The 288,358-nt window shown below is 43.4% G+C and overlaps 1 protein-coding gene across 1 annotated transcript; it reads right to left on the bottom strand.

Annotated features, from left to right (window-relative positions):
• Positions 1–22,218: 22,218 nt before the first annotated feature.
• On the bottom strand, positions 22,219–187,193 carry LOC147703540 (vomeronasal type-2 receptor 26-like). The gene is made up of 4 exons (XM_086929506.1): positions 187,095–187,193; positions 179,859–180,086; positions 144,369–144,492; positions 22,219–23,138 (listed from the first exon to the last, which is right to left on the bottom strand). The coding sequence occupies exons 1-4, from the start codon at positions 187,191–187,193 to the stop codon at positions 22,219–22,221; spliced, it is 1,371 nt and encodes a 456-aa protein (XP_086785632.1).
• Between the last annotated feature and the right edge of the window lie 101,165 nt (positions 187,194–288,358).

The raw sequence follows: 288,358 nt of genomic DNA on the forward strand, positions 1-288,358 counted from the left end.
CCTCCACTAATACTGGCAGTTGAATGTTTACTTCCGGTTCACTTCCTCCTTTTTCATTGTGCAGGATAAGACCAGACCAGCCAGTCCGGAGTTGGTCAGAATGAGTGCATCACGAGTGCATAGTTTTTCCTCCGTGATGGTGAAAGAGAGGTTAGTGGCAACTTGGCAGCTCATGTTTGCTGTAATGAGAGGTGGGAGAGATTCACGTGCAGTAAGGAAAAAACCGGAATCAGTGCCTGTTTCTGCACTGCCTGTGGGGTGGAGTTGGGGCTGATCCACTACCTATTGGATGGTAGTTAAAGAGCGGCTTTTAGAAGCGCTGTAAGGGGCCCAACAGTAAATTTACCTTAAGGCTTTCAATAAAGTAAATACGTTGCCTGGATCCTAAGAGTGGCTTCAAAGAAATCTGCTCAGCTGGGAAGTGCCGGCCTACAGGCTCGTCCTGGAAGACTGACACCATTCACAAATCCTCCTGCTGGAAAAGATGCTTTGAGAAGCACTAACCAGGGCCTTTGCCATTGAATTAACTGAATGTAATTAGCGTTAAGAAAATTTCATTTTTTAGCCCTTGACAATGCTGGGTTCTGGGCAGGAAAGGACTGGCAAATGCCTTGCTTTTCTTAATGGCAGAAACAAATAATTCTTGTTTAGCAGGGAATTTAATCTGTATTCCGCCTTCTTTTCAATCCAGGGCAGGCACATATGGAAACAACAGATTTGCCACAAGTTTCCCATCCACTTGCCACAGATTGAGAAATGGGAATTTCTCCTGTCCCTACCTTGTTGTTTGCGTTATTGTCTAATTAATAAAAATCATTACAATATTGACCCACAAATGCTAAAACATATGTCAATTAATGGTTAAGATGTTTACACACGATAAAAAGAATAAAATAGAAACTCACTGATTTCTAAATTTGTGCCTCATAATTTCCTCACAATCTATGAAATCCCAAATACAGCCCTTGTGTCATTAAAAGTGTCATGTATGATAGCAGTTAATAAAAGCTTATGATATTCAAGTGAAACTGCGTCACATAGTTCTAAACCAAAACCACCTAAATTACTTTACATTCAAAAGACAATAATAATTTGTTGAATTTTAACATCATACTAAAAGAGAGTACAGAACTCTAGTCTTTACTAAAAACGTACTAACAATCCCACTTACATTATACAGATCGACTTCAAAGGGTACAGAACAATGTGCAAGTTAGCATATTTATGAAATAAGAGCAGCCTAGTGCTAGTTAGTAATTATTGGCTCACTGGCTCTCACATTGAGTAAGCCTTTTTGCCACTCTTGTAACAAACTTGGTGTTAAGCATCTGGGGGCATATTATCAAGGCGGGCGAAATGAGATAATCGCCACTTTAGTGGCCGTTTTCAGCCGCAAAGCGGCGATAATTTTATTGCCTTATTAGCAAGCTGTCGCTAACAGCAGTTAGCCACAGCTTATAGGCGATAGAGAGCGGTTTGGGGCCCCCTTTGCATGTTAGCGATATTTATTGCTAATGACATGCAAAGTGGGGGTTCCCAACCTGTTAGCGACTGAAAGCAGTCGCTAACATCGCTATCGGCTATTATCAGCGCATGCGTAGCGATGAAAAAATTTGTGCTAAGCGAGATTATCGCCAAAACCCAATGCCTGCTCAGACCGTTTTTTAGCCTGTATATTCAATGGGCGGTGGATATTTTGGTTAAGTCCCTATTTGCGATAATGTGTGAATATTGCGGTATTTCCAGCGATATTCACACATTTTGCCGCTATCGCTGGATATTTTATCGCATTGGAGATAAACGTTGCTAATAGCACGTTATCTCTGCAATAAAATCCGGCGATCCGCGGCGATAAAAAAATGGCGCCAAGCTCATTAAGCAATAAATATTGCTAGTTGTTGATAATATGCCTCCTGGTTTTTGGAGTTGATGGATGTAAGGATGCTTTTCGGCAGGAGCTAACGGCAACCTTGTTCCATTCACCCCATAGCATCATTTTTCAATCATTAAGAAAAAGAGGGCAAAGACACCACGTGCTCAATTGATTCCCTACTACTCCTGCACCACCTGCACATTGCACGGATAGAGCAGCTGGATAGGTGTTCTCACTCTTTCATGTTTTGAAGGTTATGTGCGGTTAGGTTATCACAAACACCACCTGAGAAAAGAGATACACTCCAGACTCCATTGAACCCTGTCATCAGTTGTCTGCAAGCACTAATGAACAGACAACAAGTGACAGCGAGATCTGTTAACAAAACATTTAACCTGAAAGGTGAAGACGTCTCTATAAGAACCCCAGTACCTGAAAATATGCCATAGCTCGAAATTAAAGATATATGGAGCATGAGAAATGCTCATTCGATATGAGTGAGCAATCGTTTCTTCAAATAAAAACATATGTGCAATACTGGCAGATTGTCCAATTGGGGTGGTGCTTACAGCACATATACATCTCTTGATAGGGGAAGTCTTTTAGCAGATGCTGCAACGTTTCCCAGGTCCTTCCTTGTGGCCACTTAACACCTTGGGTGCTAAGCTGATCCAACTCCTGTGCTGATATTTGCTGAATCCCCTTTTACATGACGAACTCAGCTCGTCATGAGCACACAAGAGGTGTACCCATGAGCATCGAAGGGGTTAAAAGGTGTGCAATAGGGCAGATGAAAATGGACGGTATTTATTTCAAAGGTGGCAACCCTACTTGTAGGTTTATTTGAATTTATGGAGCTCAACTATCACTATACATTCTCAGCAGATGTGGCCAATCCACCATTAGGGAAAGAACTATCTGTAGAAACATTGCTGCAGGTTGTAACACCACCTTACTACAACATAACAGCAGTAAATTGTCTGTCCGGCATTCTACCTGTGACAGATCTACTGAATCCACAGGTAGAGTTAACATTACCACACTCCTTCATATCAGTTATAAGGGGATTCCAGGGCTTTTAAAGAAGGTAGATCGGATAAATCATTTTTCTTTTGCTCTTTATCTGTGATTAATATTATCTGCCTATAGTTTCGCTGATATGGATTGATTTTACCCATGTACCAGACAGTGGTTTGTTATTTACAAAAACATACGGGCTTTGCACTTATATCTCTTATGAAGAAAATTAAATGCACTTTTGCTGCAATTAAAGCAAGAAATAATTCATGAAACTGCTGTTTTTCTTTTTTAATCAATGCGCCACATCTTCGCCAATCATTGTGCTGAATTCTCTATTTTTTTTATTCTTGTAGCATGTAACGTACTACTACAGTAATACTAGTCAGATGCAACAAAGTGCAATTCATAAATTCATGGCCGGCGACTGCTGCCTCTCCTTTCCTTGCCTATGAGAAAATATCTGCCACCACTGGGAGATCTCTGCACTTGCATGTGTGATACTATGTAGTAAATGTGGGAGGGGCCATAGGAGAGGTGGGAAAATGGGGAATAAATACCTAAAAATATCAGGGAAAGGGTAGATTAAGGACTGGTCCAGGAGGGGTATGTTAATACAAAACAGACACCCTCAGAAGAGTGAAACCATTGCTGAATTGATTTCAATTAGAAGTCAAGGCTGGAATTTACAAACAGATGTTTGGCACAAAATGTTATTTCTTTTTGAAAGAAAAGTTTTTCAAAGCCGTAAAACTGTTTCAAGATGTAGAATTAAAAAATGGCGATTAGAAAAAACCTGGATAGAAAGAAGGGTCATTTTAAATGAGAAGAAAGAGAAGACACATGAGAGCTAGAATTGTTTTTGGAAATGTATGCATAAGAAAAAAGACATTGATTTTTGTTCATTAGGCGAAAATGAAGCGACCCCACCCACCATAGGTCTTTACTACACTTCTCAAGAAGAGTCCTTCCTTTATGTCCATGACCTGCATAGTTTGAAGGTTCCTCCTCCCCACCTGTTCTACGAGTATAAAGACACAAGAGCAAGGAGATGCATACCTACTGAGCCGGGAGGGAGGGGCTCTGACAGGTATGAGGAGGACCTCATTCGAGGTCCTGAAGATTACCGGTAAGCAATGGTTTCTTTAGCCCCTCATTGGTTCCTCTCATCCCAGTCATCACATTGTGAGGATGCCACAAGCCAAGTAAAAACTCCACTGCACCAACTTAGGACGTCACAAAAAATATTTTTTAATACAGGAACAGTTACTGCATTGCTATTTTTACAACATTTAAATCAACATGATCAGAAGTGTCAGTCAATTACATCCAACCTGTAATGTATTAGAAACATGTGAAGGGACACCCAGGTAGCAGCCTGGCATATCTCCTGAATAGACTCCCCAACAACCTCAGTCGAGGAAGAGGAGACCGACCTAGTGGAACGGCCTGAATCTGAGAAGAAGGGGAGTCTCCAATATACTTACAGGCCTCAGAAATAGTTTGTTGTATTCATTGACTAAAAGTAGACACAGGCATCTGTTTACCTTTGTTAACACTCCTTAACACCTTGCGTGCGGGGCGTATTTTCCGCCTGTGCTGACTCCGCCTTGCGCGGGCGGAGTCATGACGGAACGGTTCCGTCATCAGCACAGCTCACCCGTAGCTGATGACGGAACCGTTCTGTCATCAGCACGCAAGGGGTTAAAGCAATAAAGAGAACATTTGAAAGTCTAAATTCATTAGTGTGATCTAAATAACGCAGACAAGTTATTATAACATCAAGGGAGAAAAGATCAGGCTGCAGATCCTCACCCTGTAATACAGGCAAAATGAACTATTGATCAGCATGACATTTTAATTGATTTTAGGAATAAAACCAGGATCAGGATGAAGAATCTCTCTATCTGGTAAAATCCTGACGTACGGGTAAGTAATGACCATAGAACTCAAAATTCCTGATCCCTCTAGCTGTTGTGATCGCTAAAAGAAACCCAAAATGCCTATCAGGCTAGCTGTTGTGATGGCTAAAAGAAGCAGCAAGTTAGCTGTCAACCACACCATCTGGGCGGAGTCTAAAGGCTCAAAGGATTCACATTGCAAACCCCTCAAAACAATATGCAGATCCCAAGAGGGAAATTTAATGGAGGGAACAGGGGTTTGTAACTGGAATCTTTTCAATAACCTTTAGACCAAAGCAGTTACAGCAGACAAATCACTCCCCACGCCTCTACATAATTATTAGGCAGCCCACTAGGCAGAGAGAGACGAAGTGGACAGCTTTTTCAGAAAGCGGTCTCTCAAGAAATCCAAAACCTGGACAGGATCAATGGAAAAAGGATTAAGGGAGTTCGAAGAACACCAATGAGAAAACTAATTCCAATGCTTTATATAAGAAGCCCCAGTAGAATCCTTCCTAGATTGCTGAACCTGCTCTGCCACAAGGGAAGAACAGCCCAAGGAAATCAGACTCAATTTCTCTAGCCCCAAGCAGTTAGACTGAGGTGAAGCAACTGATTTAGAGACATCTCTGGAAACTGCAAGGGGAACGGGACTGGCACGTTCTTAAAAAACAACCCTTGGATAGAGCCATCAGAAGAAAAAATCATGGGTGTCTGGTCCAAAAAGGTGCCACCAGAATCACTGATGCACAGTGGAGACACTCGCAATTTGTGGCCAGGACTGCGAAGCCCAGAGGACAGCGGGGCTGCAGGAGCCAGCTCGCCCCTCCCTCAGAGCCTACATCAACTCTTGTGCCTCCCGCTTCGTGGGAGACACTCTTAATTTGGGGCTAGGACTGCGGAGCCCAGAGGACAGCGGGGCTGCAGGAGCCAGCTCGCCCCTCCCTCAGCGCCTACATCAACTCTTGTGCCTCCCGCTTCGTGGGAGACACTCTTAATTTGGGGCCAGGACTGCGGAGCCCAGAGGACAGCGGGGCTGCAGGAGCCAGCTCGCCCCTCCCTCAGCGCCTACATCAACTCTCGTGCCTCCCGCTTCACGGGAGACACTCGCAATTTGGGGCCAGGACTGCGGAGCCGAGAGGACAGCGGGGCTACAGGAGCCATCTCGCCCCTCCCTCAGTGCCTACATCAACTCTCGTGCCTCCCGCTTTGCGGGAGACACTCACAATTTGGGGCCAGGACTGCGGAGCCCAGAGGACAGGGGGGCTTCAGGAGCCTCCTCGCCGCTCCCTCAGCGCCTATATCAACTCTCGTGCCTCCCGCTTCGCGGGAGACACTCGCAATTTGGGGCCAGGACTGCGGAGCCCAGAGGACAGCGGGGCTGCAGGAACCAGCTCACCCCTCCCTCAGCGCCTACATCAACTCTTGTGCCTCCCGCTTCACCGGAGACACTCACAATTTGGGGCCAGGACTGCGGAGCCCAAAGGACAGCGGGCTGCAGGAACCAGATCGCCCCTCTCTCAGCGTCTACATCAACTCTTGTGCCTCCCGCTTCACGGGAGACACTCACAATTTGGGGCCAGGACTGCGGAGCTCAGAGGACAGTGGGGCTGCAGGAGCCAGATCGCCCCTCTCTCAGCGCCTACATCAACTCTCATGTCTCCCACTCTGCGGGAGACACAAGCAATTTGGGGCCAGGACTGCGGAGCCCAGAGGACAGCGGGGCTGCAGGAGCCAGCTCGCCCCTCCCTCAGCACCTACATCAACTCTCGTGCCTCCCACTTCGCAGGAGACACTCGCAATTTGGGGCCAGGACTGCGGATCCCAGAGGACAGCTGGGCTGCAGGAGCCAGCTCGCCCCTCCCTCAGCGCCTACATCAACTCTCATGTCTCCCACTCTGCGGGAGACACAAGCAATTTGGGGCCAGGACTGCGGAGCTCAGAGGACAGTGGGGCTGCAGGAGCCAGATCGCCCCTCTCTCAGCGCCTACATCAACTCTCATGTCTCCCACTCTGCGGGAGACACAAGCAATTTGGGGCCAGGACTGCGGAGCCCAGAGGACAGCGGGGCTGCAGGAGCCAGCTCGCCCCTCCCTCAGCACCTACATCAACTCTCATGTCTCCCACTCCGCTGGAGACACTCGCAGTTTGGGGCCAGGACTGCAGAGCCCAGAGCACATCGGGCTGCAGGAGCCAGCTCGCCCCTCCCTCCAACCACCGGAAGGATATATTTTATCACATCCCCCGCGCGCGGGACGTGCGCGGGATGAGCCGGGCTAAGCCCGGGCGAGGGCGGACAGTCTGTGGCCCTCAGGGGCCAGAAGAGGCCGGGCCGGGCCACCCCTATTCAAAGTGAACTTCAACATGGGTTAACGGAAATTGCATACATCTCAAGACCAGGGGGAGGGGCGAAAGTCCCCAGGAAGTCCTTGTCTATTATCTCTTATCTGACCTCGGCGGTGGGTGTGTTGATGACAGAAATTGAAACGGCCGAGAGAGAACTTGGGCTGGATATAAACGCAGCTTGAGTAGCGGAATCACTCTCCTCAGAAGTCATTTTGAAAAATCCTGTTCCCCTGGAGCCCCGCGTAATTATCAATCCCCCAAAAGGTGTACAGGAAGAACATATTGCTGCCGCTGAGGATAGGGCTCTACGACCTATAAGTAATGCCTCTAGTATACCCCCCGGCCACACTACGAACACTAAAGGTCAGTCTAAAAAACAGAGTACAGTGCCAAAGAAAGCCCAGAAGGGTACAAATAAATGGAACAAAGAGCCAAAAAGTACAATACAAAACCCTGGACCTGCTCTTCTTAATACTACAGAGTCCACTGTTTGCGACCTGGTGGAGGAAATATTTACTACCCGGTTGGAGTCGGCTCTAACCAGTATTGCCAAGGACATCATTGACACTCTGAACACTTGTGTTGCCGATTTATTAGGAAAATGTGAACGAATCAATATGTTTTTAAATCGGCAGGAGGGCGTCTCTGGCCGTGCCCAGTTATCTGACCAATCCATAAAGCTTCCAATAGTGGGCACCGGGAAAAATGTGGAACAATGCGAAAGGATTAGGCCAGGAGTTCCCCTACCAGTTGAAACCTCTATAACTGGATTAGTCATACCTAGGGGACGAGATGTCTATAATAATGGGGTTGGTGAACCACAGAGCAGTATATTAAGGAACTCAGAGATGCGAAGTAATCTGGTTGCATATAGAGGGAGGGGGAAGAAATCGACCAACAGTCGAGGAATCAAACTGTTATCCAACCTTTCATCAATCTTCCCCCTGAAGCAGTCCCGTTGGTGGTAGTCCTTGTAAGGTTACCTCGACGGGCGGAGGGAGAGGTCGAATCTTCTGATGACCTACTAGCCGTCACTAAAAAATGGTGTGACCAAAATTGCGCAGGTGATACTGATATTTCTTCAAATATAATAATGGCAAGGCGTGTTGAATGGTTAGGGAGCTCGGAAAAGGGAATTAAAGGGGATTGCGTCATTGTTAATTTTAACAACCTACATGTTGTACCCCGAATGCTGTGGAATGGTTCTGATTTGAGGAGAAAGGAGGGTAGTATTCGGGCAGTATCTCTGTGTTTCTTTTATCCTTCCCCTAGTCGTCTAAACAGAGGAATAAGACCTTATCCTCATTATTTCCATGGAATTCTAGGCAGGCTGTCTTTCAACTCCACAAATGGGAATCATCTTTCTGGTGGGGGGAAATCGGGAGCTATCTCCTCAATCAAACCACAAGGTATCCAGGTAACAATGAGTAAGGACACTCTAGCCCTTGTAAATAGGTTTTCGCCACTGTCCGGTTTAACTGAGAACGATTGACTAGGGCCTATAACTGTGACCCCTCGACTCCCTCCTGATGAGCCTGATACTATTATAGAGGTAGACTCCAAATTTAGGCTAATGAGTTGGAATATTGCAGGGCTTCGGTCGAAAAGGGGTGATCAAAACTGGTTAAAGATTATTAGAGCTTGTGATGTCGTAGCCCTACAAGAGACCTGGGATAAGGATAATAACTTTTGGTTGGACGTCTTTAAATCTTATTTCCAGCCAGCCCGTCCAAACCACTCGGGCAGAGCCAAGCGAGGGTTGATGCTCCTCATCTCAGTGAGGCTAAAGGGTGCTGTTAAGATCTTAGATTCTGCCTCTCCTAATTGTTTATTAGCAGAGCTCACTACCTCACATCATGATAAAACTTTGTTAGTTAATTTCTATACCTCTGGGGATAGTGAGTATTCTAACGAACATTTGTGCCATTTGGTTCAGTTTTTAGAAGTGCACAAAGGGGATTTTAATATTAATTTGGGTAATTTTAACTGTCCAATTAATGAACTTCATGGTCCCTCTTTTGCATCCCCACCTCATTTTGAGCATACTCACAAGGGGGAGGCTCTCGAGGATCTTTTATCATGTGCTGACCTCTACGAGTCAAGTTTTTTTGAGATCAACAAGAGGGTTGTAACGTTTAAAGCTAGGGAAAGTGAGTCGATTATTGACTATATATTTTTATCCCCCGCCCTGTTAGGGCATGTATTTTTTATAATGCAATTATCTCTCCCTTCAGTGATCACAACCCGGTTAACCTGGTAATAGAAAAAAGGCTTTTGCCGTATTGATGCCATAGACAACGTTAAGGGACCTAATAGTGTGAGAACTCATGATCAAGGGAGGAGGATAAAAATGGAAAAAATGGTCCGGGAGCATTTTTTAGATAGTCTGAGTACAAAGGTGTAAGAAGATATCAAAAAATGTGCGGACAGCTCCACTTCAGAGGGGGAGATCATTAGAGCTTTTGAAACAATCTGTAAGCAGGTTGCTTTAGACCTAACGGCTACTGGTAAACCTAAACGTAAACAAGAAAAAAGATGGTTTGACTCTAAATGCTCCAGGGTGCATCAAAATCTATTAAAATCACTGAAAGTTCTACCCAGGGATAAAGCCCTTATAGCTAGTCTCGGAAAAGAATATAAATTAAGTATGCAAACTTGCAAAAATGAAATTAAATCAGAGGCTTGGGATAGCTCGATCTCTAAAGAAGTTTTAAAGGACAGCTTGAAGTTCTGGTCTATTGTTAATAGTCCACTCCTTACAGGCGAGGAGAATGATATACTTGAAATTAATATCTCAGAGGATGATTGGCTGAAACACTTTGAAGCTATATATGCGAGTAACGAGGTATTCAACTCTTTTATAGCCATTAACGATATGTCGCCAGAGTCCAATTTAGTGTTTGAAGAGGAGAATGTGGAGAGAGCAATAAATGAATCTGCAAGTAACAAGGCTCCAGGCCCAGATGGTGCCCCCACCGACCTTTATAAGGGCAATGGCAAACTTTGGGTTAAGATTTTAACTAATGTTTTTAATTCTACTATCTCCCATGGATTTCCTGCCCCATGGTCCCACTCTATAATCATTCCTGTTTTAAAAAAAGGCTAGAGAGGGGACCCGAGGTGTTATAGACCTCTTTCTTTAATTGATTCTTCTGTTAAAATCCTGGGGAAAGTTATTTTAACTAAGGTGTCTGAGTGGGTCACAGATAATAGGATTCTGTCGGAATTCCAATATGGATTTAGATCGGGCAGAAGCACCATTGACCAGTGCCTTAATTTGTATCCATTAACAAACAAATGCACTGTAGCCTCCAAGGGGTCTATTTATCTAGGTTTTATGGACCTATCCACAGCTTTCGATCTGGTTAACAGATCAAAGCTGTAGTCCCTTTCATTGGATTTAGGGATTGACGCTAATCTGGTATTCTATATGGCTGATCTCCATCGGGATCTGTTTGCATCCGTGAGGATGACACAGGAAGGCACTTACACAAGACACTTTCAATCAGGTAGAGGGATCAGACAAGGGTGCGTCCTGGCCCCTCTACTTTTTACTTTGTACATCAATGCTATAGCTAAATCCCTGGATATTGCTAATTTGGACGTCCCGCGGATAGGGAACAGTACCATTCCGGTTCTCCTATACGCGGACGATGCCGTCCTATTAGCGCGCACCTCGATAGGCTTACAGAGATTGCTGAACTCCTTTGGGGAGTTCATGAACTCTCTGGACCTAGTAGTAAATATTGCCAAATCACATGTTATGTCTATTGGGTTACGCAAAAATAACGTGAAAACCTTTTATTGCAAGAGGGCAGATGTGAAGAGGGTGAAGGCTTTTACCTACCTGGGGGTCCTGTTTGATGACAGATGTTCCTGGGCCCCCCAGCGCTTAGCAAAAAAGAATGCTTTAGGTAGATCTACATCAGCCCTATTAAGTTTCGCACAACGGCTAGGGGGAAGGCCATGTGAGGCAATTCTTTCTATCTATAAGGCAAAATGCCTGGTAATAGTGTTATATGGTGCTGCAATTTGGGGGTATAAGCAAGGTGAGGAGGTGCAGACGATTGAAAATAATTTTTTTCTCTCCCTCTTGTCTATCCCCCATTTGCTGCTCACCAGGAGCTGGGAATGGGGTATGTTTGCGATCTGATTAGCCTGGCTCCCCTTATTTGCTGGCTAAAAACCTGGCTTAATCAAGAATGAACGTTTAATCGCCAATTTTAAAAGACTGTATTATTTTAGAAAGGGGAAATGAAATACAGTGGCTTTCCTATGTTAAATTAATGTTTGCCAAACTTGGGCGACCAGAAATTTTTGAATCCCCAGTGGGCATTGTTAAAGGTGATATAAGGTGGGTTAAAAAGCATTTTTTGTCCTTAAGGTCGCAGGAACGGGAATCTGAGGAACTACAAAAACCTCTGGTTCGGGCTCATTTCCTGTTAGTTAAATCACCCTCTATTGAGCCCTATCTAAAGATAGTAACAAGGCCTTATCATCGCTGGTTGCTAACTAGATTCCGGTTCAATCAGATACACCTTTTATTGGGAACCTTTCAAGGCTGGAGTAAACCAGAGAAGGCAGCACTTTGTGATTGTGATAGCTGCTCAATTCAAGATACCACACATTTTATATTTTTTTTGCGGTCATTACTCTGATATTAGGGAAAAGTATATAATTCCACTCTTAAGAGGCAAGGGGTTCCTACAGGTTAAACCTGCCTTAATGTACCTGCAATTACTGGATACCACATTGAATATTTTTAATATTGCCAGTTATTTTGTAGCTGCCTGCTGTAAGGTCAAGAAAGTTAAGATGCCCAGCTATGGTTGAACCATGAATTTTTTTGTACTCACTTGTATTGGTATTTTTAAGTGGATATGAAATGGTATTATATTAGGTTTTATGTGATTTTAATATTACCTATTGTCTTAAATGTATTTTATGATGTGTGATTATATGTATACTTTTATGATTTTAAATAATCGAATAAAGTGGTTTGAACTGAACTGAACTGAACACTGATACACCTGCTCCCCCCAAATCTTCTGAAGAACTGTCAAAAGTGACAGAATTGAGGCGGGAGGCATACAAGCCTGTGTGGCCAAGGTATTGACAGAGCATCCTTTTCACAGGCCCATGGACAATATACTGGGAGCAATGAGTTCCGGGGACATGCCAATAGGTCTATCCAAGGATAGCCAAAGAGGCTTATTATCTAGTGGAACAGAGCAGTTGCCAGATGAGATAGGTCCTGAAGAAAGCAGATTTTGCCCTAAGCAGTCTGCATGAAAATTCAGAGCCGCTTGAACGTACACTGCCTTAAGGTATGAAAAATGAAACTCCAAGTAGGTACAGATTTTGATTGCCAACTGATTCAGATGTGGACATTTTGTGGCCCCTTGGTGATTCAAGTAGGATCGAGCCACCTCATTGTCTGAAGAGCCCGTAATAAGGGCAAAACTGGCCCAAGGTTGCATGTATTCTGGTTCAGGGATCATTTGGTTTGGCAGTTCTGATGGACTGTTCCCATTCAAGCAGAACAAAGACTGATTTGCAGGAAAAATGATGGGTTGGAATACAGCACGAGTGATTGCCAGTGGCTTGGATTAAATCAAGCATTCCATCCATCACCTTGTTGTTGTTGCAGGTGAAACCCTAAGTGCGATGGGCATGCCTAGACGTGGGACCCATGCTCACTGTGCCTCTTAAATCAAGCTATATCTGGCTGAAGAGACCATAATAAGGGTGAAACTAGTTCTAGGTTGAATGTATTCTGGTTCAGGAAGGACCTAGCTTGGCAGATTGGGCTGGACTGTTCACATTGGAGCAGGGTCAAGAATGATTTGCATATGGCTGGGTCCAAACTGAGGTTGCATGATGGGTGAAAAATGATAGATTGGGAAGCAGCCTGAGCGATTGCCAGTGGCTGAGATTAATTCAAGCATTCCATCTATCACCTTGTTGTTGTTTCAGTTGATGCCCTAGGTCATTCATTGGCAAGCAACCAATCCACAGACATGAAAAGACTCACAGCTATTCTCAAGGGACCGGAATCCTCATTCAAAGGTGACAAGAGCGACTGGTTAGTGACTTGCACGGTTGTCAGCTGCAACAACTTGGTGGAATGTCTAGGGGACTACCCGCTGTGAGGTCATTAGATGACATCTGACGGTTGTCATGCTAGCTCCAGTGTCTCTCAGAGCCTCCACCACCTGCCCATTAATGCTGATACGCTGCTTGTATTGTCAAGTTTTACTAGGCATGTAAGTTCTCTGCACCACCTCTCCATCACCCAGGGACACTAGGGTAACCTCTACACTCCCCCCACTAACTGGGACAATCTCCTCCCCAAGAACTATGATAGCCAACCCCAGTGACATCCCTCCGATGGACCCTTGCCATTACCCTTGAGTGCCCTTCCTCTTGACACTCAAAGCACTTGGGGGTGCCTTCCCTGAAAACCTACTGTCAAGAAACCATCTCTTCTTTTCTCAGGTGCGGGAAGGAAATCCTGACCTGTGGAACTAGCTTGGGGACCTTTAGAGAACTCCTTGTTTTTATGTTTGCCGCCCCCCTCTTTCTTTTGATTGAGACCCTGCCTACCCTTGTGGTGATGGCTGCATTAACTTCTTATGGACCCTGGTGCTGAGCCAGCGGTCTGCCTCTTTACTTTAGCAAGCTCCCTGGGGTCAGTGAGTTTAATATCAATCTGGTTGTAGAAAAACTCTTGAAGACAATTATGGAAGACGTGCTCTATTGCAAACAAATCATACAGCCCTTTGTAATTATTCACCTCACTGCCCTTCATCTAGCTAAGCAGTGTCTTGCAAAATGAATCCTCAAAATCGACCCAGGACTGCTAGGGCAGCTTCTGGCTGTCCCTGAACTTCTGTCTGTATTTCACTGGGTTAAGGTAATATTTCCTGACAAGGGCTTTCCTCATGATGGATACCTCATTGTGTCCCCCTTCTCTAGGGCAGAAGGGTGTCCCTCCCTTCACCAGGGATATACTTCCTTCCACAGACTAGTCTCTCAATCCTCCTCAGGGATCGTGTGCATCGATATGACAATCTCATAAGTCTCAAATCACTAGTCAATATTGTCCAGCACATCAAAGTCAGGCATCACACCTTAAGGAATATGGACCCTCTTGTCTCCAGAGGACACTGCAGCTATGCTGGCACCCTCAGTGCTGGACTCTGTCTGTCTGGCTTTGATGTCCAGCTTCTTAATGCTTCTCTCATGAGCCATACAAGTAATTTTGTCATCTATGATCAGTTTCCGCTCTTCCATTTTCATCTGGGTCATCTGAAGTTTAAACTGTCTCGCCCCCAACCCCTCCACCAGCTGCTCTGGGGACAGGTTGTGAGAGGACACAATGCTCCCTGCATGGGAAGGAATCTCCAATCCTAGGAGTAAGCCATCACCCTCCTCAGTAGACTGCATTCCAAAAACTCCATTAAGTCATACTCTGATCCCTCCATATAATCCTCTTCCTCCTGATCATTTATTTTGACTGACAAATGGTAGGCCTCTACTCATGTCCTCAAAAGCTTTGGGAGATCCAGCTTCTTGGACCTCATTTAAGCAGACAGCCCCTTTGTGGCAAAGCTCATTCAGCTGAGTCACAGAGTAGCTCTCCAGGTTGACAATCTCAAACTCCAACTTTGCAGGTAATGTCACAGACACCCCCAGTCAGGTAGAATAAGAATACATTTAAAACAAACAGGCCAATCAGGAAGAATTTGAAACTCAAATTGTTCTTGGATGTGGGTTGGTAGTGTTCACAAAATCACTGTACTGCACTACACAAACACAAGTCCTGTGCTCATCCGCAATGTTAAAAATGGGTTTGTTGGTGGAATGGGGTTTGAGCCTATCAACCACAATTATAGTCAAAATAAGGCACACGCAAATCCCAAATTAATCTGTGCTCAATCCCCTGGTAGCTTGGCACAGAGCAGTCAGGCTTAACTCAGAGGCAAAGTATCCGTGTAGCACTTTAAACAGTAAAATCAGTTAAAACACCACACAAAAGGATCCCACTCCAGGTTGGAAAACTAGAGAAAATTAAAAGAAATGAACAAGACCAAAATGACATGAATCCAAACAGTAGAACTAGAGGTATGAATTTCTAAAGAATAAACTGTAAAATTGTGCCTAAAACAAAAAGTGCCAACCGCGGCCATCTGGTCATGCTGAACTGGGTCAAAGTCAAAAGTTCATGCCAGCCGCAATAAAGTATGGGTCATATACAATTCCAAGAATAATCCAGCTGAAGGTTTATGTTCTCATGTTTTGTGCCAAAAGTAGAATTTGCATTGGAGGGGGTTTAGAGGATCAAGGAGAATGTCATGGGTGACAGTTGGCGTGGTGTGACGAGCAGGCCGGGCAGGGTGGACAGGCGGGCTGAAGCTTTGTATTGTGCGCCTCCCAGGGGCTGTCGATTCTGCTGTGCGTAGAGATGGGGCTGGTACTGGATTTCAATCTGTGCGGCACAGTTGTTATGCAAGCAAGCTTATTTGAGGTCATGAAGAGCCCCAACACTTCATTTCAAGAGATTGCGAGCTATGTCAATGGATCAGGCACCACGTGGGAGTCAGAAGCTCACTGCAGCTTGGTTCAGGGGCTAGTGGGGGTGCCTGCGATGTCCCCGAGGCCCAGATCAGAAAACCAGAAGACTAGCCCTTTGAGTCACTCTGGGGCCTGAGTTTAAGATGAGTTTGTAGGTCCCGTTCTTCAGGCAGCAGGCCAGTAAAGTAAGGCAGCAGTACCTTTAGAGCAGCAGTACAGCAGAGTGGCAGCCCATGTGCAGCACAGCAGATCTTCTTTCTGGCAGAATGTCCACATTTCCTGAAGTGTACTAAAGAGTTTGTGTCAGAGGTTCTTCTTTCATACACAGTTGTGCATTCAATGTGGAGAGAAGCTTCTAGGGTCATGCCTTTGAAGTGCTCAGATGCCCTGCCTTCCCTGCCTTGGCTCCAGACTAACTACAGGGGGTATGAAGCCCTTTGTGTGGAGACAGGACACTGTCTTTTCAAGTGTAAGTGGGGCAGGGCCCAGCTCCCCCCTCCCATCCTGTCAGTGATGGCTCATCCAGTCACACCTAAGCTCCCCATTGTGTGTGGCTGTCTAGGACTAATACACAATGACCAATTGTCATCTACATCCAGTCATTTAACAAAAGGCATAATGCAGGCACCAAATGGCTAAGGCAGGAAAATGCCAACTTTCTAAAAGTAATATACGCAACAGTGTCTTAACAGGTATTAGTACTAGCCCTGGGCGTAGTGTGCGTAGTAGGGATTCGCGGAGCTACGCGAAGTGGGCGAGAAACTACGCCCACCTCCGCACTCCGCGTAGCCCCACTACGCAAACACCACTGGCCGCCAGCCCCGCCACCCGCCTCCCTCCTGCCCTCCCTAAATACTTTCAATTAAAGGAGTAAAATAATTAAAACGCACTTACCTTGCCCGCCGCTGCCCGCCGCGTCCCCGGGGCTCGCTATCTTCCGTCTTCCATCTTGTTTACTAATGCGCATGCGCGGGCGGCCGCGCATGCGCATTTCTCACGAGAAAATGCGCATGCGCGGCCGCCCGCGCATGCGCATTAGTAAACAAGACGGAAGACGGAAGATAGCGAGCCCCGGGGACGCGGCGGGCAGCGGCAGGCAAGGTAAGTGCGTTTTAATTATTTTACTCCTTTAATTGAAAGTATTTAGGGAGGGCAGGAGGAAGGCGGGTGGCGGCCAGCTACGCTCCGTCTGCGGAGCGTGCGTAGTGCCGCCTGGCTACGCCCGCTCCGCAAAATGCGAAGTAGGCGGCACTACGCACACTCCGTGCACGGAGCGTAGCTGGCCGCCCACCCCTAATTAGTACAAAAACATTTATACACTTAACTAATAAGAACACCAAAGCAAGTACCAAATATATTACTGAGTTTATATAAATGTCTCACAGCACAAAGTAATGAAAAGTAGCATCAACATTACTCAACAATGAATGCAGTGAATACAACAAAGTGAACACTGCTTGTGAACCAGTGTCCGTGAATGGTGCATGTGAAACACATTAAAAAAAAGCAGCGTAGCGTACATATAAAGATTTTAAAGAAATCTTAGTACATGAGTAAAGTCATGAGGTAAAGAATTTATATAATCATGTAGTAAGTCAAAATAAACAAATTTCCATTGCTTCAAGTGTCAATGGCATTTCAATCCCAATTACTGAGGGTCATCATCAAGATAATAATGCACCTAGATAATATAGATCTGCCAATAAGAGGTAAAGAAAACAAACGCAATAAAGAGCAGGCCCGTGAATAGAATATGAGTGCTCAAGGGACCAACCTAATCAATAAAACAAAATTGAAGAAGCAAAAGTATTAGCTCACCGAAGTGACAATTGAAACCAATCTATGGGCATGCAAAAGCAGACTAGTTCTAATTCACTATAATATAAATACGTAATTCAGACCCAGGACAGCCATTTCAAGTAATAGGGCAATTTGCAACAATTGATTTAAGCGAGACTGACCTGCATAGCACAAAAGTAATGTCCCAATCCAATTGGTAGCTTAATAATTACTGGCAAGAATGTCAAAGGTCACTAAGCATGGAGATACCAAAAAGTGGTTCCTGTAAATTAGTGATCGATAGCTAAAAAAAAATACATATGACCAATTCAAAAATATAGTAAAAGAGCAAAAGAACTTCTACTCATCACTAGCAGCGAAACACGTTTAGCTGCTCAAATTTAAAAAGTCACCTCCATTTACATGGTAAACCCGGAGGCCAAACTTTCTAAAAGTGCCATCTTCAGAATTGCAATTTCAAATCCAACTTTACCGTGAGTTAGGATTTTACATTACACAAAATGTAATAAGACAACTCCACCAGTATCTTATGTGAAAGACAGGCCTTGCAGTAATGAAAAACAGATTAAGGGGGTCATTACGATAGCAAACGGACTTCAATTTGTCGGCCACTGTTGAAGTAGTGGGACCGACTGCCTACGAGGCGGCCTACCCACCGACTGCATTAGGGTGCGACTGCCACTGCAGCGGTTGCATTGCCTATTTACTGTTTTGCGGCAGAGATGCGGTTAGCGCTCTGATACCCCCCAGGTCTAGCTAGCGCCACATAAAACTCTTTAAATAAATAAATAAACAAAAAAATGCACTTGATTATCCCTGCACTACGTGGCATGCACCATGTGGTGCCAGCCACAAGCCAATGGTGCCCCCCAGTTCCCTTGCCCCAGGCCCAGGGATGAAGGGGGGCCCACTACAGGCCCCCAAATCCATTTCCGCCTGCCGTTTCGTGGGCGGTTAACCGCCGCGAAAGACCAGCGATAAGGGATTTCATTTTCCAGACGCCAGTGCCTGACAGGCACCGCCGCAATGCTGGGCAATGTGGCTACTGCAACAGGCGGTTGTAAAATGACTGCCCATCAGAACTGTGGTGGTCAGTCTTTCCGACCTCCATGTTTCCGCCCGCCATTGTAATCTGGTGGGCAGAAAACCACAGTACAATGGTGGAGGGCCTGTCACCTGTCACCGACAGGCTGTCGGTGGCGGGCCCTCCTCCATCTTAATGACCCCCTAAGTGTTTTTCATTTCAAGGACATGTAAAAGTTGAAAGTACATGTCCCACTTTATAAATACATTGCACCCTGCCCTGTAAGCTGTCCAAGGCCTACCCTAGGAGCGACTTAATGTATTAAAAAGGAAGCTGTGGGTACCGTAAAAGGTTTATTTGGCCAGATTGTCATGACAGTTTAAACTGTATACACAGGCTCTGCAATAGTAGGCCTAAGATGTTTGAACAGTTACTTAAACAGTTGGCCAGCCAGTGCTGCAGGCCCACTAGTACAATTTAATGTACAGGCCCTGGGCACAAGTAAATGCCACTTTACTAGGGACTTATATGTAAATTAAATATTGCAATTGGGTATAAGCCTACCATGTGTTCGGGAAAGAGCACAAACACTTTATCAGTGGTAAAATGTGCTGAGTCCTAAGGCCACTAAAAACAAAGTCAGCAAAAGCAGGAAGTCTGAAGGCAAAAGGTTAGGGGTAAACCGCATACTGATTTGTTATTTGACCCATATGTTTGAGAAGTGTTCTGTACCAGTGTAGGACTTATGGTGGTTAATCAACAATTAACTTTGTAAAGCAAATGTATTGGTATTTTGAATAATTTCTATACCAAACTAGCAAAGGAGAGGATCTTTATTACACAACTGTTTCTAACAATGTATAATTTAGAAAAAGGAAACATTCTGCAGAATATTTAAATCAACCTGTTCACCATCAACAAGCACAGGAAAACAAGGCTTAATTTTGGGGTTCATTTAAAAGTTACTTTACATTCTAAGATCATGCTTAAATGTGCCACAACAAATGAGGTTGTCTTGATGAGCCTGAGAAGGGTATCGATAGGTTTGAGCACAACATAGTATTGAGATCTGATTTGTAGACTCTTATTTATTTTTGTACTCCACTTAATTGGTCTGAGCTTCTGTGAAAATGTTACTTGTACAGTGAAATGCATTTTTTCACCTTTGGGGACATTCATGCATTTGTCCAGTCCTTTTAAAATGTCCTAAATGTTGCTTCTTCTCAGATATCAACTGATTATTTGAGCATTAGGTGGATCACATGACCAGGCGGTGATAGCTGCAATGGCATTTCTAGTTCCAGTGTTTCTTTTGCAAATATTTTATAACAATTGTTTGAACATTTAATGGCAAGTATTTTAAGTTAATCATTTGTTTGCCTCTGTTTCTTCTTTGCAATTAATGCACATGACTCATTGTAACAGGTTCTAACGAGAAGACAATATTCAACATTTTTATCTGAAAAAACCTACACCATCAATGTCAACATAATTGCAGTATTCTTTAAAAAAGGGTCTATTTGCTATTATTATGTAGCATACAAAATGCAATATTACTTTAAACACTCCCAAGCTATTGTTATTAAGTTTCACATAGTTCAAATAAGTTGATAATGACAATATGCAGTCGGTTCACTGACAGAATACCGGAAATAGAAATATCGTGTGGACAGAATATATTGTTGAAAATATTGAGGACCAAAATATCGAGAAGGTAAGCGCAAATAAGTAAGTATAGATTTACTATTCATAACTCCACATCTATGTAGCTTGAAAATATATATAAATAGATATATAAAAAGCTTATACTGGAACATATGCAAGCCAGTACAAAAAAGACGCGACTTATTCGGTGGCTCGTCATTTTGAGAAAATTCACATTAGTGATTGCAACCTTTTACAGTTCTTTTGCATTGACCAGGTCCCCAAGAATGAGAAAGGGGGGACAGGACCAGAGTATTGAGGGCTCTAGAATCAAAACACATCAATGATTTGCGAACCAGAGCCCCGCTGGACCTTAATACCAATGTGGATCTATGGGCCCATCTGGAATGATGTTGTAGTATTATATTAATCCTCATTGCCCCTGGTCTTCCCTTACTGATCTTCTTTTAGCGGTAGAATACCATGTCGAGAAGTCAGTTCCCAGCAATCATGTTTATTATTTCCATATAGGCCTTTGTTATCTTCACATAATCCGTTATGTTATGAAGGTTTGCCCATTCAGGGTGCAATTGTGTTAATCTGCAAGCATTCCAAGTGGTTTAAAAAATGGCAATTAATTTAGATGAAAAAGATAGAGGAAATACAACTCTTTATAAGCCAGCTTTTTATATTAACTTTTCATTGGAGAATTTTCGCATTACAAGCTAAATATTTATTAGATTTTCTTACATATGAAATGCGTTTGTAACCACTCATCAATTGCATATACATATATTTATTAATGGAGTACCTATTATGCATTAAATTGCTTGTGTCTGGAACAAGGTTAAAGATGGCCACTATGTTTCCTATAATGAGTAGTAACTGTATTAAGCCATCACCTATTTTCATGTTTTTAACTCACGTAATGCACGTTTGCACATTCTAATGGTGTTTCTCAATTGGTCTCACTGACATCGAGAAAGGCATATTGCCAAAATGTGTCTCTCAGTGACGCGGGGGGGGGGGGCGTTTTAGCATGAGTAATATTACATTGTGAGCAAGGCCCTCTCCTTTTTACGCCGACTGGACAGTTTGAATGTGTGTGTGTATATATATATATATATATATATATATATATATATATATATATATATATATATATATATATATATATATATATATATACATACATACATACATATATATATATATATATATATATATATATATATATATATATATATACACACACATTCAAACAGTTCCTGTTCCATGAAAAAAGGAGAACACAGCACTTTGGTGCGATAATGCTATATTATTTAGCAAATCTGCAGTAGCACAAACGCCAACACATTTCAATGCCGACGTGCACCTTGGTCACGATGTTGACCATGTTACAAAAATGCAGTTTTTTATACTTTTGTCCTTCAATTTAAACAATAAAACAAAGAAAATCAAAAAGGACTATAGTAAAAGTGCCGAAAAGAGTGGCCATTTTGTAGTGGGTACTAACATTGTACTCCATAATGTATTGTCAATCATATAGTACAGAAAATAGGATAACAAACGATACATAACACATAATACACTTTCCTTAGTGAGTGACCAGTACAACATTACTTACTAATTCATTGATAATCATAAATGGGCTACGACTAGTTCACTACCAATAGTTCCAATACATATTTTTTTGTAGTGTCTCTCAACTTGCCACACTCTTAACAATTTTCATAGATCTTTAGCTCATAATTTATGCCTATACTGTCAGCATTGCAATGCTGGGATATCAAACTGGTGGAAGCAAGTGTCCTGGTGGATAACTTTGCTTACCTATAGAAATTTACCTTCACAAAATTTTTGCCCTCAATAATCTTGACACAATTTTTTGTCCACACAATAGTTTTTCTCCAATATTTTGTCAACACCTTTGCAGTTGTAGAGTCATAACCTAAGTATTACATATTCCCCATCATGTTGTGGCTACTTCAACTCACTAGAAACCAAATTGGTGTTCATGTACAATTGCTAGCATGTTATTTAACTTTTGTGGTTGCCTTTGTTTTTGAAGTTAAATATTCTCGTGAATTTCTCTCTGGCCTCCAAAATATTATAAATACTTTGGGGGCAAATATACAAAAAAGGAGACCAGCACTTGAGGATAAAATAGCAAAAATTTCAACAGCAACCAGATACTTTCCCTTTGTGCTCAGATACGCAGGAATAAAGGTCAACCAGACACTGACAAACACAAGCATGCTGAAAGTGATGAACTTGGTCTCGTTGAAGCTGTCAGGTAAGTTCCTGGCTAGGAAGGAAACAATGAAGCTCACACTGGCCAAAAATCCCATAAAGGCCAACATGCTGTAGAACCAGATGATGGAGCCCTCGTTGCATCCAAGGACTATCTCTTTCATGGCAGGGCTTGTGTTGTGTTCTGGATATGAAGGGGATATTGCCAGCCAAGCAATCCCAATAGTCACTTGAATTGAAGTGCAGGACAGAACGAGGTTGTAGGCTACCTTCGGACCTAAGAACTTCTTGAGATTGCTGTTAGGCTTCGTGGCTCTGAAGATAATGACAACTGTAATGGTTTTAGCAAGCACACAGGAAACACAGAGGGAGAAAATGACTCCAAAGATGATCTGTCGCAACATGCAGGTTACTTCCATTGGCCGGCCAATGAAATTCAAGGCACAGAGAAAACAAAGCATGAGAGATACAAGCAGAAGGTAACTGATGCCGCGATTGTTAGCTTTCACCACTGGAGTGTCCTGATACCAAAAGAAGACCCCAAATATGCAGGAAGCATTAAGGAAGAAGAAAATTGATATCAACACTAAGATTAAACCCAGAGGCTCCTCGAAGGAAAGAAAGTCAATAGATTTTGCTATACATTTGTCTCTTAAGTCACTAGACCAGTGATCCTCAGGGCACTTCATGCAGTCTGTAGAATCTAGAAAGACATTGAAACCTTGGATCACAAATAAATCAATACATGAAAAAAAGAACTGCATTATGTATATCATATATAGCAGCGATAACTATAACTTGAGTCCCAGGCATGCACTGCTTATGACCTCATATAAGACATCCCTCATATATGACATCACTCATGATATGTTCTATGACATAATTTAAGAACTCAAAGATGACATCTCACATTTCATCATTGATGACCTCACTCATGACATCATCCAAGCTTCTTTTCCCCACATATTGCTGTGTAAATTGCTATAGCTTTACTCGTAGCATAGTTCACATTAACAATCAACCACAGACATATGTGTCATCCTCATTGAGTATAGTGTTAAATCAGCACATAACTGTTCAGAGGAAGCCAAAATAGTGAATGGCAATTCCAAAACAAATAACCAACTATGGACTAATTTTATATGTATCAGCCCCCTACACACACTAAACCTATATTAAGTAATTCATCTGAATACATTAAACAGTGCTTACTCTATAGAGGAAATTTTGTTATGCCACACTTTTTGAAAACACTGAAACTTTCATAAGAAATACACCACAGACTACTAAAAAATATCTAGTAAGAACAGTGTACACTCTATGCATCAGCTGTTAAGAAAGACACTATTTGCAAAAAATAACCTAGATCTGAAGGAGCTAAACATTCTACTACCTGCACCGTTTATACTATGGTGTAAACTTTACAGAGAACCTATCTTTTGAAGCAAAACAAGCACATGCTCATTGGATAGGACCAGGTGCACACAGTATTCTAAAGTAAGTGGAAATTGTCATGCTGAGATGATTCTCTTAAATAACTGAAGGCTGCTTAAAATACATCCTATGTAGTATGTAGAATCTCTGTCCTACTGTAAACATTGTCTGCAGTACCAACATATTTTTGCAAAACACAATGCACACATGCCTACTTTACTTTACTTTTGAATGCAAAGTATTATACGATGCTCAATACATCTACACAGCTATGGTGCATTAGGAGGTCATGAGTTTTCTAAATACTTACACCTATTAGCTCGACCCAAACTGTGTAAAATTAAGTAGAAAAGTAATATGGTAGTTATTGCCACAATCTAAACCATAAAACGAATGAGCAGTTTCATTGGATAATGTCATCACTTATGTCATCAATGATAATTTGAGTTATTATCGGTAATGTCATATATCATGTCACAGAGCATGTCATGATTGATGTCATATGTGACGTCAGAAGAAGTGTATGGCGGAGACGCAAGTTATTGTTAGTGCTGTGAGTTTCTATGGTATTTCAAGTTCAAAACATTAATGTTCACACTGAGGAATTCACCTAACTATAACGTTACTTTAACCTTTGATTGAATATATATATATATATATGTATATATGTATATGTATATATATATTATATATATATATATATATATATATATATATATATATATATATATATATATATATATATATATATATATATATATATATATATATATATATATATATATATATATATATATATATATATATATATATATATATTACCTACTGGCGGTCGCCAGTAGGTATATATAGTTAGGATTTTTTCCCTATGGGATTTCTGAAAATTCTATGTCTAATAACTTTGGCGTTTGTGGACGGAATCGGCTGAAATTTTCAGGAAAATGGCACATTTTGTTTCTGAGCAGCCCCTGGAAATTTGGGGGGGGTTCGGTAAGGGGGGGCCGAGAAAAAAGGGGGGTCCCAAAACGCGTTTTTCCCATGTTAATTTCCATAGGGCGGTTGGCCTCACTTTTAGCCCGAACGGCTGAATGGATTTCCACGAAACTTGGCAAAATTGTAGGGACTGTTAGCCCGATGTGCCTTTGCTAGGTCTCAATATATGTGCTTCAGTGGATTTTGAGAAATTAACCTTTTAAAACAAGATATATATCTGTAACAGCGCTCCGGGCTGCGCTCCGGTTCGCGTACTTTTCGCGTATCGGAACTTTGCGAAGCGAAGCTGATTGGCTCTCCGGTGTCTGTCAACATTCTAAACAGTCCGGAGAGGCCGCCATCTTGTCTCTCGGTAGGATCGAGAGACAAGAGGAGGCCAAAACAAAGGGGGAAATGAAGGAAAGGGGGCAAGGTAGACCCCTTCTGACCCCCTAGGATTGATGAGGGGGATATTATAGAGCCACGCGGGGCCCCAAAAAAAAATAAAAAATCCGATTTTTTCGCCGTAGAGACGCGTCTTGGTACGCGAACCGGGAAGCTAACCGGCAGTGTAACGGGAGTTTGAGGAGTAGCTGATTGGCTGTCAACATTGTAAACAGTCCGGAGCGGCCGCCATCTTGTCTCTCGGTAGGATCGAGAGACAAGAGGAGACCAAAACAAAGGGGGAAATGAAGGAAAGAGGGCGAGGTAGACCCCTTCTGACCCCATAGGATTGATGAGGGGGATATTATAAAGCCACGCGGGGCCCAAAAAAAAAAATCCGATTTTTTTCGCCGTAGAGACGCGTCTTGGTACGCGAACCGGGCAGCTAACCAGGCAGCTAACCGGCAGTGTAACGGGAGTCTGAGGAGTAGCTGATTGGCTGTCAACATTGTAAACAGTCCGGAGCGGCCGCCATCTTGTCTCTCGGTAGGATCGAGAGACAAGAGGTGGAAAAAAAAAAGGTGTAAATGAATGAAAGGGGTAAGGCAGACCCCTCCTGAACCCCTAGGATTGATGAGGGGGCTATTAAAGTTCCCTGCGGGGCATAAGAAAAAAAAATTGCGATTTTTCGCGGTAAAGGTGCTTCCTGGTACGTTAACCGGGCAGCTAACCGGCAGCGTAACGGGAGTCCAACATATTGTGTTTTTTGAACGTTTGTGATATGTGCACGTGTGGATTTTGTCTAATTAAGGTTAAAAAAATATATATATATATCTTTAAGCGTGTTCTGGCGCGCTTACGTTTTGGGTTTGGTTTGCGCTGCAGAGACGATACGTCACGGTTATGCGATGCATCATGAGGCGTCTCACGGGCTACGTGATACGTCACTTAATAAAGAATATATTTTACAGCTATAGATATTAGCTTTTAAAAAACCAATGAAATTCACAGAAAAAACCATAGGTTATAGACCATATATAGTTAGGAATTTGCATTTACAAAACCTTGAAAATTCACTGAAAAAACCATAGGTTATAGACCATATATAGTTAGGGATTAGCATTTAAAAAACCTTATTTTATTTGCACAAAACCATTGAAATTCCATATATAGTTAGTTGCACTAACTATATATCGCGGACCCGCAATCCACTGCTAATGATGTCACATATTACATCATTCATGACATGGTCAGTGACATCACTGATGACATCACTGATGACATCTCAAATGACATCACTGATGACATCACTGATGACATCTCAAATGACATCACTGATGACATCACTGACATCTCATTTGACATTACTGATCACATCACTGATGATATCATTTATGTGATAATACATCTTCAGACTCTAATATAACCTTAGATACACTCAGTGTAAACAGGCACTCACAGACTGTCACACATCCATGGAGTTACTCACACACCTAGTCAGTCATGCAAAGAATCAATCACATCTCCATTTCCTCAACTATACAGTTATACACACCTTACTTATTCAAACATATACTAACACATATTTACTCTCTTATACAATCCCTGATACAAGTTCACAATGATCCATACAGCCACTCACACATTCACTGGCTCTTATGCACAGTTATTTATATATGTCAACTCTCACATGTACTGTGTTTTACATATTACTTACTTTGACATGTAGCACTGAGATATCCATTCACTCACCAATACACTCATGCACACAGTCAACCGCCCATACAGCTGTTTCCACATGCACTTTTGAAACCATACATCTAGTGAATCAACTGCTCACACATCTATGCACAGAGTCATACACCTCCCAGCCACCCACACACACACTCAGTCTCCCATACAAATACTTGGGCAACCAATCAATAACTCATATAGTTACTCATATAGCTACTTATCAACACATGCAACAGTTTACAGAACAACAGACATAATGATGCACAAATTAAGACCGTTTAGTCACTAACCCATACACTCAGTGAGACACATTTAATCATTCTCTCATACAGTCAGTCATGCACCTACTAAATCCTTCATCCAGACACTTATACATCCACTCATTCTTCAATATGTAAGACATATTTTAACTTTACAGAAACATACAGTCACTGGGTGTTGTCATCAATGATGTCATCAGTGATGTCATCAGTGATGTCATCAGTGATGTCATCAGTGATGTCACTGACCATGTCATGAATGATGTAATATGTGACATCATCAGCAGTGGATTGCGGGTGCGCGATATATAGTTAGTGCAACTAACTATATATGGAATTTCAATGGTTTTGTGTGAGTAAAATAAGGTTTTGTAAATGCGAATTCCTAACTATATATGGTCTATAACCTATGGTTTTTTAAGTGAATTTTCAAGGTTTTGTAAATGCTAATTCCTAACTATATATGGTCTATAACCTATGGTTTTTTCAGTGAATTTTCAAGGTTTTGTAAATGCTAATTCCTAACTATATATGGTCTATAGCCTATGTTTTTTTCAGTGAATATATATATATACATACATATATAAACATATATCATCTGTATATCTATATAAATACAAACATAAATGCATGCATACATATACTTATATGCATACAGATGCATGTTATTTACATGAAAGTTGAAAAAACACTAATAAAAGCAAAGCTAAAAAGCCACCTCATTACAAACAGAATGGCTTTAACTTAAACGAGGGCGAGATCTATTGCATTTTCAATGCTTGTTTACTTTGGTTCCATCAAGAAGGCATTCAGATGTGTCACACATTTGCCATAAATTCTGAATGTTAGCACTCTAGTTGCACATTAGATCACTGTAGTAAAGCTACTGCTCACCAGGGGCGTCTGCTGCTGGTATTCAAAGTGCATGTTTCAGTCTGCATGTCAGAATTTTTTTAATGAAATTGAAGAGGGTTTGAGAAGTCACTCAAAATGTGCCCTAATTTTTCTTTCTGCAGCACTAATCATAATTCATATGGCAAAATATACCCCCTCATTTTGTTCCTTTTTAAATTAAATGTTTTAAGAGTTACCACTTTATTCTAATCAAGATGTCTTCAGGTGTGCCATACCTTTGTAATAAGTAGGACTGTTAGCGCTCTAGTTGTTCTTTAGAACACTCTGGGACATTCTGTCATTGGGCTATACTTGGGCTACATCTGGGTGATATTTGGGCTACATTTGGGCTCTTTTGTCTCTGGTGGCCATTTTGGGAGACTGCATGTCAGTATTTTTCAATGAAATAGAAGAGGATTTGAAAAGTCACTCCAAATGTGCCCTGATTTTTCTTTCTGCAGCACTAATAATACCTTCTATTGCATAATATACCCCCTCATTTTGTTCCTTTTTAAATTAAATGTTTTAAGAGTTACCACTTTATTCCCATCACGATGGCTCCAGGTGTGCTATACCTTTGTAATAAGTAGGACTGTTAGCGCTCTAGTTGTTCTTTAGAACACTCTGGGACATTCTGTCATTGGGCTATACTTGGGCTACATCTGGGTGATATTTGGGCTACATTTGGGCTCTTTTGTCTCTGGTGGCCATTTTGGGAGACTGCATGTCAGAATGTTTTAATGAAATAGAAAAGGATTTGAGAAGTCACTCAAAATGTGCCCTAATTTTTCATTCTGCAGCACTAATCATACTTTCTATGGCAAAATATACCCCCTCATGTTGTTTCTTTTTAAATTAAATGTTTTAAGAGTTACCACTTTATTCCAATCAAGATGGCTTCAGGTGTGCCATACCTTTGTAATAAGTAGGACTGTTAGCGCTCTAGTTGTTCTTTAGAACACTCTGGGACATTCTGCCATTGGGATATACTTGGGCTACATCTGGGTGATATTTGGGCTACATTTGGGCTCTTTTGTCTCTGGTAGCCATTTTGGGAGACTGCATGTCAGAATGTTTTAATGAAATAGAAAAGGATTAGAGAAGTCACTCAAAATGTGCCCTAATTTTTCATTCTGCAGCACTAATCATACTTTCTATGGCAAAATATACCCCCTCATGTTGTTTCTTTTTAAATTAAATGTTTTAAGAGTTACCACTTTATTCCAATCAAGATGGCTTCAGGTGTGCCATACCTTTGTAATAAGTAGGACTGTTAGCGCTCTAGTTGTTCTTTAGAACACTCTGGGACATTCTGCCATTGGGATATACTTGGGCTACATCTGGGTGATATTTGGGCTACATTTGGGCTCTTTTGTCTCTGGTAGCCATTTTGGGAGACTGCATGTCAGAATGTTTTAATGAAATAGAAAAGGATTAGAGAAGTCACTCAAAATGTGCCCTAATTTTTCATTCTGCAGCACTAATCATACTTTCTATGGCAAAATATACCCCCTCATGTTGTTTCTTTTTAAATTAAATGTTTTAAGAGTTACCACTTTATTCCAATCAAGATGGCTTCAGGTGTGCCATACCTTTGTAATAAGTAGGACTGTTAGCGCTCTAGTTGTTCTTTAGAACACTCTAGGAGGCTGCAGTAGAACACAAAGGAATCAACTGACAGTCTCTGTCCTTGTTGGATGTACATGTTTTACTGAGAATGTCAGACTTCATTTTCACATGACTGAGAAAGATAATGTGAATTTACAGAAAATATGCTTTCAGTTTAGCTTATAGATCCCCTTCCAAACCACTGTGGGAAAATCATGAGATATTAGTTTTCTTTCAAACAATATTCATGATATCACAGCAGAAGGTTTTTTCACATGGTAAAATCACCTTAGAACCCACCACAATTCCTAAAACGAGTATGGTACCATCAACAAATGATTTATAATGTAACTAAAGTCCTAAAACCCTCTATTAACTACAATGCTTTTTAATGAGGTGCTATCATGTATATTGGTCCCAAGATGGCTGCCAACACTTCTTGAATGAAGTGCTGACAGCCAATCAGATCAGATGTGTGGTTAGGCTCCGCCCAGATATATATCTTTTTTTGAACCTAAATTACTCAAAATCCACTGGAGCACATATATTGAGACCTAGCAAAGGCACATCAGGCTAACAGTCCCTACAATTTTCCCAAGTTTCGTGCAAATCCATTCAGCCGTTCGAGCTAAAAGTGAGGCCAACCGCCCTATGGAAATTAACATGGGAAAAACGCGTTTTGGGACCCCCCTTTTTTCTCGGCCCCCCCTTGATAAAACCCCTCCAAATTGTCAGGGGCTGCTCAGAAACAAAATGTTCAATTTTCCTGAAAATTTCAGCCAATTCCGTCCACAAACGCCAAAGTTATTAAACATAGAATTTTCAAAAATCCCATAGAGAAAAAATCCTAACTATATATACCTACTGGCGACCGCCAGTAGGTAATATATATATATATATATATATATATATATATATATATATTACCTACTGGCGTTCGCCAGTAGGTATATATAGTTAGGATTTTTTCCCTATGGGATTTCTGAAAATTCTATGTCTAATAACTTTGGCGTTTGTGGATGGAATCGGCTGAAATTTTCAGGAAAATGGCACATTTTGTTTCTGAGCAGCTCCTGAAAATTTGGTGGGGTTTCGTCAAGGGGGGGCTGAGAAAAAAGGGGGGTCCCAAAACGCGTTTTTTGCATTGAGTTTTCCATAGGGCGGTTGGACTCACTTTTAGCTCGAACGGCTGAATGGATTTGCACGAAACTTGGCAAAATTGTAGGGACTGTTAGCCCGATGTGCCTTTGCTAGGTCTCAATATATGTGCTCCAGTAGTTTTTGAGAAATTAACGTTTAAATCAAGATATATATCTGTAACAGCGCTCTGGGCAGCGATCCGGTCCGCTTACTTTTCGCTTATCGGAACTTTGCGCGCAGAAAGCTGATTGGCTCTCCGGTGTCTGTCAACATTCTAAACAGTCCGGAGCGGCCGCCATCTTGTCTCTCGGTAGGATCGAGAGAGAAGAAGAGGTGAAAAACGAAGGGTGAATTTAATGAAAGGGGGCAAGGTATCCCCCTTTTGACCCCCTAGGAATGCTGTTGGGGTTATTAAAGGGACCCGTGGGGAAAAGAAAAAAAAAATGATTTTTCACGGTAGAAGCGCTTCACGGGCCGCGAACTGGGCCGCAAACTGGTAGCGAAACGGGAATTCGCCATTTTGTGCTTCGTAAATTAAATTACTAGTTATAAGTGGGTACGGGAGACGTATCCTAATCCCCTATGTTTCCTGAGGGTGGGTGAGGAGGCTGATATATGTTGATACATCTCTTCCAGCGGCTGTGCGTGAGCTTTTTTTTTTTTTTTGCTGCGTGACAGTCCGGAGCGGCCGCCATCTTGTCTCTCGGTAGGATCGAGAGAGAAGAAAAGGTGAAAAACTAAGGGGGAATTTAATGAAAGGGGGCAAGGTATCCCTCTCTTGACCCCCTAGGAATGTTGTTGGGGTTATTAAAGGGTCCCGTGGGGAAAATAAAAAAAAAATGATTTTTCACGGTAGAAGCGCTTCACGGGCCGCGAACTGGGCCGCAAACTGGTAGCGAAACGGGAATTCGCCATTTTGTGCTTCGTTAATTAAAGTACTAGGTATAAGGGGGTGCGGGAGACATATCCTAATCCCCTATGTTTCCTGAGGGTGGCTGAGGAGGCTGATATATGTTGATATATCTCTTCCAGCGGCTGCTCCATCTTGCCTTTTTTCGAATGCCACAATTTTGTCGTGCACGGCAGCCATTTTAGATGCCAGGCTGGTCCCAGGCTATCACCTACCCCTGCGGATGTAGTTTATGGCCCCAGCTGTAGAGAATTCAGACATGGCAATCCTCCTGATTCAGGCGTGTGAGTACTGATTTCAGTGCTAGTCTCCCGCCTCCCGATTTCTGCAAGCAAAAACCCGGGGGCATATTACTAACAACTAGCGATAATTTTTGTCTATAACTTGTTTAGAGACAAAAATTATCGCCGCACATCGGCGATTTTTATCGCAGATAAACCTTGCTATTATCGCAGAAAAGTCAGCGATATTCATGTATTATCGACCTAATGCTCTTAGCCATGTTATCCACCTCCCATTGGATAACATGGCTAAGAACTGCTCAGGGCAGGTGTTAGATTTTGGAGATATTCGCGCTTAGCGCGAATATCTCCAAAAGTTGGTAATAGAAGGTAGCGATGTTAGGGACTGTTTCCAGTCGCTAACATCTTGGCACGCCACTTTGCATGTCATTAGTGATAAGTATCACTGACATGCAAAGCCGGGCCCAAGATGGTCGCTATCTCCTTTTAGGTGTCACTAACTGGTGTTAGCGACAGCTTGATAATAGGGAAATAATTTTATCTCCGCTTTCATGGTTTTTAAAGCCAAAAAAGCGGAGATAAACCCCCTTGATAATATGCCCCACGATTCCCAAGGCAGCACAACGTGCAGAGTTCTGGACGGCACCCAGGTGATGTCGCCTGGGTGCCGCACTGGTTTAGGGATCCTACAATGCAGCACAGAAAAACAGCGTGGGGCGTCCCGGGTGGTGCGGGGGGAGGCCTCGTCAGTAGCGGTCTGTGTCCAGTGTCACATGGCTGACACAACATGTACGACAGGCACCCAGGTGATGTCCAGTAAACTGCCGCACTGGTTTTGGTATCCTACAATGCTGCTCCGAAAATTGGCGTGCGGCGGCCCGGGGGGGGGGGGGGGGGAGGCGGCGTGAACGGGTCTCCCCAGGTGGCGGCCATCTAGCTGAGTTGCGCTCGCTCTTGCGGCCACAGCGTCTCGCTCACCATGTTGTGGAGTTGCTCCCACTCTTGCAGTGCAGCGATAGGCGGCTGCCACATGGCTGTCAAAATGGCGGACGGCTCTTCGGTTTTGGGCCTGGTCCACTGAAATGGCCCTGGGACACCTTGGAAGTCGGACGCTTGCCTGCTAGGGCTTGGGCTCCATTCTCGAAAAGCGTCCCCTCAGCCGTGAAGATTGTATAAAAGTCTTGGGGGCCCCCGACTCCCGCAGGCTTCCGGTGGGGAGCGGCTGCCATGATTGCTCGCGGAATGACCACGACGGAGCCACGAGATGGTGGTGCTCTCATGCTGACGCCAGCTTCAGTCTGAATGATCCAGAAACAAGGTGGGGCTTTCATCGTTTGGGAAAAAAAAATGTTCTAAACCAATGAAAAGTGTTATTTTTAGGTCATATGACCAAGCCTTCCATCTTTAGGAAACCAAAAGTAAAATGAACCAATGAAAAGTTTTATAAACAAGTCACATGACCTGTTATGCGACATAGGGCTACAAAAAGCGTAGAAAATCCGTTGGCACGTGAGGCGGCGTCAGTAGCGGACCGATGTGCGAATAGGCCGAAGGCAGCACAACGCGCCGAGATCCGGATGGCACCGAGGTGGTGTCCAGCAAATTGCCGTACTGGTGTGGCCATCCTACAATGCTGCGCCGAAAGACGGCGTGTTCAGCTGAGTTCCGGTTACTCTTCCGGCACAGTGACTCGAACGCGCTGAGATCCGGATGGCACCGAGGTGGTGTCCAGCAAGTGGCTGCACTGGTGTGGCCATCCTACAATGCTGCGCCGGAAGTCGGCGTGGGGTGCCCCGTTGGCTTATGAGGTGATGTCAGTAGTGGACTGATGTGTCAATAGGTCGGAACCAGCACAAGGCGCCAAGATCCGAATGGCAAGTCCTGGATGTTGAGTGCCTCAGTTGAGATTTCTGAGAAGTGCTTGTAGAACTGTCTGAAGCTTATTTGCACCTGCTGCAGCTTCACTAGGTCCGGCGGAACTTGTTGCCTTTTCCTTTGTGCTTCTTTTCCTACAATGCGTTTCTTCTGAAGACACGACCAGGTCCCTGAATGTGTGCAGGGGGACGCTATTGAATGAATGAACGCGCCGAGATCTGGATGGCACCGAGGTGGTGTCCAGCAAATTGCCGCACTGGTGTGGCCATCCTACAATGCTGCGCCGAAAGTCGGCGTGGGGTGCCCCGTTGGTTTATGAGGTGATGTCAGTAGCGGACCGATGTGTGAATAGGTCGGAACCAGCACAAGGCGCCCTGCACTGTTGAGCCTTTTTCAATGTCTGTTTTTTGTTCTTTCCCCTCCATCAAAAACAAAACAAAAATACAAGGCGCCAAGATCCGAATGGCAAGTCCTGGATGTTGAGTGCCTCAGTTGAGAGTTCTGAGCAGTGCTTGTAAGACTGTCTGAAGCTTATTTGCACCTGCTGCAGCTTCACTAGGTCCGGCGGAACATTTTTCCTTTTCCTTTCTGCTTCTTTTCCTACAATGCGTTTCATCTGAAGACACGACCAGGTCCCTGAATGTGTGCAGGGGGACGCTATTGATTGAATGAAAATGGCGGCTTGACACAAAGCTGACTCAAGCGTTACTGTTGGTGCTATACAGACAAAAATTGGTTTTCAGTTTGTACATTCTTCAGGTTTTTTTTTCCATCCAAGTCTGATTGAGAGTTTGTAGAAAAATGGCTTCAGATTTTCCACATACTACTCTTCAACATTCTTCCTAAATGTAACAATGTGAAACTCACTAGGAGAACGGCTGTTTCTGTTTCCTTTCAAAATGCTGCCACCAATATTTTCTGAATAGAAGACACCATCTTGTAACATAAAGGGCCGAAAGGGGTTCTGGTCTGGCCGATGGTTGGTGGAGACATTTTGACTATATCTTGGACCTGCCCGGCCTCGCCCAAAATGGCGCCGGTATAAATGGGACTCGTAACTCTTTGCCCGCAAATGTATATCTAGAAAATGTTATTGTAAGTGGCCCTGTCGTATTTTAATTACAAAATGTACGTCCACCGATTCCGCAACTGTTAGACACCTTTGTTCTTGTCACCTAATGGCCCGCTCGTTACGTTCTTCTACAGTGTAAATGTCTCCTCATCATATACGATTTGAGTTTGCTCCGTGGCCGGCCCACGTGGTTATAGGCCCGTATTTGTATACTGACATTTTCACAATAAAGGTTTTTAAAACAAAACACGGTAGTAGTATTTTCATTTGTAAAGTTTTTACTTTTAGTGACTGTTTTCGAATCAGTAAAAGGCAAGTGAAATAAAGCAGTCCAATTACATGACGGATAAAAGGTATAATATGTAGGAACGCAGTAAAGATAAATGGTCAAGGGCAGTTGTGTTTTTCATGTCTGCAACATAAAGTGATCGATAAGAATCTGATAATCAGGCGTATCGGCGACTAAGACAGCAGGCCGAATCTCTTTTACTCAACGGCTCCGTCATGGAAGGAAGAAACGCCCTTTTTCTCGAAAAAGGAATATATTTTACTTGCAAGACAGTTGTAAATTTTCCGGGAAAGTACATTAGCCTGGAATATTATAACATATGTTTGAAAAAAAAATATTGTTCGAAAATAATAAAAAGCGTAATTTTTAGGTCATAAGACCAAGCTTTTCATCATTAAATTAACAAAAGTAAAATGAACCAATGAAAAGTTTTATTAACAAGTCACATGACCTGTTATGCTTACGTTACGCGCTGCGCGCCGCGCCTCGGATCACTTCCGGGTGCGCTAACGCGGCGTGTCATAAAACGCATTACGCGACAACGTAGGTCAAGAATATAGTCTAAATGTCTCCACCAACCAGCGTTCAGAACACAACCCCTTTCAGCAGTCCAAAAAGTTCTGTTAAATGACAACAGAGGGGACAGGCAACAAGAACCATCAGTCAAAGAGGGGAGGGCAAGTTCTTCTCTTCCGGGTCATGTTGGGGCGCTACCGGAACTGATCGAATTGGTAGTCTACAGTGTTTCTGGATGTTTCAGACTAAAGCTGGCGTCAGCATGAGACCACTACCATCTCGTAGCTCCGTCGTGGCCATTCCACGAGCAATCATGGCAGCCGCTCCCCACCAGAAGCCTGCGGGAGTCGGAGGCCCCCAAGACTTTTGTAGAATCTTCACGGCTGAGGGGACGCTTTTCGAGAATGGGACCCAAGCCCTAGCAGACAAGCGTCCGAGTTCCAAGGTGTCCCAGGGCCATTTTAGTGGACCAGGCCCAAAACCGAAGAGCCGGCCGCCATTTTGAGAGTCCTGTGGCAGCCGCCTATCGCTGCACCGCAAGAGCGGGCGCATCTCAACTACATGGTGAGCGAGACGCTGTAGTCGCAAGAGCGGGCGGAAAACAGCTGAATGGCGGAAGAGGCACAGTGTAGCAAAAGCGGGCGGAATGGCAACTAAAACGATAAAGGGGCGCCCCACTACAGCTTGTCTTCAGGTCAAACGGATTGTGGGACAAGGTCCAGAATTGAAGAGTCATCAAAAGGCAAAAAGTACCGCCGGACCCCGGGAGCCGGCCGCCTATGTCGGGGGCGATCTCAGGCTACACCAGTGCTATAAGACTTGGGGAGGGTGTCGGAGCCAAGCGTCTTCTCCGAGTCCATGGCCATCACAGCGTCCCTCAGGGGCCTCCGTCAAGCTGTTTAGGAAGGTAACATATTACATTGTTTTCTAATGCAGTCAGGTCCACAAACGACACTCACTTACTTTGAGAATAGTGAAGCTGCAGTAGGTGGAAATAAGCTTCAGACAGTGTTACAAGCGCTGCTCAGAACTCTTAACTATGGCACCCAACATCTAGAACTTATGCTATTTGAGAATGGTAGTGACATCGAAGCATCTCAGGGACCAAAACCATTAACGTACTTTCACGTATGAAAATCTTACTTGGGGAGGGGGCAGGAGCGAAGCGCCCCCTCCCAGTCAGCGCCACCACACCGTATGTTGAAAATCTGAAGCCATCGTTCTACAAAGTCAACCAAACTTGGATTGAAAAATCTAGAAAAATGTACAAACTGAAAACCAGTTTTGGTCTGCATAGCATCAGTAGCAACGCTTGAGTCAGCTTTGTGTCAAGCCGCCATTTTGATTCAACAAAGCACAGGCATTGAAAAAGGCTGAAATTCAGAACTCTAAACTATGGCACCCAACATCCAGGAGCTTGTTATCCGGATCTTGGAGCCTTGTGCTGTTTTCGATCTATTCACACATCGGTCCACTACTGACATCATCTTATAAACCAACGTTATGTAAATAGTTTTTTAATAAAATGTTTTACCCTGTTTCTTTGCTGGTGTGTTGTCTATATTTTTAATATTTGCATAGGGTTTGTCATTATTTTGTGCGGGATGGGTGATGGAGCCGAGCTGTCTTGCAGCCCTCATGGTGTGGAGCTCAGTTCATCTCACTATTTTCGTATTTCTCAAGAAGGGTTGTTCCTAATATTTCTATTTTAGCGAGGTCAAAAAGAGATCCAATTAGTGGCCTACTGATTTTGCTCGATTACTTTTATTTTTTTTACACGATTTTTCACTATCTGCAAAGACTAAACAGAGTATTGCGACTTTGTGCTTGTTTGTAAATAGAGAATGATCCAAAGAGAACCAATTCTAAAACAGTAAATGCTTGGACAACAATCAATCAAATGGAGAGACAAGGAGGTACGACGGATTACAACGGAGGGGAGGGGGGGGGCAGCGTTCAAAGCACATCAGCGTGCATAAATACGAAAATGTTTTTATCTATCACGTACTTGACATTTTAAAGCTTTTCATATTTGCTATTAAAAAACCAATGAAATTCACAGAAAAAACCATAGGTTATAGTGGATATATAGTTAGGAATTTGCATTTACAAAACCTTGAAAATTCAATGAAAAAACCATAGGTTATAGGCCATATATAGTTAGGAATTAGCATTTACAAAACCTTATTTTACTCGCATAAAACCATTGAAATTCCATATATAGTTAGCTAACTATAAGCGCTAACTATATATCGCGCACCCGCAATCCACTGCTGATGATGTCACATATTACATCATTCATGACATGGTCAGTGACATCACTGATGACATCACTGATGACATCTCAAATGACATCACTGATGACAACTCAAATGATATCAATGATGACATCTCAAATGACATCACTGATGACAACTCAAATGACATCACTGATGACATCTCATTTGTCATCACTGATCACATCACTCATGTGATAATACAATGAACCTCTTCAGACTCTAATATAACCTTACATACACTCAGTATAAACAGACACTCACAGACTGTCACTCATCCATGGAGTTACTCACACACCTAGTCAGTCATGCAAAGAATCAATCACACCTCCATTTCCTCAACTATACAGTTATACACATCTTACTTATTCAAACATATAATAACACATATTTACTCTCTTATATAATCCCTGATACAAGCTCACAGTGATCGATACAGCCACTCACACATTCACTGGCTCTTATGTTCAGTTATTTATATATCTCAACTCTCACATGTATTGTGTTTTACATACGTACTTACTTGCACATGTAGCAATGAGAAATCCATTCACTCACCAACACACCCATGCACAGTCAACCGCCCATATAGCTGTTTCCACATGCACTCTTGAACTCATACTCCTAGTGAATCAACTGCTTACACATCTATGCACAGAGTCACGCACCTCCCAGCCACCCACACACACACTCAGCCTCCCATTCAAATATTTGGGCAACCAATCAATAACCCATATGGCCACTCTTATAGCTACTGATCAACACATGCAGCAGCTTACACAACATCAAACATACTGATGCACGAATTAAGACAGTTTAGTCACTAACCCATGTACTCAGTGAGACACATTTAATCACTCACTCATACAGTCAGTCATGCACCTACTAAATTCTTCATCCAGACACTTATACATCCACTCATTCTTCAATATGTGAAACATATTTAAACTTTACAGACACATACAATCACTGGATGTTGTGATCAGTGATGTCATCAGTGATGTCACTGACCATGTCATGAATGATGTAATATGTGACATCATCAGCAGTGGATTGCGGGTGCGCGATATATAGTTAGCGCTTATAGTTAGCTAACTATATATGGAATTTCAATGGTTTTATGCGAGTAAAATAAGGTTTTGTAAATGCTAATTCCTAACTATATATGGCCTATAACCTATGGTTTTTTCATTGAATTTTCAAGGTTTTGTAAATGCAAATTCCTAACTATATATCCACTATAACCTATGGTTTTTTCTGTGAATATATATATATATATATATATATATATATATATATATATATATATATATCAACGAAACGGCACCTCCTCACTCCAGAGAAACCGAAGGGACACAACAGGGGACCAGGAAGAAATATATATATATATATATATATATATATATATATATATATATATATATATATATATATATATATATATATATATATATATATATATATATATATATATATATATATATATATATATATATATATATATATAAATCCAACGAGTTTGCCTGTGATGGAAAAGCCCACGAACAAGGTGAGTGATAGTGCACAATTTTTATTAGAAGCAGCAGCGCAGAGGATGTCACACAGCAGCAGATATAGTCCTGGCCTGACGCGTTTCATGCACCAGCATTTCATCAGAGGCAGCAGATTCAGGGAAACCACATCTCATTTTGGGTGTCACTTTAAATAAACAAGCCCCGCCCATGGTGGGCGCGGCCACTCCCATGGCCTGATGGAGCTTGTAGTGTCCCGTATTCCTCATGTGAGGAGTGATGCTGAAATCCCAATGTTAATACAAATCCACAGTGGGTTGTGCTGCGGGGCACCCCACCACGTCGCTGTATATATATATTATATATATCTATTACCTAGTGGTGGTTGCCAGTAGGTAGTTATAGTTAGGACCTTGTTTCTCTTCAAAAAGCATTTTTTTCTTTTGCCAATATCTTTGGCGTTGTTTAACAAATCTTCACAAATTTTCCAAAACTAATGTGTCACTCATGTCAGCTCCTGTCTTGAAAGTGTCTGGGTGATTCATCTAGCAGGGGCTAAGAAAACGTGTTTTCTCCATGTTCGTTTACATGGGAACTTTAGACATGGCTACAGCCTGAACTATTGACTGGAATTATACCAAATTTGGCAAAAAGGTAGCTGTTGGTTCAGAAAGCGACCTTTTTAAATGGTGTAAATCCGTTCAGTAGTTCCTGAGAAAAATCTATATCTGAGGGCCGAGGAGGATTAACAAACCCTCCCGAGCTTCATTCTGATTGGCTTCCAACACTCCAACCTGCAATGTGTTGGCAGCCAACTTGTAAAACCGAGTCACAAGAAAAAGGTAAAAAAAAGATTAAAAAAACAAGAAAAAGGGGCATGCTATAAACACCATGATCCCCAGGCCTGCTCAGGGGGGTCCCATAAGGACCCGCAGTGCCCAAAAAAGTAGTTTAAAAAATATTTTTGGCTAACTTGTCAAAAGCAATGCCGACTCCAACAGGAGGCGGGGAGCCGGTTGGGACCATGGGGGCATTGGGGCTCTCCCCACTGTCCCCAACAAAGAGGCCATGCCCCTGGGGATGGGGTCCTTAGGACCAAAAATGGCTCCGGAGAGGAGCCATGTGGCCCCCCTCCCAATAAAAATTAACTTTTTTAAAAAGAGGCAAAGCCTCCGGGGATGCCTGGGGCCAAAAATGGCCTCAGGAGGGAGGCCGTGTTGCCCCCTCCTTTAAATGGAAATTTTTTAAAAAGAGGCCGTGCCCAAGGGAATGGGGACCCTGGGGCGCCCCTCCTATTAATAATTAAATTGTAGACAAGGAGGCAAGCCCCAGGGAATGGGTCCCCAGGGCCAAAAATGGCCTCAGGAGTGGGGTTGTGTGCCCCCCTCCTTTAAATTGATTAAAAAAAATAAAAAGTAGTCATGCCCTGAGGTAAGTGGCCTTGGCAGGGGGGTCATGCAGCCCTCTTACTGTTTTTTAATAAAAAAATAATAATATGGCACAGTACCTGGGGGATAAGGTCCCCAGGGCCCAAAAATATTGGGAAGTGCCCCCTTCAATGAAAACAAAAAGAAAACAGAAATAGGCATCTCATCAGAGGCCCCACCCCCTCCCTGTACCACTCTGCAAATGCACCTCATGCCACATTTTGGGTTGGGGATGAAGTCCCCTAGAATATTATGGGTCCTTAGGGGCCAACTACCCCGGCAGGTACCTCAAGTAAGCCTCACACAGTGGGATTGCTGAGAGGTGGTCCGAGGCCACACCCCTTTTTGCACCACTCTGCAAACGCGCCTCTTGGCACATTGCTGGTGGGGCAATGCGGTACTCTTGTGTTCTCTGGACCTAAGAACTAAACTCAGGACTATAGTGAACTTCATCCCCCGAAAAGCAGTGTGCCAGGGGCTGCGTTTGCAGAGTGGTTTACAAAGGGAGTGTGACCAATCTCCTATAGGGCACGCTGCCAGACCTAAACGACAATGTACAAAGAATCCTCCAAAGCGGGGTGGGTTACGCTCAGGGACAAAACGGAAGAGGGCAACCACCCCAAAATGTAAACAAGTGATCCATGTCGAGGATCATCCTACCTGCTCTTTAGAGGAAGCTCTTTTTGATAAAATTGCAGATCTCATTGAGATTAAAATCAATACTATTGTCAAACCTCTCATATCTAAGATCGACAAGCTGCAAGCAGAGGTTAAGAAGCTGGGTGCCCTCCAAAATACAGTTGCAAGTGGCATTGAAAAAATAACCACGTTAGTTACTCATCTGGGTAATAATTCTAGAGGACCTGAAGCTGGAGGCGATATGGGTGTTGGAGATGGAATAGAACTGCTTGGGGAGAACCCACCGCCACCAATCTTAACTGTTATAAATGAGGGTCCCATACTAGCACGTTCTTTAACAGACCCAATTCCCTCGGTTAACATTCCCCCAGCACAAACACAAACACAAGCACAAGCTCAAACTTTTTCTACGGACCCCCTGCAATTCATTGTTGAAGCCACACCTGTGGTCTTGGTCCTCGCAAATGTCCCTCCGCTGGAAGGGGGCATAGCGGAAAGTTCTAACTCACTCTGCAGCAAAGCCCTACATTGGTTAACTAGTAATATGCAGCTAGCACCAGGGGGAAAGCATCACCTAGCAAGTGTAATTAAATCAGCAACAAGGGTTCCTTGGCTGGGAAATCGGCCTAAAAAACTAAAAGGGGACTATGTGGCGGTGAGCTTTTCAAATCCAGACGTTCTTCCTAATATCCTTGCAAATATCTTTCCTCCCCAACGAAGAAGAGGCACTGTGGTCCCCCTTACCTTGAAATTCTTTTACGGGGAACAGCAGAACATATCCTTCCCAAGGACCCCTGCCCCAGGGTGGGATACTAACTGGGATTCTCACTTCAGATGGGGTCAAGATTTAAGGAACAACGCATCAGTTCACCGTCATCAACCTCTAATCTTTAACCCTGTTACACAGCCATTAGAACTATTTAACTGCTTTGCGCCATTATCTTTTATGGACCAAAACGACTGACTTTTGCTAGGCCGAGACAACGATGTGGAGGGACCACAGCCTGCTCCTGGTCCATCAGCTCACTTTCCTGCAGGCGTCAGGGTCTGCAGAATTATGAGCTGGAACATCGCTGGGCTTAGAGCCAAACTTAAAGACAAGAACTGGTTGGACATAATCAGGAATTACGATATTCTTGCTTTTCAGGAAACTTGGGAAACGTCAGATTGTTTGGCCTTAGATGGCTATTCTCATTTTTATGTACCTGCAGATCCCAGCAAAGCGGGAAGAGCGAGGGGAGGGTTGGCTGTATATATTTCACTTGATGTCCAAGGAAAACCCAGACACATTAAGTTTAAATCTAAAAATTGTTTAGTGGTTGAATTGACCTCACCAAACTCCCATCCTATTTTACTTGTAAACTTTTATAATTCTCCAGTCAGTCAATTTCCTACCGAGCATTTGGTATCCTTAGAGGACCTCTTATCCACTCACACTGAGAATAGTGCCCATGGGTATTAGGTGATCCTTATGGGAGATTTTAACATTCATCCATGCCAGGCGGGTTGTCAAAGGGAACCAGAGGAATTTTTTTCTTATTTCCCCTCTCCGCACTTTGAACACACACCTAGCGGAGAGGCTCTAGAATTGCTCTTGGCTACCTTCAACCTTCATGAATCATGTACCTGCTCTAATGATCCGAGGTTGCCAACATACGAGGGCAATGATTCAGGCACAATTATAGATTATATTTTTGTATCTTTTAGAGTCCTGCCCAAAGTATTCGTCTATAAGGTAGAAACTTCTGTTTTTAGCGATCACAATCCTGTGATTTTAGAGGTTTTAGCCCAGGGAGTCCTGGGAAATAGGAAGAATGACACATTGTGTGCAACAGATCTTGTGTTGAGAGATCAAAATTGGAGGCTCAAATGGGACCAAGTTACTCCAATAACTTTTTTACAAGAAACACTGGCCAAGGTCGAAGGAGAAGTCGCCATTTGTTTAGATAATAAAAACCCTAGCGCTACTATGGTTGAGGCCTTTAGTGTTATCTGTCATCAAGTCAAAACAGACTTGACTGTAAAGGCAAAGTCCAATAAGCCAAAGGGCCCCAAATGGTTTGATACAAACTGCTCCAAGGCCCATTCAACTCTCCTTAAGGCCTTAAAGAACAAACCTAGAGACAGAGTGATGATAGCGTCACTAAGGAAACAATACAACCTAGCTATCAGAAAGAGGAAATCTGAGATAAAAGACGAAGCTTGGAATAATTTGTTACTGCCTGAGACACAGAAAGACAGTGCTAAATTTTGGGCAGTTATAAATAACCCATATTTTGTGGGATTAGATAATCAAAGAGCTGACTGTATTATCCCAGATGAACAGTGGGTGACACATTTTAGTAATATTTATAGTCACACTTATACCACCTCAGAATGTGAATTACCTCTTTCACAATCGTCAAATCACATCTCTCCCTTCACCCAGGAGGAGGTGAAAAAAGCAATTAACGACACACTCTGCAAAAAGGCACCAGGACCTGATGGGGTCCCCGCAGACTTTTTTAAGAGCGCTCCTGAATTTAGCTCAAAGATTCTAACTAACATTTTTAACGCTACAAGGGAATTTATTTTCCCCTCTAGCTGGGCAATTTCGACCATAGTGCCAATCTTTAAGAAAGGACAGAGGACAGATCCGGCCTGTTATAGGCCAATTTCCCTTATTGACTCGAATGTTAAAATTTTGGGGAGAGTCCTCTTAGGTAGACTGACCCTGATTTTAGAAAGTAAGGGCATTTTATCCAACGCACAATATGGCTTTAGAGCCAAAAGAGGAACTCTAGATCAGTGCCTAAACCTAGAATTAATTTTAAATAAATACATGATCGCCAAGGAGGGGTCATTGTACATGGCCTTCATGGACCTCTCATCAGCTTTTGACCTGGTCAACAGGGCAAAGCTGTGGAGGATCCTCCTGGCCATGGGCCTTGACCCCCCTATGGTTGAATACCTGGCTGAGCTACACAAGGATCTTATGACCTAAGTCAGTGTCACTAGGGAAGGAAGATGCACTTGTCACTTTAAGTCAGAGAGGGGGGTTAGGCAAGGGTGTATACTTGCCCCCCTCCTCTTTACTTTATACATTAATGACCTTGAGGCAGTAATGATAACATCCCATAGTGACATTCCGCGTGCAGGTGAGACAAAGATACCTGTCCTCCTGTACGCGGACGATGCCGTCCTTTTGGCACGCTCTGGAGTTGCGCTAAATAAACTTCTCTCATCTTTTGGAGCTTTTATGTCATCACTGGACATGAAAATTAATACAGAAAAATTACATGTAATGATTGCTGGAGCCGCAGGCAGGAAAAGAAAGTCATTAACATTTTACTGTGCGGGGAAGGAGGTCAAGAGAGTCCCTTCTTTTCCATATTTAGGAGTGACTTTTGACGAAAAGGGCACTTGGAGCCCCCAGCTTTTGGCCAAAAGCAGCGCTGTCGCTAGAGCGGCTGCAGGGCTGCTAGGTTTCGCTAAAAAACTGGGCGCCCGTCCCATGGAAAGTATCATCAAAGTTTATAAAGGAAAATGTTTGTCAGTTGCCCAGTATGGTTCTGTTATCTGGGGACATACTAGCTCCGCTAAAATTCAGAATGTAGAAAATAAATTTTTGAGATCTCTGCTTTCTGTTCCCCAATCAACCTCGACCTTTGCATTGCATACAGAGTTAGGCTTGGGCTATATTACTGACATTTTAAAATTAGCCCCAGTGATTGGTTGGATAAAAACATGGCTTAACCAGGAGCTTACTCTAAACCACATTATTTTAAAAGACTGTTTAGCCCTGGATAGAGCCCTTAACATTCCATGACTAAGATATGTGAAAACGCAGCTCACTTTAGCAGGCCGCCCAGAGCTCTTCTCATCTCCGGATGGAATAACCTATGAAGATCTAAAATCAGTCAAAAATACTTTGACAAATTTATATGTCATGGAAAGGGAAGATGCAGAGCTAAAAAAAAAACATATGGTAAGGAAACACTGTATGCTTTCCTCTGTTCCAGGAATGGAACCCTATCTCATTGAGTTGTAAGCCTCTGAGGCGGAAGCCGGAGGGCCGTGCCTACACTCGTTTTTAAAAAAAACTGTTATTTTTCTTTGTAATTAGTTTTTAACTTGCACAGAGCTCACCTGCACAGAAGCGCCGTGTTGTTGCGCTCTCACCACCCTCCTAAGACCACCCCTGTCTCAGCGACCCCAGCGCCGCTGCAGGGCAACGCCCACACCGCCAGCGCGGTCAGAAGGCGGAAGCCACGCCCTCTGCGAGGCCACGCCCACCTTAGAACTTCGAAGGCGATAGCCACGCTCTCTGCGAGGCCACGCCCACCTTAGACTACTTAACGCTGCTCTCAAGCGCGTCGCCCTGTCATTGAGTTGTAAGCCTCTGAGGCGGAAGCCGGAGGACCGTGCCTACACTCGTTTTTAAAAAAAACTGTTATTTTTCTTTGTAATTGGTTTTTAACTTGCACAGAGCTCACCTGCACAGAAGCGCCGTGTTGTTGCGCTCTCACCACCCTCCTAAGACCACCCCTGTCTCAGCGACCCCAGCGCCGCTGCAGGGCAACGCCCACACCGCCAGCGCGGTCAGAAGGCGGAAGCCACGCCCTCTGCGAGGCCACGCCCACCTTAGAACTTCGAAGGCGATAGCCACGCTCTCTGCGAGGCCACGCCCACCTTAGACTACTTAACGCTGCTCTCAAGCGCGTCGCCCTGTCATTGAGTTGTAAGCCTCTGAGGCGGAAGCCGGAGGGCCGTGCCTACACTCGTTTTTAAAAAAAACTGTTATTTTTCTTTGTAATTGGTTTTTAACTTGCACAGAGCTCACCTGCACAGAAGCGCCGTGTTGTTGCGCTCTCACCACCCTCCTAAGACCACCCCTGTCTCAGCGACCCCAGCGCCGCTGCAGGGCAACGCCCACACCACCAGCGCGGTCAGAAGGCGGAAGCCACGCCCTCTGCGAGGCCACGCCCACACCATCGACCACAAATGTGCCGGCCATACCAGCGCAGCGGACGAGCGCAGCGGGAGCGCCGTTTGCGCGCCGAAGGCGCGCCTAAGGTAAGCCCGTCTGCGCCCGTCCGCGCGCGACCGGGCCTAGGGCCAGACTCTATGCCTGTCCCAGCCGCCACTAAGGTAAGCTACTCCCGTAGAGAGCTTCTCAGCCTAAGACCCACTAAAAACAGCTCCTGTCTTGCATTACACGACCCTACTGTCCCTTTTCTCCGCTGTGACAAATGCAAACCAGGCAATCTCTCCCTTCCGAAACCCCCGGTCCCACCCCCTGTCCTTAAAATCTCGACTCTTAACTGCAGATCACTTCCTAAACATGCCCTGCTTATCAACCATCTCATTGTCGACCTTAATCTGGACATACTTCTCCTCACAGAAACCTGGATTACGGAGCATTCCAACGCAGACATTGTCCTAGCCCTCCCCCCGGGCTTCCTTATCATGTCTCAACCACGCCCCTTAGGTAGAGGAGGTGGATTAGCCATTATCCACAGGGACCACTTTACCTGTCGAACCAAAGACTGCGCGATTCAAGACTCAGAGAGCTGCCTCTTCACGATTCAGCTGTCTTCAACTAACTCCTTGTCAGGCCTCCTGGTGTATCGGCCGCCCGGCCACTCTGGCCCCTTCACAGCCGCCCTTCTGGAAACTGTCTCCTCCGCGGCACACCTGACACCCAACTTCCTTATAACAGGCGACCTAAACATCCATCTCGAGGATCCCCTTGACACTGGGGCAGCCGACCTTATTGACGATCTAGCGGCATTGGGTCTGCTTCTCGCCAACTCTGATCCAACACACACGAAAGGGCACCTTCTCGACCCGGTGTTTTCCAACATCCCCTCCCTCCTTTTCATCAATTCCCAACCCCTCCCGTGGACGGACCACTTTTTGGTCACGACCCATCTCCCTGGAGCTTTCAAAAGGCCTCAAAAACCCCCCACCTTCACCAGAGACAGAGCGTGGGCCAGACTCTCGGTGGAGGAGTGGTCCACAGCCCTAGACGCTTCGACCCCCAGTCTTTCTGAGGACCCCTCCACCACCGATTCCCAAGTCAGAGACTGGATATCCTCCTCTCTCGACAATATCATCCCCATAAAAAATCGGGAGATCAAAAACAGGATAAAGGGCCAGGCCCCCTGGTACACTTCTGACCTCAGGGACCTACGCAAAGAGTGCAAAAAGGCCGAGAGGCAGTGGAGAAAGGACTGGCTCCACAGTAACAAAGACCTCTACAATAGTGCAGTAAGACGCTACAAATCAGCTCTCAAACTTGCCAAGGCAGGATTCTATGACAACAGAATACAAAACGCCACTAATTCCACAAAAGAAGCTTACCTGATTGTCAAAGAACTCCTCAACATTCCATCGGCACCTACCGATTCCCACGCCCCCCCAGACAGAAGTAATGACCTTGCCTCCTTCTTCGACTCTAAAATCTCGCGAATACTGGACTCTCTCCCCATCATCACCCCCCACAACTCCACTGATACTGAGGTCTGCACTAACAGCCCGCAGCTGTCCTCCTTTAGAGCAACCTCCCTCATTGAGGTCACCTCCACGTTAGCCAAAATGAAAAGCGGCTCACCTCTTGACCCAGCCCCGGCCAGATTATTAAAAGCTGTCGCCCCCAGCATAGCCACTACCATCAGGGATCTCATTAACATCTCCTTACGCCAAGGCTCAGTGCCGCCCAACTGGAAAAACGCGGTTGTCAAAGCCCTGCTGAAAAAGCCCCATCTGAATCCTGACGACATGTCTAACTATAGACCCATATCACTCCTTCCCTGCATCAGCAAGATGGCGGAGAAACTAGTTAATTCTCAACTCTCCCAATTCCTTGAGACCAACAAAATCCTGCGCCCTTGTCAAACCGGCTTTCGGCCCGGCCAGGGCACGGACACAGCCCTCCTCTCCATCATTGAGGAATCAAGGTGCATTCTGGATTCAGGAGGTTCAGTGGCGGTGATCCTCCTGGACCTCAGTGCCGCCTTTGATACGGTGGATCACCGTGTCCTTCTACATCGCCTGGCCAGGGCAGGAATTGTGGGTTCAGCACATGCTTGGATTAACTCCTTTCTATCAGGCCGTTCATTCCAGGTGTGGGACGGCAACTCTCGCTCAGACCCCCTTCCACTCACATGTGGAGTCCCGCAGGGGTCCTCGCTTAGTCCCACCCTGTTTAATGTTTACATGGCCCCCCTGGAAGACGTCGTGACCCCCTATGGGATCAAAATTGTAAACTACGCTGACGACACCCAACTTGTCGTCTCCCTCTCCCAGCTGGACAAACATCCAGACAGCCTGCGGAACTGTCTCCAGGACATCTACTCCTGGATGTGCGAATCCTCCCTGAAATTGAACGGTGCTAAAACCGAAATTATGCTCCTGGGCAACAAATGGTCCTCAATCCCCGCCTCGGTGTGGCCGGACACCTTTGGTGAGATACCCACCCCAAAGACAGAAGTCAAAACGCTAGGCGTTTGGCTGGAACCAAGCCTCACCATGAAGACCCAGGCAACCAAGACCGCTGGAACATGCTTTGGCCTCCTGCAGTCAACCCGCAAAATTCTCCCTCTTCTCCCTCCGCTCTCCAGGAAACTGCTGGTTCAAGGGCTCATCTTAGCCAGACTTGACTATAGCAACGCCGTCTACCTCGGTGCACCGGAGTTTACCTTAGCCAAACTCCAACGGGCACAAAACGCCACGGCAAGGCTCATAATGGACCTCCCCCCTAGAGCCTCTGCCAAACCAGCCCTCAAGGCCCTGCACTGGCTCCCTGTCCGCCAGCGAGTTGAGTTTAAAGCAATGTGCACCAGTCACAAACTCATTAATGGTGCCGGCCCGGCCGCCCTGAAAGACCTTGTCGCCCCTTATAAAGCCCCAAGGTCACTGCGCTCGGACGACGAACATCTGGCCATCGTCCCTAAATTTAAGAAGGTTCGTACCGGTGGCCGTCGCTTCTCGGTCAAAGCCTCCACAGGCTGGAACGCACTGCCCCGCAACTTGCGTCTGGAACCCTGCCACGCCCTCTTCCGGAAAAAACTAAAAACTTTTTATTCCCCAAATAGTCTTCCGGTCCCCCCTCCTCCTGGATATTACAACTCTATAGCGCGGGGATGCCTACGGGTCACCAGGCGCTCTATAAATTTATAAATAAATATAATAAATAAATAAATCTCCTTTTGGTAACAAATTCTTATCATTGTTTTCTCTTAACGAGATTTCGCTTTGATCTAATTCATTTCATACTGGGCAACTTTAGAATTTGGTCTAGACCTGATGATGCTGAACCATGCGACTGTGACCACTTTTCAACACCCGACACAATGCACTTTATCATGTTTTGCGGACATTACATTGAGATCAGGAAAAGATATCTACTCCCTATTTTACGCAACCAGGGCTTTATCCAGGTAAAACCAGCCCTGTTGTTTTTGCAACTTCTCCCTAATGTTAAAGTAGCTTTTTCTGTTGCTAGTTTTCTAGTCGCAGGAGCACGTTTAAATAAGCATCGAACAAGGCACAGGCACTTTATCTCTGAAAAATTAATTTCCTCTTTTCTCATTCATTTGAATGAGTTGTGTCTTAATAAGCCCTTCCTTTTATCTCTTTTTAATATTTATGTATGTCTTATTGTAGATCTAGTGTTTTTAATATAATGATTGTATGTTTTAAATTTGTTAATATTTGTGCTCTGATGAAATTGTGATATGTAACTTTGCTCGTTCTTTTATGATTTTCAATAATCGAATAAAGATAATTGACTGACTGACTGACTGACTAATAATTAAATTGTAGACAAGGAGGCAAGCCCCAGGGAATGGGTCCCCAGGGCCAAAAATGGCCTCAGGAGTGGGGTCGTATGGCCCCCTCCTTTAAATTGATTAAAAAAAATAAAAAGTAGTCATGCCCTGAGGTAAGTGGCCTTGGCAGGGGGGTCATGCAGCCCTCTTACTGTTTTTTAATAAAAAAATAATAATATGGCACAGTACCTGGGGGATAAGATCCCCAGGGCCCAAAAATATTGGGAAGTGCCCCCTTCAATGAAAACAAAAAGAAAACAGAAATAGGCATCTCATCAGAGGCCCCGCCCCTGCCTGTACCACTCTGCAAATGCACCTCATGCCACATTTTGGGTTGGGGGATGAAGTCCCCTAGAATATTATGGGCCCTTAGGGGCCAACTACCCTGGCAGGTACCTCAAGTAAGCCCCACACAGTGGGATTGCTGAGAGGTGGTCCGAGGCCACACCCCTTTTTGCACCACTCTGCAAACGCGCCTCTTGGCACATTGCTGGTGGGGCAATGCGGTACTCTTGTGTTCTCTGGACCTAAGAACTAAACTCAGGACTATAGTGAACTTCATCCCCCGAAAAGCAGTGTGCCAGGGGCTGCGTTTGCAGAGTGGTTTACACAGGGAGTGTGGCCTTTGAGCACTCTCTGCAATCTGGCTGTATAGTGCTTATTAAAGGTAAGAGGAGGGCTAGTTGGCACCCAGGGACCCTCAGGAGGCAAGGGGACTTCATCCTCCAACAAAGAGAGCAACAGGAGGCGCGTTTACAGAGTGGTGGAGAAAGGGGGCTTGGCCAGTGTCCCCCTCTCAGCAATCCCACTGTGTGGGGCTTACTGGAGGTAAGAGTTAGGCTAGTTGGCCCCTAAGGACCCCCAGCAAAGAAGGGGACCTCCAAGAGTGTGCCAGGGAGCGCGCTTGCAGAGTAGTGGGCAAAGGGGGCATGGCCTGCTGTGAAAACATAGCAATCCTTGGTTTCCAACTACCCCTCTGGTTACCTCCAGTAAGTCCCACACAGTGGGCTTGCTAAGAGGTCTTCGGAGGCCACATCCCCCTTTTTCCACCACTCTTCAAACGTGCCTCCTGGCAGACTATGAGATGGGGGATGAAGTCCACTTTACTCCTGAGGGACTTTGGGGGCCAAAAAGCTTTCCTGGTACCTCCTGTAAGTCCTACACAGTGGAATTCCTGAGTGCTTGTCCGAGGCCCAGCACCATTTCTCCACCACTCTGCAAACTAGTTAACCCTTTCCATGCTCATGACGAGCTGAGCTCGTCATGATGCACGGTTGAGCTGTGCTGATGACGAGCTCAGCTCGTCATGAATAGTGGAGTTCTCCATAGCTCAGCACAGGAGGGGAAAATGCACAGCAGCGATGTGGTTAAAGAAGCATTTGCAATGTAATAGGTTTTGCATTTGTGAGAGTTAGAGCTATTGGCATTGTAAATGTAAACATTTGTTTACTAATGTTTTTGGATTGGAGTGGATGTACATTGTGTGTAGTGGAATTATGTGGTATGTTGTGCAGTGTAATTATGTGGATAGAAAGTATGTGGTATTTAGTGTATAGGAATTATGTAGAGTGGGATTATGTGTTATAGAGAGTTATTATGTGGTATGGTAGTCTGTTTTGTGAAGTGGTAACCTCAGGTTTAGTCTTCCTCATTTCCATTGAAGCTAAACTATGAACTCAGTGAGATGAAAAAAGAAGGAATCACTGACGAGCACTTGTGGACCTAGTCAGAGGTAGGAGCAGGGCCACTGGAGTGCGACTGTTTAGCAGCACCAACTTTCGCACAATTATACAATTTACGCATTAGCCACATAATCCATCCTCTGATACCTAATCTGCATATTTGAATAAAAAAGCCTTGTTTCTAGGTTAATTGGCTCAAACGTACCCAAAAATGCAGCAACAAGTGTTACAGCGTGGTGGAAGGCCCCTTGCAAACCTAGAATGATCACCGGGTACGTATTGCTAAATGTGGGTGTTAAATGGGTACTAATGGTGTGCAAGCCACTCTTGCTTCTTTCGGTACCTCTCTTGCCTTTTTCTGCATTTCTGTTGCTTCTTTCTACACTTTTGCCTCTTTCTGCACCTCTTCTACTTTCTGCATCTCCGTTGCCTCTTTCTGCACCTCTTTTGCCTCTTGCTGCACCTCACTTGCTTCTTTCTGTTCCCCTCTTGCCTCTTTTTGCACCCTTCTTCTTTTTTTCTGCACCTCTCTTGCCTCTTTCTGCACTCATTCACCCTTTTTCTGCACCTCTGTTTCTTCCTTTTGCATTTGTTTTGTTTCTTTCTGTACCTCTCTTGCCTCTTTCTGCACCTGTATTGCCTCTTTCTCCACCCCTCTTCCCTGTTTCTGCATCTCTGTTGCTTCATTCTGTACTTCACTTGCCTCTTTCTGCACCCCTCTTCAATCTTTCTGCACCTCTGTTACTTCTTTCTGCACCTCTCTTGCTTCTTTCTGCAACCCTCATGACTTTTTATGCACCACTTGGGCCTCTTACCGCACCCCTCTTTTCTTTTTATGTACTCTTCCTGCCTCTTTCTGCTCCTCTGTTCCTTCTTTCTGCACTTTTCTTTATTCTTTCTGTACCTCTCTTGCTCTTTCTGCTTCCCTCTTGCCTCTTTCTCCACCCCTCTCACCCCTTCCTACATCTCTGGTACTTCTTTCTGTACTTTTCTTGCTTCTTTCTGCACCCCTCAGACCTCTTTTTGTACCCATTTTCTCTCTTTCTGTACCCCTCATGCCTCTCTCTGCACCTCTGTTCCTTCTTTCTGTACTTCTTTTGTTTTTTATGTACCTCTCACTTCTTTCTGCACCCCTTTTGCCTCTTTCTGCACCTTCTTGCCTCTCTCTGCACCTCCGGTCCTTCTTTCTGCACTTCTTTTGTTTCTTTCTGCACATCTATTGCTTCTTTCTTCACCACTCGTGCCTTTTTCTGAAACCCTCTCCCTCTTTCTGCACCCCTCGTGCCAATTTCTGCACCTCTGTTGCTTCATTCTGCACTCCTTTTGCTTCTGTCTGTACCACTCTTGCTTCTTTCTTCCCACTCGTGTTTCTTTCTGCACCCTTTTTGTCCCTTTCTGCACTCCTCCTGCCTCTTTCTGTATCTCTGTTCCTTGTTTCAGCACTTCTTTTTTTTTCTTTCTGCATGTCTCTTGCTTCCTTCTGCACCATTCTTGCCAGTTTCTCTATCCCTGTTCCCCCTTTTTGCATCTCTGTTGCTTCCTTTTGCTTTTCTCTTGCCTCTTCTTGCACCCCTCACCCCTCTTTCACCACCTTTGTTGCTTATTTCTGCACTTATCTTCCTTCTTTCCGCACCCCACCTGCGTCCTTCTGTACCCCTGTTGCCTCTTTGTGCACCTCTCCTACACCTTTCTGCATCCCTCCCGCCTCTTTTTGAACCTCTGTTGGTCTTTTCTGGCCAGCTCGTGCTTCTTTCTGCACCTCTTTTGCACATTTCTGTCTCCCTCTTGCCTCTTTCTGCATCCTTCTTCCCTCTTTCTCTACCTCTCTCGCTTCCTTCTGCACTTCTCTTGCTTTTTTCTGTACTTCTCTTGCTTCTTTCTGCACCCTTCGTGCTTATTTCTGCACCCTTCTTCCCTTTTCCTGCACATCTCTTGGTTCTTTCTGCTTTAGGTTTGCCTCTTTCTCCACCCCTCTTGCCTCTTTATATACTTCTCTTGCTTCTTTCTGCACCTCTCTTGCCTCTTACTACACACACAGGGCTACTTTTAAACTGACCTCAGGCTCAGCAGTGCACACATGCAAGTGCATAAAAGGGTTGCTGGCCTCTAAACTGTCATGCCCTATTATATGCTAGAGACTTAGAGGTAATTGTAATCCCCCTACCCTATTATGTACTAAGGCTTTACAGGGGAGGTCATGACAATCAAAGGGGTACCCCAATCCATAGTGTAACTTAGTGTATGTAGGTATTTTCGCTGTTTTCTAAGTGCTTTTCAGCATTGAACTGGCTCAGGGCCTGGTTAGGCAGAGACCAGGGTCAGTCAGAGTCAGTTAGCACCAGTACCAGTCAGCAAAAGTTGGCACCTCTGTTGGGTATTTCTGTATATCTCTTGCTTCTTTCTTTGGCTTTCTTCTTCTTTCAGGACTTCTGTTGCCTCTTTCTGCATTTCCTTTGCTTCTTTCTGCACCTTTCTTCCTCTTTCTGGAAATGTCCTACCTATGTAGGCATAGTTAGAAATTAGCATTTAAAAAACCTTAGAAATTCACTGAAAAAAAACATAGGTCTCAGGGATGTTACAGTTAGAAATCAGCCTTTAAAAAAACCTTTGAAGTTCACTGAATAAAAACCCCATAGATTTCAGGGACGTTATAGTTAGAAATTAGCATTTAAAAAACCTTAGAAATTCACTGAAAAAAGCACAGGTTTCAGGGATGTTTTAGTGAGTTGGACATTTCACTCGTACAAAACCAGAGAAACTCAGCTGTTATAGTTAGTTGAGCTTACTATAACTCGCGCCCCCGCAATGCACTGCTGATGATGTCACATATTACATCACACAGGACATGGTCAGTGACATCACTGATGACATCTCAAATTACATCACTGACGACATCATCCACATAATAATGTGATGCACCTCCTCACACCCTAATATAACATTTGATACACCCACTCTAAAATACAGACTACAATTTTTGAAACTATAGACACACCAATACCAGCTACTTCATACCTACTCACTGATTCCTAGATCTACACACACATCTACTCATTCACCCATACAGTCACTCATACATGCAGTCACTCATCAATAAGGCACTATCATAGGCACTCATACACCTCATATACCTATACAGACACTCACGCACCGCCACTCACCGATAGAGTGGCTCACACACATAGTCAGTCATGCAAAGAATAAATCCCACTTCCATGTACTCACTTACAACATTATACACACCACCTCACTTATTCATACAGGTACTAACACATACTTACTATCTTATACAATCAGTGACATAAGCACACACTCTTCAATACAGCCACTCTCACAATCACTCACTCTCACATATAGTCATTTATATAGTCCAACTCTCACATATACTGACTTTCACATATGTAATTACTCACACATGTACCACTGAGACATCGAAACACTCATCAACACACCCATTCACACACTCACCCACCCATACAGCCCTTCACAGACACACTCTTGAATCCATACACCCAGTGAATCGCCCACTCACATTTCTAGGCAGAAAGTTACACACACCCCACCCACACAGACAGTTAGGCACCCATACAGATACTCAGACAACCAATCAATAACCCATATAGACACTCATGTAGCTACTCACCAACCAAGGCATCCGCTTACACACCAACTGAAAGACTGATACAGACAATCACACAGTTTAGTCACTACCTCATGCATTCAGTAAGACAAGTTTATTCACTTACTTATACAGTCAGTTGTGCACCTACAAAGACATCCATAGAGATACTCACACACCCACTCATTGTTGAATACACCTTGGTGTATATATATATATATATATATATATATATATATATATATATATATATATATATATATATATACTGAAAAAACCATAGGTTTCACACCAGTTATAGTTAGCTGGAAATGTTACTGACATAAAACCATTGAAATTCCACATTATAGTTAGTTGGACTCACTATAACTTGCGCGCCTACAATGCACTGCAGATGACATCACAGATTACATCACTCATGACATGGTCAGTGACATCACTCATGACATCACTGTCAGCCCTTTTATAGCCCCCACATGAAACATAGGGGGTCAGGGGGGTCTACTCTGCCCCCTAATGGTCTTTTCCCCCTTTGTTTTGGCCAACTCTTGTGTCTCGATCCTACCGAGACACAAGATGGCGGCCGCTCCGGACCATTTGGAATGTTTACCGACACCCGAGAGCCAATCAGCTTTCTGTGCGCAAGTCGCGTGGCGCGCCCGGAGTGCTCCCCGGAGCGCGTACCGGGGCGCGCTTACAGATATATATTTTTTTTAACCTAAATTACTAAAAATCCACTGGAGCACATATCTTGAGACATAGCAAAGGCACATTGGGCTACCAGTCCCTACAATTTTGGCAAGTTTGGTGTAAATCCATTCAGCCGTTCGGGCTAAAAGTGAGGTCGACCGCCCTAAGGAAATTAACATGGGGAAAACGCGTTTTGGGACCCCCCTTTTATCTCAGCCCCCGCTTGACGCATCACCCCCAAACTTTCAGGGAAAGACCGGAGCTCGACGAGGCCATTTTGAGGACATTTTCAGGCAGATTCGTCATCCGGCGCCAAAGGTATTTCAAATAGAATTTTGAGATTTAACATTGAAAAAAATCCTAACTATAACTACGTACTGGCGACCGCCAGTAGGTAATATATATATATATATATTACCGCAAATTCGACTCCATAAAAAGTGGTAAACCAATGGGCAAGAACAAAAATAGAGCACAAGCGGGCACATCACATGCCTTTAATGATTCTACTTTGTCCGACTTCAGCTCTGCCGCTGAGAGTGAAAATGAGGGCAACAATCCTAGAATGGTGCCAACCGACCCCAAGGCAATTCCAACTCCAGGCGTTGAGATTATTTTTTTATCCATGGATCGTCTGTCAACCCTGCGGCCAAGGAATCGGCAGACACAGGCCGCAAGTGGAGAAACCACAAACGTAGCCAAAGGAGGAAAGCAAGGAAACGCGCAAACAAACTCCAACTACAAGGGTAAGGGGAGAGGTCGCTGGAAACGCCAATAATGACCCACAATGATGCCCGCAACCTACCTGTTCCCATTGAATGCAACATGAGTGACAATTCTAAGAACCTCAATAACCTTGCAGAAAAAACGGTTATTAATTTAACAGAAACAGTCCTGACTAAAGCGGAAATTCAAATTCTTTCCCTAGGACTCTCTCATTGCAAAGAATCTAATTTTGATTATGCTACCACTCGTATGGATGTATACCAATTCATCCGTAAACTCAAATTGAACAAATTTCACACACTCAATCCACCAAAACAAACAAACAACGAAACCATAACTCAAATGGGAAGCCAGAGCACCATGGGGACTCCATCCTGCACAGGATTACCTTCAACCTTGCTCACTGTTCTTACGGACCTTCATGCCCAGAACCGCACTGATTTCTCACAACCATCCTCCGGCAGTCAAACTTTAAGCCTAACCAATGGCCCCATTACCACAACTCCTTTTAAAAATAAATCCAGGTTCAACCCAATCATGCCACGGGACGGCATTGACATTTACAATGAACACGTGACAAATGAACTGAAAAAATTGAACTTTAAAACATGCGCCATGAAGAATAAAATATCTAGACGCAACAGAACGTATGACAATCTGGTAGACAAACTGCAACAAAATAACCAGATCATCATTCGAAACTCAGACAAAGGAGGCAACGTGGTACTTTGGGACAGAAATCAATACATGAGTGAGGCAATGTGACAGCTGAATGACCGCAGTTGCTACAGATTAAGCAGTGCTGCGGCAGTCAAAGAAACATCAAACTCTTTTTTCCTGAAGCTCCTACCTTGGAAAGGTGCGGGCCTGATTACCAAGGATGAATACCTGTACATGAAGAATGATTATCCTACCATCCCCAACATTTACTTTATTCCCAAAGTACACAAGGACCCTTTACATCCTCCCGGAAGGCCCATCATTTCCGGAAGAAATAGCCTGTTGGAACACACCTCAAATTATATTGACTTTTTTTTGCAGGACTGTGTAACTGGGTTGGCTTCCTATCTCAGAGATACCAGTGACTTTCTGGATAAAATCAGGGACTTTCCTTGGGATCCGGGGTTCCTTTTGCTTACCTTAGATGTTTCGTCTCTTTACACTTGTATTGACCATAAGGATGGTATAAGAGCTTTGGACTACTTTCTCACCAAAAACAGACCCGCTTGCCCGGAGCATAACATCATGTTGTTGGACATGGTGACATTTTGCCTTCATCATAATCTGTTCACCTTTAACTAAACTTTTTACCAACAGGTGAGGGGGGTAGCTATGGGGGGCAGCTTCTCCCCCAGTTATGCCTGCATCTTCATGGGCTGGTGGGAGGAGCTGGTCCTAAAAGGGACCCTTGGTGAGTGGTTTCAAAAACATGTTAGAATGTACTATAGGTATATTGATGACCTTATCTTTGTCTGGGATGGCACAAAGGAAGAGGCCCTGGAGTGGGTTAACCTCCTAAATGTCAACAACATCAACTTGAATTTTACCTGTACCATGAGCCACACAAACATTCACTTCCTAGACATAGAACTGTACATCTCCAACAACACAGTAGAAACCAAGCTCTACAGAAAGGAAACTGTTGGCAATTCCATCTTACATTACACCAGCTTCCATCCAAAACACCTTATTCGAAGCATCCCCTATGGGGAAATGCTGAGAATAAAAAGGATTTGCAGTAACCCCTCAGACTTGATTATGGCCCAAAAAGAATGCAAAGAGCGATTCCTCGCCAGAGGATATCCCATGCATATCATTCAAACTGCCATCAATAAAACTATGGAACTAGACTGACACCTCCTACTTGTTCCAAGATCCATCAGAAATCCCTCTACTGCTGAAACCTTCGAACCAGTAGAACCCGACACTGTCAGACTTATCGTGCCATACAGTATTCAAAAAGACGCGATAAGCAAAATCATTAATCAGAACTGGTCACTCATACGCTCTGACCCAATAATAGGCCACAAAATGCCAGCCAAACCCAGTATCACATACAAGAGAGCTACTTCTCTCCACAACAGTCTGGTTTCCAGTTGTCCAGAAGTCGTTCCATCTAAGGACTGGCTGAAAACTTCACGGGGGTATCAACAAAACCAGTTACCGTACAGCCTTCAGTAACAAGGAAATCAAAATTTCCAAATCCCTCCATTGCAAAACCGAGTACGCCATCTACATCTTGGAGTGTACTTGTCCCTTGCGGTACGTAGGAAGTACCAAATTACCAGCCAGTGTAAGGGTACTACAACACATCAGGGCCATCACCAACTCTGACCCAATCTACCCAGTGGCGAGACATTTTCTTGAGGTCCACAACAACAACTTGAAGGACCTCAAATACTATGTCATCGACACAATTCCCAAAACTAAACAGGGAGGTGATAGGGAACGCAAAATGCGTATGTTGGAGATCAGATACATCTTGAACTTCAACAGTAAAAGCCCTGGAGGTCTGAACAATACTGAAGACTTACACACTTGTCTATGACCGAATCATTTCCATCTTAATAATCCCCCACAAATAAATGAATCCTTTCTGTTTCTCCCGGCACATTTTGATAACCTGCCCCCTGTGTCCTTTTCCTTCCTGTTCTCATGAAATGTGTTATCAATCTGTTGCCTCCAATCGAATTATTGTGCCAGATGACATGTCAATATTTCACCCTACCAACGTGTAGAAATTGACCACTAGCCTGATGCAACTGCCTTATGCTTCTCACTTAATCCTGCATACTCAGGATTACTTTTTGATTTAATTTGGGATTCACTTCACCTTAACTTTAGGCACCAAATAGCACTTTATTCACTTCTTTCATGAATGATCCAACTGTGTTCATAAATTTTGTGTTTAGCGACACACAGAAGGGTACTTGTTAAAATGGCATTTATGCCAGTATTACAGAATGACCGGTAACTCCTAATTTGCATTGTGTAAATATATGAATTATATAAATGTATATATATATATATTTTTTTTTACCATATATATTTTTACATCAAAAGTATTTTTTCATAGAAATATGACATTTCTTCCTATTCGAGGAGAATTGTATTCCAATTAGGTCTTGAAGAATGTATTCATGATACAGGTATTTATACTGACATTCATGCATTTATGCCATATACATTCTCCAGATTATCTTCTTGGTTGTTTAATTGTAAACCTTTATGTTAGGACATTACTGGCTTTTATTATTTAATTTTTCCCTTCAACCAGTTGGAAAGTAGCATTACTCCGATTAGCGAGTGATCTTAAGGTGGAAATACAGGCAGTCAAAGTACGCCTCAAGAGCTATGAGTCTCCAGCTAACTTAAAGAAATATCTGGATGAATTAAATAAAACATTGAATGACTTCGAGATATCTCTAAAAGACAGCAAATACGAAAAACTCCAAAAAGACACCAGTAGGTGGAGTAAAGAAAAGATCTACCCCTATATAAAGGATAATTATAAATCATCAAACGACAATGCTTCCAATGACGGTTCATCAGACGCCGGATCCAACAGCTCGAACTCAAGCAGCAATAGAAGCCCCAGATTCCAGGGTGCACGTAAGAATTTCCGACGACCCAACAACCGGGGCATGAGGGGATGGAACAGCTACGCCCAGCCAATGATGTACCCCCCGCAACAGTTTGGCCCACCACCCTTCCAACATCCGAATGCCCCTTTTCCACCGTGGGGTTTCCAACAAGATTACGGTTATTATGACAACTCGGGTCCTTTTTTAGGGGCGCGCCGAGGACAAGCCAAGGGAAGGAATCGGAGAGGCAACTCGGTCCATTGGAGCAACGAAGACGAAGTGACTCCAAGAGTATCAACCAGGAGCATGACAGGGGCACACAAGAACCAGAAATGAGCCTGGTTGTTAACCTGATGGGCAATGAACTATCTGAACCACAGAAAAAGATATTGGAAAAAGGCTTGGGATATGTCCCCACTAGTAACATGGATAAATTCCACCTATGCAAGGAAGTACAGGAATTTATGAGGAGACTCAAACTGCAAGTCTTTTTCAAAGACAAAGTGGACACTCAAGAGAAAGGAGACACCGGACTCAAGCCTCGATCAACTTTCACACCAATGAACAACACCCTCCCCATAGAACTCCTGACCTTCGAAAAAGCTGTCATGAAAGATCTGGAAGCTCTTGACCCAACGCAGAAACGCGTTTTCCAAAATGTATCAAATGAAGAACGAAGGGCACTCCGTGACTTAAGCAACAACAAACAATTGGTCATAAAACCAGCAGATAAGGGGGGTGCAACGGTACTAATGAATATAGATCAATATGACAAGGAGTGTACCAGGCTATTACAGGACAAGAGAAACTATGAAATACTCTCATCAGATCCAACTGAGAGGATCTCAATCAAGATAAAGACCATGGTTGAGGAGGCACTGTCGCACGACTGGATCACCACCAAAGAAGGGGAATTTCTGTGTCAAAAAAACCCAAAGACCCCCTACCTGTACATCCTACCCAAGATCCACAAGGACCTTGTGAATCCACCGGGCAGACCGATTGTATCGGGGATTGGGTCGGTCCTCGAACCAGTCTCTAGGTTTGCAGACGCATTCCTGCGTCCAATGGTACAAAGCACATCAACATACCTCAGAGACACGAAAGATGTACTTAATCTGCTCGAAGAAGTGTCATTTGACCCTAACACACAGCTACTAATTAGCTGTGATGTAGAGAGCCTGTATACAAGCTTGCCTCACAATGAAACACTGGCGATAATTGAGGATGTCCTCTTCACAGATGACTGGGAGTACCAAACACCACGAAACGTGGTGATGGAATGCTGCACCCTGGCTCTCAAGGAGAATTTCTTTGAGTATAACGGCATTTTGTACCTCCAAAAGCATGGGACCAGCATGGGAAGCACATTTGCTCCAAGCATAGCTGGTCTCTATGTTCACCATCTGGAGGTTACAAAAATACTAAACAACATTAACCCTTTCCGGCCAAGGATTCTGACCTGGAAGAGGTACATTGACGACATCCTTATCATCTGGGATGGCGATGATAAGAGTGCCCAACAGTTCCTGACATGGCTCAACTATCAGGATGAATTCCTCAAATTCACCAGTGTCACAACAAAAACCAACCTGGTATTCCTGGATTTGAACATCTTCCCCAAGAATGGCAGATTGATGACAACAACTCACTTTAAAAGTACTTCCAAGAACTGTCTCTTGATGTATCAGAGCTTTCACCCGAGACACCTGAGGGATAACCTCCCCTACGGCCAGTTCTTGCGACTTCGCAGGAACTGTACGGAAGTTGCCAATTTTAAAACTCAGTCAGAAGAGCTAAAGAAAAAATTGAAAATGAGGAACTATCCATCAAGGATCATTGATCAAGCCTATAAGAGAGCAAGGAACAATTGCAGAGAAAGCCTCCTGGAGGAGAAAGTCAAAAAAGTGGAAGAGCAGAGACCCATATGTGTGACCACGTACAACACCAACTCTGACCAGGTGAGCAAAATAATTAACAAAAACTGGAAGATCCTTAACAGCGGGGGCCTGGAAATTCCAAAACCAATGTTCTCGCACAAAAGAGCACAGAGTGTCAGGGATATTTTGGTCCATACTAGGCCAAAGGCCAACAGGGTGAACAACACTGGTAATCCTAACTTTGTACAAGGGCACTACCCCTGCGGTGGATGCAAGGTATGCTGCCTGACCAGGAAAAGCAAAAAATTGACCTTCAACAACGGGACAACATGGGAACAAAGAACATTTAGCAATTGCAATAGTTCCAATGTTGTGTACCTTATCACATGCCCCTGCAAACTCGAATACATTGGCATGACGAGCAGGGCAGTGAAGTTAAGAATAGGTGAACATAAAAGCACAATCAAGTGCAAAAAGTCCAGTACCAAATTAACAAACCACTTCCTGGTAAGTGGTCACAAACCTGAAGACATACTGTGGACTGTAATTGAACAGATTGACAACGAAAGACATCTCCTTGAAAAAGAACAGAGATGGGTTTTTCGTGTCCAGTCCAACAAAAATGGGTTGAACGATGAAATTCCGTGGGGTCAGTTATAGAACCCCCGTACCCCTAAAGAACCCCCACTCTCTAAGGCACCCCCAACCGTGGCAAAGATAATAACAGAGGTCCTCTACTGGCATGTGGAACCCACCCCCTTTGGAATACAGCACTACGGGTGTATGACTACTGTGCTTAACCTTAGCACAGGGGTCAAGTCTCAACCCACCTAATAATTATGATTTTCATAAATATATTCCACAGCGAATTTCGCTGTTTAATCTTTACACCTTTAATAATTCAAGGTAGAGAACTGCGTAAAAATACCAAGCTAAATTTTATTACTCTTCATACATGTTTCCAGCATCTTGCAAGAACTTCAATACCTCCCAATCTAGGTCCACCACTAGTGACCCTTTCATAATATTATGATTTCCGCTTTATTTTTCAGTTGAATAATTTCCTCTGTCATTATTTGTGAATAGTGATCTGTTCTGCATTAAGATTGTCATTGTGCAGTATAAATACAACCTTCCCTGCCATAATTCATGAACAGCAATCATATTCACTTCACCGTGGGTAACGATAGACATAGAAGGGAGACTTCCGCATTTTGACCCTCCAATGTTCCATCACGGGTAGCCATTTTGGGTTAGCGCGCTAGTGTTTAGACACACCCGGCACCAGCGCGCATTGACGCTTAAATGATCCAGTGCTCCTAACACGCGAGCATTCAGCAGAGCGGCAACATCGGTAGAAGTAAGACTTAGTGATTATGCGGACAAAGTAAGTTACAGACCCTTACCCCAGGTCTCAAAACGAGTGGGTTTTGAGACACTTTTTTCCACTTCCCAAGCAGTTCGACCAAAACGTAAGGGCGTGGCTCTCTTTCATTGCAGAGCGCCGCGGTGAAATCCTACCGATTGTCAGCTCATGGGGCACCACGTACTTGCCACAACAGTATGTATAGTTACCATTCTAACGCAGGGGTACGCCCTGGTTTGTGGGGACTTTCATTGTTTTATTGTCTCATTGACCGCAACCTTATGACTAATATGAAAGATCGGGTTCCTCTTTTTTAATCCTGTGAAATGTTGTTGTATGCATTGAGTCGCTTTGACGTGTGTGTGTGGAGATAGAACTAGCCCAAATTACAGTGGGCGCGTACAAGTTCGGGAATTTACTCGGACAGGCAGGGGATGGAAGATTGAATCATCACTCTGTCCATAAAGTCTTGTATTAGGGCTTTAGGCAATGGTCTAATGAAATTTGAAATGAAGAATTGTGGCGCAGATAATTATGTAAGCGCAGGGACAAACCACAGCTCCTACTATGAACATCTGTGTGTTTTTTGTCCACTGTTAGGTATCACCTACGTACAGCCAGGGGATGGCAGACTGAACCATCACTCTGTCCATAAAAGTTCAAAAGTCATTCTCTGTATAATGGGTGAATGGATTTGATGAGTGAAATTGTGGCGCAAACAAGAATGAAAGCGCAAAATTCACAGCTATAAATGTAAATATCTGTGTCCCTTTTTTTCCCTTTTTCTTTACAGGGACCATATTTGGGTCACCTATTTTTGATAATTTTTGCTTCCCAGGGGGCCAGCTCATGCCCTGAAGCATAAAACTAGCAGTGGAATTTTACTGTTAGTTTTTAGGAAGACAGGCTGACAATACTTAGCAACTGAGCTTATTCCCGTAGGGACCAGTAGAAGGTCCTGATGAGTAGGCAGTAGGGGACTGCCTACGAAACATGTAGACCAGGTTGTAGCGATCGGCTCAAACCCAAAACCCCCTTCTTAATGTCCCCAGCTAGAGAAGCTAATAAATTGTTTTTTTCTACTAGCCAGAGGATTTTGAATTTTTGTACTCACACACATTGTTAGGTCCCTACACTTTCACTGACACCTTGCACCATCACATAGTCCTGTCACCACTTTAGTGCTCCCGCGTAGTCGGTCAGGTCGTAGCACGCCCCGCCCCGTAGAGGGACGGGAAGACCCCAATGATGAAGCATGACACTACTGGATTTTTTTAGTGTGTGAGGGGTATTTTAAAAAGCACATAGTGCTCTCATCTTTATCACCCTAAGAGAGAGTACCTTCACTATCTTCTCATCACTGAAAAACCAACAAATAAAATACATGTTCACACATTGATAGAATCTCTTTGTTTAGATATATCGTTTTGGAGGGTGATTCTATCAACTCCTCTGCACTTCCCTGATTGTTTTGGAATTACTGGCAGCGTGCAGCTGCGGAAGTTAATCAAAGAATTCATCTCTTCACACCACTTTTTTGTGATTCTGCACTCGGCGACATCGTAGCAGGATAAACAGAGGACCCCTTGGTTTCTGTGTACTATAATGGCCGATCTGGGCCTTGGATTCACTGAGGACGAGATCTCTAACCTCATGGCCTCCTTAGGTACATTTGAAGGATTGAACTCCGGATGCCCATCCTTAAAAAATAGCGATTGGGATGAACTAGAGGAACTAAGAAGAACCCAAATAAAAACAGCCCTCCATGGGCTGCTCATGTCTGAGTATCTTAAAGTCAATACAGCTCCATCAGGTCTAGTAGTACGGAATGAACCATTCATATTCCTTGAGGACAAAACCTTTAAAATCGATTGGTCCCAAATATCATGGAGATGTACACGGGACTGGATCGTTTTGATCATCAAAACAGCTAGCAGATTAGCGAGTGATCTTAAGGTGGAAATACAGGCAGTCGAAGTACGCCTCAAGAGCTATGAGTCTCCAGCTAACTTAAAGAAATATCTGGATGAATTAAATAAAACATTGAATGACTTCGAGATATCTCTAAAAGACAGCAAATACGAAAAACTCCAAAAAGACACCAGTAGGTGGAGTAAAGAAAAGATCTACCCCTATATAAAGGATAATTATAAATCATCAAACGACAATGCTTCCAATGACGGTTCATCAGACGCCGGATCCAACAGCTCGAACTCAAGCAGCAATAGAAGCCCCAGATTCCAGGGTGCACGTAAGAATTTCCGACGACCCAACAACCGGGGCATGAGGGGATGGAACAGCTACGCCCAGCCAATGATGTACCCCCCGCAACAGTTTGGCCCACCACCCTTCCAACATCCGAATGCCCCTTTTCCACCGTGGGGTTTCCAACAAGATTACGGTTATTATGACAACTCGGGTCCTTTTTTAGGGGCGCGCCGAGGACAAGCCAAGGGAAGGAATCGGAGAGGCAACTCGGTCCATTGGAGCAACGAAGACGAAGTGACTCCAAGAGTATCAACCAGGAGCATGACAGGGGCACACAAGAACCAGAAATGAGCCTGGTTGTTAACCTGATGGGCAATGAACTATCTGAACCACAGAAAAAGATATTGGAAAAAGGCTTGGGATATGTCCCCACTAGTAACATGGATAAATTCCACCTATGCAAGGAAGTACAGGAATTTATGAGGAGACTCAAACTGCAAGTCTTTTTCAAAGACAAAGTGGACACTCAAGAGAAAGGAGACACCGGACTCAAGCCTCGATCAACTTTCACACCAATGAACAACACCCTCCCCATAGAACTCCTGACCTTCGAAAAAGCTGTCATGAAAGATCTGGAAGCTCTTGACCCAACGCAGAAACGCGTTTTCCAAAATGTATCAAATGAAGAACGAAGGGCACTCCGTGACTTAAGCAACAACAAACAATTGGTCATAAAACCAGCAGATAAGGGGGGTGCAACGGTACTAATGAATATAGATCAATATGACAAGGAGTGTACCAGGCTATTACAGGACAAGAGAAACTATGAAATACTCTCATCAGATCCAACTGAGAGGATCTCAATCAAGATAAAGACCATGGTTGAGGAGGCACTGTCGCACGACTGGATCACCACCAAAGAAGGGGAATTTCTGTGTCAAAAAAACCCAAAGACCCCCTACCTGTACATCCTACCCAAGATCCACAAGGACCTTGTGAATCCACCGGGCAGACCGATTGTATCGGGGATTGGGTCGGTCCTCGAACCAGTCTCTAGGTTTGCAGACGCATTCCTGCGTCCAATGGTACAAAGCACATCAACATACCTCAGAGACACGAAAGATGTACTTAATCTGCTCGAAGAAGTGTCATTTGACCCTAACACACAGCTACTAATTAGCTGTGATGTAGAGAGCCTGTATACAAGCTTGCCTCACAATGAAACACTGGCGATAATTGAGGATGTCCTCTTCACAGATGACTGGGAGTACCAAACACCACGAAACGTGGTGATGGAATGCTGCACCCTGGCTCTCAAGGAGAATTTCTTTGAGTATAACGGCATTTTGTACCTCCAAAAGCATGGGACCAGCATGGGAAGCACATTTGCTCCAAGCATAGCTGGTCTCTATGTTCACCATCTGGAGGTTACAAAAATACTAAACAACATTAACCCTTTCCGGCCAAGGATTCTGACCTGGAAGAGGTACATTGACGACATCCTTATCATCTGGGATGGCGATGATAAGAGTGCCCAACAGTTCCTGACATGGCTCAACTATCAGGATGAATTCCTCAAATTCACCAGTGTCACAACAAAAACCAACCTGGTATTCCTGGATTTGAACATCTTCCCCAAGAATGGCAGATTGATGACAACAACTCACTTTAAAAGTACTTCCAAGAACTGTCTCTTGATGTATCAGAGCTTTCACCCGAGACACCTGAGGGATAACCTCCCCTACGGCCAGTTCTTGCGACTTCGCAGGAACTGTACGGAAGTTGCCAATTTTAAAACTCAGTCAGAAGAGCTAAAGAAAAAATTGAAAATGAGGAACTATCCATCAAGGATCATTGATCAAGCCTATAAGAGAGCAAGGAACAATTGCAGAGAAAGCCTCCTGGAGGAGAAAGTCAAAAAAGTGGAAGAGCAGAGACCCATATGTGTGACCACGTACAACACCAACTCTGACCAGGTGAGCAAAATAATTAACAAAAACTGGAAGATCCTTAACAGCGGGGGCCTGGAAATTCCAAAACCAATGTTCTCGCACAAAAGAGCACAGAGTGTCAGGGATATTTTGGTCCATACTAGGCCAAAGGCCAACAGGGTGAACAACACTGGTAATCCTAACTTTGTACAAGGGCACTACCCCTGCGGTGGATGCAAGGTATGCTGCCTGACCAGGAAAAGCAAAAAATTGACCTTCAACAACGGGACAACATGGGAACAAAGAACATTTAGCAATTGCAATAGTTCCAATGTTGTGTACCTTATCACATGCCCCTGCAAACTCGAATACATTGGCATGACGAGCAGGGCAGTGAAGTTAAGAATAGGTGAACATAAAAGCACAATCAAGTGCAAAAAGTCCAGTACCAAATTAACAAACCACTTCCTGGTAAGTGGTCACAAACCTGAAGACATACTGTGGACTGTAATTGAACAGATTGACAACGAAAGACATCTCCTTGAAAAAGAACAGAGATGGGTTTTTCGTGTCCAGTCCAACAAAAATGGGTTGAACGATGAAATTCCGTGGGGTCAGTTATAGAACCCCCGTACCCCTAAAGAACCCCCACTCTCTAAGGCACCCCCAACCGTGGCAAAGATAATAACAGAGGTCCTCTACTGGCATGTGGAACCCACCCCCTTTGGAATACAGCACTACGGGTGTATGACTACTGTGCTTAACCTTAGCACAGGGGTCAAGTCTCAACCCACCTAATAATTATGATTTTCATAAATATATTCCACAGCGAATTTCGCTGTTTAATCTTTACACCTTTAATAATTCAAGGTAGAGAACTGCGTAAAAATACCAAGCTAAATTTTATTACTCTTCATACATGTTTCCAGCATCTTGCAAGAACTTCAATACCTCCCAATCTAGGTCCACCACTAGTGACCCTTTCATAATATTATGATTTCCGCTTTATTTTTCAGTTGAATAATTTCCTCTGTCATTATTTGTGAATAGTGATCTGTTCTGCATTAAGATTGTCATTGTGCAGTATAAATACAACCTTCCCTGCCATAATTCATGAACAGCAATCATATTCACTTCACCGTGGGTAACGATAGACATAGAAGGGAGACTTCCGCATTTTGACCCTCCAATGTTCCATCACGGGTAGCCATTTTGGGTTAGCGCGCTAGTGTTTAGACACACCCGGCACCAGCGCGCATTGACGCTTAAATGATCCAGTGCTCCTAACACGCGAGCATTCAGCAGAGCGGCAACATCGGTAGAAGTAAGACTTAGTGATTATGCGGACAAAGTAAGTTACAGACCCTTACCCCAGGTCTCAAAACGAGTGGGTTTTGAGACACTTTTTTCCACTTCCCAAGCAGTTCGACCAAAACGTAAGGGCGTGGCTCTCTTTCATTGCAGAGCGCCGCGGTGAAATCCTACCGATTGTCAGCTCATGGGGCACCACGTACTTGCCACAACAGTATGTATAGTTACCATTCTAACGCAGGGGTACGCCCTGGTTTGTGGGGACTTTCATTGTTTTATTGTCTCATTGACCGCAACCTTATGACTAATATGAAAGATCGGGTTCCTCTTTTTTAATCCTGTGAAATGTTGTTGTATGCATTGAGTCGCTTTGACGTGTGTGTGTGGAGATAGAACTAGCCCAAATTACAGTGGGCGCGTACAAGTTCGGGAATTTACTCGGACAGGCAGGGGATGGAAGATTGAATCATCACTCTGTCCATAAAGTCTTGTATTAGGGCTTTAGGCAATGGTCTAATGAAATTTGAAATGAAGAATTGTGGCGCAGATAATTATGTAAGCGCAGGGACAAACCACAGCTCCTACTATGAACATCTGTGTGTTTTTTGTCCACTGTTAGGTATCACCTACGTACAGCCAGGGGATGGCAGACTGAACCATCACTCTGTCCATAAAAGTTCAAAAGTCATTCTCTGTATAATGGGTGAATGGATTTGATGAGTGAAATTGTGGCGCAAACAAGAATGAAAGCGCAAAATTCACAGCTATAAATGTAAATATCTGTGTCCCTTTTTTTCCCTTTTTCTTTACAGGGACCATATTTGGGTCACCTATTTTTGATAATTTTTGCTTCCCAGGGGGCCAGCTCATGCCCTGAAGCATAAAACTAGCAGTGGAATTTTACTGTTAGTTTTTAGGAAGACAGGCTGACAATACTTAGCAACTGAGCTTATTCCCGTAGGGACCAGTAGAAGGTCCTGATGAGTAGGCAGTAGGGGACTGCCTACGAAACATGTAGACCAGGTTGTAGCGATCGGCTCAAACCCAAAACCCCCTTCTTAATGTCCCCAGCTAGAGAAGCTAATAAATTGTTTTTTTCTACTAGCCAGAGGATTTTGAATTTTTGTACTCACACACATTGTTAGGTCCCTACACTTTCACTGACACCTTGCACCATCACATAGTCCTGTCACCACTTTAGTGCTCCCGCGTAGTCGGTCAGGTCGTAGCACGCCCCGCCCCGTAGAGGGACGGGAAGACCCCAATGATGAAGCATGACACTACTGGATTTTTTTAGTGTGTGAGGGGTATTTTAAAAAGCACATAGTGCTCTCATCTTTATCACCCTAAGAGAGAGTACCTTCACTATCTTCTCATCACTGAAAAACCAACAAATAAAATACATGTTCACACATTGATAGAATCTCTTTGTTTAGATATATCGTTTTGGAGGGTGATTCTATCAACTCCTCTGCACTTCCCTGATTGTTTTGGAATTACTGGCAGCGTGCAGCTGCGGAAGTTAATCAAAGAATTCATCTCTTCACACCACTTTTTTGTGATTCTGCACTCGGCGACATCGTAGCAGGATAAACAGAGGACCCCTTGGTTTCTGTGTACTATAATGGCCGATCTGGGCCTTGGATTCACTGAGGACGAGATCTCTAACCTCATGGCCTCCTTAGGTACATTTGAAGGATTGAACTCCGGATGCCCATCCTTAAAAAATAGCGATTGGGATGAACTAGAGGAACTAAGAAGAACCCAAATAAAAACAGCCCTCCATGGGCTGCTCATGTCTGAGTATCTTAAAGTCAATACAGCTCCATCAGGTCTAGTAGTACGGAATGAACCATTCATATTCCTTGAGGACAAAACCTTTAAAATCGATTGGTCCCAAATATCATGGAGATGTACACGGGACTGGATCGTTTTGATCATCAAAACAGCTAGCAGATTAGCGAGTGATCTTAAGGTGGAAATACAGGCAGTCGAAGTACGCCTCAAGAGCTATGAGTCTCCAGCTAACTTAAAGAAATATCTGGATGAATTAAATAAAACATTGAATGACTTCGAGATATCTCTAAAAGACAGCAAATACGAAAAACTCCAAAAAGACACCAGTAGGTGGAGTAAAGAAAAGATCTACCCCTATATAAAGGATAATTATAAATCATCAAACGACAATGCTTCCAATGACGGTTCATCAGACGCCGGATCCAACAGCTCGAACTCAAGCAGCAATAGAAGCCCCAGATTCCAGGGTGCACGTAAGAATTTCCGACGACCCAACAACCGGGGCATGAGGGGATGGAACAGCTACGCCCAGCCAATGATGTACCCCCCGCAACAGTTTGGCCCACCACCCTTCCAACATCCGAATGCCCCTTTTCCACCGTGGGGTTTCCAACAAGATTACGGTTATTATGACAACTCGGGTCCTTTTTTAGGGGCGCGCCGAGGACAAGCCAAGGGAAGGAATCGGAGAGGCAACTCGGTCCATTGGAGCAACGAAGACGAAGTGACTCCAAGAGTATCAACCAGGAGCATGACAGGGGCACAAAAGAACCAGAAATGAGCCTGGTTGTTAACCTGATGGGCAATGAACTATCTGAACCACAGAAAAAGATATTGGAAAAAGGCTTGGGATATGTCCCCACTAGTAACATGGATAAATTCCACCTATGCAAGGAAGTACAGGAATTTATGAGGAGACTCAAACTGCAAGTCTTTTTCAAAGACAAAGTGGACACTCAAGAGAAAGGAGACACCGGACTCAAGCCTCGATCAACTTTCACACCAATGAACAACACCCTCCCCATAGAACTCCTGACCTTCGAAAAAGCTGTCATGAAAGATCTGGAAGCTCTCGACCCAACGCAGAAACGCGTTTTCCAAAATGTATCAAATGAAGAACGAAGGGCACTCCGTGACTTAAGCAACAACAAACAATTGGTCATAAAACCAGCAGATAAGGGGGGTGCAACGGTACTAATGAATATAGATCAATATGACAAGGAGTGTACCAGGCTATTACAGGACAAGAGAAACTATGAAATACTCTCATCAGATCCAACTGAGAGGATCTCAATCAAGATAAAGACCATGGTTGAGGAGGCACTGTCGCACGACTGGATCACCACCAAAGAAGGGGAATTTCTGTGTCAAAAAAACCCAAAGACCCCCTACCTGTACATCCTACCCAAGATCCACAAGGACCTTGTGAATCCACCGGGCAGACCGATTGTATCGGGGATCGGGTCGGTCCTCGAACCAGTCTCTAGGTTTGCAGACGCATTCCTGCGTCCAATGGTACAAAGCACATCAACATACCTCAGAGACACGAAAGATGTACTTAATCTGCTCGAAGAAGTGTCATTTGACCCTAACACACAGCTACTAATTAGCTGTGATGTAGAGAGCCTGTATACAAGCTTGCCTCACAATGAAACACTGGAGATAATTGAGGATGTCCTCTTCACAGATGACTGGGAGTACCAAACACCACGAAACGTGGTGATGGAATGCTGCACCCTGGCTCTCAAGGAGAATTTCTTTGAGTATAACGGCATTTTGTACCTCCAAAAGCATGGGACCAGCATGGGAAGCACATTTGCTCCAAGCATAGCTGGTCTCTATGTTCACCATCTGGAGGTTACAAAAATACTAAACAACATTAACCCTTTCCGGCCAAGGATTCTGACCTGGAAGAGGTACATTGACGACATCCTTATCATCTGGGATGGCGATGATAAGAGTGCCCAACAGTTCCTGACATGGCTCAACTATCAGGATGAATTCCTCAAATTCACCAGTGTCACAACAAAAACCAACCTGGTATTCCTGGATTTGAACATCTTCCCCAAGAATGGCAGATTGATGACAACAACTCACTTTAAAAGTACTTCCAAGAACTGTCTCTTGATGTATCAGAGCTTTCACCCGAGACACCTGAGGGATAACCTCCCCTACGGCCAGTTCTTGCGACTTCGCAGGAACTGTACGGAAGTTGCCAATTTTAAAACTCAGTCAGAAGAGCTAAAGAAAAAATTGAAAATGAGGAACTATCCATCAAGGATCATTGATCAAGCCTATAAGAGAGCAAGGAACAATTGCAGAGAAAGCCTCCTGGAGGAGAAAGTCAAAAAAGTGGAAGAGCAGAGACCCATATGTGTGACCACGTACAACACCAACTCTGACCAGGTGAGCAAAATAATTAACAAAAACTGGAAGATCCTTAACAGCGGGGGCCTGGAAATTCCAAAACCAATGTTCTCGCACAAAAGAGCACAGAGTGTCAGGGATATTTTGGTCCATACTAGGCCAAAGGCCAACAGGGTGAACAACACTGGTAATCCTAACTTTGTACAAGGGCACTACCCCTGCGGTGGATGCAAGGTATGCTGCCTGACCAGGAAAAGCAAAAAATTGACCTTCAACAACGGGACAACATGGGAACAAAGAACATTTAGCAATTGCAATAGTTCCAATGTTGTGTACCTTATCACATGCCCCTGCAAACTCGAATACATTGGCATGACGAGCAGGGCAGTGAAGTTAAGAATAGGTGAACATAAAAGCACAATCAAGTGCAAAAAGTCCAGTACCAAATTAACAAACCACTTCCTGGTAAGTGGTCACAAACCTGAAGACATACTGTGGACTGTAATTGAACAGATTGACAACGAAAGACATCTCCTTGAAAAAGAACAGAGATGGGTTTTTCGTGTCCAGTCCAACAAAAATGGGTTGAACGATGAAATTCCGTGGGGTCAGTTATAGAACCCCCGTACCCCTAAAGAACCCCCACTCTCTAAGGCACCCCCAACCGTGGCAAAGATAATAACAGAGGTCCTCTACTGGCATGTGGAACCCACCCCCTTTGGAATACAGCACTACGGGTGTATGACTACTGTGCTTAACCTTAGCACAGGGGTCAAGTCTCAACCCACCTAATAATTATGATTTTCATAAATATATTCCACAGCGAATTTCGCTGTTTAATCTTTACACCTTTAATAATTCAAGGTAGAGAACTGCGTAAAAATACCAAGCTAAATTTTATTACTCTTCATACATGTTTCCAGCATCTTGCAAGAACTTCAATACCTCCCAATCTAGGTCCACCACTAGTGACCCTTTCATAATATTATGATTTCCGCTTTATTTTTCAGTTGAATAATTTCCTCTGTCATTATTTGTGAATAGTGATCTGTTCTGCATTAAGATTGTCATTGTGCAGTATAAATACAACCTTCCCTGCCATAATTCATGAACAGCAATCATATTCACTTCACCGTGGGTAACGATAGACATAGAAGGGAGACTTCCGCATTTTGACCCTCCAATGTTCCATCACGGGTAGCCATTTTGGGTTAGCGCGCTAGTGTTTAGACACACCCGGCACCAGCGCGCATTGACGCTTAAATGATCCAGTGCTCCTAACACGCGAGCATTCAGCAGAGCGGCAACATCGGTAGAAGTAAGACTTAGTGATTATGCGGACAAAGTAAGTTACAGACCCTTACCCCAGGTCTCAAAACGAGTGGGTTTTGAGACACTTTTTTCCACTTCCCAAGCAGTTCGACCAAAACGCTAAGGGCGTGGCTCTCTTTCATTGCAGAGCGCCGCAGTGAAATCCTACCGATTGTCAGCTCATGGGGCACCACGTACTTGCCACAACAGTATGTATAGTTACCATTCTAACGCAGGGGTACGCCCTGGTTTGTGGGCACTTTCATTGTTTTATTGTCTCATTGACCGCAACCTTATGACTAATATGAAAGATCGGGTTCCTCTTTTTTAATCCTGTGAAATGTTGTTGTATGCATTGAGTCGCTTTGACGTGTGTGTGTGGAGATAGAACTAGCCCAAATTACAGTGGGCGCGTACAAGTTCGGGAATTTACTCGGACAGGCAGGGGATGGAAGATTGAATCATCACTCTGTCCATAAAGTCTTGTATTAGGGCTTTAGGCAATGGTCTAATGAAATTTGAAATGAAGAATTGTGGCGCAGATAATTATGTAAGCGCAGGGACAAACCACAGCTCCTACTATGAACATCTGTGTGTTTTTTGTCCACTGTTAGGTATCACCTACGTACAGCCAGGGGATGGCAGACTGAACCATCACTCTGTCCATAAAAGTTCAAAAGTCATTCTCTGTATAATGGGTGAATGGATTTGATGAGTGAAATTGTGGCGCAAACAAGAATGAAAGCGCAAAATTCACAGCTATAAATGTAAATATCTGTGTCCCTTTTTTTCCCTTTTTCTTTACAGGGACCATATTTGGGTCACCTATTTTTGATAATTTTTGCTTCCCAGGGGGCCAGCTCATGCCCTGAAGCATAAAACTAGCAGTGGAATTTTACTGTTAGTTTTTAGGAAGACAGGCTGACAATACTTAGCAACTGAGCTTATTCCCGTAGGGACCAGTAGAAGGTCCTGATGAGTAGGCAGTAGGGGACTGCCTACGAAACATGTAGACCAGGTTGTAGCGATCGGCTCAACCCCAAAACCCCCTTCTTAATGTCCCCAGCTAGAGAAGCTAATAAATTGTTTTTTTCTACTAGCCAGAGGATTTTTAATTTTTGTACTCACACACATTGTTAGGTCCCTACACTTTCACTGACACCTTGCACCATCACATAGTCCTGTCACCACTTTAGTGCTCCCGCGTAGTCGGTCAGGTCGTAGCACGCCCCGCCCCGTAGAGGGACGGGAAGACCCCAATGATGAAGCATGACACTACTGGATTTTTTTAGTGTGTGAGGGGTATTTTAAAAAGCACATAGTGCTCTCATCTTTATCACCCTAAGAGAGAGTACCTTCACTATCTTCTCATCACTGAAAAACCAACAAATAAAATACATGTTCACACATTGATAGAATCTCTTTGTTTAGATATATATATATATATATATATATATATATATATATATATATATATATATATATATATATATATATATATATATATATATATATATATATATATATATATATATATATATATATATATATATATATATATATATATATATATATATATATATATATATATATATATTACCTACTGGCGGTCGCCAGTAGGCATATATAGGGGGCCATTAGGATCGCGGACGGACTTGAGTCCGTCCGCGACCCCAGAGCATGAGGGAACGTCCGCATGGGCTGCGGCGTTCCCTCTGTGCAGATTAGGATGTGACCGCCAGGGTTGCGGTCACATCCTCTATTTTTAACATTGCTGCGGGTGGAGCTTCAAGCTGCACCCGCAGCAATGTTAAAAATGCATGCACAGCATTTGCGTGCACAAAGCGGCAGGCACCGCGCGGTGCCTGCTGCATTGTGCACGCAAATGCAGGGGGGTACCATAGGTACCCCCCATGTGCACCCCCCACCCCCCACTACACCTAGGGGGCCCGCAATGGGCCCCTGCAGTGCAGTTACACATGCTTTTCCACGGCGGAAAAGCCGCCGCGGAAAAGCATGTTTCCATGCACATCCTAATCTGGCTGAAGGTGTCTAAGAGACACCTTCACCATTTTAGTGCTTTTCCGCCGCGGTTGTAAGCCAGCCGCGGCGGAAAAGCTGCGGACCTAAACCATGACCCACCAGCCATCCTAATGTGGCGGTGGGTCCTGGTGGGTCCGCAGAGGATTTTCCGCATCCTCCGGGCCGGCGGTGGCTTCCGCCGGCCCGGAGGATGCGGAAAATCCTCCATCCTAATGACCCCCATAGTTAGGATTTTTTCTCTATGGAACTTTTGAAAATTCTATGTCTAATAACTTTGGTGTTTGTGGACGGAATCGGCTGAAATTTTCAGGAAAATGGCACATTTTGTTTCTGAGCAGCCCCTGCAAATTTGGGGGGGGGGGGTTTGTCAAGTGGGGGGCGAGAAAAAAGGGGGGTCCCAAAACGCGTTTTTCCCATTCATTTTTCCATAGGGCGGTTGGCCTCACTTTTAGCTCGAACGGCACCCTCTTAATTATTCTAAAGCACAACTTCGAGATTTGGTGGATAACCCCCGACCGGCAAAAACATCCACCAATGACTTAGCAATAAGTGAGTCAGAGGCAAGGGAAACGGTCCCAAATCTGCAAAAGAACTTTGGGCAGATGAGATTGACTTGTGTAGCATGTGGAAAATTATTTTCATGCGGAGAGATGAGTATTACTTTAATAAATAGATCATATGAAAATCATCAATGTCCAAAACGTCCTAGAAAGTAATTTTTGTCATTTTTGAGGAAGAGAGATAACCTACAGTGGTACGGAGTCGTTTTCGTTCGTACTAGGGGGGCCAGGTGACATTCCTTCGGGGTGGCTTAGGGGCATTTAAAACAACTTCCCTGATACAGGTAGCATATAAAGTAGAGGCTAAATACCAGGATCTTTATCAATTGCTTTATGCTGTACAAAAATGAAAAACACATACAACAAACCTGGAACATTCATATTTTCAATGTTTCTGCGTACTATACTTTTTAATCCTTAACTACTTGAGCTGCTTCATTTCACCTGCTTTTTAAAAAAATAAAAATAAAAAATCGGAAACAGTGGCCATTTCTTCGAAACTTACCAATCTACGCGTTACAACTACGTTTGCTTTTTCAAAAACCTTTAATAAAAATGTTGGTGCCCAAATACGGGCCTACAACCCCGTGGGCCGGCCACGGAGCAGGCTGGAACTGTAAATGGGGGGGGGGGGGGGGGGGGTATTTATTTGTGGAAAATATAACAGAGTCAGTGGTCGTTGATTTCATAGTAAAAAGTGCGACAAGTGCAACAAAATCATATCGATAATTCATTCTGAGCAAGTACCATTAGTGTCGACAATTCCAACCTTCAATAATAAATACAGTAATCAATGATGCATTAGAACTTAATATCAATTCATTGTTCGAACGTGTAATCAGTCTTATCCCATATCAATTCATGTGCTAAAAGCTGCATACATATCTCATGATATCAAGGCTGAGCAATCGGGGCACAACAAGGAGTTGAGAGTTTCATTTGTACCGGCGCCATTTTGGGTGAGGTCAGGAAGGTGCAAGTATAGTCAAAATGTCTCCACCAACTCGTGGTTGGACCGGGACCTCTTTCGGCAGTCCAAAAGTTTTTGTTGAAGGGTAGCAGAGGGGACTGGCGACATGAACCATCAGTGAGAGTGGGGTGGGAGGCAACAATCTCTCCTACCGGGTCATACTGGTGTCCCACCGGAACTGATCAAGTTGGTAGTCTTGCAGGATTTTGATCATTTCAAGACTGAGGCCGGCGCCGGCATGAGCGCGCCGACGTCCCTCGGCTACGTCGTGGTCGTTCCGTGGGTGATCATGGCAGTCATTCCCCATCGGGGGTCGGGGGCCCCCGTGGCTCTTATAGAATCTTCAAAGTTGAGGAGAACGTTTCTGGACGCAGGACTCATTTTCTAGCTGAACTCAAAAGCGTCGTTGTACCGCAAAAGTAATCGAGACCCCCGCTGGGTGAGCGGAGCATCATTGCCTTGCAATAGTGGACGAGACCTTTTGTCGGGTCAGTGGAGCGCCGCTGCATCGCAAGAGTGGAGGAACCCTTGTCGGGTGAGTGGAGCGTTGGGGGTGCAGCTGAGGGGCCCCTCTTCCTCCCAGCGCACCCCACGCCGACACCTGGCATTGATATCCATGATGTCTGGACCAGTCGATAAGAGGGGCGGGGTCGGAGGCAGAGGCAAGACATCCCCCCCCCGTGGCCTGCAGGGCGCCGCTTCAGGACCGAACGGGGAGCTCATACCAAGCCGGGGCCAGACCAGGAGATACGAGGGGGGGGGGTCGGTGGCATGTGCAAGACATCCCCCCCAGTGTTGTTGCAGCCATTATTGAAGAAAGAAGAAGATCCCGTCGGCCTCGGCTCCTCTCCTGGTGCACCTTACGCAATGACCCTTTTGATGGGTGAGTGGGGCGTTGGGGGTGCAGCTGAGGGGCCCCCACCTGGGGGGGTGGGAGAGGCTTGTTCGCGCCGCCTTTCCCTCCCAGCGCACCCCACGCCGACACCTGGCGTTGATATCCGTGATGTCCGGACCAGGCGATAAGAGGGGGGGGGTCGGAGGCAGAGGCAAGACATCCCCCCCGTGGCCTGCAGGGCGCCAGAAGAGAAAGGGAGGACCAGCACATTCCGGGCCGACCATGCCACGACTTCTCCGGCTGATGGCGGCTAGTCGGGCCCCGCCCTGCACGTGTCGAGGCCTCGTCTTCCGGATGGGCGTAACCGTGGACCTGTTGCACTTCGGGAGTTTCCGGAATGGGGGTAGGTATCTGCTGATTTGTATCTATTTCATGTTACCGTTATTGGGCGTGGCGGGCGGTGGGACAGAAATGCTTGGAGCAGTGGGGGGGTGGCGGAGGTTAGCTATCTCGTGGCTGCCGTAACGTCAAGCTTTGCTTCTCTCACCACTTCCATGTTTCTTATTTCTAGCGAAGTCAAAAACTCATCAGTGGCCTACTGATTTTGTTCGATTTCTTTCCCTTCTTTTTCAAGTGTGTTTCATTGTAAAGTTTCTGTTTAACAGGATACAGTGATTACTTCGTATTTTACATATGTCTTCTTTATTAGGGGTACTCTCTGGTTGAGCCAGATGATGTACCTCTAATAAATGGTCTGGGTGGTACTAGTTTCTCAATCAGTGGGGAGTAGATGGGCATGACAGATTACAACGGGAGACAAAGGTCCGCATTACCCACCCTTCACTACTTGCAAAGACTAGACAGAATATTTCTATTCCACGTTATTTGCAAATAGAGAATACCTCGAAAGAACTATTCCTTGAACAATAAATGTCCAGCCAATCAATCAGTGGGGAGAAAAACAGGCATGACGGATTACAACGGGGGAAAAAAGTCCGCATTACCTATCCTTCACTATCTGCAAAGGGAGACAGAATATTCCTATTCTTCTCTGTTTGTAGACAGGGAATATCTCAAAGAGCAATAATCAATAAAAAATTAACAACTTTAAAGTAAATACTCACAATATGACTACTCAACGAAGTTAAAAAGTAACAGATATAGGTACTTGAGAGGTTTTCGGTGGCAGATAATCTACAATATACACTTGTACATATGAGTCTGATACAGGGCGGATCTCTGTATAACTATGGATAATTAGATATTAGGATGGCATACAAAGCTCCCAACCTTCTTACTTTTTCTCTTAAAGGGTTTCAAATTGGGGACAAATATTAGGCTGTGCTCTAGAGGTTGACGGTGTTGCTCCACTGGTACTCGGGCCTTCTCATGAAGCAGAAGGAGCCGCTCTCAATCTCCTTAACTCTTCCCTTGCAAAGTTGACCGGATTCTTAGTCTGCAACTGCTTCAGCATACTTGCAGTTCCACACAAGTACTTTTTATTGGGGTCTCTTCTTGAAAGCACTCTTGCATATGCGGCAAGTAACTTTTCTTGCATTCACCTTTTTTAAGACTTGTGAAAATTAATTTCAAAACATTCAATAAATACGGTGTTACTATGCATTGTGTCAAATGCTTTATTAAAAATATGCAGAAAATGTTCCCTTTATTTGTTGTTAAGGTCTTTACAAGAGAATTTGAAAGGAGAAAGTAGGAGATGAATAACACATGTAGGACGTTATATCTCAAACTGCAAAAATTGATAAAAAGGGTGGACCAAAGTCTGCATGTACAATGCCAGTGGAAGCGTTTCAGGCACACTGCAAAGATTAAAAAAAATATAAATATTGTCAAGTTTTACTTTGACGTGTGATGTTTGATCTCATTTAGTCACTTCAATCTAATTTTAAACACTAATTTTCTTTTTGTTTTGCAGATTAACTACAATACTTATTTTGGACTCCATATTATATGTTGTTTATTATATTGTTTTGTTACTTATAGTTCTAGTTATTTATTGTAGTGTTATCTTTTAGTTATAGTTCCAGTTATTGTTTTAATAAAAGTTAATTAAAAAAGTACATATGTCTGTTTTTTTGTGGGGGTAGCAGTCATCAATAGAAATGATATTTATAATTTGAAGTATAATGCTGAAGCTCACTCATTAGCAACATATTGTGGTGAACTTTTAACCTATGTGCTGACGTAAGTGTTCCATAAACTACTACTATGGTAACAGGCAAAATACTGTTTGGGGGTAGGGTATAATACGCAGGAATGCTGTAAAAATAAATGGGGAAGGGCTGTTTTGTTTTCCACTGTTGCAACATAAAGTGATCGATAAAAATCCGATAATCAGGCCTATCAGCGACTAAGACAGCAGGCCGAGTCTCTTTTGCTCAACGGCTCCCTCATGGGACGAAGAAACGCCCTTTTTCACGAAATAGGAATATTTTACTTGCAGGACAGTTGTTAATTTCCCGTGAAAATACATTAGCCTGGAACATTGTTAGTGATAAACTGTAAATGCATCTGGGTCCTTTGCTTAAAAAATAAAATATAAAATATATTTGTGAATTAGAATAGGAATATATGTTACAGATATAGATATTTGCTACTAAAAAGCCATTGAAATTCACTGAAAAACCATAGGTTTTAGGCCATATATAGTTAGGGATTAGCATTTACAAAACCTTAATTTACTCGCACAAAACCATTGAAATTTGCATATATAGTTAGATGCAATAACTATATATCGCGCACCCGCAATCCACTGCTGATGATGTCACATATTACATCATTCATGACATGGTCAGTGACATCACTGGTGACATCACTGATGACAACTCAAATGACATCACTGATGACAACTCAAATGACATCACTGACAACATCACTGATGACATCAATCATGTGATAATACGATCAACCTCTTCAGACTCTAATATAACCTTAGATACACTCAGAGTAAACAGACACTGACAGACTGTCACTCATCCATGGAGTTACTCACACACCTAGTCAGTCATGCACTGAATCAATCACACCTCCATTTCCTCAGCTATACATTTATACACACCTTACTTATTCAAACATATACTAACACATATTTACTCTCTTATACAATTCCTGATACAAGTTTTCAATGATCCATTCAGCCACTCACACATTCACTGGCTCTTATACACAGTAATTTATATATGTGAACTCTCACATGTACTGTGTTTTACATATGTACTTACTTTGACATGTAGCACTGAGATATCCATTCACTCATCAATACACTCGTACACAGTCAACCACCCATACAGCTGTTTCCACATGCAGTTTTGAACCCATAGATCCAGTGAATCAACTGTTCACACATGTATGCACAGAGTCACACACCTCCCAGCCACCCCCACACACACACTCACTCTCCCATACAAATACTTGGGCAACCAATCAATAACCCATATAGTTACTCATATAGTTACTGATCAACACATGCAGCAGTTCATAGAACAACAGATATAATGATGCACAAATTAAGACAGTTTAGTCACTAACCCATGCACTCAGTGAGACAGATTTAATCACTCTCTCATACAGTCAGTGATGCACCTACTAAATCCTTCATCCAGACACTTATACATCCACTCATTCTTCAATATGTAAGACATATTTTAACTTTACAGAAACATACAGTCACTGGATGATGTCATCAGTGATGTCATCAGTGATGTCACTGACCATGTCATGAATGATGTAATATGTGACATCATCAGCAGTGGATTGCGGGTGCGCGATATATAGTTATTGCATCTAACTATATATGCAAATATATATATATAGATATATATAGATATATATATGTTCACAGGTCCGGCCCAGCACCGGGGGTAAGGAGGCACACAAGCAGGCAGATGTAAAGCTTAAACCATTAGCTTTATTTTTCGCTCATTCGTCATTAGCCCAACACGTTACGCCTTCAGCCGAAGGCTTGATCACGGGTACAGAGCTCTAACACAAGCTTTCTTTTATGTTTAGTGCACAGTGTGAAAAACCAATAAGTATGATGCAACTGCATTATGGGAAACGTAGTTTACAACTGTGTTCTGTGTGTTAAAATGCTCTTGTTCAAATTCACATTGGAACGGGATAGCAATTTTGTAGCGTTAGTGAACAATTCATGAAGGAATGTTTATGTTTAAAGTTCTAGGACTATAGATCACTGTCCAGTTAGTTTCAAGTGCTTTTAGTCTCATTCTCTCTGGTGAGATTTTATATGCCAAATGATGCATAATCCTTATTTTGTCCTCTCTCTGGTGAGTGGGTTATTCCTCCATATTTCCTTTTACAAATGCACATGTAGCTCTTCTGTTTGGTTTAGACCTCTTGGCTCCAGGGTCCTGAATGCGAAGATGTGTCGCGATTCCTTTTGTCTTAGGGATTCCCTGCGGTTGCCTCCCCTTTCTGAATACGCTAGTTGGTCAATGACGCAGAGTTTTAGACTTTCCCAGTTGTTGTCATGGTATAGACTCATGTGTTTTGCAATTGCGTTTGACTGGTCGCCATGGGTGTTAGCTCTTGTGTGCTCGAGGATGCGTTTTTTTGCCTCAAAGATCGTGCTGCCAATATATCTTTTATATATATATATATATATATATATATATATATATATATATATATATATATATATATATATATATATATATATATATATATATATATATATATATATATATATATATATATATATATATATATATATATATATATGTATATATATATATATATATATAAAACATATTTAAACTTTTTCGAAACACTCAGTCGCTGGATGATGTAATCAGTGATGTCATCAGGGTTGTCATTTGAGATGTCATGAGTGACATCATCAGTGATGTCACTGACCATGTCATGAGTGATATGTGATGTCATAAGCAGTGCATTGCGGGGGTGCGAGGTTTAGTTTGCTTAACTAACTATAACGGCCAGATTTCTCTGGTTTTTGTATGAGTGAATTGTCCAACTAACTATAACATCCCAGTGAATTTCTAAGGTTTTTTAAATGCTAATTTCTAACTATAATATCCCTGAAATCTATGTTTTTTCAGTGAATATATATATATATATATATATATATATATAAACACACATATGTGTATACATATATGTCATAATATCAGGGCTCACATGACATTTACAAATCACTCAACCTTTGGCCACTTGGTTTATAATGTCACTAGAAAACCTCAAGGTTGATTTTGTACCACAGTAAATTGTTACGCCACATGTATCAGCTACATGTATGGATATAAATATAGATTTACAGATATATAGATAGATATATATTTCTTCACAACTCGGATGTATACCTCATTATATTGGGAATTCCATTATTGCATCCTTAATCACTTTGGGCCAGATGTAGGTCGCCCAATACCGGTCGGTAACGGCTGAAATTACTGAATTTCGCCCGTTACCGACCACTATTTGGCATTTGGAATGTAGGTAGCATGATTGTTGTATTCGGTATTTTACCGAATCGGTAACTTAAGTAATCGGTAAATTACCGAATTCTTAACATACCAATTCGGTAAATTACCGAATCCGTAATGTAGTTAGTGCTTTTCTGAGTTAAGGATTCGTTATTTACCACCAACTACAAGTTGGTGGTAAATATCGAAAACCTTAAAAAAAGCACATTTTTTGCTTTTACAACAGTGCGATGTGGCAGACATATATGCCCTTGGGGCATGTATGTGCCCACGCGCCGCCGGGAGGATCAGTCAGGAAATGGAGATCTCTAAACCTCCAAGACTTTCTCTCCACCCTGACCAACTCCATCCCTAACCAGGGACCAGACATCAATCTGACGGACAAAACGCACTCCGAGTGGCTCCTCTCCGCATGTAATGAACATGCTCCCCTTACCAAGTTCTCTCGCGCCCGCCGCATGGACGCCCACAAATGGTTTTCCGCTGAATTAAAAGAGCAGAAACTAGAACTCCGCCAACTCAAAAGGAAGTGGAGACATAGCTACCACGCCACAGACAGAGCACTCTATAAGACAGCCCGCAAAAATTACAAGGACTCTATCTTATCTGCTAAAGCTACTTTCTTTTCAGATAAAATCTCCAACGCCAAAAACAAATCACGGTAAATCTTCAGAGTCGTCAACGACCTTTGCAATGACGCCAGAACCGCCCCCCTCTCAACCTGCATCACAAATGCTGTGTAACCAACTCAACGACTTCTTTAAGGAGAAGATCGACAACATAAAAAACAGCATTCAAACCAACCACCCTGCAGCAGACGAGTCGGACATCTGTAGAAACCCCAATATCCTGCAAGACATCCCCCCCATTGACCCACCTAAATTATTGGAACTAATGAACCGAGTAAAATCGGGCTCACCCAACGACCCCTGCCCCCCGCATATTTTGAAAGAGGTCTATACCATACTCCCTCAGAGCATACTCCCCATCCTGAACACCTCCCTATCACAAGGAATAGTACCCGATTCCTTCAAAAATGCCACCCTGGTCCCTCTTATCAAAAAACCAGGTGCCGATCCCTCCAACCTCTCTAACTATCGCCCCATCTCCCTTCTCCCCTACTGCGCAAAACTACTGGAAGCCTATGTAACCAGCTACTTATCCAACTTCATCGAAACGTCAGACTATTTCGAACCCAACCAAGCGGGATTCCGCCAGGCACACTCCACTGAGGCGGTGATCCTCGCCGTGCAGAACACCCTAAGGACCAACGCCGACAATGGAATTCATCAGGCCCTCGTACTACTCGACCTATCGGCCGCGTTCGACACGGTGGACCATACTATACTATTACACCGTGTCGAACAAGCCGGCCTCAGTGGCGCGGCTCTCTCTTGGATTAAATCCTTTCTGAAGGACAGATCCCAGGCGGTAAAGCTGGAGAACTTCACAGCCCCCACTCTCCCAACCACTTGCGGTGTCCCACAGGGCTCCTCATTGTCTCCCCTACTTTTGAATCTATATCTCAAACCCCTTCTGCACTCCCTGAAAAACAGAAAAGTAATTATATTTAACTTATTATTTTATTATTTTTTTTAAGCAGTTGGTATTCCCCCTCAACTCCCCGGACTCCGTCGAGGACTTCCAAAAGACCATGCTGCATATCCAGAGCTGGATGGATCGGAACCACCTTAAGCTAAACCCAGGAAAGACTGAGTTAGTACTCCCTAGCGACAGCGCACTCAGCTGGGGGCCTCACTTCTGGCCACCCTCAATGGGCACACCCCCATCCCCCTCCCAGTCAGCTAAAAGCCTCGGGGTCACTCTCAGCGCCGATCTCTCTCTGAAAACCCAGGTCGGAACAGTGATCTCCTCCTGCTTCTTTCAACTAAGAAAGATTAAAAAAATTGCTCATTTGCTGTCCCACTCTGCTCTCATCCAGGCAGTACTCGCACTAGTCCTCTCGCGATTAGATTTCTCTAACTCTACCTACCTTGGCCTCCCCCTCACCATCTCTAAACGCCTGCAAATTGTGCAAAATCAAGCAGCCAGATTAATCTTCAAGAGCAATCGCAGGAAGTCAGCCAAACCTCTGCTAGCCTCCCTCCACTGGCTCCCCATCACCCATCGGATCACCTTTAAGACAGGCTGCATAATTTTCAAGGCTCTTCACGGAAAAAGCCCTAGGTTCATCAACCAACTCATCAACAAACACGTCCCGACCCGCGAGCTTCGGTCTGCCCACCTATCCCTTCTCACGGTGCCGACATTTAAAAAGAAACGACTCGGCGGATCCAGTTTCGCATACCTCGCCCCAAAAACCTGGAACTCTCTGCCCTTGTCTATCCGGAGCTGCTCCAAGCTGACAGAGTTCAGGCGAGCATTGAAGACCTGGCTATTCAAACAAGCGTACGGCTAGAACACTACACCTTCTGACCCTTCTCTATCCATCTCTCATCTGTTTTCTTCAGCGCCATGAAACCCCTGGGTGTCCGCGCGCTTAACAAATTCCGCATAGAAATAGAAATAGAAATGTGTGCCACATGGAAACACATGCACGATTCAGGGGTGCAACAGGGTTCAATGTGACACCCTGCCACCCTTGAAAATGTGCCCCCTATTACCGATTCGGTATTTACCGAATCAGTAATGGTGAATGGCTTACCATTCATTCCTATGGGCCTCCAGGCCCATAGGAATGAATGGGAATTACCGAATCAGTAAATACCGATTCTTAATTACCGAATCCTACCGATTTGGTAAAAGTTACCGAATAATTATCTACATCCCATTTATCTATTCTTAAATACCAAATCGGTAAAATTCGGTATTTAAGAATAGGTAAATAGAGATTACCTACATATGGCCCTTTATTCCTACCTGGCCAATATGCACTAAACTCAGAGGGAGAAGCGTAAAAAATTCAGGCTTTGAGAGAGCACATGGTGCAGAATGGTGAAAGAGTACAAGTAATACAAGGACAAGAAATCTCAAAACACATTGCATTTAATTTTAATATGAGTTTCTCCTTAGACTCCACTCATGCTATAAACATGTCACAATCAAAAATCCTTAACATGTCAAACTACATGTAACATGGTGTTGGTGCTGCAGGAGAAGAAAGGGATTGACAAGGCCATTTATGTTTGCAAAATGATTCCAGTTTAATAGTATAATACATCTCCATGGATGGGGCCAGATATACCAAGGACTTTTGCATTTCTCAATAAAAATTTTGGCCCATTAAGAAATGCAAAACAGCCTATCTCTATGTACAAAGGCCTTTACAGAAGTGCAAAATGCAATTTCTACCCAGGGATTTCCTATTTGCGATTTCTTAGCACATGTATAAAGCATGTACAAAGCATTTACCAAATGCAAAAGGAGCATTTAGGAAATGCTATTACAACCGACTCAAAGTCAATGGTAATCATGTGCAATTTAAAAAATGCTCCCCAAGATCATGGGTGGGTAGAATTTGCGTAGTCACCATACGCAAAGCTCTGCGAAATGGTAAATAATCTCTGCAAGCACGCAAAAGTTCTGTGAATACGCAGAATTGCTTGTTCCGCCCATTCGCGATGCTTCTTTCCTGTTTGTGAACGCTGTTTGCGTGCTCGGGCAGAAATATCTCGCAAACATGCAGTTTGAAAGTACGAAGAAGCAAACAATTCGCAAAAATTACCCAAATTCCGCGAGCGGTACAATATTTGCCGCCCAGGCCTACCCAATATGCCTATTTTAAAATGCATTAGGGGCCACACATGCTTATGGGGCCTATGTGTGCTCTACAAGTGCACCACTAGTTTTGGGGCGCTTTACGGGGAAGTTATGCCCAGAGCAATCCCAAGTTTAGCAATTCATAATTTGAAATCACTATTTAGGAAATGCAATTGGTACGACTGGCATGGGATTTCCTAATTGTGATTTGCAAATAGCGATTCCTACTCTTTGGGAATCCCTATTTGGAAATCAGTACTTTAATACATGCTGTGTGTCTTAGATGGGCAAGAAGTAAAGGTCAGGGAAGTGAGAAGAATAGAGATAATGAAACCTTAATTAAGAGAAAAATATACCAGACAGAGAGAGTGAGAATGGAAGGGAGATTAGTATATGGTAATAAACAAAGGAAAGAGAAACAAAGAGGGATGGAAACCATAGGGAATTTTCAAAAAGCAAGAACGAGGGAAAAAGCAACAAGAAGGGGAAGGAGAAGAGAGAAAGAAACAGAATTAGAGCAAGTTTGAGAGTTAAAGAGAGAAAGTAAATATTTTGTCTTTACTATAATGAAAGGTTTTGCAAAGATTTATTAACAGACAATACAGTAGTAAAGCAAGGGGAACATTAGTGCTAAAATTCCTAAAAACACAAAAAAGACATAGCTTGAAAGTGCTGTATTATTGACTCCACCATGAACTTGGGTTTGTAGGTGATGCTCAACTGTAAACTCATCAGTGTGTGAAAATATTCATTGTGAAATGTTGTGATGAATATATGCACAAGGTTTAAAATTCCTTCAGTGTTGATTTATTCAATCACAGTAGTTGGACTTGGCCCTCTCTGCAGGGTCACCCTCAAATTGTTTGTTTTCACACCTCCTATGTTTGCTGAATTTGTTTTTGTTGGCTTTAGGATGTTTACACTAATATGCTTGTGTTAAATCCCTAAAACACAGTTACGCCTATTTAATTTACTTATATGTTCATAGTAAAGTGGGATATCATATACCCAGGGCCTGTAAATTAAATGCTACTAGTGGATCTGCAGCACTTACTGTGCCACCTACTTATGTACCCCCTTAAAACACATACCATGTGTGCCATTTCAGCCTGAATGCAGTTTTAAACTGCCAATTCAACTTGGCAAAATAACTCATTTGCCAAGCCTTAAAACTCCTCTTTTATTGCATATAATCCATCCCTAAGATAGGCCCTAGGTAGCACAAAGGGCAGTTTGCATTGTTCACTCCTTTGAGGCCTACCTCTCTCATTAGGTAACATTGGGTTGCCTTATTACATTTAATCAATCAATCAATAAATCAGGAGTTTGTTAAAGCGCGACTACTCACCCGTGAGGGTCTCAAGGCGCTAAGGGTGGGGGGGAGGAGGGTGCAGGTTCCATTCCATCAAGGAGGGGGTCTGTTGAAGAGCCAGGTTTTGAGGTTTCTTGCGAAGATGGGGAGCGATGTTGTCTGTCTGAGGTGGAGCGGAAGGGCGTTCCATGCTTTGGCCGCGAGGAAGGAGAAGGAACGGCCTCCCGATCTGGTCTTTCTGGTGCGAGGGACCACGGCGTAGGAAAGCTGGGCTGATCGTAGGGTCCTTTGGGGTGCGTGGAATTTGAGTCGGCTGTTCAGGTATGCTGGTCCGGTGCCGTGGAGGGCCTTGTGTGCGTGGGTGAGCATCTTAAAGGTGATTCTCGCCTCGACGGGGAGCCAGTGGAGTGTGCACAGGTGCTGGGAGATGTGGCAGTGTTTTGGCAGGTTGAGGACCAGTCTTGCGGCGGCGTTCTGGATGTTCTGTAGCTTGCGGATGAGGTTTTTGTTTATTCCGGCATAGAGTGCGTTGCCGTAGTCTAGTCTGCTGGTGACCAGGGCGTGAGTGACTGTCTTTCGGTGTTCGAGGGGGATCCATTTGAAGGTCTTAGGAAGGAGGCAGAGGGTGTGGAAGCAGGAAGATGAGACAGAGTTGATCTGGCAGTCCATTTTGAGCTCGGAGTCCAGGATGATTCCCAGGTTGCGTGCGTGGTCTGTGGGGGTTGGCGGGTTTCTGAGGGCGGTGGGCCACCAGGTGTCGCTCCAGGCGTCGGGGTTGGGGCCCATGATGAGTACTTCTGTTTTGTTGGTGTTTAGTTGTAGGCAGCTGTTTTTCATCCATTTGGTGACGGCTTCCATGCCTTCTCAAAAGTTGCGTCTGGCGGTGTTGGGCTCGTTGGATAGGGAGAGGATGAGCTGGGTGTCGTCTGCGTTTGACACGATGTTGAGTCCGTAGGTTCTGACGATGGGGGCAAGTGGAGCCATGTAGACGTTGAAGAGCGTCGGGTTGAGGGAGGAGCCCTGGGGGACTCCGCAGGTGGTAGGTGTGGGGTCCGAGAGGAAAGTGGGGAGTCTGACCTGCTGCGTCCTGCCGGAGAGGAAGGAGCAGATCCAGTCGAAGGCCTTGTCCTGGATTCCTGCATCATAGAGTCTGCATATTAGGGTGCGGTGGAAGACTGTGTCGAACGCCGCTGATAGGTCGAGGAGGATGAGGGCTACTGTTTCTCCTTTGTCCAGTAAGGTGCGGATGTCGTCTGTTGCGGCGAGGAGGGCGGTTTCCGTTCAGTGTTTTTTTCTGAAGCCGGATTGGGAGGAGTCGAGGATGTTGTGTTCTTCAATGAATGTGGCGAGTTGGCTGTTGATGGCTTTCTCGATGACTTTCGCTGGGAACGGGAGCAGGGAGATGGGTCTGTAGTTTTTGAGGTCGGTGGGGTCCGCTGAGGGTTTCTTCAGGAGGGGGTTGACCTTGGCGTGTTTCCAGTCGTCGGGGAACGAGGCGGTCGCCAGGGAGCGGTTGATGGTGTGGCAGAGCATGGGTGCGATGGTGTTGGCGGCTCTGTTGAAGATGTGGTGGGGGCAGGGGTCCGTGGGGGCCCCTGAGTGGATTGACTTCATTGTCTTCAGTGTGTCTTTGGTGGTGAGGGCTGTCCAGTCATCAATCGCTGGTTTCCGGGTGTCGGGGGTGGTTGGTGAGGGTTCAGTGTGTTGGTTGTCTTCGTCGAAGTTGTCGTAGATGCTCTTGATTTTGTGGTGGAAAAATTTTAATTAAGTGCTGACTTTTAATTGAGTTGTTGTATAAACCACAGGAGCTAAGACCCATCAACCACGTTGCGATCTCCTTTATGTGGGCCAGACTACCCAGACAATAAAAAACAGTATCATTCAACACAAGTGCTGAATCAACTGCAAAGTTACCACTGCACCCTTGGTCTCCCACTACTTGGACAAGAAACATCAAGATTCTGACATCACTTGGCAGGTGATAGAACAAGTCACGCTACCCCCAAGAGGTGGAGACATCAAAACCCTCCTCAACAGTTGTGAGCGCAAATGGATGACATTACGTGATTCTGTCAATAATGGACTGAATACCATAGACAAATGGAATAGTACCATCTCCATCTGATCCCAACCTTTCTTATTCACTCTATGACTTGATTTCTCACTCTCCTCTCTGTACTATATACTCTGCTCTCCCTTCCTGTATTAATATACAAACCATAATGCACACTGTCCGTCATTTACATGATAATCCGTGTTTATTGTTAAATTGATGATAACAATACGTTTTATTCTGTGTTGACGGATAACCTTTTTGTGATCCACAAATTGATCATGTACACACTTACCAAGTTGTGCCCCCTAACTTTGAACTATTGTTTTGTTCAGAGGATGTTAATACCATGCTGTATTCCGCCTTGACTACATGTATTGTACCAATGTTGATACTCCACTGCTTCCTGATCATGTACATACCCACCATATTGCTCTCACCAATATGCAACTTCATATTGAGACCCTGGTCCGAATCACTCGATTGCTGTATTTAATTTCTACCATTGCCGTGTACTTGCCTCTATGCATTCCACGGACTGCATGAAGAAATGACATTGTACTGTTTTACAACATACACCTACACATAGACAGGATTACTCCCAGAGAAGCCTCCCATCTTATCCTGTGGCCATTCACATCACATCAGGCCGCCTAACCACACCCCTTCAAACCTAATTTCTCCTCCCACGTCCATCACGTGTCCTCATTTCTCCGCCTCCATATTCTCCTTAATATTCCCTGGCATCTCCTTGGCAACTCTGATTCCCTTGGACACAGCCCCGCCAGCTCCATTGTAAGAGGTACGTGCTTCGTTCACCCCGCTCGCCCCCCCAAGGACTTTCACTTTATCCACGTCTTCCCGCTAACGGGTTCAACCTTTCCTTGCAGATTGATTCTCCCGCCACAGATCACGCTCGGATCGGAGCCGCAAACCTGTCCGGTGGACCATTACCATTCCTTTACTATCCCTCCTTCAGGCAGCCCCTAGTTGAACCACGCCGCGTCCCTGCCCCCTCTGGACACATTATTTATGTCTCCTTTTGCCCTTCCAGGCATCCTACAGATCACCCGGATTTATCTTACTTCAGAGCGAACACCGCCAGGAGTTCCTACCAGGTACTGTCACAGTACCTGCTCACCACTCAGCGCTCCCGGCAATTCCCTGCGTAACATTAGCACACCGCTCCATGTCCCCCTTCACCAGCCCGTGCTCCCAGCACGGCATAGCCTAGCAGTAGGATACTGTCCATAGACTTCCCCATATCGTAATATCAATCCCCTGCCTCCCTTTTGGCCACGCGACTCCAGCGGCCACACGCTACCCCGCCCTTGATGTGACCCATACACCAGACTCCCATGCACCCGGATACTACGCCACCTCAACCCTCATTGTCCCTCGTACACATTGGGACCTCCTTGTGTGGCAGCAACCTAATTTAACCCATGAGACCGACAGCACTACCCAATTGAAATTTTCTCCCCAAGCCACATTCACCTTAGTCATGTACAAGAGCCCAGCATGCTCCTAGCACTTGTCCGCCCTTACCCAGCCTCCTTTTATCCGGGCTTGCCCCTCAACACTGGTTCCCTACAATTGTGTACTTCTAATACGGGGCCTACATCGCTATCATGACTAGCGCCGGCCATCTCTCAGTCATTTGAACCCCCCTCTCTCTTTTTTTTCTCTTCGTCCATGTACAGCACTGATGACAAACCAACCCAGTCCTGATGAAGATCCCAAAATATGAGGATCGAAACGCCATCGACCACTCAGCGCAATCATAGGTGCAACACACCTGGGGGTTTAACCAAACTACAACCAGTCCAAAGTAGAACCAAGCACCACAATTCAGCTGGAACCATATTGTTTCATCGACACACTCTATATATTTATGCACCAGTCACCTTGCGCCGTTTTTGCTGATCCCATTGTCACTTGCGTCGCCACCGTGTAAATCACTTGCACAAACAGAGCACCAAGTACAATTAGGGTTGTATTATTTATTTAACTACAGTGATGCTACAACTGTAACTTGTTCATTCCTTGTTTTGGATAAATATGATGCCATGAGCACATTTATAACTAAGAAAGAGTCTCCTTATTTTCTTTCGGATAATGTTTATAAGATATCCTCTTTAACTGTCTTCTAATAATACCAGTTGGGATACTATATGTTGATATTATAGACTTTTAATTGAGAACAGGTAAACATGTCATGTTTGGTGTTTGAGAAATGTTGTTTTTTAAGAGACAATTTTGTAACTATTAGGTGCCTGCAGCTTGTTCCTGGGTCATATGGCTGGGCATAGTTGAGAGTTAGTCTTTGCTTATTCCTACTAGACATCCACACAATAGAGGGATTAGGTGTGCCTGGATGGGCCATCACTGGCAGGTTGGTGGCGGAGCAGGGCACACCCCATCAAATGGCTGTGCCCTGCCTTCACACAAAGTACTTGTCACCCCTGCATTGTTCAAGCAGCCAGATTGGAGCTAGGGCAAGAGAGGTAGGAAACCTCAAGCACTTCAAAGTGAGGTCTCTGGAAATTTCTTTTTAAAAGAAGGCACCAGTTATAAAAATAGTACCCTCAGACCACCTACTCTTCAGTTCACTTTCTATACCTGCAGAAGGCCTCCCAGAAGACTGTCTGCTACTGTGGTCTGCTGCGTTGTTGAGAAGACTACTTTGCTGCCACTGGAAGGACTGCTTTGCTGCATGGAGCTTGACTGGAACCCATAGATGCCTGCCCTGCTGCTTGAGCCCTGTTCCACTGCTTGAATCTAGGACAACCAGAGTGACTCCAATTCCTAGTTGGCTAGCCTCCTGATCAAAGCCTCAGAAACAGAAAAGACTCCAACCATCTTGAACTCCTACCTGGACCGATCCTGAGTGAGTCACAACCCTCCAAGTGGTTCTACCTCAGACCTGGACACTTATGAGCAGTTCTGGAAATGCTCAGAAAGCCAAAGTCCCAAACTTGGGACTTTGAATGTTTTTGGCAAAAACTGATCTGAGAACTGAGAGCAGACCAGGACCAACCTGCTTGTCTTTCTGTTCAAAGTGCATAGTTGGCCTGAATATTTGGATGCCAATATTTTTTTTCTCCACAGCAGCAAATCTTGTTCAGCAGTTCTTTGTAGAAGAGATATGTGGCCGTGTGGAACCCTCATTGACTACTACCTCTATCCTTGTCCTGCTGGAGATTTTAAATGTCCAAAAAAGAGTATAAGGGCCTTATTATCACTTTGGCGGTCCTACAGTGGATGATGCAATGCACCGTCTACTGTAGGACCGCCAAAGCAGCGGTGCTGCCATCTGCCAGATTAGAACGTTAATCCTGGTCTGGCGGGCGGTCGTGCAGTGGTGTGACAGCAGCGGCCTCTTAGGCTGATAAAAGAGCCTAACATGCAGATCGCCACTCTCAGATCACTGCGTACATCTTCCTGCATGGTGTGGCATACTGTGGGTGCAAATCCAGTGGGGCACTACATGTGCCTCCCCACATACACCCTAGACCGAGAGGTGGTAGGGGGTCCTGTTAGAGGCCCCTTTGTGACCTCCCTGCCAACCTTTTGATGGCATGCTCACCACCACGAAAGGGGCTGTGAAGAGGCAACTCAAAATATGCTCAGTGGTGCTGATGCAGCACTGCGAGCATATTTTAGCCTCGGGCCGCTGGGAGACTGCCGTGGGATCCAGGATCCCCGGTGTTTGCAGACGGTCTATGGCAGTCCGACCTCCACACTCAAAAAACTGCGGGTGGGCCCACAGTGTGCCGGTGGTCAGAACATCCACACGATTACTGCAGTCCAATGGACCATTGTACTTGTAATAAGGGCCTTAGTCGGGATGTAGAAAACATAATCAACAATGCCTCCTCCTCTAACACGTGAACTAGAAAGAATTGCTAACCCCCACTCTGATTTCTTGTCCCCAGATTTAAGAACACACAAACAAAGAAATTATCTTCTGTTTGTAGGGGTTATTTTATTTAAACCCTTTTGGAATTTATCAAATCTTTTATGTATTTTCATGAGTGAGAAAAACACCTATATACAACATTTATACATATATACAAAACTACTACACAACATACATATATACAAATATGAACAATTTATGCACAATCTTCTTTTCAAATGTAGCGGTTTTTTGTCCACAAATAATTGATCTTTACGAAATGTCTCTCACCTACAATAACCACAGAATGAAATAGAAACAAAAACGGCAACAAAATTTCTTTAAGAAAGATCAAAACGAACTTTGAAAACAAAGTCAAAGTGAGTAACAATAAATTCTTGTTAGTGCCTGCCAACGCGTTTAGAATCTGGAGTTAAGTTTCAGATTCTCATCAGGGCTCTTTCATTGTGGGTAATCTGAACAGAAAATGCAAAAGAAGAACATTCAGTAACTAAATCTATCTAAAAATTAGTCCCCCTTTAAGAGCTAGATGTCACAAAAAAAGTTACCTTTAACAATGGGCGACGCGGTCCCGCGGGTCCAATTATTCTAACGAAGCTAGTGCAATCCTGAATCTTTTAGTGCAACGGTAGACCTAGCATATAGAGTAAGGAATATTTACTACTTCATCAGGGAACAGAACGGCCAGCTTGGTTCTTGAACGGAAAGGCATTAAATTCATACCTATTATGGTGTAGTCAGCGTTTGGAGGAGTTCAGTTGTTTTTGTTTCGCACTTCAAACAAGTACGGAGGCTCTAAGTGGGGCTCCAAATTAATCTGCAAGGCACAATCGGTCATGCTAATAAATGCCCATTATTTTTTGAAAGTGTACGAACGGGCTTTACAATCTGGGAACGGGACGTACCTGTGTTTCTTTTGTTTACTACGGAGATCATGTTTGGGCTTCTCCGTGTCTCGCACATCCACAGTTTCAATTCTGCAGCGGGGGAAATTGATTCAGGTTCCTCCGCGGTGTCGATAACAGCGTTTCAAAGTCGCGCTGTAAGCCTGCATGGGGATATCATTATTTAGTGGGAGCAGGGCGTGGGGGTCACGGTGGTATTAACCAACAACACGCACACTCACCTTCCTCTTGATGTGACTGGCCCGAGCAGCGAACCTTCTACCATTACGGCAGCCATGTTTGGCTCCTCCACTATATTGAACGGCCGCTAAGCATTATGGATACTGTAGTTTGTGAATCGGTTTTTGCGGCTAGGTGCTCCTCATAGTCTGGAAACCTCTGACAACGAATTCAAGCCTGTTTGTGTACTATTAAATTTTAAAATCAGGTAAGCCTCCTTCCTCAATCACACTTGTTCTGTGTTAATGCCTGGTTTGGCTTGATTCATACTGAATAGGACGGTCCACTGGAAATCATTATCCGCATGATTGCTCTCAATAAAATGTTGGACCAGAGGTGCAGTTAGGACTTTATTTTTAAGGCGTGATCTATGTTGTGTCATGCGAGTATTAACTTGTTGATTCGTCTTGGCTATATAGACTTTGGGGCAAGGGCAAACAATTGCATAAACAACATTTTTAGTCTACAGTTGGAGAAGCAACCATGTGACCAGATGACGTTGGCGTGTTGGAAGGTTTTACCCTCAATGGTCGAATCACACGCCACGCAGTTACCACATCTGTGGTGGCCTTCAATGGGCTCCTCCAACACAGCCTGCAACTTTGACTTACTGAACTTCTACCTTCTTAGGACATTTTTCTTCAAATTTCTTCTAAGTTCAAGGTAAAAGCTGACTGGCTCAATTCACTTTTTGGTATCCGACTCTGGCCATATTTTTTACTTCGACCCGGTCTAGCATGGCTAGCACTTTGAGCTTTCAGGCATTAGTTTATACCTTAAACATTTAAAATTAAAAACTCTGGTTTTACTGCTTGGGTTATTGTTGTTTTTGGTGACAAATTATGTATTAACATTTATCTTATTTTTCTAAATTGGTGTAGGAATTTTCTTTAGTTGTGTTTTCATTTAATTATTGTTGGCATGCTGGGTAAATACTTTACACTTTGCCTCTAAACTAGGCCTGACTGCTTTTGTGCCGAGCTACCAGAGGGCTAAATATAGGTTAATTTGTGACTTTAGAAGTTCACTCTGACGGATATTGTGGCTGTTGCCTGATCAGTGTTTATACCCCACACAACCAACAACCCAATTTCTCATACAGTGATTTAATTATTTTTCTTTTGCTTTTCTACATGAGTGTAGATCAGACAGTCTCCAGTGCATTTCAGGTTTGTCTAAAATATTTTTCATGGTATGTATTAAAATCTAAAAAAACTATTAAATACATTAAGCCCTTTTATGTAAGTGGTAATAGTTATCAATAATGAGACATTATGTATGTTCAAAAACATTGAAAGTTTGGGCTAATAATGTCTCTTGCTAATTGCAAAATCTTTCAAGGGTAAGAAGGATGGCATTTTAAATGACATGAAGACAAGCATCAACTACAGACCATAGAAAAAGGGAGAACCTTCTAGATCAAACTGGCCTATTTCAAGGTGCATATTTTGTAAGCTATGTTAGGATTGAACATGTCCATTTTTAATAGACCCATATCTATGTATATACTTGGTCAAACTCTGTTTGAAATAACTCACTCAGGATATTGAGAAGATCAAGACAAGTGATGCAAAATGATTATGAAAATAAAGACAAGATCATGTTTTGAAACTGTGGACAAAACTGTGCACCAATTATTATGAACCTATAGCAATCATGAAACATATTGAGATCACTGCAACATAAATTCCCAAGATACATATTTACCAAATAGAATTTAATGTTTGGCACACAGTGCATATAGAAACCCAGAAAATTACATCAATAAAGTGTCCAAAAAGCTAGGACATTTATGGCCTCGCAGTTGAAATCTGAGGATTGTCAAAGGTGTAGCTACACTTCCTATGATTCCAAAAATGCACTTACAGTTGTCTCATAGGGAAATGAAGCTTTGAGCTCAGCTCCTGGGCGAGTCTACCTGTGTCCTTCGGCATGAACGAAAATTGCTCAAGTCAACCTGGTCAGCACAGGGCCGTTGCCCGAGGGGAGTACAACAAAGTTGGTACCTTGCTTGAGTTCCCAACCAGCTGCATTGCCAGCATGGTCTATGTGAAAAGTTCACGTAAGTTAGTATCAAATTTCTTTCTTTTTTAAATAAAAAGTTATTTGTAAAATGTAATGTTTTTATGTGGAAGTGAGCAGAGCAGATATTTGTATCGTGGCCATCATCTGTATTATTCCTTATGATTACATTGGGTATTTGCTAAAATTATTAATATTTTGTAGTGTTGTATAATAGTCCTTCCTATATAATAATCACTGTGACGTTGTCATATGTATGTGGAAATGAGTGAATTGAGCATCAAAGTTATTGCTTCCCAAACTGTGTGAGATTCAGTATTGTTGGACCCGGCCCTTTTGGCAGGTTCCCCCCCGAAACTCTTTGCTTTTGCCTAGCCTGTTTATGTAACCTGGTGTTGGTGATTTTAGGCCTCTCGCACTTTTTCACTGTGGTCCAGTGTAAAGTGCGTGCGCTCTCTGTGTATGTGTGGTGAGACTGGCCTGCCCTCCCATAGGGATGCATGGGAATATGTGTGACCATGGTAGTTCCAGATGTGTGGGGAGTGCAGGGTCGAGTTTGGTATGTGCAAACTCGTGAGATTGAATGCTGCGCGATGATGTATGTGGCTTTATTGTATCTGGTGTGGAAGTGCCACTTCTAGAAGTTGGCATGACTCTGCAGTAAATGTGAATTGGCTGTCTGGCTTGTGATTGGCTGGAGCTGGCTGGTGTGCCTGGCTTCAGGAGTCAGGATGGGTCTGCCCCAGTGGTGAATGGAGAGATATGCATGTTGATGGCAGGGAGGAGTTGCACCTGGGACCTGAATAGGGCTGGGCCTTCCCACCACAATGCTGGCTCCACCCCCTGGGGTGCGTCTGATGTCCCTAGCCTGGCCAGTGAACGGGAGAGAGGGGCAGAGCAAAACAAAGTGCTCAGGAGTTTCCCATAACCAGTTGTAGCTGGTTCTCCCATTGCCTGCAACCTGCTAAACAAAGGATTTTGCTGTATAAAAAGGGGGCTGTGACCCCATGAAAATATTCTTGTTTTTAACTGGAATCTACCAGGGGCGTGCTGCTGCTGGGGCCCAGGGGAAGGCATGCCTCCCTGGGCCCTGCCCTCCCCTGTTTGCTAGAAGACTTTTCTTTGCTGTAGGCTGTTTTGCTCTACCTTTGTTCTTCCAGGACTGCTGGGACCCTTCTTGCTCTAGGGGTCATTCCTGGGGCCATTGGGGTTTTGATCCCAGCGCCTTGTTGGTGCTTTATTTTTGTACTTTCTGGCAGAGCGCTGTTTTTATCCCAGGGGGAAGCGCTCCTGCCTTAAATTCGCAGAGCCAGGCTGCCATTTCTCTTTGTGGGAATCTCCCCCCTGCAGCTGGTGCCTCGCAGGAGCCCAACCTGCGTCGTCGATTTATTTATTTATATTACGGGTGCCCACCCTGTTTTGGTGCTTAACTAGGCGGGTGCCCACCCCGCTGTGGATTTTCGACTATGGAGGGAGCCTACCCCTCTTCATGCCCCGAGGAAGTCTGCTCCTGGCCGCTGTAGTGCAACCAGGAAGTCAGGCATGAGTGTGAGGGATATGGGTGGGGCTTCCAGGACGGAAGGAAGCCCCACGAGGGAGGAAGTCTTGAAGAGAGAAGATCGGTAGCCTCCTCGCCTCCTTGAGTGCCGGACGAGTCCTGGGGCTCCCAGGAGGGGGCCCGGGTGAGGAGAAAGAAGCCGGCCAAAAAGATGTCTGCATGCTGGCTGGTGCTCCCGTGAGCTGTTGGGAGCCCCGGTAATCCAGCAGAGAGCGGGAGTCCCCGAGAGGAGGAGAGGACTCCCCCGGCGGACACCCGCTGGAGCCGTCGCACCGAGAGAAGAGAAGGCAGCGTGAAGCTGCTACCCTGCCGCACAACAAAGAGCCCGAGAGGAGCCGAGACCGGAGCACGAGGAGTTCAGCGAGTCTCCAGAGTCCGGTGAGTGAGGGCTTCCATCATTGTTGTCGAGGCCCCGAAGCACCCCGTGGGTGCTTGCTTGTGCTAGGGGGTCAATTAGGATGGCCCTGATGGCAGTGGGCCACCCCAATGGTTGGTGAGCTATCTCCCAAGCCCGGCGGGATACAATGAAGGGGGTCCCCCAGGCACCGTGGTGCCAGGTCGTTATATGGGGCATGATGATTTTAGGAGCTTGTGAGCTCCACAAGTGGCAAGGGTGCATTCAGGGTGGCCCCGGAGTGGCAGTGGGCCATCCCCTACATTTTTTGGTAATGGTTCCTGAGCCCTGTGGCTCCCACATCTGGGGGCATGTTATCCCCTGAGTGTAGTGTGTGTGTCTGTATTCCCCAGTATGGTAGGATCCAGTGGTGGCAGATAAAATGTGTCCAGTGCGTAAAGTCCCATTCCCAGTTTCCAGAGTATGGTGCCTGGTGCTCAGTAAGAGGGGTACAGGTTGAGAGTCAGGGGCAGTGATGAACTGTCTCACCAGTCTGGATGGGGAATGTGTGGAGGAGTTGATGTGAGTTTTTTTTTGGGTGATAAAAGGAGCTTGCACGGGAGGTGTACCTCTGGTGGTCTGTAGGAGGTCCTGCAGAGGCACTGGACGAGAAGGTGGACATCTGGCGCTGTGCTAGATGTCTTGCAGAGGCATTGGGGAGTGATTCCAAAAGGAGTGGCTTGTGTATCTGATGATCATGTGTAGGGGAAGAGGTTCATGTGTAGCCCAGCTAGGTCCCAGTAGAATGGGAGGGGTGTAGGGGCTCACTTCCTGTCTCAGTGGAGGCGGAGTGAGTGTTGGACGGTGTGTCACACGGTGGCCCGAAACCCTGTCTCAGGGCCTGGAGAGTTCCCTAAGGGAGCCCTAGGTCAGAGGCCTAGGCTGTACTTACAGGTCATTTGAGGAGGATCTTCCTGTGTCCAGAGGACAGGGAGTGTCTGTAACCAGAACTCCGGCGGTCTGGGTGTTGGGCAGTACCGCTCCTAAGTGGAGAGTGCAGAAGTCCTGGTTGAGGAGTGGGAGGGGGAAAGAGTCCCCAGTGGAAGAACCAGTGGGTCAGGGGCCAGCCAGGACGGCTAACATTTCCATGGCGCTTCACCAGCCATGGGAAGGCTGGCAGGGGTGGACATTGGGAGCCCAATGTGGGCCCCCCTCGACTCCGGGCCCTTTCGTTTGTGGGTGGGGGCACCTATGGCTATAGTGCCCCTCCAACATCTCCATGCACCAAGTGGCAGGCAGTGCATGGTACTTGCCACATATTGCAGCAAAAGATAACTGTGCCTTTTTATGCATTGCAGTGGGTGCTGCAGGCAGCAGCACCCACTTCAATGCAAAGCATGGCAAATGAGACCACCACCGTAGTGGTCTCATCCTAATACCCCGTGTGTGACCACCGCGTTGTAGGTGGATGGACTGAAATCTATCCGCAATCATAATCACCCCCTATGTGTGAAAGGGCGCATCTTTCCTCCAGAAATTGACATTTGCACATTCTTTAATACTTACCAACAACTCAGGCCCTCCTAGGTGCAAGGTCTGCCTTTATTTTGGTGGTACACACATGTTTTGTAGCACTAGTGACTCATGGGTGGAAACTGGAAATCTTGCTCATACAATGGTGATGTAGAGATCTGCTGTGAAAACCACCCGCACATTGATTGAGTGAAAATGCTTACTATTGCAGTACGCTTGCTCCAAGTCATGAAGTGACACCGATGCAATGTAAGTTCCATCTGTCTCCACAACCAAATGTGCTATGCCATCCAAGCTATAGAATCTGACCTTCATATTGTTCATTGTATCATTATCTGTAGGTGGATTATGTAGTCATTTGTATTTCTTCACAAAACACTGAGGACCCTATGGAGGACAGCTGAAAAAGTTGGTTGTGACATTCCACTGGAGCTGATAACTATGTACTGGAAGGAGCCAGAAACACAGAAATGTCACACACCATCATTTTCACAATAGGTGGAGTGGCAATCTGAATTCTTATCTCAAAAAGTTGAGATTGAAATTGCTATGCTAAAGCTGCAGTAGTGATATAGTTCAGCCTTTACTGCTTTATGATGGGCCTTTAGTGTTGCGAGGTTTGGATGTACCTTGTGCACATGCTCATTTTTTTGGACATATGACAAAAATGTAAAAATGTGACATATCAAAATACAAATGCATATTGATTTTCATATAGTTGTTTTTTTAATGATTTTTTTAATGTATTCTATATAATACAATTAGTGAAAACAGATCCAAAAGAAAATATATATCTTACAATTTTTTTACATTACAAAATATATATTATCAAGTGTACAAACATTTTGAGAAATAAAAAAAAACTTATGAATGGTCACACTATTTTTGTATTTAGTTTTTCATTTTATTCTATTATTTTTACAAAAATCAATCAAGCTTGGCATAGATTACAAGACATATGGTGTAGATGTATTGTTTGTAAAGCAGCATCATGAATGTTTTTGCCAGTAACGCACTACCAGTTCACCATATTGTCAGGCACAACCATGCTGCAATATTGCATTTTGCTGGTGGACCAAACATGGCGGATGACTGATCAATCCATTATGGACAAAAAATAAGTAAATGCAGTCTCTGCCCAACTTTTCCTGCTTTTGTGGTCCTGTTTTGGTTATAATGGTGTGTGATTGGTGGAATCCATAGTCCGCCATCATACCTTCCTTTAGCAGAATTTCTTTCACCATGACATGCAAGTTATTCGAGGTTGTCAGGTCACTTGCCTCCGATATAACAACTGGCCATTTCCAAAAGTAACTTACCCTTGTGAGTAATTTAGACATATAATTTTCTCTTTACTCTTTCGAGTGACTTCACTACTTTTGGCTTTCCACAAAATCCTAGTGTAAAATTATTCAAAAGTGTAGACTTACGTGTCTTCACCCCCAGAAAAAGGAGTGAAGAAAAATGCATGAGTGTGAGCTGCTACTGCCAAATAAGAAACAGTTGAAACTCCAGCACCACACATGAACAACCACTTATTCTGCAACACCTTCCAATGGAAATTAATGGAGTTACAAGCAAAATATTGTTAAATTAAATAAACTAATTTTAGATAGTTGAAAATGTAATTTAATATAATTTAATGTTACATAAATCTACACATATTTCTTATCAAGTTATCCAATATTTTACCAATATTTTTGAATTTGTATATTATGTATTATTATTTTTACTAAAATAATAAAATAGAAAGTTACTTTTTATTAATTCTATTAATCACTTCTAATAATTAACAATGCATATTATTTTTTGTCCTGAGGTGGAAATTTATTTTTTAAATGAAACTTCAGAATTAGATTTTTATTGAATTTAATTAATCAAAATTATTTTAAGGGCAACATGATCGCGAAACGGGACATTGCCCAATTGTGGGGCTCTCAGAGGGCACCCTTGGTTTCAACTTGGACAGAGAACAGGAACTGGTGCATGTTCAGAGAGAAAATTATATATGTCTCCTGTGGCAGGCCCAAAAAGTGGGGCAGGATATGGGGTCAATGGAATTCATACCAAGGAGAGATTTGTACTCCCCCTTTTATAGAAGCTTCCAACATTCCTCAATCCCCTTAACTGTGCGTTTCAGGTCATCTGCCTCCTTTAGTGTAAGACCTACTGGTATGCTCTTGGCCCCCCTCCCCCTTCCGGATCTCTCCTCCCTTATTGCATTGCTCATTATTCAGTCGGCTCCCCCTACCGTGTGAGACAGTCATTACGATGTATAGAATTTTCCTCGACCCTTTTATGTGTGTTTTTTCTTTTTGTTTATTTAAAAAATATAAAATGTGAAACCTTTCATTTATCCTCCTATCGCCACAAGCGCTCTATAATATTGTGTGTTATCGCTGCCGGGCCCTCGGGTTGTCGGCTGTCGGCTGATGAGCTGTGTATTATTGCACTATTGGTATTGATCGCTTCCGACCAGCCTCCGTGGTTGTAGGTCTGTAACTGTACTTCCCTTTTTTACAAAATAAAGGTTTTCAAAAAAATATATATATATTTTAAGATTTCTACATTAAAAACATATGCAATTAATTCATAATAATATTTAACATGACTTGGGAAAATGTTTAATAAAGTCCACATTACGGTACGGAGATCACCACCTCAATTGTGGATTATCACCATGGTAATGTATAGGAAAGTAAAAAAGCTAATTTGACTTGGGAACAATAATTGTAGCAGTTATTTTTATGCTCAATATTAATGCAAATCATTTTTAAACATTTATTTCAAATGAAGAGCAATATAAACACTGTTTTGTGTCCCCTTTTCCTGTAGTAAGTTTTAGCAGTGCATATTGTGAATAGAAATGGAATTACTATTGTGAGTAGTGCATGTTTCGCCTAAATCACTACCTAATACTCCCTAAACTCCTCTTCCTACTTCTCCAACTCCTCACATTTACTAGTATGTATGCTCCTTTTTCCAGTCACAAAGCCACTGGGAGTATCACAGAGGGACCCAGTGGAAATGAGGGTTATAGGGCTGGCCAGGAGGTCACTAGCACATTCATTCTGATGCCTCTGACTAGGGTCGGCCTCTTGTGGTGGCAGTGCAAACAAAACAGTCTGCTACAACTGTTTCTGTGGCTGCCACCACCACAATCACCAGCACCACCCGCACTCATGTCCTCTTGCTACAAAGCCAGCATCCAGTCCATAAATGAGCTGGGGTATCCTTTTCCCCAGGCGTCTCTCCCCCACTTCCATCCTAGCAACACTGACGTCAGAGGAGCAATGGGAGTTGTTCTCTGTTGGGCAGGCTTCATTGTTTTATGCCATCCAGGGTTTTGGTCTGCAACCCTTACAAGTGACTGACATCTTGGATCACATGAGTTCAGCTCTATCTGGCTTACAGAGAGTTGCTTACTGTGCTATTGGCTACGCTGGTACCAGTTCTTCTAACACACATGCCCTTGCTCCTTCTCTTGCCTCCATTCCTGCCCGCGATCCAATCACATCACCAGCCTCCATTGAAAGCCCAGCCCCATTACACCACCTATCCCCAATAGAAAGTGTAACCCCAGACACTGCCGTACCCCAGCACTTGTAATGCATGTGCTTTTCACTAAAAGGATACTCCCAAACCCTGCACTCCCACCTGGGAGGCAAATTTACCACTGCACCTTTAATAATACACTTTGAGCAGCACTTCCCTAAAGACTGTACTCCACTTTGTCTATTGGCATATAAATCTTGGGGGTTGACCTCCCGTATTTACGCGATATAAGACCCACTCCTTTATCAAGTAGTCGGCCTCCCTGCTCCTCCTGACACAGCGTAACCGCTTCGTTCTTGTGTTTCTATATTGCGTAAATACGGGAGGTCAACCCCCAAGATTTATATGCCAATAGACAAAGTGGAGTACAGTCTACGGCTACAGCGATTTATCTGTTTTGACTTACAACTGAAGTATGGTTGAGATCATTTAACCTTATAACGGTGGCTCACCTGGACAGTGTCTAAACCTTTGAAGTTTTATCTAAGTTGTCATACAAGAACACATGCCTAAAACAACAATTAAAAGTTGGGACACTCTCATATCCACACTGGGATCCCGAGGTATTAATGACTCCAAAAGAATGGAGTATATGAAATCCTGTTTTAAAATTTTTGAGAATCTGTCCTGAAGAAGGTGTTTGTATTCCAACAAAACCGAAACGCCACGTCGACACTTGTTCTCTTGTTTAAAAAAAATACTTTGTAACATTTTGTGTATTCATTAACAATTGCTGCATTTGTTTGTGCTCATGATTTTAATGTATTGATAATATGTAAATGACTTATACAACTGTATGAAATAAAATGTATGTCTTTCCTTTTTTAAACAAACTCTTTGCTACAGCTTGTTTTTTCTCTTTGTTTTTTTCCCATTGAAAAAAATCTTCTGGCACTGTTAAAATTGTCTCTACTCTATCAACACTAGCATCTCCTGCCTCTCCCTTACTTAGGTCCCTAACAAGTACTAATACAATATAAGCCTAAATAATCAGTTTTGAATAGAATTATAAATTAGACTATACAAGGTAGTCCTTTTGTGGGACATTGCTTATTTTCTATTGAAGTTTCTAGAAAACCTTGCCCCCTTCTCTTAAGAAAGAACCAAGCTGGCTGTACCAGTCTGTGTCAAGGCCAAGACGGAGGCTGGACAAGCTCCCGTATTTTGACTTTGAGGCAGTGTTGCACATTCCACAGACACTTCCCGCAACATATTCCAATTCATTCTGTTCGGTGAGGTGCGCAAAACAAGTGAGGAGCAGAAAGACCTTGAATATGAATCACAAGCACTGCTGTGCATGCTCGAGAAAGGCAAAGTCAGACATGAGGCCATTACAAAGTCAATAGTAAAAGTCAGATAACAAGATGACATGAGGCTATGTCAAAGTCAATAGTAAAAGTCAATATTAAGCACTTATAATATAAATGTACTGTTCTACTCCATGAAAGCTCCCACTAAAAGAGGACAAGATTACAAGAGAAGAGAGAAGCAGGCATATCCAGGACCATCTCACAAATCCATGCTAGGGTAAAATAACACACTAAAGTCAGTTCAAATGGTGGTACTTGAAGGTCATCATAGGGTGCCTAACCACAAAAGTGGCTCTTTCACCACAGCCCCTCACCATTCCCATCATCATCCCTCCCCAGAACCCTGTGGCACTGCCCATGTCCATCTGCTCCTGGAGATCCCATGAGGAGTATTCCACTCTAATGTGGAGAAGAGAGAATGGAAAGGGGGGACCACTCGGTCCCCCCGAACGTATGGTGGGGTGCCCCGATCCCCCCGGGAAACCATTTTGGGCGGGAGGCGAGTCTCGGCTGGTATGCCCGAAGTGGCGTAGCCAGGGCGCGCCTTTTCCCGCCCAAGAGGGGTTGTCCTAGACACCTACACCATTGGCCACGCCCCGTAGGCGGATTGGAGGGGGGTCCACGCCCTCCCGAGGAAGGATAAAAGGAGCAACAATCCAAGGAAGCATCCTCTTGTTCCTGTGCTTGGAAGCTGCACCTCCTCGTTGCACGTGAGCCCGAGACGGAACAAGGAGCCAATTTTGAGAACTTGTAATTTTTGTGTTTCTCTTTCAGTGCTTACGAACTTTGGATCCAGGACCTTCGGTCGACTATCCTGAGAATATGCCTGGCAAAAGGGTCGGAAAGAAGGTTGGGACCGACCAAATGCTTCGTATGCTGGTGAAGGACATGGCAAACATGAAGAAGCAGATGGCGGCAATGAACCGTACGGGCAGGCCAAAGAAAGTCATCGGACCAGCATTGCCGGGAGTAGTCCCTGCCGGGAGAGGTAAAAGGGCCAGGAATAGGGCGACAGGGGGTGAGGCCCCGGTTCCCGAGTCACCTCCGGCGAGCCCGGTCAGTCCGGTAGAGGCCCCGGTTCCGATTCCGGACGCGGGACAGCCGATCCCTGTGATAGTTACACCTGTGAACGAGGGGGATATGCCTCCCGAGTTGGCCGCCCAGTTAGCGGCGTGGTTAGGCAAGAACAACGAGGGTGCCATGGCTCCGGGGGACACGGCCGAAGAGGCCAAATTAATAATGAAGCAGTTGCGGCAATCGCGAGATGCTGCGAAGGCACCTTGTCCTTTTGTTTCCCCTCAGGTTCCCGCGGAACAGCCGGCTTCGGGCGTTGGAACAGCAGCAGCATCAAGTGCAGCTACTGATTCGGGTAAGCATCCATTGCCAATGGTGAGGGAGGGATCGTTACCCTCAAGGAGGGAAAAGGTGGTCCAACATATCCCGATGGCCACAAAGGAAATGATATGGGCTGATAAATATGTGAACATGTTTTCGCTATTGACAGATCATTATGAGATAGAACACGTTAGAAATCAGAAAGAGTTGTTGCATCCGAGTGCATGGCGTGCAAAGATGGCGGGTTTCAGAGTTGATGAGACAATCGCTAATTGGGCCAGGGCTTTTGGAATGTTCACTGCAATCATGGGGGAACGTAGGCCCGAAGTGTTACAGGAACTGGCTTGTTACCAGACGCGTATAATGGAATTTTATGAAACGTACGAAGGTAATCAATGGTTGGGTTATGATAACAAATTTCGTAAGGCCAAGGAGCACGACTCATCCCTGACGTGGGATTGTTTCGACTCCATCTCCTGGCAGAAACAGGTTATGCCAAACACGACAAAGCCGTCTTCGTTTGGCGGGAATGGGGTGGAGCCTTCCCGCCATTCTTCGGCGGTGCCCTTTCGAGCGGGCGCCGGCAGTGATCAGCACACAAAGAGTAATGGGAACTCGGGTAAGAGGGGGGTCTGTTGGAGCTTCAACAGAGGCAAGTGCACTAGGCCACAGGGGACATGCAAGTTCAGGCATGAGTGTGCAGGGTGCGGACAGTCTTCACACCCCGAGAGTTCGTGCAGAGCCAAAAATGGCGATACAGGGGGTAGAGGTGGCGCCAAACAGGTCTAATATCGGCTGAGGGGCACTGCTAACTACTCCCATCGACATCATGGCAATGATCCCTTGGCTGAATGAATACCCTGATCATGTCTCCGCCGGGGTGTTGCGAGACGGTTTCTCATATGGTTTCCGCATCCCGGCGGGGGATTTTCGGGGGGAAGCACAGTGTAAGAACCAACTGTCGGTTCAACAGAATACGGTTGTAGTACAGGCAAAAATTGCAAAGGAGGTGGCCCGAGGTCGGGTCGCGGGTCCATATGCGAACCCGCCTGTTCTTAACTTTGTTTGTTCACCGTTGGGAGTAGTCCCCAAGAGGGACCCAGGTGAGTTTACGTTAATCCATAATTTGTCCGCTCCTAAGGGTCTTTCGGTGAACGATGCGATTGACCCAGGAGTTTGTACGGTGCGGTATGCATCCTTTGACGAGGCCGTTGCTATGTTGAATCGCCTGGGGCCCGGAGCGCTGATGGCTAAATCTGATATCGAGTCAGCGTTCCGGTTACTCCCGGTACACCCACAGGATCAGCGTCTCTTAGGTTTTGTGTTCCAAGGACGCTACTACATGGATAAATGTATGCCAATGGGTTGCTCCATCTCGTGTGCGTATTTTGAGAAGTTCAGTAGTTTTTTACAATGGCGTTCACCAGAGCCACAGGCTTTACGCAGGTTATGCATTACCTTGATGATTTTCTGTTTCTTGGGGCGGCTGGGGACACGGAATGTGCACAGGCTTTGAGTGAATTTTGTGATCTCATGAGACGATTTGGCGTGCCACTGGCACCAGGCAAGACAGTGGGGCCGTCTACTTCACTCGAGTTTCTTGGAATTGAGCTCGATTCTGAAGAGGGGTGCTTCCGTTTGCCCAAGGAGAAGGTAATGAAATTTAAGGCCTCGCTCGAAATATGTATTGGCGAGACGAAAGTAACTTTGCATCAGTTGCAGCAGGCTGTGGGTCAGCTTAACTTTGCCCTTAGAGTGATACCGATGGCTCGCCCCTTTTCCCGCTCTATCGCACAAGCCATGGTTGGCCTTAGGGAAGGGCATCACCGCACAAGACTCTCGGCAGAGGTTCGCCAGGATATGCGCATATGGTTGGCATTTCTGGCGGATTTCAACGGTCGTGTCGTGTGGAACAAGCCACCAGTTCCTCCGAGGAACTGGGGTTGTGGACCGACTCGGCAGGGAGTGTGGGTTTTGGCGCCATCTTTGGTAATCAATGGTCGGCACGAACATGGCCGGCATGGTGGCACGATAGTGGGCTCACAGGTAACATTGGGTTTCTTGAGCTGTTCCCCATTCTAGTGGCCATAAAGACATGGCCGGAGGGGTTTCGTGATCGCACTGTGGTGTTCTGGTCGGATAATATGACCGTGGTTGAATGTGTCAATAATCAGGCAGCACGCTGCAAATGGATATTGAGATTACTGAAAGAAATTGTCCTGCTGTGTATGAGATTAAACGTCCACTTTAGAGCAAGACACGTGCCTGGGGTACTGAACCAGGCGGCTGATGCACTCTCTCGTTCCCACATGCAGGCCTTCCGGGGCTATCTGCCCTCAGCGGACTTGGTTGCGGCACCATTTCCCGAAGTTCTCTGGTCTCTCGGTGCCCCGGATTACAAAACCTCGTGGGAGAGAGTCTAGCACCCAGGACAAGGAAGGCATATGAAGGAGTGTTCCGTTCCTATTGGGCATTTTTGGGTCCAGCTAGGGAGGAGCATTGGGGGCAGGAAGAGTATGTCCTGAAATTTCTGGTATCATTACACCAGGCAGGCCGATCAGTGGCAACAGCCAATAGGCACCGAGCCGCCATTGCGTTCATGGCGCAGGCTCATGGCATTCAGGACCCCACAGCGTCCTTTCTCGTGAAGAAGGCGCTGCGCGGGTGGCAACGCCTTGAGGGGCGTAGAGGGGACGAGAGGCGCCCGATAGGGCTAGCAAGGTTGTCCCTGTTAATGTCCGTACTCCCTGCGACATGTTCATCTCAGTCAGAGACAGTGCTGTTCCGGGCCGCTTTTGCATTAGCATTCCATGGGGCTATGCGGGTAAGCGAACTGGTAGCGAGGAACAAGCAGGATACGGGGGGAGGTCTGTGTCGAGAACACATTCAGATCAAGGGTGATACGATGGTAGTCACTATAGCGAGGTCCAAAACCGATCAGGGAGCGTTCGGGGACAGTGTGGTTGTTCAGCGCCTGCTAGGGTCCCCCATTTGCCCAGTGAAATGCGTGGAGGATTATTTAGCGCAGAGGGCAGCATCATGGGGGGGAAGCTTGCTGAGACATACCGACGCCACCCCACTGACCAGGTTTCAGTTTCAGCGGGTGTTGACAATGGCAATCGCGGCAGCGGGCTTGAACCCGAGCGATTTTGGGACCCACTCCTTCCGGATAGGGGCTGCTACAGAGGCTACAGCCAGGGGTCTGAGTGTGGAAAAAGTGAAACAGTTGGGGCGTTGGTCCTTGAATTGTTATAAAAGGTATGTGCGGCTGCACATGTTGTGAAGCTAATGTCATGCACTCACGCTTCTTGTTTTCTGTTTGGTTTACAGTTTCGCAAGCAGGCTTTGCGGGGCGGACTGTGCAGTTGACCCGACACCTGGGGACCAGCGGTCAAAGATCACCGGCTGAGGGAAGAGTGGTGTGGGTCGTTGGCCACTCATACGTGAGGCGCGCCGCAGACGTATTCAAAGCAGGTGACATGATTCACATGGCTGGGGAATACGGGTACAGGGTGACCTTCCACGGAAGGGGTGGGCTCTGTATTGACCAGTTTCAAAGTTTTATGGAGGGACTGTTAGGGCGGACAAGGTCACCGCCATCTGTAATCATAGTGCATCTTGGGGGCAATGATTTGGTGACCATTTGTCGACAAGTACTTCTCGAGTTAATTTTATCCACAGTAAGTTGGTTGACGAGAAGGGTCCCGGGGTGCACGATTGCATGGTCACACATGATTCCGCGGAAGGTGTGGCGGGGGGCCATCTCTGTGTCGGCTTTGAATCAGTCTGTAAAGAAAGTTAATAACAAACTGGGTAGGTTGTTTCATACAGGGAAATTGCATTGTATTCCACATGGATGTATCCGGGGGGACCATATGTATCTGGAGGATGGGGTCCATTTGTCCCGGGAGGGAAATGTCTTACTCATAGGAGACTTCGTAGCTTGGTTAAAGAGTTTGTGTAGCCATGACCTTTAGTAGGAGTTTTGTGGGGGGTCCGGATAGCCGGTCAACTATCCGGCCTGTGGCGGTAAGGTCATGATCGGTGAGCAGTAATTGGAAGATCCCTAGAGGTGGGGCGCCACCCATTATGGATGGGAGCGCCCGGGGGGAGGCGGCCATCGGCCCCTCAAACGGGGAGGCGGTACCCTCTAAGGATGGGGCCGCCGAAAGGGAAGGCGGTCATAGGCCCCTCCCTGGGGAGGAGGGGCTACGGGCCCCTCCTGGGAATTTCCCGGGGCCAGGACATCCGCGACGGCGGATGTGGTAAGCAGTGTGGGGTGGGAGGGGGGTCTACGCTACCTTCTAGACACCTCACACGAGTCCTCGGACGACCACTAAGATGGCGTCAAGTAAATATGGGGCCTCTGCTAAGACAAGGGAAATTGGAAGTTGGCACAGAGGGACAGTCCTCTGTGTGCCCGCCCCTCACAAGTGAGGGGGGAGTTCTGGTATTAGGGATCTGACACCGGTTACGACCTTGCCGTTGGCCCGTAATGTTAGGATGTACAATTTGAATTTTGAGAAATGCATTTACAGGATGTTTTAGAATCGGCTAGGAGAACCTTTGTATTAGAGATGTGTTAAGGTTAGCCAAGAAACATCGTAATGTGTAAATGAAATTGTACATGATATGAAACAGTTATTTTAATGTTTTAATTTTGTTTCATATTTTAATAAATACGGCCGGGAGGGTAACTCCCTCCCGCCTTCCAAAAGTTCAAGAACCGTTTCCGTCTTCCCATTCTTGGGGATTGTGTTGGGAGGGGGTGACGGGTATCCCAGCCATATGGAAAGGGGCGACCACTCGGTCCCCCCGATCCCCCCGGGAAACCATTTTGGGCGGGAGGCGAGTCTCGGCTGGTATGCCCGAAGCGGCGTAGCCAGGGCGCGCCTTTTCCCGCCCAAGAGGGGTTGTCCTAGACACCTACACCGTTGGCCACGTCCCGTAGGCGGATTGGAGGGGGGTCCACGCCCTCCCGAGGAAGGATAAAAGGAGCAACAATCCAAGGAAGCATCCTCTTGTTCCTGTGCTTGGAAGCTGCACCTCCTCGTTGCACGTGAGCCCGAGACGGAACAAGGAGCCAATTTTGACCCACCCACCAGCCCCTGATGACAGCGATTAGTATTGCAATAAAGTCGATTAACGAAGATATTATCTCTTTTTCAGGTTGTTTCTAATAAAGTTGGAAATTTTGATATGACAATAAAATGGTTGCTCTTTTAGCATGTATTTAGGCGAAGTATTGCAGCAGAGTTAAAAAAGGTGGTTGCTTAGATAGAAGTTTATACTTTGAATTGCTCAGTTTAACTGTTTATTCCGTCCTCATTAGGTTAAAAAATGTCGTATTTATTTTTGGTCGGGCGGTAAGGTCATGATGGGTGAGTAGTAATTGGAAGATCCCTAGAGGTGGGGCGCCACCCATTATGGATGGGAGCGCCCGGGGGGAGGCGGCCATTGGCCCCTCAAACGGGGAGGCGGTACCCTCTAAGGATGGGGCCGCCGAAAGGGAAGGCGGTCATAGGCCCCTCCCTGGGGAGGAGGGGCTACGGACCCCTCCTGGGAATTTCCCGGGGCCAGGACATCCGCGACGGCGGATGTGGTAAGCAGTGTGGGGTGGGAGGGGGGTCTACGCTACCTTCTAGACACCTCACACGAGTCCTCGGACGACCACTAAGATGGCGTCGAGTAAATATGGGGCCCCCGCTAAGACAAGGGAAATTGGAAGTTGGCACAGAGGGACAGTCCTCTGTGCGCCTGCCCCTCACAAGTGAGGGGGGAGTTCTGGTATTAGGGATCTGACACCGGTTACGACCTTGCCGTTGGCCCGTAATGTTAGGATGTACAATTTGAATTTTGAGAAATGCATTTACAGGATGTTTTAGAATCGGCTAGGAGAACCTTTGTATTAGAGATGTGTTAAGGTTAGCCAAGAAACATCGTAATGTGTAAATGAAATTGTACATGATATGAAACTGTTATTTTAATGTTTTAATTTTGTTTCATATTTGAATAAATACGGCCGGGAGGGTAACTCCCTCCCGCCTTCCAAAAGTTCAAGAACCTTTTCCGTCTTCCCATTCTTGGGGATTGTGTTGGGAGGGGGTGACGGGTATCCCAGCCATAAGGCATGGAGCCTAATACAGAGAGTTACAGGACACAATTTTTTATTACCGACTTCCGAACTTTACTTTTAATGATTACGTTATTTAATTCATTTTAAATACCCAAAGGAAGAAGATTTTTGCTGTCGCTTTTTACTTTTGATTTAGAGCAATTTAAAATTCAACCTTTGTGTCCGTTGTTTATGTGTAGGTATATTTAGTTTTGCTGAATGTTATAATGTTTTCCATGTGTTATTGCATTTTCCAATATGCTGCTTAGGTTAACAATTTATTCCATTTTCAGGTTTTGTGATTTCCTATGTGTAGCATATTGGGAGAGGAAGTTCATTCCCTTTCCCAGGTGTGTCAAAGGAAGGGGGAGTGTTGCTGCACATGCTTAGTGTGTGTGGCCTTTAGAGTGTTAGTGTGCATCAGACTACAATTAACTTCGTTGTTTTTGAACGGTTAGAATTTACTTTGTATGACAACTTTTTTAATGATGTTTACGAGAACTTTTTTGTTTACAATTAACATTGAAGGAAGAACTCATTGAAAATATCACTCAATTGAATCAGAATAAGTAAAATATTATCTTCTCCTATAGGCTAAATGGAGAATGTTTAATGTTACTGATTAATTCTACATTAACATTATCATGAGACACAATTACATAACAAATGTACAAATCACAACATCATGCTGTGCAATAAGTAATTTCACCCTTGAACACCCTTGAACACTGAAGGGTAATCTTCCCTTGTCACACTTAATTAGAGCCAAACAAATAACATTGAATCCTGATAAATTTTGGGATGAAAACATGAAGATGTCATAAAAATTCATTAAAAAAAATAGGCTATCCCAAGGAAACACTGAACAATTCATCCCACTGCATTGAAAGAAATTCAATACTAGTGGAAAAGTCAAGATCAAAACAACAGACATCCAAGTATTTGCGACAGGATAAAAAGATACAGAACATCATACAGTGGAAAATCATTAAAACAGACGAGTACCTCACCTGGGGAGGTTTAGCCCCCGGCGGCAGGTATCATTATCGGTGGCAGCCTTATCTGGAAACATGTAATGTTCTGTCGTGGAATATTGCAGGTCTAGCAGGAAAAATCCAGGACCCTATGTGGTTGCAGTTTATCAGGCAGTTTTCTGTGGTTTGTCTACAGGAGATATGGCTGGTTGACTGCAACGTATTGTTTAAGGGTTATAAAGCCTTTTTTGTCCCTGCATGACCGTCAGTGCATGGTAGAGCTAGTGGTGGCTTGGCCATATTTATAGCATTAGCAGTGACCTGCAAGATCCAGCAACTCCCTTTTCTCAACAAAGATATCCAAGTAATCATCCTGAAAAGAGGAAAGAATAGCCTGGAAATCATTAATTTCTATAATACAACGGCTTTACAGGGGGAGTGTAAAATTGCCCTGTTAAGCACCCTTCTAAGGAAGATGTGTGGTTCTGTCACAAACAGCCTTATGGTAATGGGAGACTTTAACATCCACCCTAGTGGTGATCTGGCATTCACCTACATGATAGAGCTGGGGTGTGCAAGGATGCAGGGGTTTCATTTCGAGCACTCTGCACAGGGGGATGCCCTTAGCAGTTTGCTTAACTTTTTTGACCTGCTTCCCTTAATGGCATTTTCTGCTCCGCTTAGTAAACAGCTTGTACCCTCGTTTAAAGGTCAGTATAAGGGCTCTTTTATTGACCATATTCTGATCTCAGCTAGTAATTTACAAATATTTGCTATTCTAGATAGTACATTTAGTGATCATAATCCCATCTGTGCTCTTCTGGGGGGGCTGTAGTTGTGTAAAGACAGGGTTCCGGTGACGGGCAGGATGAGATTTACAGATGGAAGGCGTAGAATAAAGTGGTCACAGGTCGCCCTGGATCTCTTTTACAGTGAGGTGAAAGCTGAATGTGCAGCCCAGATTACATCTTGTATGTCTCCTGACACCTGTCCTGGGGGAGTCCTTAATGCTTTTGATGGTATTATCTCCAAGATAGGGATTTTGTTAAGTGCCCCTTCCCACACACCATTGTCCTCTGAACCTAGATGGTTTGACGCCTCCTGTTCTAAGGCTGCAAGACTCTTAAAGGAAGCAGTAAAAACTATACTGAGAGACCAACCTTTGATCAGTGCCCAACGTCTCATATATAAGCATGCACTGGCTTTTACGAAGAGAGAATTGAAGGAAGAAACATGACGAGAACTACTGGAGCCTAGTACTCTAGCAAGTAGTTCTTGATTTTGGGGCATTATTAACCGCCCCCTATTCGAGAAGTCAAGGGACAGAGAAATGGGCACAAATATAACTGAGGATGAATGGGTGGCACATTTTACAACTATTTTTAAGGGTGCGAGGGGACCTGAACAATCCTGAGCTAGGGTTAATATGTATGTCCCGATAATATTTGAACAGAAAGAGATGGAGTTGGGCATCATAGGGTTATCTGGTAATAAAGACCCAGGCCCGGATGGTATCCCTCCCAACCTTTTTAAATCTAATCCTCATTTTTGGGCACCGGTCCTGGCGGCAGTGATCAACGCGGCAGCCAGGGTCGGGTGACTGGAGTCCTGGGGCATTTCAACAACTGTACCAGTTTTCAAGAAGGGGGACCGTAATAGCACTTTGTGCTACAGACCGATCGCCCTCCTTGATTCTGTGGACAAGGTAGTTGGTAGGGTAATCTAGAAAAGATTGGCTTACTGGGCGGAGGAGAATGTGATAATCACATACATTCAATATGGGTTCCGATCGGGCATTCCACTTTAGCCCAATGCCTTAATTTATACTTGATCCTGGAGGAGTATACAATCACCAGTCAGGGTACGCTCGACATGGCCTTCATGGAGTTATCCTCCGCTTTTGACTGTGTCAATCGGGGGAAATTGTGGCAATCCATGAGGGCCATGGGGGTGGAGGATCTGCACAGGGTTACCAAAGCTAACATCAGATGTGCCGAGGATCTCCGTGTCTCTAGGGACTTTAAAATCGAGAGGGATGTACGGCAGGGATGCATTTTGGCCCCGTTTTTATTTAATCTATATTTAAATGACCTACACAAGATGCTGTTAAAAACAGGGACTGACTTTCCTTATGTGGGTCGTCTGGGTTTGCCCGTACTGCTTTATGCGGTCGACGCTGTCATCATTGCTAGAATGGCAAAAGGCTTGCAGACCCTCCTTGACACCTTTCGTAGCTTTATGGAGGATCGCAACCTAGCAATTAATAACTCTAAATCTTACATCATGCAGGTCGGGATCCGTCCGAAGAAGGAATATCCATTTAAAGTGGGCAATGAAAAGGTGCCCCTGACAACAACATTTTTTTATTTGGGTGTCTTGCTGGACGATAAATTGAATTGGGGGCCTCTTATCCAGCGGACTAAGGGGAGGTTACAAGGGCAAACACAGCCATCTTCAACTTTGCCACCAAAATGGGTAAGCGCCCAGTGGCGTAAATTTGGAAGTTATACCACTGGAAAAGTGTTGCCATTGCGAGCTATGCTACAACTGATGCCCTACACGTGGTGGAGAACAATTTTTTAAAACCCCTCCTTGGGGTACCAAGGGGTACATCCAACCTGGTGGTCCACAAAGTAGTGGGGCTGCCTTATATCAGTAACAATCTGGCTCAATTGCTGGTTGAATGATGATCTAGCTCTTAACCATCAGATTCTAAGGGATATTCTAAGTCTGGATTTCATGCTACGAATTTCGTGGTTAAAATATATTAAGGGCAGTTTTAAAGAGTTGGGGCGGCCTGATTTATTTTTAAAACCTGATCCTATTACCGTGGAGGATGTGGCTTATGTCAAGAAGACTTTTGTGACAATTAAAAAGCTGGATAGAGATCACATCGAAATGGGAAAACATAGTGTTCGTAAATATGTGATGCTCAAAACCATTCCCTCTATGGAACCGTATCTTTTGTGGCCTTTGTCTACACATGAGCGTTTTTTATTGGTCAGGTTTCGTTTGTATTATTTTCATATGCTTTTAGCTGTCCCAAAGGGGATGTGTAGGGGACAGGTGCTAGCACCATGTGGCTGTGACGGAGTGTCTCCACAGGATTTGCAGCACTTCATGTTTTTTTGTAATTTTTACATTGTTCCTCGTAGATACTTTTTAATCCCACTTTTAAGGAAGCTGAATTTTATTCAGGTCCGCCCTGCCACATTTTACCTACAATTGTTGAAACCAGATTGTATACCATTTGTAGTATGCTTTTTAAAGTCTGTTTTGCGATCTAGAATCTGTATGGAGAACTGATGGCATGATATCTCTATTTCCTGCTTTTGTATTCTGTATAATGTTTGCTTGTGCCCAGTTTATCCTCCATAATCATGTGTCAGGTGTAGATATTCTAACGCTACTATATTTTATTGGATCAATTATTATTTTCAATGATATGAATTGTATTCTAAAAAATTGTTTTATGATGCTGTGCAACTTTTATGGCTTTATTCATAAAGCCGAATAAAGTATTTTGACTTGACTTGACTTTAGTTCCTCACTCGTATTTAGGGAAGACCACTCATGATGTCATACACCAGAAGCAAGAATTTAAATGAACTACTTAATATGAAAAAACAAAGAGGGCATAAAGCATTACAATGGGCACACAGCCATGTTTTCAGTGCACTTCTTAAAATAACATCAATAAAGGGATATAATTTACCACACGATTCATACGAGAAAGTATTGGTAGAACACACATCCTCATATGATACTCCTTTCTGTCTACTACTTTAATTGTGCATGCAGCCTTGGACATGTTGGTAAAACTATAAGGAAAATCAAGATTCATATTGGAGAATTTAAAACCACTATACAAAATACCAACATGAAATCTGGAGTAGTCCAAAATGTCAATGAACAAAACATAATGTTTCATAACATAGGTTTGAATATTTATAACCAGAGCAAGATAACCCCTAATGGGGCAACAGATCTAAGCAACTATTACAATAGGTATTGTTATGGATCAAGAAATTGGACACTGTGCATCCCAGTGAAATGGATGACAAGCTAGACTATGGTTGTTATTTATAACACCAGACTATATTTGTAGCAGAGTTCATTCTCTTAAAATGTTGTTTTAAATCTGAATATATTCAGTGTATAGTTTTGCACATGCAGGACCCTATGAAGCAATCCAGATGCTCCTGCACACCATTGTTCATATTCAATCCAGATTTTAATGAATACAATCTCCATCGGTTTGGTTGTACTCACATAGCAGAATGAAATATTGCAATGCTTTTTAAGCATCTAATTAATCTTGGAATTATAAAAGAAATGGTTCCCATATTATAGGTTTAATTCCCTTGCAAGATTACACTGTTGAAGATGGCATCAAGTCAAGTAATTAAATGAGATTATCTGTTTTGATTCCTCTGAGCTGGTTTTAGCATTTTTGGGACATTCGTCTCTGCGCCTCTTTATCACCAGGATAACAACAACAAGTTTCTTCCTGGGGAGTCATGCTGAATCTTGCATAATTAGGGAATCTGGGAAGCTCAATTAACACACTATAAAATGACACTAATTTCCGCAAACAGATGATGACATAACGTGGATTATTACATAGGAAGTTCTTTATTACCAAACCACAAAATGTCGCTCATTTTAGCGAACAGCTGACAACATCACATAGACTATAGTCTATGATGCAAATTTCTGCTCACTTCTGCATAAAAACATAAATAAAGGAATTTGATACTAACTTCTGAGAACATCTCCAACAGACTACAGAAAACCATGGCTTGGCAACTCATCTGACAGAGAGCTCAAGTCACTCAACATCTTTAAGGAATTCCCCTAAGATAACAACCTGGTGGATACCTTGCACTTCCTCCCCCTGAATAGCCTTGTACTTCTCAATTAATGCTACTCGACCCATGCTATCATTGTGAGTCAAGACATAAAGGGTTAGTACTTGGCCCAGTTACTCTGGGTATATAGTATGTCAGTCCCTGAGACAGCACAAATAAAAGGCCATAACCACCCACCCCCCACACACATTTGGCAGAGTAAACCTTGCGTGTCCCATATCCCTGCTCAAGCGATCAATCTGATAATAAGCCTCTTTTATTGGTCCATCAAAAAAAAAGGAAAGCACATGTCTGGTCAAGATAACCAAGTAAGACAATGGTTGAGTTTAGATCGGTAAAACAAATCTTTGCTGTGTTCTTTAAGAGACACAAGATAGATGGCAAGTGCTTTAATACAAATGGCCACTTTAATGCTGATTTCACTTATGATTCTTCATGAAATTTGGGCACATATTCTTTTTGAGTCTGAACCTTCTTGGGTGTTGGTCTTTAAAATTGCCTGGCTTCCTAGTAATAAATAGTCATATTATGCACCAAACAGTGGATAAGAGTGTAGTGTCTGAATCTATATTCCAGAAATGTTATAATGTATGAATTATTAAAAGCCACACTCTTTACAGTACGCACTGTAAATATATTGACTCGTATAACAACCTGACTAGGTATCCCAAAAAGAAAATACCTTGTTTCCATGAATCCTAAATTGTTAATCTTCAGAACAAATGATTTGCTGGATTACTGGTGCTGGAGTATTATCATCAGGCATTAGTGGAATCTTTTATGTTATTGTGAGCAAGGGGGCATATTATCAAGGACCGGTGTTAACATTATCGCTGTTTTTTTGGCAGGAAACTGCTGATAAAACGGCGATAATGGGCTTGATTATACGCCCTTGTTAATTCCCATAGAAGCCCATGTTCTGATGTTAACATGGGCTTCTATGGGAATTACCAAGGGCGTATTATCAACCCCATTATCGCAGTTTTATCTGCAGTTTCCTGCCTATAAAACAGTGATAATTTTAACACCTGTCCTTGATAATATGCCCCTTAGTTTCATATAAGCGCAGGGAAAAAAATAAGGAACTCCAGAAAGTATATGAATATATTAAGTTAGAATTGTAGATTCAAAGGCAATCCATGGAAATGAATGACAATATAATTGTATCCATAAATGTAAACTCATGTTTACTCACTCATTCAATCAAATCAGCTTGAGAAACATGTACAAGCTAGGTCTTAATTCTGGGCATTTGAAGACTCCATCTTATATCTCACCCACAATTATGCAAGGGTGAAACAATTTGCTGTTAACAAATATCATTGTAGTTTATGCCAACTGATATTGAGAGAAATATTATTTGTAAGTAAAAATGGCATGAGGCCGAAGATATTCAGAGAAGTGATTTTGAGTTGAGGAACACATCTCCTCAGAAGAGTGAGTCATCCCTACCCGTAGAGAATGGGTATTAACCTACCAAAATATTCTGCCAAAAACACGTTAAGAAGAGGTGAGTGATATTGAAATGTTTAAATTGCAGACACAACATAAGGAGAAGTTTTCTTTTGTAGCAGTCAAATTCACATAACTCAATGTTCCTTGACTTCATGGTTGGAGGCTAAGGGCCATATGTAGTTAGCTAAATACCGGTCGGTAACGGCTGAAAATCGGTAATTATCCCGTTACCGACCGGTATTTAGCCTTTTCTAATGTAGGAGGCAGGATTTAAGGATTCGAAGCCTAATTCCTGTCGGTAACGGCCGAAATCACCTTGTTTCGGCCGCTGCCGACCGGAATTAGGCTTTTCAGATGTAGATGGCCAAATTGTAGGATTCGGTAATTTACTGAATAGGTAACTTAAGGAATCAGTAAATTACTGAATTCTTAACATACTGATTCGGTAAATTACCGAATCCTTAATCTAGAGAGCACTCAAGTGAGTGCTTTTTACATTTAAGGATTCGTTATTTACCACCAACTATTAGTTGGTGGTAAATTCCGAATGCCTTTTAAATAGAAATGTTGTGCTTTTTATTCAGTGCCATGTGGCAGACATACATGCCCTTAGGGCATGTATGTGTGCCACATGTGCACCCATGCACTATTCAGGGGTGCAACAGGGTGTCAATGTGACACCCTGTCACCCTTGAAAGGGTTCTCCCTATTACCGATTCGGTATTTACCGAATCGGTATTTACCGAATCGGTAAATACTGAATAGGTAATTCCCATTTATTCCTATGGGCCTCCAGGCCCATAGGAATGAATTGGAATTACTGAATTGGTATTTACCGATTTGGTAAATACCGATTCTTAATTACTGAATCTTACCGATTCGGTAATTGTTACTGAAATAATATCTACATCCCATTTACCTATTCTTAAATACCGAATCGGCAAAAATTCTGTATTTAAGAACAGGTAAATTGAGATTACCTACATCTGGCCCTCAGTAATTTACCGATTCCTTATTTTAAGGAATCAGTAAAATACAGAATCCTTATTTTAAGGAATCAGTAAATTACCGAATCCTTAAAAGCTATGTAGGTGTCACTCAAGTGAGTGCATTTTTGCTTTCACGATTCATTATTTACCACCAACTACAAGTTGGTGGTAAATACCGAATACCTTAAATAAAGCAATGTTTTGCTTTTTTCTCAGTGCCATGTGGCAGGCATACATGTGTGCCACATGTGCACACATGCACAAATCAGGGGTGCAACAGGTTGTCAATGTGACACACTGCAACCCTTGAATATGCTCCCCCTATTACCGATTCAGTATTAACCAAATTGGTAATAGTGAATGCCTTCCCATTCATTCCAGGCCCATAGGAGTAAATGGGAAGGTGATTCCTTATTCCCGAATCTGTATTACCGATTCGGTAATAACGAATTTTAAAGCTTCAGTATTTTTTAATGAAATTTTAGATTCCTAAATACCGAATCGGTAAAATTCGGTATTTAGGAATCAGTATTTCATATTTACCTACATCGGGCCCTTAATCACCTCTGCCTCTTTTGAGCCTTTGATCTCCAGGTGTCCATACATCTCCACAGAGACACATTATCTACTACATATTTTTACGAAAGCGGTCACATAAAGAATATCTCAGACATATGTCACACTTCATTTCTGTACAATAGTATTGTTGTTACTACTTTTATCAAATAGAGAAAAGAAAAATGAAAGGATGAGTTTTCCTTTGTTGATTCAAATGTAGGCATGCAGGCCACGAACTCAATCTTTGAAGCAAATCTACAAAACTATGAAACATTTTACAGCTACTGGATTCAGTGACCTTCAGTTGTGCATGGGTCTCTGAGAATGTGCTTCAACTGATGAGCTATCATATTAGGACTGGAACCAATGAACTGCACATTACTTATTAGTTTCTGCACAGGCACCAAAAATGAAACCGAGCACTGCTTCTGACCAAAAGGAGACTGCAATGAATGTTCCTACTTCTATGTGTGTTCTTTCTTCCATTTTAATGAGAAGCCTTATGCTTGGAATAGTTACCAAAAAGATCAAGAAAGCTAATGACTTTAAGAAGGGTAATATTTAGCTAGCTGATTCCAATCTAGATCCACCTTTGGGCATTGGGCATGGCAGAAGAAGCATTTAAACTAAATTCCAGACTATGCATTTAATGAGGTGGAAACATTTCTTACAAGAGACAAGCAATAAATGCCCTAATGTAAATCTGTCAATCAAAATTGCTTCTTTTCCACTATGCATCTCAATACCCAGTACTGATATCATGTGCCATGGTCAAACACTATCAATCATAGGTGAAACCAATACATCTGCCTTCACACTCTGGTGCAATTGCCTTTTTAATGTCTTTCATTGCATATTGTTATTATAATCATTTAATTAAAACCATACACCGATGTGGTAGTTTGACTAGTATTGGATATTAGATAATTAGTCTTTCAGTTGTTCGTACATTTTATTAAGGTAAGATAAGAATAAGTTCCTACATAACATAACACTCACATTTCAGACACCTACAGCATTGCATGGTCATGTAAACCCTTTTTAATAGCAACTTTACAAAGCAGATGGAAATAAATGGCCATTTGAATGGGCATCCAAACTCATGGCAAAATATTTGGCAATTACTTAAAGGTAATATATACAAAATATATACATTAAAATACACGTTGAACCAGATTTGTCAATGAAGAGAGAGAAACTGTTTTGAGGAAATATAAACAATGTGCAAAGGCCTTAAGCAGTGTCTCAACAGGAATGCAAAAGCTAAAGAGGGATAACACATACAGCATGTAGAAGTTGGCAAAAGCTAAAGATGAATGATAATTTAATAGACCAATGAACTTAGTTCACTCAGTGTTTACAATGTAAGGATTTTGGGAAAACCAGTAGTCTGGCAAGACCGCTTAAGCGGTCTCAAAGGCCAGACCAAAAATGCTGAATTTGAACTTCCTTACACAAATAGGTATGATTTCTGTCATATAATGACTTTTCATATATCAAGGTTACTTGAAGCAAATATAAAAGGGCTTCTTCAAAAAGTGACGTGAGAGATGTGCTCGTGCAGTGCAATCAAATGACTTAAAGAACAAAAACGTGTTTGCTCAAAGCTTGTTATCACAAAAATCAGTTTCATCAGTATAATGCCTGTCTTTTTTTAAAAAGTCTCCAAATTTCAGGCATTGTCCAGCTATGTCAGTTTGTTTTTGTTGTTTCTCACCAGGCATCAGATCTAGTATGATATATATATTGTTGATGTTTCATCCCTTATTCCATATGCTTGGGTCTTCATCACCACAAAAATTGTGCAGCCTACATAGTAGAAAACATTAACGTGTGATACTGTGTTTGTTGCTGAAATGAATGTGATGTGAATTAAAACATTTTGAATTAATCTGGACTCACCTGGATTCAACAAGAAACGTATTGTATAGTTCCTGGTATTGTCCTGGATATGCATGCACAATTAAGGTGCGGAAGTTCTTGAGAAAGGACAACTCTTGTGTGAAAATATACCATTGTCAATGGTTGTCTTATGTGAATTAAATAGACAAAATCATCAGCAGAGTATTTTAAAATCTCACCTCCCGACCGGAATGGGGTCGTATGATGGCGGTGAAATCTGTGGGTCCACTGGTTCTCCACTTGGACAGTAACTGCGATCTACCTTGTTGTCTTTCAAAATGAAAATTCTTCCTCAAAGTATATGTATATCCAAATATTAATATCAAACTTCCATCATGCCAGGTTTACAAATATCTTAGACCAAACACTGGTGACACTCAAAAACGTACCTCCTTCAAACAGATGATCAAATCGTCTTCTCACTCCCTGGGTGCTGAGCAATAGTAAGACATGGCAGAAGAGCCCCGCTAAATTAAGCGGAATGAGGCACTCAAATCATGCATGCACGTTAGGCGCCGCTCTGGGTGCCTTCCACCAAGATGGCACCCCAGAGTGTAGTGTTCCAAGCCCCACTTGGATACTCCATGAATGAGGAAATACAATGTGTATAGTTTGTTCTGTTGAAGCCATGGAGAAGAAAATACCTGCTCAAGTGTACACTGTCTTTTACGCTTAAGGTAAAATGTAATAAATATTTGTAACTAGATGATCCAAACTTGCGGAGTCAATAACCAATCATTTGTATTGTAAAGTTAAAACCAGTGCAACACTGAGAATATTTTGTACGCCTTTGATATTGTCTTTTCAGAGGGATGTAAACCAAAAAATCCACTTAACAATTTTCAATAAAAGCGTGGAAGAATGCACATTAAAGACACAACACTTTAACAAACAATAGGTACACGTCAAATCTCAGTTAAAAGCTGTGTTGGTGCAAGAATGCCCGCACATAGGTATCATCTTTTTCTGAGTGCTATGCGCTAATCAGTCGGCTTAACAATTGTCAATGAAGACATGGTAGAGTGGACATATATATTCAAGCTAGTAGGATAAAGGTTGGTGCAATCAGAAGAAGTACATTGTGGATTCAAAGGGCAGTCTATACATAAATATACTGTAATAGCAATTGTTGATAAAAACACAGTGCATAGTCATTGTTCAGTAGAAGATTAAAAGTAGTGCATTGTGCATCTGACATGCAATTCTATACATAGTAACGTACAGCCATGAGTATGTTACATACCTAACCACTGTTCAATACTGCCACCTGTTTGGAAATCTCAAATGTATTCAGTCCCTGATTGACAGTATCAAGTACATGTATCCATTTACATTCCCTCATGCTGAGTACAGTCAATACTTCTCCTCCTCTTGGGTTAGGAATGACCTATTCCAGAACCCACCATCTAAGATTCTCTAGTGTGTGTTTGGTCAGGTTAAAGTATTCAACTAGTGTAATGAGGTACCCTCTACTGCGCAGTGTATTCTACTACAATGTTTAATATCGTTTCCTACACTTTCTGAACTGTTTGCCCTACATATAGCTTACCACACGGGAACTTAATCGCATAAACTAAATCTGTATTGTTACAGTTGGTGTGGTGTAGTTGTGATCCTTGTGTTTAAATGCTTTGGTTTCGAATGTCAGCTCACAAACTTTGCATCTTCCACATTTATAGTGGCCTCTCAAGGGGCGAAATTCCACTGGGACCTTAAATCAGGGGAATGTGGCGTACTAAAAATGGAACTGACAATGAAGTTTCCCTTTCTTAAAGGCATAAAGTGGTTTACCCTCCCTGTCCAGGCCATCTGAGACCATATTATTTTTGTATTGTCATTGCTACAGGTACCAAACGTGGTAACACAGATTACTCTAACCTCCGCAGTGTCTGATTTGTCATGGTCTCATGTAGGGTGTCTTGTGTGCTTTTACGTGCACTTTCAAAAGGTCCTTTGGGCAGCCTCGTTCTTTTTACCTTTGAAGTAAAAGGTCAGCTTCCTTAAAGTAATCTACCCCGTGGGAGGAATTGATTGTATGATAGATTGTTCCTTAAGATTTAAGGGTGGTAGCTGGTGCATCTAAATAGTGCATTACAACAACTTGGCTTCCTGTATAAGGTTGTGGTAAGTTTTCTATCCTCTATTTTGATACTGAGATCCAAAAAGTTGATCTCCTCTCTATTGTATGCAATGGTGAATTTGATAACAGGAGATCCTATATTTAAGCATACGAAAACGTCAGTGAGTTCACGGTCTTCACCTGTCTATATCATCAGTATATCATCTACATACCTCTTCTATAATGTAATATTGTCTAGAAAAGGGTTGTCAGTGGTGTATATATGAGTGCACTCATTTTTATACATGAAGAGTTTGGCTACATCTGGTATGAATCCGGCCCCCATAGTACCCTCCTTTGTCTGAAAATAATAGTCATTTTGAAAGGTAAAAAACGTTTTTGTCATTGCTATTCTTCACAACTCCATTGTGGAGTACGTTGCTACCCAAGTGGGACTTTCTCTCTTGTTCATGACCTAATGTATTACCTCTAGAGCCTGCTCCCATTGAGTACTCGTATATAGTGAAGCTATGCCCAAGGTCACTAATAATTGATTGGATGTGACAAATGGCTAATTCTCAACAATCTTGATGACTTCCATGGTGTCTCTTATGTAGGACTTAGTCATTTGTACATTGGCTTAAAAAAATTGGTCAATTCCTATACAAAGAGGTGCTAGCACAGAACTAGGCCTGGGCAGAGCTTGTGGTGTTTCACTCTTCAAAATTCCACAGATTAAGCGCAAAACTGCTGAGATTCGCAGAGTTCAGGGAGCATGCAACTATAATTATATCAGATGCTTGGGGATTATGCCGGAAATATGCTGACTACTATTGTGGCAGGTAATATTTTATAGTACAGATCTTGTAAACAAAAGGAACGCTATGGAGTAACACTTAGTCTAAGATGTCTCAACAAGTGTGTCTTAGTTCTTCAATAGTGGTAGAATGGTGTTTCAGAAAAATGGACAAAGCATAAATATGTGTCTTAGTGTTGTTTTAAGCGTGATTCAAATTTCTGCCATGCAAAATTAGCGTTTAGGTGTTACTGCCAACAATGATCCTTGATGCGCGAAACAGCCAGTTAATTTGTGTCTCAACTTGCACAAAACCTAACACGTGTAACCTCAACTGGATGACTTACCTCGGTGCCTGCTTGCGCTGCTCACCATACCTCCCTGATGCCCTATGTCAGTCTGCCTGCACCAATGTAGGCCACACAAGGATCACTCCATGCCAGTTCAATGCACCCAGATCTCCTCTAAACAGGTGAGTCAATAGCACCTCCTTGCTGATGTGAAGCCTCACTTGCGCATCGCACCCGGATTCTCACTTGGGTTATAGTTTGCACCTTCTCTTGTGCTTACGTCATTCCAGCTGCATGTTGGGATTTGATATTGTTTTAGGGCTGGATCCTAGTATTAAAGCTTACCAGCAGTCCATCTCTAGACTGAGTATAATCAATCCAACTGCACATGCACTGTTCGTTTGTAGGCGGGGCAGAGCCATGGCAATTGCCACATTAACTAAATGAGGTGAGGCTCTTTTGAATTGATTGAGTGTGAAGTGCCATTGCCTAGTCTCACAATATCCTGTGTATTATTTGATGTGTTGTAATCTGCATTACGGTGCTAAAACTGTATTTATTTTTTGGTGCATTTTATCCTTAGTCACAAGGCTAGCTCTGGACACTGTGTGCGCCATTATCCTAGGTCAGGAGACCTTAACCTCTGAGCACAACACTTTGTCTCCTCCAAGCACGCCAGTAAACTCAGTCCACTCCACCGTTGGTTGATGTAGTTTGTTTGCAAATCTCCTAGCTCCAACGGAATCATGGAGTTAAAACACTGCAACCTCCACCTGCGGAGTGGAGTTCACCGTCCACCCCAACACAGAACCACAGCCCGACACTATTGGTCTCCCAGAGGGTTTCTCTAAACTTTTGTATATTTTTTGGAGTGCATATTGTGTTAACATTCATGGGTGTTTCTTATTAGGGAAATCAAATTCCAATTCATCTAGATGGCCTTCCGTTAGCCCTTCCTGTGTCAGACATTTAATCAGTTTAATCACATCCTGTGTTGGGACTCATTGTAGCTTACAATAACTCTGTTGTGCACTCAATTGTGATAGCACTTTAGTGCTGTAATCCTCCACATTTTTGGTGGGTGGACTAGGATTCCTTGTGAAATAATGGCTCAGTCTCATCTTGCTGAACAATTGCTTTAGACCGAGCTTGATATTGAGAAAACAGGGTGCGAGGTGGGGACAAAGGAGATTCCTTTGGATAAAATCAAGTACAGGGTTTTTAACATCCGCATTGGGTGTTGTTACCATCCATAATGTTGCATCCTGGTTTGAAAGTTCCCATGACTCTCTTGTGGGGATGACTGAACAGTTCTCCAACCACTGCTTCTCCTCAGCACCCTGTCATTTCAATATCAAGTTGGAACTATAAAAGACAAGGGTGGAGCAATAGTGGTATAGAAAGTGGGGGATTAAAGCACTGAAATGTTGTCACAATTGAGTGCACACAAGAGTTTCTGTAAACTACAAAGATACTCAACACCGGATCTTATTAAACTGATCAAAAGACTGCCACAGGAAGGGAGGAGGGCTAATTGAAAGCTATCTAGGTGAAATGGAATTTGATTTTCTTAATAAGAAACACCCACAGATACTCACAATATATACACGCCCAAAAATACACAAAGGTTTAGAGAAAGACCCTGGGAGACAAATGGTGTTGGGCTGTGGTTCTGTGCTGTAACCTCTTTGTAAATACATTGACCTATTTTTGAAGCCAAGGGTACAGATGACTATGTCCTACATATGAGACAACATGGAGGCCATCAAGATTGTGGAGAATCAGCCATTTGTCTCATCCAATCAATTATTAGTGATCTGGGATGTAGCTTTACTATATAAGAATATTTCTCCGTAACAGCATCTAGAGGTAATACCTCAGGTCTTGAACAAGAGAAAAAGTCCCACTTGGGACCCCACAGACTTCATAGTGGCATTGTCAAGAACAACAATGACCAAACGCTGTTTGGTCTTTCAAAATAACCATTATATCCAGACAAAGAGGGTTGCTATGGGGGCCAGATTCGCTCCAGATGTAGCCAACCTCTTCACGGATAAATAAGAGAGCACTCACATATATACTACTGACAACCCTTTTATTGACAATACTACATTATGGAAGAGGGATATCAATGATATAATGATGATATGGACAGTTGAAGAAAGTGAACTCACTGATTTTTTCATGTGGTTGAATGAAAGTTCTCCTGATATCAAATTTGCAGCTGCATACAGTAGAGAGGAGATCATTTTTTTGGATCTCCGTGTAAAAATAGAGGATGGAAAACTTAACACAACCCTACATAGGAAACCAAGTGAAATCAATTGAGACACACCATCCAAGAAACCTAAGGGACAATGTACAATACAGTCAATTTCTTAGAATTAGGAGGAATTGTTCACGCAGTGTAGATTCCTTTAAGAAAACTGACCTTTTTCTTCAATGGTTAAAAGAATGAGGCTACCACATGGACCTTTTGAAAAGACCACGTAAAAGAGTCCTATATAGCCCGTGGGACACCCCACTTGAGACACCAGACAAATCAGACACTGCTGAGGATAAATTAATTTAGGTTACGACATTCTGTACTCGTTGTAATAACATTCAGAAAATCATCAACAAACACTGAGGACTGGTCTCAGACGACCTAGACACAGAAGTTAAACCATTTTATGCCATTAAGAAAGAGAGAATCGTCAGCAACTTTGTTTACACTTCCATGCTTAGTGCACCATATCCCCTAACTTGAGGTCTCAATGAAATTTACCCCTCTTGTTAGGCTACTATAAATATGGAAGATGCAAGGCTTGTGAGCTGACAGTCAAAACCAAATTATTTAAGCACAAGAATCACAACTACACTCTAAAACACCACACCAGCTGTAAAAGTACAGATGTAGCTTATGTGTTTAAATGCCAGTATGGTAAGCTGTATGCAGGGCAAAGCAAGGATTCTGCAACATTGTTGTAGAATACACTGTGAAGTATAGGGTGCCCCATTAGTTGAACACTTTAATCTGGCCAAACACCCAATAGAGAGCCTTATATGGTGGGTTCTAGAAACAGAGATACTAAACCCCACAGGAGGGGATGTATCAACTATACTCAGTATGAGGGAATGCAAAACAATACACTTATTTGTACTTGATACTGCCAATCAGAGATTGAATGCATTTGGGGAGTTTACCAGACAGGTGGCACTATTGAACAATGGATGGATATGTAACACACTCAGGGCTTGAGGTTACTATGTATAGATTGCCAGTCAGATGTGCAACTCACTTATTTTAATTGGACCAAATTTTGTCTAATCTTTTACTGTTCAATTAATATCAAAACTGTATTTTTATCAACAAGTGCTATTGCAGTACTTATGTATAGACTGCCTTTGGGGTGTGCAATGTACTTCTTGTGACTGCACCAACTTCTATCCTACTCCCTTGCATATTTATGTACACTATACCATGCCTTCAATGGCAATTGTTAGGGAAAGTGGTTGGCGCATACCCCTCATAAACGGATAATACTTATGTACATCCGTTCATGCACCATCGTAGTTTTCAACTGAGATTTGACTTGTACCTATTTTTTGTCAAAGTGCTGTGTCTTTAATGTTTATTTTCCCTGATTACATTGAAAATTGTTAAGTGTATTGTTTGGTATGAATCCCACTGAAAAGACAATATCTATCTGCATGCAATCCCACACTCAACTTTGCACTGGGATTTGGCTTTACAGTACAAATTAGGATCAATAGTTGACTCTGCATGCTCGGATCATCCAGTTGCGTATGTATATGCTATATCCTAAGTGTAAAAGACAGAGTATACACTTGAGAAATTATTTTGCTTTTACAAGGTTTCACCAGAACAAACTAAATACTATGGGGTCTATTATGATGACGGGCGGACCGTAACGGTATGCAGGACCGTCTGCCAGGGGTACGGCGGTCCCACACCTGCAATCAGGATGCCACTGTGACAGTGGCATCCCCATCCACCACAATGCCGCGAATGCACCTTGTGCTTTGGCATGCACAAGGTGACAGGCACCGTGCGATGCCTGCCACCTTGTCCATGCCAATGCAGGGAGGTACCATAGGTACCCCCCATGTTCACTCCCCATCCCCCCAACATCCTGGAGGCATGCTACTGGCCCCCAAAAGCAAAACCTGCATGGCGCTCCATGGTTGCAACGCCGCCATGTAAAGGCTGCTCTCCGCCGGCATGCTAACATGGATGGCAGTGTCGCCTGCAGACCCTGCCACCATGTTAAGCCCCTTTTCCGCCCGGTCGACTCGTGGGCGGGCGGAAAAGTGGCAGACGGTCTTCCCGTCTGCCGCAAACCCCCCAGCCATCCTCATATGGCGGGGTGTCATTCAGGCATGGATGGCGGGTAGATGGCCCCACCAAGCCGGCAGTGGCTACCACCGGCCCAGCGGGGGAACCCGTCCTCCATCCAAATTGACAACATTGTTTCTCCACCTATGAGGTATCCAAGCGGGGCTGGGCTACAACATTCTGGGCCGCCATATTGATAGAAGGCACTTCCTAGCATGCATGCATCAAGTCTCCCGCTTATCTAGTGGGACTCTTCTGCTGCATCTTTCTATTGTTGAGCATGCAAAGAGTGAGGAGATGATTTGATCGTCCTTTTGAAGGAAGAAAGAAAGTCACCCATGTTTGCCTTATGATCTTTATTGACCTGGCATGATGGAAGTTCTATATTCATATTTTGATATATATTCGTTGCTCTCTTCTCACCGAAAGGAAGTGCAGGAGGGCGTGCGGTAACTTGGGCTGCATTTTCTATAAACGTTGTCATGCATACGTACTTGCTGCTTTTGTTTACCTTACAGGTAAATGAGTATATCTAGCTGCATTGACAGGATATCATGACTTAACAACAATTAAATAAGGACATTATGGATCTGGTAAAATATTTATACTATTTTGCTATTTATTTTGGCATTTTTAGCTTTTTTACATTTTTAGGATTCGACCTGGCCATAGCTCTGCGAAGCAGGGATACGCCCAGGCGAAAGCTTTTGTTTACATTATGGGGGACTTGAATCCGCCCCTTCTTCCATTGGCTAGCTCCTAAATGGAGGCTAGCCATTGGAAGACAGCGTAGTCAATCAGTCTTTCCCAGTCAAAACGCGATTCGGGGGCGTTTCCGTGTCTTTTTTTAAGTACCGCCCTCTCCTCTTCCCATTGGCTGGAATTTTACCTTCCAGCCAATGGGAAGGGGAGAGCACGAAAAACCTGCCCCCGAATCCCTACACGCACTCCCATCCCACCCCTATCCATTCATTCCCCTGTCCTCGCCCTCCCTCTCTCCCTTGGCCTTGTCAATGAGGCTAGCGCTTTAGTCTGTGAGCACTTAGAGAAGCTTTATCAGGGGTGTGACCATTTTTATTGTGTAAGTGTACACCCCCCAATCATGACAATGCGAATACTTAAAAAAAAAATTGGAGACGTACGGTAGTGGCTTTCACTTAATGCCAAATTTGTGAGGTTTTCACAACGTAATTTTAATATAATCAACCGACATGAAGAGGATAATATCCGAGCGAGGCTGAGCTAACCAGCAGTTATTAACAGGATTTAGGGACATTTCACGGTTCAAATACGCCGCTAGCACTGATGGATGAACTGTTTTGAAGTCCGACAGATAATTGACTCACTTCCGGCGGAAGCAATATGGGTTTGCGCGATGCGTTCTAGCCATTTTATTTACATTTTTGTCTGGCCGCCGACAACCAATAAGAACCCTTTTTGTTTCCGGGTCCCGTGTCCACTACAAGGAACACGGCGACCCGGGATACTACTGCGCGGAACTACGAGAGACTTTTACTGGTAAGACACCGAACGGCCTCATGTGCCAGCATCATAGATTTTTGTGAGTGGCTGCGTGGATTAGGGAAGTGACTGAGCCGCTAATTGGGGTTTTGTAATTATTTTTCAGATGTGACACCGAAGAGGAGAAAACTTTTCCCATCCTGAACACCTCGACTTGACTTAGCGAGGTGAGAGACGAGTCCAAACAAATAGCTAGCACCTCCTGTTTTTGTGAGACTAATGGAAATACCGGAGCAATACGCTCATAGATATACATATTTTTGGTCATTACAGGACGAGTATATGGGAGCTATCCACTCCCTTGCCACTGAAATTGCAGAGATCCCGGGCTTCTATAACAGAACATATATATTTGAAAGGTAATCTCTACCAAAAGTTTAAATAATACATGAAGGTGAAGGACTTTCGTTGGCTGTCTGACACTAGTGATGGTGCAAGAATGTTACAGTTTGAAACCATCACAGTGTACATATCATGCAAAATTATAAATTTTTTATCGATTGATGTCTCGCTTCAGTCCAGAACTACAGGACTTTAGTGGTGAGACGGTAAGGACCTTGAAAATCTACATTTTGGGGTAGACGACATTCCCTCCCACATTGGCTATAAGTAGAAGGTACCAGGATCCTTTTTTTACCACATGAACATTACCTCATAATTGGACTGGATTCAGCAATAGGACCAGCCAAATATTTTGTATATAGAGACCTATAGTCTTAAGTCTGCTTAAGCATGGCATAAGATAGGCTCTTGATCCACATGTCTCTTTGTGATATAGATTCCCGTCCACGAACGAATATCTACTAACGGTCTTGGGCCCCGCCGGGTCGGAAGTATCACCGGCAGAGCGGTGAGCTTGCTTCTATTGAATTTTACAACAGTCTGAAATCTATTCAGGCTGGCACACAGTAGTGCTCGTTAACCACTCAAATTCAAGATACTGGACTTGACGCTTTTCTCTTATGTTTATTTCTCCCCTCTTTCTTTCCCCTTGTTTTCTTTTCTTTCTCTTTTTTTCTCGAACGGGGCGATCATGCCATAGACCTTTGGCTTATAAACAGCTCTCTAAGGTATGTGTTGAACTTTAGTATGTGGTAAGCACTAACCACGGGAGGTGCTCTGAGCACTAAGTTCTGTCACTTTAATGACCTCTAGTCTGACCAGACACAAACATAGTTCACTTATATTGCACTGCGCACCCAGCATGGGAGATTTATTTGAGTCCATGATGCAAGTGCACACAGGTATGTGAGAATGCACAGTATGACCGAAGTAACGAGACACTATAAGAGGCTGAATCATGGAATGTCATACAAATTTCACGAGCACATATGTTTGATCACTATATAGACGGCACCTCTCTCAAGATGTCTTTTCGTTCATCAACTCAGGGTCAACAGCCTTTAGTGATAGTTTGAACTTGTCTTGAATGCTGGTAAACAGGACTTGGTGATGTTTAAGTCCACCCAATTACATGTTTGGTCTACAAAGAATGTCATTTTTGTTATTTCCAGCCCTGAAGAATCGCGTTGTGCGATGAAACACGTGTCGGCTGGCTGTTATCTAATTTATGTGATTAAAAGCTCAAAAGGAACCATCCACGAATAATTTTGTTCTTCATCTGAAACATATGAATGTGACTTGTTTCTCTGTCTGTTATTATTTCTCTATGTATTTTGTATGACGATCTACCAATACAACAATACTGTGAGTGTGTGTATAGGGAACATATATAGTTACTGTAGGGTTCTAGCTAGCTTGCTGGCAAGACCATTGAGTGGTTATATGGTTTCCCCACTCTCCCAGTTGCACCACATTTAAATCTTGTTTGCTTGTGCTCCAACTTAGGCAGTGCGCCCTGTAATAGATTGAAATCTAAAAACCTTCATCTGCCCTTTATACAAACATGCATAGATGGTGCCTTCAGCATGCCAATGCACAACATTGATGCCATTTTTACACCCACTATTAGAGGGCATAATTCACTGTATATTTCCACTGCCACTCTGATCCTTGACACAAAAACATTTTTTAATAATTAGAAAGGAAACACCAGAGCAACACTACAAAAACAGTAGGAAACGATCTTGCACAGGCAACGTTTATTTGATTATATGTATTAACCCTATTTTAAAATACGGTGTATAGCACTGTATCAAAGGAAACACCAGTGCAACACTAAACAAGCATCGGCATAGCCAATAGGTCTCGCTTATGGAACCTTATAAGTATTTAGTTATGCAGCACAATATCCTTGGTGCAACAGCATCAACGTGTGCATGTCTAAACACGTATAAGGTCCGAAAGACGAGACCTATTGGCTATGCCAATGCTTGTTTCATCTGTTTTCAAAACCAACACATAAATACAAATTTTTTCATTTACAATGCCAATAGCTCTAACTTTTCCAAAGGCGAAACCGTTGCATTGTAAATGCTTGTTTCTGTTTTTAGAGATTTTAAATGCCATTGCTATATTTCTGGTCCTTTTGTAAATAATTTTACATTAAGATGTCCCTTTCTGCATTTAAGCAGTGATTTATGTTTGTCATTTCAACTATCACACTAGTTGGATGCAGCCATTTCAAACATATGCATTGACAAAAATACATGTACTATGTTCATGTTTGATGTAGTATATTTTCACTGTCTATTGTGTGAACAGCTGATTGCAATTTGCACTAGCACTTTAAATACTGGATTAAATAGAGGCAACGCGTCATGTGATCAAGGGCCAGGTGGGGCTGTAACGTGCCGTGCCGGCGATGCAGGGTGATTAAATAAAACACTTTGGCTCAAAGAACTTTGGGTCTACGTTCATCTATCCTGCTCAAAAGGGGGGTTGCTGATGAAATACTGTGATGTATATATATTTATATATACATATATACACACAATCCTGCTCCAAATGAAGAAGGCACATACACAAGGCTGGAAGGTACGGCATAATTTATTTTCTTGGGTTTCCCTCGACCCTGCGACCAGAGAGACGTGGTTCGGCTGACAGCAGCCTTTATCAATCTAATTGGCGCCAAAACCATGTGAGTATTTATATGACTTCCCACTCTAGACATACATAGACATAAAAGACATAGTTTAGTATTAAGGCAATGCATTGACATGGACCCATTATTATGTTGGAACACTATCCTGATATAAAAACCAAAGGAGTGTGCTGAAAAAACATACAATCACATAGTATACAATAAATGCATAGTGCAGCGCATTGTAGTACACATATCGGCATATTGCTTAACCAACCTACATTTGCCAAAGATTATCCGTGATGAGCTAATTGCGCTTAACGCAAAAATTGTATATCACCAGCCTGTTTGTTTTAATGCATGTCATGTTAAAGAGCCAAAGTGTACTTAGCTACATTTTAAGACATGTGGTGCCCATGCCCTCAAAAAATTCTGCCCTAATAAAAGTGAAATATGTAATAAAAACACGCTGTATGTATCGCTCAGAGCATTCTGTCGAGACCACATAGACCGGTAGTCATTTTTGGGGTGGCTAGCTTTCTGGTGGCAGCTATTCGTAATAAAGCAAAAAGAATAGCGGCTAGTGATTCCCCCTATGTGATCTTTTTTCTACTGAAGTTTGTATTTAACCCTTATTATGGTATTCTTATTACTTTTATATATCTTTATGATGAATTTGCAACTATATTTGTTTTTAACTGAAGGGATAAAAAATTGTAATTGTTATTGCTTTTATGATTTTAATTAATCGAATAAAGTGTTTCTTGACTGACTGACCGACTGGTGGTTGTTGATAACAATGGAAATAGTTATGCCGGTACTGATTTGGTAAATTGAGCAACGGGAACAGTATTACATTCTATTAAGCCTAAATGTGAGTCCTCCCTTTTTACACTTAGATGGACAAGAAGAATTGGGATTGTATATTTCTAAATTTCTAAATTAACAAAAGGGGCTATTAAACACCTTATGCAATCCCAGTTTATATGTCTGCCGCCAGGTACTCGCTAAGAACCCTACAAAAAACTACGAATCCCAAAATGCTTCCTGACAGTCTTTTAAGTGTTGAGTTATATATATATATATATATATATATATATATATATATATATATATATATATATATATATATATATATATATATATATATACTGGCGGTCGCCAGTAGGTAGTTATAGTTAGGACTAGTTTCCATAGGAAATCCGCAACATTCTATTGGGAATAACTTTGGCGGCGGTGGATTAATCTCCGTGAATTTCTCAAAGAAGAAATCCCCACAAAACTTTCCCTGAAAGTTTTGTGGGGATTCGTCAAGCGGGGGCTGAGAAAAAAGGGGGGTCCCAAAACATGTTTTCCCCATGGTATTTTCCATAGAAAGATTAGACAAGGCTACAGCCAGAACAGCTGATTCACAGATCGCCCATTTGTTTAAATGGTGTAAATCCCTCCAGTATTTGTTGAGAAAATCGAATTTAAAAACACACATATATATCAATAAGCGCGCACCGTATGCGTACCATGCGGGCACAGTACGCGTACGTATGCGGACCTTTGCGTGCGCAAGCTGCATGCTGATTGGCTGCCAATGTCTGTCAACACTCCAAAACAGAAATTGTTGGCAGCCATCTTGTGCCTCTGTAAAATGAGGCACAAGAAAGCAGAAAAACAAACGGGGGCAGGGTAGAAGCACCCTGACCCCCTAGGCCTGCTCAGGGGGTTCCACAAGGACCCCAAGACAAAAAAAATAATTTCCTGAAAAATCGCAAGTTGCGCGTACTGTGTGAGCACGGGTCCGCGTACGTACGCATACGGTGCGCGTACGGTGCGCGTACCTTTCCGAGAAAGCTGCATGCTCATTGGTTGCCAAAATTCCAAACCAGGAAGTGTTGGCAGCCATCTTGTGCTTAGTAGACAGAGGCACAAGAAAGCAGAAAACCAAACGTGTAGAACACAAAAAGAGGGCAGGCTAGAAACACCCTGACCCCCTAGGCCTGCCAAGATGGTCCCACAAGGACCCCCAAGGCCCACATTTTTTTTATTTTTAAACCCGGTATGTTTTTTTTTAATTACCCCCCGGGGAACCAAATCGCGGGGGCATAGTGATAAAGAAGTGTGGGGGTTGCCCAATCCCCCCCACACTGCCCCGGGGACCGCCGCCCTCCGGGGCAAAGCAACGCAGCCGCCTGGCACATACTGGAGGCTCCTGGTGGGCTAGTTGGCCCCCAGGGACCCCCAGTATGCAAGGGGAATTAGTTCCCTCTCTGCAAACGCCCCAGGGGGCTGCGTTGCAGAGAGGCGTAAAAAGGGGTATAGCCTCACTACACCTCTCTGCATTGCAGCGCCCTGGCGCATACTGGAGTTTCCAGGTGGGCTAGTTGGCCCCCTGGGACCCCCAGTATGCAAGGGGAATTAGTTCCCCCTCTGCAAACATGGCCGGGGGCTGCGTTTCAGAGAGGTGTAAAAAAGGGTGTGGCCTCATTACACCTCTCTGCAATGCAGCCCACGGGCGCATACTGGAGGTTCCAGGTGGGCTAGTTGGCCCACAGGGACTCCCAGTATGCAAGGGGAATAGTTCCCCTCTGCAAACACGCCCGGGGGCTGCGTTGCAGAGAGGTGTAACAAAGGGTGTGTCCTCATTACACCTCTCTACAATGCAGCCCCCCGGTGCATACTGGAAGTTGCAGGTGGGCTAGTTGGCCCCCAGGGACCCCCAGTATGCAAAGGGAATTAGTTCCCCCTCTGCAAACATGCCCAGGGGCTGCGTTGCAGAGAGGTGTAAAAAAGGGTGTGAGCTCATTACACCTCTCTGCAATGCAGCCCACTGGCTTATACTGGAGGTTCCAGGTTGGCTAGTTGGCCCACAGGGACCCCCAGTATGCAAGGGGAATTAGCTCCCCGTCTGCAAACGCGCCAGGGGTCTGTGTTGCAGAGAGGTGTAAAAAATAGTGTGGCCTTCTTACACCTCTCTGCAATGCAGCCCCCTGGTGCATACTGGAGGTTCAATGTGGGCTAGTTGGACGCCAGGAACCCCCAGTATGAAATGGGAATTAGTTCCCCCTTTGCAAACACACCCGGGGCTGCGTTGCAGAGAGGTGTAAAAAAAGATGTGGCCTCATTACACCTCTCTGCAATGCAGACCCCTGGCGCACACTGGAGGTTCCAGGTGGGCTAGTTGGCCCACAGGGACCCCCAGTATGCAAGGGGAATTTGTTCCCCCTCTGCAAACCCACCAGGGGGCTGCGTTGTAGAGAGGTGTAAAAAGGGGCATAGCCTCATTAAACCTCTCTGCAATGCAGCCCCCTGGCGCATACTGGAGGTTCCAGGTGGGCTAGTTGGCCCCCAGGGACCCCTAGAATGCAAGGGGAATAAATTTCTCCTCTGCAAACGCGCCCGGGGTCTGCGTTGCAGAGAGGTGTAAAAAAGGGTGTGAGCTCATTACACCTCTCTGCAATGCAGCCCACTGGCGCATACTGGAGGTTCCAGGTGGGCTAGTTGGCCACCAGGGACCCCCAGTATGCAAGGGGAATTAGTTCCCCCTCTGCAAACATGCCTGGGGGCTGCGTTGCAGAGAGGTATAAAAAAGGGTGTGAGCTCATTACACCTCTCTGCAATTCAGCCCACTGGCTTATACTGGAGGTTCCAGGTGGGCTAGTTGGCCCACAGGGACCCCCAGTATGCAAGGGGAATTAGCTCCCCCTCTGCAAACGATCCAGGGGTCTGTGTTGCAGAGAGGTGTAAAAAATAGTGTGGCCTCATTACACCTCTTTGCAATGCAGCCCCCTGGCGCATACTGGAGGTTCAAGGTGGGCTAGTTGGACCCCAGGAACCCCCAGTATTCAAGGGGAATTAGTTCCCGCTCTGCAAACACACCCGGGGGCTGCGTTGCAGAGAGGTGTAAAAAAGGGTGTGGCCTAATTACACCTCTCTGCAATGCAGCCCCCTGTCGCAAACTGGAGGTTCCAGGTGGGCTAGTTGGCCCACAGGGACCCCCAGTATGCAAGGGGAATTTGTTCCCCCTCTGCAAATGCACCAGGGGGCTGCGTTGTAGAGAGGTGTAAAAAGGGGCATAACCTCATTACACCTCTCTGCAATGCAGCTCCCTGACGCATACTGGAGGTTCCAGGTGGGGTAGTTGGCCCCCAGGGACCCCTAGAATGCAAGGGGAATTATTTCCTCCTCTGCAAACGCGCCCGGTGTCTGCGTTGCAGAGAGGTGTAAAAAAGGGTGTTGCCTCATTACACCTTTCTGCAATGCAGCCCCCTGGCGCATACTGGAGGTTCCAGGTGGGCTGGTTGGCCCGCAGGGACCCCCAGTATGCAAGGGGAATTAGTTCCCCCTCTGCAAACATGCCAGGGGAAGCGTTGCAGAGAGGTATAAAAAATATGTAATGTAATTTAACAAATAATATATTTAAAAATAAATAATTTATAATAATGTAGTAAATCAGTATAAAAAATATAACAAATATTACATTAAAAAATTATCATTGGAAAAAACATAGGTTTCAGCCACGTTATAGTTTGGAATTACCATTTAAAAAACCTATGAAATTCACTGAAAAAAACATAGTTTTCAGCCACGTTATAGTTAGGAATTAGCATTTAAAAAACCTTGCAAATTCACTGAAAAAACCATAGGTTTCACACACGTTATAGTTAGGAATTAGCATTTTAAAAACCTTTGAAATTCACTGAAAAAACCAAAGGTTTCACACCAGTTATAGTTAGCTGGTCATTTTACTCATACAAAACCTTTGAAATTCCCCCGTTATAGTTAGTTCAGGTAACTATAATTTGCGCACCCGCAATGCACTGCTGATGACGTCACATATTACATCACTCATGACATGGTCAGTGACATCACTCATGACATCACTGATGACATCTCAAATGACATCACTGATGATATCATCCTTGTTAAAGAGTGGCAGACCTCCTCTCACTCTAATATAACCTTTGATACACACATTCAAAAAAAGAAACAAACATTTTCAAGAAAATGGAGATACCAATACCAGTTACAACAACCTATTCCAACATATTCTTCCACATCCACTCATTCACCAACAGTTCTATATAGTCACTCATACATGTACTCAATCATCATATGTACTCATACACCTATACATCCTGTTACACACCGATACTCATCCATAGAGTTACTTGCACATATACTCAAACATCCATTTACTTGCATATACAGCTATACACACAAACATACACATACTGACTCTCTTAAACGATCACTTATAGAAACACATACTTAGTTATACAGGAACTCTTCAAATCTCTAACTCACATATATACTCACTTATATACACCAATACTCACATATAGTAGTTTAACACATATGTACTTAGTCATAAAGACAGTATTGAAACAGTCATTCACTCACTAACACACCTATACACACACTAATCCACCCATACAGTCCTGCACACATGCTGTCTTCAAAACACATATAAACAGTGAGTCACTCATTAATGCATCTATGTGCTAAGTAACATCCCCCACCAAGCCATATAAACACTCAGACACTCATAATGATACTCAAAACACCAACTAGTAACCTATATAGACACTCATGTAGCTACTCACCAACCCATGCACCCACTTATTCAAAAAATGTGTGAGGCTGATACCGATATTTACATATTTAAACATTACTCACTAACCCATGTATTCACTAATATACAATTAATCAGTCAGTTATACAATACATATTTTTAAAAAGTCATCCATTTAGACACTTACTTGCCCATTTATTCTTCCATCAATTTTTAGATATACATATATAAAAAATATTTATTTTTCAGAAAGACATACATCCACTGGATGATGTCATCAGTGATGTCATCAGTGATGTCATTTGCGATGTCATCAGTGATGTCATGAGTGATGTCACTGACCATGTCATGAGTGATGTAATATGTGACGTCATTAGCAGTGCATTGCGGGCGCGCGAGTTATAGTTAGCTGAACTAACTATAACGGGGGAATTTCAAAGGTTTTGTATGAGTAAAATGACCAGCTAACTATAACTGGTATGAAGCCTAGGTTTTTGAAAGACAGCAACACACTGTCAATGTGGGGACATATTGGGCCCACATATTTCACCACCATCATATGTCCCCATCCCAGTTGGGAAGTTAGATGATAAAACACTCCACTGATAATGTATGTCTTTTTAACTCATAAGACAACAATCAATAATGGTATATTTTCATATAGGAGTAATACTTTCTAACAAACGTTCACATCTTGATTGCTCTTCCAGATTCAGGATAATACCAGGACCTATTCAATACATTTCTTGTTCACTCTAGATGAGTTGAGATTAAATCAAGATGTTTAACTCATATCACATTTGTTACATCCACTCACACGGTCTCACACTTTATTGTTTTCTACTATGCAGGCTTCACAATTTTAGTCCTGATGAAGACCACTACAGATGTTTTTAGGAAACACACATAAGAATGGTCGAAAATTTGACAATCTCCATATATAGTGCCAGGCAATGTACTGATGAAACAGATTTTGGTCATAACAAGCTTTGAGCAAACAATGTTTTTATTTTTTAAGTCACTTGATTACACTGCACAAGCACTTATCTCATGTCACTGTTTGAAGCAGCTCTTTTGTATTTGTTTCATGAAACTTCGATATATGAAAAGACAATATACGAAACAAACCAGACCTATATTTGTTTGCAATCATTTATTGATAAAGAAAAACGAATAGATAGATTTGTTTGATCCAATTTGATTAAAGAAATGAATTATAGACTTTTTCCCCAACAGACCCCATTGTTGATATATACTGTTGCATACCCAGGTACTGAGGGACACAGGGTCACCCCACTGTTATTAATGAATGAGACCTTCTGACATGTAGTTATTCAACATGTTTATATTTCCTTATAAAGATTATACTGTAGCCCACCTGTTTGGTTGGTAATGCTCCCTTCTGAGCATAGAATGCATTCAAAGCAACAGCTTGGCTTCCCTTCTATAGCTGCTTTTCTATAACCTTGATGACATGGCTCACTGCAAATGGAGAGAGGTACCTGACGATCAATGAAATAGGAAATTGGGAAGGTAAGAATATAAACATACAGCAAAATCTTTTAAATCAATGTGCATCTGTCACGCCAAAAGAAACCCATTGTCCACAATAGATAGACCAAGAAAAACCATTTTCTTACATCAATATGGTTTCAAAAGGTTTCAGCAGACTATCTATAGATATGCGAACATCTACCAATGTTTGCTCCTACTTGCCAACTTATTTATTCAAAGAAATTATAAACCCAAGCTGCAGAGGTGACAAAATTAGTCCCAAAAACATGGGGAAAGTTTACCCCTTCATTAGTATCAGAGATCAAAATGCCTTTATTTCTTCCCAATCTTATTATATTATCAGTAAACAATAGTCTATTATTCAATGTTACTGTAGTAAAAACATGAAGCACCAGGAGCAGGAAAATGAACTTCACTAGTATTTGAGATGAGCAAAACAAAATGCGTATAAATATATGCTGTCTGTGTGTGTGAATGTACTCGTGGGTAAGAGAATGTTTGTGATTGGGTATATATATGTGAGTGTGTGGGTCTGTTTTTATGTGTGAGTATATGTGTGTGAATGAAAGTGAGGAGTGACAGTGAATGTCAGGTAATGAGTGCAAATAGTGAGAATGAGGGAAACCTAGGCCAAGTAAATTAGTTTGAGTGAGACAGAGAAAGTGAGAATGACTGGACCAGAGAAAGAATGGAGGCACGTGAGTAAGAGTAAGTAAGTGAGTATGATGAGATAGTGTGAGGCAGAGTAAGAGTGTGAGAAGGAGTGTGAGTGGAAATGAGTGACAGTAAGTGTAACCGTGAGAAGAGAACATTGAGTCAGAGTGAGTGAACCTAAGTCAAAATAAGTGAGAGTAAGAGTGACTGCAAATGACTAAGAGTGAGTGAGAATGGATCAGTGAGTGAGTGAGAATGAATGTGAGTGAGAGTAAGTGACTGTGAATAAAAACAATGAGAAAATAATGGTCAGAGTGAGTGCCAAATAAGTGAGGTGGAGGGAGGATGTTGGAGTTAGAGAACATGTTTGTGAGTGAGAGTAGAAGAAACTGTGAACAAATGAGAATAGGCGAGTGAAAGAGTGAATAAAAGAGAGTAAGAATGCATGAGTGAATGAAAATGAGTGAGAATATATGAGTGACAGTGAGTGTGCGCAAAGGATTTTGAGAAAATGAATGTACATGAGCATGATTGAGAATGTGGTTTTATTTATTTATTTATTTATTTATTTATTGGCATTTGTAAAGCGCAGCATATACCCTGGGGTGTCTTGGCGCTGAATAATTTGCCGGCTGGGTGAAACTGCCTTGCTCTGATGATTATTCTATACCTGGAGTCATTTAGAAGTTTATTTATTAAACAGCCAAGTTTTTAATTTCTTGCGAAATTGGAGTAGCGTGGGACATGCCCTAATGTCCTGGGGTAGGGTATTCCAAAGTTTGGAAGCCGCCACTACAAACCGTCGGTCTCCCCACATCACAGTTTTGGTTCGAGGTACCATAAGTTGGTTACTGTTAGTAGAGCGCAGTTGGCGTGTGGTTTGGTATGGTCGTAGATGGTCTTTAAGGAACTGTGGACCCTGTTTGTTTAGGACTTTGTATACAATGCACTGGGATTTGAATCTGGCTCTATTCTGAATCATCAACCAGTGTACTTTGGGGATGGCATTGGATAAAGGAGCAAATTTTGGAATTCCCAGAATGAGACGTGCTGCTGCATTCTGTATAGTCTGCAGTTTTTTTAGGACTCTTGCTTGGGCGTTGATAAAGAGCCCATTGCAATAGTCTAAGGATGTCAGGACTAATGAGCTCACCAGAGTTTTAATGGCGGTGGTTGGAAGATAGGGACTTATCTTTCGGATCATGCGCAGTTTATGGTGGGCAACTGATGCCACTTTGCTGGCATGGTCCATAAAATTAAGATGATTGTCAAAAATTATTCCTAAGTTTCTTACTTTGGTCACTGGATTCGGGGGGGCGCCAAAGGTTTGGGGCCACCACGAGGTAGGCCATTCTGGTGAGAGTTGCCCAAAAATCATAACTTCGGTTTTTTCCGAGTTTAGTTTTAGGCAGTTTGCTGCCATCCAATCCCCCAGTTCTGTCAGTCCCCTCTGGAATGTTTTAGCTACTTCCTCGCCATCACCCCTTATAGCCAACACTAGTTGTGTGTCGTCCGCGTAGGAGGTAAGGCTCATCCCGTGTGCCTTGATGACATTGGCCAGGTCCGACACATATATGTTAAAGAGTGTCGGACTCAGGGATGAGCCTTGAGGAACCCCACACGGTTGTGACAATTTGGCAGATTGATAAGGGCCCAAAGAGACAGCCTGCGTTCTCTCCGAGAGAAAGGAGGCGAGGAGATCTCTTGCCGTGGAGGAGATGCCTGTTTTTCCAACACGGCCGACCAGAGTGCCATGGTCGACCGTGTCGAAAGCTGCTGAGAGATCCAGCAGTACCAACACCGCTGTTCCGCCTTGGTCTCTTATTGTTCGTATGTCTTCGGTTGCTTTGATAAGGGCAGTTTCAGTCCCATGGTATTTCCTAAATCCATACTGAGTATCGTCTAGCTTCTTGTGGGTTTCTATATACTCAGTTAATTGTTGGTTCATGGCCTTTTCCACCACTTTGGCCATGAACGGAAGACTGGCAATGGGTCAGTAATTTTTTAGTTCTGACTTACAGGTTACAGGAGTGTACTTGACTAAGACATACTGAAGAAAACTATTGGATTATAGAAACACACGTTGCAAAAAGGTCAAGATAATTCTAAGGATAGAAGGCACCAGTGACTAAATATGGGAAATGGTGCATTAGTGGTAATACTGGCCATATGAGACATCCATGAAAAAGTGGTGTCACTGGCATACTGGATGTGGCATTTGGGCACTGGTGGAAAAAATGCTGGTGCTGGCACATTAGTGACAGTTCTTGGAATAAGAGAGGACATCTGTGGCAACCCTAATAATATCTAGTCCTTGACAAAATAGCTGCAATATTTGGCATACACGTCACCCATAGTAAATGGATGGCCCTAATGGCAAAGTTCTGGAGCTGGTACACTGCATGTCATTTTGGCTTGGCGTGCATTTGTGATAAAGTGGAAGTATTCTTGCAAAATGCTGAACCTTGTCAAATGAGTATAATTTTTGACATGTTGGGCCAGCGATAGCTCTGTCTGTGGTACAAATAATATAGATAGCCAGTGCTGTTATGTTTTTGAGCATTATATCCTCTTCAAACAAAGACATACTTTTTCATGTACATAAAAAGCTAAATGAGCAACGTTTCCCTAATACAATGTATAAAAAACCTGATATCGCTGGCATCTAGAACCCACTTTTGCCTGCGTTGTGCTGTTACATTAATCGTATAGACATTATTGAACTTTAGCAATGTCGACTATTATAATGTCATCAGGGTTAAGGCCATGCAACATCACATCCTGGGAAGATTCAGGGTAAAAAATGATTTGATTATACTTCCTTTGATGTATCAAAGGTTAAAGAGAGGGCACTATCACTATTGCTACCCCATAGCATTTTGATTAATTGATTAATACCCAGACATATCATGGTAATATTGTACTTCTCCTGGTAAGTCTTTGAAATGTAGGATACTTGTATAATTACTGATGAAACCATGTTTCCATTAGTTATTCCCTAATTTAATAGACTGAGATGTAAATATAGTGAAAGGGCCTGGCAAAATTTGTATTGTTGACACCACTCTTCCCAGAATACTTACCAACCTCGCTGCCCTTCCCCACGTGAAAGTGAAAGGGCAGGAAGGCACCGTGTTTATTCAATACAGTGCATTTCTGTCTTTTCCCCTGCACTGGAACTGTTTCATCAGCCTAGTGCCAATGCAGGTACCCTTGCGCCATGGTGCAAGGGTGCCTTTGCTGTCGGCAGGATTGTTCAAGGGCAGGGAAGGGCACCTTCCTGAACAGAATCAATCCATTGAGAATGCAGCACACACAGAAATAGCAATGAATTAGAAATAAAGTTCTTTCTCCTCATTACGCCTCACCTTGAGAGGCATAAGGTTTTGGAGCATCCCCAGGTTTGCATGGTTTTATAAATATGGTGAAGCCTCAAGGCTTGTCCCAACGGAGCGTCACAAAAAGTGATGCTACGGCGGCACTAGGGGCTCCTAAACATGCCCTCTAGTTTATAGTCACAGCGACGGTTGCAAATCTACTTAGAATAACCATTTCATCAAACATTGTTTCTTCAGTGCCTGTCGTTTTGTTTGATGTTTGTTTGGTAGCAGTCTAACATCTCCGCACTTCCCAAGGGAAGCCTGCTATATTATTTTGCTCACCATGCCACTCCAGTTTAAATCCAGCCATATGCAAATCAGTCTTGATCCTGCTCCTCATTGGAACAGTTCAGTCTGGGATTCACGTCTGGGCGTACCCGCGCACTGAGGGTGAGAAAGTGAAAGACATCTAAATGATGGACAGAATAAGGAACACATCAAGCATTCACCCCCAGTCAAGAGATCTTGGTGAAATCCATTTTTCAAAATTTCACCATGCCTCCCAGGTTTAAACCCAGCCAAATGCAAATCAGTCTTGACCATGCTCCTCATGGAAACAGTCAAGCCCAAACTGCATCCTGGGACCGGATTCAAGTATCACCCCTCAACAGCTAGGCTAGCTTGAATCTGGTGGCATAGTGAGCACCAAGAGTTGGGTCTCTCTTGGCTGAGGATGAGTGATTGAAAAGTTTCAGCCCTCCCTCCATCCATCATCCTAGAGTGTTTGCTATGTTCACCCTAAGTGGCCAAGGGGTATGCCAAGACATTGGTCCCTTGCTTGCTGTGCCACTAGATTCAAGCTAGCTTGGCTGATGAGGGGTGATACCCCGAAACCAGTCCCAGGATGCTTGTTTCTGGTCCAGGAATACCTGACCTGGCAATCTTTTGCTGAAAGACTTAAAAGAGAAAAGCAGGGAGCAGGTTATGGCATGCCTGGACAATGAATAAGATCCTGTCAATGTGTTACAGGCCTTTGCTGGAATCTGTAACTCTGTTGCTGACATCTTGACCCCTGAACATAATGTAATCACACATAGTGAGGCCAATATTAGGCTAGAGGTCTGGGAGAAACTGTACAAATAATAATCAAAGGAGAATGGATCACTTGTCCTGCACAACCTTAGGTATGCAGGAAACTTTGGAGGAGGGGGTGTCCCGATATAAAAGACCCTCATGCACGTGATATGGGTGTTGGAATCTAAAGCGATATATCTTGATTCTCCGCTCTTGGATCAAGTGTGTGCATAATCATTAGGTTGATTTAGTTTATGCAGCCTCCACCCGGAGGTTCTTACCCAAGGTTGATGCAGTAGTGAGCCAGTGATAAGGGTATTAAAAAGACCTGAAAGTTGCCTTAGCTGCCTCGATTAGGACTTATGGGCATTCTTCAGGACCGTTAGGTGAATAACGTGAGGAAAACAAGATAAACAAATATGGTGCTCATAAAGGTGGGAAGAAATAGGAACGTTGACCTGTTTCTCAGATATACCGCTTTAGATTCCAACACCCATATCACGTGCATGAGGGTCTTTTATATCGGGACACCCCCTCCTCCAAAGTTTCCTGCATACCTAAGGTTGTGCAGGACAAGTGATCCATTCTCTTTTGATTATTATATGCACTTTGGAAAGTGAATGGATCTTCATTCCATCTCCCTCCACATTTGATTGTAAGAAACTGTACAAAGCCAGTGTAATGAACAATTACCATCTTTTCTGGAAGAAGGTTAATGCCCCCTATTTTGAGACACTTATAACACCAATATTGATGTCACTATTTTACCGTCTAGATGGGTTGAGCATTTCTCCTGTGTTTATGGTAGTGACTTTGAGTCTGAGAGCACCCCTGATACTATACTGTGTGAACTTCCTGGGGGTGGGTTCAAGTTAGATCCTCCCAACTTGAAAGAAGTTAAATACGCCATAGAACAGAGCACCAGTAATAAGGCCCCTAGCCCAGATGAAGTGCTTGTGTATCTATTAATTGATAATATCGAACTATGGGCACCTATATTAAGTAATGTTTTTGAGATGTGATACTTTGGTCGAACTTCGAAAATCATGGTCAAATTCTACCATAGTTCCCATATTTATATTGGGCAATAGAGCAGATCCAAGATGCTAGCGTCCTATCTCATTTATCGATTTGACAAGCTAAGTTATGGGTAGGATCTTGTTGGATGGAATTGAAACTTGGGTTTCTGAGAAGAGCTGCTTTTCTAATGTCCAGTGTGGATTTAGACACAATCTGGGTACAGTCCACCAATGCTTCAAGTTTCAACTTGTTAATGGTACATATACGGTTGCCAAAAAAGCCTGTCTCCATTCATCCTTTATGGATCTCACCTCAGCCTTCGACTGGGTAAATAGAGAAAAACTATGACAGAAAATGGAGTAGAAGTATTTCTGAGCTCTTTTCCTACTTGCTCAATCACTTTAGAACAATGCACTTTTTAAAATCTGATCATTGGGCAATTTGATTACCCTAAATGGATATATTTGCACAAGATCTACTGTGATGAAATGGCTTGGGAAAGACTGTGATAAGACAAGCTCTTTCCGTACTTCCTCAGTCACTTGTGCACAATGCACATTTTACCCTGACAATGGCTGGGCTAGTAGGGTTTAGGGATATTTTATATTCATTTAAACTGAGATGGGCATTTTTATATGTTATGTGACTGAGATTCTGCGTGGACATTTCACTTTAACCCTTTTACTGTTAGGCCTTTCCCCCCTCTGTGCTAAGCCTTTGTTTGGCTATTTGGGGTAGTTCATGCTTAGGCGCCTATAACTTTCTGTCCACATAAGGTATCCATGCCAGATTTGCTTCCTTTTCTTACCACATCGTGGCTTTTTTAAAGGTAACCAAGGTTTGTGGAATCTCTTGGAAGGGAACCAGAAATAAGCCAAAAACAGCTAATTTGTTTTATAAAAATGGGGAAAAAGTGCTGCAGAAGAAAGTGTCTGTTTCTTTCCCTGCAAATGGCATCTACAAAGTGTTTGTGGTACTGAAATCAGTATCTTCCCAGCTTTCAAGGACATGCAGACCTTTGCCAGAAAACAACATTTTCTCCACAGTTTTGGCATTTAACCGGTACATAGCCTATTTATGATACTTTTTGTGCTTCTAACCTCCCTCTAGTTAGAGGTAGAAATTGATGTGAAACCAGTAATGGATCCCGGAAAGCTATACATTTCTGACAAGTAGACAAAATTCGGTATTGAGCAATGGGTCATTTGTGTAGATCCTTAAAGATTTTTGAATAGAAACTAACAGTTTAAAATAATAAATATTGAAAATGAGTTGAAAAAACGTTCATTTATGCCAACGTTTTCACCTGTAACACATTCTACGCATGCCAGAATTTTCAAAGCAATATAATGGTACATCCTCTGGATCCTTCTGGTTGTGGGGATTTACAGGACTTGTAGGTTCACTAAGAACTTGAGGAACCCAGAGCTAATAACTGAGCTGCTTCTTGCAATGGTTATTTGTTGTGTACCGGGTATATACTATATATAAAGCAAGTCATTTGGTAAAATATAAATAGTGAAAAATATGTTTTAAGCACACCTATATATTTCCGAAATGGAAACTAAATATAGAATTTAGAAGCAGTAGTTATTATCACATCTCTAAAATTGTGGGTACCTATACTAACATGTGAATTATAAGACATTTTTCACAGTGACTTCTATTTTACACATTGTCTTACATTTGGAAGTCAGAATTGCATAGAAAGTCAATAGATGCTCTACAATTCTGGGTTCCCCTAAGTCTCCCCAAAAAAATGGTACCTCACTTGTGTGGGTTGGGCTAGTGACTGGACACAGCTTGAAATGCAACAAGGACATATCACATTTTTCTAGAGCATGCAACAGGAAACGGGCCGAAATGCAAGTGATTACACCACATTTTTACAGTGAAAACTGACCCTTTTTTTTCCAAAGTTCCTAGCTGTGGATTTTGAACCCTAGCTCTGCCGGCACCAAGGGAAGCCTAGCAAACCTATACCTCTTTGAAAGCCAGACACAAAGGGTAATCCAGGATGGGGTGACTTGTGTAGCTCTCACAAGGTTCTGTTACCTAGAATCCCTTGCAAACCTCAAACTGTGTAAAAGAATACATTTTCCTCACATTTCTGTCATGGAAAGTTCTGGAATATGGTTGGATCCACAAAGTTCCACCCACCCTGCATTTCCCAAAGTCTTCGGATAAAAATGACACCTTACTTGTGTGGGTAGGCCTAGTCCCAATGAGAGAAAACAGGCCAAAGCGTAACATGGACATACCACATTTTTACAGTGAGAACGGACCCTTTTTTTGCAAAGTGCCTTGCTGTGGATTATAAACACTAGCTCTACCAGCACCTAGGGAAACCTAGCAAAGCTATACATATTTTAAAACCTAACACCAAGGGGAGTCCAGGATGGGGTGACTTGTGTGGCTCGGCCAGGTTCTACTACCCTGAATCCCTTGCAAACCTCAAACTTTTCCTCACATTACTGTGATGGAAAGTTCTGGAATTCCACCCACCCCGCATTTCCCAAAGACTCCCGATAGAAATGGTACCTCAATTGTGTGGGTAGGTCTAGTGCCCCGCAATAGGAAACGGGCCAAAACGCAATGCAGACACACCATATTTTTACCGTGAAACCTGACCCTTTTTTGCAAAGTGGCTTGCTGTGGATTTTGAACCCTAGCTCTGCCGGCACCTAGGAAAACTTAGCAAACGTATACATTTTTAAAAACCAGGCACCAAGAGGAATCCATGATGGGGTGACTTGTGTGGCTCTCATCAGGTTCTGTTACCCAGAATTCCTTGAAAACCTCCAATTTTGCCAAAAGCATTTTGTGGAAAAAGTGATTATTTCAGCTAAATTTGAAGTTTGCAGAAATGTCTGGGTAGTAAAACTTTAGGGGATCAAAGCAACACAAACCTCCCTGGACTCCCCAGGGTTTCTAGTTTAAAAAAATGTGTGGGTTTTGTAGGTTTCCCTAGATGGCCACCGATCCTGTGGCCAAAAATCCAGGTGACTCCATTTGCAAAACCAGGTTGTTTTGTGATAGAGAATTTTGATGTCTCAACTATATGTTTTGGGCCCTTGCCCGTCGTGGGTACTTGGCCCACCCACACAAGTGAGATACCATTTTATTGGGGAGACCTGGAGGAGCACGGGTGGTAGGAAATTTGTGCTGCAAAGGGGTGTGCAGTTCCTAACAAAGGGACAAGGGAAAGAGCAGCTCTTTCATTGTGATGCCCTCACAAACCTCGAAGGATGTCATGCTTCATCATTGGACTCTGCTCCTCATCGGGCCGTCGCTGCAATGCCCGACAGGCTCCTGTAAACGGGGCTCTTTGGCAGAGATCTTTTGAAGAAGCTGTGAAGTGCGTGCGGATAAGAGGGCAAGGACAGTGTAGTGCACAGGTAGTGAGTTATAAAATAAGTCTAAAGCAGTGTGGTAGACCTACATGGATGCAATGTTCCTAGAGGGCTATCACAGTGAAATGGGTCGACATATTTGGTGCCCTGGTCACTCCTAACGAATCGTGTTGCACTTCATCAGGACCTAAGTGAATTAATGGGTCACTACTAGAGGTCTGGTTCCCTAGGAATGGTATGGTAGCCAGGCACAATAAAGTGTAACACTAGTAGACTTATACTGGGCTGTTGTAGACCTGTAGGGGAGGGAAGGGGAGAAACACACAGCAACAATGGAAATTAATATAAAATTTAAATAAAACCTGGACAAGCATGAAGTTTCACTTTTGAGTATGGCAGTGGTGTACAGACCTAACAACTGGCTAGGTTGTGACTGGTTCATAGCATGCATGGATGGTAAAAACCACAGCAAGCGTGGATGGTAGAAACTATTGTTGTATGTTAGTGCTATGTGGGTGATTATTTAAGGCATACTCACGTGATGCCAGTCATGGAAGCAGCTATTGCGGAGATGGGGTAAAGTGCCCCTTATAGTCAACGGTGCTACCCAAACTCCAATGTGTCTATATCTGAATCCTTTGACACATCATTGTGACTCAAGTTTTCATGGTAGTGGCTAAATGAGTACTAACATCATCATAAATGGTGATCCCTGTCTTCAAAACGTGTGTGGTTTTGTGCCTAAAAAGTTCTTATTAGGCGGCGATTGTAAAACTAACTTCAATTAAAATTACGGTATATCGTTTAGTTTGTATGCATTCATAGCGGTGGTAATAGAGCGGGCAGGATGTAATGGGCCAGTAATACACACTCGGCAAAAAAAACTTTCTGCAGTTGTCAGGTTACGTGGTCGCCAGAACGTGCTGCCTCGCAGCGTATAACACACTTAATTACGCAGCACACACATACTGTACACACACTCGTGGGCTTGTGTTGTGGTAGGGAAAGCCACAGTGAGGCTGTTGAAGGGATTCAATCACAATTAATCATCCCCAGTATGGACGTTTACGGCCTGACGGGGGAGTACAGAGCATGTCGTTGCTCTGATTCTACCCTTGCTCTGGGCACTGTGACGGCAGTTTCCAGGTCCGGAGTACTTGTGCTCGAGCGTACATCCATACGCTAGAAGGCTAACCTACACTGCCATCTTGGGAGTGCAGAACATGGGCTCCCATAGGAGTCAATGGCAATCTGACCGATCAATGTTCGGTCGATTTGTAATCGGTTGGGTGGAACTGCCGACCCTAAGTCAGTTGGTCCCGGATCCGAGTGGTATCGGGCAGAAAATGTCCACGCGACATCATAATCGGCCCCCAAGTGCATTAAAAATGTCAACCTTCATACAATTTCGACAGCTCAAACCTTCCCGAAATGTAATTGGAAAAAGTGTGTGGTATTTGCTGTATCATTTGGATTTTGGAACATTAATCACCAAAATCCACATGTTATCCCCCAATAACTCATAATAACTACTCTTTATCACACCCAATAAATAACATACATAATAAAATGTGGATGTCATTATTTATGAGGTGCAATAAATAGCACCTTGTTAACAACTAACAGGCATTAGTGTCTATTCTGCCCACATTTGTATGCCAATTTTCCCATGGGCATTTTAATGGACAGACCTATCGCTTTATCCATCCACTGGGTCTTTGCCTAATATATGTCAACACACCCATGCATTTACTTGAATTAATGCGTTCTCAATAGCTGCTCAAAATGTTTCAGAAACAGCACCTTCATATGGTAGTGTAGGGATCAAGATACTGCTTTCACTTTTCTATAGATGTCCTAAAGGACCCTCTCATGCAGTGCTTAATTTGTAAACAAATAAGTGCCAGGCTTGAGTCAGCAGGCCACTTCCGCTTGCACCGCCCATTGCCGCTGGTAATTACATTAACAGCATAACTAATAATGTTATATTCCTACAAGTATGACAATTCCAGGATCCCAAAGTAAAAAGAATGGCTTTGGCAGCAAGTATTAGTCATTCTTAATGAATGTTGAATTAATAAACAACAGTTTTTGTGCTCATCTCTGAATTAAAAAAACAGCCACACCATGTGGCAGACTGTTATATGCACCGGTGCTGACAATTAAGTGCTGGTGTTGAGCACCAGAAACCACCCGCTCAAATTAACCACTGCTCTCATGACCCTAGGAAATACACCTTCACAGTACATGCCTCAGTAATACTTTGACATCCAATTAATCTTTATTGAACCACCTTCCACAGAAACCAACCAATTATGAGAGAAGACTGTTAGCTTTGAAATGGATTTAGAGCAAATTCATCACAGTTTTTCTCCAGTTTATATAGTTCTTCAATGACCGGGATAGGTGTTGAGATAAATGATCCTGAAACCTGAAGGTGAAAATGCATATTGGTGCAGACAGAATCTAGATTGACCTGGAATATATAAAGAAAAAGGCTCCAAGAGGCTCTCTTGGGACATGCTGCCAGCCTTCATGAAATGAAAGAAGGGATTTACCTCAAAGGATAGGTTGGGAAAAGGTATTGAGAGTGATTCTGTTATCTCATGTTCATGGTTTGTTCTCGTACTCCACTTGGTGGTGTCCCATAATTTCTCTCCTCCCTCCTCTCCCTCTACCTGATTGTACTTGTTTTGGCATGATGATGTCTAGCAGTTATCAGTGAGATGTTTGAGAAATATGGTTTGACCAGGAAAAAGTATTAACTCCAAGTCAACATGCATGACAGGTTATTACTTCTAACACTGGTGATACAATCTTTCAACTGTGACAGCAGCAGTAATTGTCACCCTGAAAAGGATGGTTAAAATAAGCATTTAATTCAAAGGGAGGTGTACAGTGGCCAAAGTATATGTAGCAGAAAATGATCTAACTGGCTATGTTAGAAACACCCGAAAGATCTTGGAATCAAGCTTGAGCGCAACCAAGGTGATACTGTGCTATTAGTTGACAATGTATTTTTTAAAGTAAACTTTATTGGTGTGTTTTAGTTTTAACAACGTTATAGACACATAATTAACATTCATTATTAATGAGTAACAAAGCTGAAGGAGCTGAGAACATGACTCACCAGCAATGTCAGTCATCTGTTCTGCTCTGGTGGATACAAAGGCGGGCCTTGGCTAAAGAAGCAATTGCTAACCCTGGGACATCTCTTCTGGCAGCTGCAATGAGGCCACTTATATCAGGGCTCGCTCCCAGTGGGGCACCCATCATCTGACATCCACCTCAATGCTCACTGTAGGACGCACTAAGTCCAGTCAGGCCTCTCCAGGGAGAGGCAGCAAGTAGGTTGTTGCCTCTCCACTCTGGAGGGGGACATGTGTATATGCTCTGCAACCTCTGGACCAGTTGGGATCAAGCCATGAAGTTTGGGCCTGATGGAGGGGAATTCAAGCTTGTGGGAGCAAGGCCAAGGGTGGAGAGTGACAATCAAGGATGCCTAGCACCAACGTTTCTGTGACGCCTCCCTGTTGAGAGGCAGTGTCCCCAAAGTGCATATCTCTGTTTCAGGAGAATCAGAGAGGTTGCTCTCTGGTCTCCACCAATGTCACTCGGTCAACAACAGCAGAAATAAGTAGCGCAGATGCAAAGAGGAGATCACCAGCCAAAAGCCGGGACTTCATAGTCTCAAATGCCACTACTTTCCACACTCAGATGATCGCCACGAGCCTGGTCAGTAAAGGATTAACATTTCCTAGCATATCTGTAGGCATTATTGCAAGGATGACATTTGGTCAATGCTGGATTTCATTAAATTACTGGGTGACATCAGAAAGCAGTTTAAAAATTTGACCACTATGGTTGGCCTTACTAGTCACATTGTTGGCTATCAATATCACAAAAATGCAAGAAATGTGGTACAAACCTTTCGTTCTATTCGACATGTAATGTATGAACCCCTTAGATTAGAGATTGACAGATTGTTGCAAAAAATTATAATTGAACCCGTTGACTGTTCAGATTGACAGATTGTTGCAACAAGGCATAACTGAACTAGGCCTGGGCGGAGTTCGCGGAGTGGGGCTTCGCGGAGCTACGCGAAGTGGGCGAGAAACTACGCCCACCTCCGCACTCCGCGTAGCCCCACTCCGCAAAACCACTGGCCGGCAGCCCCGCAACCCGCCTCCCTCCCGCCCTCCCTAAATACTTTACAATAAAAGAACGCAATAATTTTAAAAGCACTTACCTTGCCGCCGCTGGCCGCCGCGTTCCCCGGGGCTCGTTCTCTTCCGTCTTCCGTATTTTGCAGTAATGCGCATGCGCGGGCGGCCGCGCATGCGCATTTTCTCGTGAAAATGCGCATGCGCGGCCGTCTGCGCATGCGCATTACTGCAAAATACGGAAGGCGGAAGAGAACGAGCCCCGGGGAACGCGGCGGCCAGCGGCGGCAAGGTAAGTGCTTTTAAAATTATTGCGTTCTTTTATTGTAAAGTATTTAGGGAGGGCGGGAGGGAGGCGGGTGGCGGCCAGCTACGCTCCGTCTGCGGAGCGTGCGTAGTGCCGCCTGGCTCCGCCAGCTCCGCAAAATGCGGAGTAGGCGGAACTACGCACACTCCGCAGACGGAGCGTAGCTGGCCGCCCACGGCTAAACTGAACCCACTGACTGTTCAGAATGATTGGCTCTAGTTGTTATAACATCCGCATCCGGTAGTTCTGACTTCAAACTGTGTTGAACTTTGGGATCTGAATGACCAAATATTGGTGGAAAGACATTGCTTAACAATAAAATAAGATATGCTGATTCTTGTCAAGGATGCTACTTATTTTAGCACACTTGATTTATCCTCAGCATATCACCAAGTGAAATTCCATCCCGGCTTGTGTTTGCTGACGTCATTTATAACTCCACTTAGAACAAACAGGTATATTGAAATGCTATTTAAGCTTGCTTCAGAGGCTGACATTTTTCAACAGAGCATGCAGAACATCTTCTAAAGAAAGCACAATGTCCTTTACAATCAGGGCAACATCATTATCTCTGGTTCTCAGTAGAAGCTCTAAATCAATCTCTCAGGCCTACAAAAATGTAATGCAGTTCCCACAATTAAAAGAGAGAAGTATTAAATGAGTGTAGGGTCAGTTGAATATTTAGCCCACACATTATCCTGTGATGGAGTTAAGACGACTCAGGTGAAGCCGGCGGAAGCATTGACAAAAGCATCCAAACTGTCTGGTAGGGAAGAACTTATGTCCTTTCTTGGACTTTCTGAGTTTTACTCAAGGTTCGTTAAAATAATTACTGAAATAAAGTTGAACCGATGTGGGCACGTTGTAAGAAAGGTGTATCTTTTAATTGGTCACAAGAATTTCAACATGCTTTTGTGGGTGTAAAAAATCACTCCCACAACAATCTGGCAGCATTGTGGTTAGTTTTCAAAATCGTCAGGCATGAACTTTTATTAGCAACAGCTTTTTGGGCCAACATTACTGTCCTGTTAAGTAATACCCTATTATCTAGAAGTACTCCACTTGAGATGTGGACCGGCTGCTCCTTTCTCAAGTCAAAAAGGTTAGTAAGTGATGAGTGCTTCAACCAAATGGTCATTCCCATGTTATTGTTACATGGACAATTCTGTTATATAAACAAAGAACACATATATCCTAATATTCATGTGAATGTGTTTATTTTTATTTCCCTTAACTCATCCTCAAGTCATCCTTAGGATTGTATCCTTAAACTACATCACATTCTTTATTCAGCCTTTGTTGTATAAATTGCAATATCATTGTGTTTACTTACACCACACTCCATTGCATGATTTGGGATTTCTGAAAACAGCCTGCTCATGTTTCACTTCCTGAGAGGCTGTAAAGCTTGGGGCTTTATCAAGGCTGAAATATTAAAAAAAGCATCAATTTTGCTCGTTTATGTATTCCAGTGTGTCCACCTCAGTGCGTGAAACATATGTGTACTAAACAAGTGATATCCGACCTGCATAGTCCCGAGTGTGAGATTGTGAGAAGTAGTAGTGAAATACAAGAAACCGTTTTGTATCATAATACCCTTCCATTATGGTACCAAGCAAAGAGAAATCTTTTAAAAATCTTTTAGTGTGGTTCTGGCATGCAATCTTAATGTCACCAGATTGATCCTCAGCACTCTGTGCTGCTAACAACTTAAAAGTTATAAGTTGAACTGGTGTCAGATTACAATGACACACACAGTCTTGCACCAAATGGTGATCAGGTATTGGTATTACCGTTGTTGTATTTAAGGGAAAGACCAATTCCACACATCCCATGTAAACTGTAATGTTATGTACATGACTTAAAGTAAATGATAGATGAGAGAAACTGTATTATCTTTTGCCCCTGAATTTACAGATCATATTAAACTGGAGGATTCACCCGGTGTACTTTTGAGGTAGAACAGCCATGGGCCGTTTACATATTCTGACCTATATTCAGATGGGGTATCATACAGGTCAAAGTAATAATCTCATGTTGCACTCAGACTCACGCCCATATACCTGCACCTATCAATCATTGCATGTTTTGTTTTTGGGTTTCTTTTTGGACTTGTTAATAACCTATTTAGACACATAGTTATGGTCCCTTTTGTGTTTATCCTACCTTATAACTTTTAAGTTGCTAGCAACACATATCTAGTGCTAATGATAATTCCGGGGACATTAAGATTGCATGCCGGTACTACAATAATTGCATGCCAGTACTACAATAACAGATGTTAAAAAGATGTATCCGTGTTGGTACCACACCAGAAAGGTTTCATGATACAAAACCTTTTCTGGTATTTTACTACTACTTCACAAAATCTCACGTTCGGGGCTATGTATGATGGCTATCATGTGTTTAACACTGTGGAGAAGGGGAATGCACAGCCTACATGGTAATAAGAATTTCGTGAATGTCAAAGTTCAAAATCCACAGTGGGGTTAAATGGTTGGGTGCTCCTGTAGGTGGCGTGTTCGTCCAGGCACGTCAAAACTGTAGTCATAGATGAGTGCCTCCATAGGAAAGTGGAAGCATCCCTAGGTAGGGCACACCTTGGGTTCTTGGAAACAAGAATCCTTGTAAAAAAAAATCAAATTCGTAGGTTTATTGTTTCTCAATTTCAATTTTTCATCCTGATAGCAACGTAGAAATTTAAATTCATTTCCAGTAACAATCAAACTGTTAATTAAACGCTCGAATGCATTTCGGGCTGAAGAGCCCTTCATCTGGGAGCTCTAGAACATAAAACATGAAAGATATAGCAATCAGCTTTAATATCCACAGTTGTTTGACATCACTTAGCAACACAAAATTTAAACAAAACGAAGCAAAGTACGGCATGCGTATGTCAGAACGGGCGGTTAAAGTGAAGTGACATCGACTGGATAGGAGTGTCGTGTTTGTTCATTAGAGTAGTTGTCGTTATGCGACAAGTGGATAAATGTCTAAAAAACACTTACAATTGTGTGACCGCAGTTCCTTATGATATCGAACTAGAAGAACGAAAGTAAAAAGAAAATTCAGTGCGCTGCCATTAACAACGAGGTGGCGATCTAAAACGCGGCGTAACGCCGACTTACTTTGAACGGTGTTCATCAAGCGGTAGATGCCGCTGCGTTTGCCCGTTAAGTGTTTGTCCGGTGGTTCAAACCGAGAGGAGCTATATGGGTGTATCACTAAAGTGGTGTAGGAAGTCTCGTGAGACGCGAGTAGTAAAGAACATAGAAAACGGACTGGCGCGACAATACGCTGAGTCGGCCATAATGGGGGAAGGCAAATGAGTGAAAATAGTGGAAAAGACAATGTAGTCTCGGACGGGGTACGTGAAAGTGAGGTGGATAAGTGAAAGTCAGCTATACATACAGAGTATATGCATCAGGCATACAAATACAGATAGAACATGTTAACCACTTGGATGCTATGGCTCCTCTGGATCTTCCATGTAATTTCCATTGAAATCAATGGAAACTCCATGACGAGTTACCCTTGTCATTAGCGGCGAAGAGGTTAAATAAAACATGAAAATTCCAATTGATCATTAAGCCCAAAGGGCTTCATAGATTGCAGTTTGTAAATCCAGATGATTTCACGCTGTAGAAGGTATTTATTATTGTCTCTTCCCTCTCTTCTGTTTATGGTTTCAATTACCATGAATTTGAGCTGGGAAATATTGTGTCGAGCCTCATTGAAGTGGACAGCAATGTTTGATTTGGTGCTTTTGGTCCTAATATTTGACTTGTGTTCGTTTATACGGGTTTTGGTTTTCCTTTCAGTTTTTCCAATGTAAATTTTGCCACTCGGGCATTTGATCAAATAAATGACATTAGTAGTATTACACGTTGCATTGGCATGTAGTTTGATGTTGAACCCTTTCATGGGGTGGGTCACAGTGTTTCCACGTATAACGTTGTTGCAGTAGCTGCAATTCATACAAGGCCTTGTACCTTTGGCTTCTCCTATTTTTGGTGTTTCCTTAGCCAATATCTCTTTTAGGTTTGCGTTTCGAGTGTAGGCGAAGATGGGTGGATCTTTAAAGATTGTCCCAAAGTCAGGTTCTATGCATAAGATGGGCCAATATTTTAGAATGATCTTCTTGTAAGTTGGACTCATATTAGAACATTTCGAAACCAGTACCATTCTGGTATCCTTGAGTTTTGTAGATCTTGTGAGTAATTTTTCTCTTGAAGTAGATGAGGCTCGTAATTTTGCCTGTTCGATTACTCGTTGCTCTCAATGAGATCAATGAACGTATACAATTTACATGGGAAATTGATGAAAAGACTATCAACTTTCTTGATGTACAAATAACACTGACCGCCACTGGCATTGAAACTGATCTATATCGTAAAAAGACTAACAGAAACAACACCTTGCATTTTTCCAGTTTTCACCAGGCTTCACTTAAACAACACTTACCATTTTCACAAATGTTACGTGTTAAAAGAATCACATTCAACACTACAATAATGAATCAGCGTCTCAACGAGATAGGCAAAAGATTTATAGATAGAGGCTATCTCAACTCTGTAATCGAACAGGCAAAAATACGAGCCTCACCTATTTCGAGAGAAAAATTACTCACAAGATCTACCAAACTCAAGGATACCAGAATGGTACTGGTTTCGAAATGTTCTACTATGAGTCCAACTTACAAGAAGATCATTCTAAAATATTGGCCTATCTTAAGCATGGAACATGACTTTGGGACAATCTTTAAAGATCCACCCATCTTCGCCTACACTCGAACTGCAAACCTAAAAGAGATATTGGCTAAGGAAACACCGCAAATAGGAGAAGCCAAAGGAACAAGGCCTTGTATGAATTGCAGCAACTGCAACAACGTTATACGTGGAAACACTGTGACCCACCCCATGAAAGGGTTCAGCATCAAACTACATGCCAATGCAACGTGTGATACTACAAATGTCATAATTTTGATCAAATGCCCGTTTGGCAAAATTTACATTGGAAAAACTGAAAGGAAAATCAAAACCCGTATAAACGAACACAAGTCTAATATTAGGACCAAAAGCGCCAAATCAAACATTGCTGTCCACTTCAATGAGGCTCGACACAATATTTCTCAGCTCAAATTCATGGTAATTGAAACCATAAACAGAAGAGAGGGAAGAGACAATAATAAATACCTTCTACAGCGTGAAATCATCTGGATTTACAAACTGCAATCTATGAAGCCCTTTGGGCTTAATGATCAATTGGAATTTTCATGTTTCATTTAACATGTTCTATCTGTATTTGTATGCCTGATGCATATACTCTGAATGTACTGCTGACTTTCACTTATCCACCTCACTTTCACATACCCCGTCCGAGACTACATTGTCTTTTCCACTATTTTCACTCATTTGCCTTCCCCCATTATGGCCGACTCAGCGTATTGTCGCGCCAGTCCGTTTTCTATGTTCTTTACTACTCGCGTCTCACGAGACTTCCACACCACTTTAGTGATACACCCATATAGCTCCTCTCGGTTTGAACCACCGTACAAACACTTAACGGACAAACGCAGCGGCGTCTACCGCTTGATGACCACCGATCAAAGTAAGTCGGCGTTACGCCTCTTTTAAGATCGCCACCTCATTGTTAATGACAGCGCACTGAATTTTCTTTTTACTTCCGATCTTCTAGTTCGATATCATAAGGATCTGCGGTCACACAATCGTAAGTGTTCTTTAGACATTTATCCACTTGTCTCATAACGACAACTACTCTAATGAACAAACACAACACTCCTATCTGGTCGATGTCACTTCACTATAACCGCTCGTTCTGACATACGCATGCCGTACTTTGCTTCGTTTTGTTTACATTTTGTGTTGCTAAGTGATGTCAAACAACTGTGGATATTAAAGCTGATTGCTATATCTTTCATGTTTTATGTTCTAGAGCTCCCAGATGAAGGGCTCTTCAGCCCGAAATGCATTGGAGCGTTTAATTAACATTTCCGCAACAGTTTGATTGTTACTGGAAATGAATTTAAATTTCTACGTTGATATCATGATGAAAAATTTCAATTGAGAAACAATAAACCTACGAACTAGATTTTTTTTTTACAAGGAGTCTTGTTTCCAAGAACCCAAGGTGTGCCCTACCTAGGGATGCTTCCACTTTCCTGTGGAGGCACTCATCTATGACTATCATGTGTTCAATACACATACCTTTCACAGACAGAGGTGGACACACAGAAAAACATGAACAAGCAAAAATTACAGTACATTTTGGCTGTCTCAATTGGATCACATTGGATTTGTTTAGTCTTCATAAGAATACATTCAGGCTCAACCCTCTTTCCTACCATCCATCAAATGGCAGGGCTCACGGAAATTCAATCAGCAACCCTTTGCTAACAGTTCCTCATAGAATTTCTACGGACAGCCTGCCTTCATCATTTCTTTCTCTTCAATGTCTGGGTCTCTACCCTCTGTCTTCAGGAATGAATACAATGCACTTCTACTGTCTGGAGAAAACGTACCCACCTTCTATCTTGTGCCATGGTAAACCCAGAGCCATCCAAAATTGATCTCATTTGTCCCAGCAAATATACACTAGACACAGTTCCACTATTAAGTATAAACCATGCATGCACAATGACTACACACACTGGATAAGCACAAGGAATGTCTGTGCAAGGAGCACAGTGCTATTTTAAAGTGGAACTTGTATATGAGGTTGACCAGTAGGTTGCACTCACTCCTAGAACAGGGAAAAGTTCTGCTGAGGGTTATTATACATTAAATAACTGTACATTGCAACACTTATTATTGTCAACAAACTAGGGCATGGACAGTAGTGAAGATGAGGTCCAACTTGGCACGTCTCTCCAGGTGACAGGACAGGATCTGGACCATGACTTTATCATGGACAGACCTATGCCTCAGAACACACATTATTGTTGCGTGTTTATCTAGGTTCCTGATCGATACTGTGACCTTATGCCCCTATTCGGCTATAAATCCATTTATTCCCTATATTGGCATAACCGTTCAAGTGCGATTTTCTGAAAAGTAATCTCTGGCCTCACACGAACAGAGCCACATTCCAGCATAGTTCCCTCTGCCACTTCCTTTGCGACTAATTAGTGCAATGACAGAGCAGTAGTCACTATCTGATATTCCTAGATAACACTCCGAGTTCTTCAACAAGATAAAAACTCAGCAAACCTGGAAATCCCCGCTTGCTATGTTTTGATTAGTAATAGAACTCTAATGAGCAACTGATAACTATCACTTCCTAGTGACATCTTTAATTGACGTCTTATGTCCAGCAAACTTGCGTCAAACCCGGCACCTGTCAGGTATAAATATTACCAACGTTGCCTTAAGCAATGCCTGTTGTACGAGCTACTGAAGCCAGCTGCCTGCACGACCCCGTGTTGGTAAATCTAGCACTCTGTCGCTGCAGCCTGCTATCCTGTGGTGGTGAAGCTGCTGATACCATTATCGCCGCTAAAGCGCGAACTATGGTGCAGTACGCTTAAGGAGCTGAACAGCCGTCCCTCTGCGAAGACATCCAGCAGATCCAGCTGCCCGCGGACGCTGTCCCCCCTCCTTCCTCGACGCGCTGAAGAGACCCGCTGCCTTTCTCGTGCAGAGAAATCCAGCCACGGCGTTTCCGGTTTACCCTCGCGGGTGACTGGGATATCGAGAGAGACCCCTGAAGGAGATACCAATCCTCCATCATTCTATTCAGAGGTATGGTGTTGACTAAACCCTTAGACGAGAATTCTTGAAACAAACCTTGGCAAAACCAACTTAACTTAAAGCTACTTACTTACTCCCCTTTCACGTGTTAGGCTTAGGTCAGGCACACTGGGGTAGGCTTAGTTAGAAGCACCAGTTGAGTATGTTAGCCTAATGTATATATGACTGTATATATGTTTTATTACTTTTAAACCATTGTATGGCTAAGAAACCATATCAATGCTTTTACAGTTCTATTTCGCAATACTTATCTTACTGTACGTACTTTTTATAATAACAATTATTGCAATTGTGGCAATACATTTCTCTTGTACGAGAAGAAAGACTGTTCAATAAATGTTAACCCTTTATTGACAAACGCCCGTCTCTCTATTCTCTACATCTCGTGAAAGTAAACTGCACTAGACTGACTGAGTGAAATACATGTCTATTGTTTCACACGACCCTAGAGATTGACTCTTGATTTGAGGAGCAAAGTTGTCATGTTGCACGGTTGTTGGAAAGCTGAATCCCTTCTTGTCTGTGCCAAGGAAGCTGATCACTTCCTATGCAGAGAAGAAGGTTTCCAGTGACCTCTGAGCTAGTTGGTAACACAACCCAATTAAGTTTAGCATAGTCAGTGGAGGCCTGGAATATCCGCAGTTCCACGTCGATACTACTATTTATGTTATTCCAATGCGCAGGGCCTAGTGGGAAACTAGGAACTACACTACATGGCGCCCAAACGTTTGGTAAGGCGATAAACTAACGCAAGACAGTTAGAGTAACTCAGTCGTGCATATTTCACACCCCTTTCTCCCGTAAATACTCCAATAGACGTCTGGAGTGGGTGAAAGGTTAAAATCCGCCCGACCTTAGTAGGAAGAGATTCCTATGTAAAGCTCTGGTTTATTCAACGTTGAAGGATACAGTGTTCCAAAATATTGTGCACCTAATCTTTGTTAGCCGTGGGCGGCCAGCTACGCTCCGTCTGCGGAGTGTGCGTAGTTCCGCCTACTCCGCATTTTGCGGAGCTGGCGGAGCCAGGCGGCACTACGCACGCTCCGCAGACGGAGCGTAGCTGGCCGCCACCCGCCTCCCTCCCGCCCTCCCTAAATACTTTACAATAAAAGAACGCAATAATTTTAAAAGCACTTACCTTGCCGCCGCTGGCCGCCGCGTTCCCCGGGGCTCGTTCTCTTCCGCCTTCCGTATTTTGCAGTAATGCGCATGCGCAGACGGCCGCGCATGCGCATTTTCACGAGAAAATGCGCATGCGCGGCCGCCCGCGCATGCGCATTACTGCAAAATACGGAAGACGGAAGAGAACGAGCCCCGGGGAACGCGGCGGCCAGCGGCGGCAAGGTAAGTGCTTTTAAAATTATTGCGTTCTTTTATTGTAAAGTATTTAGGGAGGGCGGGAGGGAGGCGGGTTGCGGGGCTGCCGGCCAGTGGTTTTGCGGAGTGGGGCTACGCGGAGTGCGGAGGTGGGCGTAGTTTCTCGCCCACTTCGCGTAGCTCCGCGAAGCCCCACTCCGCGAACTCCGCCCAGGCCTAATCTTTGTCTCCTTGGAGACCTACTCTGCAAACCTTGCATTTTTTACAATGCCAGGAGAAAATAACGGAACCACTGGGGCCGCAGTAGATGCGACTCAGCAAGGTCCCGAACACACAGACCTGGATGCTATTATCATCCTGGTCCACTTAAGAAGATCTATAACGTTAAAACTTATAGAGAACGGACTGACACCTCAAGGTGGTACAGTAATTTTCGTGATAGAGGCTCACGAGTATCGGCAGACAGAGGTATTCTATTCATGGATAAACTTTCCAGCGGTAAACGCTATAACAAAAGAGTTTCACTATTACAAAATAGAGGAACCTCCGGGAGAGTACGCTCCTTTCGAGGAGATTGAAATCCCACTTAAATTTCAAGAGCACCTGCTCTGGTTTAATGGCGCCCTAAAACACAATGATCACATTACCAGGCTCGGCCCACTAGGTAGACCAGGAGCCACGTGGCAGGTTCTAGCCAGCTACACACCACATCCTGACATTGCAAAAATGTCTAAGGAAGAGCTGTTAGTACAGCTAAACACATTAATAAAAATACATAGGCAATTAGTCCAATATGTAATGCGGACTGCAACAGTCCAGCCAGCTGTTAATACACCACAGCTGACCCCTCATCAGGGGAACACAAATAAAATTACACCACAGAACATACAGTCATGTCTTGGTAAAACACCCGCAAAACGGGAACAAATTCCTTTCTGGTTAGCACAGAAAATCACTCAAATAGAGGCAGTATTTCCTGATACTACCCCTATTGAGAAACACAGAATCTTGACCATCTGCCTTCCTATGGGAATCGCACCACACGTGGAGGACTGTGACACTTGGGGTACAGTCTTTGCTTCCATTTACACAAAAACACACGGTGTTCCGTCTATGGCGGTAATACCAGAAGTGCTAAAACAGATTCAAAATGAATTCGGTCCAGAGCCCGCTTTAAATCTAGGTATGAAATTACTGAAAGACTTCAAGCAGGTCACGGCTATATTATTAGCCAACATTAGAGGAGAAGCAGCATCTGTGGCGATTCGCCAGAAGTTGAGGGAAACAGATATAAAAGATCCTGTTGAGCTTGCAAAAATCATAGAAAAATGCTATGAAGAATTAGGTAGAGACAGCTTGGGTGGGAAACCGGTAAAGCCCCAACTGCTCGAAAATCCTGAAAAATTATTTATTAAAAATAATTTAAATACTCCTAAAAAGAGCTGGGATGGAAATAAACAATCCACTCCCAAGGAAAAAGTTTTCCAGTCCAGAGGAAGGTCTCCTCGACGGAGGGAAAGAACTCCGACTCGAGAACGCCAGTCTCCCCAGAGGGAGCCCTCTGAGAAAAGATATAACCTTAGAAATAGGGATAATCTGAAAAAACCTGATAGATATCAAAGTATTGATACACGTCCCTCTCGATCTCTTCCACAGAATTCGGAAAGAAGAGGACGGTCAGACCCAGGAGAGCACACCAAGTCCAAAGACAAGGAACCTGCTCAAAATAAGAAATCTCAATTTCAGAAAAAGAAGGTAGCCAGTATTGGAGTAATCAACCATGCCGAGAATACTGAGGACACAGTTGAAAAACGGGGAGTGGGCATTGACAATGTTGGACAGTGCAGCAGAAATCAGTATAGCGCGCAAGATCTTGATGAGTCATCTGGAGACAGTGGACACGAATGAATACATTCAGGTTGAAACTGCAGACGCCAGACTTAGCGAGCCCCATAAAATATACGAAATAACATTGCGTATAGAGGGTGATAAGACTAGGAAAATTAGGGGTCTATTTTGGGATAAGCTCTCAAAAGGCTATGATATTCTGTTAGCTGAAAAAGATTGGCCCCCAGAGTTTGTCAGGGAGTGCCCTCGTGGCGAAGAAGTGATTATGCCTGCCTTCTCGAATCACATACCGATTCACAAAAAATATACATATGCAAGGAAATGGGCAGTAGCCCAGGCACCTGCATTATATAAAAATCATGTAGGATGGGATGAGGATTCACCGCCTCACAAAATCCAATTGAAAAGTGAACCAACTGCCCAACGGCAGTATCCCATAAAGCAAGAAGCTAAAAAACAAGTCAGGGAGATCTTAGATCAACTTGAGTACCAGGGGGTGATTGAAACATGCACCTCTCAAATGAACAATCCTTTGTTTCCTGTCTCCAAGCCAGACAATTCATATCGTCTAGTTTTGGACTACAGACATCTTAATACATGTTGCAAAACTTTTGCAGTACAAAACTCGCATAGTGCAGCCCTAATGAATAACATAGTTAGGAAAAAATATAAAACGACATTAGACATTTCTAATGGTTTCTTTTGTCAAAACATTGCACCAGAAAGCAGATATTTGACCGCTTTCTCTGCATTTGGGTTGCAGAAAAAATTCTGTTGTCTCCCACAGGGGCTCAAGAACAGCCCAGGACTAGTCTCAGCTAGGGTAACAGAGTTACTACAAATCTATGATGATGAAGCATTGTCTTACGTAGATGATATTTATCTCACAGACGACGACTTGGATACTCACTTGAAAAGAGTGAACACCATTATACTTGGGTTCGCAGCAGAGGGTTACAAATTCAACTTTAAAAAGTCCCGAATTGCCCATCTGACAGTACTATTTTTAGGGTACGAATTATCAAGTGAAGGGAAAAGCCTAGCAGACACCTTCTTAGAGAAGTGCGCTGTACTCCAAGCTCCAAAAACGGTGAAGAATTTACAATCAATTCTAGGTTTTCTGAATTTCGGAAGAACTTACATACTAAATTACGCAGAGAGGGTTAAACCTCTCTACGAACTAATTAAACCTGATTTTAAACAAATCAATTGGACTCAAAAACACACAGAAATTTTGAGATCACTGCAAACAGACATGTTAGCAAAAACAAAATTAGATACACGTGACAACACGATCGATCTTGTAATCCGAGTCATCCAAGGAAGATGCGGATTCACGTACCTGACCTCTAATGAGGGAGAAAAGGTACCAATTTCAATTAAATCTCACTTGTACACACAAGCAGAAAAAGCATTCAGTCCCACAGAAAGAACTGTGAAAGCAGTGCAAATCGCATTAGCAAATGAACGAGAACTAGCACACGGCAAAAGGATTAATATCCTCACAGCGGAATCCGCCTTCGAGGCGCTATTCAGCCCAGTAAACCTGCCTACAGTGTCACCGGATCCGAAATGGATACAGTGTATAGATTCTCTAGGAGCGGAAGACGTGAAATACTATTTCGCCCCGCAATTTGAAGAACTGAATGATTTAGAATATGAAGAAGAATATCCTCTGCCAATCGAAATTCTGCCTCTCCCACAATACGCCTGTATAATCTATACAGATAGCTTTGTACAGCATTTCAACGTAGAGAGAAAAACCTACGATGCAGCATGTGCGATCATTAAAGGTCGTTGGCTGTGCGGTAAATTCAGACCGAAAGTAACAAAAACTGAATCTGTAAGAAACTGTTCGGTTCAGAGAACTGAAATCAGATCTTTAAAGATGGCGCTCGAAAATGCAGAACGTGAATTCCCGACACTTATAGTGTGCGATTCTCATTTTTGCGTCAACTCTTACAACAATAAACTGCAGAGTTGGATCGAAAACGACTACAAAGATGACACAGGTGCCACAATAAAGCATAAATTGCTCTGGAACGAGGTAGCTCTTTTACACAAAGAACTACAAATGACTCACGTGATTCACGCACAGAGTCTTCAACTTGATGGCGTTCACGTTGCAGGGAATTCATTGGCTAATACAGCCACAGCGGAAGCAACTAAACCGGCTTCCGTAGCCACAAAAAAGCGTACAGATAAATACATAGATGGGGAAACCATGCTGGCAGTAAAAACGACCGTAAAAGGCGACTGTGCAGCATTACCCGTAAACTATCCACTCAATTATGCATACGTAATCGATGCAAACTCCGTTCCTTTTGCTCGAATCCCTGGAGTGGGGGACAGAGTAATTCCAAACAGGAGCAGGAGGGGCTTCCTCTTACTGGAAGCACACATGGGGTTGGGTCTGAGACACCAAACAATCAAAGCCTCTCTGAAAGAATTACAATCAGAGTACTGGTGGCCAGGAATGAGTATAGATATTCAATGTTTTGCTCAAAATTGTGAAAACTGCAACCGAGATCGCAGAAACGAACAGGCCAGTGTAGTTTCAGGATCCCTTCTAGACAGCATAAGGCGGTCTATCTGCGCAATCAAAGAAGAGAAGCGCGTCCCAGTGTACACCATTAAGACGAAAAGCACTTAAAAAATGAGGCCTCCAGCGCTCGGCTGACGCTAGAACGGTTATAAAAGATTTGCGAGTCAATATCGTCATATACGCAATTACCACATTCCATTCTGACCAGGGTCCTGCTTTCAGCTCTCGAGCCTATAAGGAGGCCATGGCCAGCATGGGAATTGGGTTGCGGTATTCTTGTCCGTCATACCCCGGAAGGGAATAGTGTGGTAGAAAGAAAAAACCGTGACATAAAGCAATCTATAACAGCGAAGGTATTAGGTTCAGGCGCTGGGTGGGTCAAACATTTAATAAGTGTCCAGACTAGTCTTAACAACATGCCAAGAAATTCTCTAAAAGGTTTCAGCCCATACGAACTATTGTTCGGAATTAGAATGCAAGTTCAGGACCTCGATAGTCAGATGTCAGTGGTACAAGAAGAAACAACGCACTTTGATGTAAAGGATCGTTTGGCTGTTTTACAGGAACTGAATGAAACAAGAAAATCCTTAAGCAACACAAAGTTAAAGCAACAGCCAAGTACCACTGACGAGGCACCACCCACAACAGCCCCAGCAAGGCCTGTCTGGATTCCAAAGATTGGGGATCTAGTCAGAGAAAAGATCGCGGTTAAGAAGGAATTTGGGCCTTCTTACAGAAAAGCAGTACCTGTCTTGGCAGTCACCGGAACAAGATCAGTTGTGCTACCGCCCCTTGCTGGTAAAAAGGAGAACAGAGTCGTGTCTATCGATCTGGTAAAACCACAAGCATGTGGCCTATAATCAACAGTAGGCCCAGTGGACTCCGAAGAAACAACAGAATACCCAAACTTGCAACAATCCAAGAGGTTCAAACTGAAAGACTAATCACATTCGATCAGCCTGCAGTGCACAATGAAGGACTATGCAATAATGCCATGGAACTCGTGCCTCTTGAAACACAGATTGAAACAGTTCGTCAAGAAACAACACCAGTCTACAATGATGTGGCATCAGAAAGTGCTACCGAGAGACAGATTGAAAGAACAATCCCATCAATTGACAGAACTGCCTCTGGTTATTTCATCAACTTCGACAACTTCTCTGAAGATTTAAACGACCCCGAAGTGATGCCAGAAACAAAAAAGTCTTTTAAAGAAAAAGCAACGGAACTCTTTCATCAACTGAAGGAAATCTACCTTATTTCCCCTTGGCTAGAGTTCTGGTTCGGTCTAGGTGTATTTTTCCTCCTGCTTTGGCTCATCATGGTACTTTGTTTGGGAAAATTCATTGAAGGAAAATATATTACAATGGACACAGCAAGTCAGAACATCAACCTAGTCCTGAAACCACACAGATCATCCCACGTGAAGAAAAGAGAACTGTCAACAGTAAATGTCACAGCAATTCCAATACCTGGTGGGGTAGTATGGGAGAAAACAGACTATGAGATCTATGGACAGGTCGAAATCCTGAAGTATCCTCATCAACTAAAGGTTTCCTTAAGTGACTTTGTGACACCTAGTACATTCTCTGATGATTGGGACTTTAACAGTATTAATGACATGATGTCTGATTTAGTAATGTCAGCTAGATTCACAGATCATGATTATTTACAAGGTTCATCTAGTTATGAGCAGTTATTCTGTTACACCCACTATGGGGATCATTACTTGCATAAATCTGCACAGCCTAGAAATGTTTTTATGTATAATCAATGGGAACATTGTTCTACACCACCTAAAAGCAGTTCTAAAGCATTTTTTGAGAAATTCAAATACTTCTCAGGGTTTAACACCAGTGATGCAGAAACGTTTTATTATAAACTGTTAGATAAAACAGGAATGAAAACAATGCTGACAAATTCTAAATTGATATATTCAGAAGCATTTTATGACAAAATGATGACATTTGGTTTTGATTATTGGAAAAATAATATTGAAACTAAAACAATTTGGGCTACAAAAGATTGGCAGGTGCAAGGCATTGAAGCACTATTTAGAACCTGCATGATACCTGAACAAATGTTATTTTTAAATGACACAATATACCAAACATCTTGTCTTGGCCTAGCTAAGATCAAAGACCTTAAAACACCGTCTATACCGAAGCCAATACCTGAGAATACAACCACAGATATTGAGTTAGACGTGTCACAAATTTTACATTTCAACAGAACACATCCTGTTCGGAAAAAGTGGTTAATCTGGCCTACAGACACAAATAGCTGTCAAGATAGATTCCTGAATAAAACACAGGGGTTAAAAATGACCAGATTAGACCCTAGATACTCCCAGAGACAACATCCAGGGATTATAACAACATACAGTGTAGGGAAACTCTGCCTTGAATGGCTAACCTCGTCCACACTGGCTGAAATTAAGCAACACTTGTCTTTACTAAAAGATGGTGCTGATTTGCGCGATTTCATTCTTGGACCACGCAAACAGCGTCAAAAGCGTTTCATAGCGACCAGTATCTATGCTGCTTATAACGAGGCTTGGAAAGTAAAGCAAATTGAAACTGCTGAAAAAATACGAGAAATTGATCGTATTAATTTGGAGAAATCACTTTCTGTGGTAGACAATGGGTTAACGACGCTGTCTTCCAGAATATATTCTTTGGACAATATTGTATCCTCTGCCTTTGATGTGATAGACAGAGATTTGCTAATGTTACAACATGGCCAATCTCAATTACGCTCTATTATAGAATTAGGCTGGACGCTGCAAAATCTTCATTCAGGCTATGTGCCTTGGCGTTTAATCAACACGACGTCATTATTTTCCAGTTTTAACCTTACTGATAAACAGATCAGTTTGGCACAGAAAGGAGCAGACTATACAATCCTGAGCATCGAAAAACTCGAGAGATTACCATTGACAATGTCAGAGAGTCCTGTCATTGAATGGATAATACACAGGATTATCACAATTCCGATAACAACTTTCCGATTTAAAAAGTGCCTTGAGTACATACCTGCTGGCCAGTATGAACAATTGGGTAAAGGATATGTAAAATCCGAATGGAAATTACCATACACTCATTCTTGCTATAGTGACAGTGACAAAAATGTATTTCTTAGTGGTGAAAATTGTAAACATTCACTAAGCGGTATACTTTTGTGTCAGGGTATTAATTTACACGGAGCATGTGATGGAAATTCAAACAACCTTTCATGCCACCAGCTAGTCACACCTGCAACTCAGATAGAGCCCTTCTTTATGCAACTTTCGAACGGGAGTTACATTCTTAGAACGGATCACAGATGTTGTGGCCTCACGCCAGGGAAAAGTTATCTAATAGAAGTAACGTCCATGGTCAAATGCTGTATGCAAGCATTGTTTCCGAGTGGGCCTCCAGACATAGTGACTCCCATCTGGCCTCGTCTGAATCTCTATTCTATACGAATTGATACATTAAGCAAAATGAAATCTGTACTTTTACAGACAACAGTGCCTATAACGTCATCTAAAGAGACGTATGATCTTCTAGTTGCAAGGACAGCTACTGAAATTCATGACCTTTTATCAACAAATTGCCCCGTGCATTTCGTAGAAATGTTCAGCCAACTCCTTAACATGTCTAGTGCAACAAGCATCCCAGGCATATTTAAGTCAGTCTTTACGGGACTGCTAACACCCTTCCAGGCAATTTTGGGAATCTTTCCTAATTTTGTGCACTCCATTTTTGGCGGCATACCATTATTTTTGGGACTCGTCGCAGGGATTCTATTTTTGACCCTCCTGCTACGTTATGGCAAGCCTCGGCTCAGACATAGCTCCCATGGGAATGGAAGAGACAATCCTAGCAATGCGCTACCGGGACAGGATAACTAACGTCCTTGGATTGGCCAGGCTGAGAGATCTAAACATGACCTGGTTCCTTTCATTCAGACCGATATGGCAAAATTGCATTTTACCTGTGCTACGGTGTATGCTTTGCGGCGATGAATGCGTGTTGGACATCTGTCTTTCACTTCCATCAGCAGTACCAATGGACGTCGATACTTTGCTCAGTCCAATAACGGCTCACGCATTGTGTTGTCCCCAGCGGCTACCAATCCTGATGACGGCATTCGTGGAGACTCCTGTGCTACAGCCAAGTGGTAACAGTGGAGCGAGTGACAAAAGAAACATCATCCAGGTACAACGTTCTGTGAGCATTGCTGGTCCTGCCTTCGATGACAGCAATCATTTTCACACCTGCCAAGTTACAGCGCTATCTAATTTGGTTGAACTATCACCTGATTTTGTAGACCAATTCTTTGAGAGCCTGTCTGATACGATGTTCTCACCCATAGAGAAACAATAACTTTTGAGAAGCTTTCCGACACACAGCGTTCCCATGAACTCTGAATTCGGCCTTCAGTTTTTATCAACAAAAACTGCCAAGAGCTTTGGAAATCTATTTTCTTTAAATTGGACAATTTTTCTAATATTGACCTTTTTTGGCACGAACAATTCTTTGCTTAACGTAAAAACTATTCTTAGAGAACAGAAGCTTCACACTTCTATTTCTAAACACATCTAGAGACATAACAACATTACACCAGCCTCTAGCACACATGTTATTACAATGCATTTTTATGTGATGATTTATCTCGCTTTTCTTCTGTCATAGATACTTCATGTGTAATTCCTTTTGCATAATCGTTCATTGATTTCATATGCAATAATTTTTTGAATGATTTCTATGCTTTAACAAACGTACAGTACCTAAATTCATGTATTACAAGTACGCCTATTTCGAATGCATTTATGTATTTTGGGGTGGGCAATGTTACACATGCATCTAATTGCTTAGTTTTAGTAATTTTGATGGACATTAACCCGTGGAGTGGGTGTTGCGTGTTTATCTAGGTTCCTGATCGATACTGTGACCTTATGCCCCTATTCGGCTATAAATCCATTTATTCCCTATATTGGCATAACCGTTCAAGTGCGATTTTCTGAAAAGTCATCTCTGGCCTCAATCGAACAGAGCCACATTCCAGCATAGTTCCCTCTGCCACTTCCTTTGCGACCAATTAGTGCAATGACAGAGCAGTAGTCACTATCTGATATTCCTAGATAACACTCCGAGTTCTTCAACAAGATAAAAACTCAGCAAACCTGGAAATCCCCGCTTGCTATGTTTTGATTAGTAATAGAACTCTAATGAGCAACTGATAACTATCACTTCCTAGTGACATCTTTAATTGACGTCTTATGTCCAGCAAACTTGCGTCAAACCCGGCACCTGTCAGGTATAAATATTACCAACGTTGCCTTAAGCAATGCCTGTTGTACGAGCTACTGAAGCCAGCTGCCTGCACGACCCCGTGTTGGTAAATCTAGCACTCTGTCGCTGCAGCCTGCTATCCTGTGGTGGTGAAGCTGCTGATACCATTATCGCCGCTAAAGTGCGAACTATGGTGCAGTACGCTTAAGGAGCTGAACAGCCGTCCCTCTGCGAAGACATCCAGCAGATCCAGCTGCCCGCGGACGCTGTCCCCCCTCCTTCCTCGACGCGCTGAAGAGACCCGCTGCCTTTCTCGTGCAGAGAAATCCAGCCACGGCGTTTCCGGTTTACCCTCGCGGGTGACTGGGATATCGAGAGAGACCCCTGAAGGAGATACCAATCCTCCATCATTCTATTCAGAGGTATGGTGTTGACTAAACCCTTAGACGAGAATTCTTGAAACAAACCTTGGCAAAACCAACTTAACTTAAAGCTACTTACTTACTCCCCTTTCACGTGTAAGGCTTAGGTCAGGCACACTGGGGTAGGCTTAGTTAGAAGCACCAGTTGAGTATGTTAGCCTAATGTATATATGACTGTATATATGTTTTATTACTTTTAAACCATTGTATGGCTAAGAAACCATATCAATGCTTTTACAGTTCTATTTCGCAATACTTATCTTACTGTACGTACTTTTTATAATAACAATTATTGCAATTGTGGCAATACATTTCTCTTGTACGAGAAGAAAGACTGTTCAATAAATGTTAACCCTTTATTGACAAACGCCCGTCTCTCTATTCTCTACATCTCGTGAAAGTAAACTGCACTAGACTGACTGAGTGAAATACATGTCTATTGTTTCACACGACCCTAGAGATTGACTCTTGATCTGAGGAGCAAAGTTGTCATGTTGCACGGTTGTTGGAAAGCTGAATCCCTTCTTGTCTGTGTCAAGGAAGCTGATCACTTCCTATGCAGAGAAGAAGGTTTCCAGTGACCTCTGAGCTAGTTGGTAACACAACCCAATTAAGTTTAGCATAGTCAGTGGAGGCCTGGAATATCCGCAGTTCCACGTCGATACTACTGTTTATGTTATTCCAATGCGCAGGGCCTAGTGGGAAACTAGGAACTACACTACATTATATTAACACAGTAGCTGGACAAACAAAAACTCAGGATACCAGTTCACTTATGGCATGGGTATGTTTCGTTAAACCATGCAGTGGGCATTACTATCACAATGGTAGGCCATGGGAGTAGCTGATGCTCCCAATGGATTCTACAACAGAGGTTTTGTTCAACTTTGGGTGATGATAGATGACATGTAGATAAATGGAGTTGGTGTATCAAAGGTTCCATGTAACTTTTAAAGAACAATATATGTGTTTTTTGTCCAAAGCAGTGAGTTATGACACTTTAAATAAATCCTCCTCAAATGCGTTTTTCTATGTTACCTGATTTTATCTTTGTTGTACCAGGATGTCTATGATACCTTGCTATTTGTTCAGGAATAAGAGGCACAGATTGGTGGGGACAATAATGTCATATATAAATTTGTGATTACAATTTACCGATCTGCAATTGTATGGTACACATTTTATTCAGTTAGAAGGGCTATATCTAATTCCTATTGAAGTTGATATGTTTTTGATTGTTTTATAGTCCTTCTCTCGAAGGCTGCTTTATGATGTTTTTTGATTTGCGATATTAAAGGGATGAGATGATGCTGCCTTTAATACACATGGTGAATATGGCAGAAGAAAAGTAGTGCTGTATGCAAAAATAAATCTGTGGACATGAGCTTATTAAGAAATGGTCAACAGTGTTTTATGTTTAGAGATATACTTCTTTAACAATATACCTTCAAACATTTCACTTCTACTTTACCCTGTACAATATACTGTACTACCATCATTTTTTTACAAACTGCTTATTGCCACAGTGTTGTTAACTGATGGTAATGTAGAGCAGCTGCTCTCAGCCTGGGGCACGTAGACTGTGGCGGGCCTGATGGGATATTCCATTTTTTAGAAAATAAATTAATATTAGCAGAATAATAAAGTAGAAATAAATAACAATGAAAGATATAAAATTGTATACTTTTAAATGCTTTTTAAATTAAATTTTAAATTGTAGTCTACTATAAAAAAAATAAAAAAAATTAAAAGAGTGATTTAGGGTCTGGAAGATTACTCTGTTGCAAATGTGATGGATATCCCTTCTGCCACATTTGCGTCGGATGCATTATGGCACTTGTATTAAACAGATCCCATACGCCAAGCTCTAAGTCCGGCCCTAAGTTGGAATCCTTTGCTTGACACCTGGGAGCATTAGAAGCAGAACAAACAGAATCTAATATGTGCGGTGGTACCCTCCACAGGAGCACTGATGTGCTCTGACAAAAAGACAGCATGCATTTGGAGCAAAAAAGAATAGACTACTGTCGAGTACATTGCTTCTTCATTTAGAAATAAGACATTTTTTTTAAAGCCCCAACCTTCCCAATAATTGAAATTGGGATTTTTCATTTTTTTTGTTTGTGAATTAAATAAAATAGTCCTGCTGCATTTCTTCTTTATTGCTTATGCCAGGGGCCCTGGTTTCCACTAGTTAATCAGTAGGGGCCCACAGAATTCAAAAGGTTAAGAAGTGCTGATGATGAGTAAAAAATGCAGTTTGGAAGTTCTTGTTCAGTTACCTCACGAGACCCTCCCGGCCATTCAATCACACCGCGGTTGATGGTGAGCTGCTGGCCTATTGGCGCATTAGCCTCATAGGTGCCCAGTTTCAGAAACCTGCTTGTATCCTTCGAAGTCACCTGCCAGTTCATAAAATCGAGCATTCCTGGAGCATCTCCAAATTTATCAAAAAAGATCTCCTTGCCGACTGGGTTCCTCGTCCGAACATTCTTCAGGTAATACAGAAACTGGAAAAAGAAAGAGTTTCACTCTAAAGTAGCAATAAGGCAAACATCTTTAAAAACTATACTTCTTTAGAAAACCTGCATGCATAAGTAACCAATAAAAACACTGGATCGACCAATCAGCCATATCTTTAGAAGCAAATCCCTTAAAAGACATAGCTCTACCTTTAGTGGTCACTGGCAACTTACACTAAGCCACAGTAGCATTCATTCCTACTAAGTGTTTCAACATTTACATAATACTGTTTTGGCTGAGGAATAGTGCATACAAGAATCACACCTTATCGTATGCTGACAATGCTGTTGTTCTACACAATAATAATCGTAAAGCTAATGAGACAAATAAGAGTACAACAACTTTGTTGGTATTCCAAGTGGAACGCCGTCCATCTTTCGGGGATAGCAAGACAAGGAGAAGTACCCAGGGTCACACAGGTTTATATATCCGCTACCGGTTCTCTGCTGATAACCACATCCAGGTTAGGAAGCATTTGCTAAAGTGCTGCAGGGAAAGGACAGTACAGCACTAACTTGATGGGCTGTGAAGATGTTGAGAAAGTAGCCTGGACACCAAGATCCCCTACTCCCTCCAAATTTCAGGGTGCTTTTATCAGTAAGGCAATATAGCTTTCTCACTTACAAAGACACTGAATGCTGTTGTTGTTGATGACTTGCTAGTGTTGATAAAAACAAGCCGCATTTTGTATTGAGGTCAATTGGTGGTGCATAACTGCCAACTGTCTAGATTTTTCCAGGACAGTATCAGCAAGTTGGAGCCTGCCCTGGGTAATTCACTATCCCTTTTTCCTGTATTGCACTTTACTCAATAAAGAGAGAATTGCAGGGAATTGCAATATACATTTTAAACCTTGGGCCAAAGTAGCTAATTTTAAAAAATTGTCCAATGCAGCTGAATGAGAGAATTTTTCCAAATCAGCTATTTTTGCCTTAAGTATGAAATTCCCATCTCCATTTCCCTGCAATTCTCTGTTTATTGAGTAGACCATATAATATGCACTATGAAAGGTAGGCAGAGTTAAATTATGCTAATTATGTGGGTTGGGCAGAGTGGGTTGAGCTTTGGGGCAGTGGGTGTAGTACATATTCCAGTAAGTAATTGATAGCTGTGATGCAAAGTGTCACTGGAATTTGTTTTCAAATCTTGTCAAATATGTCAGAAGTGCAGTTATCTAGCAATCACTAGGGTCATGATTTCAATAGTGCAGCAGGTGCAGTGCCACCAGGACCAAAAGTTACAAGTACCCAACTAAACATCTAATATTGCCATATTTTATTCCTAAACAGGCAACCACAAATGCAGTTACCTTGCAGACAGGCAATAGGGTCATGATTAAGGGTGGGCGCAAAATCCGCTCCGCTCGCGGATTTTGCGGATTTTCGGCAATTTCGCGATCCGCAAATCTTGCGAAATTGTCAAAAAATTCACAAATCCGCTCGGGCGGATTTGGGCAGTGTTGTTGAGTAGAGGTATCGCACAAACCGGTGGCGTCTTCTTGGATAAATATGAAGGGCAGGGTTCATTCTGGCACGATGCTCCTGCCACAAAAAGTAAACCTCAACAGGAAGCACTTACAGATATAAATAAAGCAGGTACCCGAGTTGAAGGTCAAATTCAGTAACGCATTCATCAGCCCAAAAACAATCGTGAGCTTTGTCAAGGCAGGGAAGGTGTGCTTTCTCCCTATACCTACCGTCGAAAATTAGCTGTGATGCTGGAAAGAGGCCTTTGCATCCTTGACTTTCACGAGCGCAATCCCTGTGCAGTTCCTGTGACCAGGGGCTTCTTTCTCCTCATCTGCTGCACTGATCGGTCTCTGACCTTTTATACCCACAAGAGGCATGTGAACTTGCATAGAAGCCCGCCCATTTGGCCCCGCCCACACAATAGTTACCCACTATGATGGACAGCTCACTCCAGGAACCCCTGCGCCTTTCGGCACGATGGCATAGTAACATACACATGGTCACTGGAGACAACTCTTCTGGCACTTTGCGCAGCTGTAGTGTAGGAAAAGCACTTTACATTTACCCAATGAGGTAGCACTTACTGATCGATTAGCCAGTAGAAAGTACTCCAGTTGAGTAGAGGTATCGCACAAAACTATGGCGTCTTCTTGGATAAATATGAAGGGCAGGGTTCATTCTGGCATGATGCTCCTGTCACAAAAATTAAACCTCAACAGAAAGCACTTACAGATATAAATAAAGCAGGTGCCTGAGTTGAAGCTCAAATTCAGTAACGCATTTATCAGCCCAAAATCAATTGTGAGCTTTGTCTAGGCTGGGCAGGTGTGCTTTCTCCCCATATCTACCATCGAAGATTAGCTGTGATGCTGGATGGAGGCCTTTGCATCCTTGACTTTCTCAAGCGCAATCCCCGTGCAGTTCCTGTGACCAGGGGCTTCTCTCTCCTCATCTGCTGCTCTGATCGGTCTCTGCATTTATACACAAAAGAGGCATGTGGACTCGCAAAGAAGCCTGCCCGTTTCGCCCCGCCCACACACTAGCTGTGTGCACTGTCTTCCCGCCATTTACCCACTATGATGGACAGCTCACTCCAGGGACCCCTGTGCCTATATCCGCGATGGCATAGTAACACACACATGGTCACTGGAGACAACTCTTCTGTCACTTTACGCAGCTGTAGTGTAGGAATAGCACTATATATTTATCCAACGAGGAAGCACTTACTGATTAGCCAGTAGAAGTACAGAAAGTACAGTCTATTTGTGCAAAACTGCAAATCCGTGAGTTCGCGAATTTTTTTCGCGAACTCGCAGATTTATTTGCAATTTTGCAGGGATTTGCAGAACGCAAATCCGCAAAATTCGCCCATACTTAGCCATGATTTGAATGGTGCAGCAGGTGTAGTAGCATCCGACCCAAACATTGTCAGAACTCTTGTAAAAGGCGGTTCCATTGTGATTTTAGACACCACTGATTATAGGGCCAAGTGTCTTCGTCAATTGAGTGACAGGAGAGCCAATGAACCCCTTACACAGGATCCAACTGAGAAACTGAGCGGACACATCAGCACTTTGGTGGAAGAGACCCTTAATGAGGGCTGGATCACTGCACGGGAGGCACAATTTCTACAGATTAAACATCCTGTGATGCCGTATTTTTACATCCTGTCAAAGGTGCATAAACCCCAGAGACCACCCATGGGATGACCGATAATTTCAGGTCAAGGGTCGGTCCTGGAACCATTATCCACTTTTGTGTGATACCAGAGATTGAATATGATCCTGAAAGAGACTTCCTAGTCTCTTTCGATGTAGAGTCGCTGTACACCTCTATCCCTCAGGATGAGACTTTAGAGACCATCACATCCATCCTGGGGGAGGCTGACCTGAACACCATAACACCAGTTCATTTCATTATGCCCCTTGCAAAACTAGCTATGAAAGACATTTTCTTCCGTTTTGAAAAGATAATCTTTCTTCAAATATCGGAGACCGGCGTGGGCAGAGTTATTGCGCTGAGCCTGGCCAATCCTTATGTACATGTGTTTGAACAACAACATGTGCTGACACCTACCAATCCTTTTTTCACGTCTATTCAATGGTGGAAAAGTTATATAGATGAAGTGTTGGTAGTGTGGAGAGGAGATCATGCATCTATTTTGGGGTTCCATCAATGGTTTAACGCAAGAAATCGATATTTGAAATTCACAGTAGAGATCAGCAAAGAAAGGTTGCTTTTCCTTGATCTATCAATTTATGCCACTCCTTCAGGGTTGCAGAGTGAGCTTTATTGTGAGCCCATTGCTAGAAACTCTCTATTACAATATGAGAGCCAACATCCGAAGGCCCTTTGGGATAATTTGCCCTATGGGCAATTCCTCCGGATACAGAGAAATTTCTCCACAGAAAACACTTTTCAGAATCATACAAAAGGGTTTAACTCAAAACTAGTGGCCAGACATTATCCACATACATTGATCAAGCGTTAGCTCAAACGAGCCAAGAATAAGCATCGTGAAGCCCTACTTGAGCCTTCAGTACCAAAAACTCTGATAGACCGTTTGACTTTCGTCAGTACTTTCAGCACGAGAGCAAACCATATTCAGAAGATAATTTGCCATCACTGGCGGATTTTAAATCACAGCAGATAAAAAATTGCTCCCCCGTTGTTTGCATTCAAGAGGGCGAGTAGCATACGTGACCGACTGGTACACACACGTCCCAAGGAAATACCAAAACGATCAATAGGTACCCTTTGGGATTTACCGGCAGTTGTGGGACACCATCCGCGTGGAAGTTGTTCTGTTTGTCCGCAAACCAAACAATCCACGAAAATAGATATAGGCACTGATCGCCCATGGGAAAAAATTCAGTTTACAAATTGTAACAGTACCTACTTGATTTACCTTTTGACCTGTCCTTGCTGTATTAGATATGTTGGGATGACAACACGCAAACTGCGCACACACATGCATGAACACAAGAGCTCTTTTCGTTGTAAAAAGAGCCTGACAAGACTCACGAAACATTTTGTAGAAAAAAATCATGGAGAAGAAAATTTCCATTGGACTGTACTAGAAAAACCTTTTATACCGTCACATATTAGTGACATTTCGAAGTATTTGTTCACCAAAGAGCAGAAATGTATAATCAAGCTCCGTAGTGACATACTTTGGCCTTAACGATGATATTCCTTGGACCAACCTGTAACACCTGGTTGAGTCCTTGTGTCAAACACATGTAGAGGCTTTAACCTCGAAGTGGAGACAATATTGACTGATGGACAGCATTGGCCTAATTATTACCCCTTATGATCATCCATGTACACATTTAACACAAAGTAAGGATAAGCCGCGATTAGGGTGTATTCAAGTATTTACCATCACATGTGGGTATTGAATAACTTTTATCTTCTATTGGCATTGACACAACTGTACAGGTGACGGACATGTAGCTAATATGTTTTATTACAACAAATGGCATGTCTTGTTTACTAGGGTAGACCAACAAAGTCTTACTAACCACCATTACCGGCTTTGCGTTTGTATTAATGCAAGCTAGGTCTATGAGGCCAATAGGTATTTAGTGGGTGATTTAGTACAGTGTGCTGCCTGACCTGTGAGGGATTTGGTTTCCTAAGAATGCCCTTCCTGTAGTCTGACACAGAACGCCTCCTTATTGTGGTTTTTCGAACTTAGCCCCATGCACATAAAGTGATGGATAGTTCCTTCTTTATTGTAAGAGTCACAATGGGTTGAGTATTGCTTTACAAAGAAGCTTAATAATTTGAGGATTTCGATAGATGTCCTGTCACTGTTACAGGAAGATATGTCTTTTTTGGTAAATCGTGTCTTTTTCTTCTTTTACACTTTGGATGAGTGTGGCGAGTGTCTGTTTTTCGGCAATTTGGTAAAGTAAACTTACTGCCGTTTAAAAACTACCAATGACACATCTACGACGTCATTTGGTAGTTCTGAGCATTCTCGCGAGATCGCGATTGAAATCAACACAGCAAGGCATTCCCCCAGTATAGCGGTGTTTGTCGACAGGGAATAAGGTAAAGAATTCCAATTTTCATGTTGTATATTAACTTAAGAGGTCAAATCAGTCTCGTCACGGCGACTTTTGGCGATGGACATGATCATCGGGTACGAGTGGGAGGGTTGTACCATGTCCGTGACAAGTCTCATTTGAGTATCATTTAAACGCCTTTCCTGGTCCTATCGTTGCCTCCCCCTATAATTGGGATCCATCTGAAGCAACGACGGACAGGTAGGCCATTTGGTTTGATCTATAGCTAACAGTTCGTGGCTAGTAAGCGGAGTCGAGCTGCAAACAGCGTGTGTTGAATGAGAGGCTTGTAGTTTCAAATATGTTGGTTGGAGTGTTGTGTAAGAGGTTAGACTAGTCGTTATACTGTGTTTTATAACTAATGGCACTCAGGATAGTGAGCACAGTTATTTTTAAGTGTACTCTAGATTTGGGTACAATCAAATTTTTTCTAAGGAACTTGTACCAGCAGACATGTACCCCTGAAGGGCAGTGTTATGGAAAGTTTTGTTTGAATGATGTACAGACTTTGTTTTTCATTTTTTAATTGTGCGTATACCTGGTGTGAGGAGGATTGAAGATGAAGCCATGTGGCTGTTGTGAATTGACATCATTCTGAGGAGGATTAGATGTTAAAGGGGGCACAGAGTATGAGTATGTAATGGACTGACGAGGTGGAGTTTGTTGTTTCACTACTCTTGAGTCTTCCTTTGCATTTCCTTCATAGAGCGGGCCTATTTTTCCTGAGCTTGGTCCAGGTGAGGTGAGATCCAGTCCCCGGTAAAGCTGGGTGAGCATATGGAATAGTTTGTAAACAAGCATTTACATATATGAACTAAGCACTTTAGAGAACGTTTGTGATTAACATGTTACTTTATTTTATTCCTCTTAGATGCCATCTGCATTTGTTGATGCGAAGGATCAGTACACATAAGGTTCTATTCATTCCAACCTGGATTATTATTATGATTTTTTGCATATATTTTCACCCCCAAAATGTTTGCACTGTGTGTTAGCAACACTCTGTTGTGCAGTAGCAAAGCTTGAGAGCAGAGGCCCTGAAGAAACCCTAAGAATTGTTTCCTGACTGGCTGAAACATGCTGGCCTTTTGTTTGCAGTTATTTCTTTAAACTGCCCCTTGCACTGTTCTGCTTTTAATTAGGGGATGAGTCTGTATTTCAATAAAATGTTTCTTTTTTTCTTAGGCCTCATCACCCTATTTTACCTAACCACATCCTCTTTGTGTTTTGCACTGCACTATATTCCCTTGCGATCAACTATAGAGTCATACATTTTCTGTCTAAAGTGTTTGTGGGTTTGATCCAGCCCATTACCGTTGGAATGGCAATAAGTCTCAATGATCAAGAGACACACCATCCCGATATATGAATGATCAAATGAGAAGTTTGATCATTTTGATATATTGATGGGAATCCATTTAAATGTTTTTGGATCTCACCACTAAACATTTACCTTTTCGTTCTCTTTTCTATGCTTGTTTTTTTCCTTTTGGGCTTTCATCTGACTGGTGTTTTGACTTACTCTGTGAGGAGTTGAGATTCGCCCCGCCATAGCATTGACATCTAGACCCCTGGTTCTTTCTGTTGAGTATAGTAGTAGATTAGGAGATGTGAACCTGGGCAGGTCTTTAAACTTCCCTATGACCCTTCTTCTCTCTGTGGTGTTATTGTTAGAACTCCTGTAAACACATAAATTTGCTGTTTTTGACTAATAAACAGGCAGTCACAATTGCAGGTACCTTGCAGTTAAAAGGGACTTGATTTCAATTGTGCAGCAGGTGCAGTGGCGCTGGGTCCAAAAGCTTTATGGACCTACTAAACCCAAAATATTGCTATATTTTACTACTAAACAAGACAGTCAAAAGTGCATTGATCAAGCAGGCAATAGGGTCATAATTTGAATGGTGCAGCAGATGCAGTAGTACCAGGACCAAAAGCTCTAGCCACCCTACTAAACAGCTAATATATTGCTATATTTTCCTACTAAACAGGCAGTCACAAGTGAAGTTACCTTGCAGACAACAGGGTCATGATTTGAATGGTGCAGGAGGTACAGTTGCACCGGGCCCAAAATTTGTCATGACCTTCTTGAAACGTCTAATATCATTATATTTTACTACTAAACAGGCAGTCATAAATGCAGTTATTGTGAGAGCTCTCTGGCATGATTTAAATAGTACAGCAGGTGCAGTGGCACTGGGCTCAAAAGTTGTCAGAACTCCTCTAAACACATACTATTGCAATTACATCAATTAATTCTATTATTTCCCTCATTAATTTTTCCAAATTTTGCTATTACTTACCCGCACTATACCACTACTAACAGCACAATATATCGCCTTTCTGTAAAATATCAAGTCGTAACACTTTAACAGACTTTCTGTAACTTATGTTGTGCAACTACTCAGCAACCTACAACTTACAATAAAAAAACGTATTATTAATCACATACGCGAAAACGAATGCATTTACCAGTGCTTGTTTAATAACTGTTTATTTTGTGCAATGCAGGATGAGCTAGGTATACAGTAGCCATATTTTCTCAAACTGTTTATGTTGCCCAAAAAATCTTGTTGTAGTCAATTCAAAAATGTGTCTTTCAGAAAAATGTAATCTGTAGGGAATTTAAAAGCTACTGCAAGTCTATACAGCTTATGCTGAAGAAAAAAGTGCCAAGATTTTAAAGATACTCTTTAACCATAATCTTAGAGGCACTGGACACTGGTATAACCATTCAAACGAAAATCAGCATGTTCTACTTTAGGAAAATCATTCAGACAGAATAGAGAAAGAAACCAGGTTTAAAGTTACTTTTAAGTAACCGGGCAAATTATCTCAATACAGTAATAAACTATTTAGGGCAGCTAGTTTTAAGAAAATTTCATTTTTTTCTTGTTGACCTTTCTACTATATGCAAATGGTTATAAAAATACTATTGGTCAGCTGTGGTCCGTGCAGGTAACAGCAGTGGGGCCACGTTGGGGAAGATTTCGAGGGACGATGCAGAGGGGAAATTAAATAAATAATTAATTTTCCCTCTGCATCGTCACTCGAAATCCCACCCAACACGGCCCCACCGCTGTTACCTGCATGGACCGCAGCTGCTATTTGTCCACTCCAAATTACTGTTTTACATGTAATCAGGAGAGTAAAGCGGATTTGCAGCATGTTAAAGCCACTTGCTCATTGCTCTTTGCATTTTGGACTCAACTATTTTCCTTCATAGGTGGGTAACTGCACTGTTTGTTTCCACCAGCAGTTTTTACTATGTTTGTTGGTATAGTACAAAATGATGTCAAGAACAATGTTTCCTTTTCAGGGGTGGAGAAGAATTTGTTGTTATCGCTATGTCAACAGCATGCTTGCTTATTCTACAGTGCTGGAAGACAAATCATGTGCCACTTTTTGCTCATTGGCAGACAAAAATAAGTCCTGATAGAATCTCAATTGACATTAATAAGTGTAATACTATTTTTTGTGCTCCATTATTTACCAATGTTTACAATAGCATGAGCCCCTCACAGATTCCTAGCTCATGGGCTTAATCAGTAACTGTTCTGATTTTTAAAAAGGGTTATAGGGTGGAACCTAAGTGTTACCACCCTATTTCCCTGATAAATATCCCAACTAAAATCCAGGGTAGCGTTCTGTACAACAGAGTAATACAATGGGTCTATGAAAATAATGTCCTTAAAAAGTGTCAATATGATTCTGAAGTGGTATATGGACAGTCGACGAATGCCTTAATCTAAATTTGATTACAGGAAAATATTCTGTGGACAAACAGTCCACATTATATTTAGCATTTATGGATTTGTCAATGGCTGTTGACTGCGTCAATCAGGCAAAGTTGTCCTATTACTTGCTGGTAATCTTCATTACTCCTGGTCCCGTTGTCCTCGTCCCATTCCTTAACTAAGTACAGATGACTATCTCTGCGACAAAAAAAAGAAAAGGAGCATGGTGGGATACCCAACCCATTCCTTCCCACTGGGAGCACATCCCAGCATGCAGCTTGAAAATAACAAGCCACCAACCGGAAGACTGGTCGCCAGGAAGGGAGGGAGGGGCGTAAGGAATGGGTCCAGGACAATGGGACCAGGAGTAATGAAGATTAGCGGTAAGTATTAGGACATTAACCCCAGGTCCCTCCTGTCCTCGTCCCATTCCTTAACTAAGTGGAGAATACAAAAGCAGAGAACCTGGCCTTTCGGACCCCACCAATGCCAAGGGCACCAGACTGAAAAACTGCACCCTACAGAAGCAAAAAGGAGCCCACACAAAGGAGAAAAACAGAGGAAGGAGCACACAACCAAGCAAGCCCCCAAAGAAGCGGACAGAGCTGAGACCCCAAAACCAGCAGGGGACGGCCAGAGAAAAACACAAGAACCCCCCGGCAAGCCAGAAGGAGGCTACACATGCAGAACCAAGCCCCAAGGGAGCAACCAGAGGAGCAAAAACCAAGCCCCCCGAACGACCAAAGGGAGTCAAGAAGAAGCAAGCGTGCCCCAACAGAGAAACAGAACCAGAAGAGGCAACCGGCCAGGGAGGAACCTCAAAGGGCGAACCCGACATACCCAGGCACCACCAGGCAGCTACCGGACCAGGGACCAAACATGCCAACCCAGCCCAATGGCTAAGAGCAGAGGAGAACAGACGACACAGGGCGGCAGGCCGAAGGCCCAGGAAAGAACACAGCAGAAGCAAGACTCGAGCAACCACAGGTCCACCCCAACATACCAGGGGAAGCCACCAGCAGAGTCGCAAAGACCAAAGAGGGCAGAACTGGACAAGCAAACAGGCACCCACCCAGAGGAACAGCCAGGAAGAGAAGGGGGCAGGGAACCCAAGCAAGCCCCCCCTAGCCGACAACCGCAGGCAACAGGGAACCCGGAGGCCAGAAACCCACAGAAGGACCAGGCCACAGGGCAGGACCAACCAACGGCCAACCCCAGCCGAGACACTGAAGAGCCGCAGGAATCAAAAGGCCACCCCACCGGGAAAGAACCTGGGGCACAAGAATTGACCAGGCCAGAGGCACTCCAACAAAACAGGAGCCACTGGGACAAGAAGCCCAGCAACCCACCCAACGGAGGCCGGGGAGAGCAAAGAAGCTCACCCTGAAGCAAACCTAGCAAAAACCAGGGCAAAACCAAGAAAGACAACAACAGAGGACCTACACGGAACTGGGGAAACCAAAACCCCAGAACCGGAAAGGAGGAAACAACACCAACCAAAAGCCGACCAACCGCCAGGAGGAAGGCGAACCCCAGGAGGTAGAAGGGCAAAACAGGAAAGACCAACAAGGAGACCAACTGCCCAACCCCGCAGGAGACCCATAAATGCCCAAGAAGCCAGCCGGAGAACCAGTAGGCCAGCCAGGAGGCACACAGCACAGCGCCACCAGGACCCAGTAGGAGAGGCAAAAAGAACCCCAAACCAAGAAGGGACACAGGGAAAGGCACAGCAGCCAACAACAGCCAGGCCACCCAGCAGCCCCCACAATGGACCCAGAACCACAGCCAGCCAAAAAGGAGCCGCACAGGAAAGGACAGAAGACCAGCCCAGGACCACGACAGAGTCCAAAAGAACGAGCGGCCAGGAAAAGACCCAAGCAGGGGACAACAGAGGAACCTAGGCAAACCAGGGCCCCACAGCACAAAGCCTGATACAACCAAACCGAGAGGCGCACCAGTGACCCAAATGCACAAGCGAATAGGAGGCCAAACACAGGGATCAGAAGGGCAAACCTGACAGAGGCAGAGCCCAGGCCCCCAGAGCACACCGGAACAACCCAGGCACCATAAACCAAATGAGAGGAGCCCGGAGAAGCCAAAGGCGCACCGCCCAACAGGGGAGCGGGAACAGACTCAAACAAGGGGAGAAGGAACACCTCCAGAGCCAACAAGAGAGCAAGGGACACAGACACCACAGACTGAAAACAGCCCACGTGGGAGTACAGGCCCAAAGACAGGCCCCAAAAGGTGAAAAAGCCAGAGCCCCAGACCCGAGGCGAAACCAACCGCAACCCAAAAGCGGAATGGGAGGAGCGGGAAGCAACAAAGCAGCCCAGGCACCAGGGGATGCCGACATCCAACACCCAGAAGAAGCAAAATGGCACAGCAAACAGGGCAAGGCACAGGAGCCAGGAACCCAAAGAACAAGGGGCAACCAAAGGCAGAGGCAGAGGCAGAGAAAGACCAACGACACACAGCCACCACAGGAGGCAAAAGGAGCGGCAGGTGAGAAGACAAGCCTAACAAGCCAACACCCAACACCAGCCAGAACCCATCAGAGCCCCAACCAGCACCGCCCTGGAGCCAACAGCCCAACAAGGCCAAGGGACCCCCAGAACCGAGGAAGGACACAACAGCCCCCCCCCCCGAAAAACAAGGGGTAGAACCCAGCGAACCCATGGAAGGCAGACACCCCAAGCACGGGGCAAGCTAAAAACACCTGGAAGGAAGCAAGAAACGCCCAACAGCGAAAACGGCAGAGAGGCACGCACTCAGACAGGTACGCACCAGACCCTAAACCACAGAAGGGCAGAAACCAACGGACGGAAGGGCCGCAGGCAGCCAAAGGAAGCCCAAGAACCGCAAGGCACTAGGACCCAAAAAAGGGCAAAATGCCCGACAAGCAGCCAGGGTTGACCAGAACAGGCTACAGCAACAGGCAAACCCAAATCCAGGTACCAACCAGGGACAACAGAAGCCCGCAGGGCAGGACTACCGGATACCCAGAGGACAGAGAAAAGAGGCCATAAGAAGAAGCCAACAAACCTCGGGAGAGACCGCCCAAAGCGAGCCATGGCCCAGCAAGCAGACACCATCCCAGGGAGGAACCAGGGCCGACCCGGCAAACCACAGGGCGGGCAGAAGGTGCAACAGAAGCCAAGGCCATAGTCCAGCACATGCAAGCAAGAAGCCGCCAGGCAGCATGCACCAAGGGGACAGGCCAACGGGAGACCCTCAGGGACCGACCCCCAACCCAGACTCCCATCAGCAACAAGCGCAGAGCAAGAGAAAAAGCAAAAGGCTAGGCAACCCACAACCCACGGAGGAACCCCCGAAGGACCCCCTCCTAGGCAGAACCCCCCAAAAAGGGCAGGACCCAAGGGAAACCATGTCCCAAGACAGGACAGTGAAGGCAGGGTAGCCAACATTGCAGGCAGCCGAAAAAGCCGAAGGACCGCCAGAACCTTGGGAGCAGAGGGCAGCAGAGTCAGAGAACCAGGCCGGAGGCACCAAAGGCCCAGGACCGAGACAGCAGGCAGACCCACGCCACAGGCAACCAGCAAAGCATAGAGTGCCAGCAACCAGAAACAGGTGCCAGCAAGTACAGGAATCCACCAGCACCGGGAGAGACCCGTAGACAACTGGAACCAGCTTGGAGAGCTAGCCGGCACCAAACAGTCCATTACATGCAAAGTTCCAAAGGGCTCTTCCCTGTCACCTCACCTGTTTAATCTCTACATTCTTCCATTGATTCAGGCACTCATAGATGAGCAGGTGATGGTGTATAACTACGCAGATGACTTACAGCTGCTGTTCACGATTGATAATTCTGAAACTTCTATCTTGAATTTTCAATCGACCATGAGGAACATCAAAACCTGGATGGACCAAAACCATTTGAAATTAAACCTGGGTAAAACTGAGCTAGTAGTTCTCACTGGAGACAGCATCAAACAGTAGGGGCCCCCACTATTGGCCTTCAGACTTGGGTCAAGGCCCGACCCCCTCCCTATCGGCAAAGATACTTGGGGTCACTGTGGACTGCGACATTTCGCTAAAAGCCCAAGTGGGCCAGGTGGTCTCTAAGTGTTTAAGAAAAATCTGAAAGGTTCGGCGCCTTCTCACCTCGGAGGCAATCACCCAGGTGGTGATCGCTACCGTATTGTCCCATCTGGACTATGCGAACTCTATTTACTTGGGTCTCCCCCTCTAGTTGTCAAAACGCCTCCAGATGGTGCAGAACTATGCCGCCAGATTGATTTTGAATCAACCCAGATGGCAACCAGCTAATCCCCTACTTATAAAATTCTATTGGCTTCCGGTGACCCAGTGTTGCACCTTTAAAACAGGATGCATGATTTTCAAATCATTACACTGTAAAAGCCCCAAATTCATTGAGCAACTTATCACAAAGTACGTACCGTCTCGCAACCTCCGCTCATCCCATCTTGGCCTCCTTCAGATACACTCTTTTAAACGCAAGCGCTCTGGTGGCCGCAGGTTTGCCACACTGGCTCCTCTTCTGTGAAACACCTTCCCTCTTGAGATTCGGACCTGTCAGGACCTCTTCTCATTTCGGAAAGCCTTAAAGACCTGGCTATACAGACAAGCATATCAATAAACCTCCATTCCATATCCCTGGTTATGTCACTGTCTATTTAAGCGCCAAGAAACCTACCGGTGATAGTGCGCTCAATAAGTTTTTTTATTAACATAACCAACAGCACCTAAAAGAAGCAGGGAACCCAGACGGCAAGGCCCAGGCAGCCCAGCGGAGCCCAGTGCAAAGACACAGGGTGCAAGAAACGCAAGCAGGAGGCTCGGAAAAAAAAAACCCGACACCACCCAGAGGCCCAGGCATACATTGTGGAAGTGACCAGAAGGCCAAGCAGGCAGCAACCCAAAAACCCCAAAAGAGCAGGGGAACGAGACACCACCCAGGGCTGCAACAGAATCCCACGGAAAGCAGAAGCCAAACAAACACGGAAAACCCAGGTAAAAAAAGAGAGACGCTGCAGCAGGTAGCGAAACCACAAGTGCGTGCCTCAAATTCACAGGAACATAGGCCGCAGCGCTGTCCCCGTCAAACAGCCCATGGCCCGAACCAGCCAAACCATAAATAGTAGCACGTTTCACTGCAATTGAAGCCACATCAAATGGACACGTATCTCAGCTTCACACAACATTCTCACATGACACTAACATGAGTAACAGTACACAAGGATGGGATCATGTTAAGAATCACAGGATGTGGAGTGGAAGCCAGGCTCAAACTTGCAGTCCCAGGCTCGAAAGTCTTGCACACACGAAGGTATGGCCAGAGGAGACGCAGGCGAGGGCAGAAGCGGGGAAGCAGCCCAGCGGAAGAGCGCCTGCATCGCATGTATGTGGCCCCGGGCACAAACCCCAGCATCTCCAGGAGACTCTGCCCCCCCAGCCAGGCAGCTCCCAGAAGGAGAGCCAGCCAAAAAATCCCCAAAACAGCAAGGAGAAAAAAGGGACTGCTACTTGGTACTGACCAAGGGGTCAGGAAGGGCACACCACAAGCCCACTGCCCCCAACAGCCAGCCCAGGCGAGCACCAGGAACCCCGCCGAGTGGAGAAGCCCACTGAAAACGGCCTCCAAGGTCACAGCAAGGCCCGCCCCGCACCAACCCAACTGAGCAGCAGGGGCGGCAGGAAGTAGAGGAGGCCCGCAGGACATCAAACGCCAGGCAGGGGGCCAAGGAGCAATGCCCAGTAGAGCCCCAGGACCCGCCAAACAGCTGCAGCAGCGCTTCCCCCAGAGCAGCCAAGCCACAGCGAGACGCGCACTGCAACCCGGAAGAGACCGGGAGGAACGGTGCCCCAACCGCAAAGGGCCCGTTGGCAAACAACGCAGCTCCTGGCAAGCCCGGCAGGCCAGGAGAACGCGGAAGAGGACGGCGAGGACAGCCCGCCAGCTCGACAGGACGTCCAGTGAAGAATCCATCAGGTACGTCCAAACACATCCCAATATGTCGGAAGACAGAAAAAACAGGTTGCATGCTGGGATGGTACTACTTATGTACTCCCAGTGGGAGGAAGTGGGTTGGGTATCCCAGCATGTTCCTTTTCTTTTTTTCTGTCGCGGAGATAGTAATCTCCACTTAGTTAAGGAATGGGATGAGGCCAGGAAGGACCTGGGGGTAATGGATCCCTCGCTAGTACATCTGCTGGTTTTCTTGCACACGGGTACCAAGGACCGAGTGATGTTTTGCTTACAAGCCTATTACTGTTTATTAGCCTTGTCAGACGAAGAAACTTGTTGCAATGTGACCCAATTTCTTCGAGCAATGGTTTGGTCCAGGAGATCGATGCTTTAGACTAATTTATTTGTTGCACTGGCAGACTGATTTATTATATATGATATTATGCATTTTCTTGCCTGTTTTTGTAAATGAATCTATAGGTATTTTATTGCTATTCTGCACATGTTTCGTATTACTTTTATGGCTGTTGGTAGCTGAATAAAGATGATTCTTATTGTGATTCTGAGTCATACAAGTTTTTTTAATTAACCTATTTTTTTTTTTATTAACTTACGTTAGAACATAAGAAGGCTAAATATAATAGCATATTCCAAAATATTTGTCTATATTAAAACAGGATATGAGATTGTTTTTTAGGAGTTTATGTTAGCATAATCTATTAGCTAAACCCGTTTTCTGCCTATTTGTGTCTTTACTAATGTTATTGCATGCATTGAACTCTCTCTTTCTAAGTCAAAGTAAACTTTATTCAATTTCACAATGGAAGATCTTAGAAGTAGACTAGGTAAATTATTAGAATACACTGGCAACAATTTGTATTTACACACATGAATAAAGATAAATAAAATATAATAAGAACATTTGTCATGAAAAGTTACATACAACTTGAATTAAATTTAAAACAACACAGCTTTGCTAGTAAAAATGACATTAAAAAAAAAACACCAACCCCTTTGCAGGTGGCAGAATCACCTAATTGCTGCAGAAACAGAAGAGCCTCCCTACATGTGCTAAAATTGTTTTTACGTAAAATGGGTAATAAAAAACGCCTCGTTGGAGGCAGATAAAATGTACAAAAAAACGTAAAATGTGAATGGGTCTGAGGACAAACACATATATCTGATTGTGAAAACTGCCCCAGTGAGAAACACAATAGCCACTCTTTCCCTCTTTCATTTTCATTGATCTGTGATTTAAGACCACTATTGTAACACATCATTGTATATTTTTATGGAACTCCTGATAAATGTATGTGTAAAGATCTACTTTTTAACACTACGTAATAAAAAAAATAGATAATACCATCGGCATTAAGTTTAAGCTTTGGGCATTAGGCAGTACTGGTTTTAAGGAGTCATTTAAACTCAACCCAATCGCTAAAGGTTCATTAATAATAGCAAACACTGTAGGTGACATATGATAACCTTGCCTGGTCCAAATGTTAACTTAAATTTGTGAACTAGACTACAGCTTAGTCCCAATGATACAACAACTTCTACTTACAATGAGGTAATTGCCCTTGTGAAGTTCGGATGTAAAAGCCGTAAATTTGAAAATTTCTAAACAAAAAGTCCACCTCTCAAGGTAAAAAAATATGGGTGTTGCACGATGAGCTATTGTGTATGTGTGTAGTGTATTTTGGTCATCTTTGTGCATGTCTTTGCATCTTAGAGTGTGATATGTGTAGTGTGATGGTTTCATTTGTTAAGTCAGAGAAGAACAGCCCCATATCTACTAAGATGTGACACTATTTTCCTCTTTCCTCGCTCTGGTGTGCTTTAGACTGCCATGCCGCAATGCACACACCCTTGAAGCATGGTGCAAGGGTCTTTGCATTGTTGTTAGCAATAGTTTTTGTAGTGAAGTCGAACCTTTCAGTACAAAAACTATCCTTTAACACCTGTAACCTTAAACACTTTTCCTGCTTCGTAAGTGTGCTGTAAAATGCAGCATGGATGCCAAGTAGGAAAAAACTAAGAGAAACAAAAATTTGTCTCACTTGCACCTACCTCAAAGAGGCGTACGATTTTGACACAAATCCCCGTTAACGATTGTAGAAAGGGTGTGTGTGTCAAAATCCATGGGTGGATGCATTGGAACGTCAATGTACCACTGAATGAAAGCCCCCTTGATGCAAAGTAATGCAAAGCAGCGCATAGCAAACTTTGCTTTTCTTTGGGGAATTAATCAATCACTTTGTATTTGTTTTATTTCTGTTTATGCGTTGCATTTTATTATTCTATGGGCTTATTTAATTGCTGATGCTTTGCCTATGTTTTGAAGGTAATCCTTAGGGTACATGACTGAAGGTTGCATTCACCCCCGAGTTATATTTTGGCTTCATAAAACCCATAAATAATTGTTACACACAAAATGTCATGCAGCTCCATCAAATAGCAACAATGTTATTAGCACATGAAATTGTTTTGACAACCCTTTTACCATTTTGTTGCCAACCTTAATAGATTTGTACAAAACTTGCCAAACCCACAGAAGGCAAAATATGGTATTTGTCTGACAAATATCATGTGGAGTCATCAAATGATGCTACAGATATTAGCAATTAAATTCTCTTTGACCCCACATTTTAATTATGCTCCTTTTAAAAATCTCAATTTAAACATACTAAGAGGAAGCTAAACATTCTTAGAAATTGCCAAAGTTTGTGCAAATTTGTTAAAGGGAGCAATAGGTACAAGCAATTTAAAAAAACTCAACTGTCAAGGTTTGTCTAAATATTTGACCATGTTATCTTTCAAAATGTTTTATTTCTACTATTGTACCGGAATTAACTAAAATTATAATGATCCTGATTAAGGGGCATGCATTGGAGTTAGATTCTTTTTTCTCGTATCTGGTTTTACCTTCTGAAAACTCTGGGACCTTGCCTTATATAAAGTATTTGGGAGCCATCTTTGACTTTGCATCATGGCTGAGCAATAAACTGAAAAATTACATCAAGACTATTCATGTAAGCAAATGTTAACTACAGAAACCTATGAGCATGGGTGTATGAGGATTTAAGAATAATCTCTGTTTTAAAACAGAAGATAACATACTCTGCAGACAGCTATTAGTTGTCCCTCAAACACCCTACATTTTTTATATCACAAAGAAAAGGATATTGGATATTCATACAACAGAATTGTCTGGCTCTTACCCAGCTGTGGATTTCTATCTGATCCAATCCCACAGCTTGTTGAAACTGAGAAGTTATAGAGGGTTGCTGAAAGCTGAATGATGAATAAAAGATTCCTTGGTTAGCATATATCAAATGTTCCTGTACTGATCAGGACTTTGCCAAGCTACCTTCAAACTCACATACTATTCAGAATAGTGACAAGATTTGGGCAGGTAAAAGGTATGTGGAAAGAACAAATATATTGAGGGAATTTGTGGCGAATGAGAAGCAATTCATACAGTCTTTTCTTCTTGTTAAAATCATATATGTACTTGAACATTACCTCCTCGTCCGTCTTCCTGGATGCAGTCCTTATGCTTGAGATACTTCTCCATTTGGACAGAACCAATTCCCTAGCTGAAGCAAAATGTTCCTCCAAGATGGCCCCCATTATCCAGGAGCCATTGGAAAAGGGCAGAACCAATGATGCACTTCCTGTAACATACCACGTAAATGCCAAAAGACAAACAGTAAACTGGAAATAATCTACCTCCATGCCCAGGCAGGAGGGCAGAAGGCAGGACTGCATCTAGGAACACTAGGACTTAGAATAATGAAGATAACCGGTGCATTACCTACTTGTCATCCTGGATGCAGTCCTTACACTTGAGACAATGCCCAATCAAACTATTTCTAAAAACACCAGTTAACCACAGACTATGCTGCATCAAAACAGATGTTATTACAACATAAAAAGAAATAGCTTCTCATGATACCAAATCAACAGAAGTGCCCTCCACTGCAGACAGGACATGACCACCGATAGTGGTACAGAAAAGTGTAATGTAAACTCCAAGTAGCAGGAGCACACACGTCCCTCAAAGAGGCATTCCTAAAGACTGCCTAAGAGGGAGCAACTCCTCTAGTTGAATGAACTTGAACCTGCGGGGGAGAGAAAGATTTGATGCCTGATAAGCCCTCATGATTGAAGACATAATCCATCTGGAAATGGTAGCAATAGGAAGACGTGAACCCTTATTGGGAACACCAATGTTAACAAAAAAGAAATCTGACTTACAAAAGGATGAAGAACATTAAAAATAAACAAACAAAGCCTTGCAAAGATCCAGAGAATGCAAAATAACTTACTCAGCTGAAGAAGGAAAGAAAACCAGTAGAACAATGTCCTTCAAACAATGAAACTGGGAAGGGACTATAGGTAGAAAAGCTGAGCCTGGCCGAAGAAGAACCTTATCTTGAAGGAAACAAATAAATGGAAAAACTAACATAAAGGCACACATTTCTCCCACCATTCTCCATGAATACATAGCAACCAGAAACACCACCTTCTCTATCAGAAAGTTGGAAGAAACCGAATCAAGTAGTTTAAAAGGAGAACCAGTCAAAATCTGTAGAACCAGAGGCAAGCAGGAAAAGGAAAATGGGAAATTTGCTCTGCATAAATTATTCCCTAAGGATTGGAGAGGCCAAAGGCAGTGCAGAACCTCAGAGAGATCATCCCCCCAAAAGGCTTGAAAAGCCACCCACTTAGCCCTAAGAATAGAAACTTCCAAACCCAAGGTAAAGTCATCCTGTAAAAAAAATAAAAAAAATCTTAAAGGAGGACATGATGTCAAAATCAACCTGTCAGAATGACACCACTTATCAAAGTGTCCCCAATGCTGATCGTATGGCCTGCGAGTGGAGGGGTTGCCAGAAAACTGAATGGAAGTGGCACCAGACTCAGAACAACCCATATCTAACAGAGGCATTTGCTCAGCAGCCAAACTCCCAGATGGATATGCTCTAGGGAGGAAGGAATCAGAAGTGGATGAATCAGAGGAGACGAATAAAGAGAAAACACGTAAGGATGACCCACTGAATAAGCAGAGGGAACCAAGGCCTCATCAACCACTTTCGTGCCACTAGAATAACATGAGCATGGTCAGACATTACCTTCTACAATAACCTGGGTGTCAAGGGGATGGGAGGAAAACAATTCAGGAGACCCCTCTATCTCCTGATAGATCGTGGTGGAGAGACATAGAGATACTGAAGGTGGGAACCTCAGACTGAGCTATTCCATAAGCCTCTTCTTACCTGAAAGATAGACTCCTGACAGAGAGAGATGAATCTCTTCTGCCCGCAGCCCGATCTTCTGGGATTGTACTAAAAGAGAGGGAATCATCTCCCCTTGATGAGAAACATAAGACCTTGTGACCTGGTTGCCTGTATACACACCCTCTGAACCCTGATTGATGGGAAGAAATGAAACAGAGCAGCCCATACTGTAAGCAGCTCTTTCCAGTTGAAAGAAGGGAGAGACTCCCCCCTGTTCCATACCGCCTGGGTGGTAAGATTCCTCATGACTGCCCCCCACCCGGACCGCTGGCATCAGTGGAGATGATCACAAGAGAGTACACACTCAACTAATGACCCTTACTGAGACTGCAGGGTTCAACCACAACTGTAAGAGATGCAAACATTGGCAAATGATTGGAACCCATGCCTTGCAATCCTTAGACACATGATTCCAGTGATGGAGAATGGATGTACAATGGCTATAGATGCAGACGGACGGCTCCACAGTACCAGAGCCAAAGTGGACGCCATTTCTCCCCGACAACTCAACCGCAGTCTAACTGGAGTGGATGGGAGAGATAAAAGGGTTAAAATGTGTAACATCTGCTTTTCCTTCATGCGAGATACAGAAAGTCCTCCCCCAAGTTCATCTGGAAGAGGGCCCCTATAAACTGCTGAGACTGGGACAGTTGAAGGTGGGACTTGGTGATGTTGAGAATAAATCATGAGTGTGCAACAGGACAGACACCGACTCGATGTCTTGATAAACCTTAGAAAGAGAAGAAGAGGCAATTAACCAATTGTCATGTTAAGAAAACACCTTAATACTTCGCAAGTGCTAAATACCTACCAGTGGAGCTAGAAGCTTGGTGAAAGCTCTGGGAGCAGATGCCAAACCGAATGGGAGAGGTCAAAATTGGTAATGCTGGCCATCCACTGAAAACCTCTGGAACTGTTGATGAAGATGACAAATCAGGTGGTGTAAATATCCACCCAGCATGTCCAAAGATGTGGGAAAATGGCACCCTTTGTTAACAGGGAGAAGATGCTCTGTTGGGTAACCATTTATAATGTTATTGGTACAGGAAACAATTAAATGCATTTGAGTCTAACACAGGACAGGCGTCTCCTGACACTTGTTGCAACAGGAAAAGAATGTACGTGTTCCATCTGAGGAACATGAACAACTGCCCGTTTGTCCAGAAGTTGCTGGACTCTATTGAAAAGCGTACGTTGACGGACCATATCCCTTAGAAGACTAGTGTCCCTGAAGAATGACCCTGGGAGTCTCTGACAATTCCAAGTGATACCCTTTGGACACCACTGTAATGCCCAGTCATCTGATACATCCTGCTGCCATTGTCCCTGCCAATCTAGAAGGCACCCTCGAACTAGAGAGGGACCAGGTAGTCATGCCTTGGGATGCTGGGAGTTGACAACCAAGGAAGAAGACTCGAACCAGGATTTATCTGGATAGGGGGTCCCTCGGCCATTACCCCTACCTGGAAAAGACTGGGAAGAACCCCTTGCCGAGAGGGAAGGAAAAGCTCTTTTAAAAGAAAAGTTTCTACCCCTTTGAATTAGCTGTGCTGGCACCATCCTTTTTTTATTTCCACAGACCTTTTAATCATTTACTCAAGCTGTTGTCCGAATAGCTTGGGACCCTCAAAGGACAGTTTCATTTAAGTAGCTTTTTGAGCTTCGTCCTTTAGAAATTGCACGTCCACAATTATCGACGAGCAAAAACAGCGACCCCTGAAGTAGCTGATGATGCACACAATTTGTCGGAAGACAGGTCAAATAGAAAATGGACCTGCTGCTCCATTAGGGCCAGAAGATAGGGACAATCCAAACCTTCTGAAATGCGATCTGCCAAGGCCTGACAGTCTTTGAGAAAGGAATTCACAGTATAAGTGGTATAGGTATTAGCACGAACAGAACCGTTGGCAACAACATAACACAATGTTACTGCTCAAGCTAAGGACTGCATCAAGGAAGTCCAGGACTCGAAGATTCCTGGTAGGTAACCGGGGAATCAACTTAAATGGAATAAGAATGATTTTGGACATGATTTCCTTGATTGGTTTAGATTCAAGATGGTTTATCATTCTCTATCTTTTCTGAAAGCCTTGGCTTATTACGCTAGGTGTACATTGTGTGTAGCAGTGTGGTGGAGTGGCCAGGGCAGTAAATTTCGGAGCACACGGCTCACGGTTCGATCCTCGGCTCTGGGTGCAGCTCAGCACCATGTCACTCTGGGCAGTAGCTCACTTAATTTCCACAACGGCCCCCAGTGCCTTGAGACCCGCGCTTTACAAATATGGATTTTTTACATGCTATCGCTGTAACAACCGTTCCATGTAACCTTATGGTGCACTTCATGTTTTTTTGCAACTTTTACAGACAGTTCATATGCAAGTATCTTTTCCCAAACTTAAAGGTCTTAAATTCACCAGCAGCTGAGCTGTATTTTCATATCTGTACAGACTTCCTTCTAATACTGTCTGTTTTGCTGCCAGATGTTAAGTAATGATAGTAGTTGAGTGCTTTGCACGCATCATTTTACTGTTGTATTTATGTGAGTCATTGTATAAAATTATTGTATGGGTCTTTATGTTATTTATAACAAGATAATCTCAACTTCTGATCCAGTCCAAAGTTTTTTTTTTCTCCTAGTGTATCATTCCTATACAGAACAGGCAGGGCCTTTTTCTAGTGAAGTGTTTCACAACAGGTAGTGAAGATGGGTGTCTCAAATTGGAGCGCCCAAAACATGACCCCAATTGCATGTAAAAACATTATACCTGGTGGCCATAAGCCTTTGGAAGCAGCACCTCTAGGATCACAAGAGCGCATTGCATGTGCGGGTCATTCTCTCTTTAGATGAAGGCTGGAAAGGGATCTCAGGCAAAAAAGATCCATTGCCCAGCTTAGTGTAGCACCAATCCAATTTAGTGGGGGAAATTGACATTGAAGATGGAAGAACCACTGCTGCTCACACCAAATGGAACACGGATTGGTGCAACTGACACCCATGAAGGATACCCCTTTGGAGATAATTTGCACCACTGAAACTATGGCAGCCTCAGACAGATTTATTAAAAATATTCTCCCATGCAATGGATTAAAGTTCCCAATGAGTCAAAAGTTTCTTGTTGTATTGGTTTGTGCCATGGCATGACATGGCAGAAACCCATAAAGACTTTCTTTTTTGTGTTGACATTTTTTATTAATAAAATTTGATAAAGCGTAAATGTAGATACATATGCAGAGGAAAAAATGAGACATAGCATAAATGAAGAAATGATTCATAAAATATAACAAAGGAAGCATAAACAACAAATCCTCTAGAATTCATAAGGCAAAACTAAGGATAAAAGGGAAGAAAAAAGAGAAGAGAAAAAGAAAGAAAGAGAGGAAGAGAGAAAGAAAGAGAAAAAAGAAAAGAAAAAGGGAGCCAAAAGAGTAACAAAACTAACTGTGAAATGAGATGGAAGCAAGAAGAGTGAGAAGGAACATAGGAGAGAGGAATAAAAGAGAATGAACATAGTGCGAAAAAGGTGGAATTAAGAAGGAATTAAGAAGGAAGAGCAGCGGTAGAAGAAGAAGGAGTAGAAACAGAGTCAGTACCCACTGTGGTTTCCAGGAATGGGGACCAAACTTGAAGAAAAATGGAAGCTTGATCCTGTAAATTATAAATTATACGTTCATAAGAAGGTGTTTGTATCATTGCCACCAACCATTCTGTAGTATTCACTGTTTTGTGCCTTCCTGGCACCTGTAGTTAGAACCCCTGTGTTCTTATGTTCCATGGCTTTTGTTGTAGAATGTTGCCTTCTGGCAGTTTAGAGCTCTGCCTGCTGCCTGTCGCTGTGCTTCTCCTAAGCTAATTAAACCAAGACTACAAGCTACTTTGTGTGGTGTCTCCACACATACTACAAATTTGTTGGCGACGATGCTGCTTAGGAGAAGGTAAAAGAACCTGCCTTACCTCGTTTCTCCTTGCATTCCTGAAGAAAGAGCGCCGTGGATCGAGTACACAGCAAGACCGACCTCTTCATAACCCTTATCTACAGGCCGACGACGACGGATCCAAAGATAAGTGGTTCCGCTTTGTTTTTGCGCGTTTCGACTAAAACTAAGGCTCATAACAACATTTTTTAATAATTGCCGGCTCAGAACGCCCAGCGCGAGCGTTTATCTACGTGCCTCCTCCTCGCGTCATTGCTTTCAGCGCGAGCGTGTGGTTTCCAGCGTTACACTCTGACGCGCTGGTTTCCAGAGCAACCGTCTGACGCTTACTGGTGAAGGGTAACGCGTCTCCGTGGTGAAAGGAAACGCGTCTCCGTGGTAACCTCGCTGCCTCTGAGCCGCTTTTGAGCCTGTTCACGCCCCGGTCTTGTTTTCATTGACTGTGTATGGTCCTGATTGTGACTCCGTTTCATCTACAAAAGGAAAAAACAATAGGAGTCTCTTCTACTTGAATGCGGTGTTTATGAAGCATTCTCTATTCATAAAACATTACGGTGTGTTAGTGTTGCTTAAACACCTGCATGACATTGCCATCTAGTGGCGAATTAAATAATTACACCGTCCTTTATCTACTTGAGTGTGAAAGAACATTACAAAAAGAGTATGTGAAGGAAAATTCGTATTTTACACACTCAACCTTCCTGCACAGCGACAGAGTTAGAAAAAAAAATAGAAGTTTGAACACTGCATGTCAATCAGTATGCAATCGGTCTCTCCTCCTCCTCCTTTTCTCGAGTCCCCAGGCAATCCTCCCATAATCTGGAGAAAATGGTTCGATGCCTTTGAGACTTATCTGGGGGCTATAGGTGCGTCCAGATATCGCGCAGAAAGGAAGAAGTGTCTTCTACTGCATTCCTTGGGTTTCGAGGGAAGAGAAATCTTCAAGCATTTGCCTCCCTTAGTAAGGAACAACGCTGAAGAAGATGTAGACGAATACACAGAGACTAGATTAAGGCTCGAGTTACGTTTCGATGTCAAGCCTAGTCTTGTCGTTATAAGACACAAATTTTTCAAAAGAGAACAATTATCTGGGGAGGATGTTGAGACGTACGTTTCTTGCCTAAGACAACTAAGTGCTGAATGTGAATTTGAGGGCTTTCGAGAGCAATTAATTAGGGATCAATACGTTTGTAAGTGCTCCGATAAGTCTATTCAGCAGAAGCTTCTGACTTTGGGCAATCCCACACTTGAAGAGACTATTCGTGTAGCCAAGAGTATTGAGCTGTCAAAAAAAGAAGTAAAGGAACTTGAAAAGAAATGCGACGAGGGAGTTTCGATAGTTAGAACCAAGGAGAACAGAGACAGTAAAGTGGTGAGCAGTCAACGTTCTGATAGAAACAACACTCCTGGTTCTCAGCGTTTTGAGAGAAATGCTTTCTCTAGAAATGACATTTGTTATAGATGTGGAAACCCCTCTCACAATAAAAACAACAAGTTTTGCCCTGCCAGGAACTCTACATGTCGGAACTGTGGGAAGTTTGGGCACTTCGCAAAAATTTGCCAAATCTCTAAACAGGGAAATTCTTCTTTCAGCAACAAGTCTCAGAGTCTGGGTACCGTCAACAGCATTGGGAATGTCTCAGAGTCCTATGGTAATACTGATGATGACTCCGACTCTATGAACGGCATCCAAGATGACCTCAGAGACATGGTTGTAGTTGTACGAGACGATGGGGTCATTGTTGGAGATCCATCTGACTGTGTTGATTCTCTCGAAGATTTTGGCGTGGGTGACAAGATAATTACCCTATTAGTGGACTCTGGAGCAAGAGTAACTATGATTACGCAAAAATTGTTTGATGTAACCTGGCCTGAAAGGAACCTCCTACCACCTGACAGGACCCCTGTTTCTTATGAAGGGCGTAGAATTGCTCTTCTGGGTTTTTTTGAAGACATTATTCAGTTCAAGGGAAGGAGGATCTTTGGCAAAGTGTACGTTTCATTGAAGGGCCTAAACATAAAGGGTTGGTTTCATCAGGGTTTGTTCAAGATGATCCTTAGACCAGACTCCAAAGAACAGATCAGTATTGAGGAATCTCATGACAATGTAGAGAGTTTAGCTGTTATTGTTTCAGGTGACAATATTGAGGGTTTAATTTCCAAATTCCCAAGAGTCTTCGGGAGTGGCCTTGGCATCATTAAGGGTTTCAACCACGAAATTAGAGTTAAGGATGGTGCAATTCCTGTAAAACATAAGGTGAGGAGTGTTCCTTTCAGCGTGAGGGATGATTTAGAAAAGGAGTTGATGGGTCTTTGCAGAAAAGGAGTCATAGAACCCATTGAGTCGTCCTTGTGGTTGTCTCCTCTTGTTGTCGCCAGAAAAAGGAATGGGGATTTGCGCGTCTGTGTGGATTTGCGCAGTCTCAATAAGAACATCTGGATTGATTCACACCCCTTACCTAAAATAACGGATTTGTTGTCCCTTACCAGGGGGGCAAGGTGGTACACTAAGCTGGACTTGGCCTCCGCTTACCACCAGGTGGTGTTGAGTCAATCTTCTAGACACCTGACTGCATTTGTATCCCCCTTTGGCAGTTTTCAGTACTGTAGGATGCCGTTTGGCCTTGCGTCAGCGGCCGCAGTTTTCCAAAGGTTGATGAGTCAGATGTTTAGGGACACACCTGGAGTGATTGTCTTCCAGGATGATGTTCTGATTTTTGGCAAGAACAAGGACGATCATGACTTTTCCTTAAATCAGGTCCTAGAAATCATGCAAGAAAAGGGTATTGTTTTAAAGAAAGAGAAATGCGTTTTCTCCAAAGAAAAGATGGAATTTCTGGGTCATGTGGTTTCTCATGCAGGTGTGGAACCACGTCCTGGTTTGGTGAAAGCCATTGTTGATGCTTCCCCACCTGCTGACAAATCTGGACTAAAATCTTTCATTGGTCTCAGTGAATTTTACTCGAGATTTATCAAAGACTACGCGTCAAAGGTTCAACCTTTGACTAACATGTTAAAGAAAAGTGTGCCTTTTGTTTGGGATGAAAATTGCCAAGAAATTTTCAAGTGGATCAAATCTCAGCTTGTTGGGGAAAGTATTCTCAAACCATTCGATCCCAACAAGGAGTGTGTCGTGACTGTTGATGCGAGTGGGTTCGGACTTGGGGCTGTTCTTACTCAGAGGAATGGTCAAGTTGACAACACCATCGCATACGCTTCTAGGGTACTTCGTGGAGCAGAAGTTAACTTCTCTGTTATTGAGAAAGAGCTCTTGGCCTGTTGGTGGGTGGTCAGGAAGTTCAATCCTTATCTCTGGGGCAGTCATTTCACTATTCGCACTGATCACAGTCCCCTAGTTTCTATTTTGTCTGGGGAAAAAATTAAGGAGCACACCCCTAGAATTGCGAGGCTGTCCACTAAGCTTCTTCAGTATGACTTTAAGGTTGTTTATCTGCCAGGCCCAAAGAATGTCAGAGCCGACTATTTTTCCCGTTTTCCTTTAACCGATAATGACCCCGAGGTTGAAAAAGATGAAGATCTTGAGGATTGTTTTGTTGCGGGTTTGGATCTTGAAGGGATGTGTGCAATCAGTGAGGCTGAGTGGAAAAGAGAGTTTTTGAAGGATGCGGTTCTCCTACAGGTTGTCGACTATCTGAAGTCTGGTTGGCCCAAAGAAAAGAATGTTACTGGGGTTTTCCAAACTTTTGTCAAAGTTGCTGATGAGCTCACTGTTGAAGATGGCATTCTCATGCGGTGTGGGAGGCTTATTCCTCCCGAGAGCTTGCGGAAGCGTCTGGTGGATGGTGCACATGAAGGGCATTTAGGGAAGACTTTCACCAAACGTAGGTTGAGAGATGTGTTCTGGTGGCCACAGATGGACGTGTGTGTTGATTCTCTGGTTGACAACTGTGTCATTTGTAAGTCCTCAGATAAAAGTCACAAAGTTAGGTCTCCCCCTATGGAGCCCGTTCAACTTCCGGAAAGAGCGTGGGAAAAGATTGGGGTTGATCTGGTCGGTCCTTTTTACCTTTTACCCTCCTGTTCTCGTTTTGCCATTGTTGCCATTGACTACTACTCCAAATGGCCGGAAATTCGCTTCGTCAGTGAAGCATCCTCTGCTTGTGTAATTTCTTTTTTGAAAGACATCTTTTTGAGAGAAGGGTTTCCCTCTGTTGTCATGACTGACAATGGTGTCCAATTTGTCAGTTGTGAGTTTGAATCTTTCCTCAAACAAGGTGGTGTGACACATAAGAAAAGTTCCCTTTACCACCCCCAGGCCAATGGTCTCGTTGAGAGGATGAACCGCGTTCTCAACAACTGTATCCAGTGGGCCATTGCTAGCAAGTGTGTGGTTGAGAATGCTGTGCGTTCCATGTTATGGTTTTATCGTACAACAGCTCATTCTTCTACTGGGGTCTCCCCCTTTGAGCTCCTGAGGGGTAGAAAACCCTCCACCAAAATCTGTCCGGGTTGGATGTCCAAGTGGGTAAAAATGAATGTTATGGATGGAATTGATGTTTTGGTCAGAGACAATGTCTCTGAAGCTCAGAAGAAGCAGAAAACCTATTTTGATGAAAGGAAGAGATCTGCTGCCCATGACATCTGTGTTGGTGATGTGGTTCGGATTAAAAATCCTGTTCATGTCACTAAAGGCAGGAGCAAATTCTCTCAACCACTTGTGGTTGACAAGGTCTGTGGAAATGCTGTACGTGTAAATAATAAGGATTGGTGGAACGTCTGCAAAATTGTTAAAATTAGTAGTGATGATGCTCACACTGGTGTCTCTCAGCCCAATCCCAGCTTTGTTTCAAGTGACAAACGTTCTAGTACTGTTGCTATTAATGACAATGGCAAAAATGTTGTTGATGCTTCTGTTCCAGGACCTCGCAGGAGTCATAGAGTGTGTAAGGTTCCTGCCAGGTTCAGATAACCTTTTCCTTCTGTTTTCTCCTTCACTCCCTGTTGTGCTTTTTCCCTTCTCCTATTCTCGTTCTAATTTCCTGGCTACTTCTCTCCTCTTTTCTTTTGCTTCTTCTGTTCTTTTCTTCTCTTCTCTTTCCTCCTTCTTCTTGTAGGTACACTTCTTCTTTTGTTTTACAGAAAAGAGGATAATGTAGTATTCACTGTTTTGTGCCTTCCTGGCACCTGTAGTTAGAACCCCTGTGTTCTTATGTTCCATGGCTTTTGTTGTAGAATGTTGCCTTCTGGCAGTTTATAGCTCTGCCTGCTGCCTGTCGCTGTGCTTCTCCTAAGCTAATTAAACCAAGACTACAAGCTACTTTGTGTGGTGTCTCCATACATACTACACATTCCTCCTGAGAAGGAGGTAATGAGGACTTCCAATGACGCAATATGCACATTTTTGCCGTGGCTAGGGCAGTATGTAGGAGATGAGTCTGTGGTTTAGTAAATTTTGGAAGGCCACGAAGATCGTGTAAAATTATATTTGCAGAGGTAAGGGGCAAAGGCAATGACATAGAGGAAGCCAAAGTCTTTCGCACAAAAAGCCAAAATGATCTAGTACGAGGGCATTCACAGATAATGTGCGTTATATCACAACTGGAAGCAGGACATCTCCAGCACAAAGAATGGGAAAGTAACTGAGCACAATGTAATTTGACCGGGGACCAGTGCCATTCATGGAGAATTTTAAAAATACAGAATTTAAGGCGAGCTTCTCGAACACCCTTATGTAATCCTTCCAAAATGAGATCCCACTGAGCATCTGAGTATGTCACAGAAAGGCGTGATTGCCACTTCAATTGAAGAGCTTTTGAAAGGGGTTGCTAAAATAGAGGATGTAAGAAAGTCTTATAAAGGCCAGAAGTGACACCCTTAAAAGTTCTTTATGGATAGCACTGGCGCAAACTATGCGAGAGTGACTCTCAGGGCACTGGTCTGTAACTGCTGAAATCTTCAGCTCAATTTCTCAATAAAGTTTGTCAATAAAGTTTTGTTAAACAACGGTTTCAATTATAAAAGAAACTTTTTTCTTTTTGTTTTTTCCTTCAAGGTATTTTATTCATACTTTGAGATTTTATCAATGTTTTTGTAAATTACTATTGTAGTAATGTTTCAATGTCATATGTTCTCTTCATTTTTCAATCATGAAATAAAGTTAACAATCCGTAAATATTCCAATGCATTTCGCCCTTCGGGCTTCATCAGGGAAATCTACAACATCAAAATATATCTATCACCAATCAGTAATCAAATGGCATATTCAGTAACATAAATCAAGGGTATTTTAAAATTTTAATGCAATGAAATCTATTCAATAATACGTACACTGTGATGCTTTATACTATGATTCAAACGATGTTATCATCCCTTAGCATCTGAAGGTAAAATGTCGAACCGCTCTTACATCTGACATGTGTTCTTAATGGAGAACGCTTACAAACAATTCTAGTGCTAACGGTTATCTAACTTCACGTGGCGCGCTTTCATATCATTCCTGAACCAACCATGTGCATGCGTCATGAGTACCATCTCGATTAGCGATATATCCTGATGCTTATACTTGCATTAATAGACATTTTGTTTTAAACTGTTGTGCACTGGATGATACCATTTTCATGCGTTAGTCGCTGTGGGCTCTGTTAGGGCTGCCGAATAACTAATCTATGCTCAAATTTAATGCAAAGAAGCAAGCCGCTTATGCGCATGTTACTAAAGTGGAATGTTTAAAACAACTAAAATACGGGGGTCGCTGTTCTTACCCGGAGTATTCATAAATTTGCGCGTTTTCTCCCGTGTGTCTCTAAGGCGTGCACCGTTTCTTCTAAAGCCGGCGGCGTGCGATGCGCTGACCGGAAATGTGTGTATTGGCGAACTCTCACGTATTTAAAGGGACCTGTACGCTGTTCTGTGGTATGAAACATAGTAGCACTGATAGTATTTCATAGAATTCTGATGTGAATTATGTAAGTGCATAAACACGTTTACACCTAATACCTGAATCGATAATGAAACACAAAACATTTCAAAAGTTAAATTATAAACATAGTGAATTTTAATGATGGTGGCATGGCTCAGCACAAGACCTTCAATTACAAATAACAACTGTATTCAACCCTTTCATTGATTCCATGTGGGTTTAAACTCTGTAGGTAAAACATCCAGTGGTTTTCACGCATAAGTAAAGTTTTTTTGTTGTCTTTGTCCTCTTTTTTATCAACGATTTCAAGTATGCAGGCTTTTATTTGATTTATTTGATGTCTTTGTTCCAAAAAATGTGTGGCTACAGCCGATTTCATTACCTTCGTTCTGATGTTACTTTTATGTTCTGTAAGTCTTGTTTTTAGTTTACGCTCCATTTGACCAACGTACACTTTACCACAAGGGCATTTGATTAGGTAAATAATGTTTTTGGTGTAGCAGGTCCCAGTGACCCTTAATTTGATTTTATTGCCTTTCATTGGATGCATGATGGTGTTGCCTTCCATAATGTTGTGGCAGTTGCTACAGTTTCTGCATGGAATTGTCCCTTTGTAGTTTTTTTTGTCTTCTGTAATAGTGGGATGTTTAATTATTTCTCCCAAATTCTTTGCACGGGTGTATGCAAATACAGGTTCATCCATGAAGATGTGCTGAAAATCTGGTTCAGTTTGCAGCATTGGCCAATGCTTTTTGATTGCTTTCTTGACTAAATGACTTACTGTAGAAAATGTACTTACACAGGTTATTTTCACCTCCTTTTTGTCTGGATTTGAGTTCAACAATGTGTCTCTTGATTTATTTGAGCCCTTTCTAAGGCGGATGTACTCTCTGGGTATCCTCGCTTTTTGAAGCGTTGTAACATTTTTTGTATTTGCGTCATTGATTCCTGTGGGGTTGAGACAATTCTTTTAACTCGCAGTAACTGAGAGTAGGTTAAATGTTGTTTAAGAGAGCTGGGGTGGAAGCTCTGGTATATCAATAGGTTATTGCGGTCTGTTTTTTTGGTATATAGTGTGGTTTCCAAACGGTTGTTGTTTTAGATGATAGTTACATCCAAGTAATTGATCTGACTATGATGAATCTCAGATGTGAATTGGATGCGAGGGTCTATTGTGTTTAGCTGACTGATGTTTTTGATTAAACTTTCTTTTTCACCTTTCCATAGTATAAATATATCATCGATATATCTTAGATACATACGCAGTCCTTGTTTCCACTGGTCATTTTGCAGTATGTGTTTCTGTTCATATTGATGCATAAAGATATTCGCGTATGCTGGAGCAGCCGGATTCCCCATGGATGTTCCCGACTTTTGGAGATACCAATGTTTATCACATTCAAAGTAACTATGCATCAAGACGAAATTCAACAACTCCAGTAAGAAGATTTTCATTGATTCATCATATTCCATGTGGAGCAACGCTTCCTCCACTGCTTCTATTCCCATCAAATGTGGTATGGAGTATACAAAGCTTGGACATCGATGGTACATAAGATCATCTTTTCTTCTGGTGTTAAGTTCATTGCCTCCAGTTTTAAAAGAAAGTCAGTGGTGTCTTTCACAAAGAAATCCATTGTGGTTACGAATGGCTGTAGGTATCTGTCAATCAGTTTTCCCACAGGTTCATGAACACTTCCGCATGTGGAAACTATGGGTCGGCAAGGAGGCCTGACCGGGTCTTTATGTATTTTTGGCGTAAGGTAAAACTTTGGAGTTTTTGGATACTCAGTGGTAAGATATTTCTTAACTTTTTCGTCTATGCATCCTCTTGACACACCTTCTCGAATGATGTTTTCTAAGACTGTCTGTATTTCTCTTGTGGGATTTGAATTCAATTCCATATATGTGTGGATGTCTTGAAGATGTACTGCGATTTGTGAATCATAGTATTCTTTATCCATGATTACCAGGGCTCCGCCCTTATCAGCTCTTTGACATACAATGGTGGGATTGTTTGCTATTGCTTTTAATGTAGCGTATTCTTTTTGTGTGAGATTCCTGGTTTTGGTTTGTTTTCGGTAATTGATCTTATTCAAGTCTTGTTTAAAAATTTGTTCATATAGATCTATGGTCTTATGGCTGATGGGAGGCATATACGTGCTGGTCATAGAGAGGCCTTTGAGGGGATCTTCCCTTTGTTCCTGTTTTTCTGTTACTATATTGGAAAAAAAGTGTCGGAGTCTCAACTTTCTCATTAATTTGAAAAAAACTGACGTTTACTTCCAATTGGTTAGTATGCGCAGTAGGCACAAGCGAAGTCCCTTTTTGTAATGTTTTTATCTGTGTCGTAGTCAGATGAATTTTCGAAATATTGATAACCAGATTCTCTATGTCTGGTTCTTTTTCTTGTCCTTCTCTGTTGTTATCTGGCGTGTTTGTGGCGGTTCTTGCTCCTTCTCTGGTGTTGGTTTTTCTCCTTGACCTCCTGGGTCGTCCCCTGCGTTGGGGCCTGTTTCTAAAAAAGGCTGTCCAGCCTTAGAAGTGCTTGCGGTAGGTTTTGTTGAAGTGGGTCCTCTTCTGTTATTTTCCAATGTGGTATCTGTATCAGATGATGATGTATCCGTTTGTTGGGTATAAGGACGATTTTGTAGCTTTCTCGCATATACTTCCGCCCAATTATAGACTTCGCCTAATTTATAGTCGATGGTATCTCGACGGTATTTGCGAAGTTTTCTTTCATTTACTTCCTCAGTATGTTTTGCTAATTGTAACTTGATGTCTTCCAATATAGTGTTGAGTTCCTCAGCTGTCATAGATTTACTCAACTCCTCTTTGACATTGAGAATATCCTTCTCTAATTCCTCCAAAATTTGAGAAAGTTCCTCGATTATAAGTAAAATTAGATCTAATGAACACTTATTTAAAATGGCGTACCATTTGTCCGTAAACTTCTTTGAATTTTTGCATAAAGATGGTCTCAATAAGATTCTCAATCCCCGTGGGATTCTTGACGCTTTGTGATATCTGAGCATTGTGCTGGCATGCAACCTTTGATTAATGATTTTCCGTGATAGATATAAAAGTTGTTTCACTTGTTGGTCTTTAGATTTTGAAGTGGTGTATTCACAGGTTTCCTCTCGAATAAGGGAATAGATTTTACTGGTTTCTTCATTTGAATATGCAAATGTATCTGCCTTTGTTTCTGTTAGTTTTGTTATTTCGTCGTACTGCATTTGTCTTATTGCGTGCTACAGTTAAGGAGCAGGAATGTCATAACAATTAAAGATTTTTAACTGTGCACAGTTAAAAATCTTTAATTAACCCTTAAAAGTTCCCCATAAATTCAAATAAGATAAAATAGGAGAAGTGGACAGTAGCTCAGGTGGGCAACCCAGACGTTTTGTGAGAGCTTGTTGAAGATGGGAATATTTACAGGATTGTGAGGGCGGAAGATGGAATTCCTCACTGAGTTGGGGAAAGGTTTTAAAATTGTCACCATGGAACAGTTGTTCCAGGGAATGAATACCAGCCTCCTGCCACAGAGGCCAGGACACAGTACGACCCCGCACTCGAATAGCCGAGTTAGACCATATAGGAGCATTAAAGTGAAGCGGCGAGTTAGACTTAAAGATACAGTGACTTCTTTGCCAAGACTTATACATAGCGGATAATATAGGATTTTTGGGATCAAGAGAACTGGAACCCTTGCCATATAAAAGGGATAAACCAGGACCAGAAGCCAATAAGTGATGTTCAAGTGGAACCCATTGGGGGATGTCTTTAGACTTAGGTAAAAAGAAAGGAAGATGGCAAAGATGGAGGGCAAGGGAGTAATGCTCGATAGAGGGAAGACCTAAACCTCCATGCAATTGGTGGGACTTTAATTTGGCTAGGGTGAGACGTGGTTTAGCTGTACCCCATATAAAAAGTTTAATTTTCGAATCAATGGACCAAAGAGTAGCCAGAGGAATGGTCAAAGGGAGCATACCCAGAACATAGAGAAAACGTGGTAAGGTGACCATCTTGATCGCCTGAACCCGTCCCTAGGGCCTTCCATTTATCGAAGTCTCTTTGCATTTGCGCAATTAAAGGAGTTAAATTGTCCGTGACAACATTATCCAATCCCCTATTGAGGAGTATACCTAAGAATTTAAGCCGAGAGGGTTGCCAATGAAATGGAAAACCAGAGATGGAGTCCTTCGTAGTACCAATGGGCATAGGTAATGCTTCGCTCTTGTCCCAGTTTATCTTATATCCAGAGAAAGAGGAAAAATCATCAATGACACGGAGGAGAGCAGGAAGAGAGCGGGGAAGATCAGTAAGTGTAAGAAGAATGTCATCCGCATATAAATACATTTTTTGAGTGACCAATTGGAAGAGGAGTGCCCACTACATCAGCCGATTGACAAATTGCAGCAGCTAGAGGTTCCATAGCCAAAAGGAAAAGAAGAGGGGAGAGTGGGCAACCCTGGTGGGTACCCCGTTGGATAGGAAATGGAGTAGAAAGAAAACCGCCACAGTTAACTTGAGCAGATGCGCTATCATAAAGTAGTCGTACTTTAGCTATGAACTGATCACCTAATCCAAATCTTTGCATGACGGTAAAAAGGTATTCCCATTCGATGCGGTCAAATGCTTTTTCAGTATCCAAAGAGAGAAGGAGGGCATCATCGGCAAGATGCTTAGCTGACCACAAGGCATGGGAGAGAGTACGCAAGTGATTGCGAGAGGAACGACAGGGGACAAAACCTACTTGGGAGTTATGAATTAAAGAAGGTAAAATCTTGCCGAGTCGTGATGCAAGAATGCTAGCAAAGATCTTAACATCAGAATTCAAGAAGGATATAGGACGATAACTGCCACACAATAGAGGATCTTTGCCAGGTTTAGGCAGAATCGCTATGATGGCTTTGTTAGAGATAGAACCAAGAGAAGATTCCTCCACGGCCTCCGCAAAGGCAGCATGAAGAACCAGGAGCTTTGTGGCACGGCAAGGCAGATACAGCTGAGGAGATTTCATCCATCGTGATAGGTCCTTCCAGTAGAGCTCTTCCATCATCGGAGAGTCGTGGAAGATGTACTGCATCTAGAAATTTAGACATCGCTAGCGTATCTACCTGAGTGCCTGGAGAATAAAGAGATCTATAAAATGAGGCAAACTCCTCAACTATGTCCAGTGGCCGAGGAAGGACATCGCCACCACTTGATTTAATTGCTGAAATCGCCATAGCGGCCTCTCTTTGACGCAGCTGCGCAACCAATAATCGACCAGCCTTCTCCCCTTGTTCATAATGACGACCTTTCATCTTTTGCAAGGCATATTCTGCCTTAGAAGTAAAAAGAGTATTGAGGGCCATGCGTGCTTGTTCCAATAACTTACGATTTTGGAGAGTCGGTTTCGAAATATATAGTTGAGAGAGTCGACGAATATCCTTTTCCAGATCAAGTTGTTTGGCAGCGTTCTTTTTATTATAAAGATCTGCGTCCCGCATAAGTTGACCTCTGATGGTTGCCTTAGCCGCTGCCCAGACCATTCTTTCAGAGGAAACCGAATCTTCATTATTGAGAAGATAATCACGAAAGTGGCATTGCAAAAGAAGTTTACCCGCTGGCGTTTTATATTTGTTGATATTCAAACGCTACGGTTAGCGCCCCGGACTCATAAGACCCAAGTCTAGAGATAGAAGAACAGGGGAGTGATCAGATATAGCTGCTTCTAAAATCTGGGAATCAGTAACCAATCGGACTGAATGTTGCGAAAGAAGAAAATAATCAAGGCGCGAAAACGTACCGTGAGTAGAAGAAAAAAAAGTGTACTCCTTATCCTGTGGGTGACTTAGTCTCCAATGGTCAACAAGACCAGTGTCAGTAAGGATGTCACAAAAAATGGCTCTGTCCGAAGCGTTGTTAATGTCAATGCAGCCTGTTCTGCCAAGAGCAGGATCCGGTGCCAAATTCTAATCACCACCGATGAGAAATTGAGAAGCATTTATTCCTGTAAGAAGACGATTAAGTCTAAGAAAAAATGTTTGGGGGGAACCTAGCGGAGCGTATACAGAACCAAGACAAATGAAGGAATTGCCAAGCTTTAGTTTAACAAATACATATCGACCTTCCGGGTCAGACCATGACTTTAGAATTGTGAAAGGAAGTGACTACGAAAAAGGATGGCTACTCCGCATTTATGAATAGGATTAGGATTTGCGGAATCAGGTTTAGAGACTGAACTATGTATGACTTTACCAACCCAGTCCCTGCTGAGTTTACCAGACTCAATATCGTCCAAATGAGTCTGCTGTAAGAGAGCAACTTCCACATGTTTAAAATGTAAATAGGAAAGAACTTTCTTGCGTTTTATGTAATGGGTGAGGCCATGAACATTCCAAGAAATCACAGACAACGGATGGGTAGAAGGCATGAGAATAGGATTAATTAAACAAGAAGTGAGGAAGAGGAGAGATAGAAAAGAATAGAAATGCTACTCTGGGGAAAAAAAAGGTAAATAGGGAAATGACGAAAGAAAGAAGGAAAAAGAAAAGTAAAAGGAAGAGTAGATAGGGAAGTAGAAGAGAAAAACAACCTGGACTGTAAACTGCGGGTCTGGGCGCACCTAGAGCAACGCCAAGGGAGACCGGGCCCCCTTCGAGCAAAGAAGAGTGGGGTTCTAGAGGATAAATGGTAACATGAGATATATAAAGCACAATATAACAAAATAACATCATCAAAATTGGAATCAACTCCTCTTCATCCCCTCCAAGAAACTGTCATCAATAAACTCCCAACCTAAATATTACATGAGAGGAACATGGGGAGAGTAAATAAAAGCAAGGAGGATGAAGCAAAAGGAAGACAAGATGTAGAAGAGAAAAAGCAGAAGAAAAATATAGCAATGTATCGCATCAGGACCAGTAAAGTAGTAAGAATTATTAAAGGTATGATACAAGAACCAAACAAAAGGAGAGTAATGAAAGCAAGGAGGATGAAATAAAAGAAAACATATTATAGAATAGAGGAGGTGTGGAAGATAGAGTGAAATAAATATGAAAGGTAAACGAGAGGATGAGAAATCCACATCAATATAAAGAAGAGTGGAAAGGAAATGGAAAGTATAAATGATAATGAATAGTAATAGGAGCAGACTATCCAAAGCGGAAAGTCCAACAAAGAAGATAAAGAATGTCATGTGTAGCAACCAGCACAACATCGTAAAGAAAACAAAAGAAAAAAATGCATTGAAAAAGGAATCGCCATAAGAGAGGGAACAACTTGGAGAGAAGTCTGCAATCAGTAAAATACTGTGAGGATATCAAATATCCAGTGTAAAAACATAGAAGAACAAGGAAACATAGGTCACAATACGAAACAGAGAACCAAAGTGATCACACCACAAAAGGAAAGCGCAAGAAAATTAGATGAAGAAAAAGACTAAATAAAAACATGATATACCAGAAAAAAGAATATGAAAAATAGAGTGAGGGGAACACGAAAGAGGATGTACAAGGAGGAACCAAACCAACAATATCACATAAAAGGAGGTAGAGAGATAGTAGGTAGAAGGAGAGGAGGAAAAACCCAGAAAGTTATACAATAGAAGAGAAACAAAAGAAAATGACGAAAGACACTCTAAGCAAGGGGAGCAATAAGACACAAAGACATCATACAAAAGCGGGACAGGTAATAAGTGTGGGAGAGATAAGAACTGTACAATACATAAGAAGCAAAACTTGAAAGTGATTAAAGAACTGCAAATCTGAAAATCCCATACTAGCAGCGAGTGAAGGATAACAATAGAGCATGAAGCAACATATAAGAACAACAACAAACACTGCTATATGCCTTCAATCAGCATCAAATATTATACAAAGCAGTAAAATCTCAGTGAGCTAAGCGAGCAACAAAAGCATTGTGAACAATAAACACTGCTATAAGCTTATATAATAAGAAAAGGTAATAAAGCATTAAAGCATTAAAAGAATTCAGTCATTATCAGATAGCGTCTTAAGAGGCGATCTAGACTTGTCTCTTTGTTGCGTAGTAGTGTGAGAAGAGACAGAGGGCAGAGCCGAATCCATGTCATCCTGAGAGCGAGGCAGACAAGTGAGATCTCTGCCACGCTGTCTAGATTCAGGAGAGGTATACAAATGAGATGATGGTAAATTCGCAGATGAGGACTTGGATTGAGAAGATTGGGCATTGGAAGAAGACTGAGTTTCCATATCATCAGACATGATACCATCCAGAAACTGCTGTAGAAGTGCAGGATCGTAAAAGTCTTTGGACTCTCCATTCCTAGTAATACGGAAACGTGCAGGCTCAAATAATCCATATTTGATGTCCATTCGACGTAACTGGGGTCGCATGGAGAGAAACGCCTTCCTCCGTTCATTCGTTTCTTTAGAGAAGTCTGCAGCCATGTAGATGGCATGACCCTGAAACAGAAAGGAGCCACGTGTACGAGCCATTGATAGAATCTGTCTAGTTTGCTCATGGCGAAGAAAACAAGCAATTATAGGTCTAGGTCTTGCAGAAGATCCAGGACGTGGAGGGCCCAGTCTATGAGCACGTTGGAGTTCAAGAGGAGGAGTAAAAGAAATTCCAGTCAGAGTGGGAAGGGCATCACAAAGAAAGGACTTCATATCTTGCTTTTCAATATTTTCTGGAAAACCAAACAAACGGATATTGTCTCTACGACGGCGATCTTCCAAATCGACGATCCTACTGAGTAGGTGTTGATCTGAACCCTGAACAGAATCCAGTCGACCCTCTATGTCCAGAATTTTAGAATCAATGACATCAATCCTGGTGTGAAAAGTAGTCAGTTCTGACCTGATAAACTTGGTTTCTGCAGTCAATGAAGTCATAGAAATATCCAGGCCCTCCAGCGGTCGGTTGACCCCAGAAAGTTCCTGTAAAATGCGTTGCATAGTGTCAGACAGGAACTTGTCGCTCTGAGGTAGTGCAGCTTGCGACAAAGGAGGTGACGTAGAGTGATTACCTTTAACTGCCAAAGGAGAGGGTTGTTTTACCACTTCATTAAAAAGTGGTTGTTTAGGCCCACGACCACCATTCCTATTGTTAGACATGTCTAAGTTCCGTTTTAATGGTGGTCTGCAATAGCGAATAGAGGAAATAGTGGAATATGAGGCAATGGTGAAGCAAGGGGTTTGTCAAATAACAAGGAGGTAATAAATTGTATGCAACAAGAAAATGACCAATACACAACTAGTGCCTGAAATCGGAAAAATTTGTACAACATTGCCGCAAAATAGCAAATAGTAAATCACAAAACCAATGAGGTGTTGGAGTAATTAATCTTGCGTACCAAAACTACCTCATAAGCAAAGCATGGAAATACAGTAAATGGGTACGACATTAGAGTAGCAGTGTGAAGGTAATACACATTGAGTAACGCGCACTAAATCTGGAGGTAAAGCGCTTTCCAAATAGGGACGAAGCATATGAGAAAGGAGAAATATCATACACCCAGGACTATCTCCAAGGAAAACATGAGCTTGTATTATTGATATAGGAGGCAATGCCTTTGAATAAAAGTCAGAAGTTTCTTGCAGGCATAACTGGTAAAGAGATAAAGTAAAAGAACAAACTGAAATATTAAGGATGAAAATAGTGCTTATAATCCTGCCTGTGAATTTCCAACAACATGAAGCAATAGTGTTCTGTATGTTTGTAATATCAACACACTGAGGTACATAAAGCTCAATTGGAAGAGGCAGAAGAGAAAATCCTGCAGAAAATAGTTCAGAGGGCCTCTAGATGGTGAAGCACGTAGTGTGGAAAGAAGTCTCAAGGGGGCCTTTCACTCTACTGCAAAGAAATCCACTGGAAACACTTTTAACCCCTTCGATGCTGATGACGGAGCGGTTCCGTCATCAGCATCGGTTGGGCTGTGCTGATGACGGAACCGCTCCGTCATCAGTACAGCCCTTGTGCAGGGATCTTCGTTGTTTTAGCAGGGGTGGCAGCGGAAGACCTTCCGCTGCCACCCCCTGGCCCCCCCACGCTTCCTGGTGACGTCAGCGCGCACAGCGCGCGCCGACGTCATCAGGAAGCGCTGGACGCGCTGGAAGCCATTTGTTTCCAGCGCGTCCAGGAGCAAGGTACGTGTTTGGTGCTCCGGTGGGGCGGGGGGGCCGTTTTTCGGTGCCTTGAGGCATCGGGGGGGAGGAAACTGTATTTCCTCTCCCCTGATGTCCCAATGCAGGTCATTCCTGGTGCACGATCGCGCACAGCGTCGCGATCGTGCACCAGGAATGCCCCACTAGACACCAGGGAGTGATTTTGGCATGATATTTTTGTGCAGGAAGCGACCCCTTGGGCAAGGGTCGCTTCCTTTTGGGGCTAAATAATTTATCAGACTTTTCTGCCCCCCCTGGGACAGATCGGCCATTTTTTTGGCCGATCTACACCCAGGGTGGGCAGAAAAGCCCACTAGAGCCAGGGATTACTTTGTTTTTGAAATCGGAAGTGACCCCTTGGGCAAGGGTCGCTTCCTTTTGGGGGCAAATAATTTTTCAGACTTTTCTGCCCCCCCCGGGGCAGATCGGCCGTTTTTTGGGCCGCATCTGGACCCAGGGGGGGGCAGAAAAGCCCACTAGACACCAGGGATTGATTTTTATTTATAAAGGAAGCGACCCCTTGGGCAAGGGTCGCTTCCTCAGGGGCATACAATATTTTTCAGACTTTTCTGCCCCCCCTGGGGCAGATTGGCCGTTTTTTCGGCCGATCTGCACCCAGGGGGAGCAGAAAAGCCCACTAGTCACCAGGGATTTGTTTTTATTTGAAAAGGAAGCGACCCCTTGGGGAAGGGTCGCTTCCTAGTGGCCATAATATTTTTTTTAGACTTTTCTGCCCCCCCTGGGGGCAGATTGGCCGTTTTTTGGGCCGCATTTGGACCCAGGGGGGGCAGAAAAGCCCACTAGACACCAGGGAATAATGTATATTTATAAAGGAAGCGACCCCTTGGGCAAGGGTCGCTTCCTTAGGGGGATAAATAATTTTTCAGACTTTTCTGCCCCCCCTGGGGCAGATTGGCCATTTTTTGGCTGATCTGCACCCGGGGGGGGGGGGGGGCAGAAAAGCCCACTAGTCACCAGGGATTTGTTTGTATTTTGAAAAGGAAGCGACCCCTTGGGGAAGGGTCGCTTCCAGGGGGCATTATAAATATTGTAGACTGTTCTGCCCCCCCTCAACTTTACCGTTTATGGATCCAGGGGGGGGGATAGAAAAGCCCACTAGACTTCAGGGTTTTTTCTTTATAGGGAGCGACCCCTTGGCCAAGGGTTGCTTCCTTGTGCCCATTTCAAAAGTATGTTCTGCTGTGTCTTTATTTGGGCTCTCTGCCCTCCAGTTGGGTTGCTTCCAGGGGGCCCACGTTTATAATGATTTATAATCTCCCCCCCTTGGGGACAGACCCCCCATTTGTGACATAGCCTGTTGTAATGTGTGTTGTTTTTGTTTCTTCTAATGTGTATTGTTTTTTTTTCTCTTTAGAGTGTTGCAGTGTGCGGTTCCGTTACTGGTGGTTCTGTTGTTCTGCTGTTTCTGTAGTTGTATGTGTTTGGTAAGAGACCTCTTTTTTGTTCAATTGTACTGTGATTGTATTTTTTTGAAAAGTGTGTAGTAAAATACGAGTATGTTTGGTTTCTGTTTGTTGTGATTGTAAAACATGTTTTGCATTTGTTTTTGATGTGTCCTTCTGTAGATGTAAGTGTTTTTTCTTCTTCTTTCTAGTGGGATATCGTTGCCCCTTTGCTGTGTCTTTGCAGAGTAGGTGCTGGTGAGTGTAGTTGTGTCTTGTAAGTGAATTGTATATATTTTCTAAATTAGTTTTTTTTTTAAAAAGGCTTACATTTTTCATCTTACTTTGCGCAGTGTTGGGGTTGTTGTTGTTTGTGCAGACTCCTTTATTTGTAAGGATAATGGCTAGCCGTCGGATTACTGCTCAGCAAGTTGTTGGATTGCTTTTTGATTCTTCCTCTGACCATGGTCCAGAGTCTGACTCTGATTCTGAACCAGAGGTGGGAGGTGAAGATTCAGGTAGTGAGTTTTCTCTACACATGGCTTCATCTGATGATGAAGACACTCTGAGTGCTGATGAAGCTACTTTTGGTGTGGATGATGTGCCTGTGGTTGCGGAGGACATTGCTGCGCCTGTGGTTGCAGAGGACATTGTTGTGTCTGTGGTTGCGGAGGACATTCCTGTGCCAATAGTGCGGCAAGAGACATCTGGGCTGCAGCCTGGGGTTGCTAGTATTCCAGTTGGTGCAGTAAGACGAGAGGCAGCTGGGCGGCAGCCTGCGGCTGCAAGACTTGATGTTGAAAGTTCTGACCTCTGGGTTGCACCAGGCATGGTGCAGCCGGCATTGCCTGAATTTACTGGTGTTCCAGGGTGTAGGGTGAACACAGAAAACTTTTTGCCTATTGATTTTTTCAAGTTGTTTATGGATGATGTGTTTGTGGCAGAGATTGTAGAGCAGACTAATTTGTATGCTGAAAATTTTTTGAGGGTGAACAGTGCCAGCCTTAAGCCCCACGCTAGAGCTACCCGGTGGACTCCCACAAATTTGGAGGAGATGAAAAAGTTTTTGGGTTTAACTTTTTTGATGGGCTTGCTTAGGAAACCATCAATGGCTTCATATTGGTCTACTAGTCCCTTGATGGCTACAGCTATATTTCCGGCAGTCATGAGTCGTGATCGGTATTTGCTTCTGCTTCGGATGATGCATTTTGTTGACAATAGTCTTGCTTTGCCACGAGATCACCCTGATTGTGACCGTCTTTTCAAAATTCGGCCTGTCATTGATCATTTCGTTGATCGATTTTCTGAGATCTTTTATCCTGGGAAAGAAATTGCAGTGGACGAGTCTTTGCTGTTGTTCAAAGGCCGCTTGGTATTTCGGCAATACATTCCTAGTAAGAGGGCACGCTATGGAATCAAACTGTATATGCTGTGTGACAGTGAGACTGGATATGTCTCTAATTTCAGGGTGTACACTGGTAAGGAATCCAGGATTAACCCCCCTGGTTGTCCGTCGACTTTTGGAGTGACTGAGAAAATTGTGTGGGAACTTGGTCGTGGATTTTTTAACAAAGGCCATCATTTGTATGTCGATAACTTCTACACTGGTGTGCGGTTGTTCAGGGAATTGGGCAAAGTGGACACTGTTGCTTGTGGCACAATCCGCTCAAACCGTAAAGGTTTCCCAAAAGAACTTGTGTGTCAGAAGCTTGCTCGGGGACAGTGTAGTGCATTGCGTTGTGAGGAGCTTCTAGCTGTGAAGTTTTCAGACAGGAGAGATGTCTACATGTTGACTACAATACATGATGAAAGCACTGAACCGGTGACTGTTTGGGGTCAGGTTGCAGAAGTGCGCAAACCTGTGTGCATAATGCACTACAATAAGTACATGGGTGGTGTTGACAGAGTAGATCAGAGGTTGGAACCGTATGCTGCTCTTCGTAAGGCTTACATTTGGTACAAGAAGTTGGCTATCCATCTTTTCCACTTGGCAACCTTTAATGCTTTTGTTGTGTTCCAGAAATCTTGTCCCCAGTCAAAGATTACTTTTGAAAAGTTTCAGGAGTCTGTAATAGGCAGCCTTGTTTTAGTTGAACAGGCAAGTGTTCCTAGAGTTGGAGTGGTGGAGGATATTGCCAGATTGAAAGATCGCCATTTTCCTGGTCAAATTCCTCCTACAACCTCAAAAGACTTTCCCAGTCGGAGATGTAGAGTCTGTTGGTGAAGAGGTTTGCGGAAGGAGGTTCGTATGTACTGCCCTAACTGCCCTTCAAACCCCGGGCTGTGTGTACCTGCTTGTTATAGATTGTACCACACGCAAAAGAATTTTTGGGAGTATCAATGAGTAGTAAAGTGAACTGGTTGGTCTTATTGTTCAGTTTCAAAGTTTGCATTTGTGTAATCTTTTTAGTGTAGTTGTTGAGTTAGTAGATTTGTATCAATTTGCAATTTGTTTTTGTTTTTCTTTCATTTTCAAAAAAAACTAAAGTATGATGTTGGTTTGCGTGTAGTGTCCATTGTCTGATGGTGTGCATGGTTTGGCGCTTGGCTGCCGGTGTCTGTGGACTGGTGCTTGTCTGGCGGTGTCTGTGGACTGGTGCTTGTCTGGCGGTGTGCGTGGTCTGGTGTTTTGTTGGCCGTGTGTGTGCTCTTGCGCTTGCCTGGTGTTGTGTTTGGATTTGTCCTTGGCTGGTGGTGTGCGTGGAGTGGTGCTTGGCTGGTGGTGTGCGTGGAGTGGCGCTTGGCTGGTGGTGTGCGTGGAGTGATACTTGGCTGTCTGTGCACGAAGTGGTGCTTGGCTGGCGGTGTGTGTGGAGTTGCGCTTGGCTGGTGGTGTGTGTGGAGTGACGCTTGGCTGGTGGTGTGTGTGGAGTGGCGCTTGGCTGGTGGTGTGCGTGGAGTGCTACTTGGTTGTCTGTGCACGGAGTGGTGCTTGCCTGGCGGTGTTTGTGGAGTGGCACTTGGCTTGGGGTGTGCGTGGAGTGGTGCTTGTCTGGTGGTGTGTGTGGAGTGGTACTTGCCTGTCGGTGTGCGCTGAGTGGTGTTTGGCTGGCGGTGTGCATGGTCCGGTGCTTGGATGGTGGTGCGCGTGGAGTGGCGCTTGGCTGGCGGTGTGTGTGGAGTGGTACTTGGCTGTCTGTGCACGGAGTGGTGCTTGGCTGGCGTTGTGTGTGGAGTGCCCCTTGGCTTGCAGTGTGCGTGGTGTGTTGCTTGGCTGGTGGTGTGTGTGGAGTGGTACTTGGCTGTCGGTGTGCGCTGAGTGGTGTTTGGCTAGTGGTGTGCATGGTCTGGTGCTTGGGTGGTGGTGTCGGTGGACTGGCGCTCGGCTGGCGGTGTGTGAGTAGTTACTTTGGTCACTACACACACTGCTAGGTGAGTGACACTCCACGCAGTCCATCATTTTGTGTTGTTGAAATGTCAGAAATGTGGGCGTGTGAAAGTGATGGGCCCTTGAATGGCGCTGTCTGCTGGTGTGAGTGTTGAAATGTGATGGGTCCGCGGCTGGCGGTGTGAATGTTTTGTATGTGTCACACGTACGAAAGGTGTATGAATGGCCTGTAAAGAGGTTGGTGCCTTGACGTGGCTTTACAGCTCACGAGCTGTGAGTCAGTGGTTCAGTTTATCATACTTTCAATTATACGCAGTGTATTTCATTTTTTTGAAATTACTTGCAAATACAATTGTATGTACAGAATCATCACTCACCCTCGTGCCAAATCCAACCAGAATGTGTGTGTGCTTGCGGATTTGATGGCTGTGCAGTAATGTTTGTCTTTTATCTCTTTCTGAAGTAGGGTGTACCTTGTCCCTTATTGTGATTGTTGTAATGTGTTGCTGTTCTTTCCGGATGGTGTCAATGGTCTGGTTTGTATCAGGTATGAAAGGCGCGTGAATGGCCTGTAAAACGGTTGGTGCCTTGTCGTGGCTTTACAGCTCACGAGTTGCAAGTCACTGGTTCGGTTTTTATGCATTTATTTATTGACAGAGCATTTCATTTTTTGAAATATCTTGTTAATTAAATTTTATGTACTGAACCATCACTCGCCCTCGTGCCAAATCCAACCTGTATGTGTGTGTCTTTGAGGAATAGTTAGCCGTGCCTTGAATGTTTGACTTTTGAGTAACTCTGTTACGGTGTACATTATAGCCATAAATAACTTACTAAATTTAGTTATTATTGTTAAACCATGGAAGTATATGGTCATGTCTTTCTGGTGAATTCTATTGTTGATTTTTATCCAGAATCTCCTGCAAACTTGAAATTGTCTGTCACAATTTCCTTGAATCACACGCTCTCAAATTGAAAACTTAATTCTCCACTGTACGATTTGGACCGTTTCCTGTTGCAGCCACTATGCCTACCCACGCAAGTGAGGTACCATTTTTATCGGGAGACCTGGGGGAACGCTGGGTGGGAGGAAATTTGTGTGTGCCCAGTGATGCCACGCTTTCCCATGCAAAAAAGTGTGAAAAAAATGTTTTTTTTAAAGCTAAAATTGAGGTTTGCAAGGGATTCTGGGAAAAGGAACGTTGGAGGATCCATGCAAGCCATACCTCCTTGGAAGCCCCCGGGTGTCTACTTTTCAGAAATGTGTGGGTTTGGTAGGTTTCCCTACATGGCCGTCTAGCACGGGGCCAAAAACCCAGGTAACCCCTCTTGCAAAAGCTGGTTGTATTGAATGTCAATACCGCCAGTTTTTGCAAGAGGGGTTACCTGGGTTTTTGGCCCCGTGCGAGACGGCCATGTAGGGAAACCTACCAAACCCACACATTTCTGAAAAGTAGACACCCGGGGGCTTTCAAGGAGGTATGGCTTGCGTGGATCCTCCAACGTTCCTTTACCCAGAATCCCTTGCAAACCTCAATTTTTGATGGAAAAATCAGTTTTGACACACTTTTTTTGTGTGGGAAAGCGTGGCGTCACTGGGCTCACACAAATTTCCTCCCACCCAGCGTTCCCCCAGGTCTCCCGATAAAAATGGTACCTCACTTGCGTGGGTAGGCATAGTGGCTGCAACAGGAAAAGGTCCAAATCGTACGGTGGAGACATTACAATAACCAATAGCAAGATTACCTTCTTTTTTTGGGGGGGGGGGACTGAGTTTTTGGACCGGGGCTCGGCAGGCATCTTTGGAAACTACCAAACCCAAACAGTTCTGAAAACTAGACACCCGGGGGAGTCCAGGGAGGTATGGCATGCGTGGGTCCCCCAATGTTTTCCTACCCAGAAATCCCTGCAAACCACAAATTTAGGTTAAAAAAACAGTTTTCCATACATTTTTGCGTGGGATCGCCTTGTCGGCACAAATGTCCTACCACCCTGCGTTCCCCTTGTTCTCCCGAGTAAAATGATACCTCACTTGTGTGGGTGGGCCAAAGGCCTGTGACTAAGGCAGGGGGGCTTAATTTGTAACACTGAAATACTACTTTTTTCAACATTCGTTTTTGGCCTGTTCTGCTTTGGGGCACCCACACAAGTGAGGTATCCTTTTACTCGGGAGAACCAGGGCAGCGCTGGGTGGTAGGACATTTTTGCCGGCACGGTGATCCCACGCAAAAAAGTTTGGAAAAGTGATATTTTTACCTAATTTTAAGGTTTGCAAGGAGTTCTGGGTAGGAAAACATTGGGGGACCTACGCATGCCATACCTCCCTGGACTCCCCCGGGTGTCTACTTTTCAGAATTGTTTGGGTTTTGTACTTTCCAAAGAAAACCACCGAGCCCTGGGCCAAAAACGCAGGTGCCCCCCCCCAAAAATCAAGGTTGTTTTGCAATTTGGTATTGTAAATTCACCACCGTACAATTTGAACCGTTTCCTGTTGCAGCCACTATGCCTACCCACGCAAGTGAGGTACCATTTTTATCGGGAGACCTGGGGGAACGCTGGGTGGGAGGAAATTTGTGTGAGCCCAGTGACGCCACGCTTTCCCACACAAAAAAAGTGTGAAAAAACTGACTTTTTCTGCAAAAATTGAGGTTTGCAAGGGATTCTGGGTAAAGGAACGTTGGAGGATCCACGCAAGCCATACCTCCTTGGAAGCCCCCGGGTGTCTACTTTTCAGAAATGTGTGGGTTTGGTAGGTTTTCCAACATGGCCGTCTCGCACGGGTCCAAAAACCCAGGTAACCCCTCTTTCAAAAGCTGGTGGGATTGACATTCAATACCACCAGCTTTTGCAAGAGGGGTTACCTGGGTTTTTGGCCCCGTGCGAGACGGCCATGTAGGGAAACCTACCAAACCCACACATTTCTGAAAAGTAGACACCCGGGGGCTTTTAAGGAGGTATGGCTTGCGTGGATCCTCCAACGTTCCTTTACCCAGAATCCCTTGCAACCCTCAATTTTTGATGGAAAAATCAGTTTTGACACACTTTTTTTGTGTGGGAAAGCGTGGCGTCACTGGGCTCACACAAATTTCCTCCCACCCAGCGTTCCCCCAGGTCTCCCGATAAAAATGGTACCTCACTTGCGTGGGTAGGCATAGTGGCTGCAACAGGAAAAGGTCCAAATCGTACGGTGGAGACATTACAATAACCAATAGCAAGATTACCTTCTTTTTTTTGGGGGGGGGGACTGAGTTTTTGGACCGGGGCTCGGCAGGCATCTTTGGAAACTACCAAACCCAAACAGTTCTGAAAACTAGACACCCGGGGGAGTCCAGGGAGGTATGGCATGCGTGGGTCCCCCAATGTTTTCCTACCCAGAAATCCCTGCAAACCACAAATTTAGGTTAAAAAAACAGTTTTCCATACATTTTTGCGTGGGATCGCCGTGTCGGCACAAATGTCCTACCACCCTGCGTTCCCCTTGTTCTCCCGAGTAAAATGATACCTCACTTGTGTGGGTGGGCCAAAGGCCTGTGACTAAGGCAGGGGGGCTTAATTTGTAACACTGAAATACTACTTTTTTCAACATTCGTTTTTGGCCTGTTCTGCTTTGGGGCACCCACACAAGTGAGGTATCCTTTTACTCGGGAGAACCAGGGCAGCGCTGGGTGGTAGGACATTTTTGCCGGCACGGTGATCCCACGCAAAAAAGTTTGGAAAAGTGATATTTTTACCTAATTTTAAGGTTTGCAAGGAGTTCTGGGTAGGAAAACATTGGGGGACCTACGCATGCCATACCTCCCTGGACTCCCCCGGGTGTCTACTTTTCAGAATTGTTTGGGTTTTGTACTTTCCAAAGAAAACCACCGAGCCCTGGGCCAAAAACGCAGGTGCCCCCCCCCCAAAAATCAAGGTTGTTTTGCAATTTGGTATTGTAAATTCACCACCGTACAATTTGAACCGTTTCCTGTTGCAGCCACTATGCCTACCCACGCAAGTGAGGCACCATTTTTATCGGGAGACCTGGGGGAACGCTGGGTGGGAGGAAATTTGTGTGAGCCCAGTGACGCCACGCTTTCCCACACAAAAAAAGTGTGAAAAAACTGACTTTTTCTGCAAAAATTGAGGTTTGCAAGGGATTCTGGGTAAAGGAACGTTGGAGGATCCACGCAAGCCATACCTCCTTGGAAGCCCCCGGGTGTCTACTTTTCAGAAATGTGTGGGTTTGGTAAGTTTTCCAACATGGCCGTCTCGCACGGGGCCAAAAACCCAGGTAACCCCTCTTTCAAAAGCTGGTGGGATTGACATTCAATACCACCAGCTTTTGCAAGAGGGGTTACCTGGGTTTTTGGCCCCGTGCGAGACGGCCATGTAGGGAAACCTACCAAACCCACACATTTCTGAAAAGTAGACACCCGGGGGCTTTCAAGGAGGTATGGCTTGCGTGGATCCACCAACGTTCCTTTACCCAGAATCCCTTGCAAACCTCAATTTTTGATGGAAAAATCAGTTTGACACACTTTTTTTGTGTGGGAAAGCGTGGCGTCACTGGGCTCACACAAATTTCCTCCCACCCAGCGTTTCCCCAGGTCTCCCGATAAAAATGGTACCTCACTTGCGTGGGTAGGCATAGTGGCTGCAACAGGAAAAGGTCCAAATCGTACGGTGGAGACATTACAATAACCAATAGCAAGATTACCTTCTTTTTTTGGGGGGGGGGGACTGAGTTTTTGGACCGGGGCTCGGCAGGCATCTTTGGAAACTACCAAACCCAAACAGTTCTGAAAACTAGACACCCGGGGGAGTCCAGGGAGGTATGGCATGCGTGGGTCCCCCAATGTTTTCCTACCCAGAAATCCCTGCAAACCACAAATTTAGGTTAAAAAAACAGTTTTCCATACATTTTTGCGTGGGATCGCCGTGTCGGCACAAATGTCCTACCACCCTGCGTTCCCCTTGTTCTCCCGAGTAAAATGATACCTCACTTGTGTGGGTGGGCCAAAGGCCTGTGACTAAGGCAGGGGGGCTTAATTTGTAACACTGAAATACTACTTTTTTCAACATTCGTTTTTGGCCTGTTCTGCTTTGGGGCACCCACACAAGTGAGGTATCCTTTTACTCAGGAGAACCAGGGCAGCGCTGGGTGGTAGGACATTTTTGCCGGCACGGTGATCCCACGCAAAAAAGTTTGGAAAAGTGATATTTTTACCTAATTTTAAGGTTTGCAAGGAGTTCTGGGTAGGAAAACATTGGGGGACCTACGCATGCCATACCTCCCTGGACTCCCCCGGGTGTCTACTTTTCAGAATTGTTTGGGTTTTGTACTTTCCAAAGAAAACCACCGAGCCCTGGGCCAAAAACGCAGGTGCCCCCCCCCCAAAAATCAAGGTTGTTTTGCAATTTGGTATTGTAAATTCACCACCGTACAATTTGAACCGTTTCCTGTTGCAGCCACTATGCCTACCCACGCAAGTGAGGTACCATTTTTATCGGGAGACCTTGGGGAACGCTGGGTGGGAGGAAATTTGTGTGAGCCCAGTGACGCCACGCTTTCCCACACAAAAAAAGTGTGAAAAAACTGACTTTTTCTGCAAAAATTGAGGTTTGCAAGGGATTCTGGGTAAAGGAACGTTGGAGGATCCACGCAAGCCATACCTCTTGGAAGCCCCCGGGTGTCTACTTTTCAGAAATGTGTGGGTTTGGTAGGTTTTCCAACATGGCCGTCTCGCACGGGGCCAAAAACCCAGGTAACCCCTTTTTCAAAAGCTGGTGGGATTGACATTCAATACCACCAGCTTTTGCAAGAGGGGTTACCTGGGTTTTTGGCCCCGTGCGAGACGGCCATGTAAGGAAACCTACCAAACCCACACATTTCTGAAAAGTAGACACCCGGGGGCTTTCAAGGAGGTATGGCTTGCGTGGATCCTCCAACGTTCCTTTACCCAGAATCCCTTGCAAACCTCAATTTTTGATGGAAAAATCAGTTTTGACACACTTTTTTTGTGTGGGAAAGCGTGGCGTCACTGGGCTCACACAAATTTCCTCCCACCCAGCGTTTCCCCAGGTCTCCCGATAAAAATGGTACCTCACTTGCGTGGGTAGGCATAGTGGCTGCAACAGGAAAAGGTCCAAATCGTACGGTGGAGACATTACAATAACCAATAGCAAGATTACCTTCTTTTTTTGGGGGGGGGGGACTGAGTTTTTGGACCGGGGCTCGGCAGGCATCTTTGGAAACTACCAAACCCAAACAGTTCTTAAAACTAGACACCCGGGGGAGTCCAGGGAGGTATGGCATGCGTGGGTCCCCCAATGTTTTCCTACCCAGAAATCCCTGCAAACCACAAATTTAGGTTAAAAAAACAGTTTTCCATACATTTTTGCGTGGGATCGCCGTGTCGGCACAAATGTCCTACCACCCTGCGTTCCCCTTGTTCTCCCGAGTAAAATGATACCTCACTTGTGTGGGTGGGCCAAAGGCCTGTGACTAAGGCAGGGGGGCTTAATTTGTAACACTGAAATACTACTTTTTTCAACATTCGTTTTTGGCCTGTTCTGCTTTGGGGCACCCACACAAGTGAGGTATCCTTTTACTCAGGAGAACCAGGGCAGCGCTGGGTGGTAGGACATTTTTGCTGGCACGGTGATCCCACGCAAAAAAGTTTGGAAAAGTGATATTTTTACCTAATTTTAAGGTTTGCAAGGAGTTCTGGGTAGGAAAACATTGGGGGACCTACGCATGCCATACCTCCCTGGACTCCCCCGGGTGTCTACTTTTCAGAATTGTTTGGGTTTTGTACTTTCCAAAGAAAACCACCGAGCCCTGGGCCAAAAACGCAGGTGCCCCCCCCCCAAAAATCAAGGTTGTTTTGCAATTTGGTATTGTAAATTCACCACCGTACAATTTGAACCGTTTCCTGTTTCAGCCACTATGCCTACCCACGCAAGTGAGGTACCATTTTTATCGGGAGACCTGGGGGAACGCTGGGTGGGAGGAAATTTGTGTGAGCCCAGTGACGCCACGCTTTCCCACACAAAAAAAGTGTGAAAAAACTGACTTTTTCTGCAAAAATTGAGGTTTGCAAGGGATTCTGGGTAAAGGAACGTTGGAGGATCCACGCAAGCCATACCTCCTTGGAAGCCCCCGGGTGTCTACTTTTCAGAAATGTGTGGGTTTGGTAGGTTTTCCAACATGGCCGTCTCGCACGGGGCCAAAAACCCAGGTAACCCCTCTTTCAAAAGCTGGTGGGATTGACATTCAATACCACCAGCTTTTGCAAGAGGGGTTACCTGGGTTGTTGGCCCCGTGCGAGACGGCCATGTAGGGAAACCTACCAAACCCACACATTTCTGAAAAGTAGACACCCGGGGGCTTTCAAGGAGGTATGGCTTGCGTGGATCCTCCAACGTTCCTTTACCCAGAATCCCTTGCAAACCTCAATTTTTGATGGAAAAATCAGTTTTGACACACTTTTTTTGTGTGGGAAAGCGTGGCGTCACTGGGCTCACACAAATTTCCTCCCACCCAGCGTTCCCCCAGGTCTCCCGATAAAAATGGTACCTCACTTGCGTGGGTAGGCATAGTGGCTGCAACAGGAAAAGGTCCAAATCGTACGGTGGAGACATTACAATAACCAATAGCAAGATTACCTTCTTTTTTTGGGGGGGGGGGGACTGAGTTTTTGGACCGGGGCTCGGCAGGCATCTTTGGAAACTACCAAACCCAAACAGTTCTGAAAACTAGACACCCGGGGGAGTCCAGGGAGGTATGGCATGCGTGGGTCCCCCAATGTTTTCCTACCCAGAAATCCCTGCAAACCACAAATTTAGGTTAAAAAAACAGTTTTCCATACATTTTTGCGTGGGATCGCCGTGTCGGCACCAATGTCCTACCACCCTGCGTTCCCCTTGTTCTCCCGAGTAAAATGATACCTCACTTGTGTGGGTGGGCCAAAGGCCTGTGACTAAGGCAGGGGGGCTTAATTTGTAACACTGAAATACTACTTTTTTCAACATTCGTTTTTGGCCTGTTCTGCTTTGGGGCACCCACACAAGTGAGGTATCCTTTTACTCGGGAGAACCAGGGCAGCGCTGGGTGGTAGGACATTTTTGCCGGCACGGTGATCCCACGCAAAAAAGTTTGGAAAAGTGATTATTTTACCTAATTTTAAGGTTTGCAAGGTATTCTGGGTAGGAAAACGTTCGGGGACCCACGCATGCCATACCTTCCTGTACTCCCCCGGGGGTCTACTTTTCAGAACTGTTTGGTTTTGTACTTTTCAAAGAATACCACCGAGCCCCGGGCCAAAAACGCAGGTGCCCCCCCCCCCCAAAATCAAGGTTGTTTTGCAATTTGGTATTGTAAATTCACCACCGTACAATTTGAACCGTTTCCTTTCGCAGCCACTATGCCTACCCACGCAAGTGAGGTACCATTTTTCTCGGGAGACCTGGGGGAACGCTGGGTGGGTGGAAATTTGTGCATCCATGCAGATTCCGGAACTTTCCACCACAGAAATGTGAGGAAAATGCGTTTTTTTTTCCAATTTCTTAGATTTGCAAGGGATTCTGGGTAAGAGAACGTGGGGGTAGGCAGTCGAGTGACCCCATCCTGAATTCCCCTGGGTGTCTACTTTTCAAAAATGTATAGGTTTGCTAGGTTTCCCTAGGTGCCGGCAGAGCTAGGGTTCAAAAACAAAAGGTAGTCTCTTTGCCCAAAACGTGCACAATTTCACTGAAAAATTGAGTTGTGACCACGTTGCGTTTTGCACTGTTTCCTGTCGCAGCCACTATGCCTACCCAGGCAAATGAGATACCATTTTTCTCGGGAGACCTGGGGAAACGCTGGGTGGGTGGAAATTTGTTGATCCACGCAGATTCCGGAACTTTCCACCACAGAAATGTGAGGAAAATGCGTTTTTTTTTCCAATTTCTTAGCTTTGCAAGGGATTCTGGGTAAGAGAACGTGGGGGTAGGCAGTCGAGTGACCCCATCCTGAATTCCCCTGGGTGTCTACTTTTCAAAAATGTATAGGTTTGCTAGGTTTCCCTAGGTGCCGGCAGAGCTAGGGTTAAAAAACAAAAGGTAGTCTCTTTGCCCAAAACGTGCACAATTTCACTGAAAAATTGAGTTGTGACCACGTTGCGTTTTGCACTGTTTCCTGTCGCAGCCACTATGCCTACCCAGGCAAATGAGATACCATTTTTCTCGGGAGACCTGGGGGAACGCTGGGTGGGTGGAAATTTGTTGATCCACGCAGATTCCGGAACTTTCCACCACAGAAATGTGAGGAAAATGCGTTTTTTTTCCAATTTCTTAGCTTTGCAAGGGATTCTGGGTAAGAGAACGTGGGGGTATGCAGTCGAGTGACCCCATCCTGAATTTCCCTGGGTGTCTACTTTTCAAAAATGTATAGGTTTGCTAGGTTTCCCTAGGTGCCGGCAGAGCTAGGGTTCAAAAACAAAAGGTAGTCTCTTTGCCCAAAACGTGCACAATTTCACTGAAAAATTGAGTTGTGACCACGTTGCGTTTTGCACTGTTTCCTGTCGCAACCACTATGCCTACCCAGGCAAATGAGATACCATTTTTCTCGGGAGACCTGGGGGAACGCTGGGTGGGGGGAAATTTGTTGATCCACGCAGATTCCGGAACTTTCCACAACAGAAATGTGAGGAAAATGCGTTTTTTTTTCCAATTTGTTATCTTTGCAAGGGATTCTGGGTAAGAGAACGTGGGGGTAGGCAGTCGAGTGACCCCATCCTGAATTCCCCTGGGTGTCTACTTTTCAAAAATGTATAGGTTTGCTAGGTTTCCCTAGGTGCCGGCAGAGCTAGGGTTCAAAAACAAAAGGTAGTCTCTTTGCCCAAAACGTGCACAATTTCACTGAAAAATTGAGTTGTGACCACGTTGCGTTTTGCACTGTTTCCTGTCGCAGCCACTATGCCTACCCAGGCAAATGAGATACCATTTTTCTCGGGAGACCTGGGGGAACGCTGGGTGGGTGGAAATTTGTTGATCCACGCAGATTCCGGAACTTTCCACCACAGAAATGTGAGGAAAATGCGTTTTTTTTCCAATTTCTTATCTTTGCAAGGGATTCTGGGTAAGAGAACGTGGGGGTAGGCAGTCGAGTGACCCCATCCTGAATTCCCCTGGGTGTCTACTTTTCAAAAATGTATAGGTTTGCTAGGTTTCCCTAGGTGCCGGCAGAGCTAGGGTTCAAAAACAAAAGGTAGTCTCTTTGCCCAAAACGTGCACAATTTCACTGAAAAATTGAGTTGTGACCACGTTGCGTTTTGCACTGTTTCCTGTCGCAGCCACTATGCCTACCCAGGCAAATGAGATACCATTTTTCTCGGGAGACCTGGGGGAACGCTGGGTGGGTGGAAATTTGTTGATCCACGCAGATTCCGGAACTTTCCACCACAGAAATGTGAGGAAAATGCGTTTTTTTTTCCAATTTCTTAGCTTTGCAAGGGATTCTGGGTAAGAGAACGTGGGGGTAGGCAGTCGAGTGACCCCATCCTGAATTCCCCTGGGTGTCTACTTTTCAAAAATGTATAGGTTTGCTAGGTTTCCCTAGGTGCCGGCAGAGCTAGGGTTCAAAAACAAAAGGTAGTCTCTTTGCCCAAAACGTGCACAATTTCACTGAAAAATTGAGTTGTGACCACGTTGCGTTTTGCACTGTTTCCTGTCGCAGCCACTATGCCTACCCAGGCAAATGAGATACCATTTTTCTCGGGAGACCTGGGGGAACGCTGGGTGGGTGGAAATTTGTTGATCCACGCAGATTCCGGAACTTTCCACCACAGAAATGTGAGGAAAATGCGGTTTTTTTTCCAATTTGTTATCTTTGCAAGGGATTCTGGGTAAGAGAACGTGGGGGTAGGCAGTCGAGTGACCCCATCCTGAATTCCCCTGGGTGTCTACTTTTCAAAAATGTATAGTTTTGCTAGGTTTCCCTAGGTGCCGGCAGAGCTAGGGTTCAAAAACAAAAGGTAGTCTCTTTGCCCAAAACGTCCACAATTTCACTGAAAAATTGAGTTGTGACCACGTTGCGTTTTGCACTGTTTCCTGTCGCAGCCACTATGCCTACCCAGGCAAATTAGATACCATTTTTCTCGGGACACCTGGGGGAACGCTGGGTGGGTGGAAATTTGTTGATCCACGCAGATTCCGGAACTTTCCACCACAGAAATGTGAGGAAAATGCGTTTTTTTTCCAATTCCTTATCTTTGCAAGGGATTCTGGGTAAGAGAACGTGGGGGTAGGCAGTCGAGTGACCCCATCCTGAATTCCCCTGGGTGTCTACTTTTCACAAATGTATAGGTTTGCTAGGTTTCCCTAGGTGCCGGCAGAGCTAGGGTTCAAAAACAAAAGGTAGTCTCTTTGCCTAAAACGTCCACAATTTCACTGAAAAATTGAGTTGTGACCACGTTGCGTTTTGCACTGTTTCCTGTCGCAGCCACTATGCCTACCCAGGCAAATGAGATACCATTTTTCTCGGGAGACCTGGGGGAACGCTGGGTGGGTGGAAGTTTGTTGATCCACGCAGATTCCGGAACTTTCCACCACAGAAATGTGAGGAAAATGCGTTTTTTTCTCCAATTTCTTAGCTTTCCAAGGGATTCTGGGTAAGAGAACCTGGGGGTAGGCAGTCGAATGACCCCATCCTGAATTCCCCTGGGTGTCTACTTTTCAAAAATGTATAGGTTTGCTAGGTTTCCCTAGGTGCTGGCAGAGCTAGGGCTCAAAAACAAAAGGTAGTCTCTTTGTCCAAAGAGCGCAAGATTTCACTGGGAAATTGAGGTGTGACCACGTTGCGTTTTGCGCTGTTTCGTGTCGCAGCCACTATGCCTACCCACGCAAGTGAGGTACCATTGTTTTCGGGAGACCTGGGGGAACACTGGGTGGGTGGAAATTTGTTGATCCAAGCAGATTCCAGAACTTTCCTCCACAGAAATGTGAGGAAAATGTGTTTCTTTTGTCAAATTCGTAGGTTTGCAAGGGATTCTGGGTAACAATACCTGGTGGTAGGCAGTCAAGTCACCCCATCCTGAATTCCCCTGGGTGTCTACTTTTCAAAAATGTATAGGTTTGCTAGGTTTCCCTAGGTGCCGGCAGAGCTAGGGTTCAAAAACAAAAGGTAGTCTCTTTGCCCAAAACGTGCACAATTTCACTGAAAAATTGAGTTGTGACCACGTTGCGTTTTGCACTGTTTCCTGTCGCAACCACTATGCCTACCCAGGCAAATGAGATACCATTTTTCTCGGGAGACCTGGGGGAACGCTGGGTGGGGGGAAATTTGTTGATCCACGCAGATTCCGGAACTTTCCACAACAGAAATGTGAGGAAAATGCGTTTTTTTTTCCAATTTGTTATCTTTGCAAGGGATTCTGGGTAAGAGAACGTGGGGGTAGGCAGTCGAGTGACCCCATCCTGAATTCCCCTGGGTGTCTACTTTTCAAAAATGTATAGGTTTGCTAGGTTTCCCTAGGTGCCGGCAGAGCTAGGGTTCAAAAACAAAAGGTAGTCTCTTTGCCCAAAACGTGCACAATTTCACTGAAAAATTGAGTTGTGACCACGTTGCGTTTTGCACTGTTTCCTGTCGCAGCCACTATGCCTACCCAGGCAAATGAGATACCATTTTTCTCGGGAGACCTGGGGGAACGCTGGGTGGGTGGAAATTTGTTGATCCACGCAGATTCCGGAACTTTCCACCACAGAAATGTGAGGAAAATGCGTTTTTTTTCCAATTTCTTATCTTTGCAAGGGATTCTGGGTAAGAGAACGTGGGGGTAGGCAGTCGAGTGACCCCATCCTGAATTCCCCTGGGTGTCTACTTTTCAAAAATGTATAGGTTTGCTAGGTTTCCCTAGGTGCCGGCAGAGCTAGGGTTCAAAAACAAAAGGTAGTCTCTTTGCCCAAAACGTGCACAATTTCACTGAAAAATTGAGTTGTGACCACGTTGCGTTTTGCACTGTTTCCTGTCGCAGCCACTATGCCTACCCAGGCAAATGAGATACCATTTTTCTCGGGAGACCTGGGGGAACGCTGGGTGGGTGGAAATTTGTTGATCCACGCAGATTCCGGAACTTTCCACCACAGAAATGTGAGGAAAATGCGTTTTTTTTTCCAATTTCTTAGCTTTGCAAGGGATTCTGGGTAAGAGAACGTGGGGGTAGGCAGTCGAGTGACCCCATCCTGAATTCCCCTGGGTGTCTACTTTTCAAAAATGTATAGGTTTGCTAGGTTTCCCTAGGTGCCGGCAGAGCTAGGGTTCAAAAACAAAAGGTAGTCTCTTTGCCCAAAACGTGCACAATTTCACTGAAAAATTGAGTTGTGACCACGTTGCGTTTTGCACTGTTTCCTGTCGCAGCCACTATGCCTACCCAGGCAAATGAGATACCATTTTTCTCGGGAGACCTGGGGGAACGCTGGGTGGGTGGAAATTTGTTGATCCACGCAGATTCCGGAACTTTCCACCACAGAAATGTGAGGAAAATGCGGTTTTTTTTCCAATTTGTTATCTTTGCAAGGGATTCTGGGTAAGAGAACGTGGGGGTAGGCAGTCGAGTGACCCCATCCTGAATTCCCCTGGGTGTCTACTTTTCAAAAATGTATAGTTTTGCTAGGTTTCCCTAGGTGCCGGCAGAGCTAGGGTTCAAAAACAAAAGGTAGTCTCTTTGCCCAAAACGTCCACAATTTCACTGAAAAATTGAGTTGTGACCACGTTGCGTTTTGCACTGTTTCCTGTCGCAGCCACTATGCCTACCCAGGCAAATTAGATACCATTTTTCTCGGGACACCTGGGGGAACGCTGGGTGGGTGGAAATTTGTTGATCCACGCAGATTCCGGAACTTTCCACCACAGAAATGTGAGGAAAATGCGTTTTTTTTCCAATTCCTTATCTTTGCAAGGGATTCTGGGTAAGAGAACGTGGGGGTAGGCAGTCGAGTGACCCCATCCTGAATTCCCCTGGGTGTCTACTTTTCACAAATGTATAGGTTTGCTAGGTTTCCCTAGGTGCCGGCAGAGCTAGGGTTCAAAAACAAAAGGTAGTCTCTTTGCCTAAAACGTCCACAATTTCACTGAAAAATTGAGTTGTGACCACGTTGCGTTTTGCACTGTTTCCTGTCGCAGCCACTATGCCTACCCAGGCAAATGAGATACCATTTTTCTCGGGAGACCTGGGGGAACGCTGGGTGGGTGGAAGTTTGTTGATCCACGCAGATTCCGGAACTTTCCACCACAGAAATGTGAGGAAAATGCGTTTTTTTCTCCAATTTCTTAGCTTTCCAAGGGATTCTGGGTAAGAGAACCTGGGGGTAGGCAGTCGAATGACCCCATCCTGAATTCCCCTGGGTGTCTACTTTTCAAAAATGTATAGGTTTGCTAGGTTTCCCTAGGTGCTGGCAGAGCTAGGGCTCAAAAACAAAAGGTAGTCTCTTTGTCCAAAGAGCGCAAGATTTCACTGGGAAATTGAGGTGTGACCACGTTGCGTTTTGCGCTGTTTCGTGTCGCAGCCACTATGCCTACCCACGCAAGTGAGGTACCATTGTTTTCGGGAGACCTGGGGGAACACTGGGTGGGTGGAAATTTGTTGATCCAAGCAGATTCCAGAACTTTCCTCCACAGAAATGTGAGGAAAATGTGTTTCTTTTGTCAAATTCGTAGGTTTGCAAGGGATTCTGGGTAACAATACCTGGTGGTAGGCAGTCAAGTCACCCCATCCTGAATTCCCCTGGGTGTCTACTTTTCAAAAATGTATAGGTTTGCTAGGTTTCCCTAGGTGCCGGCAGAGCTAGGGTGCAAAAACTACAGGTAGGCACTTTGCTAAAAAAGGGTCAATTTGTAACTGCAAAATTTAGGTGTCACCACTTTGCATTTTGCGCCGTTTCCTGTCGCAGCCACGAGGGCGACCCACACAAGTGAGGTACCGTTTTTATCGGGAGACTTGGGGTAATTCAGATTTGTAAATCAACTGTTATTACCAATTGAGCTTTTGCGCATTTCTCCCTTTCAATGAAAGACATTGTGTAAAAAAAAATTTTTTTTGAAAAATGACCAATAATTCTCATGCTAGTATGAGTATTCCCAATTTTGAAAATTAGCAATAATATACTGTTTCTGAACTCTATATTTTGTTCCCAATTCAGAAATACATAGGTGTCTTTCATACAGATTTTTCCATGTATACATTTTCCAAGACAAAGTGCTCTATACCCAGTAAATGAAAAAATACCACTGCAAGTTGCTGCTCAGTTTTTGGATCTGGGTTCGTCGGGTTCTTGGTGAAACTACAAGTCCTATATATCCCCACAACTAGGAAGGTCTAACGGATGTAACGGTATATTGCTTTCTAAGAGCTGTCAAAACTAGAAAAAGTTATAGGTGAAAACGTTGAGACAAAAGGCTGTTTTTTTCAACAAATTTTCAATTATTCCAATATTTAACTGTTAGTTTCTATAAAGAAACCTTCATGGATTTGGACAAATGACCCCTTTCTGAATTCAGAATTTTGTCTACTTTTTGAAAATGTACAGTTTTCTAGGATCCATTATTGCTTTCATACTCATTTCTACCATTAACTGGAAGGAGGTGGAAAGCTCTAAAAATAGCAGAAATAGGCTATGTCCCAGAAAAATGCCAAAACTGTGTGAAAAATGTCGGTTCTCTGACAAAAGACTGTCATTTCCTAAAAGCTGAGAAAATGGAGATTTCAGCCCCACAAACCATTTTTTGATAACATTTTCAGGGAAAAACCCAGAGGCTTTCATTTGCAGCCCGTTTTTCCCATTTTTCTGAAAAAAACAAAAAAATCACTATATTATGGTTAATTTCTGGGACCCCTCCAAGGTAATCCACAAACCCTGGGCACCTTTAGAATCCACATGATGTTGGAAGAAAAGGACGCAAATTTGGCATGGATACCTTATGTGGTCAAAAAGTTACAAGGGCCTAAGCGCGCACTACCCCAAATCGCCAAAAAAGGGCTTAGCACAGGAGGGGAAAAGGCCTAGCAGCGAAGGGGTTAAAAGAAGGCGCCGTGTATTAGGAATATACACAATGTTAGGCGCATGAAGTTCTCCGTAGGCTGAGGAGCATAGCCTTATCGTCTGAGGGGGCGCGGCCTAGATTGTGTTGAAGCCCGGCCCTAAATTTTCAGGGGGCGCGGCTTACCCTGAGGGGATGTACCATGTTACAACGCATACTATTACAACTACCTACCGTTACAACGCGACCATTACAACGCATACCATTACAACGCATAGCGCTTTGAGGTGCTGGATAGTGGTAAGTATAATTTACTATTCTAACTCCAGTCCCCGTGGACCCTAGGGAAGGTGTTGGATAGTAAATTATACTTATTCCCTATCCTAGAGCGCCCCCCAGCGCAATGCGTTGTAATGGTATGCGTTGTAAAAGTCGCGTTGTAACAGTAGTGCGTTGTAACAAATGCGTTGTAACAGGTGTATACCCCCTGAGGAGAGGGGCGGCGTCACCAGCGTGCAGTTCACGGTGCGCACTTCAGGGCCGACCGGAATGAAAGAAGAACAGCGTCGCTGAGCCTCAGAAAATCACTGCCGGGCTCAGTCAAGTCCCCGCCTGCAAAGGAGCACGAAAAGCAGGATCACAGCCATCAGGTGAGGGCAGGAAGCTCATCAGGGGTCCGTCCCTCGGCGGAGCTTCTCTATCAGGCAGCCATCTCCCTGCGTGGCCAGACCACGCCCCCCCCATAAATACTTTCGACTCATGGGAATTTTCATATATTACATGGGAGTAAATGTTCTCCACATTACATATTTTCTCTGAAATACTCTCTTCATGCTGGCAAGAGCATGGTGAAGATATCAAGATTTGCCAAAACCTAAAAGAGGACTAGGAACACATTCTTCTTATTTTAACGACGTCTTAAGCTGTATTGTCTGCACTGGAGGGAAATAATGTCTGTTAGCTGCTCTAACTACATTTATGGGCACGGGGTGAGGGCCCAGAGAATGGGGGGCGATTAGCAACCATCATTGTTCTGCAGGTAACAGCTATAAGGCCGGTGGCACCCCATTCCCTAACAAAAATATGTACTGCTGCAGAAGCACGAGCATCATCTTACCTGATAGTTTGGGTGACAAAATATCTCCATCGGCCCATGGTACTCCATCATTCCTTTCTTTAGAAACTGCCCTTTCATATATGACTGTTTGGGGAAAGTAGAGAAAAGTTGTTTGTGTTTTTCTAATTTACTTTGGCTGATTGGGTTCCCTCACACCAAAACAAGGTGGAGGAGAAATGTGTGAACAGGAAGCTACCAATGAAAAGGTTGAGGGTTCGCCATGGGAAAGATGACGCTATTCTTTCACTCAAATATTCAGGTGAGAGGCTGCTGCTTCTCCTGCAGAGCTTCCTATCTCCTCCCCACATTTCAGATGAGTGACTTCATCACATGGCCAGCCCTACAGAATTATCCCTTTGGGGGTTGGATCATTAAATCTAGTCAGCAAAGGTAGCATTCTGATTGGCCAGCCAAAACTTAACATCTCACACTGGCAGCCAATTAAAGTGACAACCATCTTTCTGAAACTGGTTTGGAAAGTTTCCCAGTGCTCTCTTTACATAATTTCACATAAACATTACTGTGACACATTGCGAATTGATATTGTCTAAGCAAATTAATTAATGCCTGAATTGTTGTCATTTACAGAATCTTGCATATTTCTGTGCATTATATCCAGTTAGCTGAGGCCCTCAAAGGTAATATTTAATGAATCATAAAACATGCTAAACATACAAAATGAGGTAAACAAGATATTCTCACCTGCCAAGGTTGAAAATCAGGGTACTCTGCACACGTCTTGTTAGCAAATGGTCCATTCATAGGAACACAAGATTTCAAATCATGCAGAGCCTGTGCTAAGGCATAGATGGAATTGTAAGCCTTGTAGGAATATCTGAAGTTATTCACATCATAAACCGAAACATCAAGAGTTTCAACTTTTTCTGTTTGGGTACAAATCCTCTTTCCATCTGTTCTATTTCCAGTGACTGTTGTATTTATATCATCCTGCCATTGACAGTTAAAGGAATGTTCCCAAAACTGTTTCATGTAGATATCATTGGGAAACTTAGATGGGTGGATGCTGTAGAGGAACTCCTTAAACATTGGAATCTGTCCACTGTACAATCCATATCCCACTGTGCCATGTAGAGTTGGCCATAACTCTTTCAAAGAAAATACTGGAGAAGGGAACCAATTTGTGTTTGCAATATAGACTTTACCGACAATTTTCTGTGCAGAGATTTCCTTAAAAAATGGGATCATCTGAGGAGCAAAGGTGAAACACACTATGACTCTTGCCGTTGACTGACGTATTGCATCAACCGCAAGCGATACTGACTTTGATGTTGCCGATGTAGCTAGTAATTGAACAAATTCAATACAGATGCCACTCTTCGGAGCATGTAGCATTAGATTTTGAATATTTTCAACTCCAAAGTCATTGTCTGAGGCCAGAATACCTATCCAGGTCCAGCCAAAGTACAGTAACAGCTCAATGAAAGCAGGGGCCACATAATTCCCATTAGCAGTCATTCGGAGAAAAGATGGAAACTGCACTTTATCACTCAGTGCAGCTAGTCCTGCGCCATAGCTTACCTAATATGGAGAAAAACACATATGCGTTATTATGTATATTTAACTCATTTCCAGCCGCGGGTCGTGCAGGTGGGAGTAGTGGGGCTGGGTGGGAGGGGGACTTTCGACAGATGACAAGATTATTTATTTAATTTTCTCTTGTTGTCATCTGTAGAAATCCCCCCCACCCGGCCCCACTTCTCTTACCTGCATGGACCGCAACTGCTTATTTCATATTTGTAAGTTGGTGTCAAATATTGTCTTTTTGTACATAATATTGAGGTTAACTTGTAACAATGACCCTGCACAAATGAACTATGTTGAGTTGAATGTGATGGCAGGAAAGATACATTGAGGATTAAAAAATACTGCATGCTCTTTTGAGACATGTTGGACTTCTGCAAGTGGATTTTGGATTCCTAAATATCACAAGGAAAAGAAGTAAGAATTACAATGATTATTTTGGGTATTCGAATAAAATATAGAGTCATGAGGTTTGTACAATGTATGTGATTGTGCCATGGTATTATTATGAGTAATATGAGGAAATGACAAGATGGTGAGCTAGAAGATCATACAATATAGTTAGAGAACCCATTCCCCTGAGCAAGTGGTCCTTGTACATCAAAACATATGCTAGCTGTAGCATGCACACAGCAACAAATGGTGTCTGAGATAGGAGCAGTGTAGTTCAAATGAGAACTAATTATGCCCATATCAAGCAAACAATAGCAAAAGGGTTGCACTGTGTAGACCAAGGAAACTGTGGTTTTGGTAGAACTAAGGACTAAAGTTGGAAGGGCCATTAATTGGTGTTCAAAGAAATTAACTGTATATATGAACTGTGCAACTGTACATATTAGAGATAACTGTTCATCATGAAAGGACATTAAATAATAGAACTTAAAGAATGTCAAAAATGTAGAGAGAATTTTAACATTTTCTTCTTTGTTTACAGATAAAGTATAGTAAATATACTAGTATTATATTACAAGGAAGTTGAAACAGAAAGCATTAATTTGGAAGCAAAATTAGTAGATGTTATATTATGATTTTATTGTTGTAATTACCTACCTCCCAACAAAAACGGATTGTAATATTACGAGTTATTGTACCTAGCTCCCATGTCTAGCAATGCTTAATGAGTAATCAAGATCCTGCAAAGGTTTGATACCTAAACTTTATTTCAGGATTGGAAATATTGACATCAGGCGCTCCCCTGTTGGTTAATAACCGGGTGTTGAATTATCAGCACATGACTTTTGTAAAACTTGCACAACAGCAGTAACTGATACCCATACTTTTGAAGCATCGGCAGAAGTGTTGTATTCTGATACAAAAGACAGCCTAACTTTGATGTTAAAATCTATGTGCCACAAGGCACATTAAATAAGTACCCCGATTAATGTCAGCAGTATACCTTGCTCTTATTCCAGACAGAAATCCCACTGCACATATCATCAAGCTAGGCAAGTATTAATGTGGTAATCCTTCCATTTTATCGAGAGGTGATGCTAATCTGAAACAGTTTATCACTTTTCCTTACATATCCTTTGGCCACAGTATGTCCAGGAGCTATCAACTTTCCAAGGGCATTTCCAACCAATCATTTTGGGCTGGGGTTGACACACATCGTGATATGTGGAACTATTGGGGCATGGTTTCATTGCCAGAGGTCATAGTCTTTCCTGCCCCCTTGCTCTGAAGACTCTCATCCCTTCCTTGACTGGGACAGACAACCCCAAGTCTGGCCATTCACAGGCCAATCATGGATGTTATTGTACAATTTATTATGAATAACTGTGCTTCTCTCTTTGAGATTTTTAATCGTACCCGTATGCACACGTCCATGGGCGCTGGTTTTCTTCCCAGTATCCCTCCCACAGGAAAACATTTCCATTCACCACTTAGCAACTAGATACCTTCACCACTGAACTCAACAGTAGACTGATTAAGGTATTTAAAGGGAGTATATCAAGGGCACTTTAAAAGCATCTGTAAAACGTAAAACGGATGTTAACCGCAAGGTCAATTGTGCTGCAGAAGATCAATGTATTCAGGATCAAGAAAAGTTCACTTGATTGGAATTTTAGTGATTTACTTTACAATGAAAACAATGTCAACGAAAGTTGAGAGAATGTCATTGAATGTCAACAATATAGCACTTTTCAACTGCTAATTTCTCACATTCCTTGTTATTGATCTGGTAATTTATCTTAAGCAAAATACATTTTGCTTAATATTGTTTATTCTGCTAACCTGTGATTGAAATCAACTGTCCCATAGGGCAGAACATTACCCACACAAATTATGTATATAGTATAACACTAAAGATTTTTTATCATTATGTAAAAATCCACCTAATGAATATGTTTGTTACAGAATTTTTAAGTTTCTGAAAATTTCATTGAAAATGTATTAATTTGAATGGAATGTTAAACGTATATATTTTATAATTTTGTGGTCCTCAAAAGAGTACCGTAACAAAAATAAAAACTTTTTGACTTGACTTTGACTTTTTTGACTTTGACTTTGTATATAGTATATCACACACACTACACATTGCACTGACATGTCTAAAATGTCTTTCATGGTGCACCTAATATCATTTCATATAAACCAAACATCCTGTGAGACACTTTGCAAGCATCCAATAAATCACAGATAAGTCATTTTGTTGGCTAATAAGTGACACACATCAGAACTAACCACAACACATTAGAACAACTAACACATCCAAACCCGCACAGATACCATATGCTGAGTATCAATGTACTTGCAATAGCACCAACTCACCAAGACGTAAAATACATATAACAGCCAAAAAAACATATTATAAATAAAACATCACAAGCATTTGATATATGAAAAATATGCCATAGAACTTGACACAGCATGCCACACCAACCAACAACAAACCATATATAACAGATCTTATGGCATGAAGCTAAAACATGCTGGATAGGACATTAATTATATTTTTCCTACAGTACCCTCCATGCCCACTGAAAGTACTCACATAAGACCACACAAGGCAACACTACAGCAAAAGAACCCAGGCAGCATCTACGGTTTACCAAGATCTCTAGATACACACTAGCCCTTAAATCCTACCCACAATTAGGGAAAAACCATTACAAACAATAACAGAACTACAACAGAAAGAATGAGATTGTTAATCATAAATTTAACTAAAGTCTGGAGTATTGTGGATATTTTGGTATTGCATTGTTAGGAAGACTAGCTGAAGGAAGCAGAGCTGTTGGAGCAATAGAGAGACAAGGGGGAGCTAGAATGGTGCTGGTGGTTGGCAGAAGCTGCTAAGGAGCAAGGGTATAAGTTGGACAATATGGAGGAAGTTGCTATTTTTCAGAAGGGACAAAAATAGAAGAAGGTACAGGCCACAGCCTTAAGATCAGGTTAGAAGGCTGAAGTTGGTGCGAGACAAATAATGGTGTCAAAAGTGGTCAGGGAGAGCAAGGGACGCTGGAGGAACTCTCAGACGTGAGGCTGCATAAGGGTATATATCTGGCAGACCAAGAGGTCGTTATAGTGGGGCTGAAGTAAACACTTGGAAGGAGGGAAGGAGGCTGAGGGAAAGGGACCCTGCTGTGGCTCTCACAAGTGATGCAGCACAAAGGGGCATATGAGGTGAACCAAGGGGTTGGTACAGAGAGGGTGAGTAAACATTTGGGATGGGGAAAGGAGGCTGAGGTTAGGAAAGTACAGCAAGAGAAGATGGGGAAAGACAAAAGGGTGAGTGGAGAGAAGGATAAAGGCAAAGAGGCAAAAGGAGAAGGTGATGGATGAGCAAAGGACAAGTACTAAAAAGAGAGCAAGGAGTTGAAGGTAAAGCTGTTGACTTACATGGGCATAACAAAGGGGTATTTATGAAGGTGTTCAAGCTTCTACATAGAGAGTCAGGGCCAAGGAGGAGTCCAAGGAGGAGGAATATGAACTGGCTAAATAAACTGTCTCAGAGACCAAGTGTTCCCGTAACAATCAAAATTGGCCTCATATATGCCAATGTTTTTTTTGCAAAACGTATCCAAAGCGATGTGCAGCACCTTTTAAAAACATGGATGTGATCAGAAAGGCCCACATTACATGTGGGGGATTAGCTTGGAAGAGGTACATTGAGGGAGTTTAGATAACACCTGTCAAAGAGTGCAGAAATTAAATGGGGGTTCGATAACAACTTATGGCTGTGTGCATGGCTCACACTAGACAGGCTCCAACAGTTTTGAAAGCGAGTAGTTTGTTGGTTGTGTTTTGGCTCTTTCAGGTCCATCCTACCAATGTGGTATGGGGTCTATGGTTGGAGGACAGCCAGGAAAGGGTGGAACTTGCAGGCCCTTAAACAGAGGCTTTTGTTGCAGGGAGTTTTGCAAATTTTGACACAGGTGCTCCAAATATGCTGTGTGGTTCCCAATTACACAGTGCAGTGTTAATGCAGGGGGATCAAAGGTTGTGAAGAGGAGGTTGGCGGTGACATAACCAAGGAGGTGGGGGAACAGGCACCCAAGAGTCCATGAGAAACAGAAGGGTTTTGAAGGTGGTTTTCGGTTTGGGTATGAAGGGCTATGATTAAGGCAGTGGGTGGAGAACTTGAAATCTCCAAAGGAACACCCAGCGGTGGTATGAAAGAGATATCGAAAGGTAGAATTGTGGGAACATTTACTGGAAGGCCTTTGAACGAATGTATGATGTTACAACGCAAACATTTACAACTCATGCCTTTACAATGTAGTTTTTACATCGCATCATCTATTACAAAGCATGATATTACATTGCATGCCATCACAAACCATTTTTAGAAGCTACATTTACAATGCATTCCATTACAATACATACCATTACAACGCATACCATTACAACGCATACCATTACAATGCATATTTCTTTTAGGACAACAGTAGGGTAAGTGTTGAATAGTGCAGGGGTAAACATTACTATTCCGTCTACAGTGAGTGCAACAGTAGGGTAAGTGTTGGATAGTGTAGGGGTAAAATTTGCTAGTCCCACTCTAGTGAGTGCAACAGTAGGGTAAGTGTTGGATAGTGAAGGGGTAAAAATTACTATTCCCACTCCAGTGAGTGCAATAGTAGGGTAGGTGTTGGATAGTGTAGGTGTAAAAATTACTATTCCCCATTACTTACCTTATATTGCATTGTAATGGCATGCGTTGTAGAGGCATGCGTTGTAGTGACATGCGATGTAATGGCTGCGTTGTAATGGCATGCGATGTAAAGGATGTTGCATTGTAATGACTGCATTGTACAGGTAGTGCGATGTAATGACTGCATTGTAAAGGTTTTTTCCCCTCTGGACATGCATTTTTTAAATAAAACTGCTGTTTATTGAAAGATTTTTATACATGCTTCGAGAAGAGGGTCTTGAGTCAGGTCATGTTCAAAGGCAACTGAACAGCTAAATAATATGCCTTATATTCCAGTTCCCCCAATCGATTCCCAACCAGAGCAGTATGTCCAGGGCCACCTGGTGTGTACTTGTTGCCCAGATCAGATCAGACAACCAGGTGTTGAACTCATGGAACTAAGATCTGCACAGTATCAAAGGGAGGTTGGTAAACTGGTAGAGAAGTTGTGGAAGAGCCACCATTTTGGATAAAGCTATTTGGCCCAGCGGAGACAATGTAAGCCATAACCAGAAAGTCAAAGAAAGGCAAAGGGATGTCACCCATCTGTCAAATTTGCCTTCGCAGATGGAATCCAGCTCCCTATAGATATGGACCATCAAATACTTAAACGCATGTGAGGTGGTTGGGACCACAAGCAGTGCCTTATTTGTCAGGAAGGTTGTACAGGTTTCATACAGTGAAAAAATGCAAGATTCATGTGTGTTATTGCAGAATGCTAAGATCATTCCAAAAGAATTCAGTATGGCCATGGTCAGCACCAATACAGAGGTTATGTCTGCATGCAGTAATATGAACTGATTATGGCTTGCTGTCTGTAGTCTGTGTCTGGGGCTCCTGAGATGTACCCTGTGGTGCCAGAGGCTCCACCACAAGGATGAAGAGCAGCTGTGGCAACAGGCACACCTTCCTGGTGCTTCTGTGCATACCCCAGTGGGTGGAATATTCCTGCTCAATTCAGACCCGCACAAACAGGTTCGCATAGAGGACCTTAATCCAGGATATTATCTCGACCACAAAACCCATGCCCAAAACCACAGCACTTCAAAGAAGTACAACCAGGAGAGCCTACTGAAGGATTCCGCCATGTCAATGCAGACCATGACTGTTCATGACAGCCCGGATGGCAGGCTCTTCAGCACATAGAACAGGCTCCTGATATTCGAGGATGCACTTGTGCCCAGTATGGAGCCACACTGGTTAGGGTGAACCGGGATAGAAACTGTAGCTGTATATGATTTGCCAGGACTATCTACAGGATCTTGCACACTTGCTCAAGGAGACAGAAAAGATGATATGAGCCCTTGTCCAATGTGTCACCCTTTCACTTAGGGAGGAAGATGCCTGCCTCCTATGCCATCTCCTATGCTGTCTTGTATGTAAATGCTACCCTCTTGATGAGGTCAGCCCGGAAACTCTAATAGAATTCTAGCCAAAGTCTGCTAATGGAACATTTAGATTTAGCAGGAGGAGAAGGTGTTGGGTTTTGTTTGACATGTACAAAGATCAGTGAAAAGTAGTCAGCGGTATGGAAAACCAGCAGGCTAGAATAGCACTTCTGAGAGTTTTTTCCATTAGTGGAGGTATTGGTATTGTTGGGGGAGATGTTTGCAAATAAGAAATTACTGTTTAATTTGGACAGCTTGGCTGTAGTGAGCATAATGAATATACAGTTGGCAAAAGAGTCGAAGGTTCTGCAGCTATTGAGAGGTATTGTTTTGAAGTGCCAGTAGTACAATACGATTTTCAGAGCAACCAATATCTGGGAATTTACAATGAAATTGATGATGCTTTATACCGTCACAGTGGAGGAGGCTATGTGGGCTTGAATCAGGAGCAGATTGGGAGAAAATACTGATACAACAGGAACTGTGGGAGATAGTTGCTTGAAGATACTGGAGATGCTACAAGTGTCACTAGTGTTGTTGACTTAGAAGGCATATGCTCAGATGGGGAAAGAGTTTGAGGAAGGGGCACAGAGGAGAGAGAGAAGGATGTCATAATGGATGTGACTGAAAAAGGGTTGGCGCTGGTTACTATTGTGGGTAAGTTAGAGTTAATTGCTTTTTTGGGAAAATTGTTGTGGGGCTAGTTATATAGTTCTTGAATTTTAGGTTCCCCCATTTTTTGTTCCTGTCTTAAGGTGAAGGCCACCTTATTAGTAAGGACGTTGGCCAGGGTGTAGAGAAATTGGCCTCTGGTCTGCTGAAAATACTGCTTCACAATGTTTGATATCTGAGGGAATATTTGGCCAAGCAAGGCAGGCTATGAGCAATGTGTTTCATTTTAATACATGTAAATCACGTTATGTCTTTTTCTTCCAACAATATTGTTTTTTACTCTTGAGTTTGTTAACATTTTGTTGCATCTTAGTATAACATATGCATTAACTTTTGAGAAAAGATAAAAGGGAGAATTAGAAAATAATGCAGGAATAACATTTCACAATTACTTATATTGAAAAGTGTGAGATCGCCAGAAGAAAGTCATCAGTGGGTAAAACAAATTCTAAAGTTCCACTCCAGAAATGTAGGCAAATAGATGTACATCTCTCAATAAATATTCACTGCTTTTAAAATTAAGAAACTTTAGTACATCAACATGGAAAAATTAAAATAGTATTCATTTATTCATTGTCTTCCACAATGGTACTAGCTGTAAGTGTTAAAATCAAGAGCGGTGTAAGGCAGCTTGGATCACAGAGAAGATAGGTAGTCTGACTTTCTATACTGGAGTTGGCATGCTGGGTAGACCTTGGGGACCCCCAAAATAATTACTTTATTTTTATAGAGTGGACTAATATTACTCAATTTTCAGGACAGACATGGTTTCTGTACGCCTACCTAAGTGTCCCAACAGTTTTTCATTCAACAGTTGGGCACACCAAGGGCCGCATTACATAAAGTGCCCCAGGGACGCAATGGGCGTTTACACCGGCTTTGCGCGCCGCCCTGGACACTTTGTTTTGGCTGATCCACCAGAGCTATCTTCAAATGGGCATTCCCTCATTTGCAAGGGGCGTACAAATCACTTTGTCTCTGCGCCAATGCCGTATTACCAACACGGTGCAGAGGCACAGAAGCCCTCAGGAGAAGCACTGACAGTGCGCCACTAAAAGGTGATGACCCCTGATGGCAGTCCTCTGGTAGGGGGAAAGGGGTTCCATGGGACATACCTTTGCAGGCGGGTGCTGTCACTGACTGCAAAGGGATCTCTTATCCCCTTCAAAAGTGTAGGTGGGTTGCCGCCTGCACTGTGAAAACAAGGAACAGCTGTAAAGCAGCTGCTCTGTTTTTCACCTGAATGCAGTTTGAGCTCGTGGCTGCCCTGGGGCAGTACATTTATTGTAATAGGGTGCATTTTCACTGTTTGTGCCCGGTGCACCTTTTTAATGGTGTGCCCAGCGCAAACAATGAAAATGCATTTTATTTGTAATGTGTCCCCCAGTAGGGAAATGTACTTCTTCATTAACATACACAAAAGCGAAAAAATAATTAAGCAGGACAAAACTACAATTACATCATTATTTGTTAACCCCTTCCACGCTGATGACGAGCTGGGCTCATCATGGCGTAGCCTCCTCGCACGCTGATGACGAGCCCAGCTCGTCACGTAAAGTGCGGTTTTAAAAAACTCAGTACAGGAGCGGAATTGCGCTAGCGCGCATGCGGTTAAAAACAAAAAAAACACTTTAATCACAAGTTTTGCAAGCCTGCAAATACCACACATCACAGGTGATAGTAAGCCATATTGTTTAAATCCCTGCATCCCTACATGGGCAGGGATTAGTTACTCAATTTCAGGCTATATATTAGAAGGTAAATGAACAACAACGATGCCATTTTAAAAATTGTTTTTATCTTGTCACATTTGCTGTGCATTCAAAGAAAGAGATCAAATGTTAGTCTATGTATTTTGCCAATTGGCTGCTTATTCTTTTAACATGGAGATTGATGATTACTTTTCTTTTTCTTACTGCAGTGAGAGGATTTTGTAAAGTGAACTATCTGAAAGTCCTGTTGTTGTTCAGGGTGTTTAAAAGGAAAGTCTGTAGGATGTCATTTTTCCCAATACACAATAAAATGCAAATACCTGTGAATTAACTTTACAGAAATGTTAAAATATATCTACAGTTGGGAGAGCATACATGAAGAATTCTGATATGTTATAGAAACAAAGATTTTAATAGGCTCAGGACAATTCAATTCCAGTAGCGGCTCACACAGTGGGGCGGGGGGCAAGGAGGGGTGGTGGAAGTCGACAGATGATGGGATAAGTGATATTAAATAAATTAAAAAAATAAAACCACAAACTTTGCGCTCACCGCATCGCCGACTCAGAAATTTGCCAAACTCAAGGTAAGTGGTTTTATTTGTTAATTTATTTAATATTATTTATCCCGTCATCTGTCACCTCTCTTATCTGTGTGAGGTGCCACTGTTCAATTCAAGACAGTTTACTTGGTCAGAGGCAAAGGATAAATATTCATTGAAACCCGCTTTCCAGATAATACCATTTATCTGAGGTGTAGTTGTGTAAGCTAAACTGGATGTCTGTGCACATTTACTGCCCATTTCAATCGAAAATGTGCTTTCTATAAATGACAGTGCTACCACACCTATAGTAATATATTTGTGACGGAGAGCTCCAGAATGCACCACTAAATATGTATTACACCCTCCTGTTGAGTGGGTGTTGCTCATTTGCTACACTTATTCGTTTTGTTACACTTGGATTTTTCGTAATCCTTGTGACTTTAGTGATTTAAAATTGATGGCAGCACCCCAACTCCGAAAACTATTTTAGCACCATTGGCACCACAGCAGCTTCAGATAAAACCTGCAATAAGTTGTGCTAGCTGTCACTGAAACCAGGGGCCCATGCTAGCGTGCAAACTGTCAGTGATGTCAGAGCAAATAAATGAAGTACGGCTGCAGCATGACTGAGAGGAGTACACTGTTGGATGCTGACGGCAGAGTATAACTGTTGTAGAAGAATGTTTACATATTTATTTCTGAAACTGCTATTTTCAGGTTCCGATTGTTTTCCTGCAAACAATCTCAAGAGTGCAACTGATTGGTTATTTATTTTACGCACGAATCGTTATAGTTTGACCAAATCATGTCCCATAAGAACACTATTCATGAAATCCTTTAAAATTACTTTTTCATCGGAAAATATTGCATTTGATCCTGGCATCAAATAACACCTATTTTCTCTCACGTTTTTGGTGGGGTGGGATAGGAAAAGGAGAATAGCAATCCATCCTGCCGAGAACACATTTCACCATGACTCCCATCTGTTAACCTCATCAAATTCAAAGTAAGCATGTAGGAAACCTGGTAGGAAATAAAGAGATTGTAGTCAGTAGAGTGTTGCACTTTGCAACCTTAAACTCATGGTACTGCAGTTGTTTTATATCCAAAAATGCTAATTTGTTGGCTTTCTCTCTCTTTAAATGGCCTCACACCTAATAAAAGTTACCACCTTCTGTCTAAATCTATAAACATCCCTTAGTCTCTGGACTATATGTCATTTTTGGATAGTGATTCTTTTGAAACAGAATGCAGCGTGAAACCGTTCTTAAACGATACATCTTCTTGCATGAAGCTTTATGGGACGTACATTATTCTCCAGCATCAATTCACTATCCGAATTGCAAACCAATTGTTCTTGCACGTGTTCTGGGCCCTGCTGCTTACAGCCAGATGTTCACCCATAAAGGTTTTTTAGATGGTACCCAAAATGAATTGAACATAGGAACCCCAATAAAGAAGAATACACGATTGGTCCAACACAATTTGCACAAGTGGATAAGCTGGGATTTAAATGCAGGTCTTGTGCTGCCGAATCACTTGGCCACCTCTGTCAGTAACCTCATCATCATCACATGCCTTTTTACAATGAAGTTAAAAGGACAAACAACATAATTCAATATTTGTTTATAATGCAAGTAAATGCTGAACCCCAACAATCAATATGAGATTGTGAGGATGTGTGAGACATGACCAGAACACACAGTAGCCAACTGACCATTTGCTATGAATGAATGAATAGATATTTGTAGAGTGCAACTGTTGCTTCAGAAGAAGCATCCTGGTGCTATCGAAAGACAGTAGGACAGGGGAGGAATTACAGCTCACCAAAAAGCACAGTTTCATCTGTGCCTTAAACAGGCTTATAGAAAGAGGGCGAGAGGGAGGGCATTCTAGAGGTCTGGTGCGAGAACTGAGAAAGATCTACACACAGCTCTGGCTTGGTGATGCCTAGGTATGCACAGGAGGATGATACTGGAGGACCAGAGGCCCTTGCAAGCGAGTAGTGATGAAGCAAGTCTTGGATGTACCTGGGGTCCCTTTGATAGAGGGTTCTGTGAATGATTATGAGAGTTTCAAACATTATCCTGGACTTGATTGTGAGCCAGGGTAGTTCTTTCAGGTCAAGTCTGATAGATTGATATTTGGGAGTATTCAGGATAAGCCTTGCTGCTGCATTTTGCATGTGTTGCAGTCGGGTTAGAGGATTCTAGGGGCGCCTAGGTAGAGAATATTGGCATAGTCTAGCCTGTAAGTGATGACTGCATGTACATTCACTTTGTGAGTGTCCCGGGGCAGGAATTAACAGCTTTCTCAGGGAAGTTAGCAGGCCAAAGCAAGTGGCGGCCATGGCATTGACATGGGAATGGAAGGAGAGGATGGAGTTCATCATGACCCACGAGCTCCTGACTACTGTGGAGGGGGTGGGGACATACCTAAGTCAGATGGCCTGAGGCACAGGGTATCCAAGGGGGAAGAAGGCCCAAACATCAGAATTTCCATATTGCCGGAATTAAGTTCTAAACAACTGTTTTGCATCCAACAGGCAATGGATTTGAGTCAGCCCTGAAAGTTCCTGATTACCATGTTATCAAGTTGGTGGAAGGATAGCATAATTTGCGTGACGTCTGCGTAGGTGAAGATGCTCATACACCCGCTTTGGGCAATTAGGGCTAGTGGGGCCATATAGATGTTGAAGAGGGTAGGGCTTAGTGAGGAGCGTTGGGGAACACCACAATTTACAGCTCTGGATTGGGAGGTGAAAGGTGAGAGGAAGACTGCCAGTTGCCTGTCTGTCAGGAAGGAGCAAAGTCAATTGAGAGTGAGGCCTGTGATACCCGCTTCCTCCAGCCTTTGTCGGAGGATCAGATGAGATATAGTAACAAAGGAGGTGTAGTGGTCACGTGGGATGACCACCAGCTTTTGCCCCATGTCGAGGTTTCCTCTGACGTATTCGGTGACTCCAAGGAGGGCAAGTGCCGTGCTAAAACCAGCACGGAAACCTGATTGGGATAAATGTAGAATCTTACTCCGTTCCACAAAGCTGGGGATGAAGCAGCAGGGAGATGGATCTATAGTTGCTCAGGGTGCGAGGATCAATAAAATAGATTAACTCAGTAAGAACCTACACTACAACCACTAAGGCTTTAACACCTACCCTTAAATCATGGCGATCTTGCTCTCAACTTCTCTGTCCACTGACCTGGTCCTAATCCAAATGTAATGTCCTCTGCCAATGCTGACTTAGTTTGAATGGCGAGTGCGTATTGAAACACCTGGCATTTTGACAAGGAGCTGGGTGGTCCCCAAAAACATAACCAATGGACTAGTTGGTGACAAATACGTGTGCACCATCTTGAGGTGGCTGAAACTTGGATATAAATACCTGTTTGTGATCTTTGAGTGGCTAAATTTCAATATGTATCCTAGGTATTTACTATATGTCCAAATTACTACTTCCATAACTATAGGGTAAAGAAGTAATTCCACTATCAAAGGATCTCATAATGGTAACTAGGGAAGCGAGACTAGATGAGGGAAGCCTACCCTGAATGTTGCTACATGCAATCCATACTGCACCAAGCTGTGGATGATGAACAGTACTGGCAGGGGATAAAAACCTCCCTGATGTTACTCGTCTGTACAGGGTTTCACCCTAATGTTTATACTATGTGCATTAAATCCAATGTTATAAATGGGATAGGGGGCATGATAACGTAGGATTCATATCATGTTGTATAAGGTAGATATATTATCAAAATCTGTACTATGATGAAATTGACTGCCTAGACTTGGTTTCATGTAGCTTCTGTACAGAGGGCACTAGTGAAAAGAATAAGAAATATTGGAAGAGGAGGGTAAGCTAGGGGTAGATGTAAATTTACAAGGGCTATATAAAGTGTGACCAAGGGCTTCCGGACTTCTGGGTATTGGAGAAATTCTGGCCCAGGTGATGTCTATGGTCGTTGGGTTTACGGTACTCGTAGTTGCAAGGTGGCATATTCTAGGAGTAATTGGGGATGTAGTCTGGCCCAAATTGGCCACAATCTGGCTCACATTGGTGGGTGTGGTGGCAAAAAGGAATATTTCTCGGCTTTGGGGCGCAGAGGAGGTACCAACTGTTGAATGCTGGAAGAATTATTTAGATTTGTGTCAGTGGGCCGAACAAACTTTATATCAGAGCAGAGGGTGCCCACGCATGTGGGAAAAGATTTGGGGGGCATGGATGAACTACAGGGACAAATGAAGAACTGCATGAGGGGGGCCCATTGTTAGGAAACTTGTGGATTAAGTTAGTTGCAATCTTCTCGGGGCAACAGCAGCCTAGTGGGAATGTGCACTGTGAAATGATGCTATGTGTTTGTACACGCTGTACGACCACTGTGTATATTGTACTGCTTTTATGGAAGCATATATTTAATGTTTAATAAAAAGATTTTTTTTTTAACTCTACCGTTCCAGAATTATATTTGGCATTGAGTCTAAGATTTCTATCACTAAAGTCAAGCCATTGTATGCATTCTAAAAGGTCTTCCTCTTTTCCTGACCAGACAAAGAAGATACTGTCCATAAAGTGATGCCAATGCTTTATGTTTTGATACATGTTGCCATTGTATTCAAAATAGTTTTGAAAAAGCACTTTTTTAAGACATTCTAAAAAATTGTATCTGGTCAGTTATCTGCAGATCTTTCTATTAAGGCTTCTACTGCTTCTTGTTGTGGAATATTTGTGTAAAGCGCCTCAATATCTATTGTGACCAGAATTTCTTGTTCTAGATTGTAGGGCACATTGTCTATCTTGGCTAGCATATCCTCAATGTCTCACACGTAGGACTGATAGCTCTTAGTCATGGGGCTAACGTTTTTATACACATATTTTGATAATGGTTCTGTGATGGATTTAATGGACAGCATGATGATATGCAATGGGGGATCTTTGATATCTTTATGGGTTTTTGGGACGCCGTAACTGTCAGGAGTGACTGAATTTTTTATATTCAGAAACTCACATTCATTTTTATATAAATCATCATTATGCAATGCTGAGTGAACAAGTCTTTCAATCTGACTTTTTAATTAGTCAAGGGCTCCCGGACTAGCTTTTTTATAATGCTCAGGCACCTGCAACATCATCTAAAGTTTGCCAGTGCAATCATGGGTATCCATTGTTACAAAGCTGACCCCCTTTATTGCAGAGCTTTATGGTAATGTTGGTGTTGTCCTGTAGTTTTTTCAAGGCTTTTGTGTCTCCCTTTGTGAGATTTGGGGTGACCCTAGGGATGTATTTGGTAATGCTGTTAAATTCTTTTAGAACTGTTTTCCCAAAAATAACCTCCTCTGGTCCCACCACGTCGAAAGTGGGCATACATGTGAAAGTGGGTTTGCAGCCTGACAAGTTTCTTTCCTGCTCATTAAAAAGATTTTGCAAAGACATCTTGTTTAAGTTTATACACATTGCTGTTGGTACTAGGCACAAAGAATAAACCTTTAGTTGAAAGAGTACATTCTTTCTGAGTATGTGTTATAGAAGCTAGTTAAAAAATGGGAATATTGCCTTCTTCAGTATTAGATCTATCATGTATGGCCTCCAGTACTGTAGACCCCAAATGCTAAATACATTATTAAACAGGCTTCCTTCAATATGGGCAATTTGTGTAAGCCACAGCCTTCAACTAATTTGGGTGCCCTCCATCCAACTATGGCCATCCCACAGTTTAATTTAACCTTTACCACTAATGTCCAGAGTAGATTTTAACTTACTAGGTTTCGGGCAGACACTGCGCACTTTTTGGTAGCGTTCTCCCATCAAGTAGGATGGTCGGATACGCTCAGGCCATGCCCGTGGGCCAACGTATCTAAGCAAAGCACGTTGCACTTTGTACTGTTCTGTGCACTCTACAAATCCATGAGAGTTAGATTTTTGCTACCATTATTGAGAAAGGTTCTGCCATATACGTATAGCGAGGGTTTTAGCTATCTACACTCCTTTGCTGCTACCGAAACATATGTTGCAGAAGCAAACCTTTTTAGGGGCGCAGCTGTGATCAGAATGCGAAAAGAGCAAAATCAGTTCTAGTTTTTTCTTTTTCTGTAGAAATACCTTTTTAAATTAGGATGTCCCATGTGAGATGTAGGGGCAGAGAAGGAGATAAGGACTGAGTTAGCTGTTTTAATATCTAATGATGGATTTAAGGTCTTTTATTGGTTTGGTTGTATTATTTTATTTATTTACTCATTTTATGTACCTTAACATCCCTCCAGAATTAGGCCAGGCCGCATATAGAATAGAAACTCGGGTGACTTGGCGCACCCTATATTGGCCTTCTTCTGGCTTTTATTGTGAGAATCTTGTCCTCCAGGTGTTGATTGCAGTAGTAGGGTTGCATCTTACATCATGAATAAGATGCACCTTATAGCTCATGATGTTTTAATGCCTTATCTGCGGCGTTTTTTCCGCCGCAGTGCTAGCGCTCTATTAGGTGGGCGGGGCTGCATCGGCCTTTGGCCGACGGCAGCACTAGCAAGGTAGTGCTCCCGTCGGCCAACGGCCGATGGCAGCATGCAAGGGGTTAACTGGTATGGTACATTATTATGCTTGATATGTTTTAACTGGTATGGAATGTCATTATGTTTAATGAGGTCTGTTTAATGTATTGTAAACCTTATTATGTGCGCTTTTATGGTTCATTGAGCCAAAATAAAGCTTTTTTTTACCTGACCTACTGTTGATTTCTGGTCTTCAGGTACTGATGATGATGTTGAGGGTCTTGTTGGAAGTATCCACCCCTGTTCTGTCTCGGGTACCTGTTTTGACCCCTGATTTGATACCTGGATACAAAAGGAGATTCTGATGGGTAGCAATACTTTTCCCCTTGTATTCCCCTAAATGGTGTATGGTCTGGATTTGCAATATCTGAAACCCAAAAGATCTCTCATTCTGAGTCTGTAGAGTATGTATCTGAAAAGGTAATGAGCTTCTTTCCCTGTGCTCTAGTTTGATCATGATGTCCTGTATCATGGCTCCATTTTTGGTAATATTTTGCTGTGATGTATGGGTAGGCCTTTTCCTGACTATATCACCTGATGCCTTTTTTCAATCTTTTTTTAATTTGATATTCTTCAAAATCATATAACTCACAAGCAATGCTTTACAATTTAGTTTTTTCTCCCCCAGGGCAGTCATATGTCCAACTGAATAAGTTCCAACGTTATGTACCTTATCATCTGCCCATGTGGTCTCAGATATATAGGTGAAACAGGCAAAGAATTAAGGACTCATTTTTGAGAATACATGTCAGCGATCAGGACAAAAAAACTTCAAGCACTTTTTCAAAAAAGCCACACAGAAAACAAACTTAAGTGGATCATTTTAGAAAATGTTAAGCCAAACAAGGACAGGCTATCACCGATACATGCATAGACAGAGAGACATACTGTATCTTTTCTCTCGATACAGTCAAGAAAGGGTTGAATAAGGGAATAATATGGTGAGTCACCTAATTCTATTCACCACAGTTGGTATCACATTATGAATTTTGCCTGTATCTTATGCCACATCTGTTGAACCAGTGGCCCATTTTACTCTAGGTGGATCTTCCATTTCCAGCAGTCAGGTAGCCCTTGTTCATACCTTACGTAGCCCTTGTAAATTTACATCTACCCCTTGCTTACCATCCCCTTCCAATATTTCTTATTCTTTTCACTAGCACCCTCTGTACAGAGGCTACACGAAGCCAAGTTTAGGTAGTCAATTTCATCTGGGCACAAAGTATGATATTATATCTACCCTATATAACACAATACAAATCCTAAGTCATCATGCCCCTTACCCCTTTTATATCATTGGATTTCATGCAAATAGTATGCACACTAGGGTGCAACACTGTACAGATGAGTACCATCAAGGAGGTTTTTTTCCCCTGCAAGTATTGCATGTCACCCAGAGCTTAGTACAGTATAGATGACGTGTAGTAACATTCAGGGTAGGCTTCCCTCATATAGTCTCACCATCCTAGTTTCCATTATGAGATCCCTCAATTGTAGGATTCTGTCTCCAGCCTATAGCTATGGAAGTAGTGGTTTGGACCTATAGTGATTGCCTAGAATACATATCGGAATTTAGCCATTCAAAGATATATATCCAACACAGGGCTGTCTCGCGTTCCTCACAAAACAGCAGACATGGACACAACGAAGATCTTCAGGTGGCATTCAAAATTTATTCCACCAAATTGCATAACCGGCAGAAAAACACTCAACGCATTTCAGGATACACTCCCTTGTTCACGAGTGCCGGAATTTGTGTTTACATTGTTTTTAAATGAACACGTGATACCTTACACCATAAACAGTGAAAACAGACTTTTAAATGTGTTATAAAAATCGTACTGCCAGTGAGTTGCACATAATTGTTAAGTCATTGCTAAATAACAAAAATTAAACATTTAATCCATCTCCTTACAGATAATTGTCGAACTTGTGTCAGTTTCATGGAAACAAACGAAAACCGGGAACAGTGGGGGGCAAAATGATAATGTCTCATAGAGTCGCTATATACTGTCCTAAGGGATTACATTTCATCTGGCGGTTCATGTAAACTATGCTAAATTCGTAAGCCAAATTCATACCTCATGGTACATTACAAGGTAAACCACCTTCAATGAACTTTATCAAAAACATTCTTAGCAGACACAAATCTCGCCTCTGTGGGCAATTCGACTATGTGATTCAACACCGGTATTATGCCCCAGTGGGCTGAGGAAACGGGTACTCTAACTGGTCAACATTTCTACATCTTCCAAAGGCATGTCTAAAAAATATAAACAAATTAACCGTGATCACCAATAGTGTCCTAAAATATAAAAACACAAAACTCCACATAAACTAAATCATACAATTTTAAAAAATTACATATGCTGCTCAGGGGCCAGTAACAGTTATCTTAATAGACTCCGGAAAGCTCATAAGAATTTCATCAATGTGTATAAAAATCGTATACAATTCAAGTTTTAACCTAAATGAACAGACAATTCCTCGTCGAAATTGTGACCCGATGGAGTGAGGGTCCTGTACTGTATAATCAACTTGGACTCAAGTCTGCGGAGTTCATTCAGTCTGTTGCCGCCTCTCTCATTGCATTTTACATAATCAAGCACAACAAAACTTAACAGATTACCGTTTTGTTCCTGATGGCTTTGAAGGTGGCGAGCCATCGGATATGCTTTATCACCATGCTTGATGGCCCGCAAATGCTCTAATATGCGTTTCTTAGCTTTGTGGGCGGTGCTTCCTATGTAAGCCATTTTGCACGGACAGAACAGAGCATATACTGCATTTTCGGTATTACAGGATGTAACTGATGGCATATGGTTTGCAATGCACAGACAATATACATTCCTTTTTGTTTTTACTGTTTTTGCAAGCTTTGCAACTTCTACATGTATAGAAGCCTTGAATCCCTACTAATCCTGTTTTAGCTGCTTCAACTGTATTACAGAGGGTATCTCTGAGGGATCTAGCTCTCTTATACGTTATTTGAGGATATAATCCTATACAAGCTGAAAGAACTTTATCAGTATTCAATGTAGGCCAGAATTTGTTCAGGCTCTTACGAACTGCATGTGTTTGCCTGTTGTAAGTCGTTATAAATCTTATTGTCTGTTTGGTGTCTTCTCTCAATGTAGCTTTTTTCTCTACGAGTAATGATTCTCGCGTTCGCTTAGACACCTCACTAGGGGCCAAAGGTAGGTAAATCTTATTTAACGACTCTAAAATACCGAATTTTACCGATTCGGTATTTAAGATTCGGTAAATAAGATGTAGGTAATTATTCGGTAAATTTTACTGAATCGGAATGATTCGGTAATTACCGAATCGGTAAATACAGATTCGGTAAAATGACCGAATTGATAAGGGGGACAGTGTGTCACTTTGACACCCTGTTGCACCCCTGATTCAGGCTTGTGTGCCAAGTGACACACATACATGCCCTAAGGGCATGTCTGTGTGCCACAAGGCACAAGTGTACATGCACAGATGTGCATGTACACAGGAATTCGTTATTTACCATGCAATCGTATTACATGGTAAATAACGAATTCTTAGGGGCCTGTGGCACTGTTTGCAGTGCCACCTACATATAGATTTACCGAATCGGTGAAGTTACCAAATCGATATTTTACAGAATCGGTAAATTTACCGATTCGGTAAATTTACCAATTCTGTAAAATTTAGGCCCCCTACATCTCAATCATGAAATACCGGTCAGTAACGGCCGAAATCGGCCTTTACCGACCGGTATTTGGTGACCTACATCTGGCCCTAAGGGCCTTATTGATAGTTGTTTGTGTATATCCTCTCTCAAGAAAGCGTAGGGTCATGATGGTTGATTGCTTCTCATAGTTTCTAACTGTACTGCAGTTTCTTTTCACTCTGAGGAGCTCTCCCAATGGTATGCTCTGGATAAGTGCATTTGAGTGGCAACTTCTGGCGTGCAACAGACTGTTGCCCGCTGTACTTTTTCTAAACAGACTGCTTTCAATTCTGTTGTCTTCGGTCAAGGAAATCTTAGGTCAAGGAATTTGAGTGATTCTTTAGACTACTGTGAGGTTGAATGGAGATTAAAGCAATTTGTGTTGAGTTCTTTCACAAAATCAATTGCTTCTACCTCTGTTCCACCCCATATACAAAAAATGTTGTCAATGTACCTTACGTAAATTACAACTTTTGCTTTGAATTGTTCTAACTTACTCACTACTTCCTCTTCCCAAAACCCCATATAGAGACCTGCAAAAGATGAAGCAAAGCAGGTCCCCATAGATGTCCCAAGGGTTTGGTGCTAGATGTTGTTATCGAAGAGGAAGTAGTTCTGCTTGAGACAGGTGGTCATCATTTCCAATATCACCTCAAGTGTGACAGATAGGAAACTGATCTTACACTAAAAAAATGTCTACACGCCACAATAACCTGGTCATACGAGATAAATGTGTAGAGACTGGATACATCCATAGAGAGCATGGAATACTCGGATTTCCACTCAATTTCTGAAATTTTTCGCAAAAAATCACCCGTATCTTAGACATATGAGGGGAGCTGTTTGACAAGATCTTGAAGAAAAAAGTCAACATATCTAGAGGTGTTTTCAAGAAAACTACCTCTGGATGACACAATAGGTCTCCCTGGTGGATTAAGTGGCTCTTTATGTATTTTGGGTAGTAAGTATAGTGCTGGGAGCTTGGGGAATTTACATTCTAGAAATGTATACTCATTCTTGAACCTTGTTTAAACCATTCAAATAATTGCATCCGAAATTGTCTGATAGCATGCTCATATTCCATCCTATTACTTCTCTCATACTTATCTACCTCTGCCAATTGTCCTAAACCCTCCTTGATGTATTTTTCTTTGGCCATAACCACAACATTTCCGCCAGAAAAGAAACTGCATTACAGTTAGAAACTATGAGAAGGAATCAGCCATCATGACCCTGCTCTTTCTTGAGGGAGGATTTACTTTGTGGAGCGGCGGCGGTGTCTTGTGGGCTGTATCGTGAAACTACCTGTCCCAGGAGCCTTTGAGTGTCACCAGCGCCTGCAGCAGCCCTCCATTCCCGCCTGGAGCATTTTAAAAGCAGCTCGCGCCTCCCGCTTCATAGGAGACGCTCCGTGGAGCGGCGGCGGTGTCTTGGGGGCTGCATCGTGAAACTACCTGTCCCAGGAGCCTTTGAGTGTCACCAGCACCTGCAGCAGCCCTCCCTTTCCAGTCTGGAGCATTTTTAAAACAGCTTGCGCCTCCCGCTTCGCGGGAGACAGTTCGCGGGAGACGATTCGTGGAGTGGCGGCGGTGTCTTGGGGGCTGCATCGTGAAACTACCTGTCCCAGGAGCCTTTGAGTGTCACCAGCGCCTGCAGCAGCCCTCCCTTTCCACCTGGAACACATAAAGGGCAAACGCCACTTCCGCTCCGTGGGACGCGCGCGGGCGTGCGCAGGGTGAAGCATTTGGTTTACGAACCCATAAGGTACTGTACTTATATGGACACTGGTAGAGGGGCAGTTTAATGGACTTTCGTCCGCATCTGAGGGGTGAGGCTGTTCTCTTATCGCAGGAGCTACTGTTCTGTTTTTTTTCATCTTCTCATTTAATTGTATTTTTTTGTTGCTTCAGAACTGGTTATCATGAGAAAATGAAGACCTTGGAAGGTGGGGCGATCTTGGCTACTAAGAAAGGGAAAAAAGTGCCCTACTCAGAATTGAGGAATTAGTAAATGACTGCAAAGCAGCCTTAAGTAATGATAGCCCCACAACTGTCAATAGTCCACAGCTGGAAGCCGCTGCGACTTCTCCACTGGGCCAAGGGAAATCCATCCCCTCCATGTTTGCTAAACGAAAATCCCGCTAGCACGAAGTGACCACGGTGAAGTCTACCATCGTCTCGATGGAGGAAGGCTCAGCTCTATTCCCCGCTACCAATAAGACTCTAGTCGAGGACTCTACGGGGGATTGGAAGGGGGTCATGTTTTGCCCCCCATGGTACCCTGCTCAAATAGGTATGCACCTTTGAATTTGGAACCTGATGAGGCTGCTACATCTGTATCGGAGGGCCATGTTCTGTCTAAAAAACTCTTAGTAGAGACCCAAGCCAGCTGTAATTCGTGCAGGCTTTCCCTGCTCGTTTTATTGAAAGAATTACTGAGTTGGAAAAGTTAGTAGAATCCCTGGGTAATAAGGTGGAGGGCCTACTGAGGGGGTGGGCTACTACATCTTCTGCTAATATCGAACCCCTCCAGCAAGGGATAAGTAACACAGCTCACCCCAGGTGGACAAGCAATACAGATAAAAAGACTAGCCCTATTCCACTCAGGGGTACTCTCCCTATTCCCCCTCCTGCACTAGGCCATCCTTCACTGGGCCCTGTAGAGACAAAGACTACACTTCCTTCTGGCAGAATATATTCTGACTCCGTAAGGTCTAGGGCACCTCCTACGCACCTCCAGGAGCAGGCCTAATCTTTGGCTAGGAACTGCCCTCTGGTCCCCCCTAACAGAGTTCCAAGTTGACCACCTCTAGTTCCCAATCTTCAAGGTGGCTCACTCCATCGCCACAATAGCAGGGCTACCATTATATATGACTCAGGTCCCAAGACTGAACACAGTGGGGGGCTATGAAAGCAACGAGTCCGTCCACAATAAGGCGATACATTGGCTGAGGCACACAAGGGGCTGCAGATCCATCATAAGGGATGATATGGCCAAAGTGAGGAGGGTCACAATGGCGAACTCTGTTACAGACTGTATTGAGATCCAGTTTTTTGACCCCTTGCTGGCAGAGAACTTAGAAGCCCTCGAGTACAGAACATCCCCCCGATCACTCATCCATCCAGATTCGTCGGTTTCCATCTTGGTCAATGGTCCGGGAGGAGGTTGGCTCCTGTTTGTCTCAAGTTGACTGACTAGAGGGGAGTGCCCAGTAGATTGTCCTTCTGCTCCCCCTTGCCGCCCCCTGGGAGGAGAAGGCGTGTCCATGGCTATATTAGAGCAAGGTGGTGCAACACACAATGACACTAGGGAGCCTGTAATTGCCAATTTTGGCACACCCAGTTTGGGAGAGCTGAGACCGGTAGCCCACAGCACTGCCATCACGAAGGTAGCCAGGCTACTCTCCTGGAACATAGCTGGGCTTCAAAAGAACCTAGCCCTTCCTGAATGGAACGACCTCATCAGCAAACATTACTTCTGCTTGTTCCAGGAGACATGGAGCCTTGTTCCTCTGCATATGCCGGGGTATACTACATACCATTTTCCCGCGATCAGTTTGGGTAGAGGGCGGCCCTCGGGAGGGCTTCTGATCTGGGTCGGCATCGGACTGAATTGGTCGATATCCAACTGCAACAGCCCCTCCCATGACATTCTAGATCTATCGATTGGAAGGGCTAAAGACACTGTCCACCTGGAGATATTCAACATTTATGTCGGAGGGTCTTCAGGTGCCGAAGGGATATCCACTCTATCGGCCCTTGATTTGGAGCTGTCAGCCATTTCTAAAAAGGCAGGGATTATCGTCGCAGGTGACTTCAACTGCACCTTTAAGCCCCCGAGCAACGAAGACATCTTGGGCACTAGGGACGAGGACTCTAAATGGGCTATACCAAGACTGAACTTATCCCCTATAAAGAAATGGTCCCAAAGAGCTATACAAATTAACGCCTTGGCCATAGAACATAATTTAAGAGCAGCCAATGGCAGGACCTGCTCGGACCCTAGTGGGGTGTGCAATTTTAACAGGATCAGCTCCCCCTCCCGTATTGATTATATTTCGCTAGACGTGTCTCTCTGGGATGACCTCGTTGACATGGAGGTCATCCTGAGGCTTGACAGTGATCACAATCTCCTGTCCATGCAACCCTCCCGAGACATGAACTCCTCATTTATTGACACGGGCATTACACCACCGCAGTTTACCAGGGAGGTTCCACCATCTAATTGCAATCGGCGCCTAAAGTGGCATATGGTCGCTAAACAGAACCAGAGTCTAGAAAGTATTAAGGATCTAGTGATATTGAAGATCCAAGAGCTCGAGCAACTACCTAGTCCCACTTCAAAGGCCCAGCAGGACTCAAAATGTATTGAAATATATCAGGAGATCACCGACAAGATAGGGGAGTTTTTCCGTACAAAGGACAGTGGGGGCCACAAATTATTCTCTCTGCAATCAACGAACCTGTGGTACACTGCTCTTTGTCGGGAAAAGAGACAGGAGCTATCTTTGGCCCTTAGAGCCAAGGACCAGTCAAAAACAACCTTGGTGGGAAAGACCTACTATAGGTCCATAGATAAAGCCAAGCGGGCGTGGGAAGAAGCGCATTGGCAGGAGCTCAAATCTGCCACCCAGTTGAAGGACTCCACTCTATTTTGGGAGCCTATTAATGTCAGCACAAGAAAGGGAGATGCCCCAATCCCAAATCATATTACAGGTAGCCAATGGTTTGATCATTTTCAAGGCCTGTATTTGGGAGAGGAGGGGAATTTGATAGCAGAGCAAGGGCGATGGCTGGCCCCCATTGGGATTCCCGATGAGTGGGACGCCTTCGAACTCAAAGAGATTCAATCTGCCATTGCAAGTATTGTGCCAGGCAAGGCAGCCGGTCCTGGTGGCCTCCCAGGCGACTTACTACGCCATGATGGGGAGCTTTGGACCCGCTTTGTTCTCCGGGTCCTGAATTGCATCGTAGCCGGCTACCCCGTTGCAGATTCATGGAGGGGTGCCGAGGTTGTGACGATCTACAAGAAGGGGGATGGGGAGGACCCTGCCAACTACAGGCCGATTAGTTTAATCGACGTAGTGCAGAAAGTGGTTTGCAGGGTCCTCTTCATGCGATTGAGGTCCTGGATAGACGAAGATGAGATTTTGTCCCATTTTCAGGCAGGATTTAGACAGGGAGTGGGCACGATGGACCAGGTCTTTAGATTTTTTATGATATATTGGAAATCGGTAACGATTGAAAAAGGCAGCCTTTATTTGGCGTTCATCGATCTTAGAACAGCTTTTGACCTGGTCCCCCATGCCGAGCTTTGGCGGGTCCTGTCTGAGCTGGGCATCCCCGCCTTGATCTTGGATCTGATTGTGCGTCTGCACAAGGAGAATTACGCTAGAGTGAGGTGGGGCCGACAGGGCCATTTGATGGAGAGAGTTATGGTAGAGAGAGGGGTACGCCAGGGGAGCGTCCTGGCCCTAACCCTGTTTTCCCTTTTTGTTAACGGGGTTGTGGACTATCTGAGGGAGGATCTAGCCGACGCACCAACTGTGGCAGGGGAAAAAATACCTACGCTGCTTTTTGCAGATGACACCCTCCTGATCTCTAAAAGCCCGATGGGCCTACAAAAACTGCTGGATCAGTTCAGTCAGTTTTGTAAGACCAGAGGCTTGTGTATAAACACAACTAAAACTAAGCTAATGGCTTTGGCTCCATCCAAGCGCTTTAGAAACACCATCAAGCTGGAAGTCTCCCCTTTAGAATTAGTGGAGGCTTTTGACTATCTGGGCGTACGGGTTAACAACTTAATGAAATGGAACTCTCACTTGTCAAAGATGCTACTCAATCATAAGTGCGTGTCGGGTGCAATAGCAAGGCATCAGTGCCTCTCCCATAGCCAACCTGTTGTCCCTGCCATCAAGGTATATGAGGGGAAAGCCCTGCCCTCATCTCTGTATGGGGTGGAATTGTGGGGGTTTGAGAACATTGTGGAGCTAGTGAAATCAGAAAACAAGTTCTACAGGGTCCTGTTCTCGCTCCCCCCATCGACTCCTCTGGCCCCTCTCTGCCACTATTTTGGGGGACACTCAATTAGAGATATAGCAAGGCTGCGCCCTTTCTTATTCTGGGTACGCCTCAGAAGGACCCCCGAACTGTGTAACTATGCTTTTGGCTTGACCAAATTGTTTCGCATAGACACAGGCCGTAAGAAACCATGGGTTTCAAATCTTAGGCATTTGGTGGGGAACATTGGGCTAGCAGATGCCTGGGAAAGCCAGTCTCCGCCACCTAAGCAAGTAGTTAAGAAGGCCTATTGGGAGTGGGTGTCTAACGAAGCAATACGAAATCTGAAGCATGGTTCCCTGACGGAGAAGTTCCTAGATTCCAAGCCACCCCCAAATTGGGATCCTTCCTAGACTTCATTGAATCCCCTAGAGATAGGGTATTGTATTTGAAGTTCAGGGTTGGCACACTACCTCTGAATGCTTTTACTGCGGGGTGGAAACCCATGGGAGAGAGGGAAGGAGGTTGCCCTGGCTGCGCTACCCCCACAGAATCCATCCCCCACTTCCTCTTTGCCTGTCCAGCGTATGGCCAGGCGAGACGGAGATGGTTGAAACCTGTGTGCTCTAACTTAGGGACTAAGCATCATAGGGAGGCATTGCGCATTCTTACATCAGACACCTCTGTTCCCAGTGTAGTATGTGGGACGACTAAATACCTGGGATGCGCTTGGCTAGTTAGATCCAAGCTCCTATGGGTGTATCAGTTGTAGATTATTGAGCTCCTGTAATGCCCTCTGTTTTGTTATGGTTTTCATTGTTGTGATAATGTTCTAAAATCTTTGTTTTTAATGGGCTTTTAACTGTTTTTAAAACACATTGTTTTTTAAATTCTATTTTTGTACTGTATGTATGACAACGTGATATCGTTTTTCTTTCAATGGAAAAAAAGGGGATGTATTTTTGTTTTTTAAATTGATGTATAAATTGTGTACACTTTTATGATATATTCTATCGAATAAAGTCATGCAACAACAACCATCAATAAGGCCCTTAGTGAGGTGTCTAAGCGAACGCGAGAATCATTACTCGTAGAGAAAAAAGCCATATTGAGAGAAGACACCACCCAGACAATAAGATTTACAGCGACTTACAACAGGCAAACACATGCAGTTCGTAAGAGCCTGAACAAATTCTGGCCTACATTGAATACTAATAAAGATCTTTCAGCTTGTATAGGATTATATCCTCAAATAACGTATAAGAGAGCTAGATTCCTCAGAGATACTCTCTGTAATGCAGTTGACCCAGCTAAAACAGGATTAGTTGGGATTCAAGGCTTCTATACATGTAGAAGTTGCAAAGCTTGCAAAAACAGTCAAAACAAAAACGAATGTATATTGTCTGTGGATTGGAAATCATATGTCATCAGTAAACATACATCCTGTAATACCGAATATGCAGTATATGCTCTGTTCTGTCCGTGCAAAATGGCTTACATAGGAAGCACCATCCACAAAGCTAAGAAACGCATATTAGAGCATTTGAGTGCTATCAAGCATGGTGATAAAGCATATCCGATGGCTCGCTACTTTTTAAAGCCATCATGAACAAAACAGTAATCTATTAAGTTTTGTTGTGCTTTATTATGTAAAATGCAATGAGAGAGGCGGCAACAGACTGAAAGAACTCTGCAGACTTGTGTCCAAGTGGATTATAAAGTACAGGACCCTCACTCCATCGGTCACAATTTTGACGAGGAATTGACTGTTCATTGAGGTTAAATCTTGAATTGTGTACGATTTTTGTACACATTGATGCAATTCTTATGAGCTTTCCATAGTCTATTAAGATAACTGTTACTGGCCCCTGAGCAGAATATATAACTTTTTTTAAATGGCATGATTTAGTTTATTTGGAGTATTGTGTTTTTATATTTTAGGACACTATTGGTGATCACTGTTATTTTGTTTATATTTTTTAGACATGCCTTTGGAAGATGCAGAAAAGTTGACCAGCTAGAGTACCCGTTTCCTCAGCCCACTGGGGCATAATACTTGTGTTGAATCACATAGTCGAATTGCCCACAGAGGTGAGATTTGTGTCTGCTAACAATGTTTTTGATAAAGTTCATTGAAGGCGGTTTACCTTGTAATGTACCATGAGGTATGAATTTGGCTTACCATTTAAGCATAGTTTACATGAACCGCCAGATGAAATGTAAACCTTTAGGACAGTATACAGCGACTGTATGAGATATTATCATTTTGCGCTCCACTGTTCCCGGATTTCGTTTGTTTTCATGAAACTGACACAAGTTCGACAGTTATCTGTAAGAAGATGGATTAAATGTTTAATTTTTGTTATTTAGCAATGACTTAACAATTATGTGCAACTCACAGGCAGTACGATTTTTATAACACATTTAAAATTCTGTTTTCCCTGTTTATGGTGTAAGGTATCACATGTTCATTTAAAAACAATGTAAACACATATTCCGGCACTGGTGAACAAGGGAGTGTATTCTGAAACGCGTTGAGTGTTTTTGAGTGTGTTTCTGCTGGTTACGCAATTTGGTGCAATAAATTTTGAATGCCACCTGAAGATCTTCATTGTGTCTGTGACTGCTGTTTTGTGAGGAACGCGAGACAGCCCTGTGTTGGATTTTTGAGGCTGCCTGCCTCGTCGCGGACCGCTGTCTCAAAAGTGGCCAAGAATAGGCACTGCAAGCGATCTTCGCTTGCGTTTGGTTGTATATATGCCGATGTTAATGAAAGATGAATTAGATTTGTTCTCAGAATATGTCATCAAAGAACTTAAGGACCTTTCAATTATGATTACTAAGAATTTCTACAGGATGGACCATGAAAAGAGGTTTAAATACAACAACCTCATAAAGAAAATCAAAGATAGACCGGATATAGTGGTAAGATGGTCCGATAAAGGCGGCAACATTGTACTGTGGCCTCTAAAAATGTACAATGAGGAAGCATTATCACATTTGCAGGACCGAGAATGTTACTGCAGAATCAGCCCGACAGTCACAATAGGAATACAAGAATGCTACCATGCAGAACTGTACAAATGGAAAGGTTCCAACTTGTTAAGTAAACCAGAATTTGACTTTCTGAAGAATGACTATCCTACAACGCCCCAACTGTACCTCATACCCAAAATACACAAAGATGCTTTGAAACCCCCTGGGTGACCTATTATTTCAACTATAGCTAGTTTGTTTGAGAACACGAGTATTTATGTGGACAGTTTTTTGCAGAGGTTCATTAAAGACTTGCCTGCTTATGTAAAGGACAGCGGAGATTTTCTCCGTTAAGTATATGACTTTGACGGGAATGATGAATATGTTTTCATGACCCTTGATGTACAATCATTGCATACCAGTATAAGACACACAGATGGGCTTAAAGCACTCCACCATTACCTCAATCTGAGACTGATTACTATGTATGATCACACAGCCATGCTTCTGCAAATGGTAGAATGGTGTCTTACTAACAATACGTTCATCTTTGATCGGTTACACTACAAACAACTACAGGGTTCGGCCATGGGTACTTGCTTCTCCCCCAGCTATGCTAATTTGCATATGGGCTGGTGGGAGGAGCAAGTGCTGGCAGTCACCCAGGCACCTATAATGGAGGAGAATGTTGTAATATACAAACGCTATATAGACGACATCTTCATCCTCTGGAAAGGGTCAGAAGAGAGTGCAGTAAATTTTGCTTCAGCTATTAATGAAAACACCCCCAACCTTAAATTCACATGTTCCACCAGTAAAAAGTCAATACAATTTCTTGATATAGAACTATACGTAGGCAATAACAAAATTCAAACTAAAACTTATAGGAAACCTATTGCAGGAAACGCGGTGCTACATGCACAAAGTTTCCATCCAGTTAAACTGAAGGAATCAATCCTGTATGCAGAATGTCTACGTATGACCAGAAATTGTAGTACTGGGACAGGGGCCCAATAGGCCAAATCCAATCTCTTTGAAAGACTGAGCAAAAGAGGTTATAAACCACAAACCATTGCCCAGGCAGAACTCAAATGCCGTAAAGTCAATAGAAGGGACCTTCTATTCTCAGACAAAAACAAAAAAGAACAACCAGTCAAATCAGTCCCAGATATTCCTAGACTGATAACGGGGTACAATGCCTATCACAGCCACGTGAGAAAAATCTTACCGAGACACTGGCCACTGATACACAATGATCCTGTAATAGGACAATGGTGTGGCAGAAGCCCCCTTATCACCTTCAGAAGGGCAAAATCAATGCGCAACCAGCTGGTTGTCAGTGCACCAACTGTAACCAAGCCACCGAATTGGCTAAGTAATCAGAGAGGTTTCACCAAGTGCTCCAAATGTAAAGCCTGCAAACAAGGTATCAACACCAAGGAAGTAATTGTTCCTTTTAGAAATAAGCCCTATGTCATCAGAGACTTGTACACTTGCAAAACAGAGTACACAGTGTACGTTCTTGTTTGTAAATGTGGCAAGCGGTATGTGGGAAGTACCATCCACCCGACACATGTCCGAATCCTGCAACATTTGCGAGCCATTAGTAACAACGATGAAACCTATCCAGTGGCTAGGCATATAAACAAGGCGAACGCTGGCAACAGCAATGACATTAAATATTTTGTCATTGACAGTATTGCCAAAAGTATCAGAAGAGGGGATCGCAGACTTGCCTTAAGGCGCTTGGAATCTAGATATATCATCTTACTAGATTCCAAGATTCCTAATGGGCTCAATGCCGATGAAGCATTGGCCGTTCATTTATAATCAGCAATTCAGTACTCCCGTTCGTCTCCTTTTCCCACTCCTTTATCATCTACATCCCCACGTGTGTATTTATTTTCCAAGTTCTGGTTTTATAGTACCCTTTAAAATCACTGTGTTTCTTTTTTGTATGGCCCCAAGGTAGCCAACCCAAAGTATTGGTAAACACGGGTGAGATATGAGACAGGTAACCCCAGAAGCATGGGAGAGGATATAATTCAATCAGCATGTTGCATGATTAAAACTGTATAACTTTTGCCATATACATAGTGGACCTATTGTATTATACAGTAATTACTCCACTGGGAGAAGAGGCTCTGTTGAGGTTTTCCGTTTTTGCATTTTACAATTAATTGACAACTGTGATTCTTTACATATATCACATATGTATATATGTGACATTCAAAATGGTTTAAAAAGTTTTGCATCATTATTTGCATACAGGGTATTTAACCCTTAGATTTGATTTACTTCCATGTCCTCACCATGCTTCGCATACCTTAGTCATTGATATACAACGATCGTGTGAGACATTGTATCTTTAATCGTCTCAAGTATGCGCAAACCTTCCACGCGCTTGATGTAATTATCTGTTGTTGCCTTGTTCCGGCCAAAGCCGCCTGACGAAGCCTGGTTGCTATACACAATATCCGAAAACTACAAAAAACAATGTTTAGCACGTAATACATTAAGTGTATGAAGCACACATGTTTGACTTTAATTTCATTTTAATTCCATTTTATTTTTACGTTCAGTGAATTATGACAATGTCAGTGCATTAATTACCAGTGGTTATCTGCAAAGGAACTCTTCTATGTCACTGGTAGTTCCAACTTATGTAAACGAGGATAACCATAACAACCAGTAACCTATCACAGTGATGTAACTGTTTGTTCTTCTCCTATTGAGAAGTACGCGGGTGTGTGTATATATCTCAGCATTACCATTGATGTAGATGAAGTGAACAAGGCGGAGGCTTCCGCCGAAACGCGTCTGTAAGCAGCTTTTTTGGAAATAAATGCAACTTGAGTTGAACTCACGGTGTCAGTGCCATCCTTGATCGGAAGGAACGCTGCTTGGTAACCAATATATATAACCCGAAACTTCACAAAGACATGGAAAACCCTCCGGGACGACCGATAATATCATCAATTGGGAGTTTGACCGAGAACATGTCACGTTTCGTGGATAACATCTTGTTTCCCTTAGTAATAAAACTTGAATCCTATATAAGGGACACAAAAGACTTCCTCACTAAGATCCAGGAACTGACATGGAATTCTGGATACCTGCTTATGGTGTTGGACATAACCAGCCTCTATACTCGTATAGATCACAGGCAGGGTCTGGAAGCCATAAAGCATGCTCTAGGCCAACGTCCAATGAAATATGCATGCCACAACGAGATGATTTTGGAATTCACTGAGTTCTGCCTTACAAATAACATTTTCCTCTTTGAGGATCAGATGTATATCCAAACATCTGGGACGGCGATGGGTACCTGCTTTGCCCCCAGCTATGCGAACCTCTTCGTTGGCTGGTGGGAGGAGCAGGTACCCAGGAGCTGTACGGCAGGAACGGAGACAGGGGAGGTTAAAAGCTGGTATTGTTATATTGACGATCTGTTCATTGTTTGGGATGGAGGGATGGACTCGGCAGAGGAATTCATCAGGATCCTCAACAACAACGACCTCAATCTACACTTCTCGGGCTCGGTTAGTCCGGTGAGAGCGGAGTACCTGGATCTGAGAGTGTACATTGAAGACAACCAAATCCACACCACCTTGCATAGAAAAGACACTGCTGGCAATTCTACACTCTTTGCCAGCAGTAGTCATCCCACCCCACTCAAGAACAGCATTCCCTATGGAGAGCTATTGAGGATCCGTAGGAACTGCTCTAAGGATTCTGATTTCGAGGTGGCTGCCTCGGAGTGTCTAGAACGATTTTCCATGAGGGGTTACGGCACTACCTTACTTACTAAGACCCTTAAAAAAGTAAGGAAGTTGCAGAGATCGCAACTCTTGGCTACTGAAACTCCCATAGTTGGAAGGAACAGAAATTCTAACAAAAGTGAAGGTAAATCCAGACTCATCACTCCTTATTCAAAAGGAGCGGGGGATCTGAAAGCAATGTTAACCAAGAATTGGAACATTTTAAAAACCGACAGTGTTCTTGCAGATGACCTACCTGCCTATCCTTTAATCACATTTAGCAGGGCCAGGTCACTCAGTGATATGCTTGTCTCGAGCCATCTTAAGAAACCAACACCTAAAGCTAACTCCCTGAAGCGGATGGCAGGCTTCTTTCCTTGCGGCCACTGCAAGGCCTGCAGTGGCAGCAAACGGGTGCTATCATTTGATATACCTGACACCGGAAAGAAAGTGCCTATCAAGCACTTCATTACATGCAGTTCCCAGTTTGTGGTGTATTGCTTGGTCTGCCCGTGTGGCTTACGCTACATAGGCAGCACGATCAAGGAGCTCAAGCTGAGAATCCTGGAGCACCAACGGGCGATCGAGAAAGTTGACATCTCATATCCGGTCGCCCGACACTTCGCAGAGGAGCACAGCAAAGATCGCAAGCTACTCCGATTCTTCGGATTGGACATGGTCCCACCGAATGTAAGAGGAGACGATAGGCTGAGGCGACTCCGCAGATTAGAGTCCAGATACATAGTTGATCTATCCACGAAACAACCTGGTGGGCTCAATAGCGGGGAGGAATTAGCATATCACTTGGGCAAGTAACAACATAGGATTAGCCGAGTGTCCATTCCCATAGGAAGCCATATACACTGAAATGAATTTCCAACTAGAACAGGTATGCTCCATGGGATAATGTATATGTGGACTCTGTAGATCAGCAGCACCTTTTCCATTAAGTTCTGTCGACAGCTTTCCAATTATGAGATCTATGAACCTTACCTAAGAATTTCTGTATACCTTGTTTATCTTACCTGTACGAGTATGTGAATAATGATACTTATATACTTTTGTCCCCCGATGGTAATGAGGATGGACCACCATGGATGTGTTAATATACCCATAGGCATTCAATCTCCAACGAACGTATACCTACACTACACATGAAAAGGGTGGTATTTCATTTGTATATGTACGTGCCAATATCTGGATGAAGGGCATAATTTTGAATTATAGGTTTGTCTCCCTTGCCTACAACTGGCACTGTAGTATTAGGATATTTACGTAAAACTGTGACCTGAAAATATTCTTTTGACAACCTATCATATTTTTCATTTTCAAACACAGTTTGATTTGGTTCAGTCCAACCTTACCTCTGTAAATAGTGTAAATATATCCTTCCTTTGCGGGTTCCATGAATCGAAAAGAGTACTTTCCTGTTACACACCCTGTAAATAGCATTACTTAGGAACCATGATGAAATATGACGAAATATTGGTTCATTGTCTGTTATAGGACAGATATTAATTCTTTTCGTTTCTTGCTTTCATGTGCTTGAGGATTTGTGTGACTTCTTTATGTTTTCTATGCACTAATGTGACTATCTCAGCATTGTACATGTATATCATAGGACACTAGCCGATCCATGGCTTTATTTTAACCATGATCACTTCATGTTTAAATTAGTAAAGACCCTTGGGAAGAACACCATTCCAAGATGGCGCCCACAGTGGCGTAAGGGGTGCAGTCCTATGTCTATGACAGTGCTTATGATCTGTTTGTTTGCTTATAACATGGACTGTTAGATGTGGACGAATGACACACTGACGAAGGCTCACGCCGAAACGCGTCTGTGCTTTTCTTTTTCCCTTTAATTAAACCCTGGTATGACCTTGGTCCGCGAGTGCTGCCTCTTTCTTTTGGATTTTGGGAGAGTCGAGCGTAATATATATATATATATATATATATATATATATATATATATATAAAGATTGCGCACACGTATTTGTCACAAACAAGTCCATAATTTATGTTTGTGACGACCACCCAGCTCCATGTCAACTCACAAGGAGTTTCATATTACGTGCCCGCCATTCAAACTAAATCAGAATTGGACATTTCATTTCGATTAGACCCGGTAGGTGAACCAAGAAGTCGAGAGCCAGATCCCTGTGTATTAAGGTAAGTCTTTAAAGCATTAGTGGTTGTTGCATAGGTTCTTACAAAGTTAATCTATTTTACTGATTCTAGATATGTTCAGCTGTGTTGTTCATGTACTTAGCCCACCCCCCCATGTTTTGTCTTCATATAACATAGTGGCCCGGATGATAATACTGTCTGTCAAGCTCTCAGCTATACAAGGCACAATAGTAGATAGAGTACTACTACCACCTAGTGATGGACAGGAGCATTACCAGTCTCTTACAATACTGATTTTGCAATCATTTAGGAATGCATGCTAGCCCGCTAAAGGGCTTTGAGGACAATCATAAGTCAAATCAAGCCATCCCCTCAATAGAAAGAGAACGCCCTGAGCATGACCTACAGAAGTGCAATAAATAGGAAAGGTAACACATAAGCAGGATGCCATCCCTAGGGATGCATAGCCAGCTAGCACACGTGATAATTCAACTGCTAGTTGTACAAACATAATTAAAGCACATTTCTGTGCATTTGTCTTATATTTTGTAGTCTTTTAGAATGTGGATTGCAACGGTGCTCGGCCCTAGAGACTTCAAGAGCTCCGGGTACCAAGTAGACAAGTCTAGGTCTATGTTCATAGCATCACCTCCACTAATCTGGTTGAGAGAAACTATCTCTACTTCTTGACTAACGTGAGCGAGAAGGTAAGCGGCACCTCATCTCTCATGCATGTAGTAGGTATGGCATGGGGTTACAGATATTTTGAAATACAAGACTTTGCCTATCACAGGACAGAAGGTGTATCTCATTGCTCAGCCATCCTGGTTAAAACACATGTGATGTTTTTTCTTTTCTTTCTTTTTCACTTATGAAAGTCTCTTCTTGTGCGGAATAAGCACTGGACTTGTCCTATATTAAAATAATTGTTTTTCAGGCTGGCCGACAGAGTTTATGAGTTGGTATCTAACAGGGTCCCGATGAAGGTGGATTCTCTGCATACTTTCTATTTAAGCATACGTCGACTGGATTGCACAAGACTCCAACCTACAACACATCAACAGTTGATAAAATAGTAATTTTCCTGCTGTGCCTTGATAGTGATTGTAAAAATTGGTTGTTACAAGCATGATTGTTATTAGTGAGGGAATGAATGTGTTTGAGTGTGAGGAGTGAGTTGCTCTGTAAGTTTGGGAGTATGAAATTGACACAAGGTATTATGTCTCATGAAAAAATGTGTATGTATGGAAATGTCTCCTTGTGTCTTCAAGGTTTTAATGATTGTTTTTTTATAGGAAATTAAAAGAATTTAAGAGCAGAACAGACATCATCTTCTGGGTCTAACTGTATAGTGATATATGTAGAATTTTTTAGCATTGTATGTATGTTTGACACAAGGAAAAAATGGTTCCATCTTATAGCAATTCACACATGGCCAGCGTTTGGAGCTATACGCAGCCCAATAGGAAGGAATACAGGTTCAGTATGACAATGTATTGTATATTTTGTTCAAACATTTCATTGGACCCGCTCATATTGAGAGGGATGCCATGGTCCAGTTGTTTAGACAACAGTGATTTAATTCACAATTTAGATTAGTGACTGAAGAATTGTGCCACAGATGTGTTGTGTGTCAACAAATGAATGTAATGAAATAAACTCCAATGACATTGAGTCATATAGGAAGATCAGGGGGGGCATTCAACAGAATGCAGTTGGACTTCATCAAAATACCTGTGTGCAGAGATATGTCCTGGTGATTGTGGCAGTCTTCTTGTGTTGGGTTAAAGCCTATTTGACTAGAAGAAATGACAGTCTCACAGTAGCTAAATTGTTGATGAGGGAGCTCATACCAATGTTCAGTTTCCCGACTTTGCTGGAGTCAGACCAAGGAACTCATTAAAACAATTAGGTCCTGAAAATGTTGCGTGAAGCGGTGCAAATGGAGCAGAAATTGCATTACAGTTGTTGACCAGAGACTTCTAGCATTGTGAAGCAGGTGGATGGGATGTTGAAAGGCAGATTGGCCAAGGTTTGTGCATCACCTCTCTAAAGTGGCCACACTCTTTGCCTCTTTTGCTGATGAGTCTTTGGATTTTTCCTGTTCGAAAAAGTCAAGATACTCATGGGGACAGCAATGAGACTGACTGTAGTGCCTGCAAATGTGCTTGTGAATATTACAGATACATGGTTCTTGACTATTGCAAGGGACTAGCTGATGTGGTCTAATCTGTGTCCAGCCAGGTTGACACTTTTTCCACCTCTCCATATTTGGAGAAGTGCCTTGACCTCAGCCCTGGAGACTGGATCATGGTGAAGAAACACATTTGGAAAATGAGTCTGAAGCTTGGATGGCACTGACTAGGTTATGCTAGTGTTCAATACTGCTGTAAGGTGTGGGGGTCTTCCTAACTTTATTCATGAGCCCACACTTGTAGAGTGGAGTTTTATCTTGATGATGTGACAGTAACTCTCCCTGTAGTGCAACCCACAGCTGGGAGTCAGCAAAAAAAGGGTACACTGAGTACTGAGACTGAGACTCTACAAGAGCCTTTGACAGCACATCTGCCTAACGGGGTCTTGATGAACTGACCATTAAGAAGTCTTGGCCTAAACCACTACCTGAAACAGACTCAGACCCTGGTGAATGGCCTAGTTCTCTGTCACACATAGTAGAGACTGAGGACCGTTGTCGGAGCAGGCAAGAAGGAGAGAGACTAAGATTGCCTCTGAAATGAGAAATGAGTACTGACCCAGAGAATATTGAGGATTCTGGCCTCAGTCACAGCGAAAGTGACAACATGGACTCAGGAGATCAAAAAGAGCTATAGTAGCATGTCGGGTGAACACATCCTCTGAATGGACATACTTTTCTGCAAATTAAGAAAGAGAGCACTTTCGGATTTGGATAATAAAAGTACAATTCCAGGTGAACCTCAGTGAATCATGCTTCCTTCTGTTACAGAGTGTGCTGGCCCCTCTTCCCATCTGTATCACATCTCGCTAAAGCCCCGCCTCCCCTGCTTCTTCCACTGCTAATGCGACGGCCTTCGAAAACACCCTGATTTTGAAAAGGTTAATAATTTGCGTTATGTTTATCGCAGAATATTCACAGATAAATACCGAAGCCATCTCTTTAAAAACATAAAGTGTTAGATATCATGAGGGCAGTTAAAGCCTTTTATGTAGCTTGATCCAACTTTAAGGTAATAGCGCACCTTACATAAAAGGTGGTAGACTCACACTTGGGGAAATGAATGCCGTTTGCTCTTCCTCCTCATTTATTTACAGTATTAGAATCAAGCTTGGTCGGAATTGCACATGCACAGTGAATTTTGCAGGCCAGCCTTGCTTTCAGTTTCCATTAGACTTTGTTTTTCCGTCCCTGTGTTACAGACAATTCCTTATTTGTAGTCTGCAGGGGCCTCCTTTTAGGCGTCTTTTTGGACAAAATGTTCAAAGCTGGTAATGAGCTCTGAAGCAGCTCTTTCTGGGCTATGCAACCTGGACTTCTCTACAGTGAAGCACCCTCCTTCATTAAAGATGCATGTATTCCTCTTTTCTTAGGTCTCCTGTTGATTAACTTATCCTAATTTTACCTTGGCGGCCATCTGTTCTTATCCGTTTAGTGTAACTATCTGGCCTTCTCCAGAGCAGCATGCAGTGAGTCAGACCTCTTCTTGAGTTGACCAGCAAAAAGCATAAGGAATGACCAGAACACTGGAAAATGTAAAACACAAGTTTTTCTGCCTGTGGTGAAAATGGCCTGCTTAACTTAATTGAGTTGCTAACTGTCCACATTGATATGGGTTTAGTTTGTCCCTTTCTTCTGCGAATTTTATCGTTAAGAGAGAATTTGTGTAATACTGTGAGATGTTCCAATTAGTATACCTGGCTCTGATGCTATGATTTCGTGAATTGTTTGGCTGTGTTTCTGCACTGTTGGATTTTTATAACGTCTGTAATTAGAGACACTGAGGACTGGGTAGTGGTGGCCTGAAGAGCGGTCTATACAGTCCTCTGATGTTCTAGTACCCAGACACTGCAATGATGATTTTTGCAAATGCCAATTCGATTTTACTTGCTTTAGACTTTCCTAAATTACAATTGCAGTATCTTTTCATTTTCTTTCACTTGAATGACCTGAGATCTTTTTTTAGAAAAGATAAAGTGGTCTCCAAAGTCTCCAAAGTCCCATTCTGGTCAAAGATAGTCAAATACAACTCTTGTCTTGACACGTGTATTATCCTATTCTAGACATTACAAGAATGGCAGCACTCTAACCATGTTTATTGTCTGATCATTTTTTCATTATATACATACAATGTTTTGTCTTGGGTGCAAGCATTTGCCGTTGCCTACTGGAATTAAAACGTAAAACATGTGGCCTGATAACGATCCTCATTCTGCTAAAACCTTAGAACATTCTTTCACTTGTCCTGTTCGTATGTAGTAGTCAATTTCGCCAGAGTTCAAATTTTATGTTCGACCACCACTTTCCCTCATCTGGACATCTGTAATAAACCTTGCCAATGACGTAAATGATTATCAGCTGTAATGATGTGTGTGTTTATTCTGTTGTCCTGCTTTTGCTAGTTCCTGTAGATTCCGCATTGGCTGCACTCAACAGTAGTGCTTGAAAGCTTGTCTAAAAAAATACTATCCCTTTGAATTTTTTGTATAGTCCATACCTTTGGCAAGTTTCCCTTTGCATGTAATGCGCACCTCCACCTGTGTTTCACCAACTTTTTCAACCCAGTTACTGTTTTTTCCATCCATCCGGTATACCTCAAGAATTTGCTTTCTGGCACCACCCCTTTTTATAGCTTTGATATTTGTTTGATTGTTCATGAAGGGACGGGCTGTTCTTGTCTTCTACTTGGCCAACCAAAAATACACTTCACCTCCCTCTGTCATAAATTAAGTTTAGGTGGCTTCATACCATGCATTAAATGATGTACTAAGCTATCGACAGCTGATCCCCACAAACCTATGTTCATGGACTGTGTTCAGTACTTAAATTCATTGGCTGTCACAGAAAAGCCTTCTATTTGAACAAAGCAAAGGCATTTAGTCAAGATAGGAATGATGTACCGGTCCCAGTAGCTTCATTGTTAGTGGTAGTCTCCACTGGTGAGAGGTTTGACATGTGGGAGCACTCTAACACCCAGTCACTTGTGTCTACCTCTAGCTAAACCTTTGCAAATACCGTTGAGAAACAAAGCCCTGAGTTGCAAGACTTGGGATCCTGTGGTCTCGAATAATGATTTCACCATTAGTCTAGGTCCTGCATTAGAACCACATACAACAGACTTGGACACTGGTAGATTGATCAAAATTCCCTAAGATGGGTAATGACTGCAAAGTAATGAGCATGCTGTACACAGTTCTACAGAAAAAGACACACAATCGAGTTCTTTGTTTTAGGGCATATCCTTACCAAGTGCATTAATGTTTGGTGGTTTACATCATGTATTATGTAATTTTAAAAGTATTATTTATAGGCATTTGTGTGCCATGGAAGGTAGCCCTCAACAGCATACCACATCATTAAACTCCACTAAAACAACTCCACAACACAAAATACTATTCCACATAATTACACTCCTGAACACACACTCCCACTCCACATAATTCTAGTACACACAATACCACATAGTTATTGTCCACATAATTCCACAGCTTACCATGCCACATAATTCCAATACACAAATCCACTCCACCCCACACAATTCCATGCAACACAATTACATAACTAACTAATCCAATACAACCCACATAATACAACACACAACATACCTACACTCCATAACACATAAGTAATAAAAAAATGTCATTTACAATGCCAATAGCTCCAACTTCTGCTAATGTGAGACCTATTTCATTTCCAATGCTTCTTTTGAAATGGAGGGCAATAGCAAACTCCCTTTGGGGTTAAGGATTTTTCAAGAGTGCACTACCTTAGGGCCCAATTCAGATTTTGGCAGAAAAGCAGATGTGCCGAATATCCTGTCTGCCAAATTACAAATGCCATAGTATATAAGGCCCTTTAATAGGGAGGGCAGGATTTCCACTATATTTGTGAAAGTGTAACATGCCCCTCAAACTTTAAATTAGACTTCGATTCTCAGTTGAATATATTAATTTACTGCATCTATCTGAATTATCAGTTTCTCAAAATAACTATTTTAGATTTATTCCATGGATTGCCGCTTTTTTATAACTATACACTTAAATTTGACAAGCTCAATGACATTCATATTTGTTCAACTGCAAACACAACATTCAGTTACCCCAGAAATAGTGTGAAGACTAACCTGGTTAAGCATTAATTGAATTAACTGTTTTTATTGGGGATTAAGCAGTGAGCGGAAGCAAATGACACGTTCAATAGTTTCTTGTCTTCGTTTACAAAGGTATCATGTCCTGTCTATCATTCGCCAGACCTTCCTGCTGCCCTCAAACTGCAACATTGTAAATTAAAAATCCTAAATTTGAGGAACTCAGAATTGACCATAGTAGTTTAATTTGTTTTAAGATATGGTTGAATATTTAGCAAAGAATTATTTATATCACATTTAGTGAGACATTTCTTTCATTTCTTTTCATTGTCAGTTATTTCGTGTCCCAAGAATTTGTTTTAATAAAATTCTAGAGCAGAAATGTTATAATTATAACCAATACCCTCCAAGATTTCCAAACCTCACTTCCAAGTGTGCTAAAACAGTACTAAACCTTCTAAATATTGTGATGTCTTATCATACCTGAGGATAGCGGGTGATACCAAGGATTCTGGCTGTAGAAACGCAAGCTGCAGATGATGCATCACCAATAATGGCAGACATTTTGGGTTTGGTGGCACACCTGTAATTTGGGATAGTTTTCTGATGACCCGATAGCAAACCAAATACCCCCTCAATAGCCCCTGGTTCAGAAAAACAAGAGTCATATATCTTGAATCCAAGTTTCACCTGGGGTAGAATAGTAGAGTTGTTGTTAATTTCCTTGGTTGCAAAAACCATTGCAAGAAGGCTTTGGTATTGTTCCATATAAACACTGTTAAAAGGAAAAAAATAACAATTAAAGCTTTTTTGAAAGACCATCATATTTTGCATTCAAATCCTAATGGGTTGAGGAGGCTACATACTACAAAATTAGGAGGAGACAGGTAATGAAGGTGGGGCGCTTCACTGATGTATCTACACAGAAACACTCAGAGTCATTGTCAGCTGCCATTCTGCTGAGGAATTGGTGTGAAATGATGCTGGAACGTAAAAACAGACATCGGGGGTCAGATTTACGAACAATTGTGTTGCCCTTGTGTTTCGCAAGGCGATACAAGGACAATGCAATGCTTTAGTCCGATTTGCCCAGCCACGCAAAGCCACCTTGCGTGGCCCTGCATGGCTTGGTAAATCTAGAGTAACGCAAGGGAGCACAAGTCACTGCTTTGCGTTACTCTGCGCCAGGAAGATGTAACATGGGTGGAGAGTGGGTGTTCTCAATCATCCATCCATGCTTTTTGGTGCATTCCTAGGTTTAGTAAGTGTAGTAAACCCGGGTATGCATCAGTATTATACACATTCCAGATAGTGGTGCAACAAGGATAAATATCTTAATTTCTCGTTTTTGTTTCTTCTCTCCAAGAGTGATGCAGTCCCTGCACAAAAACAATCTTGCCTGCAAAGCAGTCACCCTTGCACCATGGTGCACGGGTACCTGCATTGGCGCTAGGAATTAGATAATGCTTAGTTGGGGCCGTGTATGTACATGCCAATCTTCTTGTTATTCATTTCCTCCCCTAATTCTGGGCTAGTCTGGCTACATTTTTCGCAAAACCGCTAAGTGCAGTATGGTTGCCAACTCTTACATCTGAGAAGAAAGGGAACAGCTTTGGCAGGGAAGGAGAGGGAATGTTCAGAGACCTGTGGGACATGGTGGCAGGAATCCAGACTTTGTTTTTATACTCAGATGGGGAGAGAGAGTCAGCTAGGGAGTGGTGTGGGATGTTGCAAGATGCCAGTTGCAAGGTGGGTAAGGAAGGGTAGAGGGATTGCAGACATGTATTTATGTACCTTTGTGACGGGAGATTATGATGGAGAGGCTGGCAGAATTTCAGGCCCTCCTTCTTAACACCCCCCAAACACATACTAGATTTACCATGTAATGGAGGCAAGGATTTGCCAATTACGAACAAAGTCAATTACTCATATGCTTGCAATGCTTTTGATCATGCTTCATAAAAGTCTTTTAAAAACAGATAGGAACCCACAGAAGATAAAGCAGTCATACGAACAAGCACCAGGGACTGTTAAGCTAAAGTACTACAAGTAAAGAATTAAAGTCATCTAGGATAGATATCAAAATAATTTAGCTCTAGCTAAATTATTCAAAATCTAGGTAGAAAATGGAAATGCTCGCACCCCAAAGAATGACAGTCTGTCTCTGCTAAACTGTTTTGGATCTCCAACATGATTGCATCTCTTGTGTGCATGAGTGTCAGTGTGAATTAGTAGGTTTGACAGGTGGAGAGAGGAGTGTTGATGGTTGAGTGTGGGGTTACCTGTGCATTTATCAATTATATTTTGATTTTACAGTTGTCTTGTTGGTTACCTAGCCCTCAAAACTGTTACAGATGAAGACATTGTTAGAATCAGCATCACTGTTAACCTAACCTTCTGCTCAAGTGTTAATCCACGGTTCCTGTGTCGATATCAAATGTCTAAAAAGCTGGAGGACTATTGTACAATGACATTTTTGAGTCTTTGTAGGCATCTTGGTAACAGACTGTCTATCTGTTTTATTGTCATATGGATGTGTAAA

This window comes from Lissotriton vulgaris, chromosome 7, assembly GCF_964263255.1.
Source record: "Lissotriton vulgaris chromosome 7, aLisVul1.2, whole genome shotgun sequence".
NCBI lineage: Eukaryota > Metazoa > Chordata > Amphibia > Caudata > Salamandridae > Lissotriton > Lissotriton vulgaris.

Bases quoted from the DNA above. Each gene is read 5' to 3' on its own strand.
- LOC147703540 (XM_086929506.1), bottom strand. From the start codon at position 187,193: ATGGCGGGGCGAATCTCAACTCCTCACAGAGTAAGTCAAAACACCAGT. The intron at 180,087-187,094 runs GTAAATGTTTAG...TTCTTTTTCCAG, and splicing joins ATAGAAAAGAGAACGAAAAG to TTTCTGTATTACCTGAAGAA. The intron at 144,493-179,858 runs GTAACTGAACAA...ATTGATCGTCAG, and splicing joins GGCCGGGAGGGTCTCGTGAG to GTACCTCTCTCCATTTGCAG.